General features: G+C 51.2%; 1 protein-coding gene across 3 annotated transcripts; it reads left to right on the top strand.

Moving 5' to 3' along the window:
• The first annotated feature begins 51032 nt into the window (after positions 1-51032).
• On the top strand, positions 51033-262247 carry GALNT17 (polypeptide N-acetylgalactosaminyltransferase 17). Of its 3 annotated transcripts, XM_069033390.1 has the most exons (11): positions 51034-51438; positions 108998-109181; positions 132615-132781; positions 141224-141398; positions 143046-143243; positions 191103-191220; positions 246968-247153; positions 250205-250342; positions 251954-252049; positions 258813-258980; positions 259591-262247. In XM_069033390.1, the coding sequence occupies exons 1-11, from the start codon at positions 51201-51203 to the stop codon at positions 259717-259719; spliced, it is 1797 nt and encodes a 598-aa protein (XP_068889491.1). In that variant the 5' UTR covers positions 51034-51200; the 3' UTR covers positions 259720-262247. The 3 variants fall into 3 exon arrangements, with proteins under 3 accessions (XP_068889492.1, XP_068889493.1, XP_068889491.1); XM_069033391.1 differs by lacking the exons at positions 258813-258980; positions 259591-262247 and adding an exon at positions 254106-254431 and having other exon boundaries at positions 51033-51438; XM_069033392.1 differs by lacking the exons at positions 258813-258980; positions 259591-262247 and adding an exon at positions 253130-254087 and having other exon boundaries at positions 51033-51438.
• The last annotated feature ends 20267 nt before the right edge of the window (positions 262248-282514 follow it).

The raw sequence follows: 282514 nt of genomic DNA, 5'->3' as shown, positions 1-282514 counted from the left end.
GCCTGCAGAAAGGACTGGGAGCAAATGGAGGTGTTGCTCCACCAGGACCAGGAGGTCCCCACTCACTGCTTTTATTTCTTTTATGTTTTCAAGGAATGGACAGGGAAAGTGAGTGAGAGAGAGGGACACACTCCACTCATAAATAAAACCCTGCTGTAGTTTGGAAACCCAGACAGTTACAGGTGGATTCATTTTCTTCTGGGCTACTGAAGAGTCAGAGAATTAGTTGCAAGTGCATTCAGATTTCCCTCTCTCCAGTGCTAAGCTCTTTCTTCTCTCTCCATGAAGACCTGGAGGCAGTAGCTTCCCAAAATACCTGCTGGTGAACTGAGCCATCTGCTAAAGACAACAAGTTTCTTTCACAATTCTATTTTCCATCTTCATGTACTGTTGTGTCAGACTGTTTTCTGCAAAGAACTTGTGGTTCTTTTGGCAAGAGAGGACCCAACAAATGTGCAGTCATCTTCAATAAAACAACTTTTTAGAAGCTGAAGACTTTCTATGCATAAAGGGACAGATTCCCAGCCCGCTGCATCCCCATTGCATTCTTAGGTTAAGGGATGAATCATGGACTTCGAGCAGTGTATATTAAAAGGGATTGCAAACATGTTTCTTTTCCTCTCTCTCTCCCCTTTTCCCTTTGACTCCCTGTCGAGGTGATGGTACTAAATTTCTATAGCCAGTAAAGATGTGGCAAAGGACTTTACCAGCATGTAATGACCAATGAACTCATATTGAATGCAGGAGCTTTGGGAAGCTCAGGTGGGAGTTTGTAGGTTATCCACAGACAAAGCTCCTTTTCATAGCAGCAGTGTGCTCAAATAAGATGCTGGGGGTTTGCCACGGCTCTGCTGCTTGACATTTAGCAGCTTGTATCCCATCGCTGCCCCCTGACTTACAGAAAGGGTTGTCTGCATGGTTGCTGCTGCAGCCTGGCTTCATTTCAATTGCAAACGGGGGCTATTAGTATTCCACAAATACCCAGTTAGGCACTTGTGTTTCTCAGCAGAAGGGGAACTTTAAACAAGAAGAAACAAGAATGGACGTGAGACTCGGGATAGATGTCTCCAGGAGAGCTCGAGGCTTTGCCCAGAGTGACCAGATTTTGTCACTGACCTGGGCTGACTTCAGAACTGCCCCCCGGCCCCCCCCCCCCCCCCCCCCCCAATATTCTTCCCACGCGTTCTTTCCCTTTGTACCAAAGGCAGGCTTTGAACTGGTGTTTTATTCTATGCCTCTTCTCTCTGCTGGGCACAGGGAGGATTCCTCTGCTGCACTCCCAAAAAGCAGAACAGAATGGAGAGCTGTGTCCCGAAGGAGCTGAGGCAGTGCCTGTGGGGACTCTGGGAGTAAGCTGGGTGTGAAGCGGGGGGTACTGGGAGGGATCCCGCTGCCCTCGGGGAGCCTCTGGCTTTGTCCTCCCGTTTTCCCTCCATCCTATCTTTGGCTCCAGTTCAGCCATGTCAGATCAGCAGGGATAAAGCTGCAGTGCCGAGTCCCTGGACCGCAGCAGGGCTGGGATGGAGCGGCGAACTCTGCCGAGGAGAGGAGCAGTTGGCTCTTGCCGCGGCTGAGTGCGACTGAAGAACATAAAGGATTTGGGATGCACAGCCTGTGATGGCTTTCATCTTGCCGGGGGATGACCCTGCAGTGTCCGTTCTGGGTGCTTTGAAAATTTTCAGCATTAAATGGGGCTCTCATCTCTCTTCACTTGCCCTGCCGTTCCAATGAGGGAGGGAATTTTGGATCTCTGGACCTTTAGCATGACAGTGCTTTTCATGCAGAAAAGTGGCTTGATTTGGTTTTTTCCCTTTCTGTTTTTTTCTGGTAGTTGATTTGAGCTGGTTCCAACCTAACTGTACCAAAGCTTTTCTCTCTGTCCTGAAGGGCTGAAGGCAGAACCACTACTTTTGCATTTAAATTCTAAAATTACCTTTCAAATCTTACCTTTTCATTTCTTTTGTGAAGTCTTCTCTGGCCTTTTAAGGGATGAGCAAACACAGTTTCAGTAGTGCAGGGTGGGTAAAAGGCTAGAAATCGCTCCCTGCCATCTCGACACAGAATTTACATAATCCCAAATTGTGGCATTGCGGGGAACTTTTGACCTCTAACTACATGGAGCTGTAGAGTTGGTTCCGTGTCCAGGGAGTGTCGGTGGCTCAGACTGGGGGATGTGGTTTGCTTGTTCACTCTTCGTGGTTTGTTTTATTTTTGGGAGCTGTGCTTGGGCAAAAGAGAGCAAGGTACCTCTCTGTGTCTGTTCATCCCTGGAGTGATCTGTGCCATGGGGCTGATTCCTGCCTGGAGAGCTCAGCTGGGAGAGACGGAGGTGCAGGGCAGCACCCCTGAGCAGCAACAGTGAGGGGAATGGGGAGCAGCTCGGCAGCCCAGCCCCAGAGTGGGGAGCACTGATCCCCAGAGAGGCTGAGGGGGATAAAGAGAGAGGTGGTTTATCCCTGCCTCCCTCCCTGCATGTTCACCTGGGAATGGCAGGACTTGTCTCAGACCCATTTCTTTGGATCGGGCACACCTGCTGCATTTATGTTTTTGCTGTTGCAGCATTTAATCTGCTTTGGTTTGTTTTCTCCTGAGCCAGCTCTGGAGGTTCAGTGTGCTCCTGGTATTTTTGCTGTGCTCACTTGAAAGGGAAGGTGCAGGCAGCTCCATCTCCCAGCTCTCACTGACGCAGGATCTGTCACATAAATCCAAGCATCAAAATGTGTTTGCTGTGGAGGCAGGGCTGCTTTTTGATTATCCACCTTATTACCAAATCTATTGCTCTCAGGCAAGTGTGGGGAACCTGTTCCTTGCTAAAGGCTTTACAGACCATTCAAATAGCTTTGACAAACTATACATTAAACCACACAGTTGTGGTTATTGCCCCTTCTGCTACTGTTGGATAATTTTGCTGTGGGCTTCATGAAATAAGTAGATAGCTGTAGTCAGCCAGAGGGCTGCAGATTCACCACATGGGCTTCACAGGCTAATAAGCTTTCTCTTAATGGTGTCATAAAGCTGATGCTGCTGGAGGTGTAATGTCACTTCTCAACTTGAAGTCAGATACTTTCAGACTTGTTTCCCAGCTGAGTTAGCCCCTGCCAAGCAGCTGTACCTTGTGGGAGATGCTGGTAGCTGAGGGTGTCCTTTGTAGGAGGATGACCAGAAAATAGCCCTGGGCACCAGTCCACCTTGTGTCCCAAGGTCAAGAGCCAGGTTCCAATTGCACAAGTGCATCAGGATTTGGAACTGGGAAAAGCAGGCATTCCTTTGTGAAGAGAAACTAAGTTTTGGCAGGTATCTTGTGTGCCTTGCAAAATCTCTTGAAAGAATTAGATTTTAGGGTTTTTTAAGAGAGTCTTGAGCAACATCAAAGGACTTAAAATACAACAAAGCTTATCTGTTAATGGCCAAGTTAATGAGGCCCTGAAATGATTTGTCTTTGGAGGTAGCAGCATCTTCATCACTGGTGGCTGCTACAGTCACATCGGGTAAACACCTTTTGGGAATGGTGGGGGTTCCAGCTGACCCTGTCTGAGGCAGGAGAACAGATGAGGAGGACTTACAGTCTTTCTGCCTCCTTGCTTAGTGCTTCAGGAGTTCAAACTCTGCAAATGAACTTTGCAAATGTTGGGGATGCAAATGAACTTTGCAAATGAAACCATGCCTACTTTGCAAATGAACCATGGCCTAATGCACCTTTATTGTGGTACCTGCTGGCCTTGACCCTCAGCTGTTTCCCCTTCCCAAACTGGATTTTGAGCAGTGGCAGTCCCTGCTTGTGGTGGCTGGTGCTTCATTGGGAGGGCATCCCAGGCCACATGAAGGTCAGCAGTGCTGGGGACACGGGTCACGATCTAAGACTCTGAAGGGACTCCTCTAATTCTTTGAGGTTTGTGGTTTATGGGTGAGGTCTGTGTGAACCTTATCTCCTGCAAAGTTTGAAGAAAACATCCCTGAGCAACCTGGTTTAGTGGAAGGTGTTCCTGCCCATGGCAGAGGGGTTGGAATGAGATGAGTTTTAAGGTCCCTTCCAACCCAAACCTTTCTGGGATTCTGTCATCTCCCTCCCTCAAATTAGTGGCAAGTTATATAAAGGAGGGGTGTGTAGGAAAAACCCTAATGAAAGCATATAATAGTTTTTGCAAGCAATTAAGTAGGAATAGCTTTTTGGCTCTGGAAAGAGTAAACAAGTAGAAAATTATGGTCATTTGACAGCAGGAAGTCTATTTTTTGTCATTACTGTATATTGGAGACATCAGTGAATGAGACTGTTTAAACCCTGATCAGCCACCAGCCCACACAGGATCACTTTCTTCTTTCCTCTTTCTTTTCATTTAATTTCATTGCTGAGATTGACAGGTTCAAGTATGAAAGGCTTTAAATAGGTGATCATTCTCATCTCAAGGCTTTGCCTGGCTTTTTAGTTTTCAAATCTCATTTTGGAACACATTGCATTAAATGACATGAAATTACCAAGCACTTTAATTACTTTTTTTAAAAAGCCCAAGCCATTCTTATCTACTGCTATTGCTTACAGGCTGCAGCACAGAAAAGTGATTTGCTGATGCAATACCACGTCCCCTAATTGTATTGTGCTCCAAGAGATGAGCAGGAGTTCCCCAGCTATGGCTGTGTGAACTTTGGGAAGCACAGCACCAGAATTACAGCTGCTGTAGGACTCTGACAGTGAAGGGCCTGAAGAGCCAGCTGTGTCTCTTGAGCTGCTTTTGCAGAAGAGAAGAAGCCCATCATTGATTTGGAGATGGAGATGAATGGGTTGTTTTATCTTTTTAGGTGTTGCTCCTAATGCTGTTGACATTGCTGTGCTGCTGTAAAGTTTTGTTACCTGGAAAGGAGACGTAAAGAAAAGCAGAGCAAAATGGAGCAAGGGATGAATTTACAAAGCTTCTAATTAAAAAAAATAGCAATGGTGAAAACATTGTTGTTTGTAATTGGAACGGACTGTGGGATCTTCCCATACCAATTACCATTTCTAATTGACTTGTAGGAGAGTGCTCTCTGTGGTTTTCCTGCAGTGGTGTTGCTAGGAAGTGTTGCTAGGCAACTCCTCAATGACTGAACCGACCTTTAAGATAAATATATGTATTTTCTCCCCATTTTGATGCTGGAGAGCAAACCTCTATTTTGTCTCTGTGCTGGCCTTTCTCTGGGCAGTAGGAGCTCTTTGGGCATGGGGGTTGCTAAATAATGGTCTGCTTAAGATTTGGCAAAGCTTTTTTGTAGGCACAACCTTTTTGTCTGTAACACTCTCGGGAGCTCAATTTCTTCCTTGCAATGTGAGCAGTGAAAGTTGACAAATAATATCTTGAATGATTTATCTGATTAATATAGTGATCTTTATTGAATAAATCGTTGAAGAAACATTTCTCACTGTTCCCTCAGGTGAGCAGGAGCAGGCAGGGCAGAAGCAGAGCATGAAATGGCTGTTGGTGCAGTGTGACAAAGAGGATTTAAACCCTCCCATGTTGCTCAGGCCTTCTCCTAAGAATCCTGGTGGCAGAGTGCAAAGCAGCCACTGGGACCTGCTGGGAGTGGTTTGCTTTCACCAGCTGTCTTTGAAGCAAATCTCTTGGTTTATTAACATGTTCAAATGAATCGTGCTCATAATTTTTTAGAATGCTTTGGCCTCATGGAAAATGTGTCACCTGTTTAATTTTTTTCTTTCCAGGGGAAGAACTGGAATAATCTGTAAGACTAATTTAGAAGTACCTCTAGTTAAAGACAGCTTGCAGAAAGGTATAGAGATGTTCTGTGCTTTTCCTTGGATAAGGCTGACATATCAAAATGCCAAGGCTTGCTGAGGGAGTGTTGAGTGCCAGCCATGTAGGAGTTCTGAACTTTGTCTCTGGTCCTACCAGAGAACTGATATGGAGCTTTTGCTCCCCAGAATGCCCAGGCAGAGGTTGGCATCCCTTTGGGATGGGTGTGTGGTCCCTCTCCAGCTCAAAGCAGGGAGGAGGAGCAGGGTCCTGGGCAGACCAAGCTATTACAGTGCTGTTCCTCGTCCAAAAACCCTTGGCTGAAAGAAGAGAATAGAAATCAAGGTGTTGGGAAGCATGAAGCACCTGCAGGTTCTGAGAAGGAGGGAGAACAGAGGAGCCATGGGCTGCAGAGAGGCAGGATTGGCTTGGCCAGTGCTCAGCAACCATAATCTGCCATGTCCTGGGTCCTTCTGTCTCTGGCTTTCCTCCTCCAGCCAGGCCTGTGAGTAAGAACATCTCTAAACTTCCCAGTGACTTCCCAACTGTCCCTGGGCCCAAGTGTAACCGGCCTTGGAGGCTGCTGTGCTTGCTTTTTGAACTATTTCTGACAACCTGCTGAACTTCAGATCTCCTCTTCCCCATCCTTTGCCCCCCACCTCTGCTCTGTGCAGAGGAGACCCTGGTTTCTTGCAGTGTTACAGGCACCCAGCTGATTCAATGCTTGTTCTGAAATAAACCCAGTCCAAATTAAAATAAGCCCTGGATTTTGCTTTTCTAGAGTTTAGGCATTCAACCACTTTGTCTCAATGTATGAAAGACAGACTGTTCCTGATGGTGAATTATCCATCCTTTGGACATCATCTCCCACAGGGGGGAGGGGGAATTCTCTCTTTCTGCTCTGGCTGCAGCCAGGTTGGAGTAGCTGCGTCTGAGACAGCAGTGGAGGTGAGAATGAGCCTGCCAGCGAGGAGCAGCAGAGCCTTGCAGTGAATAATTTCTGAAAGAAGGTGGCTTTTGCAGCTCTCTGTGCATGTAGGACCTGTTCTTACTACATGTAGCAAGGACATGGGATGATTAGCATGAAATTGAATTTTGTGTTAATCAATCTCAGGCAGGAGTGGAGCACAGAAGTGACTAGTCTGTAATTTCATTCCTTTCCATCCCTTAAATAATAGAGCTGCAATCCCAGCTCAAAGGGGAGCAGCCACTCCTGGGTGGTCATGGGAGAGTCAATGCTCTGAGTGCCCTTGGCAAGGGAACAAGATTCAGATTCACTGGAGCAGCCCGGGGCTCTCCTGGTGATGAGCTGGAGACTGGTTCATTAGCACTTGGTTTTGTCCTTGCTCTTAGCTCAATGTCCAGGAACAACAGTTGTTTTAAATTAGGCTGGAATGGAAGTATTAAGAGGACTGGGACAGGATATTGTATGTATTCTATTGCAGGATTTAGAAATCTAATAAGATAGTAACCTGCTTGCAAACAAAAAAAACCCCCAAAACACTAAAAAAAGTCTTGCATCAGATGTACAAATAGGTATGTCTTACTCCTTGTTCAGAGTAAGTATCAAGGGTTCGTGCAGCACCTTACAGAGGCATGAAGGTGGTTTAAGTTGTTTGTGGAAAGTCCAGATTCTGCAAATACTTCACTTTGGTACGTGTGTAGTCACAAAGAAATTAGGGGAAATCATAGAATAAAATCATCTAGGTTGGAAGAGACCTTTAAGATCCTCAAGTCCAACCATTCCCTTAAACCTGCCAAGGCCACCACTGCCCCATGTCCCCAAGTGCCACATCCACAAAGCTGTTAAACCCCTCCAGGGATGGTGACTCCACCACTGCCCTGGGCAGCCTCTGCCAATGTTTGACCGACCTTTTGGTGAAGATATTTTTCCCAATATCCAAATCTAACCCGCCCTGGCCCAGCCTGAGGCCGTTCCCTCTCCTCCTGTCCCTGTTCCCTGGCAGCAGAGCCTGACCCCCCCGGCTGCCCCCTCCTGTCAGGGACTTGTGCAGAGCCACAAGGTCCCCCCTGAGCCTCCTTTGCTCCAGCCTGAGCCCCTTTCCCAGCTCCCTCAGCCTCTCCTGGGGCTCCAGCCCCTTCCCAGCTCCGTTCCCTGCCCTGGACACACTCCAGCCCCTCAGGGTCTGTGTTGTCCTGAGGGGCTCAGGACTGGACACAGGACTGGAGGTGCCCTGGCAGTGCCAGCACAGGGGACAGGCACTGCCCTGCTCCTGCTGGATACACTGATGCTGGTCCGAGCCAACTTACTCTTCTAAAATTTAATTTCTGGAGGAGAGAGGCTTTCATTGTTTTTCAAGTGTTTAATGCCAGTGAGTTGCTAAACATTTCAGCAAGCATTTCCAATTGTTTTAAAAACTATGGAAACATAGTTGATTTGAAGTTTTGGTTTGGATACTCCTATAAACTTGCACATTACCAGTAAATAAAACATGGATTTATATTTGGCTTTACAGTGTTAAGTACAATACACCTCAATCCTTCCTGCAGGCCACTGTCCTCTAAAATAGGAGGTGTTATTGTGGTGGTGTTCAGAAATCACTGAACATTTACTGTGTGTTATTCAAAAATTACTTTTAATTGAAATAGAGCAAAACTGGCAAAATTACATAGCTGGAGAAAATATTCCAAATTCCACAGCTTGCCACAGGCTACCACAGCTTTCAGAATATATTGATTTTGCCACATTAAACACGATATGTGATGCCAGGGCCTAGACTGAGAACATGTAGCATGAATAATTTACCACCTAGGTGAGTGAGCCTGTCTACAGGAGTAAGGAGGGAAGCAGCCCTGTGAGCTGAGGCTCTGCTCTCAAAGCCGAGAGCTTTCTTGGAAGTTGGAGCATGTGATGCTGGAAGGCCTCTGGAGGGTGAGAAGTTGCACACAGCCAGCAAGAAATGTGTCTCACTCATCTCGTGGCTTCCCTTCCCTGCCTGAGAACGTGGGAGGTTCTACAGATGCATGTCTGACCTGGGCAGAGTTCCAGGTGCTCGTGCTTGGAGAGGGCAGCGTGCTCTGTCAGCTGCTCTGCAGGGCAGGGCTCAGCCAGGAGAGATCGAGGCTGGCACAGCCCAGGAAAACCTGGTGTACCTGGTGTCTTGTTTAGTTCTGTCAGGCTTTGGGTGCAGGCTGTTCTGCAAGCAGTGAGGAGGCTGTTAGAGAGCCTTCTGTCATGTCCTGGTGTCTGGGCTGAAGGATGGATCTGGAACTGAGGGTTTGCTCACACGACTCTGACCTAGGGATTGTTCTACAAAATGAATCATGAGAACTACAAGTGCTTCCAGTTCTGTGGAAACACTAAAACTTGGTACCTCACAGGACTTCACCAACAGAGAGGATTTTCCACAGAGCTGTTCACATCTTCTGTTTTCTGAGAGGTTTCTGACTTGCACATTTAATTGGCGTTGTTATTTACAACGTGACAATTCCTCTGTCCCTTCCTCACCCAAAATACCCAATACTCTGCCTCCCTCCATTATTCCTTCCTGTTTCTTAAGAGGAGGACAGAGAGAATGGAATCAAAGCAGGTGAAAATGCACAACAACTAACATAAATTTTGAATAAACAAGCAAGTTGTCACTTAGTATGACAAGTGGAGGAGGAAATTGGAAGTTGATAAACATGAATTGTTAACACTTTTCTACAAGGAAACTATGAGAAGATAAATGGTGGAGAAATGTCATTCCTTCTTTCCCATCTTCCCTGTCTCCTTAGCCTCCCTTTGCATGGGTTTATATGAAAACTCGTGGTTCAGAAGGTGTCACATGTTCCCAATCAGATCCCCACACCAAGGCATCTGCAGGCCTGGGCTCATCCCCTGCTCTGCTGTTGTTTCTGAGCACATTGTTTTACTGCCCTGGGCCTTTAGTTTCCCACTCTCTGTAAAAGGGTACCTCACACATCTGTTCAGATGCAGACCTGCAGGAAATTCATAGAAAGAAATTTCTGTTTGTAAATTGTATTTGAATCCCTGAGTGGGAACCTGACAAAATTTTTGAGGTTTTTCTAACCACAATTTTACAAAACTATTGCTGTCTTCTGAAACCCAGACACAGTGTGGGAAATTAAAGGGCCATGAAACTCTGGGATGTGTAGCAATGCTAATAAATAGTGATTGTACTGAATGGTTCAGCTGTTCCAGAATTAGCCCTGCCAGCCTTCACATTGACTTGGGGTTGGTTCTGAGGTACAAGTTCTTTGTCATAACATCAAAGCACAGATTATTGTAATTACTGTTATCAGTGTGAAACTTGAGTTCACTCTTTTCCTAACTTGAAGGAAGCCTCAAATAAGTTGAAGTTCTGGTCTAGACTCATGTTCATGCCTGGATACAAAGAGCCTCTGGTTGTATCTGTTCAGCAAGAAAGAAGTCCTGACTGTGGTGAGTGATTCAGCAAAAAGGTGGGATTTAGGACATTATTCTGACAGAACAGTTTAATCAAATATTATCTTGTCAGGGGTATCGGATTTTGTAATTTTCCCTTCCCATCAGAAATCCTTGTTTTTTGGAGTTCTTTACTTCCGTTTTGCTCTTCCAACCCATCTGAGAGGACAAGCACAAAAGCTGTGCTGGGGAGGCTCAGGGTGGACATCAGCAGGAATTTCCGCATGGAAAGGGTGCTCAGGCCTTGGCAGGGGCTGCCCAGGGAGGTTTGGAGTCCCCGTCCCTGGAGGTGCCCAAGGAAGGGCTGGAGGTGGCACTGAGTGCTCTGGGCTGGGGACAAGGTGGGCATCGGGCACAGGGTGGACTCAAAGACCTTGGAGATCTTTTCCAACCTCAGTGATTCTATTTTCCAGGAATGATTATATTTTCCATGTTTCCACCTTGGTGCTCAGTACAGGATCTCTCCCGGAGCCTTTTGAAGATGCCAGGGAGAGGAAGCTGTTCTGGGGCTGACCTGTGTGAAGCCACCCACAGAGTCACTGCTGTGTTACTGGTGGTGGCTTTGCTGCCTGGGAACAACACATGGGGCTGCCCCAAGGAGCTCTGTGGCTCATTTTTGCTCAGATTTTGAACACCCAAACCCATAACCCACACTGGGATTAGTGAGGGCTTGCACGACAGCAACTTTGCCTTTTCATTTAGCCTCAGACCCGATGCAATCTCCATTCCAGCAAGGAGGTGTGTTCTGAAATTAAAACAAGCTGGTGATAAGTTTAATAAGGTGATAAGTTTAATAGGATTCATGAGTTTAATCTCTCCTGCCAAACTGAATTCACCATGATAGGGAAAGAGAGGCGTTACCAGGCAATTAAATTGTTTTAGCTTCCAGACAGGGTCTTTAATGGATGCCTGATACTGTGTTTTAATACTAGATGATAAAATTATTTCCTGTCAAAAACTTTCTAAATCTGGGAAACAAGAAAATATCTTCAAGTCTAAAAATGTTATTTATATGTTCATTTAAAAATATTGGAAAAATTCTAGAGAGCATATTGCTAACTCCACTTTTCTTTTTAAATGAGAAGTCTTGTTAGTTGGAAGACCAAGTATTCATTTTTCTGTTAAAAATCAAAGAGGCTTTTCCACATTGGATTAAGAGAGGCTTCTGATTTTAGAAGCCCTTGCTGAAGCATATAACACATTCTGGTTAAAACTAAGGAGCTGGCTGTGTTGAAGAATGAACAGAACGAAGAAAGAATAATCGCTGTGAACAAAGAGGGAGATAGGATTCTTTAATTGCTGAATGGGACTTTTTGGTACCACAGTCACCACAGTAACATTTGAACAGTCCCCAGCAGTAAATTCAATAATGGGGCTAACATCTGTACTCCCTTATCTGCTGTCAGATTGCAGCAGCTCCTGTGGCTTGCACGCAGGGCGCTGGGTATGGCCTCGCTGCGCTACGGCCGAGGCTCCTCGCAGCGGCCTTGGGCTGCTGTTTGCTTTTGATAGACTTGTTCACAGCACTGCAGGGAGAAGGGCAGAACAAACACCTGCAGTCTGTGGAGTTCAGAAAGCACACGGGGCTGGGGCTGCTTGGATGTAGGTCTGCACCAGCCTCTGGCTCTTACCTGAGTGGCTCCTCCAAAAAGGATCCTCTCAGTAATGTCAGAGGTTCATGTGTGCTTCGTGTTCGAGCTGCTCATAGACACAGATCCTTGTGCTCGGGTACACAGAGAGAAGAGCGCAAATGTGGGCTAAAAAGCAGCATATTCTGTGATGAGAGAGCTGCAGTTATGTCAGGCTCTGAGGGGAGAGCAAGGGTGATGACCCCCAATGTCTTCAGTAACCTACTGAAATGTCAGTGGTGTGTGGAGCCACAGCAGAGCCAATTTACAACCTGCACTTCCTCCTGAGGGGCAGCTCTGATCTCTGATCTCTGCTCCCTGTGACAGGGACAGGACCCAGGCAACGGCTGGAGCTGTGCCAGGGGAAGTTTAGGTTGGGTATCAGGGAAAGGTTCTTCCCCCAGAGGGTGCTGGGCACTGCCCAGGCTCCCCAGGGAATGGGCACGGCCCCGAGGCTGCCAGAGCTCCAGGAGCTCCCAGGGATGCCCAGGCTGGGATTGTTGGGGTGTCTGTGCAGGGCCGTGAGCTGGACTGGATAATCCTTGGGGGTCCTTTCCTAGTCAGGATATTCCATGATTCTGCTGCTGTTTATCTGCTATTGAAGAGTAAGAACTCTACATTATTTTCTTTTGCTTCCTCTTTAATCCCCACGGAGACACATCAATGTCCTGTATCCCCAGTGTATATAATAATTTACTATAACACATCAGATTCACCTTCTGGAGTCTATATGGAGAAATATTCTAGGAAGCTCTGCTTCCTAGAATAAGGAAGTTGCACATGTTTTTTTCTTCTCCACAAGGGTTTCTTTGGCCTCTGGAGAGGATGCTTCCTGGGTTAAAAAAGAGACATTCTTTGGATGTATTTGGATAACGTTCATTGCATAGACTCTGAGACTTGCTTGTGAACGAGCATGAAAATTAATCTCCTTCTTAAGAGGATCTATAGACAAGGGGAAGCTTGAGAGATTATTACATCCTGTTTGAGGACATAGCAAGTGAATAGAGCATAATATTATTCATAATGATACATTTCTATCTGACATTAGCATATTATACCTGTGTAGAGACTTAAAAACCTATTGCTTCATTAGTGCACATTTGCTGTAATGCTTCAAACTGTCACTTTGGGCTGTGTTTAAAAGGACAAATTAGACAGTTCTGGTTTTGACTGAAGGCAGCTGAATGTATTGTTCATAAGATCTGGTGTATTAATTTGTCACTCTGAGAATCGTCCAGGGGTGCTGTTTTGAGGCCTCAGGCACACATCTGAGCTGTGGGTGGAAAAAGCAGGATGTGTCTCTGTTTGCTAAGAGGGGCTCCTTGGCTTCATGAATCAACAGAGGCTTTCTCTTAAGTAAACTGAGGATGTGAACCTTGGGATAAATGGCCAGATTTACTCCTCCATCTATGAGAAAATAACAGGGACAGCCATAACCTTTGTCTTGTGCTCCATTGTTTGTCATTGTGGTGGTACTGTCAAACAGCCCTGAAAAGAACACCAAATTAAGAATTGCTCAAAATGCATTTGGTAAATGTTGAGGCTGTCTTGGGTATTCTGCCCTCTTTCCCAATACTGAACTGAAATATTAATTAGCATCTCCATTCTGCCTTCCTCTCATAATTAAGGGTTTGCATAGCTGGGAATCCACAGTTGTTGGGAAAGCAGCCCTTAGAATCCCTCAGGATTTCCATTTTAGAATCATAAACAATGTTGGTGTTGACCTACATAGCCTCTGATTTTTCTTTTTTTAACCTAAATTGCTGCAAAGGCTACTAATTAGAGCATACTCAAAAGTAAATTAGCAAGCCATCAGTAAAAATTACATTAAAAGCAACATTATTTCCCATAACATTAATAAGCCCTTTTTGGGTGTGATTTATTTTTGCAACAATTACTGTACAGTCTCCTGGAAGATGTATTTCTGTGTAGTTAATATAATATACATGTATGCAATTTTCCATTTTAGTGCCTATTGATTGCTTCATTTTTCATCTGTATTAGGCTATTCTTATAATTTCCTCTGGGCTTTCAGGAATGGCAGACATCAAGGGAAAATTGGAGTGCTGTGTCCTGTGGGAAATGCAAAAAAGCAAATAGATCAGAGTCGAATGGAAAGGACCAAGTTCAAGTACACTTGCATCATGAGAATTTAAACTGCCTCCCAACCTTTTAGAGATCTGAAAGTATTTTACTGAAGGAACTTTGCTTTTATGTATTTTACTGGGAAATGAATTCTAATTGTGAGCCAAGTCCTTGTGCACGTAAGAGAAGTGTGTCCATTCTGCTCTGTTCGACAGTATCCAAGCTGACAAGGTGAAGATGAATGTGTTTTGTTCTCAGCTGTATCATTTGGAAATCATTTGAAAACTTAGGTTCAAGTTACAGTAGCTCAGGAAGTTTTATCATACAAGCCTAGTTCCTAAAATTCACATTAGCTACTTCAAATGTCCAGGGTTGCAAGGCACACTGGTATCAAAATATAAGAGAAGGTAAATTCACTTTTATCCAGTACATGTGAACTGAGAAGCATCGGGTTTAGTTCAGATCAAGAATGTGTGCAGTCAGAGTGAGTCCAGAGGAGGTCACAAAGGTGACCAGAGGGCTGGAGCCCCTCTGCTGTGGAGCCAGGCTGAGGAAATAGGGATTCTGGAGAGGAGAAGGCTCGGGGGTCACCTCATTGTGGCAGTTCAGTACCTGAAAGGGCTCTTAGAGAGCTGGAGAGAGGTTTTCAAAAAGGGCACGGAGGGAAGGGGCAAGGAGAGTGGCATCAAACTGAAGGAGAGTAGATTTAGATGGGATATTGGGAAGGAATTGTTCCCTGGGAGGGTGGGCAGGCCCTGGCACAGGGTGCCCAGAGCAGCTGTGGCTGCCCCTGCATCCCTGGCAGTGCCCAAGGCCAGGCTGGACATTGGGGCTGGGAGCAGCCTGGGACAGTGGGAGGTGTCCCTGCCCGTGGCAGGGGTGGAATGGGATGATCTCTAAGGTCCCTTCCCACCCAACCCATTCCATGATTCCATGGACTGCAGTCATGGTCCTCATGGTAAATTGCTCCCCTCTGCTGTCCCCTCAGGCCTCCCTGTGAGGTTGTGCTCACAGGGACAGGCTCTGTTAATTAACAGTCAGTGTTAATTACAGATGTGAATTTATCTTCACAGCTCTCAGTGAGATAATTAAATATCATCTTAGTAAATAGCCTGAGTGCTGCAGTACCTGCTTATAATACAGTCTGGGATAATGGAGTTAATTTATGTTCCACTGGCAGGGGTAGCTATAACTTTTTGCTGGTTTAATGGTTACTTGTGCTTTTACAACCACTTGACAGAGAGAATCAGGCACAGGATTTGGCTGCAATTGCAGAATGCAGGAACAAAATTGGAGCAGAGGAGCTGACACACAATCTTCTAAGACCATATTATTCTTCTGAAATTGAAGGTGTTGAGCAGAGACATGGATGAGAGAACTCCCAACCAAACTCATTCAGAGCTCAAGTTAAATCTCCATCCTAAGCTGAGTCACTAACTCCAGTCTGTACCTAGTGGGGAGAGAAGTGTTATACTGGATGGTTCACCCAAACTGTTTTAGAAAGTGCCCAGAGTGGGGTGAGTGAGAGCCAGAGAGAAATCCAGTCTGTTCGTGTCCAGCTGGGCACCTCTGTAAACTTCTGGAGTTTTGTTGCAGAAAATGGTAGATTTTGAATTGGTAAATTGGTCCACTTGTAAGGAATATTAGATTTTCAGAGGTGCCCATGAAAGAGTTACCAGATACCCACTTAGCCTTTTTGGAGGGATTTGCACATCTGCCTTCTTTAGCCTGCAATCCTGGGAGCTGTAACCATTCCACAATGAAGACCTGTGCAGGTTACCTGGAGAAAGTCTTGTGCCTTTGTCATTTCGTGCATTGCTTTCCTTACTGCGCAGAGCACAACACTGTAAAGAGGTGTTTCCTTGGGAACATTTATTTGGAGGTTGTATTTATGCCCTTCCAGAAAGGTCAGGTTAAAAACTCCTGTGCAGGATTAAACACGGGGTCAAAATTTGGTGTTGAATAAATACAAAATTTAGAAGTTCAGCTCTTTTCTTTGAATGAATTGAAAGCTCCTGATTGAATTCTGTTCTCTGCTCAAGATTTGGCACTCAGTGCTTTCTACCTTTGCTAAAACTCTTCCACTGGCACTTCAAATTCACATGGGTCTTCCAGGGCCACCAGCTCCTGCTGTCTTGAGGGGGGAAAAAGACTTCAAGCACTGACACCTTCCAGCTGAAAAGGAAAAAATACAATCTTTTTTTATTGTGGGCTCATCTTGTGTGAAAGATCCTTTTCTCCCTTTATCATGCTCGGGCCCTGCAGAGATTCTAGCAGGCTACTACCTCGGCCATTTGTCAAAAAGGATTTATTATTAGATGTTACAGCTTTTGCAGCTGCTCCTCAAAAGTGTTTTGACCTGGTTTGTAGTGCCTGTACAGTCAGCCTGCTGGACTAGTACAGGTGCTTTTTATTTGAGGTACAACTTCACCTCTTGAAGCCTCAGTGAGGTGTCTTTACATAACCTTTCTGCCATCTGCAAGGATCTTGCTCTTTGTACTTCTGAGGGTTTTTTCTGAGCTTACTTCGAGTTGTTCTTGATTGCAGCACAAGTCTCTCCCTTTTCTGTTAATCCAAGATGGACCTTAAACACCAAGAGATCTGCACGAAGAACTGGATCCTCAGTGCTGGCCAGGGCTCTGTCAGGGGTTGCTTTTCCTGTGGCTCCCTAATTAACTACTTAGTGGAATAGTCATTGGTGATATGGAAAAATCAGTCTTGGCATTACGCCATTAAATATGACATTTACTTGATGCATACAGGGGTATTGGATTCTCCCTTTACAGCTGCAGGTTTTGGTCCTGTGTTTCTGTGGTCCATCTGAGGCAGTTGGTAACAGAAATCTGGTTTTGTATTTCTCTTTCTAAGGCCTTTAAGATGCTACTGCTGCCATATGTGCAAGAGTGAGTTGGTGCTGAGAACTGCAGCTGGGACCAGGGGCTGCCCAGCTCTTGGGGCAGTATCTGTGTACAAAGGATTTCTAACTCACTACACCTGAAATTTGTTCTTCATCCGCTCTGTGCATGTTAAACACAAGTTCATACAAAATATCAGCTGTCCTCAAGGAGAGGGCTCTTTCCAGCTAAGACTGGGAGGGGTGAAGCACTGGAGAGCACATTTTGTATGTACCAGCTTTGAAATCCTGATCAAAACTCAGAATTCCTCACTCCTGGATCTCGCTGTGCCACGCATGTGATGGAGCTGGCACCTGACCCTTTTGGCTTCACCGACTCTCCAAATGTTCCCTACCCCTGCTGCAGGGATGTGCTGGTACTCACTGCTCAAACCTGGCTCCTGTTCCCAGGTGTGTCACCCTGTCCCTGCCTTGGGTGCACACGAGGAGCTTCCTGGTTTCATTCACTCTGGGGTTTTCAAGCAAGTCTCCCAGAGAATCGCACATATGTCCTGTTTGCTGGGGTTTTGGGGTGTGATACAAGTAACAAAGGGATTTCTGCTGGGGAGGAGATAAGCCCAGAAGACCTGAGGATGAGAAACTCTAATTACATTCTGCTGCTGCTCAGCATAACCTGTTTAACTTTCAGTCACTTCCTCAAAGGTGACTACAGGCAAGAACCATGAGTTTGGTTACTTTACTGAAGCAACCAGGGCTATCAAAGCCTGGCTGGCCTCTTCATAGGCTACTGTTCTGTTTTATAAAGGGAAAATATAAATTCTCTAAAAATTTAATATGTAGGACAAAATTGCTTAACTAAACTTGGGGATAAGGTTGGAGTGTTTTTGTGATGAGTTTGGAAGGAGAACTAAAGAGGAGGGTAAGACACAGAAATGTGAGCAGGCAAACTGAGTCTTGGCTGAGCTGATGCTGCTCCCAGGAGTGCCAAGACTTTCTTTTAGCATATGGGAAGTTTTATAAGGACACAGACTGAGGCAAAAAGCAGCGCAATTCAAAGATCATCCATCTCTTCTAGTGCTAATAATTTCTTAGCTTTTATCTCTCTGTGAATCTAAAAGCACTTACACAGGAATTGGTATAAATTTTCCCCATTAGCCTGTCGTCACCTAATAGCTGAACTAGAAATTGAACTTGAGTGCTGGCTTGTCGGTCTGGTGAAACACTGGGGTCGGGGTGTGTGCCAGGCTCTGACTGACAGAGCTGTGGGGGTGGTGTCGCTGTCACCTCTGCCTGTTGCTGGGCCATTCAATCTCAGGCCATTCCAGACTGGTGTTTACAGCACACTGCCAGGGAACACAAGGAGGACAGCAGGTCTGGGGCTTTGCAGCCAATCTGCTCATTGGTTTTGGTCTGGGCAGAAGAGTGAGGAAGGCAGGTTTTGTGCCTTGGGAAAGCAAGGCAGCCTGGGAGGGGATTGTCTCAGCACTGTTATTGCCTTCCGATGGTGTTGAGTGGAAAAATCTAGGGTTTGGGGGTGTATTACTATTACTATTACTATTACTATTACTATTACTATTACTATTACTATTACTACTATTACTATTATTACTATTATTATTGTTGTTATTTTTAGTCTCCTGAATCCATTGTTAGAGCATGGATTCCTTTTAGAGGTCCTAAATGTATTCAAGAAGTCTGTAAGGGAGCCCTTGTAGCTACTCTTGTGTGTCTGGGGCATAGGCTGGCTGGTTTTGAAGCAATGGAATATGACAGTCAGAAGCCAGTTAAAAACAAGTGATTTCAGTACAGGAGCCAATGTTCCAGTGACTCCAGGCTGATCAGCTGTCTGCTGTCCTGGGTCAAATTACCTACCGGCAAGTAAATAATTTCTGAGCCCCCCCAACAGGTTCTGATAATATCAGAGGATTTAGCCAATGTGAAATCCTCGCAGTGATCATGAAGGAGGTGTTCTGTCTGCACCCAAGCAGCAGATAAAACCTTCCCTTGGTGCATGCAATAACACAAATGTGTGTCATATCTGCTTTCCTTTTATATCTTCTCATTCCAGTTGACAAGAGTCAGATGTACCAGATATGCTTAATCTGGAAAAGAGTGTCAGCAATATCAGTTTTTTCTCTGCTTTCATATTTCCTGCCCCTTTAATACTCAGAGCTGCTGATGTGATTTCTCCTGGCCATACTTCTCTGTGTGCTCTTTTTCCTATTTCTGTTTCTCTGACTTTGGGCGACTCACTGTGAGTAACTGTGTGTAGACTTGGTTCTTCCAGGAGGTACAATAATAAATGAAGTCTGGTAGGTGGCATGAAGGTGGAAATAACGTTGCAGGGAACATCCTGTCTGTGACTGTAGGGCACTTTGTGAAGGTCTGTGTTTATTTTAGAAGTGTCTTGGTTACTGCTAGCTTGCTTTTGCTTCTTCCACATTTAAAAAAAACACACAAAGAATTTTCATGCAGTAAACAGAAAGGTGGCACTTTAATGCTTTACATAGAGATTGGAAGAGAAACCACGATGAAAAACCACATTTTTCCACAATGCAAATATTTCATAAGGACAATAATTTCATCAGAAGTAACAGTTGAGATCACAAGACTTCGATACTTTTGAGAGGAAAAATTTGTAATTTAAAATGTTGCATTTAAATTTTCCTTCTACATTTAATGCGAGAGCCTTGGTTTCCAGGTTGCTGGCTGGTGGAAGGCTGGTGTAACACCATCTCTGCTCCTGGAATTTATTCTCTTTGTGCTCTTTCAGTTAAATCTCACATGTAAGTGAGTCTGATCCTCAAACAGGTGTCAACCACACAGCTTCCTCAGATGTGACTTTGCAGCAGCTTTGTGAAAGGGTGCAGGGACCTCTGCCAGGGCTGGGAAATGGGAATTGCAACAGGGAGATGTTGGTTGCTGGCCTGACCAGAGTTTCAGCCTCACTAGTCTGTCTCCATGGTGATATCCTGAGATGTGGCTCAGCACTGGGCTGTTTTCTGGAAGGTCAAACTGAAGCTGATGGCCAAGCCATGAGCCTGGTGAGGCAGGGTGGGGAGGCTGGGGTTATACTTCCAGTGGAAATGGGTCTGCCAGTCTGGGTCTGTGCTTGGAAGTGTTGTCAGACAACTACAGGGAGGTCAAGGCCCAGGTCCTGCTGTGGGAGGGTGCTGGCCAGGAGTAGAAAGCAGTTCCAGAGTTCAGTGGAAGGAATTGATAGTTACCAATGTCTCTGCAAAAAGAGAAGTCTCTCATGCAGATAGGCTTTGCATAAAGACATGAGACACAGCCAGAGATGCCCTAAAAGAGCAGCCCCACAGGGGGTGTGTAGGACCCCCAGCTCAGCTGTTTGGCTTGGGCAGGTTGAGCCAAAGCTCCCAGAGCAGTGAGGGAGGACGAGGAGAGCTCCAGGCTTGCCCAAGACACCCTGGCCCAAACTGCAGTGTCACAGAACCCTCAGCAGCACAACCTCCCCTCATCCCTTCCACCAGTGCTTGCTTGTTCTCCTGGGCATGGGAATGAACCAGCATGAAAAAGGAGAGTTTTATTTTTACCTCTCTGAGCCAGTCCCCTTTTTTGCCATACTGAAACTGGTACTAAGGAATTCAAATCATGATGGATTGAGATACTCACTTCTGCTGAGGGCTGAGCTATTTGTTTCTGAGTGGAGGGGAGAGGATGGATTTTTGGGGACAACTTTCTGTTGTACTGGTTTATAATGAAGCAGAACTCCTTATTTACATGAGGAAAAGGAACTAGAGCTGTTTTAACAGTGGTATTTTGTTTGAAAACTAATTTTTCATGTTAATTATACATCTGCAGAGCAAATCTTATATATGGCACTTGGTGTTACAGATGGCACAGGCTGGCCCCTGAGAGCCCTGGTTTGAGTCATTGCCCCTCTGTAATAGACTGTGAGCCAACCATGTGTGAGATTCCTGACAAGGATAAACCCAGCTGGCTCATAGTAGCAGAAACCAACATTTATTTCACTCAGCTATTGAGTGATAGTCCTTTCAGTGTTGCTCTTGTTGCCAAGTTTGCTTCCCAAAACCCCTAAGGACACTGCTGAATATTGTTGGGAGCAGTAACTTTTTCACACTCCTGCTTTTTGCCACCATCTCACACTTACCTTTACTTTCCAAGTGTAAAACTCTTTTCTTCACCATTTAGCAAGAACATTTTGAATGAATTCATATGGTTAAATAAATCTGGCCAGCTCCTCCTGTCTGTTCTGGAAAAAGCTGCATTCCAGAGGTCGTGGGATGGATATGTGAAAGGGAGAGTATTTTGCTGCATATGATATGTTGGGGTTGGTTTTTTTTTAAACAGCTGAAGAAAGTACATGAACAAGAATGTAGAATTTCAGTTCACGAGAACTGGAAAACTGAAATGGCTCCAGGATCTGGGTCAAGAGGAAAACTTGGTGAACTTCTGCATAGAACAGATACTTTCCTAGTGCTTCACAGTGCTTTTCACAGAGTGCAAGAGAACCCAACATGTGCAGGGACTCTAAGGACAAAACAGGGTGAGGTGAAGGGTGGGGGAGTCAGCTCGTGTGGGCAGGGAAATGCCAGACCAGACTGTGAGGGGACAGCAGCACAGCCTGGGCTGGGCCATGAGGGCACTTCAGCCCCTGTTGGAGAGCTTAGCACCGCTGATCTTACTTGAGATTAAGAGGTGTCTACCAAAAATTCGACAGACTTGAGGAAAATGTTTTTTACAGTAACACTGAGGTATTTCTCTTTTTAAAAGGAATTTATTTCTTGAAGCAATATACTTAAATATGTAGGTAACAGTAAAATAAAGAAATGTATATGAAATAAATATATGAAGCTTGATTTGCCTATGAACTTGTTAAATATAGGCTTTGTTTTGTAAACGTAAAAACATTCATACATTAAAGTTAGCTTAGTTGAGTTTGTTATTTCCCCTTCCATTATTGCCTGGATTTTTGTTTTCCTTACTGACACTCAGTGTCTCATTCATTCCTTCTTGTTCAACCCCCATGATCTGTGAGCACATTCGGGTTTTATTGTGCATGCAGAATTCCTGGTTATTGCATTTGAAACACATCCTGGATGGGGCCAATGGAAATGTAAACCAGGTGCTGAAAGCTGAATTGTAGATGGAACGGGTGAGGAGTCTCTGAGCCCAGGGACATAAATCCACCCCCAAAGAGAAAGGAACAGGATTGCAGAGGTTATAATTGCAAATCCCAGGCTCCCTTCCATCCGCAGCAATGCTGCAGGCGACAGGACAGGCAGGATGATTTCCTCTTTATCCTTCTTTCCTGTTAAAGTCTTTGCTCTTTTCTTGATGTCTCCAGGAGCTCCTGTGTGTAAAGCTGACGTTGTCTGGCTGCCAGAGGAAACTTCTGCATGGTGTAAATGTTCCTTACCCAGAGGGGAGCACTGGGGCTGGGAGCAGAAACCAGAGGGGGCAGCTGGGTGTGAGCTGAGCTCATCAGGCACCCACCCCTGTCATTCTCTGTCCCCAGATGGCTGCTGTGGCTGCCTGGCACAGCCCGTGCCAGACCTCCAGGGCCTGGTGCGAGGTGCATGTCCAAGTGCCAGACCTGGATCCAGCTGGCTCCACTGGGCTGTGCTTCCCTAGGAAGTGCTGACGTAGTGCACCCAAAATAAATGACATTCTGCTCACTGTGAAGTTACTGGAATGGAGAAGATGGCCAGGGAAGAGTAGCTGGGAAAGGAACAGGAGCTTGGGGGGTTTGATTAATAAGGAAAATCACCACAAGGTGTGGAGGGTGACAGAGAGGAATGGATGTAATCCACTATAAATATTTGAAGACAATATTCAAGACAGAAGCGAGGTGAAAGTAGAGAGGTTTGAAATAAATGCAAGGAGGAGGCTGGTGTCTGACAGCGAGATGTTTCAGGCTGGGTAGTCAATACCTCAGGGGGACACCTGACCAATGGCTTGTCTAAAAACTAAACCAAAGAGACAAGGAATGACACCTCAAGCAGGCAAGCCTTTGTGGTGAGGCAGGAGGAGATGGAGTGGCTTAGATATTCCTGTCAGGATTCAGTAGTGATAACGTGGCTGGTGCTCTGATATTTCGAAGTTCAGGCATCATAAATGGGCACAAGAAAGTTGAGCAGTTTAGTGCACAGACCTCGTGGAAGGGAATAGCTGGAACTGTCAATCCTGAGATTTCTGGAAAACACAAATATTTCTTCTGATTTCATCTTGAATTAAAGAAATTTTCTCTTGTGATATAAAATGGATTTTAAATTGTGAATTAGGCAGCTCTGATTGTGTGTTAGAGCTGCCCCGGTTGCTGCAGCTATGGGAGGCATGCAAGAAGTCCCAAAAACATGTTGTAGGAGGAACCCAGTGCCCGGGTGTCTCCCAGGTCTGCAGCAGGACAGGACTAACAACCGTTTGTGTCTGCTCAGAACATGAGCAGATAAAAAAGATGATAAAAGCCATCTTTTTAAAGCGACTCAAACAACTTCAGCGTGCAAACCAGCAGGATTGCCAAGGATTGAAACAGAGTTATCTGGCACTGTGTAACTTCTCTCGAGGGTTCGCTGCTCCTGGCTGGGGAATAAAGGCTCCTGCTGCCCTGAAGGGCCACATCTCTACTCTTCCCTCCTTTCAGTTAATCCCCCATTATCAGGGAACCCACAATGAACTGGAGAAACTCAGGTCTCTGTGATAGGTCTCTATATTAGAATGTTTCCCAGTTGTCCGAAATCCTCTGCAGGAGCACATCCCAGTAGATCTATATAACTGTCTTCTATATTTAGTATAAATTCAATATTGTCAGCAAGAAAGATCACTTACAGCACTCCCATTGTATTTTAGTTTTAGTGAAGCCATTACTGGAGTCGTGTCTTTTATTTATATTAACATGTTGTTAACTGTAAGCTCATAAAGATGTAAAGTGCATGAAATCAATTAGGTACAGATTTAAGGAGTGGACATAAAGGAAATTTTCTGATTTACCTTCCCATTTGTTGAATATAGACCTTGCATTACTTTGAACATGAAAGGAATCAATTGACTCTGTTTAATTCCCTTAATTAATTTCTGTTATCGTTTTTCTTGCCTCTTTACTTCCATTTAAAGCTACCTGGATCCCAGTTAGAAAATTCCCCGAAGTCATAACAATTTGAAATTAGAAGGTTTATTTAAAAATACCATTTGGGCTCTAAGAGCTTATTAGTTAAAATCTATGTTCCAAGATAATCTTCAACTTCACAGAAGGGTTTAAATTTTTAAAAAATATTTTTACATCTGCTTTTCATTAAGTTTTCTTTGCTTTTTTTATTAATTTGTAACTGGAGAAGTGTGGAAAGCTTCTTTCTCAATAGAGAGAACTTTTCAAATATGCCCCAGCCCATGGTTTGTTTTTTAGCAAGGCAAAAGCCTATCAACTTATTTTTTGCAGTATTTTGTCCAAAATACTGAGAGCTCTCTATATAAATGCTAATCAAATTAGGTTTGGTAGGGATACAGTTTTTTCTGTGCTGTCTACTTGTGAACCAGATTTCCATAATGCATTTTTGATTTCAAAAGCTGCTGCTGAACTGCAGACCCTCAGGACTGCAAATAGCAGCAACCACAAAGCTTTTGGGAAACTCTTTTGTTGGGTGGTCATGGGTTGGTCGGTTTGGGTTTTGTGCTGGCCATGGACACTGGATAAATTTGGTAACTTTAGTGACAAAAGAAGCATAAATGAGTCAATAAATCATCTGGAGATCAGCCCTGTAAGTTGTGTGCAAGGTGCTGCTGCTGCTGCGCTGCTCCTGTTTGGGTTTCAATGTAACAGGAGCAGGCTGGGCTGTGGTGCTGAGTGGTTAATTAACCTCTTACCCATTACCCAGGGCTAATGAGCAGAGCTTGCCCAGTCTGGGCTCCTGGGGCTTTTGTCCCTGCTGCCCCCGGGTACCTGCAGCCCAAGGGCCCCCCTTGTGATGGAGCTTCCCCATGTGATGGAGCTCACTTTGCAGGAGCCTTGCTGTGCCACTCCTGGTGTGACCTTGGTCACCTTTGGAGCCCAGGCTCTGCTCTGGGCCCGGCAGTGGCACCAGAGCACCGGGCAGGGCCTGAGCCCAGCAATTGCCCTGCACAGGAGGCAGAACTGCTGCCCTGGGCAGGGCCCAGCCCTGAACAGGCTGCCCAGGGAGGGGCTGGAGTCTCCCTCAGCGGGGATATTGCAGAGCCCTCTGGGCACAATCCTGTGCCCTGTGCTCTGGGATGGCCCTGCCTGAGCAGGGAGGTGGCACCAGGGACCCTCTGGGGTCCCCTCCAGCCTGGCCCAGCCTGGTGCATTTCTTTCAGGTTCCTGCCCAGAATCATTTTGTGTCTCCCCAGATGAAGCCCCTTGGTCCCTGAGGAAGGAGTGTTGCTGTTGGTGAGCAGAGCTGGACACTCTCCCAGCTGTCCACTCCTCAGGGCTGTGTGTGTGCAAGGTGTGGAGTGAGGGTCAGGCCACTGGGACTTGGAGCTCTCAGGAGCCTTTTAATAAAATCCTGGAAAACTTGGATCTCTAAGGCATTGGATACCCTGCCTGAATCTCAGAGCACCTGTGCAATGTCTAAATTTAGGATGTGAGCACTTGGTTCCACAGGCTTCCCTGGAAGTGTTGAATTTAGTAAATACTTCAGTGATGGGTTAGGGGCTTGGAAACTGGGAATCCTGAACAGTCCAGCATTGAATCTCCAAGACAGCTGACAATCCTACACCACATAAGGGTCGAGTTTTACAATTAAAAACCTCAAGTGCTCATGAATAATTTATATGGGCAAATCAGTTAATCACAGAAAGGGAATGGGCTGTGTGCTACCCTTTAATGTTCACTGTTGGGAAACAGGAGGAGAAGAGGCCACTTCTGTTCATTCTTTGAGAGGAACAAGCAGCAACAGCAGCTGGAGTTGGCTGGGGCAGAGGCTTGTGCTCTGAGATCACTCTGGAAAACAGAATTAGCTATAGATCAAAGTTGTAAAGTTGTCATCTGACCTATGCTTGTGTCACTGAGCTTTGCAAGGGAAGTGTTTTCAGATGTGCCTCTAAATGCTCATCATCTAATGAGACAGAATAAAGAGTAATTCTTTAGATTGGCTGAATGGAAAACAGCAGCTATGCCCCAGCACTCAAATCACAGTACTTGGTCAGAAAAAGAGGGGTTTCTAAAAACCACTGGGGGGCTGTGTGTTGGTGGGCTTAGGTGGGATGTGCCATGCCTGGGATAATCAGGTTTTATGTCCCCTGGGGCTCTGAACTGGGTGAACTCTTCAGATGTTACAATGGGAACAGATTTAAGTGGGGGGTTTTGTGCATGGTTTGGGTTTTTTTGTATTTTTGGTTTTCGAAGCTAAGTGGATTATTGGGGCTTCCTTCTGGGAACAATTTTCTAGGTAGATCTTCTTTACACTGTGACTACTCTTGGGGCCGGCTGAAAGTGAGGAACCCCATGGCTGTGGATGTTGTCTCCCATCACAGCTGGAGGCAGGGAAGTCTTTAGGGATTAAGAGAAAAATCCCACCAGGCCCTGGCTACATCTTACAAAACCAGGCTTTAAGTGACTTTCTCAGTTTATGACTGGAAGTCCCTTGGCACAGCAGAGTTGTCATGGATACTCCAACTCCAGGACTCTAAAGCCCATCATTCATTACATTTATGAAATCTTCAATACTTTTCAATCTGCTCTCAGTATCATTGCAAACCTACATCAAAGCAGATGGTGCAGAGCTGCAGGAATAACCTCTTTACCTCCTCAGGCTTGGAGAGGGCTCTGCTGCTCAAAAAGCTCCAACAGTGCCAATAAAGTCATCACCTGAGCACCACTGGGGCAGCCTTTAATGTAAATAAAGGTACAATTTGTCATGGCTTCACTAGAGATCCCTCACAGCTGTGGATGTGGGGCTGCCTTTTGCAGCCCAAAGCCTTCTGTGCTCTCTTAATCGAGGTGAGCTATTTTGGATACATGACATCAGTCAACGAGCACAGACCTGCTGACCCAGAGCTGCTTGGTGGATTTTGGAAGCTGGGGCAAGTGCTGGGATAAAAGGTTGACTCAATTATTTCTTTCTTTGCAATGATGTGGGGAGAAACGTTCTTCATGTTCAAGTTGCAAACTGGAGAACACAAGGAAAAGTTGAAAATAAGAGCCATTGTTAACCTGCCTTGGCTTTGGAGTGGGTCTGGATTTCAGAGTCTGTCAGACTCCCCTTATTTCCCTGTTTAATTGCCAGTTAGTGCAATGATCTCTGTGTACCTCTTTAGAATTAATTTCAGCCAGGTGAATAGAGGAGGAGTCTTGAAAGGCAGCTTCTTCCATGTTTCCTTAATTACTCCTTCAAGGAGCTGCCAGCAACAATGCCTCTGTTATTGCTTTGTTGAGCAGATATAGGGAAACAAATACATTTTTTTCTAGAAAACTCAGCTTTTGGGCCTGGTTCTTATAAATTATTTAAATTGACGTAAATGAGCAAGCTGTCAAGTGCACCAGTATTCACATGATTCGCCCTTTCAGTGCTAAAAATAATTAATTGTAACTTTTGTGGAGCATGGCACTGATGCTTCGTTGGCTTGAGTGAGGCAACCAGTGAAGGGCTGCCTGAAAACTGAGAGCTGCTGATGCCAAGGGCTCCTGGCTGCAGCAGTGGGCTGATAAATCTGTGAGTAAAGGTGCTGTGCCCTTCCCCAGGTGCTGTGTGCCACTCCATGGAGAAATCCAGCCTTGCCTCTCCTGGACGGCTCCCGAGGCATCTCCAGCTGCCAGGAGCTCTTTGCTGAGCACATCTGGAGTCAGAGCTGGCCGTGGGCAGCTGCTAGGGCAGGTCCCACGCCGTGGGCTCAGCCCTGTGCCAGGCAGTCGGGACCCTCCGGAGCACTGGTGACACGGACAGAGAGGAAGGAGCGTGTGAGGGTTATCCTGCAGGAGAGCTGAAGCCCTGGGCTGGGCAGGGGCCCTGCTGTGGAGGGAAGGGGAGCAGAGGGGAGGGATTAGTGCATGTTCCTGATGAAAGCACAAACCACACCAGTGCCCCAGCCTGGCCCCGAGCCAGCGCTGCAGGCACAGGAGGCTGCGACCCCCTGTCCCTGTGTCCTCAGTGCTGGGCAGGGACTCCAGGGACAGCCGGGGAATCCAGGGACAGCCGGGGAATCCAGGGACAGCCAGGGAATCCAGGGACAGCATGTGCTGCAGAAACCACTGAGAGCAACCACAGCCCGCTCCAGGGCTGGGCAGGGAGGTCTCACCCAGAGCCTGTGAGAGATAACTATTTTTGGTGCCCTCACTGCGTTGGGCCCTTGCTCTGTCCGTGCAGTGCAGGTGTGCACAAGCACTCCCTTAGTTCTGGCTTTTCCCATTTTCCAGCTGTTCATGGTGTGCTGTTCTACACTTTGCTTCACCTCTTATGCAGAATATTTTTCTGATCTATTTCTTTCAAGATGCTACAATATAATATTAGAGAGAATTAAACAGGGGGGACCTTCCTTTTCAAAAAGAAAGAAAAAAACCCCAAAGGTCTTGGTGGTTTTAAACTGTAAGTGCAGGAAAAACCACAGGAAGTTAGCATTTCTTTGGATCAATGACTGAATTGAAATTGGATGAATCATTGATTTTTTTTCTTTTTTGGTGTGGCAGAGATGAACTGAATTGCATCAAGGAATGTCATAACTTGGATTTAACAGGTTTGTGTGTGTACTTATGGAAAATGGTCTGTGTTATTCAGGAGGAGAGTAATAAACACTGACAGCCATACATCCTACCAGGAGAGATGACAGCCTGTAAAAAGAACAGGGGTGATTTGTAGGCCCTGCTATAAACCTGCTTTGGTGTTTGGTGGGACCCCTGAAGGCAGGAGAGGTAGAGCAGTGCTGCTTTCAAAGGGGATCAGGTTCTCAAGGATTTGGTGCAGATGTTGGCAGTATCCATGGGAATAAGCCAGTGCAGCGTGCAGGACCCTTTTGTAAAGCAAGAGGAATCTTCCTAACAGCAGTAACTTTAGGAAATAGTTGTGTGGTTTGAGATGTCGAGGGGCTGCAGCTTTATTTATTTATTTTTGTGAACATCCAGGAGAAACTGTAAAACCATCCTTGTGATGGGGATGGGAAAGTGATTGTGGTAAACCTCCACTTCAGTGGATCTCCAGTCATTAACATCAGTCTCAGGTACACTAACCTTGCAAGGAGAATAAATCAAAAATGCTTAAAAGGTTTAGCTACAACCCCCACCCAGAAACACCCACCTTCAGCATAGTTAAAACATCAAAAAGGAAAGAGGCCTTGATAATAATGAAGTTTGGGAACTCAAGAAATTAGAGGTCACTTCAGATCCCATGGCCCCTGAGCAAAACCGTTTCAAGGCATTTTACTTTTCTGACCTTCTTTGTACATATTTGAAAGCCACAGCTTTTTACCTAAAGTGCTCTAAAGAAGATTAAACAGCTTTTTAACATCTGCTGTTTTCAGTGTGTGGGAAGAGCTCAGTTGCTAGCAAGATAGATGGGTTTTTGCGTGATTTGGAAAAGGTGTTTAAACATACTTTGATTTATGTTTTTGCATTCTGTTACACTCTGAGAAGGGGTAAAGAAATACCTTGCTTTAATTTGGTGATTTTCATTCAGAGGGAAAGAAATGCTTTAAAAACAAAGCACACCCACATCTAGAGGTCAGTTCTGCTGCAGGCGTAAAAAGCAGCATCTGTTTAACAGCAAGTGGTGGCTGTGGGTAATGATGTGGTACAGAAATGCAGGAGTACAAAGGGAACCTGGGAGAAGATGGAGGATAAAAATACAGACTGAGTTGAAAGAGAAACTCATATTTAACAATTGTGGGACAAATGAGAAATTTGGCAAACGTGGTGTAAGAAATCTGCCTTTTTTACTTTATATGATAAAATATCTCTGTGATTTACAGGGGCATATTTTGTCTGCTGTGGTTAATCAGGGAGGACAGAGCTACTCAGGGTGGAGAGGGCTCTGAGGATGTCAGGACTTGGAATGTCCATACCTGTCCCCATGTTGGGTCTGACTGGGATTACTGGACTGGGAAAGGTGTTTGAACTGGAAAGGAGAGCAAAGTGGGGCCTGGACCAGGCCTGAGAGAGGCCCCAGATCTCTGGAGGGCCAGGCTGCCTCGGGGGCTGAGGGAAAGGCTCCTGGAGGAGCCGGTGGTGTAGCTGAGGGGTCTGCACCCAACACACCTCAGGGACAGACACTCACCTCTGCACAAGGGCATCCTCAAGTCACACATACCTGTCCTGAGGTGCTGGCTCCTTCCCAAGAACTCTCAGTAGAGGCTCCTCCTGAAAAAGGTCTCAGTGAAACACAGCTGCACCTCTGACCTGAGGAAATTGTGAATACTCAGAGTCTGTGATTGTTAACAGGATGTTCCTGGAGAAAATGCCACACACAGGACAGGCAAAAAGGACTGGGAAGAGTCCAGAACTACAATTCTCAACCTCTTTTCATTTTTCCACGCCGGTCTCATTTTTTCTTAATTTTTGGTTCTTGGTGTGACCTCGATCAGTAGAAAGCCCCTGGCTGCTCATAACATTTGGAGGCCTCCTGGAAGCTCCCTGCAGCTGCCAGGTGATCCTAACCCTGGATGCCTCCCCTAAAACAGAGCTCGCAGCACACCATTCTGACCTGTGGGTGTCACTTTGGCTCAGATCCAGCAGAGGAACGGGGCCAGCAGCAGTTTCCAGCATTTGGTGGCTTTTTTCTCTCCAGGAACTCACACTCCGAGCACACATCTGAATTCAGGGCTGTACTCTACTCAGTCTGTGCACTCCCCAGGGATCAGCTCTTAGGACAGAGCAGCAGCAGATGTGGAATGGGAATGGTGTTTGCAGTCTGCTCTGGTGTTGCCCACTGCAGCCAGCGATGCAGTGCTCTGCACTCAGCCACTCCTTGATGTTCCCATAAATTCCCTCTTGGCGTTTACACCCCGGGAATTCAGGCTTTCTGCTTGGAATAGCCTCACAGACAGATCTGGAGAAGCTCCTTTGGAGAAGTAACTGTGGATTTTTGAACTTTGGATGAAAAGCCAGGTGCTGAATCTCTTATTTATCAGAATTTCCCTTGACATCAATAAGAGATGGAGCTGAGCAGAGGATGCAGAGGTTCAGCCTCAGATTTCTGGAATTCACATTTGCTGTTGCCTGATACACATTGCCTTGCATGAGTTAATTAGCCTGTATGGAGGATCATTTTTACTTCATTTTATATTTACATGCTTTGCTCAGAGCTTCTCTGCTGGGATGAAGGAATTTCACGTTGTCAGTTCATCCTGAAACTGAAGTTGAGCAGAGCTTGTTTGATGCCTGGGCTCTGATAAAAGCATCTGCAACTTCCAGCTGTGGTTCTCTGAGCTTCTGGTGAGGAGCAGAAGGCTCTGTCCAGATGCTTTTGTATCCCACAGTGTCTGGGATGGGTTTAATGGATGGGATTTTGAGTGCAGGCCTGGAGTTAGAACGTTCCAGGATGAACTTAAAGCAGCCTTTCAGTACCTTAAGGAGGCCTCCAAGAAAGGTGGAGAGGGGCTTCTACAAGGGCTATGTGGTGACAGGACACAGGGAATGGCTTCCCACTGCCAGAGGGCAGGGCTGGATGGGATATGGGGAAGGAATTGTTCCCTGGGAGGGTGGGCAGGCCCTGGCACAGGGTGCCCAGAGCAGCTGGGGCTGCCCCTGGATCCCTGGCAGTGCCCAAGGCCAGGCTGGACATTGGGGCTGGGAGCAGCCTGGGACAGTGGGAGGTGTCCCTGCCATGGCAGGGGTGGCACTGGGTGGGCTTTAAGGTTCCTTCCAACCCAAACCAGTCTGGGATTCTGGGATTCTTACTGTGGGAGCCAGCAGGACTTATCATGCTTCCCTCACTTCTGTCTAGTGAATCTGTGTATCAGGGTTTGATGTGCTTTGTCCCAGGCACAAAAGCTTTTATAGCTCAGCATATTTGCTGAGATCTCCACTGCTCTCTCAGTAAAGAGATTAGTTGAGGAAATAAGTTTTGCTCTCTTGGGAGCTGTGATGCATTGCCAGTTTGTAAATACACAGATGCCATCACAAGAAAAAAATCCAAATATTGTATCAAGCTGTGATGTCTGAAACATTGTTTTATATTCTAAAAGACTCTTGCTTTGATATTGAAGACTTAGATGTCACAAAAGGGAATGTGTATGATTTAATTTTTTAGAAGGCTACAGCTAAAGAGAGTGATAAAATTCCAATGGTGTTGCTCTTTTAGGGTATTTGCAGGGAAAACCAAACATCTTCCTAAAGTAAACTTCATGCTGTATTTTCTGGAGTAGGCAAGTCACAGTATAACAATCTTCACAAGAGGGGAAATAGGAAATAACCAACCCTCTCTAGCCTGAGACTGGCCTTTCTAAGTGCACATCATCTCCTTGTGCTTTAGCTCTCAGCTCGAGTGTCCCAGGTGATTTGAGTTCTTACAGTGAGCTGGAGGAGAGTGAAGTTGCCAGATATTTTATTGTAGCTTTGTATTTGTCGCAGGAGATGTTTGGCTCAGAAAAAAATCGATTCCACACTTTTGTTTTAACTTGAGAAAGTAAAACCTTGCAGCCCTGCGTGTGTCATGAATAGGCTCCAGTTCTTTCACGCCTGAATTTTTCACACTGCGCTCTGCAGCTCTCGCTGAAACTCAGTGGGAGGTTGGGCTGTGGGTGCAGGAAATGTCACCTCGCCCTGTGGTCTGTGGGACCTTATCCCCTGCACCTCAGCTTCCCTCTCACACAGAACTGAGTCGCTGCTAAGTTGTCTCTGGCACTGCTGTATCAGCTTCCCTGGTTCACCTCATTTTTCTGTGAACTTATTGGGAGAAAGATAACTTGCATTAATTAGCAAGAATTGATGCAAAACCCCGGTGTTGAGATGTGAAGAAATGCAGCTGTGAGCAGCAGTGGCGTGAGCCTGCAGTGGATTGCAGAGCAGTGATGGATTTCACAGCCACTGTCCCTGCCAGGGCAACCAGGTCCCTGCTGTCACCTGCTTTGAGCTCTATTGCCTCTCTCTTCTCCCTGTACAGAGCCAGCTCTGCAGGGATCCCTGTCCTGGTGGCTGCCAGGCTGATCCGGGCCAGTGAGTGCACCCAGTGTGCCACCACTGACCACAGACTCTGCCAGTGCCTCTGCGCCGTTTCCCCCAGTGCTGCTGTTTGTCCCCAGCCCCAGGGCCAGCCCTCCTGCTCAGCTGCCCCTCACTGGCACAAAAAGCCCAAACACGCCAGATCTGTGCAAAGGGCCCTGCTGCTCCCTCCTGCTCCTCCCCACCCAGGGGCACAAGCCCAGGCTGCCCTCGCAGCCACAATTTCATTTCTCTCAGGATGCTCATCAGGAAATGCAGCTCGGGGAGAAGAGAAAGCAGCTTTCTCTGTGTCACGTTTTCAGAAGCTGTAAATAGAACAGTAAACTTAAACTTCCCCAGCAAGCACTTTGTGCAATCTGAGCATTTTTTCACCCTAATTTGTCATCTCTGTAAAGCATCCTTTTTTTCTTACAGATTTATTGGTTTTGTTTGCCCAGTGGTTCCTGAAGCCTGTCAGCATCACTTTTTAAAATGCGTATATAATAAGGGGCTTGGCAATTAAACAAACAGAAAAAAATACACCCAGAAAATGCTTTGGAATTTGGTTATTTAAATAACTGCCTTGTCCCTGTGGAGTATCTTCAACTGAGACAAGTAAAATCTCTCAGGTTTGATTCCTTCCAGTACCTGAAGGAGCTAACAAGAAATGTGGAGAGAGACAATTTACAAGGGTGTGGAGTGAAAGAACAAGGGCAAGTGGCTTCAAACTGGGAGAAAATAGGCTTAGATTGGATATTGGGAAGGAATTGTTCCCTGGGAGGGTGGGCAGGCCCTGGCACAGGGTGCCCAGAGAGCTGTGGCTGCCCCTGGATCCCTGGCAGTGCCCAAGGCCAGGCTGGACATTGGGGCTTGGAGCAGCCTGGGACAGTGGGAGGTGTGGGGTGGCACTGGATGGTCCATAAGGTCCCTCCCAACCCAAACCATTCCATGGTTCTCCATCACCTCCACACTGTTGGCGACACCATTTTCTTTGGGCACAGGCCCATTTTCTCCTGTTGTTCTTGCTTCTAGTTCTAAGATGTGCCATGAGCACAGGGAGGTGCCAGGGTATCCAGAGGGGCAGGTGAGCCTGCTGCAGCCTTGAGGCACTGGGACACAAACTGCAGGCCCAAAACATGAGCCGAGCTGGCTGAGAAGCACAGCAGGGGCTGAGATAGTGATCCTTGAGCTGTGTGGGTCAGGGTTTGGGAGAGGGCTGAACCTGCTGGTTGTTAATCACTGCAATTACAGCTGATTCACCAGGGAATGCTGTGTTTAATATACACAGAGAGGACCAGGCTTTGCTATTCTGGTCAGATACACGTGAACAGGTACTTGGAGATCTGTTCCAGGATATAAATAGGCTTTAGCAGGTAAAGCACTACTATGGAGTTGTAAATAAAGATGTCAAATGATAGTCCATAACAAAACTGCAGGTACTGGGTGGAGGGTGATGGCTTTCACTGTGTTCATGGCTATCTTATATCTAATACCCCATAAAAGTGCTGTATTTTATAGCCAAGGTTGTACTGAAGTGAGGGATGTTGCATCCCAGCCTCCAGCATTCCCTCTGAACATTCCCTGTTCCCAGCAACTGCAGAGCCCAGTGAGGTTTTCATTTAAGGTCCATATGGGAAGCATATGGAAAAATATCTCTTTGACCTGTGATTTATTAATGGCACCTTATGAAATCTTTTGTTTGTTTGTCTTTGCTGAGGTGTTCTTGCCTTCCCTTGAAATACAACTCCCCTCCCCTGGGCAAGCTGCTGCTGTTGTTTAGTTCTGGGGAGGTGAAAAAGATCCCTCTGCTGTGCTGGGGTGACCGTGGCTGGGCACCTGGGCACCACCAAGCCCCTCTCTCACTGCCCTGCTCAGCTGGGCAGGGGACAGAGGACACAGGGAAAGGTTCTGTGTGGGATAAGGGCAGGGAGAGATCCCTCAGCAGGTGCTGCCATGGGCAAACAGGCTCAGCTGGGGGAAATCAGTTCCATTTATTGCCCATCAAACCAGAGCAGGAAACTGAGAAATAAACCCACATCTTCAAACCCTTCTCCACACCCCTCTCTTCTTCCCAGGCTCCACTTCACTCTGGATTTGTTCTCCCTCCTCCCCCTCAGAGGCTCAGGGGATGGGACTGGGGCTCTGCTCAGTCCATCACACGTTGTCTCTGCTGCTCCTTCCTCCACAGGCCTTGGACTCCTCACACTCTGCCCCTGCTCCAGCCTGGGGTCCCTCCCAGGGCAGATTCTCCAGGAACTGCTCCAGTGTGGGTCCCTTTATCCATGGGGTCAGTCCTTCAGGAACTGCCCCAGTGTGAGTCCCTTTATCCATGGGGTCAGTCCTTCAGGAACTGCCCCAGTGTGAGTCCCTTTATCCATGGGGTCAGTCCTTCAGGAACTGCTCCAGTGTGAGTCCCTTTATCCATGGGGTCAGTCCTTCAGGAACTGCTCCAGTGTGGGTCCCTTTCCATGGGGTCAGTCCTTCAGGAACTGCCCCAGTGTGGATCCCTTTCCATGGGGCCAGAAGTCCTTCCAGCAAACCCGCTCCAGGTGGGCCCCTCTCTCCACAGGATCACAGGACCCTGCTCCAGCACAGGCTTCCCATGGGATCACAGCTCTCCCAGGCATCTCCTGCTCTGCCCTGGGCTCCTCCAGGGGCTGCAAGGGAAAGTTTGCTCCCTGTGCCCTCAGCTGCCTCTCCAGGGGTTGCACCGTGGAATCTTTGGGGAATCTCAGCTCTGGCACCTGGAGCAGCTCCAGCTCCTCCCTCTGCCCTGACCTTGGTCTCTGCAGAGTTCATTCTCTCAAATGTTCTCACTCCTCCCTTCTCCAGCTGCACTGGGGCAGTTTTGGGAACTTTTCCCCTCCATTTTTACTTCAGTTACCCCAGAGGTGCTACCACAGTCCCTGATGGGCTCAGCCTTGGCCAGCAGTGGGTCTGTCCTGGAGCCAGCTGGAATTGGCTCCATCAGACACTTGCAGCAGCTTCTCATGGAATCCATGCCTGTACCCCTCCTCCATCCCCCAGTCAAACCCAAAACTCTACTGAGGGTTAAACTTCAGGCTGGGGAATAAGCAGCAGCAGCAGCAGAGATCCCTTAGAAGGCTCTCGCTTCCCTGAAAGTGCCCTTGATGATGCAGATTGAAGGTGGATCAGTATGGAAAGCATGACCTAGATGTTCTTTCAAAGCAGAATGCTTCTATGTACACATAAATATATATATATATATATAACATAATCATCTTGCAAGCACTGGCAGCTCTTTAAAGCAGCAGCAAAAGCTCTTTTTTTCAGAAATCAACATCAACAGCCTTGGCACAGTCCCCAGTGATTAAAGCTACACCTACAAGAAAAGCTGGAAGCTCTGCCAGTAAACCTTCCTCCTGCTAATGCTGCTGAAAGACCCTTCATTATCCCACCCAAGGCAGAGCTGAAAAACGGATCCTTTCCAGCATCCCTGCACCAAAAAGGAGAGATTCAGGCAGTGGCAGCAGAATCAAATACACAGAAATATTCTACCTTTTCTGCAGTGATTTGCAGACACCCCTAAGGCCCCATTCCCATGTACAGAGACTCTGTGCTTCCCAGGAGTGGCCATTTGATTGCTTATTCAGAATTTATCCAGGAAGCTGTTTCACAGTAGGAGTATGTTTTAATATGAAATCTAGTAGCTGGATAATTGATAAATTATGGCCATGAATAGCTTAAATATAATTAGTTATTATGAGGTAGAGAATTGTCATTTTTATAAGGAGGACGATCAAGTTATTACTATAGAATTTTAATAACCATTTATTGGACATTAGCATAGTTCATATTAACCCTTTTTGGGTCATTTCTTGTATCTGTCAAAATTTATTTTGTTCCCTGGTAGGCTTGTAGTCCAAATTAATGTTGAGACCTTGTAGCTGTTCATCACAAATGATCTCCTAAACCAAGCTGGAACTGAATAAACAACAAGGCAGCTCAAAGGTTTGTACTGGTCACTGATGTGATCAGGGAGCTACTGTGGTGAAATTTAAAATATGGGGTTTAAATAGGTTTGAGTGAGGGGCAGGTATTGCCCTGGCCATTTGCACAGGGATGGCTCTAATACACCTTCAGGTTCCCAGTGCACTACTGAGATTCTTCACCCTAAAGAAATAAAATGTAAGACATAGATGTGAGAATTAAATCCAGTAAATGATGTTTTATTCACTGAATTGTGCCATCTAAGTTACTTGCCCCAATCCTGGTCAAAAGCTTTATTCCAAAACCCGGTTCTTGGGATCCCAGTTCTCCCAGCATTTACTGGTGGAGCACATTTTGTCTAAATGAGCAGCATCATTGACTTCCCCAGGGCTGTCCATGGCACGGCCCCGAGGCTGCCAGAGCTCCAGGAGCGTTCAGACACCACTCCCAGGGTGGGGTTGTTGGGGTGTCTGTGCAGGGCCAGGAGCTGGACTGGATGATCCTTGTGTGTCCCTTCTCTTTTAGAATATTCTGATTTCAGCTGGAAGGTGTAACTGGGAAGCTTAAGGCCTGAAGTCCTTCATTTCAGTTATCTCAAGATGTGCTCCAGTCAGACTGCAAAATGATTGATATGTGGCCCTTGTGTGGCTGCTAATCCTGAGCAGTGAGTGCTCTGTGCTGGGTGCACTCTGAGCCCATTGACTTGAACCTATTGAGTGGCTCCTTGTGATCCCAGCCCTGATTCCTCCTCCATCCCCACTGAACCACCACAGGCCGCCTAGTGCTAAACTGAGCTGAGGGCTTTTCTCTGTTTTTTTAAATGTATATGTATATATATCATTTCAAAGTGACCTGCTCAGTTTTTACTTCATGCACTTTAGGTACAGGAAGAATCCATCTGTGGAATTTTTCTGTGCAAGATGACAAATGCTCGGTTGGAAAGGAGGCCTCTTTCCCCCAAACAGGGACAGTCAGGTGAGTGTGAGTGCTCAGAGATGTGCCACGTCCCCCTCGCTCTCCAGAGGCCTTTTCCTTAGTGCATCTGCCTTTTTCCATGTCCAGCTGCTGCAGCAGAGGATGCACAGCATCAGAGGTGGAGATGGCTGAAATTATGCCAAAGAATCCTTGGTGCTGCCCTGTTTCTGAACACCAGAGCACTGAATGCTGAACAGGTAAAACAGACACCCTCTATTAGCTGCGCTGCTGGAGCTGCTGGGATCTGCCCTGGAGGAGTCGTGAACAGCATTTCCAAACCCTGTGACTTTTCAGGGTGATTTCTGGAAATGGGGAAACGTTTCCCAGGGAGAGCAGAGCAGTTTGGAAAGCTGCTGGTGGGATGTGTCCAGCCTCTCAGATCTGGGGTTTTGTGCCTCCTTATTTCCTATCACCTCTGTGGGTCATAATAACCTTTCTTTCTTTTCTTTCCTTTCCTGAAGTGCCTCCCCTGTACCTCAAGAACTTCCTGTAGGAAACTTATAGACTGCTGGTGGCAGCCCCATGGAATGAGTCAGGTCTGTGCTGCTTTCAGGCTGGTGAATGAAAGGGTTCTGGAGGCATAATTTCCTTATTACTGGGTTTGACAAAATTGTAGGATTCACTGCTTTCTCATAGGTATGTGTGTCTAATTGACAGAAAGAAATCACCAAAGCCTCATGTGGATCAGAATCCCAGAATCATTAAGGTTGGAAAGAAACCTCCAGGATCATTGAGTCCAACCTGACTGGCCCAGCCCAGAGCACTGAGTACTGCCTCCAGGCCTTCCTTGGGCACCTCCAGGGATGGGCACTCCAAACCTCCCTGGGCAGCCCCTGCCAAGGCCTGAGCACCCTTTCCATGGGGAAATTCCTGCTGATGCCCACCCTGAGCCTCCCCTGGCCCAGCCTGAGGCCGTTCCCTCTCCTCCTGTCCCTGTTCCCTGGCAGCAGAGCCCAACCCCCCCGGCTGCCCCCTCCTGTCAGGGACTTGTGCAGAGCCACAAGGTCCCCCCTGAGCCTCCTTTGCTCCAGCCTGAGCCCCTTTCCCAGCTCCCTCAGCCTCTCCTGGGGCTCCAGCCCCTTCCCAGCTCCGTTCCCTTCTCTCAGGCCTGGATGTGTGCAGACCAGAAGCACTGCTGTGCTGAGAAGCTGTTGTGTGCCCCAGCTTTTGCCAAAGCAGGAACACAAGAGCAGAAACACTCTGGGTAATTATTCTGATACCTCCCTTCCTTAAGAGGATCTGAGTGTATCTTTTAAGGGGAAAAAAGATTAAATCTAACCAATAGGTTATTTTCCAGAGAAATACCAAAAATATCCTTCCACTGAACATTAGCCTTTCTGCAGTAATTTCTCTGTATAAAATGCAAATCCACTGTCCAGGCCCCAAATAAACCCACACTGGGATGGCATCACTGCTGGTGCACAGTCCTGGCTGTGCTGCTGGGATTCTTCAGCCATTTCTGGCTCCAGCACTCAGCCACAAGCTTGAAACTCCTCACCTTAGTCCTGCTCCTGTTTTCCCTTTCTGTGAGGCTTTGAAGAGCTTAAAGATCACCTCTCTCAAAGTACTTGACAAAAGTATCTCTGCTCTGTGAGAAGGTAACTCCTGTACTCCTCATGTGAAGCATTTTTCCATCTGCCTGATCTTTTTATGTCTTTTTTTTCCCCAGAAAACTCACCTTCATCCTCTTTTTTTATTTCATGACCTGCATCCTACTCATTTGTGGCTTACTCAGCCCCAGAGACACCTCTGGAGCTGTGTCCAGCTCTGGCTCCTCAGCACAGCAGGGACAGGGAGCTCCTGGAGCGGGACCAGTGGAGGCTGTGAGGATGAGGAGGGCCTGGAGCATCTCCGTGCCCAGGACAGGCTGAGGGAGCTGGGGCTGCTCAGGCTCGAGAGGAGCCCCAGCTGAGAGGGGCCCTCAGCCCTGGGTGTCCCTGGCTGCAGGGAGGGCTCAGGGCAGGGCCCAGGCTCTGCTCCGGGGCCCGGCAGTGGCACCAGAGCACCGGGCAGGGCCTGAGCCCAGCAATTGCCCTGCACAGGAGGCAGAACTGCTGCCCTGGGCAGGGCCCAGCCCTGAACAGGCTGCCCAGGGAGGGGCTGGAGTCTCCCTCAGCGGGGATATTGCAGAGCCCTCTGGGCACAATCCTGTGCCCTGTGCTCTGGGATGGCCCTGCCTGAGCAGGGAGGTGGCACCAGGGACCCTCTGGGGTCCCCTCCAGCCTGGCCCAGCCTGGGATTCTGGGATCCACTGCCAAGACAAAACACAAGAGCAGATATTATAAAGACCAGGGAAAGAAACAAGGTATGAAACCCATTTAGTCTTTGGCTTTCTATGTGGCAATCTCAAACTCTATTTCCCCATTGCTTTCCCCAAATATTTCTTCCCTGTCTCACCATTCCTGGCCATCCTGGCCATCCCTGTCCCAAAGCCCTTCAGAACTGACCAGGGCGTTCAGGATTAATGGCTGAGCTTTAGTGTTTCCATCCACAAAATGGATATTGCTCATCTGGAGGTTATGGTCAGAGCTGATGGCTCTAAAGCTCCTTAAAGGTATGATGCCGTAAAAATTGTGAAGGCCATTGATGGTTTATTATTTTTTATCTGTAATATTTATTGCCTTTCACTCCCTTCTTGCATAACATAGCAAATGTTGTTCTGCTTCCTGAAAATGTGTGGTAAATCAATTGATCCCGTTTTTTTCAAGTGTCCTTACTTAGTGTTAGTTTTCATGCACATGTTGTGGAGTCTATGTAAACTATGCCTTAAATAGCTGAATAAAATAAATGCCAGGGCTCTTAACAGCTTTTTCCACCTGCTTTCAATGCAGAGCTGCCAAACAATTTCAGTGGTTTATAGCCTGTTGCCCAAAATCAAATTCTCTGTTACTTTTGGTTTAAGGGCTAATAGCTTTTTGAAATATATTAGTGTTTTCTGGTGACAGATCCAAGATTAGCTGTTTATCCATTGTTCCAAGAGGTATTCCATAATCCTGTGGCACAGTCAACTTTATGAGGAATTTTACAACCTTTCATGAGCACATTGTGTTTTAAAATGCTAAAAAAGCAGTTCAGGAGAGAGGAAAACAAAGCACTGCAGTGTGTCCCTCTGATGTTCCATTGGCCTTTGAAGTGCAGTGCTGGGGCGTGGGGAGGGATGACTGCAGGAATGACTGCAGGAGGAATCACTTTGCCCAGACAGACTGAGGAGCCAGCCAGCCAAAGGCTTGAAGTGCTGCAGAACTGCGTTACTGGAGGAGTGTTTGCCTTTAGACAATGAACAGGCTAAGTGGGGGAGCCCAAGTCACTGCCAAACCTTGAGCTTGTCCTTGGGAGCAGCAGGACTGAGAGAATGGCATCTGCTGGATTGGTGTCAATCAATCCTGATCTTTTCAAGTGATGAGAGCAAAACAGCGTGAGCAGCAGATTGAGGAGGGGGATTGTGGCCCTGTGCTCAGGTGAGACCCCACCTGCAGAGCTGCCCCAGCCCTGGCCCAGCACAGGGAGGAGCTGGAGCTGCTGGAGGAGCCCAGAGGAGGCTCCAGGGTGATCCGAGGGATGGAGCAGCTCTGCTGGGAGGAAAGGCTGGGAGAGCTGGGATTGTTCACCTGGAGAGGAGAAGCTTTGGGGTGACCTCACTGTGGCCTTGCAGGGCCCGAAGGAACTACAGGAGAGCTGGAAAGAGACTCTTTACAAGGACCTGGAGGGACAGGACACAGGGAATGGCTTCCCAGTGCCAGAGGGCAGGGCTGGATGGGATATTGGGAAGGAATTGTTCCCTAGGAGGGTGGGCAGGCCCTGGCACAGGGTGCCCAGAGCAGCTGGGGCTGCCCCTGGATCCCTGGCAGTGCCCAAGGCCAGGCTGGACATTGGGGCTTGGAGCAGCCTGGGATAGTGGGAGGTGTCCCTGCCCATGGCAGGGGTGGCACTGGGTGGGCTTTAAGGTTCCTTTCCAACCCAAACCAGTCTGGGATTCTCTTCTATGATTCTGGGATTCGAGCCCAGTGCAAAAGCAGGACTTTGGGAGTGCATCCACTGCTCCCAGATGGTTCTTGCAGGGCAGGGCAAAGGCAGAGCGCTGCTGTGGGAGGGCAGGGCTCAGGACACCCCAGCTTCTTGCACCGCTGCAAACCGTGGGTACAACTTGGATGAATAGCTCCATAATACTTTATTCCTCTTTTACATGGAGACAAAGGGAAACTCCCAAGTGCTGCGATGAGATAGACTAGAGGAGGGAGAATTGGATGGGCTCAGCACAGGTTTTTTTCTTTAAAAGCTACTCTGTGAGACCTTCAGCCCTAGATGCAAATGTATATTCCTTCAGAATTATTTCAGAGGCAGGGTCTAGCACATCATTTTCTCTCCCTGCCTCCTTAAAGATGTCATATCCTTCCCCCACAACAAATGCTATTGTTGGAAAGAAAATGGAAAATCTTTCTGGCCATTCTTGTGAAATGAAAGCAGCAATCTTCAAAGCTAAGAACAATCCCTTCAGGGTAGCTGAGTAACTACTCAGGCTATACAAAAACAGCCAATTTGTACTTGTGAAGTATCGAGACTCAGCTGTTCGATCAGGCTGGAGATGTTTGTGCCTGGCAGTGGCTGGAGTCGTCTGTCACTGGGGCATGGTGGGCTGGGCTTGGTCGCTGAATGGTGCTTGGAGCCTGGTTTTGTGGTGGGGGAGAAATCACAGCCTATTTTGGGCACCTGTTTTCATTGGATGGAGGAAGTCACAGGTTTGACTGAGCCTTGGGATCTGCTTTCCTTTGCAGCTCCGCCATCCAGTGCCTGGTGGGAGTGGAGCAGGCTCAGCCCCCCCGGTTTGTCCTCCCAGCCAAAACTCTGCTTTGTTTTGTCCCAAATCTCCTACTGCAGTTTCACCTAAACATTAAGCAGGGTTCTCTGTGAGTGACTCCCCAGCTGAGAATATTTGCAGTAAAAAGGAGACTCCTACCTGCAAAGAGCTCCTTTTGGGGGCCTCCACACTGGGACTGGCAGTTTTGTGACCCCACCTCCCAAACCAACCAGCCCCTGTGGCTGGCGCTGTGTCAGCACCAGCGCTGAGCTGAGGAGCTCGGGCTGTTCAGCCGTTCTGGCGCTGCAGCCTTCAGCTGAGTATCTGAGTATTTGACCATGAGAAGAGGGACAAGATGATCAGAGGGGTGGAGGGTTGCAGCTCCTCTCTGAGGAAAGGCTGAGAGAGCTGACAGGAAAGGTGGGGACAGAGGATTTACAAAGCTCTGGCACACGGTGCCCAGAGCAGCTGTGGCTGCCCCTGGATCCCTGGCAGTGTCCAAGGCCACGCTGGACATTGGGGCTTGGAGCCACCTGGGATGGTGGAAGGTGTCCCTGCCCATGGCAGGGGTGGAACAAGAAGGGCTTTACGGTCTTCTCCAATCCAAGCCATGCTACAGTTCTGTAACTACCCTGAAAACTCAGCTCTGGGCATTTTGCCTGGACACAGCCAATGAATCAACAGCAAATCTGAAATAAAATCCAGTTTGGTTTTGTTTTTCCCACTCTACCTTTCACTGAACTCTGCAAGGGTACACAGCACCTGTGAGGTTTTGCTGAGACAGGCACTCGGTGTGTTTTGGGAACTGGGAACACATTTGTATATAGATTCCCAAAATAAAACAAAAGGCTGCCTGAGAGGGAAGTTCAGTTGTTTAACTCAGAGTGTAAACACATATATGTCTGTTTCTTGACCTACTTGATTTTCTAAACATTAAGAACTGCTTTGAATTACTGTTTTTGCTGGGATGCAGACCTCTTGAAATATTTATGAGAAGCATCTTCTAAATTCTGCATCAAGAATTTATTGATGTCAATCAGTGATACTTAATCAGTGTGGTGCAGTTCACACTGGCATTTGTCAAGCAGTTGTTGCCATCTGTGGTTCCTCTTTATAGGGAGGTTTAAATTTTTTGGGTTAAACCAGTGTGTTATTTGCAGATGGTCAGCCCATCATTCATAACCACAGCAGGATAAACACTGCCCTGGCATGGCTGGGATACAGTTTAAGCACAGTGCAAGAGACATCTGAGTGCTGCAAAAGAAAATTTACATGAAAAGACATAAGCAGGCAAGTGTTTGTGAAAAGTGGCTTGTGAAACCCATAGGATTTTTTTTAAATTTGCTTTCTTTAATACAACACTTTGAGATCAACACATGGAGGGTTCTCATGGATAAGGGATAAAGCAAGGTGTCAGTTTCCAACTGGCATCTGTGGCTGCACTATGGCCAAGTCTTGGATTTGTACCTTCAGTGCCATCTCCGTGACTCTGGACTCACATCCTGCCCGGCACTGTCCTGCTGGGGGGAGCAGGAGCATGGGCAGAGACTCCCATCCCCAGGAGTCCATGGGCTCAGAAAAGGCTTTGAGCCTTGACCTTAAGCTGAGGGCTTGGTCTGAAGAAGGGGCAGTCAATAAGTAACTCATGTAAGCACAAGTTAACTATTGGGAGACAGCAATGTTAGTTCAGACAGAAGATGTTAATTACAAAGCCTGAGAAGCCGAATTCACCCTAATCTTGTCACGATAGAGGGGACAAGGATCATCTCAGAGATTGCTGAAACATCCCTCAAAGGACTACGCATGCCCAGGGAGAAAGGTGAAAAGTTCACTGCGAGGATGACTACTGGCCTTCATCAGAAAGACCCCCGAGGAAGAGGAGAGGCCTTCCTCAGCACGACCACCAGGACACACAGCGCATGTGTGGCCCATATGCTAATGATATTAATGACTTCCGAGAAATAATTTGTTTAACCACACCTGTCCCAAGGAATGTGTTGAATATTCATAATTTAACCCTTAATACTGTGTTGTAGAGAGCACCAGGTGTGTGTTTGGAGGAGCGATCCCCACACACCCGGCGCCGAATAAAGCAAATACCCGCTTCTCTGACTCTGTCTCTGAAGTGTCTCCTGGCCCGGTTGAGGCACGATTCAGGTCTAAGTCACAGGATAAGAAGTCCCTCTTGAGCATGAGCTGTAGCATCCAGAAGGTCCTCAGAGCCAGGCTCAAGTAGCAGCTGAGAGGGGATGCTCCATCTCTGGGCTCTCCTCTGCTGTGGGACAGGCCAGATTGCTACAGGAGGCAAGACCAGGTTTTGGGGGAGACAGCTGAGCCCTGAGGGGCTTCCTCCATCCAAGCACGCTGACTTCTGATCTTTGTCTTGATACTGCCTTCTGGGCTTTGTCTTGGCTGCAGTGGCAGATCTGCCCTTCTGACAGCCATGGGAAAGGCAGTCCCGATGTTCACAGGAACAGGGATGCTGCAGTTTGACTTTGGGATCCTTCAGCATTTCCCTGCTCCCCACTGGCATGGCCGTACTGCGGTGCTGGTGAGTGTGTCAGCTGAGTGTGTCAGCCTGGGACTCAAGGGTCTGGTGACAAAATGACCTCTTGTCCTGAAGGCTCCTAAAGGCTTTAGTCCTGGCCAGGTCCTTTCTTTCATCTCTTGGTTTCCTTGGGAATTTAAACCCCAGGGGAATGGCTCCCCAGTGCCAGAGGGCAGGGGTAGATGGGATATTGGGAAGGAATTGTTCCCTGTGAGGTTGCTGAGGCCCTGGCACAGGGTGCCCAGAGCAGCTGTGGCTGCCCCTGGATCCCTGGCAGTGCCCAAGGCCAGGCTGGACATTGGGGCTTGGAGCAGCCTGGGATAGTGGGAGGTGTCCCTGCCATGGCAGGGGTGGAATGGGATGGGCTTTAAGGTCCCTTTCCAACCCAAACCAGTCTGGGATTCTGTGTTTTTTTTCAAAGGTCTTCAGGCATATTTTTGTTTGCTGGTGTAATGTGAAGAAACAATGGTATTCCCTGGCTCAGGGACTAGCAGGTGATGATTAGGTGCTGAAATAACTTAGGCCACGTAAGTATCTTCTGTAATAAAAAAGAAATGAGAGAATTTATTTTCTAGTCACACAAAAAGTCAATATTTAAAATGGATTTTCTGATTTTTTGATGATTTATCAAAATTTCAATGAACTTGTTCCTCTTGCTCTTCTCCCTTCCCCCCTGTTTTTCAAGAAAGAAGCTGAAGCTTCTCAAACCAGCTCTAATAATAAAATGATTTAAGAATTAGACTCTGGTCATCAAGATGAATATTGAAGTTCAAAGCAACCAAATTGAAGAATAGTTGACTTTAAGCTACAATTTTGCATTTTTGGGAGTGAGCTCCTTAATTTCTGAAGTCAGCCAAGAGCTGAAGCCATTCTAGAAGCTTTATAAATGCTGATCCTGAAAGATACTTATTGATAACCATAGCAAAGATCTTTTTAATATCCTTGAGGGAGCCATAAAGCAATCTCATAAGCTAAAAGTACAATAAGTTGTTTGTTTTTTCACAGCATTTCCCCGATGTATCAGTGATGAGCTGTCCATGCTCACAGGCTGAACTTAAACATTCATGAAGTATGAATGGAGTTATTGTAATGTGGAACTAAATATGTTCCCAGCTTTGAAGATAACACTGAGGAAAGTTACTTTGGTGCATTAGCTGTTCCCACAGTGGAGAAGAACGTTAAGGCTGGAGATAAAGGGTTCACTCCTTGATGTTAAATATGTGCCTGAAGTACTGTCAGAAATGGCTCAGAGAGAGCAGAGTGAGCCATCAGCTTTGGAATATTGGCTTCTGAAAATGATAAAACATCTTTCTCTACAAGTTTCACTCATTTCACCAGCCCAGGCCTCGCAGCAATGTTGGTGACCCTTGCAGGGAGCAGATTCCTGCATGGAGAAAACTCCAGTGGGAAAAACAGAGTTCATAGGCAACATGGAGGCTTGAAATCACCTACCTGATGGACGTGGGGCTTTCTCAGAGGTGGTTTTGAGTGGCAAAGCAACAAAATTAAGGCTGAATAATCAGAAATTCTTGAGAGCCTGAGAGAAAAAAGGGAAGATGCAACTCCTGAGCACCACCTGAAGCCCGAAAACAAAGAAATAACCCAATTGCACTCACAGCAAGATTCTGAGGAAGCAAAACTGGCTTTAAATTGAACCTTTTCTGCAGATTTTTGTTCGGTTTTGTTTGTTTTTTTCTTTAGCCGATTATTGTTCTCATACAGGGAGTTGGTCACAGAAAGGCTCATTTATGCAACTCAAGGAAATTTAGCTAAAAGAGCCAAGCATTTTTTTTTTCCTTTGTGCTGGTGCTACGAGGCTGGAAATGTAACTGGGTGCAGGGTCTGGGATCAGCTGGGAGAGAGCTGAGCTGGTGCTGAGGGAAGGCACCCGTGCCCTGCAGGACCCCCAGCACTGGCAGAAGCTCCAGTGAGTAACAGAAACTATTTTTTCCAGCCTGTTTTACATCTCACAGATTGTGAAGACAGTCTGCCCCAGATCTGTCATGGTATCATGCTACCGTCACACACTCCTGAAGCGATCGGGGGATGATAACTTCTGCAAATCAAGTTATTTTTGTATTTTTAATTCTTCTTGTAACTGGCAGCTCGTGTTGGCTGTATTTTAAGGAGCAAAGATTTCAGCTAAAGCATTACTATGTCATTAACCAACCCATTGAATATTCATGATTTAGTGGATTTTTTTTTCCCCCACAGAAGGAGAGAAGTAATTATTTTGGCTAGCACTTGAAAAGTGTGTGTGTGCTTTTCACAGAACTCCACTGGAATGGGCAAAAATAGAATTTTTCTATTAGACATGCAAACTGATCTCTGCCCGATACTGAGCCATGTCCTTTAGTTCTTCCTCTCTATTTAGTAACAATGTTTCAAGCCTTTTTTGGGTTTTTTTCCTGGTAGGAATGTAATGAAGATGAAAAGAAACCCGATAAAAAATAGAAAACAAACCTCCACACTCTCCAGTGGAGGCTGAGCTATGCCTTGGTTGAACCCTGATTTAGACAGTGGGGTCTTGTCAAACATTTTCAAGCTACCATTTTGGATTTGCTGTTGACATTTAGTTCACTGTTCTGGGGGTGCAAAGCTCTAAGGAAATATGGGTGGGGAAGCCACTCTCAGGACTGGAATGCCACAAAGCCTAACTTTTCCTGGTCTCCTACGACCGTGCCCTGTTGGTGTCCATCTTCAGGGCAGGGTGACAGGAAACAGCATCAAGCTGAAGTTAAATTAGATAATAGGAAAATTTCATTGCTGAAAGGGTGGTCACAGGCTGCCCACAGCAGGGGTGGAGTCACCATCCCTGGAAGTGTTCCAAAAACGTGTGGATGTGGCCCTTGGGGACAGGGGTTAGTGCTGAACAGGGTGGTGGGGCTGGCTTGGTGTTTGGACCCGGTGAACTTGGAGGTCATTCCCAGCCTCGGTGATTCTGTGATTCTCTGACTCAGTGGACTCTTGGATCATGATTGTTGTTTGTTATCTAAAGCATTCGGCTCTCTTGCCGCTGTAGGGGAGGTACAGAGGGATCTGTTTGTGGATAATTCTGCAGCTCTGGTGGCACAGGTGGCATTTGGCTCCTTGGCAGTCCCAGAGAGCTGAGCCTTGTTCAGAACATGCTGGGGGGAGCTTCTCAGGACACACTGAAGGGAATGTGATGCTTGGTGTGAATACTTTGGGGTTTGCTTGGTCCTCAGGCCACAAGTGATTTGAGTACAACTAAACAAAACCAAAATAACGTCTCCCACATGAAAAAAAGGAAGGGAAAATCGTTGCTTCTGAGAGTGGCATGGCAGAAGGGGCCTGTGGAACATGGAATGCTGCAAACCAGTTCAGGAAGGGGGATCAGGTTTTCCTCAGGCTGGTTCCCGTAGGAGTTCTGCAGAGGGAAGCACTGCCCAGCTGCCCCCGAGGCCAGCAGCAGGGCCAGCTCTCCTGCAGGCAGATGTAGCTGGGCTGGGAACAGTCCCAGGTGATGGGATCGTTGTCAGCCAGCACAGCTTCAAGGTCTGCTGCTTGCCTCTCCCCCGAATAAAAGAACAGCAGCAGCAACAACAGACACCTGGGGAGCTTTTGGAAGTTAATCCTCCCGGATAGGGCAGGGGGGCTGTTGGCACATGTGTATTCTGAATTTTTCGCTCTCATGTTATTTCCCACAGAGATATTTTTTCCTTGCATTTTTTGGGGACATCTTTATTTTCTCCTGCCATGCTGTCCTCCCTGGGACCGCACACACTCACGGTGCCAGGTGCCCTGTGGCCATCTGTCACCCTAAGGGCAGTTGTGGCTTTCTCCCACCCTCCTGCTTTTTTGGGGACTTAATTCTGCTCCTTTCTTAAAGAAACTGGTGGCAAAAATGCTCACCTTGTGCTTCAGCAAGGAGCTGCTTCAAATTTTTGCATTCTCTTTTTTAAGATCCTAAGATTATTTTTTTTCCATTGGGATCATCTGTAACAGCCACGTGCCAAACGTTTTTAAATCCAGCTTTTCCCAAACTGGTTTATAATTAAAATAGATCTTGCTGCTTCTGTGTAATGCACCAGCCTGACTTCAGTGGGAGCAGTGGTAGTGAAGGACAACGGGAATGAGTCTTTATCCCAGGCTGCTTCAGAATAAGCAGCAGGTACTTTTCTCTTTGCACAAATATTCCTGCTCCTGGCAGTTGAGGCCATGTGGTTTCCCTTTTTGGTAAACTACTCTGCCAAGTTGGGGTGGTGTTTGTTTATTTGTTTAATAAAAAGTGCTTTTATTTATAGAGAAGAAAAATCTCAGTTGTCAGCTTTGGAAACAAACCTTCTGTTTATCATGTGCCAAAACACCCCTGTAGAACCCCCAAACCAGCTTCCCCTCGGTGCCTGCCAAAAGCTGGATTTCAGCAATTTCTGAGGTACTTCTAGCTCTATGTCACGCACATCATTCACATTTTCACCGTCTTAGCAGAATAATGAACCTGCTGTGAATGATGGACTGACCACAGTATTTTAGGGTCTGACTATGAGTTATGTGCCTGTCTCTTCTCCAGGTTTGTAGCAGGACCCTGGGTCTGAACACAGAAGCCATAAAAGACTTCATGTACAGCTAGGACAAAATTAAAACTCCAAATCCTCCAAGGCAATTTTAGGTTTGTTTCCATGGCATTGATTTTTTTGTTTCTCTCTCTTTTTTTTTTTTTTTTTTTTTTTAATTATGGCTTGAAGGTGAGAGGGGTTATTCTTACCTTTTGAAAAGTTGCCTTGTAGGATACAATGACTCAAGGTTGTTTGAATTTCTAATCCGTGTTGGTGCCATCTTTCTGAAAGGCAGGGTTAACCGTGGCACATGGATAAAGCTCTGAAGAGGGGGGTTACTGGGTTGTTCAGTAGTGGCTGTGCTCTCATGAGAGGATTCAGCTTTCTGCCATTAAAACGTTGGATGTGAATTGTAGTTTATGATGTTTATCACTTTACCTCGTGTCAGGGTTTGAGGTACTGACAATCCTTACTAAGGAGAGTGGTGACAGCTCTGAAGTCATTCCCTCGCTCCGGCTCGGAAGGCTTGGGGAGCCTGGGGAAGCTTCCTTTGTCATTCCGTGCCGGGGTCGGGAAAGCCAGGGTTCCGAGGGAGAGCACAAAGCTTCCATCCGGGAACGGGGGGAGCACTATCCACGAGAGGGCCACGCACCGGCCCGGGGGGCTCAAACTTTCTGTGACACCGAGCAGCCCGACCGCGTTACCGCGACCGGCCCCATCTCCACCCGTTACAGCCCCGCGCCCGCATCCCCGCACGGCCCCGGCCCCCGGCACCCCGCAGCCCGCGCTCCTCAACCCCGCACGGCCCTGGCAGCCCAGGCTCCGCACCCCGCGCTGCGCATCCCGGCACGGCCCCGGCACTCCGCATCCCCCGCACGGCCCCGGCGCTCCGCACCCCGCAGGGCCGGCGGGGGCGATGCCCGGCCGCGCCGCCCGCTCGGCCCCGCCGCGGCCCCCGGGCCCCCGCGCCGCGCTCGGGCCTCCGTGCCGGGCTGTGGCGGCGGCCGGGCCGCTCTCCGCAGGCGCGGGCGCTGCGCGGGGGCTCTGCCGCAGCCGCCGGCCCTGCGCGGGGCGGGGGCTCCGCCGCGGCCGCTCCGCCGCCCCCTCCCCGGCGCCGTGAGGGGCGGGCGCCCCGCGCCCCCGCCCGCCCCCGGCCCCGGCCCCGCTCCGCCCGCGCAGGGGGCGCCGGCCCGGCCCGCGCCGCGCAGCAGCGGCCCCGCGCTCCCCCGCGGGCCGGCGGAGGCGGGAGGCGGGCGGGGGTCGGCGCTGGAGCCGGCGCTGCCGCCGCTGTTGCCGCAGGGCTCCTCGGCCCCGCAGGGCTCCTCGGCCCCGCGGCCGCCCCGCAGCCCCGGCGCGGCCGCCGTGCGCGGGGCATGAAGTTGCGGCGGCGGCAGCGCGGCGGGCGGAGCGGGGCGGGCGGCCCCGGCCGCGCCTCCTCTGCGGGGCCATAGTCCGGGGCGGGCTCGCCGCGCCTGGGCGAGCCGTGCCGCTGCTCGCCAGCCCTCCCGCTCCGCTCGCCGCCGCGGTCGTGCGGCCAGCCCGGCCGGCCGGGACGCGCTCCCCGCGATGTGCGCGCAGCGGCGGGCGGCCGCCGGCCCGCTCCCATAGCCCTGCCGGCAGCGCGGCGGCTGGCGGGGCCCCTCGGGAAGTTTGATGGCTTCTTTGAGGAGAGTCAAAGTCCTGCTGGTGTTAAACCTGATCGCCGTGGCTGGCTTCGTCCTCTTCCTGGCCAAGTGCAGACCCATCACGACCAAGAGCAGCGACTCCTTCCATGACATCCATCCCAGGGCAGAAGTGGCCAACTTGACAGCCCACGGCATCAGCTCCATCCAGGATGCAGTGCTGAAGAGGCTCTCGCTCCTAGAAGACATTGTCTACAGGCAGCTGAATGGTAGGAATAGTTCTCCTGCTCTTTGATGTCTTTGGGGTAGGGTCGGTGGTGAACCGAGGCTCGGAGCAGGTGCCCGCCTTGCCTGAAGTTTGCATGACGGACCCCTGCTCTCCTTTCTGTTGTTGTGCAAACGGGGTCTTGACGCACTGAATCGATTTAGCATCTGATTTCCAAGTTCCGTGTGTGTTTAAAGCCCGGGGTACCTTGCACAGGATGGAGGGAAATGGTAATAACAGAATGCTGCCTTTCAGATTTACAGCGGCGGTCAGAAAATGACAGTGGCACGATTTCTGCATCAAACGAGCCGGGTGTGCAGTGGGAGAACACGGGTTGGAGCAGCACAGTGTGTATCGATCGAGGGAATGGCTTTTACTCCTACAGAGCTGGGTTTGGAAAGGAGTTTTTAAATGGCTCAAGCGTGTTGCATCATTTGAGTGCAGAAGGTCAGAAAGCAAAAGGCACTTTCTCTAAGAAGTTAAGCAAACTATTCAGTATTTCCTATGGCTCAGCACTGACAACTGCTAATTAAAATCTCAAGTAATGCTTCTCTTTATAGCACAGAAAAGGGATTTCTATTAAAATCTCACCAGGTTCAGTAGTTCTGAGATGTGGAAAGGGAGTTTTAGAGATGCTGTGCAGGATAGAGAAACACGTTGTAGAGATGTAAGAAAATCTAGGTGAGGTATCTAATTAAAACACTCACTGTGGAAGCTGATTTTTTTAAAGTTGTTCCCCACAGATTCACAACTGGGGGTGCAATTTCAATCCAGGGTCTTGCTTATTGCTTCCAATCTCCGTAGCTTTAATGCCTGCGAGTTTCTGTGTGTTGGAATGAGCAGAGTTGGTGCTTCTGGCAGTGTCAGTGTGATTCCCTCTCTGAGTTTGGAATATGGAGCTCATGCCCCATTCTGTGCTGTGCTGAACCAAGAGCTGGTGTGTGCTGTGTCTCTGTGCTGAACCTGGGCTGTAGCTGGTGTCCCTTTGCACCAGGAGGAGAGGCAGGTGCAGGGATGCAGCGTGGCTTTCCCGGAGCACTTGGCTCGGGCAGTGGCTTTGGGGACAGCACTGGAGCACTCAGCTGAGGAGGAAAGTGTTATTGATATTCCTACTTTATACACTTGTGTGAGAAACCTGTCCTGCCTGTGCCCGGCACCACAAGATGTTGAAGCAGCACTGGTGGGTGATAAACAGAGGTGAAGCGTAAGAATAACAAGGAATAAGGTAGAAAGTTGAATGTTATTTGCAGTCACACTGTGAAATTGCCTGCTCCTGGATCCTGCTAGGGCATAAGTTTCCAGGGGGATTTAGGCAGTTATTTGGGCAGTAACTGCAGCTCAAGACAGGAGCCCTTACACCAGGGCGTTGGACTAGGATAGGACAAGGGATCATGCAGCAGTCTGCTATCCCTGCACACACAGAGGGTGAGCTGAGGTTATCGGTTATTGCCCTTCTGTGGAGGTTAACGTGGGCTCCCTGCCCTGCCCTGCCCTGCCCTGCTCTTGGCGCTGGCTGGGGCTGCTGAGAGGTGCTGCAGGGGCACGGACAGCTCAGTGCTGTCCCCAGGCTGCTGTGGGCACAGGGAGCACTGTGCTGGAGCCTGCTCAGTGCTGAGCAGCAGTCATGCACCTACACACCAGGGGAGGCAGAGAGGGAATAGATATGTTGGCATATCACAAACGTTTTCTCAGGGCAGGCAGAAAGCTGAGCACATAAATGTGACATCTTGTCTGGCCTCTGCATCCTGGGGTGATTTATAGCAGCGCTGATCAGTCTGGCTGAAAAATAGCTCTGGCACAGCGCTTATGTAACTTTGGGTCAAGTGTATATTTGGTACATGTGCTTTTGAGAGAAGCTCAGTGTGCTCAGTGCTCTGAGGGGTGGCTGTGAGCCGTGCTTCAGCAGGGCTCAGGTTACAGCAAGATGTGGGGGGCCAGGTGAACCCCACCACCACCTACCAGCACTGAAAGGAAGCTGTCAGGGGCACTGGGACAGTCCCAGGGACTGAGGATGAGGAGCAGCTGGGTTGGCTTCCACTCCAGGAATTTTCTGTGCCTTGATCAGTGTTCATCCTGGGCAGTTGAGGAACACCTCTAAAATCTCCCGCCTGCTGGAAGTGTGCAAATAGGAGCTCACCACTTCTCCTTGATTTTCACATGGGTAGTTTTGTGCTGGTGCCTCATAAAGCCCTCCTCAGCTCTGGGCCAAGCTCCCTGCACAACGACCCACTGAGAGATTTCTCTTTTGGCTCTAAAAGGTCATGTTTCGTTTGGTTCTAAAAGGTCATGTTTCTGACCTGTGGTTTAGCAGCTACAAAATCATGGAATAAAGTGTCTTGTAGGGTGGCATGTGGAAAGCCTGCACCTCACAGAGCATTGGGAAGTGTTTGGCCAAAGAGAGAAGCTACAACCCAGTCTGGGTGCAGCCAGCTATGGATTTCTTCTGTGTTATAGGACTTGGCTGGATTTCAGTGGGAGTTGAAGCCATCTTTAAAAACCTGAATCTCTTCAAAAGCTCCATTCTGTACAGATGAAATGAGCAATCTGATCATACCGTTGCTGTGGGTTTGGTTTGTGAGTCATGTAGTGTAAAGCAGATTGGAAATAACAGCTCTCGGTGGTACAGCAGCCCTCATGTTTTATGTGTGTGTATTTATTTATCTCTGTAAAGGTCAGCCATGAAAACACCTAAACAGCACTGCCTTGGTGCTAGAAAAGGAGGGATTTGACACAATCGTAGTGTCTGAATGACGTTTCTCTGCCATGCCACTCTGGAAATAACACCAGGCTCCCTCTTACTCCTCTCTGGGCAAGGAGAGCTGTCCCAAACCTGGCTCAATCTGTACATTTCATTTCTGAAAGCCCTTTAACTCGTTGCACAGGTTGTGTGGGGTTTGCTCTTTGCTGGTCTCTAACTGATGGCTCCCACACAGAGAGGTACGAGGGTGCCCTTTGGAATGGAGGGCTTTGTATGTGCAGGCACTGATCTGGGAGTTCAGAGAATTTGTAATTTCTGCAGTCACTGCTATGGATGGAATTCTTTTGTCCAGCAGATGTCCAGAGAAAGCTAATGAAGGTCAGAAAGGAATGTGTGTATTTTACTCTGGGTGTTAACTACAACTTGTCTTTCTGATCCAAGCCTGGTTTTTTGTGTGCTGACATTTACATAAGCACAAATTGTGATCCAGATTATTTCGAACGTCACGGAGATTTGCACAAATGAACTTTTCAGTTTGTCTCTGTGCTTACAAAGAGGGGGTTTCTGTGCTATGTGACCAGGTGAGGAGCTGCAGGGAGCAGAGACTCAGAAGGGAGCATCCAGCATTTTCAGGAGCCGTGTGCTGCTTCCTGGGCAGTGCTGGGCAGTCTTCCCATTAGCTCATGCCATTCTTCTGGGGCTATGTATGTATGACTCACTGATGACCATGAGGAATTTGAGGAATTGGGCATTTATAGGACTTTGAGACAGCAAAGGTGGGCCAAGCTTTAACATCACAGTGGCTGTAGGGTGAGTGACATGGCTTGAGGACAGCTGGTGTTTGTGTCCAGTGTCCAAAGGTACTGTGAGACCCTCTCAGTGGGGTGGGTCAGTAAATGGTGCTGCCACTGGAAAATAGGGGTTGCAGGAGGGAGAGAGCACTAAATAAACCCTGGTTTTGAGTGTGGGGAGCCATCTCCTGTATCTGCCATTGCTGAGCACTGGAAAAGATGTGAGCAGGTCACTTGTGCTGCTCACTGGGGACCTGAGGAACCTCCCAGGCAGCCACCTTCCAGCTCTGTGTCCAGCAGAGGTCTGGCTCTTGGATTAAAGCCTCTGAACAGTGTGAAGGCCGCAAACTCCCTCTCTAGGGCTTTGGATACTGGTGGATAGTGGTGGGTTCACAGCAGCAGCAGACTCCAGTAAGTGCTCAGCTGCCTGGAAGCCAGTGACACAGGGATGATGTGGCATCTAGCTGAGTAGTGAGGGAAAATAGTACAAAAACTCTGAACTTCAAGCTAAATACTGGTAAGACAGAGAACAGAAGGGCACTGCTGACTCATCCAGAGCTCTTCTGTTACATTTTATTTTAGAGTCTCTCAACAGATCATAGAACCAGAAAATGGTTTGGGTTGGAAGGGACCCTAAAGACCACCCAGTTCCAGCCCTCTGCCAGGGGCAGGGACACCTTCCACTATCCCAGGGTGCTCCAAGCCTCGTCCAACTTGATGTATAAGATCAGGAAGAATTACAGCTCTTTGTAAATTGCTGTAAAAGAGAGAGCAGTGGTGAAGAAGTGCTGAAGTGAAGCTGGCCAGAAAAGGGGTGAGCAGAGAGGGCTTCTTCCCCCATGCTAAAGAAATGCACAGGTTAAACTGCTGCTTTTAGCAAATGTTAAATGTTGAAGAGGAACTTCACATTCCTTGGGGGTGAAATAAGCCTGTGTTCATTTTTTAAAGCAGCCTGCATCTGTGCTTTTGCACATGGAATAATGTGAACGTGCTGAGGTATGGCCAAGCGCATGCCAGCAGCCTCCTGTGTTCTGGCTGTGCTCTCATCTGCTTATCCAATTAGGAAATTAACTTTGGGAGGGTTGCATATGGACATGGAACTGACACTGAACCACAGCCCTCAGCATGGTGTTGCTATCCTTGTAAAGTGGCACTTAATTAACTTAAAACACTTTGGAGATACGTGGATTTGCTTCCCATAAGGATAAGATAATGCTTATCTTCTCTAACACTTATCATCCTCCAAACACATTACAAACTTAGCTAACCACTGAGTATAGAAATTATATATGTAAATAAGTCAGATTAAAAGTGGTTTTATCAGCATTTAGGAGAATGTACTAGCACTACACCCACAGTCTGGTAATATTAAGGTTTTAACAGGTAGGTAATATATTAACTTAAATGCTAAGAAATCCCCTGATTAAGATAAATAACTAAGTGTAAATAACTGAGAGCAGGGAAAAGCTGTTTGTAGGCAGAAGGGCCCAAACTTTAATGATGTTACTGAACTAAAACAGTTCTTCATAGGAGCAGAGCCTTGGTGGGTGAAATCCTTTGAAATAAGAAATGGTGATGTGGAGATAAGTGATAAAGGATGGGGATGTGGCTGCTGTGTTAACTGATGGTTGTCACAGAGCAGCTGGGATGCTGCTTCCCTGTCTATCCCACTCCCAGGATGTTTCTGCAGTAGAAAATAACTGTATTATGTTGTATGGCCTTTACATATTATATAGAAACTTGATGAAAATTGCCACTTTAACGTTTAGGATGTACCCAACAGGTTTGGTTGCTGTATTCCCTAGTAGGAATAATGCAAATTATGCATTCAGTACCTGCTTTTAGAAGTTCTCAGCCTAAACTTCCTCACAGCAGGAGAGAGGTCTGCACAGGCTCAAGGCACCTGAGAGCTGCTGCCTGTAAATTATTCTTAGCAGGTTCCTGAGAACTGGGTTTGATACTGATCAAGGACTGAATAAAGGAAATACTTCTTAGAGAAATAACAGAGTTAAAAGATGAGGCTAAGATAGACATTTAGAAGCATCTGGAAGCTCAGACGTGAATGTGACATTTAGTTTGCAACCCATCTGACAAGGAACTGATAGATAATTTGGGGGTTTGATGGTTGTTTGGCATCATGATCCAAATATTCCCTGTCATTGACAACGAATGAGTAATAAGCCAGTAATGCATTTGTCGTGCAGAGACAACACAGGGTTCATGGGCTGCAACAGCAGTGACCAGAACACAGTGACAACAGTGGTGTTTTAGTTTTGCATATTAATTCAGGTCTCCCTGAATGAAGAACAGAAGCTTACCTGGCTGGCAGAATTCACACAGGTACATTAGATTTGCACTGCCTGTTCAGTTGTGCAGCTGTGAGAAATATCTCCCCAAGGATACGAAACACCCACAGAGGTGCTGTAATTATGTGAATAACAGTGGTGTTTGCAAGCCTCAGTCTGGATCAGCCGTGTCCTATTGTGTCTCCAGGGAGAGAATTGGATTTATTTGGAGAAGCGGGCACATCTAGAGATGTTTCAGTGCCTACAGGCTTCCAGCTGCCACTCCAGAGGGCAGGACTCTGCCTGGGTGGAGGTCTCCCCTGCTGGGCTCCCAAAGCATCCTGGATACCCTGAGGCCTTTGTAGGGCAGCAGGAATTGCTGAGGAGCAGTCCTGTGCTTGTTGTCTTGGAGATCTCCCCTCTTGACCAGGCAGGATTGATGGATGAAGTTGGCTTTAGGCATGTGCTGTCCATGTGCTTGGATTCTGGGGAATCTTCTGGTCCATTCCAGGCCACCATCCTCCCTCCTTGCCCTCTCCTGGCAGAGAGCACGAGTGTTGCTGATCAGAAAAGGCAGCCTGTGAGAAACCCACCTGTTAACAGGGCACAACAGCAGAGGGAAATGAGCCTTCTCAGGTACCCAAGGAGGCTTTACTGATTTTGTGATTCACACCACTAATCTTTGCCTAAAATGGAACATCTGTTCCAGATGTTGCTGGCAGGCTGCCAGCTCCCAGCTCCTCCAGACACGCCTGAGCCGCGGGGTGTAGCTGAGGGCATTCTGCATGTTGATAGATTAAATTTAAAAGAGAGGCTTATTTTTGGTAAGATGTCCTTATCAAAGTCTGCAAAGGGCTGTTCAAGCTGAATACTCGGAGTATTGACCCTCCTGTGAGTCAACAGCAGTGATTCAACTCCAGAAATGGATCCGAGCAGCATGGAGATTATTTTTCCTAAACAGTTCTGGGAGTACAAGCAACTGTATTTTCCAGCCCCCAGTCCCCATGGTCAGATTTGTTCTAGAAATTGTTGAGTGCTTTACACCTTATAGTTACAAGCCTTGCTATTTCTGCCTATAAATCTAATAGCTATCGACCCACATTCTGACATCCCCTGACGGTTATCTAAAAATAATGCAGGAATGATGCAACGAGACGTAAAACTGTGTGAGGAGAGGGCTGTGCTGAGCCATCACAGCCTGCTCGGGGTGCAGCTCAGGGCTCTGCTGCTCGGGTCCCTGGGGGGATGCAAAGTTGCCTGAAAAAGGAATAAAATTCCTGGCGAGTTGGATAAAAATCACAGTTGGCGTTTTCCTTTTTAAAATCTGATACTCGGCACTCGCTGCGTAATGAATCCCCATTGCTGTGATCCTGCCCTCCCAGGGGCTCCTCCCTGGGATTCACTCTGATCCCTGATACCCCAGAGAGCGATGCCAAGGGCTGTCTGCCATGTCCCAGCACTTGTTCTGCCCTGGAACAGGAAACACCGACAGCATCACTGGCTCTGCTGGGGGAGTAATCCGAGAACTCTGCTTTAATGGATGTGTTAAAAATAGGGATCTCCCTGGGCTCTGTGACCCAGGCTGGTGTGCAGGAGCACCATTCTTCCTGCTGGCAGGGAAAATGAGAGAGCTCTGGAGCTCTGGGGCTGTGTCACACGCAGTCAGTCAGCACATCTTCCCTCACAGCTGGTGTGCCGTGGTGCACATGGGGACTTAATTCCAGTGCAGTGAAACCAGCGGTGTGATGTGTCAGCATGGGATGCTCAGGAAGGAAGGAGGGAAGGGGAGGCCTTGGTTCCTCTCCCCTTTAGTACCCTCAGCTATGTGCAAGTGGAAATGACTTAGAATCACAGAATGGGTTGGGTTGGAAGGTACCTTAAAGCCCACCCAGTGCCACCCCTGCCCCGGCAGGGACACCTCCCACTGTCCCAGGCTGCTCCAAGCCCCAATGTCCAGCCTGGCCTTGGGCACTGCCAGGGATCCAGGGGCAGCCACAGCTGCTCTGGGCACCCTGTGCCAGGGTGAGAGGGAAGAATTCCTTCCCAATATCCCATCCATCCCTGCCTTTGGCAGTTTAAAGCCATTTGGTCTTGGGTCTCTTCCCGTGGTTTGAGGTGTGAGTGCCCCCAGCAGTTCCCTGGCTCTGGAAGGGGAAGGCTCTGGCTGGGAAGAGCTGAGCTGTGCCATGTGCTGCCTCTGAGCATCCTTAATCCCTCTGACTGTTCCCCAGCACCCAAATGGGATACAGGGCTTCCTTTGCTCCCATCTCCTCTATGGAACAGCAGGGCCTTTCTGTGTTGTGGGCACTGGAATCCAAATTGCTGTTCCTTGGTGTGTCCAAGTGTTGCTGAGACACAGAAAGCAGAAAAGCACTACAAGAGAGAAATCAGCAGTGGATTAACAGACACCAGCAGTGCCCCAGCTGAGTTACTCTGGCTATTTCCTCGAGCTGCAGAGCCTCAGAGAGCTGAGCAAAGCTTCTTACCTGCTGGTTCAGAATTGACTTTACCTTAGTTTTAATCTTCATGAGCTCATGCACTATTTTGGGTAGGGTAGTGGCCCACCATGGTTGTGCCTGTTCTCAGAGCATAAAGGTAAAGTGAGAGGTTAATTTTAAGATAAGAATTCCTTTCTGGGTCTTTGCCTATATTACACTTTAAATGAAATCATGAGGGCACTCACGTTTGCACCAAATTACTGCTAATTCTTCCAAAGCAGTTGCTTGATCACACTTTACAAACACAAAGCAGAGGAGGAGAATAAAAAAGTGAAAAGCCATTTAATGAATTCTAAAGCTCGCTTATATTCCATTATTGGATTTTAAATAATTTTTGTTGACCTTTGTGTGTTTTTAGTATTTGCTGCCTTCAGTGAGGTGGGCTGGAACACTGAATGCTTTAAATGTCTGGGAACATAAACCTCCTGTTCTGCTGGATTTTATTTCAGTTTTTTTATTTATTTTTATTTTTTATTTTATTTTCATTTTTTTTATTTGCTCTGACAAGACAATAACAGTAATAACCATTACCCTGGTGTAAACCACGTCATGCCTTTCCCTTTGCTAAGTGTAGCCCAAACACCCTAATGTGGGATTTCAGTCTGCTGGAAGTTGCTGTTCTTGTCATCAGGGGGGACTGGTGTCACCACTGAGGGCAGCAGGATCCAGCAGGAAAGGCTCAGGGCTCAGTTTTAACTCTGATGTTTTGTGTGATGCTCCACCAGTCACACAGAGTAGCATTAGAAAAAACATGTAAGTTCGGGATTTATGTTCCCTTATGTATTACTGAAGGGATGTCTCAAGGATGGGAAGAGACAAGGTTTTTATGTGGGGAATGATATGAGAACAAAGAAAACCTTGCAGACAAATTTGGTTATTTGAGGATTCTTGGAACTGGCATCAGAGAGGTGGGAACAGAAAAAGCAAGGCAGGAGAGATGCTGGGCTTGCTTCTTCCTCCTTGAGAAACCCACAGAGTGGATCAGGCTGGAGGGGACCCCAGAGGGTCCCTGGTGCCACCTCCCTGCTCAGGCAGGGCCATCCCAGAGCACAGGGCACAGGATTGTGCCCAGAGGGCTCTGCAATATCCCCGCTGAGGGAGACTCCAGCCCCTCCCTGGGCAGCCTGTTCAGGGCTGGGCCCTGCCCAGGGCAGCAGTTCTGCCTCCTGTGCAGGGCAATTGCTGGGCATCCATACCCAAGGGTTGGAATGGCCCTGGATGAAGTGATCCCCCCTCCCTTAGGCTGTGACCCTCCCCAGTGGCCCTGACTGGTTCCTGTCCCTGATATTTGGTTCTCTAAACCAGTGAGAAATGGGCTGTTCCCAAACCACTTAACAATATAAATCATGCAATAGAATGAGGCAGAAGATTGGGGGGAGGGAGAATTAGACCTAAAGTTGTGTTAATTCCCTGTCACTTTTGGATTTCAAACTCCATTTGGTTTAAATCTGTATTAATTGCATGTTGATTAGGTTGAAGGGGAGATATGTTAGAAAATGAACTAATAGAATCAGAGAATATCCTGAGCTGGAAGGGGCCCACAGGGACCACCCAGTCCAACTCCTGGCCCTGCACAGGACACCCCAGCAATTAATAAACTAATTAATAAAGGGACACACAGAGGGACCCTGGCTGTGGGAAGCTGGGGGAAGCAGAGGTGTCAGTTTGGAGGAGCAGGTGCTGCTGGTGGGGCAGGGGCTCTGTGGATGAAGTGGCAGGGTGGACCCTGGCTGTCTGGTTTTCAGGCCCCTCAGGTGGAGGTCAGGAACAAACCTTCAGTCTCTGGAGAAATAAATGATTGATTTACCCCGTGGGATGGGGGAGCTGCACTCTCAGGCACGAAGGGGGATGGTTCAGACATGGGGCTGTTTGCTCAGTGCTGTGTTGGGAGGGGACAGTGAGTGAGGTGCATCATGCAGGTGATTTAGGGACGTGCAGACACCTCCCAAACCTGCCCTCAGGAGTGTCTGGAGGTAGCTCGGGCCTCTTGCAGTGTCTGACATGGGAGGTGTTGCAGGGTTGGGTCATATTGACTTGAGTTGCCTTTGGATCAAGCTCTGAATCAATAATGACTTTCTGGGGGAGTTCAACTGCTGTTCTGACAGACATGAAAGGGGCTAGGCAGTAAAATGGGACTTCGCACTTTTATCAGTCTTTTCCTAGTAAGTTGCTCAACTTCCAAGTACTAATTAATGCTATGTTCCTTCCACGAATTTCCCTTCCTACTGATGCTCTGTGTTTGATCAAGAGCAGCACCAGGCCTTGCAGATTAGAGCTCCCTGCCAGGCTGCGGTGAGGACAGAGAACAGGGAGGAATAAAACTTGGACATCACATCCCCATTGGAGGCCGTCAGCATAATTTATGCTCTTTGTGCAGCTGTTTGGAAAATCCTGGAATTCCCTTCAATGTCCAGCTCTGCATATCCAGAAACACCCAGCTCCAATTCCAGAAATTCCAAAGAAATTTGATTTGGATATCGAAATTCACTCTCAAGCTGCAGACCTGGGTGGAGACACCTCTGGTAGTGTTTTATTCTGAGGCAGCCCAGACTTTTCCAGCATGAGAAACTGCTTTAATTTGTTTATAATTTTTCCCATTAGACTGAGATGGTCAGGTAGTGTCAACTTCATGTTTATCTTCAATTCCGTCAAACTGGTCCAGATGTTTCTGGAAGTGATGTGTGAGAAGAATCCCAGAATGTCCTGAGCTGGAAGGGATCCTCAAGGATCATCCAGTCCAACTCCTGGCCCTGCACAAACATCCCAACAATCCCAACAATCCCACCCTGGGCATCCCTGGCAGCGCTGTCCAAACACTCCTGGAGCTCTGGCAGCCTTGGGGCCGTGCCCATTCCCTGTTCCATGTACCAAGAACAGGTACCATTGTCCCCATGGAGGGACAAAAGTGGCTAAAAAGGGAAAAGGAGTGGAGTGGTTGAACTGGCAGCTCAAAAAAAATAGGGCTGAGAAACCATGGGAGCAGAGAAGGGGGGAGATGAGGAGGCTGAGATGGGTGGGGACCTTCGGAATTGACAGGGAGAGAGGTGGCAGCGGATGGGACAGGGTGTCCAGGCAAGGAGCAGCAGTCCTGGGGGCATCTCTGGATTGCTTCAGGAGTATTTGAATGCTTTGCAGCTGCTTGTTTTGTTACAAATAGTGGGAAAAGGGCTCTCTGCAAAAAAATAAGTGTATTTTCAACTCGCTACTCTATATAAATGAAGTATAACTGAAAGGAGAGGTACTTCCAGAAGCCTTAATGGCAAATGTAGTCCTTGGAAGTTTGTTCTGGTTTGGTGATTCCAGCGTGAGCCTCGCTCAGGAGATGAGTGGGTGCAAAGCAGGGCAGGTATTATTAGCTGTGCAAAGCAAAACAATACAGTTGCTGTGGAAAAATTACAGGGTTTGTGCTGAAGCAGATATTTAACCTTTGTTTTTACAACTCCAGAAATGAAGCAGTTTGTTTCTTAATGTGGTTTTAATGCTGCAAGTGTGTGCTGACTGGATTTTCACACGGAAGGGAAGAGATGCTGGGCGATTAAAGTCTGCTTTAACGATCTCTATTCCCATAACTCCTAATATTTGCCATTTACTAATTATGATGTTCCGAAGCAGTTTGCATTTGTAGTAGGTGTTTTAAATGCTGCTGCTGTTTTAGTTTCAAGCTAACTGCTGGTGACTTTTTGCTTTAAGGAAATAGTGTGTATTTTTGGTGATTTTTGGAGGCTAGCATGAAGAGTTTACCTCAGACTGTTCTTTATTAGGAGGTTTTTGATGTCCAGGCCCCCGGTGGAAGCAAAAATAGATGTGGCAGAGGAGCAGCAGTGCTGGAGAACACAGGGAAGTGTCTGTGAGCTTTGTTTTGTGGTATAAACTCCTGTGAGTCAGCGAGGGTGTGCCCAGGGGCGGCTGCTGTGGGGCCCTTTATGATTTGGGACTTACTGCTCTGTTTGTTTGTTTGTTTTTAAATCCTTGGGATTTTCTGGCAATTTTATAATAGTGGAAATGTGGCTGACTGAGAGGTCACAGCCTGGGCAGCAGCTCCACAAGGAGCCTGTGGGAATGGAAAGAGTAGAGTGGTTTGTTCATGGCCCATTTTGCTGCCCCAGGGTCCTGTGATCCTGTGGAGAGAGGGGCCCACCTGGAGCGGGTTTGCTGGAAGGACTTCTGGCCCCATGGAAAGGGATCCACACTGGGGCAGTTCCTGAAGGACTGACCCCATGGATAAAGGGACCCACAGTGGAGCAGTTCCTGAAGGACTGACCCCATGGATAAAGGGACTCACACTGGGGCAGTTCCTGAAGGACTGACCCCATGGATAAAGGGACTCACACTGGGGCAGTTCCTGGAGAATCTGCCCTGGGAGGGACCCCAGGCTGGAGCAGGGGCAGAGTGTGAGGAGTCCAAGGCCTCTGGAGGAAGGAGCAGCAGAGACAACGTGTGATGGACTGAGCAGAGCCCCAGTCCCATCCCCTGAGCCTCTGAGGGGGAGGAGGGAGAGCAAATCCAGAGTGAAGTGGAGCCTGGGAAGAAGAGAGGGGTGTGGAGAAGGGTTGGAAGATGTGGGTTTATTTCTCAGTTTCCTGCTCTGGTTTGATGGGCAATAAATGGAACTGATTTCCCCCAGCTGAGCCTGTTTGCCCATGGCAGCACCTGCTGAGGGATCTCTCCCTGCCCTTATCCCACAGAGAACCTTTCCCTGTGTCCTCTGTCCCCTGCCCAGCTGAGCAGGGCAGTGACAGAGGGGCTTGGTGGTGCCCAGGTGCCCAGCCAGGGTCACCCCAGCACAGCTTTTTTGTGTGAGTGACCTCCCTGCAGAGCAGAGCTGAGAATGCCAGAGAAGTGGTTAAAAAACAGCTTGTAAAGTGTGAGTTAGGCTGGGGCTGTGCTCGAAGGGAAAAGGGAAATGTGCGACTCAGAACTGTTGGGTTGCTGTGCGAGCAAGGCAGGCCTGTTAGCTCAGCTGTCTGTTCCCTCTGCCTGGTATTTTACCTTGAATTTTACTTGTTGTGTTGTTTTTTTCCTTAATCCCATTTCTCAATCACCTTCACCAGAGGCAACTGCAGCTGTGACTTGACAGCTGCTACTGTCTTCTCCAGCATGTGCTGCCAAAATCCCAGTTGATTCTAGGGCTTAAGGCACAGTGCTGTCTATTTTCTGTACTTCTGCCTACTATGAAATCACTCTTATTAATATTAATCATGCTCTTTCCACATTCAGAAGCCTCCAGGCATACTGCAATTATGTTTTTTTTTTTTTTTATTTAGTGTTTGGCAGGTGTGCCCAGGCAGTAACACAGCTCATGAGCATGGCCCAGGGCAGAGCTTTGGGGCTGGGTGGACTCGAGTCTTCAACTAAAACCTTAATCTCTTAAGGAAGCTCGAGTGTGTGTGAAAACTTGGAATACACTCTCTCCACTTGACATCCTGTGAAAGAATTCCTTGACTTGGCAGAAAGGGCTGTGGTGCCAGGGGTAGGATGTGCTGCAGGTCCTCGTGCTGGGCACTGGGTGTGGTCCTGCTCACACCTGCTGTGGGTACCTTAAACTGAGCTCCTTTCCTGCTGTTTTCAGCTCCAGGCTCCCTCTCTGCAGTCTAGAAGGCAAAATGCTGCTGCTCTTGGAGGCAGAATCCAACCTGCAGCCCCTCACTCTGTCTTCCAAAAGTATTAAAAAAGAAGAGAGACTTTCCCTTTCTCACCTGCTCCTTCCTTGGCATTTCCCACACCTCCATGCTGAGCCTTGGCTTAAAGCCTTTGGAGCTGAAACTCAAGAAGTTGGGGAGGGGGGAAAAAAAGCTGATCCAGGAGTCTTCTGCCTGGATCAATGGAGCAAAAGAACAGGCTGAAACTGCACAATTGGGAGTCAGGAGAAGTTTGCTCGTGCTGTGTCAGGAGCTTGTACAGGCGATTATCTTCAGAGGTGCATAAGGCAAAAGCTTTTCCAGTCTAAGGAACTTCCTTTTTACTTCAGTTTTAAAATGCTGATTTTTAGTTTACTTTTTAAAACAAAATTGCTGATAGGGGCATTGAAGTAATAATGAAATTTTTGTGGTTCATTTTCTTTGACTCGTTTTTTAGATGTTGCTACACAAAACCTTTCCAGTACTTGCCTCCTGTGAGCCCTGGGATTCCTTTTCCTGCCTTCTGTGCATTCCCTGCACTCTGCACACTCGATCCTGCCACGCTCCCAGAGCTTCCCAAAAGGAGCTGGGTGGGAGCAGCCCGGGGTGCCTGGCCTTGGGGCAGAGCTCGGCTCCCCAGGTGTCCCTTGTCACCTGTCCAGTGCCCAGGGCTGGAACTGGGAGCAGCAGGAACGTGTTCTGTGAGTGCATGGGCACAGCTCAGGAATTCCCTTATTCCTTCAGTATTGCCTGTTCTGTGGAGCCAGGCTGGGAGAGCTGGGGGTGCTCACCTGGAGAGGAAAAGGCTCCAGGGAGAGCTCAGAGCCCCTTGCAGGGCCTAAAGGGGCTCCAGAAGAGCTGGAGAGGGACTGGGGACAAGGGATGAAGGGACAGGACACAGGGAATGGCTTCCCAGTGCCAGAGGGCAGGGCTGGATGGGAGATTGGGAAGGAATTGTTCCCTGGGAGGGTGGGCAGGCCCTGGCACAGGGTGCCCAGAGCAGCTCTGGCTGCCCCTGGATCCCTGGCAGTGTCCAAGGCCAGGCTGGACATTGGGGCTGGGAGCAGCCTGGGACAGTGGGAGGTGTCCCTGCCCATGGCAGGGGTGGCACTGGGTGGGCTTTAAAGTCCCTTTCCAACCCAAACCATTCCAGGATTCCGTGGAACCACTGGTAGGGTTTAAAACCCTGCAGCCCAACCTGTAAATTTTTCTGAGGAGAGGGCCCTGCCTGCATCCCTTTGTGTGGGAGGTTTGGAAAACCCAAGGAACTCTGGTTTCATCATTGCAGGTGTAAGCTCTGCCCTTTCCAGGGATTTCAGCAGCGTTAGGATCAGGCTTTGCTCCTGAGCTTTATTAATTGCCAGTACGAATTGGAATGCTCTGTGCTAGGCTAATGAAATAAAAAGGTAGGGCCTAATTTCCAGGCTGAAACTGATGTAAGCTGGGCTTCTCTCATGTGAGTCCCCTGAGCTTTTTCAGTCTAATTCAAGAGATTTTTCTTTCTTCTTTCTTCCCCTTGCTAGGTCACGAGGAGCCTTTGTATTCCATTTGCATTGTGTTACCTGTCAGGGACACATAGCTGCAGGCCACAAGCAGAACCACCTGTAGGGCAGCCACCTTCCAGCTGTCCTTCATGTCTGTGTCTCAGGTTGGTTTTTCTGACAAGTGTGGACACTTTCATATTTATACCCGTGACAGAAGTGAATCAAATTAGTCTGAAATCACCCTTTGCTCTGACAATGCTCTGCACTTTCCTTACATTGAGGAGATAAGGAGACGAACAAACCTGCTTTGAAGATGAGCTGATTTCCATAGCAGGCAGAGTGACCTACTTAAAGGGAGAGGGAGAGCGAGCGGGGCTGGGAGTGGGCTCTTTATTTATTTATATAATCTCCAAGAGTCTGCATCAGCTCCCCTGGCTGAGCCCTCTCCTGACACTCAGCTGCCAGCGGCGGAGAACGTGGAGCTGAGCAAATGCCGTGTCCTACAAGGATCTCCTGTGTGTGCCCAGCCTGGCACTGGGCACTGGGGAGTGGCACCATTCCCACAGGGCTTTGGGGAACGCTCATCTTGGCTTCACGTTGTGAGAAACCTGCATGGTTGCCTCACTTAAATGAGGAGTGGGTGCCTTGCTTTGGGGTCTTGGGGGTCACATTCAGAGCATGGGAACGTCCCTGTGGGGAATTGCCAAGGGGCTCTGGGGACCTGGGGGTGCCACAGGGGATGGGTTGGAGCAGCAGGTGGCTGGTGAGATGTGTTTGCTCCCGATTTTGCACACTCCTGGTTTGGCAGCCAGGTGATGCACAGAGTCATGTGTGTGCCATCAGTGAACACTGCCTGGGTGGGTGTGGGGTTTGTGGCCTGTTCTCTTTAAAATGGGCTCTCTTAGTAATAAACCTGTGTCTGGCTGGGGTCAGGTGCCACCCCAGTGGGGGACCTGCCTCTGCAGAACAGAGTGCTGTCTCTGGTCCTTGTCCTTGGGGTGAAGTCAGTTTGTCACAGAGTCATGACAGGGGGCTTTGGGGCCAAAGGGACTTAAAGTCCCTCAGCCCTGGGGTCACAGAATCTCAGAACTGGCCAGGTTGGAAAAGACCTTGGAGATCATCGGGTCCAACCTATGACCTGACACCACCTTGTGACCCAGACCATGGCACTGAGTGCCACATCCACGCTTCATTAAACACTTCCAGGGATGGTGACTCCACCACCTCTCTGGGCAGCCCCTTCCAATGCCCAGTGTCCCGTGGGCAGGGACACCTTCCTGACGTGCATCTGGACCAGAGTAACCATGGTCACACCAGCCATGGAAATGCGTCATTTGTACCCTAAGAGCTGATGTTCCTGCCCCAGTGGGTTTGTGACCACCCTTCTCTCAGTGGCTGAGGGCTGGCTGTGCCCTGCCAGCGCTGCTTCCTGGGGTTGTGACTCAGCTCTGCTTGCATCACCTGCAAAATAATTTCTATGTCCAGAGTTGGTGCAGCTCAGGCATTGCAAGAAGCTGGGATGATGTGAGCTTTCACAGGCCCAGAACTGCTGGACACTCCTGCATGTCCAGTGTGATGTCCTGAGTGTCCAGGCTGTTGGTTGGAGCTGCTGGCTGGGATAGTCTGGTCTGAGCTGATTTATGAAGAGATGAAGGTTTGTTCATTGAGGCAGACAAGGCACTAAGACGTTTTCTTTGCCTACCCTGCAGAGGGACAAATATTTAGTAAGAGCAGCGTGTCTGGTTGTGTCTGCCTGGAAGCGCCTGCCCTGTGGGTAGCTGGGTTTCACTGGAGCCATCTGCTGAGTTAACAAAGCCCGTCAGGAATTTGGCAGGATCTGGGAACTAAGTTAAAAATTAAGCACCGATGAGTAGGTGAAAAAAGCATGTTCACAGCCACCTCGGGGCATCAGTGCTCCTGTAACAACTTTGTTCTGTGCAATTACTGTCCCCTGTTGCTTTTTAATAACATTTCTGTTTCTCTGAGTCAAAACTCAGCTCTTTTAGGCTTCCATCCTTCACTGAGAACAGCAAATCTGCGAAGTCTAGAGGAAATCTGTGGCCTGCTTGAAGTAACATTTATAAAAAATAAGTTTATTGACTCAATGCAGAGAGGAAACCTCAACAGGATGAAGAACTTTCCATGGAGGATGGCAGAGCCCTGGAACAGCTGCCCAGGGAGGTCATGGAGTCTCCCTCCCTGGGGACATCCCGAGCCCACCTGGATGTGTCCCTGTGTCACCTGCTCTGGGTGACCCTGCCTTGGCAGGGGTTTGGACTGGGTGATTTCCAGAGGTCCCTTCCAATTCTGGGATTCTGTGAAAATGCGTGAACACCTCCCCAGGTGCAATGAGGAGTTGTATCTTGCTTTTTTTGCTTTTATTCCATTCAGCATTGCAGAGTTCTCCTGTCCTCTGAGCTCATCTGCCTTTCTCCCAGGGTGGAGAGTCCCAGTTTATTTCATTCCTCATCTAAAAAAGCATTTTTAAAATCTTTGCTATCCTCTTGCTTTGTGTTGCTACATTTTTTTTTTCTCTCTCTCTCTGTTTGGTTTTACCTGGAGCTGCCCAGGGCTGCACCCAGCAGTCTGAGTGGGAAAGGGGGGGATACTTGGGCCAGACATTGGCAAAATGGTACCAGTAGTTGCTGGAAATTCAAAGACATTCCTGTATCCATAACTCCTGCTAGTGACGTAGGAATTTCTGTTCATTCCTGCTCTTAAAGGGCTCCAGGGCTCAGATGGACAGGACAGGGGCTCACAGAAATGAACCTGAATGGCTCCAGTGCTTCTCGGTCTTCCTTGTCCCACCATCTCTCCTGTCCAGAAGGAAGGGCTGGAAGATGTTCCAAATCCTTGAGCTGTGTGGCAGGGTCTGTCGAGCCTCAGTGTCTCAGAAAATCAAAGTAAACTCTAAACCCAGGCCCAGAATGACACGGCCTTGGGCCACTTGTGGACCTCGAGGCCATTAAGTTGTCACCATCAGGATTTATGGAGATCTTAGGAGCTGGGGTGACCCTGCACCCCCAAGGATGTGTTTTACCTGTGGTCAGTGGGGCTGCAGAGGGATCTCCCCCCTTTTCTCTGAACGTGCACCTTGTGGAAGTTTGGGAGCTCTCTCTGGGTAGAATTTGGCAGATCTGCCCCTGTCCCCGTCTCCATCCTCAGCTCTTCCTCCTGCTCAGTGATCCTTGCAGCTTTCCCAATCCCATGCTGGCCTCTGTTGCTGATGGCAGACTCCAGCAAAGCTGTGATTTATCTTTGGGAGCAGTTGTGTTTAATGTGTGTGTCGATAGGATGCACTTCAGATCTGCGTGTCCTGACGCTGGGGAGTGTAAACAACCCAAACAGAAATGGAAAACCTCTTACAGCCTCGTTCTGAGGCATTAAAACAAGTGCTGTCTATGGGGGGAATTTAATGATTCCTTTCAGAAAGATTTATTTTGATATAATATTTTTAAAACCTCACTTTAATCTGCTCAACTGTTGGAGAGCAAACAAGACAATGCCTTCCTTAGACGTTTTGTCATTTGATTGAGCAGTAAAACAAGTAATTTCTATTAAAAACCTAATTTTTGCAGAGCACTTAAAGAATTAAGAAATACCAATGAAGCCGTTCAGGCGTAGCCCTGGGTGGTCTGTTAGAGGGGTGTAAAGTGCAGGGGAGTGTTTGATGTCCATGACTGGAGTCTCAGGGTGGGATTCAGCACTGAGGTCTCTCTGCCCTCAGTGCTGGCCCCAGTCCCTGCTGTGAGGTGATGCTCAGGGCCAGGGTGTCACCCTGAGCCCCTCTCAGGGCAGCCGAGCCTCTGCACAAGCCAGCCCCAGCAGCAGGATGGATGTGCCAGGATGCAGAGATAACCCCTGCTGCTCCCAGGGTGCGGCTTCTGTCTGCTCGTCAGCCTGGTGTCAACCTGCCAGGGCTGTCAGAGCCAGCAGGGAGATGGAGTGGGAAGCAGTAATTCCTGCAGGGAAGCTCTGTGGCTCTGTGTATTCAGGAGTATCCTGGTGGGATGCAATGAGCTTGCACCAGGCGAAAACATCTGCAGGCAAAATATTGTTACACTGGCAGTGTCTGCCCTGCCCAGAGAAGGGTCCAAAAGCTGCTCAGGTTCACTGGCAGTGAGGGAAAGGAGAGGTTGGGAAAGGCAGGATATTGTCCAAATACCCAGTTTGCCAGTTCCCAAAACAGGATGTTTTCCACTCACCAGAAAGCCCCTTGGGAAGAGAGAGGGAAGAAGTGACTCTGGCCCATGTCAGGATCACCTCTGGGAAAGGCTGTCCTGAAAACAGGACTTGGGGATTGGTACGAACTGGGGAATACCCAAAAAGAGAATCAGAAGTGAAAACTGGTTTATCCTTTGTTGTTGTAGAGCTGTCTTCAAACAGGTGGTAATCCTTAGATTAAATCCTTAGATTTAGGATTGTAGCCTCTTGCCTGGAGCTGAAGGCAGTTTGCTGTGCATAATGGCTTTGGGTGGCTGGGAGCCCTTTTTCAAGTGTTTGTGGCCCTCAGCCAGCAGTGCCAGCACAGTAATCTGGGATCAGAGGTACCCAGGGTACTGTGGGACACTGGGAGCTGCTTCCATGGCACAGCTGGACTCTGAGGCACTGGCGAGGTCTCTCCTAGGGCTTGGCACACATCTGGATGGAGAACCCCCCCAGCTCAACCCTTGCTGTGGGTCAGCAGGTCCTCTGCTTCTCACCATCACTCAGCTCAGTTGTTCTGCTCTGTGGTGAGATTATAAAATCCAAGGATTCAGCCTGGGGCTTTGAAAGCTAAATTGCCCTTATCAGTTGGTCCGTGTGGATGGCACTGGACAAATGAAGCTGCTGCTGAATGCCCAGTTCCTGTCCTCAGAGTCGGGAAGCTGGCAGGGCTCAGCTCCAGCGAGGGAAAGTGCACAAACAGTTGAGCAGGATGATGACAGTGTCCTTTGTGAGACATGCTTGTCTGTGCCATAGGATAAAGCCATTCCCGTGGGGGTGGCAGTGCAGATCCAGCCAGTGGAGCTCTTGGATGCAGTTGTGGGAGATGGAACAGATGGGCCCTTGTGTGCAAACCGAGCGTGTTCCACACCCGTCTGTTGTGGGAGTGGAGCTCCGAGAGTGCCAGGCCCTGGAAACCCCTGGAAATCATCTTTTCTTGAGGAAATTAATTAACTAGATGTTTTTCCTAATACGTGTGGACTGACAATTTGTGCTGTTGCATATGGAGCTTCTGCATCACTGAGCCTTTTGATTCCCTCTCTCTTGCTCTGGTGATGCTCCTGTAAAGCTCCTGCAATTCCCTGGGGCTGGACCCCTGCTGCCTGCAGCCCCTGCTGCCTGCCAGAGCACTCAGCCTTGCCTTGGGTACATAATGATGAGAGTTCACAACCTTCCAAAGGAAGGAATGGATAAAGAGACACAAAAAGACGCCTTATCCTGGTAAGGAAAAAGGCTGGATGCAGCCACTTCAAAAGGGTCAGAGCCACTGGGATGTCCCTGAGCTGTGCAGGCTGCAACTGTACCCACCTGGGCCTCTGGAAGAAGGGAGGGCAGTTTTAAAGGCTTCACTCTGGAAGAAACTGGGATTGGAGAGAACATCTCTCTTAGGGGCAAGAGGAGAAGCAGGTTTGGATTTTGAGAAGAAATGCTGGTGGGGTGTTTCTGCCCTTCAAACAGTCTGAACTGCACTTTGTGCAGCTGGATGGGTGCTTGCTCATGTGACCTTCCAAGGAGACACTGGGACTGGTGTTCCCAAGAGATCCCAGAGCCAGCAGCAGGGACTGACACCGAGTGCCTCCTGTGCAGGTAAAGGGGCAGAGGCAGCTGAGCCTTCCTGAAGTGTAAAAACTGAGAGCTGGAACATGCAGACCTCCAAGAGGAAGTGAAGTGAAAGATCTGGGATGCAGCAGTGTCCAAAATCCTCTCTGGGTTTGGAGGTGAGGTGATAAGGAGCATGTTGGTTCTTTAGGTTGGAGTCTGATTTTTTGTCCAGTTTGGGGTTTTTGGCTGGTTTTGTTGCCATTTGTTGCCATTTTGTTCAGTGTGGGGTTTTGCAAGCCCTGTAGCCTGGTGTGCAGCAGTGATAGAGGGAGTCAGCAGGGGTAGGTTTCACTTGAACATCTTGGAACCTCCTTGTTTGAAAAAATGCAATCTCCTTGTTAAAAAGCCCAGTAATCTATAATGGTAAATGATGTACCCAGTTCTGTACAGAAGCAAATGGGGAAAGCTGTCAGAAAGCAAATCTTCACTTAGGGGCTGTAAAATCAGGCTTTTTACATTTTCAGATGTCATTAGTACCTGTTGTCCAAGCATGCCTTGGTAATTGCTGAGGTGATTGTTGTTTACATGTGGCATTTCTGGGAGCTTTCTGTACCAAGCCTGTGATAAGCAGCTTTGCTTTGGCAAGAGGTCCCTGCATCCCTCCCACTGCTTCCCCTTTATGGCTTAATTCCCTGGGCTTTGCCACACTTTGATTTTATTTCATGCCCTGCAGCACGAGGTCTCCAAATCGTTTACGTCTGTTAAGCAAACATCTCTTTCTGGGATTGAGGTTTTAATTTAATAAACCACTTCCTAATGGGGGTCAGCTGCAGCTGTGAATTTGTAATGAGAGTTTGTTGGGAGCCCTTTGGAGTGGCAGAGACTGGAGGTGCCAGTGCCAAGCCTGTGCAGGGGGATGTGGCAGAGGGGTTCATGCAGTGCGAGCTCCTTGTGTTGGATCAGCTGGTGCTGCCTGAGCCCTCGTGGCTGCCCTTCCATGGAATCCCAGGAATGATACAGGACTGACATAAAGGTGGATCCCAGGCTCAGTTTGGATCCAGCTGGAAACAGCGACTATGCGTGCAAAGGGGCTGTGTGTTGGAAGCTACAGGGAGCTGTTTCTAGGAGCTTAACTAAGGGATGCTCTTTTGTAGTGCATGTGGGAGATTTTGCCCTCAAATTCTTCGGAATCATGGAGCTGTTCAGGTTGGAAAAAAGCCTTAAGTTCGTCAAGTCCAGCCCTCAACCCAGAGCACCACCATGGTCCTCAAGTGCCACACCCATGTGTTGTTTTGAACACTTCCAGGGAAGGAGACTCTGGCATTTCCTAGGGCAGCCCCTTCCAATGCTTTACAATTCCTTCAGTGAAAAAATTTTTTCCAGTATCCACCCTGAGCCTCCCCTGGCCCAGCCTGAGGCCGTTCCCTCTCCTCCTGTCCCTGTTCCCTGGCAGCAGAGCCCGACCCCCCCCGGCTGCCCCCTCCTGTCAGGGACTTGTGCAGAGCCACAAGGTCCCCCCTGAGCCTCCTTTGCTCCAGGCTGAGCCCCTTTCCCAGCTCCCTCAGCCGCTCCTGGGGCTCCAGCCCCTTCCCAGCTCCGTTCCCTGCCCTGGACACGCTCCAGCCCCTCAGGGTCTGTGTTGTCCTGAGGGCCCAGGACTGGACACAGGACTGGAGGTGCCCTGGCAGTGCCAGCACAGGGGACAGGCACTGCCCTGCTCCTGCTGCCACACTATTCCTGGCACAGCCCAGGTGCCATTGGCCTTTTTGGCCACCTGGGCACCCCTGGGCTGATGTTCAGCTGCTGTTGACCAGCACCTCCCATCAGACCCATTTCCAGCCACTCTGCCCAGCCTGGAGCATTGGATGGGGAATGTCCAGGTTCAGGTCACACAGATGGAACCCCCAGGCAGGGCAGGTGCTGCCCTACACAGCCCCCAGGAAGATTCCCAAACCGATTGCTTGGCTCATGGAAGCAGGTCCAGGGCAGGAAGTCAGATATTCCTGAGGGCCCCTCACAGCCTTGGGATAATTCACCTGTTGCTGGGCATCATACATTTTCTCCTCATTTCAGAGGTCAGAAGAGCCCCCAGAGGCTGATTGCTGCTCCGTGTCTGTGTTTATCCAGGGGGTGGGCAGGAGCTGTGTTGTGCTCTGTGTCTGGTGGAGTTAATTGGGGTCTTGTTTGTTTGCCAATGCAGCACAGAAGGATCCCAGGCCCTCAGGACACCAGGCAGAGAGATTTTGTATAAATTATAGAAGATTCATATATTAGTCAATGAATTCTTTTGTATGTCCTTTCCCATCTTTGCTGATCTCTAATAAATCAGTGTTTTGGCGACCAAACAGAGGCATGAAAAATCTCACAGTAATAGGTTTATAATAAGTTTTCCCTTGAGCTTTTAATTTAATTTTTCACTTTAACATGCCCTGTCCTACTGCCAGTCCCTTCCCTTTGGTAACACTTTAAAGTGTACTTCCTTTGCCAGACTTTTCCAAATGGATTTGGGATGGATCATTAGGCATCTGATTAAAGTTTGTTTTCTTTCCCCCCACATCCTCCAAAGAAAATTCTGACTTTTTTTCAGAAGATGGGCACGAATTTCTGTTACAAGTCAGTGAACTTCATTTACCACTGCCTTGAAGTATTTTGCTTTGCTACCTTCCTGCCAGCTCTCACCAGGACATCTCTGGTGAGACTGGCAGCAGAGGAAGCAGCTCATTTGTTTGGCAGTGCTGCCTTCTGGGGTGTAAAATTCCCTGTAACCTCTGGTTTTATTCCATGATGGCTGTCCTGGACCCATTTTTGTGTTGAGTTTCCCCTGGGGGCTTTACCTGGTGAGGTTTTACACCTTGCTAAGGCCCTGGGGGTCGCTGCAGTCATTGTTGGGGTGGGCGAGGCATGGAGCTCAGCTTGCTCCTTGTCTCTGCTGTTCCCCAGGAGCTCCAGCACCGGTGGATTCCCAGCTCAGGGCTCGCCCAGCCTGGCAGCTCTCCTGGTCACACCCTGCAGCCTTGAGCTGCAGTGCTCTCCTTTACATCTCCATTCTTCACTCTTCATGTCATCTTCCTTTTCCTTCCTAGTTCTGTTGCTCTCACTTTCTGTTCTTTTATTTTTATTTATATTTTTTGATATTTCTCCCCTTTAGTACAGTGCCTGTTGGAGCTGTGCTGTAGCACAACGTGGCTGAAACTTCAGCAATGGGCCAGGGGTGCCCATCCTGCAGAGCTTCACTCTGTCTGCAGGGCTGGCAGGGAGCAGGACGGGAGCAATGGGATGGCAGAGCTCAAGTTAAAACCAGCTCAATCCTGACTGGAGGACACTTAAACCAAAACTGAGCTTGCTAAGTGTGTCATAACTCTTTTGATTGGTTTAACTGCTGCTGGTACCCCGAGTTATGGAAAGGGGTCTGGATGCTTCATGTTACCATCTACTGACCCCCCCAGGCAGCTTTTCTTCTCTGGAACACTGACAGATTCCAGTGAGAATTAGGCTCCACTTGGGGCTGGAGCTGTGCACTGAATAACTTGTTCAGAGCTGAGGGAAAGCTCCTGCTGTGACCGTGATCCTCTGGCTGCCAGGAGTTGGTGTTTTCCTGGGTTTGCCTTGTATTTCTCTATTAAGGACCTGTGATTATCTTGTAGTGAGAGGCATTGCTGTGCTGAGAAATCTCTGCTCAGGATCTCCAGCTGGAACCATTATCATGAGAAGAATGGATTTCTCCTCTTCCGAGTATTAGGGATGTGTTGTGACTTTGTGGAATCACTGCAGGAGTAAATGATGTATGAAATGAGAAATCTCTGCTCCATGTGTGGAGGCACAGCCAGGGCTCTAAAACCTTCAGCTCAGAGGCAGCCAAAAAAAAACCCCTGATATGTCCAACACGACTCCTGTGGTAAAGCACCTTCCACCAAGTTTGGTTTAATGTTTTTCCTGGTGCACTCACAAGTCTTGAATGATCATTACAGGGAGAGATGTCCATGCTCAGTGTGGAGAGCACACTGTGTGCACGTGAGGAGGCTGTTTCCCTGGAAGTTTGTAGCCAAGAAGGGATGTTCCTCAGCTTGGGAGGAACTTCTTGTTCCTTCAGAGCCCCCTATCAAGCCCTTTTATCAAGCTTCCTCCTGCAGACATCCCACCTTGCTCCTGCCCCAGCCAGCTGAGCTGCACACACTGAAGCTGGCAGGTCTCACATGGAATCTGCTCAGATGAGACCTGGGAAGTTGTGCAGCTTCCTGCTTTTTATTGCCACATGTGGATAAACCCAAGGCTGAGGTTAAATCTGCTCATTGACACTCTGTCCTTCCTCGGGCCCCCCGCCCTCCTCCCTTATCCCCACAGGGGAGCCTTGGGTGGATGGAGCAGCCAAAAGGCAGGAACTCCTTACACTGAAAAACATCAGCAACAATCTTCAGCTTCTTACAGGGTAGGTTCATGGAGCTAAAAATACAGAACTCCGTGTATTTTCTGAAATAACCTCACCTCCCCGCAGGTAATTCAGCTGGAGAACAATTTGGAATTGATAATAAAGGACATTTTTCTTCCTACCTTTAGCAAGGAGGCAGAATGACTGAGAGATAAGTCCCTTGGACTCACACCAAGAAGCTGCATCAGTGTTCCTGGGAGAGTGCCTGGAACTCACAAAATGCATCATCTGTTTAGCCAGGCTGGATGAGTTATCAGTTCAGCACTAACTGTGCCTCTCCTTGCTGCTCTCCATGGGTTCTTCTTCCTCTGTGGCATTTGAGATGAGCCCTTTCCCCTCTTCAGTCTTCCTGTGTGACGGACAGGTGACATTAACCCTTAGAGTGCCTCAGGTCTGTATCAGAAACCCTTTAAACAGCACTTTTCTCCATCAGAACTTTAGATATGGATAAGATGAGCATGGCTGACCTGCAGTCCTGCAGACACCCTGACCACTGGTTCTGACCCTGGTTTCTTGGTGCATTTGTCAGGTGTAGGGAAAATTGATGTCCTTCTGTGCCATCAGCTCCTCAAGTGTCACCCTCACTCCGTCTCTGGCAGGAACAAATAAATCTAAGGTAGGGAGTGGGGAGAGATGGAGGAAAGGCGATTTTTTTGCAGCACTGATGTGGCCCTTTCGCTTTGCTGTGATTTCAGCACGTTTGGTCAGCTGGAAGAGCTCTGTCAGTGACTGCAGAACGTGGCTGCTCACGTGAGACAGGGGCAGCAGGGGTACCTGGAGTCCTTGTGGGGAGTTCTGTCCCATTTTGGATCACAGGTCAGTAGGACCTTTCTGATGAGAAAACTGCTGTATCAAGCGTTTGTTTGGGGGCTTCCTTCTCTGAAAACTGATTAACCTGGATCCTCCTGGCATCTGACCTTGAACCAGGGACTGCTTCAGAGCTGCAAGAGTGGCTCTTACATCTTAGAAACACTGGGAGTGTGTCTGTCTGTGCAAGTTCATCTGGAGGGTGGTTTGCTCTCTGTGGGGCACGTGCTGCTCTTCAGATTTTTGTGCTGCCATTGCAGCCTTGACATTTCAGTGGAAGGTGTCCCTATCCATGGCAGGTGTGGAACAAGATGATCTTTAAGGTCCCTTCCAACCCATTCTGTGATTCTGTGGCTCTGTGATGATTTCTCTGCCTTTGCACGTTAACCACTTGCTTCTCCTCCAGCTGCTTTTTCTGTGCTTGAATGCCTGTTTTGCTCCTCTTGAGTGAAACCCACTTTAAACCTTCATCAGTTGTCTCTGCAGAGCTTTCACCAGCACAGCAGCAACTGGCTCTAGGAAGAGCATCTTCAGGAGTGCTGTGGTTGTCTCCAGGGCACTCTGCAACAGGGTTGTTCATGGAATCATGGAATCATTGAGGTTGGAAAAGCCCTCCCAGCCCATCCAGTCCAAGCTGTGCCCAATGCCCACCTTGTCCCCAGCTCAGAGCACTCAGTGCCATGTCCAAGCCTTCCTAGGGCCACTTCCAGGGATGGGGACTCCAGACCTCCCTGGGCAGCCCCTGCCAAGGCCTGAGCACCCTTTCCATGGGGAAATTCCTGCTGCTGTCCACCCTGAGCCTCCCCCAGCCCAGCCTGAGGCCGTTCCCTCTCCTCCTGTCCCTGTTCCCTGGCAGCAGAGCCCGACCCCCCCGGCTGCCCCCTCCTGTCAGGGACTTGTGCAGAGCCACAAGGTCCCCCCTGAGCCTCCTTTGCTCCAGCCTGAGCCCCTTTCCAGCTCCCTCAGCTGCTCCTGGGGCTCCAGGCCCTTCCCAGCTCCGTTCCCTGCCCTGGACACGCTCCAGCCCCTCAGGGGTTTTTGTCATGAGGAGCCCAAAACTGAACACAGCACTCAAGGTGCTTCAGCAGTGCCAGCACAGGGGACAATCCCTGCCCTGGTCCTGGCACAGCACAGGTGCCACTGGCCTTTTTGGCCACCTGGGCACCCCTGGGCTCATGTCCAGCCGCTGTCACCAGCATCCCCAGGGCCTTTCCCATTGGGCACTTTCCAGCCCCTCTGCCCCAGCCTGGAGTGTTCCATGGGGTTGTTGTGACCCAAGTGCAGGACCCAGCACTTACAGGTTTATGTTTATGAGAAATGGTTAAGCTGGGTCTTTGGTTGAGACTTTTATCACAGTCTAAAGGTTTTAGATGTGTGTTTTATAGAAAAATTAATAGTCTTCTTTAAAAACCCAACCACAGAACTTGACTGTGGTAATCCAGCAGTGTTCATGGAGAAAGGCAATAATGTTGTGGTTGAAACCACCGTGCCTGGGAACTTGCAGAGGTGGCTGGGACTGGGAGCCTTTCTGAGTGGGTTTGAACCGAGGAGGGGCCGTGGCTCTGCTGAGTTCTGCAGAGTGGTTCAATAAACCTCACTTTGTGACACTGGATAGGAACACCTCCATCAGAGCAACTGGAGGCTTGCAGGCTCTTTATTAATGCACAGGAGTGTTGTGTGGTCTGAAACTGCCCAGGCCTCCCAAGGAAATTGATGTTTTTCATAAGTGTAGCTCACAGAGGGTCGTTTTTTGTGCATGTGCAGGCTTGATTCACCTAATAAACCCAGCTGTGTTTTGGGCTGTAGTTGTAAATCCTGGAGATCAATGCATTTCCTTTCCACTTAACAGCTCGTGAATGAATGCAGCGCTGCACAAAGGGGATGGTTAATGAGGGTGGTTCTGCAGGGTGTTCCAGGCAGGTGTGGTGGTGACATGAGCAGCAATCCCACGGGAGAGGCTCAATCCTGATTAATATCACCCTCTGCCACCCGCTGAACCTTGGCTGAATCTATATTATATGCCCAGGGCATTTGGGGCAGTAAGGAATTGGTTTTGTCTCTGTTTTCAGGAGGGAAACGTGCTGATCCCCCACGTTCCTGGAGCAGAGCATCCAAACTGCCTTCCTCCCTGGTGGGAGGGAGAGGAGGGGCAGGCAGGGCCTGGCAGCTTCACACTCCAGTCTGGGTGCTGGGGTGCAGACAGGCCCAGTGGGGCCCCCAGGCTCCCTCTGTTCACACCAACCTGCATGCTGCCCTCCCCCGGAGCTCCCCCAGCTCCCTGTGTCCTTCCTGCAGGATGGCCTCACACTTCATCCTGGGGAGGAGGGCAGGGTTTCTCCAGCTCAGGAGCTGACGAGGGGAACGATCGTTTCCATGTTGGAGCCGAACACTTTGGTTCCTGCTGGCCACACCAGTGCTCTTTTCAGTGCTCCAGCCACGGGCGTCTTTGCTCTGGCTCCTCTGCCCCCTGGGAACCCTCTCAGCTTTCCTCTGGTGGCCATCTCTGCCTGCAGAGGAGCCTGCCTTCAGCCAGGGTGGGTGCTGGAGGGGTGACCCTGCGTAAGGACAGTGCTGTGGTGGGGTGTGAGCTCCCACATTTCACAGAGTCATCCGACCTCAGACTGGCTGGTGTCAGAAGGGGCCTAAAAGCTCAGCTTGTTCCAAGCCCCTGCCATGGGTAGGGACATCTTCCACTATCCCAAGTTGCTCCAAGCCCTGTCCAGCCTGGCCTTGGGCACTTCCAGGGTACTGCATTTACACCTTTAAAGCTTGGGGAGCAGAAGGTGTGCACAGAGCTTGGCTTGTGCTCTTCCAGATGGGGCTGGAGCTGGATTGAATTGTTTGGCTCATAATTTAAATTCTGCCTGGGCTGCCTGATGTTCAGGACTGCTGCACAAGGGATTGTTTATGGCCACACATGGACAGTGCTGCACACCCAGGGGTCATTAGGGACCCCCTGTGCCTGAGGAGTCGATTTGTGCTTGAGAACTTGGGCCACGTAAAGCTCCTGCTGCCCCACAGGGGCTGTGTCACCCCTCCTGATTTGTTGTGCTCTTGTTGGTGCTGATGTTCCGCTGTTTACATTAACATAATTACATTAACATAAACAAAATATTTATATTAAAGTCATTGCAAGGGAAAAATCACTTTCCTTATCCTGTCTCGCATCTCCATGTCGGTTGTTTTTCATAACACACCTTTTAATCTTCACTAATATTCCAATTTAAAAAACCACAGAGATCTTGCAAGTGCAGCTGGTAAGGAATATCACAGCTCATGCTGGAGGAAGAACAGGGTCAGTCTTTCAGACACACAGAAAGCAGGATTTGGAAGTGGTGGTTTGGACAACATAAGGAAGAGATTTTCAAGGGCACAGCATTAGATGACATCAAGAGGAATCAAAGGCTACCTTTTCCAAAGAATCTGTGTGGACTGAAGGCCAGATTTTATCAGAAATCAGTGAGAGTTTTTTATTCTCACTGAAGTTAGGCTCAGTTGCATTTGCTTAAATGAACTTCATCAGTAGAGCTGCTGAATTGCACAACAACCGGGCCAGGAGACACTTCAGAGACAGAGTCAGAGAAGCGGGTATTTGCTTTATTCGGCGCTGGGTGTGTGGGGATCGCTCCTCCAAACACACACACCTGGTGCTCTCTACAACACAGTATTAAGGGTTAAATGATGAATATTCATCACATTCCTTGGGACAGGTGTGGTTATACAAATTATTTCTCGGAAGTCATTAATATCATTAGCATATGGGCCAGGCATGCGCTGTGTGTCCTGGTGGTCGCACTGAGGCCTCTCCTCTTCCTCGGGGGTCTTTCTGATGAAGGCCAGTAGTCATCCTCGCAGTGAACTTGTCACCTTTCTCCCTGGGCATGCGTAGTCCTTTGAGGGATGTTTCAGCAATCTCTGAGATGATCCTTGTCCCCTCTATCTTGACAAGATTAGGGTGAATTCGGCTTCTCAGGCTTTGTAATTAACATCTTCTGTCTGAACTAACATTGCTGTCTCCCAATAGTTAACTTGTGCTTACATGAGTTACTTATTGACTGCCCTTTCCTCAATCCCCCCTTTTCTTTGGTTATTTGTAATTCTTTACAAATCTCACATGTCTTTAAAGTAAGTGCCTTTCTCTATCTTATTTCTAAGTTTGTGCTTGTACCATTGTGCATAGGCATTGCAATTCCAGGTACATAGTATCATACAACAGTAACTACTAATACAAACACTAAGTAACAATGCAATAACACAAATTGTTAATAAACAATTGTTTAAGTCGGGATAAGTTGGGTAACCATGCTGTAAGTTTGTCCCATACCTCTTTAAACCTTCAAGAAGTGTCATCTAAGGTGATCTGATGCAATGTTCGCTTTGGATAAATAATTTTAATAGTTTTCTGGGTATGATTATGAGACCCTTTATCCTAGCCCACCCATCTGTGCTCATTTGTTTCTTGACTTCTTGTATCCAATTTAAATCATCAGTGTCGTATGGTGGGGGTTTTTTTCATCTATGAGGATGCTAGAAGGAATTAGAGCTAGGGCTTGGATCTGAACCCCACTGGCCGCTGCCTTTGCTGTTTTGTCTGCCATAGCATTTCCCAGTTCAGGGATAGTGTTACCCTGGGAGTGTCCCTTACAATGCATTACAGTCACTTTTGAAGGTTTTACCACTGCTTCCAGTAACTGCATGATTTCAGTAGTGTGCTTGATTTCTTTCTTCTGTGAGGTTAATTAACCCCTTTCTTTCCAGATAGCCCCGTGAGCATGTACCACCCCAAAAGCATACCTCGAATCAGTCCAAATGTTGAGAGGTTTTCCTTTGGCCAACACCAAGGCTCGAGTTAGGGCTGTTATTTCAGCCTTTTGAGCGGATGTCCCCACAGGTAACGGTTTTGCCTCAATGACAGCGTCTGTGGCTGTAACTGCATACCCAGCGAGCTGCTCACCATTCCTGACATAACTGCTCCCATCAGTGAACCAGCTGTCTGCATTTTCTAGTGGAGAGTCCTTTAGGTCTGCATGTCTGGAGTAAACTGCCTCCATGGTTTCAGTGCAGTCATGCTGTACAGGCTCCTCAGCAGCCTTGCCCCAGGTAAGCTGCTGGGTTTAAAATGTTAGTTACTTGGATACTCACATCCTCTGATTCTGCCAGGACAGCCTGGTATTTGAGAAAGCGAGATGGGGTTAACCAGTGATTTCCTTTCTGTGTGAGCACTGCTGACACTGTGTGAGAGACAAAAACAGTTATCTGCTGGCCCAGTGTGAACTTGAGGGCTTCCTCTATGTTCAGGGTCCCAGCTGCCACTGCACACAGGCAGGGGGGCCATCCTTGGCTGACCACATCCAGCTGCTTGGAGAAATAAGCCACTGGCCTTTTGTAGGGTCCCAGCTTCTGTGCCAAAAGTCCCAGCCCCAGTCCTTGTCTCTCATGTGAGAACAACAGAAAAGGTTTAGTGACATCTGGTATGCCCAGTGCTGGAGCTTGCATTAACTCACGTTTCAGAGTTACAAATGCATTATTAGTCTCTGGTGTCCAGCATAGGTGAGTTCCCCCAGTCTCTTTTAGGAGTTGGTATAAAGGTTTCACAATGAGTCCATAGTTGTAGATCCATAATCTACACCATCCTGTCATTCCCAGAAAAGTTCTCAGTTCTTTGGTTGTGGTTGGCCTGGGCATTTGACAAATTGCCTCTTTCCTGTTGTCTCCCAAGGCTCTCTCCCCTCCTGCCAGTTCATACCCCAGATATGTAACATTGTGGAGGACTAGCTGAGCCTTTTCAGGGGAGACTCTATATCCACTTAGTCCCAGAAAATTTAAAAGACTTACAGTCCAGTTCTTGCAGTCTTCACGGGTCCTTGTTGCTATCAGTACTATCAATGTACTGCAGAAGTGTACCTTCTCCAAGTGGCAGTGTCCAGGCTTCCAGTTCTTGGGATAATTGACCTCTAAATATCATGGGGCTATTTTTGAATCCTTGTGGCAATACAGTCCATGTGAGCTGACTTTTTCTCCCTGTTCTGGGGTTTTCCCATTCAAAGGCAAAAATTCCTGACTGATTTCAGCTAATGGCAGACAAAAGAAAGCATCTTTTAAATCTAAAACTGAAAACCACACCCAATCACTTTGTAATTTTGTGAGTAAAGTGCAAGGATTGGTTACTATGGGATGTAGTGTTTTTGATATTGTATTTATCGCTCTCAGATCTTGAACTAATTGATCCATTTGGCTTGTGCAGTGGTAGAATTGGGGTATTGTAGGAAGATCTACACTCTCTCAACAACTTCTGATTAATAAATTTAGTAATTATTAGTTCCATTCCTACTCTCTCAACAACTTCTGATTAATAAATTTAGTAATTATTAGTTCCATTCCTACTCGTGCTTCATGCCTTAGTGGATATTGTTTAACTGACACTGGTTGTACCCCTCCAGTAGTTCAATAATCACTGGGGGAGCCCGTTTTGGTCTCCCTGGAATTTGAATATCTCCTACTAATGGGATCACTTGATTTGTTATTTTACTATCTATGGGTATTTTTCTTTTTTCAGTCTTGTTTGTTTGGTCAGTTGGTTTGTTTTGGTTTGGTTTTGTTTTCCTAGGCCTGAGTTGATCAAAGAATGGGTTTTCCCTTTATCTTATCTTAGTGGTTTAACTTACAGTTTAAAGTCCTAGTCAGGTATCTTCAGGAGGCTTCTTTGGTTGTAGCTTCTTTATACAGTTTTTGTTATAATAATATTCTTACTCTGCTGTATAATTCTATACATTATGAAGGATTAGTTTTTATGATACAAAACATTTCCATACAAAATGTTCTCATGCAAACATATCTTTATGTCAGGGCTATGCTCTGTTTTCCAGGAGACAGATTATAGCACTCTTGTCATTTAATCTTGACACAAACTACAAACTGTGGCTTTATTTTTGGTGGGATTAAAAATGAAACGAATTCTTTTTCAAACTTAATTTTTTGTTTGTTTGTTTGTTTTAATTTTTAGTGAATAAATTGCCTTCATCCCATTCTGCACCTACAACTGAGATTGCAGAATGTGCTATAAATAGAAGGGGTGAGGAAAAGTTAAAATACCCTCTTAAAACATATGGCATGAGATTCAACAGCACATTCGTTTGAGAGCTGGTAGAAGGCTTTTCTGTATCCCCCTTGGTTTAGGAAGGGGGATTCAATCATTTCTCATGTAGCATTTGCTTGTGTTTTGCCAAGATTCTTTAATTCACTAATTAGAAAATTCAAAAAATTTAGCCAGATTATGATAATTTGGAAGCCTTCTGAGGCAGAACTGGGAAGGTTAGAACATATTTGTAGGATTTCAAATATGTACAAATTCTTATACCAACTCTCAGGATAATACTGGTTGAGACAAATTATACATCTATAAGACCTTAGCCACACCATTTTTCAGTAAAAAGACAAAACAAGTTAGACAAAAATTAAACTTAAGAATAAGTAGAATGCTTTAACTTCTATTTGATCTCTCACTAAGTGACTTGTAATGAAAACACAAACAAATTACAAACATTAACCAACTGACAATGCAAGCAATTATGGTGACACTTTACATTTCATTGGTTTTCACACAGCTCCATCTCATGTGTTGGTAGATTCCTATAAAAGAAAAGTGAAAATTTGGCCCACTAGACCGATTATTAAAAAAGAAGTAAAACTTTTTGGGGCTAACACAAAGTGACAGTGAAGCAATGGTTATCACATTTAGGTGTGATTTTGCTGCTTGCAGTTTCCTCGCTCTCAAACTGCTTTCTTTATCTTTGATGTCGGGACATTTGACATTCCTAGAAAAGAGAAAAGAAACAAATTTCCTCCAAAAAAATTAAAAATATGTCTGAGTGAAACAAGAGTTTAATTGCATTAACTTATTCAAGTGGAGTTTTAGTTTTTATTTTATGAAGTGCTTGTTGCACCACTTTTGTTGTCTCCCACAGGTTTTCAGTGGGGTTTCTTCCATTTGATTCTTCAGTGGAGGGAGTGAGACTGCTTTTAAAAGCTTTGCAAGAGTTGCAGTCTGTGACTCAAGCATTTGAGTTGCCTTTTTTTTTTTTTTTTAATAACCAATCACATTTTTAGTAATCAATCATATTTTAGTAACCAATTGTTCCTTATCTCAATTTTTTTTTAACCAAGTCCACCCCAGGAGTAGAGAGGTGATTAACAAATTAACCACGGAAGAATAGCAAAACATTTTCCCCATAGGTTTCTCTACAGCCCCCGCAGATGAGGCTGCATGACAAATACCTGGGCCTGCACAGGGACACCACCATTCCCACAAGGCAGCAGCTGCAGAATTGGCTGCAGGATTAGAATTTGCCAATTCTAGTTCTCCAGACTGGTGGGGGAGGGTTCCCCACAAGATAGGAGCTCTGGATTCACCTCAGAACTGAAACCTGCCAATTTTGGCTTTTCACAACAAAACACAAAAGGCACAGGGGCACGGGTCCCCTCCAAACAGGAGCCTTTCAGCTCTGCACAAGCACCACATAACAGGAGCCTTACAGCTCTGCACAAAACACCAAGCAGAAAAGGGAACTAAACACCCAAACCTATTAACCACAATGTCCACAGTTCTTACAACTTCTGCCATCACCTTTGCCAGTGCTTTTGCCTTTTCCTCATCTCTTCTTACATACACTTGCTGTACTTTTCTAACCAGCTCCTCTCAAATTTCTCACTATTCTCTGCCACTCTCCCCTTACTCTAACATTATCTGCACCTTCATTTTCTGCCAAGTTCTTTATTCCTGCTCTTTCTAGGCAGCAGTTCTGCCTCCTGTGCAGGGCAATTGCCGGGCTCAGGCCCTGCCCGGTGCTCTGGTGCCGCTGCCGGGCCCTGGAGCAGAGCCTGGGCCCTGCCCTGAGCCCTCCCTGCAGCCAGGGACACCCAGGGCTGAGGGCCCCTCTCAGCTGGGGCTCCTCTCGAGCCTGAGCAGCCCCAGCTCCCTCAGCCTGTCCTGGGCACGGAGATGCTCCAGGCCCTCCTCATCCTCACAGCCGGCGCCGGCCCCGCTCCAGGAGCTCCCTGTCCCTGCTGTGCTGAGGAGCCAGAGCTGGACACAGCTCCAGAGGTGCCCCTGGGGCTGGGCAGAGGGGCAGGATCCCTCCCTGACCTGCTGGGAATGCTCTTCCTGATGCCCCCAGGGTATCATTGGCCTCTTGATCCCCGGGACACTCTGCTGGCTCAGGGACAGGTCATTGTCCACCATGAGCTCCCAGGTCCTTCTCCTCAGAGCTGCTCCAGCAGGTCCCCCCCAGCCTGTGCCAGTGCCTGGGGCTGTTCCTCCCCAGGTGCAGAACCTGCATTTGCCTTTGTTGAACTTCAGGCAGTTCTTCTCTGCCCTTCTCTCCATCCTGTCTAAAGGTTATAGTAATTACAATTAGCAATAAAAATAGTATCAGAGATTTCTTTCCTATTACTCTTTGCTACCTCAGAAGGATCTCTAATAGAGTTGCTCCGAGGCAGAAGCTGGTGTGTCAGGCTTCCCCCAGGGCAGGTTTGTATATTCAGCTGGCAGATGGGGACTGTGGCAGGCTCGGCTCCGGCAGGAGCACGGATAACACACGGCAGGCTGCATCTGCTGGGACGTTAATCTGTGCGAGGGGAGACACGGATTTGATAAGGCCAACTACACCACTCACGAGTTGTTTGGTCTCTTTCGTGTCTTGAAGATGAATGTCAGGAAGTACCCAAGGCAGCCCATATTCTTTAGATTTTCGCCCTGAATTATTTAAGCATATTCATGTCTGCTTTTGTACCAAATTACATCTGCGGCCCTGGGACAGATACTGTGGTTTGTAGGGAGCACTGAAGCAAAAAGGCAATTTTCCAGCAGCAGTCAGTGATGCTGGTGCCTTTATTTTGTCCTTCTGTCTTACCCTTGGTACCTTGTTAAAGGCCACATTTTTTCATTTGCTGCCCTTCCCTTAAAGCAGCTCTTGGTGTTTTGTTTGACCTTGTTACCGTTTGAGGTTTTTGCTCGGTTCTTTGTTTGGTGTTAATCCTGCTCTAAGGGAGGGGTTTGAGTGTTTCATGCCTTTTGTACAAGGTATCCGTGTCCCCTTGAACAGACACGTGGCCTTTTAGGGACTTTGATTCCTTGTTTGCAGTTGAAGTCCAGGGGAAGATGCGGTGTTGAATGCCATGGGAATACACATAGTTTTGAAATCAAACACAAATAAGTAGCCAAAAGCAGCTGCTGGACCAGTGCTTCTGGTTCTGGTCCTGCACAGCATCTCTGGACACTGACTTTGGTGTCAACACAGAAGTCTGGGGGACTTGTGGGATTCACCCACCAGGGCTGGCAGGGCTGGAGTCCAGGGTGTGGGCAAAGGCAGTTTGATTTAAGTTAGAGAGGAAAAGCAGGGACAGAGGACCAATAGTGACACCTTGGGTCATGAAGGAGCCCAGTGTGGCCTTGGCCCTGAAGCCCACATGAAATCTTGGCCTCCTTTTAGACTGCAAACCTTAAAGGACTTACCACTGCTCCTGGGTTTTATGTCCTCTCCTTTCCCTTTTTCACCCTGTCTCCCTTTCCCCCTCCTTTTCCATTTTTCCCACCTTTTCCATTTCCCCTCCTTTTCTCTTTGACCAGAGCAGGAGAAAGTGCAGCTGCAGTGAAGCCCTTCCACACAAGTGAACATTTTGTCATTCGGGGTGAGCACATCCCAGCCCTTCAGTCCATGGCTTTGCTCCCCCATTCCTTACTTATCCAGCTGTCTTCTTCAAAGTGCAGATTTCAGCCCTGACAAGGGCTCCTGGGACTGTGATTCAGATTTCCAAGAGTGTCAGTGCTGTGCCTTCCCTCAGACTTACAGTCACTTCAAAAACCCATTACAGGCTGCAATATCAAGGGCGCAGTTAAACCCCTCCAGCATCCATCTCTTCAGAACATGAATGGAATGGATGAGCTATTTCCAGTCTGACACCATGGATCACAGAGCTGCAGGTATTTCCCTGCCAGCACTCAGATCCTGCCCTTGATTTGTGAGGATGCTGAGCACAGGAAGTTTCCCCCAGCGCCAGGCAATGTTCTGCGTGCAGGTACATGTGGTGTGAGCATGAAGCAGCGCTGGATTGTGTTCTCCCATGAAAAACTGTCACCCCTCACTGAAAGGAAAGGAGGGGGTGCCTGTTCCAGGTACAGCAGGCAGCAGGTACCAATCCATGGGCCTGTCTTTCAGCCAGGCACTAGGTTTCCTTTCTTGCCTGTACAGATGTGTCCCACTGTTCGTTTCATCGGTCCACAGAAGTGGTTTAAGACCCAGACCCATTTAAGCACATCTGCAGTGTTAAGTTCATTAATTAGGGCATCTCCATGCCCAGGACAGGCTGAGGGAGCTGGGGCTGCTCAGGCTCGAGAGGAGCCCCAGCTGAGAGGGGCCCTCAGCCCTGGGTGTCCCTGGCTGCAGGGAGGGCTCAGGGCAGGGCCCAGGCTCTGCTCCGGGGCCCGGCAGTGGCACCAGAGCACCGGGCAGGGCCTGAGCCCAGCAATTGCCCTGCACAGGAGGCAGAACTGCTGCCCTGGGCAGGGCCCAGCCCTGAACAGGCTGCCCAGGGAGGGGCTGGAGTCTCCCTCAGCGGGGATATTGCAGAGCCCTCTGGGCACAATCCTGTGCCCTGTGCTCTGGGATGGCCCTGCCTGAGCAGGGAGGTGGCACCAGGGACCCTCTGGGGTCCCTTCCAGCCTGGCCCAGCCTGGGATTCTGGGACTTGATACAGGAAAATGGCCCAGCCAGGCAAGGACCAAAACAGGCTGGGCAGGATGGGCACAGCTCATATTAAATATGTTTTAGTGTTCAATGCCAGGCTGGACGGGGCTTAGAGCAGCCTGGGACACTGGAAGGTGTCCATGCCCATGGCAGGGGGTGGCACTGGATGGGCTCTAAGGTCCCTTCCAACCCAAACCAGGGTGGGAAAGGCATCCAGAGCTGTGGGGTCAGGTGCAGCCAAGATCCTCTGGAAGAGGGACACAGATGGTGTCTGAAACATCTTCTTTTGTGCCCCCAAGGTCTCTGATGTGCCAGGAGGAAAGATTGTCACCAGTTAAGTTTGCTGTGGGACAAACTGAGGTTCTGCCTCTTTCCACTTGTCTCATGTGACCTCAGGCAAGTCATTTGGCTCAGACACTCACAGATTACTTGTCTTTCCAAATACAGAATCAGAGAATCTCCTGAGCTGGAAGGGACCCACAAGGATCATCCAAGTCCAACTCCTGGCACTGCACAGACAGCCCAAGAATCCCACCCTGTGCCTGGGAGCATTGTCCAAACACCTACTGAACTCTGGAGTACTTGTGATTTAAGTTAAATATGATTTAACTTGTAGTGAAATCAGTGGAAATCGGAGTTTGAATACTCTTAAACACCTGGCTGTGGGTGCTTGTCTGGAAATTCTCTCTCCAAATGTAAATAGTGTGCAATAGGCCTAAACCAGAGCTCTCATTTGGCCTGAGGCTGGGAAACCTTTTAAATGTGTTTCTTTATCAGAGCTGGGAACATGCAGAGGTGGTCAGTAAGAGGAGAGAGCCCCTCAGCCCCAGCTGGCTCTGGCTCTGTGTTTTATACACAGCCAGGCTCTTTGCTGTTCACACTGAGCTCCAGTCAAGGTAACAAACCCATTTGTGCTGCCTCAGTGGGAAGGAAAATCTGTTGCTTCGAGGAGTTGCTGTGGCACGTGTGAGCATCATGCACAGGCCTAAGGTGGAGCAGAGATGAGTGAAGAGCTCCCAGGATGACAGATGTGCTGGGAGAGACGTGGAGGCTGTGCTGGGAGTGTGTGACAGGCTGTGATGTGCTGCAGCAATCTGATGGCTCGATGACATGGGAGATAGCTGGGCTGTGATGCTGCTGGATCCACTCCAGCAAACACCCCCAGGGCTGCTCCTTCCCCAATCTCCGGGGTTTCTTCACCTTTCTTATCTTAATCACGGCTTGCTGCCTGTGAAAGGCACTGCTCTAATGTTATTGGGGTTTTATTTAGTGTTTGTGATAGCATTGCCCCGGCTGGATCTGTTGGATGGCTGGATTTTTAAAAGGGTTGCACAGATGTATTGAGATGTCAGAAAACAAGCAGGTTTCCAGGGGAAAACTCATCCTGTGAAATCACTGATTCTCCTTCAGATTCCCTCAAAGTAGCATTTAGCTGTGTGTGTTTTATAGCAGGACTGTTCCTCCTTTGCCATCACCTACATTATATTTATACTTGCACTGCAAGGCCTCAAGTGTTCGTGCCTCAAAACACAAAACCCAGAGATCTGCCACTAAATTTATTGCTGGATAACCTTACAATGGTAGAATTGCCAGTGAGCTGTGGAAGGCACATGTTTTCCCTTTGCATGGAGAGTCTTCTCAGCCTCCAGCCTGGCTGCTCTGTGTGCCTGCCTGCTGCTTTTCCAGCAAAAGCTGCAGAATCCAAACTTACTGCAGAGAGGGAATAACAGCATTGTTCTTGCCTTTGCTGTGCAGCATCCTAACTCCTATAAATGTTTTATAGCCAAGCCCAAGTCAGGTGCTCAGAAAGATGCAAGAAATCTGTGGTTCCTCTTCCTGGCTTTGTTGCTGCTCCAGCTGGCTGCCTTCAGTGCTCACAGAATCATGGAATATCCTGAACTGGAAGGGACCCACAAGGACCATCCAGTCCAACCTGACCATTTCACTGAGCCTGTCCTGTACCTGGGTGCATTCCTGGTTCCTGGAAGTGCTCCTTCCCAGCAGTGAGGGGACTGGAGATGTGTTCCTTAGGGTGGACTTTTGGGGTGTGACTGATGTCATGTTTGGTGGGACTGCTCTGCTGGGGACACTGGGGAGTGACACTTGTGTGACCGGAGTGTTCCCATGAGAGGCTGTGCTCCCACAGTCACAGCTGCCCAAAGCTTTGGCTTTTGAGGGGGAAATTCTCCAAACTCTCTGTTTTTCCAGGCCTGAGCAGTCTTAGTGGGTGTCCAATCTAAGAGTGATTTAGGCTATTTCTCCGTATTTCTGTAGCATATGTGACACAAAGGACTTGTAAAAGGTCATGGACCACTTGCCTCTAATTCTGGTGGTGGTGCAGGGGGGAATTCCTTCTCTGCCTTTACCTTAAACAACTGGGGATTAAAAACAACCTCTGCCCAGTGAAACTAAGGGTCCCAGGTGGGACTCAGAGTTGTCCATCCAGAGGTACCATCCAGCCCTGATGGAAAGGAAGGGACCACCAGACTCCTTCTCAGCCAGCCCTGTGTGCTGGGTAATGCTGAGCTCCGAACTTGGAGAGTTTTAATCCATGTGATTTCAAAGAGCTTTGGGCTCTTCCAGCTCAGCTGGCTGCACCCAAATGTCAGCTTTTCCACCTGACCGTGGGCACAGCATCCTTGGGGAGTGATTTCCCTCCCTCCTCTGCTGACAAGGTATTGCAGCCACGTGTTGTTGCTCCAATGTGGCTTTGCAGAGCAGATGGCCTGGAAGGGTGGCGTGCTGGAAGGAGGGAAAAACTGGCTTTGTGGAGCTGCTGGTGGTGGTTTGGGCCATGAGGTATTTGGTAGCTGCTGCCAACATATGGATTTTGTTTAAATTTCACAGAACAGGGAATTATGTGAATGAAAACACGATGTGCTTATTTTAGGCACGGCAGCAGTGGCCACATTACTCTGATAGAGAATCAAACCTGAGAAGAAAAGTGACTGATTTTTTTTCCTGGCCATTAATTGTGATTCCCTGAAAACTTTTACCAGAATCACACTTTTTTTCCGTTACTAATAGTAGGAAATAGGACTTAGTACTTGATTACTAAGTCTAGGATATAGACTTATCCTTAAGATAGGATTAGGCCTCGTGTAATGATTTTCAGCTGTTTATTATTTCATTTGACTAATGCATGGCCTAACCCAGAATTCACAGAGCCAAGCTGAATAAAAGCCAGAAATATGCACAGCAGAGTTTTGGTGGTTTGTTTTTTTTTTTTTTTCACATAAAGAGCAAGTTACTTTCTGCAGACAATTACAGGCATGTAACATATGGGGAATTATGGGATGAGGTATTTATTTCAGGGCCCATATGGGAAGCATTTCTCCTGCTGCTCTGTGGACAGACATTCCTGTGCAGCACGAACACCACGGCGCTGAGGGGCTGGCACAGCCCACACACAGCCCCACTGTTTGGGGTTTCATTGCCTCTGCGAGGGAAGAGCTTGATGGAAATGTTGGAGGTTGTAGGCATTAAGGTGGAGAATAAGAGGAAGTTGTATTTACAGCACAAAGTGCAGTCAACTCACACGAGGACGCTCCATGAGCTCTCAGAGAGTGATACCAAGAAATGGGCATGGGCTGCCCCTCAGGTGCTCCTAAAAGCATCCTGCTGGTGATTGACAGAATTATCCAAGTTGGAAAAGACTCCAAGATCAAGTCCAGCCTTTGGCTGATCCCCACCAGCCCAGAGCTCTGAGTGCCTCGTGCAGTTGGATCCACCAGGCTCTTGCCCTGCCTTCCTCCCACGTGGTGGATCCCAGGAGCTGCAGCAGATGGGTTTGCTCCTGGAGGAGGAGCAGCTCCTCTCCCCAGCCTGGGGAGGGGAGGGATGTTCATTTTATAACACACTGGCAAGTGTTTAAAAATAAGTCAGCGTTGGCTGCAGATCAGAGTTTTGACATTGCAAAAGATAAAAGCAGATTTGGTAAAATTCCGTTCAGTGCCTACAGTCTCAGCCATGCAATAATCCCAGTCTCAAAGCCAGGGGAGTTTGTGGGGCTCCTTGGCTTTGCTGTGGCATGAGCACACAGAGCCCCCAGGCCAGGCTCACCTCCCTCCTGGGGGTGATAAAGTTGTGCTGATTAACAGAGGCTTGCCCCAGAGTCTTGCAGTCACCTTAAATATATTCATTTATTGCTGTTGTCATTGGTTATTTGTGCCTAGGTGGTGTTCAGGGAACCCAGTCATGTATCAAGATCTCATTGAGTACAAAAGAACAATAAAATAACACGGTGCATCACAGACCTTACAGTTAATGACTTAACTAATGACTCTAATTAATCTGTGCAAAATTGGGCAATTTGCCCTGGGACCTTTTGAAAAATTAGTAAACATATATTGTCCTTTTTTCTGTCAGATATTCTCATCCTGAGGTTTTTCCCTCTGCTCTGGGTTACAGAAGAACAGCCGTGCTGGGACATCAAAGCACAGCCAGAAATGTCCATTTAAGCCTTCATTTGTGCAGAGTATTTTCCAGTTTCCACTCCCCTCCCAGGCCTCTCCTTGGGCTGGCAGGGTCTCTGCCTGTGCTGGCAAACGGGGTGGGGATTTTGGGGGGTTTGGGGTGTAGCACATGTGCTGTTTCAAAAGCCTTGGTCTGAAAACAATTGATTTTTGAGGCTGCTCTAGTTGAAATGAGCAGCACATCCCTTCCAAGCATGTATTGAAAATATGACAAATTGCTTGGCCTAGAGGATGTGATACTGTCCTTCTAAATGTATCCTCCTGAGAATCTGACCTTTAAAAAGGATGTTCTGTTGTTGTTTTTTTAGCAAGATAATTCCTAGTACCACAAACTCCTGCCAGCCCCAGTTTGCAGCAGAAACCTTGAGCAGCACAAATACATTTATTACTTTTGTGCTGTATTTTTGTGTGTTCTATTTGCCCTGCCCTACCCCCTGCATGAACAGAGGAAAAAACCTGGTTGCAGCTGCTCCTTCTCTGCCTGGTACCAAAATTAGGGAAGTGATGATGGACACAAGTAGGTAATGGGGGTGATGTGCCACAGAGAAAACTTTTCCTGGGTCTGATGTGAGATTCAGTAAACGCTCCCCTCCAAAAGCCCTGACCTGCAGCAAACTGGCCCGTTTGAGATAAAAGGGATGTGTCCTGAGGCTCACTGAGGCAAGAGGAAGGACTCCCAGGAGGTCAGACTGCTCCAAAGCCATTTCAGCACCTCGGGTTCAGGAGTTCACTGCTTGTTTTAATCCCCAGCAGCAGGTGTGCAGAGTAATTGCCAATGCTGCAGTGCCTTCAGGTGCTGTCCCCGTGCACCCAGGGCTCCCAGCTGTGGGTTCTGAGGCTCAAAACTTACTTTAACTCATGCAAATGAATCTAATGGCTCACTTTGAAGTTCCTGCAGAGCACAGTAGTGCATCAGGTTCACGGTTCTTCCTGCCTTTCCTCCAGGGAAGGCTCTCACAGACTTAGAAAGTTCAACACCAAATTTCAGATTTCAAAGTCCTGCAGTCTTTGTTTCAAGCCTGAATTGTAGTTGATGCCAAATCAGCACCAGCCCCTGAAGATGTTCACCTTGGTGGTTTGGATTCTGGGTTTCTGAAGGCAATGTTTCCATCAATAATTTGAAAACTGAAGACAAATGTATCCAGAGGAATAAAACCTGGATGTGCAGAATAAAAGGGTTTTGGTACCCAGAGTTGTCTGCTGGTAGGGTGAAGTGAGAAGGGTCAGTTTTGAGGAAGAGGGGGATGAATTCTGCCATTAGATGCTTTAATAGCCAGAAACACCAATATTCCCTCTCTGAGAGGAAAAAGGCATTGGAGCAGGTCGGTGGCACTGGAGGATGTTCCTGAGGACCTCGAGCACGTGTAGGGATGAGACGGCTGAGGCAGGAGGGTGGATCGTGGCACAGAAAGTGTAGGAGGAGAGGGGGAGGGAAGGGAAAGGAAGGAAAAGGAAGGAAAAGGAAGGAAAAGGAAGGGCTGGCTGGTGCACAGGGCAGGATTTGTGCCTGGGGATGGGCTGGAAGCCACTTGGCTGTGGAGGTGCCGGAGGGCTGTGAGCACAGGGTGATCATAGCAGTGACTGTGGGAAAGGGGAAGCAGGATGGGAATTTCTGGTGTGAAGGGAAGCTTTAGACTGGAAAAGCAGCACTGAAGAGCAAGTGCAGTCCTGCAGTCACCTTCCACTGTGAAAGTGTGTACAGGAAATGCAAGATTTGAGCCCAAAACTTGCCTTTCTTCACTTCCTGCTCACCATTTGTTATTCTCTTTGAATTACAGATCCAAGTTGTTCTCAGGTGTTGTCCAAAAATGGGATTTCCTTAATAAGTAAACATGGAGAAGTGGAAGAAATGCTTGTGGTTTCTCTCTTGATGCCCATCTGAAGCAGGAGCTGCTTTGCTCAGAAGGGAACGATTTCCCCAAGGACAACACAGTCTGCACACTGGGGGTGTGGAAGGCTTGGCCAAGGCAAGAGGGAAGAAAAAAGTGGCAGATCCTAGAAAGATGTCTTTAGGAAAAAGTGGGGGAAAAGGAATGATCCCCTTCAGCCCTCAAGTGAGTCAGGGGAGAGAGTGACCTGTCCCCACTTCAGGTCCTCAGCTCCTCTCGTCTGTCCCATGTTCCCAGTGAGGTCAGATTTTCATTCTCTGCTTGGATTTGTTCTCATTCTGGGGATTTTAAGCACGACTCTCCTCTTTTTAGGGCATCTTTTCCACAGCAGCTCCTGAGCAGGGAGGGGATGGGGCTCAGGGTTTGGCAGCTCCATGTCCACCGAGGCTGCATTTTCCAGAGAGCAGCAGATTCCCTGCTAAACCTGACCTGCAAAGGCAGGGAGCTGCTAAAGGAGGTTGCTGACCCTGGGTTTTGTACAACAACACTTTTTGTTGCCCTCTTAACTCCTTCAGTTTGCTGAAGGGCAAGGAGGACCAAGCTTTGGCAGGTGGGTGCTGATTGTGTTCCTCAGGGAGGTGGAAGAGGGGAGGGGAGGATATAATTCACTTTGAGCTGTTGCAAAATACTTCCCAAATTGTTTAAGATTATCAGTTTGGGAATTAATTAAAATATGGCCTTAACAATTTGGATTTCTCCCTGCCTGTCTAGGACAAGCAATGGGAAGCCATTTAGAGGTTTTTTTTAAACTGTAAGTATCGACACAAAAAGAGCAGTCACTGGCTGTGAGCTGGGCAGCTGCAGGGTTACTCATTAGCATGGGTTTTAGGGGGAATTAATTAGTACTCATGGCAGTCTGGGTGGGAGTCTCAGGCCTGATCTTGGCTGCTCCAGGGCAGGTCAGAGGATGTGCTGGGGACAGGAGGGGACTGTGGGGAGCAAGGACTGAAGTGTTCAGGGGATGTGGTGTGGAAGGAGACTGGAACTCAGAGGGGAGGAAAACAGATGGAGGCAGGATGGAATGACAGAAGAAGGAGGTGTGTTTGTGTTGGAGGGCTGGGAGGGTGGGAAGGAGAATGGAGATGAGGACTGTGCTGGACTGGGAAGTCATGCAGCTCCTCCAGAGGGGAGGCTTGGCAAAGGCCACGTTTTGTGAGTCCTCTTTGCCTTCTGCTCCCCAAGTGAAAAATGCAGTGGCAGGAGTGCACTGTTCTGGCACTGGTGGCACTCCCCAGGACGTCTGGGAATCCCTTCCACAGGGCATGAGGCTGAGGGAGGCCCATGGGGACACCACACACCTGGGTGCATGATCCAACCCAGGGGCTTCTTCTCATTGAACACCTGGCTCTCACAAAACGGCTCCAGACACTCCTCTTCAGCTAAAAATGGGATCCTGTGAAGTGCTGGAGTGGCAAAGGCCCTCTGGATTGATCTGGTCCTTCCAGATCGGCCACAGAGCCAGGGGTTGGCAGTCAAAGCACAGTGGTCAGTGCTCAGGTGCCACCTGTCACTTGGTGTGGTCACTCCAGAGGGCAGGGCCTCTGGAGGAAACCCCCTGCCATGGCAGGTTCTCAAATTTCCTTTCTCTAATTTCCTAAGAGATCAGGTTCTGTCTGTAAACACTAATCCTTAGCTAAGTCACCTTGGATAAGCTATTTTCTGTGTTTGACACCTAGATAAGGAGTGAGGTGTGTTTTCCCCTGAGTTCTCTGGGAGCCTCAAACACAATGGGACCGAGACCCTATTGTACTGTGAATTGTACCAAGAGTTCTACAAAGGATCAAGGACAGTCCTACTCCAGGTAGCTGAAACTCCCACTCCTATATTTAGCTGCCTCTCAGGAGTGCTTTGAGCATTAATTATGGTTTTAAAGCACTTAGTGTCTATCATCAGAAGCTCTCTACAGAAACACAGAGTTAAACAGTCACAGATCTGGGGCCTCTGAGGAGCTGTTCCCAATGCTGAGCCGTGTAACCGTTCTCAGATGTGCGTGGATGGTGGAGGGTGAGCTCCGGCTCACTCCTCGAGGCAAAGCAGTTCAGCTCATGCTTTCCTTGAGCACTTGAGTGGTTTCAGCGAGCTGGGTTTGGTAGCAGAGTCCTTGAATGCACACAAAGCTCTGCCTTCCCCACACAGAGACTGGGTCGCACTGGGACAATGCCAGGTTTGTGTCCAGGAGGCGCCTGCTGTGCTCATTCCAACAAAGCATCCCTTACATAAAGCAGCCCGGCTCCGTGGCTGCCGTGTTTGGCAGGAGACTGCAGATGTGTGCAGGGATAAAGGCACTGCAGTGGAGAAGATTTCTCTCTAATGGCCAAATTAGCTCCTTTATTTCTGCCTTTGGCTGTGTCACCCCTACGGCCCATTGGCAGAGCACAAACAGACGGAAGGAGCTTGAAGAGCACAAGCACTCTCTGGGGTGCCCTGTGTGTCTGAGAGCACTGAGTGCACACCCCAAAATCAGCAGTAAATGGGCTTGGGCACTGAGTGAGGACAGTGCCTGAGCACAGAAGTTAAATGCACCAAGCAAACCCTTGCCAAATGGACTTTCTTGACCTTAAAAAGTAATTAGTGCGTTCACAGCTCAGTAAAATGCCATGAGTGGGATGAAGCTTGTACACACTTGCTGATGATGCACTTGTAAACCCTCTCTCTGCAGCCATGCTCACATCAAAATTACATTCTTTTTTGGGGAAAGCCAATTTTGGGCAATGTCATCCCTTCTCTGATCTGTTGGTCTTTAAAGAATGAGCACATTCGAGGTAGCCCAGGGAGGGATTATTTGGACCAAAGGTCCCCTTTGGAGAAACCTGGCAGCATTCTGAGGGTCCCTGTGCAAGTGGGGCTCTCAGGGTACAGCCCCACGTCCCCTCTTTGTCTCCTGGTGCCCAGCCTGTCTCAGTGGCCTCGAACTCTGCTTGGGCCTTGGGTTACAAACACCACCCGCATTTTCCTCCCTTCCCCACACTTCAGGAGTGGGAAACAGGGAGGCCTCTGTAAGGTGCTGTAGCCTGGTAGGTGTTTTGGTGACCATCTGCAGTTTCTGCCTCTCCCAGGGCTCTGTGGAGGGGGTGCCCTGTGCACGGGGCTCACAGCGTTGTGTAACCTCCCACCTACCCACAAAAGTCAGCCCAAAACCTGAGCAGCCACTTTTGCACTGATGACGTCTGCACTTCCACTGTGGGGTTTCTTCATTTCTTATCTTGCCAAATGGCAACGATTTTCCCCTTTCCAAGAGGCCAATCTATACAGAGAGGAAATGTTTTCAGAAGGAAAACAGGCACATGCATTGGAGGAAAGCACAAACACTAACAGCTTGCTATAGAGACACGATCTGGAAATCACAGATTCCTTGTGAAAATAAAAATGCTAAATATTATTTATAACCTTTGAATGGGGTTCAGAAACTGTTGGCTTGTGTTTTTGTGGGTTCTGTTTTTTCCCCGCTTCCATGCTTGTTCCCGTGGTTCTGCTCCAGTTCCTGGGGTAATCCCATCACACTGCAGGTGCAACTCCACTCACAGCTACTCTGGGAAAAGGTGGATTTAGGAAATCCTTGTTTCTCCACCTTTGGCTGTGTGGTTTTGGGCTGGCACTGAAGTTTGATATCTCTGTGCCCAAGCAGCAGCTCTGCCTGGAAGCAGAAGGGTCGTGATGGTTGGGTGGGAATGGACTGCGTTACCCAAAGAACTGAAATTTTGCACTGGAGGATAAAAGCAGCAATGAAAGCTCAACAAAAGGTCTGTCTGAGCCCGGAGTGGTGGTGGGAGTGACTACCTGGGGATGAACAGTTTGCAGTTTGGCCTCTGAAATCACTGCCTGAGCACAAATGTGAGAGCTGATGTTTTGCTGCTGAGGATGGAAGAGTTTGGGAACTTCTGAAACTGCCTGTAGTAAAGAAGTTTCCAGACTCTTCCAACCTCAGCATGAAAAGGACCTGTGAAGATCATCTTGTTCCAGTGGTCACGCAAAGCCCCATCTAGCCTGACCTTGAAGACTCCCAGTAATGGGATGTCTGTGATTTCCCTGGGCACAGAGCTGCTCCTGCCATGGCCTCTGAGCAGCTTGGCACGTAGGAGAGTGTCCTGCCAGAGCGATGTCTTGGCAGCTCAGAGAGGAGAGCAAGATAAGTTCTCTCTTGCTTGAATTGCAGCCTGCCTCCTAAAAATAAAGCTGCAGGTAATTGCTTAATTCATCACCCAAATGGGCCCTTGGCTGCCCAGTGTAAATGTGCAACGTTGCTTTTGCCCTTGGCCTTGCTCCCTTGAGCTCCTGTGTCCCAAGCCACCTGCAGGCACCGAGCCAGGCATGTGGCTGGGAATGGTTTGGGGGCTTCAGCAAAGCCCATCCTTCAGCAAAGCTCCCACTCAGGTGTGTGGAGAATCAATACCCCGTTAGGTGCCTGGACCAGGGACCTTGTCTGTCTTTGGAATGGTGACAGGCCCTGAATTGATCTCTGAAGTTACTGGAACAGTGTCAGATCTGTAGCGTCAGGCCCTGCCGTGGGTTGTGCTCTGTGGCCTTGGTAGCTGCTAATACAGACTCCCCTCACAATACCTCATCGGGTTTTAGCTCCCTGTGGGTTCCCTCCCAGCAGATGGATGGCTGGGCAAAGCTTTAATGTGGCTCTTTCCCCTGGCTGCTGGCAGGGTGAGGAGAGCCTGGCATAATTCCCTCTATCCTCCTCTCACGGAGCATCCACAGCAGCAGCCGTGGGCCCAAAGCCCCTGTGGTCCTGGAGCCTCAGCAGGTGACCCCAGGCTCAGGGCTGGGTTGGAGCAGCCAGCCCTGCTCCCCCAGCATGGGCCTGGCGTCTGAGGAGGGGGAAATGGCCCAAAGGCTAGAGGGAGGAGCCTGTGGAGTGTTTTGTCTGCCGAGTGACAGTGGTGGAGATGAAGGTCCTGGAATTGCACTGAGCCCAGGCTGCTGATGGCAGAGGTCTCACCGAGGGTGCTCCAGCCATGCAGGTGTGCTTCTGGTGCCTTGGATGAAGCTGCTGTCCTGGTGGGCTGTGCTGGGGGATGTGCTCTGCTCTGTGGGGCATCTCTTCTCTCCCTGCTTGGGTCTCCTCACTTGTCCCTGGCTGTGCTGGGGGGCCCTGGCACAGAGCAGCTGTGGCTGCCCCTGGATCCCTGGCAGTGTCCAAGGCCAGGCTGGACATTGGGGCTTGGAGCAGCCTGGGACAGTGGGAGGTGTCCCTGCCCATGGCAGGGGTGGGGATGAGATGGGATTTGAAGCCCTTTCTGACCTAAACCAGTCTGGGATTTTGTGTTGGGTGCTCTTCACAGAGCTCCCTCCCCTCTCTGAGGGTCCGCTGTGCTTTCTCACTGCTGCCTGGGCATGGTGGTGCTTTGTGGAGATTTGTGCCACTGGAACAGACCAGGGAGAAGCCAATGGGAAGGTTGCTCTGGACTGTTCTGACCAGCTCATGGAAATACCTTGCTGTGTGTTGGTGGGGAAATGCTTGTGCCTGAATCCCAGGAATATTGAATCCCTGAAAGCAGCCCTTAGGCATGGCTCACTAAAGCCAGATCTCTGGAGTTCTCTGACATCTCAAACACAGGTGTGGTGTAACTGGAGTCAGCTGTCTCACTAAATGATCTTAGCGATGGTTTTGACCCTGATTTTCCTTTTTGTTACACGCTGTGATCTGCTCTTTTTTGTCTCTTTTTCCTCCCTTTCCTCCAGAATTTCCAGAATGTGATGATCCCATATGTCAGTCCGAGGTGTAAATTTGTATTTGTGTCGTGACATGCAGGTGAGATTGCTGCAACAAACTCTTTTCTTTACCTTTTCTGCCAGCACCCTTCATCCCTCCCTGCTCCTGGATCCCAGGCTGTTATCCAGAATTCCCAGGCAGCTGCGGGTGCTGTGAATGTGAACAAACACGAAGGGCAGTGGGGTGTAACTGGTCATTTTGGGACGAACCTGTAACAGCTGTAAGGGATTGGCTTCCTGAGTGGAATTTCCCCTTTGGGAGGGGTGGTCCAGCAGCAGGACAGCTCTTGGGGTGCTGGTGGCTGTACCCACAGGGAAGGCATTGCTCTCACGGGTACATGGCCAGGAATGCCTCACACGTGTGCAGGTTTTCCCTGGGATGTGAATCACCTTCAGTCTCGTGTTTTGTGTCTGAACAAGGTCTCTCTGCCTGAGACTCCCGTGGCAGCAGTGCTGAGCTGCACAGAGCTTTCTTTAGCTGATGGATTTCTGCTCTGCACCAGCTCTGCTGCCAAGTTCTGCCTTTTTCAACAAGTTATTTCATCAATGTGAGCAGAGTGGTAAATGCCACTATTTTTGGACTTTCAGGGGAGGACAGAGCGATGTCCAAGCTCTTTTACCAGTCCCAGGTGTTGGAACCAAATAAATCATTCCTCAGAACTAAATAGCCTCGGCCTGTGGAAGGATTTCTGTTATTTTGTGCCAGGGGCAAATCTTGATTGGGAAATGATAATTTGGAAGCAGAACTTGGTGGTGTAATAGGCTAAATAGGCTTTGACATTGTCCTGATGACTGTATTGTCCTTGCTCTGGGTGCTGATCCTCCCTCTGGCTCCAAAGGTAATTTCCCTCTGTTTCCATTCCCATTTGATAAGAAAACTTCTTTTCTGAATCCCTGTGGGTGTGGATATATAAATGTATATTTGTGCTTAAACATTCCACACGAGCCTTCAAGCCTGTGCAGTGACCATGCTCCCTTCTCCAGCCTTTCCAAGGAGTGCAAGGTGGGGAGAAACCTCGATGTTTCTGGCTGTTCCCATAATGATTTAAGCACTGCTGGCTTTAAAACATTCTTCTACAGCTCGTCATCTAATCTAGCTTAAATCAGAGAATCCCAGAGTGGTTGTGTTGGAAGGGACCTTAAAACTCATCTCATTCCCCCCCTGCCATGGGCAGGGACGCCTTCCACCAGACCAGGGTGCTCCAAGCCTCATCCAGCCTGGCATTAAAAAGGTTGTATTATTAAATATATTTAGCAATGAGCTGTTCCCATCCTGGTTTTTGTCCTTGCCTGGCTGGGCTGCAAGAAAATGGGTTCAATTCCCTCACCCCCACCTGTCACAATTATTTAAGTGAAATCTTAATGCTCTGTTGGACAAATTCATTTCAGCCAGCATTATTCACATTATTTTTCATAGGCAGGAGCTTTTTCAGAGATGCAATATGTTGGAGTACAGGTAAAATATGTTCTATTTCCAGTCTGTGTCTGCTAAAATCCCTGCTTGCCAAGCCTGGGCCCATTCATCTGCTGCTTTTTCTGAGTTCCCATTTGTCATTCAGCGTGAAGGCAGAGGGTGGGAGTTTTCTTGACCCCCCCACTTTTGAAAGTCACCATGCTCATGGTAATCTCTGCAGCAAACCAACACATCGTTTGCAGGGTGAAGGACAGCTGGCAGCTCTGTGCCCTGGGGGAGATGTTCTGATATGCTAAAATCCAGCTCCTGGAAAAGGACTGTCCAGTGGAAGGGGAAGCACTGACCCTTTAGCTGCAGCATCTGATTTGGGGGATAACCTTTTGATAAGTGCTCAGCCCTGGGAAAAGTCAATTTAGCAGGTACAGTCAATAGAATTGTACAGGGTTCAGGGGAATGCTGGCTTTTCACTGGGCTCTACTGTTTAAGCTCATTTTAAAACTTTATATATATTTATATATATATATATAATTTTTTTTTTTTCCCAGGAGAAAGCAAACTCTCAACTTGTGATCCCTTTACTGCTACTTTTAGTTTCCCCTGCAGGAGTATAAGGATGCTTTGGGGAGGCAGTAACAGCAAGGGAAGCTGCCAGGCTCAGCTGTGTTTGGTATTCCCTGCCCAGTTCCCACAGCCCTGTGGCAGCACAGCATTCCCTGGCACACAGGTACAGCCAGAGGAGTGGGAGTTATTTACCCCAAAAACAACAGCTCTGAGCAAAGACCCACTAAAATGGTGGAAAAACTGCTGCAAGGAGAGAAAATCCCATGCCCCAGGTTCCACCAAAGCTGCAGAGGAAAGCTGGTGCCTGTTCTTCTGCCAATCCCCCTTTTCAGCAATGAGCCCTCCCTTTAGCAGTCTGTGTTGCAGCGATCAGCAGCACAGCACTAAAAACTTCAGCACTTCCCATCATTTCCAGCATTCCCTGGGACATTGTGCCCTTTGTAGCTGGTTCTCATCAATGCCCTGAGAGCCTCTCTGCTGTGTCCTCTCTCTCTGTGTCCCCTGCAGGTCACACTCCCACATTGGGCCATTTACCTCCCAGTTTGGCTTTTTCCCCATGGCAGAGATTGCCTGGTGGCCTTCAGCTCTGTGGCTGACTTAGGCCAGGAACAAACACCCCTGTGAGAGCTCTTGGGGCAGGAAAATGCACTGTGCTTAAGTGAGTAAGGGCTGCACTTTGCAGACACATCTGCTTTGGTTTTGTTTTTATGGTTCCTGTGTTTTCCAGGACCATTTCAGTATTATCTATTTATTCATTTATTTCTTCTGGAGAAGGGGGACTTTGTGTTCCTCTTCCCTATTGGAATGTGGCTTTCACCCTGAGCTGTGTGTGCTCTGTAGCTCGTGCTGCAGGAGATATAAATACAGAAGGATGCAGCTAAAATTTTTCCTTTTCCAAATATCTTTTCCTTTATTAGAATCCCAGAATGGTTTGGGTGGGAAGGGACTTTGAAGGTCATCCAATCCCACCCCTGTCATGGGCAGGGACACCTTCCACTGTCCCAGGCTGCTCCCAGCCCCAGTGTCCAGCCTGGCCTGGGGCATTGCCAGGGATCCAGGGGCAGCCCCAGCTGCTCTGGGCACCCTGTGCCAGGGTGAGAGTGAAGAATTCCTTCCCAATATCTCATCTAACTCTGCCCTCTGTCATTTTTAAGCCATTCCCTGTGTCCTGTCCCTCCATCCCTTGTCCCAAGTCCCTCTCCAGCCCCCTGTGACCCCCTTAGGCACTGCAAGGTTGATTTTCTTTTCCTTCCTTGCCCCCACTGTTAAGCTCAGCACCTGTTTCTCAGAAATGCCTTTTATTTCAGGGCTCTTTCTTCTTCCCCAGCCCCCTCAGTCACAAATTTCCTCAGCTGAGGGTTGTATGGGAGGGTTAATGTTTTCCTTCATCCAGGCTGATGTGGAGCAAAAAGCTTTTCTCCCCCTCTAGCACCCGGGGAGCCTTTGGAAATGAAGGCTGGGAATCACATTAGATTGTATTTCACTAAAGGTTTTCTCTGTCCTAGAAAACTCCTGGCTCCTCCTGAAATACACTCAGCTTGAGAAGAGCCTGATATATTTACTCTAACTGTGCTCAGTCTAGGAATATTTTTGCTGTAGAGATTAAATTTTCATATCATCTTGAAGAAAACCAACTCCTGCCAGTCCCCAGGGATCCCCTGTCTCAGGGCCGTTTCAGCAGGAGGGGCTCAGATCTCGGCAGCTCCAAGTGGTGTCGTGGTTTTTCTTTTCCCTTCTATTCCTGCAGTACAATAGCAATATATTCTATTTGTTCCAAAGTTCAGAATTTTTAGGAGATTCTGAAAAAAACAAGTCCTGGTTTTGGTTTGGGTGAGTGTGGCTTTGGGATGAGTGGAGCTCGTGGCTGCTCAGAGCTCGGATCTGCACCAAGTCCTCATCTCCATGCAGCCCGTTCCCATCTCCTGAGCTTGCAGAATTCCCTGGAGGCTGAATTCACTCCAAAGATCAAGAGTTTTTGTGGGGATTAGTGCTGTTTATCACTAGAGATAGGCTGGAGCAGGCATCAGGAGAGACTTCCTGGCAGAGGTTCAGCACTCCTGCTTTGTGCCTGCCCGGAATGACAAAGGATTCGCCCTGTGCCTTGGGAACAGCCCTGGCTCTGTGCTTTCAGCCCTGTTCCCCCAGGAAACGAGCTGGTGGCACCATGCTCTTGCTCTGTTTCGCTCATGGTCTCTCTGTGTGTCACGTCTGGCCCTTCCAGGCCAATTTCAAGCAGGTTTCATGGAATCCCAGAATATCCTGAGCAGCCACACGGGCTGGGCTCAGGGCAATTCCTGACGTCAGAGCAGAGGCACCTCAAGTTCACAGAAAGGTGCCCAAAAATGTGGTGAATAAAAGCCAGTGAATGGATTGACTGGATGAGGATGGGCTGTCACCATTTGTTTTCAGCTCTGCCTCTCCTGAGGCACCTTTTCAGCCAGCTGGAAACAAATCTCCTCCTGTTCTGTTTGGACATGGATTATCTTCCTGGCCAAACGTTCCTTGATTCCTGCTTTGAGTGCCACACACCAAAGTGACATTGCTGAGCCCTCCTGACAGCCTGGACTGGAGAGGAAATGTTTAACCAGCACAGAGACAGCCAGAGGATCCTGCCTGGCACATCCCACCTGGGAATATTCATCTCCATGACTCTCCCTGCGGGCCTGTCCTGGTGCTCTCCTGGAAGGGAGGATGGTGGGCTCGAGGTGAGCCCTGCTCAGCACAAATGGATCCATTTGACTGATTCCTTTGGTTAAATGATGTTGGTTTATCAGCATTTACTGACTTGGAGTAGTAGAAGGACAGAATATGCAGAAATCATGAACAAACTGAGTGAGCAGAGAGAAATGTCTACTGGGATCTGAGTGTTGCCCTGATTGTGGTTTGGAATAAAGCAGTTAATGGCATTACAGGTTTGCCACTCAAAGCTGGTGGGTATAAAGTCGTGTTTGGCCTTTCTCTGGTGCCTCTGTAGGGAGCAGACAGGCTTCACTTCAGCAGGACCCTCACACAGAGCCTCCCACCGAGCCTGGGAGCACAGGTTGGCTCTGCCTGTGCCTTGGCTGTGCTTTGGGAGGCACAGAGTGGGCACTGGGGTACCTGTACTGTGTGATAAAAGTTCAGGTGGGCAGGGCAGGTCCTGGGCTGTCCAGCAGCTCCCATCCCTCTCCTGGTGGAGCAGGATTGGAGTTTGGCTGCTTGGAGAGGGCACCCAGCCTGTCAGTTTGAATTGCCTGGCAAAGACATCCCTGCTCCAGGCATCTCCTACAGCTGCAAAGGGCAGCTCAGGCCCCCAGGCCGGCGTGGCCTCGGTGGCTGGTGGTGTTGTGAACAGAGGGAGATGCCTCACCTCGAATTCCCAGTCCTTCACCGAGGTGCTGTGGTTGGGAGCACAATTCCCTTAGCTGAGCCAGAGATAAGAACCTCTGGAGGCTGACTGGGATCTTGTGGGGGATGGATTAGCCTTGGAGGGATCATCTTTCCCTGCTGGCTTCAAGTGTGGAGCTCTGGGAGAAGCACTGCCTTGGTGTCTGAGTTAATTATCTGTTATTAGTGTTGATAATAACCCGAGCTTGTGTTTTTAAAACCTGCTCTAAGCAGAGCCAGGTGCTGGGATGTTCCTGGTTCCCACATCCCACTGAGTGTCCTCCATGCATGGAGCCTCTGCCCCCCTCAGAAAGTCCCCACTTCCCTGCAGCCCCTCTTACAGGTGTGTGCCTTCAAAGCACCAAAAGCAGAAGCATTGGGGCAATGAGAAATGGGTTCAAATGAATCAAGAAAAGCTAAATTAAGCTTTAAAAGCAAACTGGGAGGTGCTGAGGGTTCCTGGAGTGGAAGCATTTGAGGTTGGGAAGTTCACAGAGGGATCTGCTGACCTTCTGCAGGCCACAGAGTGCCTCCTTTCCCAGCCTTCCTGAGTGATCACTGGCTCCTGCTGAGCCTGGAGCTGGGAAAGGCAGCTTGGATGTGTGATCCATCCCCACGTCACAGCCAGAAAACCCTGGCAGTTGATTTGTTGTTACTGTCCTCAGACAAAACCTAATCAAGCCCAGTGCAGTCAGAGGGGCTCTGTCAGCTCTGGTGGAGTTCAGAGCTTCCTTGTCAGAAGGAATAATAATAATAAAAATAATTAATAATAATTCTTCAAACTGTGCTTCCGACTGTGATTTACATTCCCAGCTGATTTTTTCCTGCCTCTCAGTGCTACTTTTTGAGGAAAAAAGTGTTTAAATCTGTGGGGAGGCAGGAATGTCTTGTCCAGGACAATGGAAGTCAGTGGCAGGTTTGGGAGCTGGACCAGCCTCAAGGTTATTGTCCCTTCAGAAGCTTCGGAGGTGACAAAACCTGTCCTGTTCTGTCAGGCCTCTGTCATTGAAACAATGGGAATATACCCTGGTGTCTGTTATTAAAAAAAACCCCAACCAAACAGACAAAAAAGCAAAACAAAATCCATCATTATTATTTTTATGTTTCTGACAAAAAGAGACTGAATCTCTGCTAATGAAAAATATTAAAATTCCAGGTGTCCTGTCTAATGAATAATAACATGAGCATGGACTCGGCTTCCCACAGGCACCACAGATCATCCATGGAGTTCTTTATGTGCAGCTCATTTTGAACTTTGCCTATGTCCTTCAGCTATGCAGATATAAATAAATAATTCCCCTTGATAAGGGTCTGGGAACGCTGTACTTTAAAAGATAAGAAAGCTTTGAGGGGAAATTGTTTTTAAATCCTTACCATTTGTATGCTGTTCACTGTTCACACTGAGCAAAAATTCATTCAGCAGGCACTTAACCAACCCTATTTTATTCCTGCTCTGTGTTCAACCTATCCTTCTCCTGGGGACATCTAACCTTCCATGTAATTACCTCTCCAAGAGTGGGAAGGAGGCCTGAATCACCTCCCCACCAACTGAATAAATACACAGATCCTGGGACAGGTTATCAGCTGCCTGCCAGGGGCAGGGCTGGCAGGAGCAGCGTGCCTGAGCCACGAGGAGCTGCAAGACTTGAGTCACTTCTGTTCCAGCACTGGGCCAAAGAAGGGGAATTTGGAATGTTTGCAGAAAACCAACCCAAAACACCCAGGAACCCAAACACCCAGGAACCCAAACACTCAGGAACCCAAAACACCCAGGAACCCAAACACCCAGGAACCCAAACACTCAGGAACCCAAACACCCAGGAACCCAAACACTCAGGAACCCAAACACTCAGGAACTCAAAACACCCAGGAGTGTTGGAGTAGTCTTGTTTCTTTGGGAAATAAAAGCAATGGGTTTTACCAAGGATGGGTTTTAGCAGGGGTGGGTTTTAGCAGGGATGGGTTTTAGCAGGGATGGGTTTTACCAAGGATGGGTTTTTCCAATGATGAGTTTTACCAGTGATGATTTTTTGTTTTCCCTCAGGTCTGTCCAAGTCCCTTGGCCTCATTGAGGGCTATGGTGGCCGTGGCAAGGGTGGCCTCCCAGCCACCCTGTCCCCCGAGGAGGAGGAGAAGGCAAAGGGACCCCACGAGAAGTATGGCTACAACTCCTACCTCAGTGAGAAGATTTCCCTGGACCGTTCCATCCCGGATTATCGCCCAACCAAGTGAGTGCCAGGTGCTCCAGGAGGGAATGGTTGTGTTCAGCTGTCACCTGAGCACCAGCAGTGCCAGTGGCTTCCACAGTCAGGTTTGGTGCTGTCGGCTCTTCCCTCATCGTTCACAGTGATGAGAAACTGGGGTGGCTGGGCTGGAACTGAGCTCGTGGAATCACAGAACCCCTGAGCTTGGAAAGGTCTTCAAAGATCATCGAGTCCAACCATTCCCCAGCACTGCCAGGGCCACCACCACTGCCCCATGTCCCCAGGTGCCACATCCACGGGGCTGTTAAACCCCTCCAGGGATGGGGACTCCACCCCTGCCCTGGGCAGCTGTGCCAGGGCCTGACCACCCCTTCTGGAAAAAATAATTCCCAATATCCAACCTGAAGCTCCCCTGGCGCAGCTTGAGGCTGTTTCCTCTTGTTCTGTCAGTTGTACCTGGGAGAAGAAAGTGATCCCCACCTGGCCCCACCCTTGTTTCAGGTAGTTGCTGAGAGAGTTCATCAAGATGATTTATCAGGGGAAAGGAGTGAATTTCTTCCCAGTCTGTCTCTGTTTTCCTAAAGCAGTACAGGATTTTGGGTGGAATTGGTGCCATCAGAAGCTCAGCTCTGCTTTCACTGAGCTTTTGGTGTTTATTACCCTGTAAAAGTGTGCAGAGATTCTCCCTCCCTCCTTGTCAGCTCCTTCACGTCCCTGCAGGACCTCTGGAGGCCCTGGGCTCCTCCCAGCACAGGGATCCTCCTGGGACACTCTGGGATCTCCAGCTGGAGATCTGGGCCTTTAAAGGGAGTTTTTACAGTGACAATATCCCTCCTCTCCTTTTTTTGATTGAGCTTTTAAGGTGCTGGTGGTGTTTACCTGCCAAGCAGCACAGAACAGGCTTTAAAAGAGGTGACACATCGTTTTGTTAAGGGGATGAGGAAAGACATGCTGCAAGTTTATCTTTGTGAAGGTTCATTTTAGATACGGCTGCCAGAGTGTTCCTCAAAATAGGAAAGTGTCAGTTTGTCCAGGCCTGGAGTGAAATCCCTGATAAAAAAATGAGCTGAGAGAGGTTTCGATTGTGAAAGATCCGTGTCCAATCACTGTGCCATTGGGGCAGTGACAAAGCTGTTGCCTGGCATCTGCAGAGCACTGAAGATCATGCAGCCAGGGATGCAGCTCTGTGTCCCCAGGTGCTGGCACCTTGTCCAGGCTCTGGGAGCAGGGGCAGCTCTTGTTCCTTCTGTCCCCAGGTGCTGGCACCTTGTCCAGGCTCTGGGAGCAGGGGCAGCTCTTGTTCCTTCTGTCCCCAGGTGCTGGCAGCCTGTCCAGGCTCTGGGAGCAGGGGCAGCTCTTGTTCCTTCCCCTCTCCGGGTGCTGCCTGAATCCCAAGCAGCCCCTTGGAGCATTCTAGGCTGTCAACTGACAGCTGAAATCCTTGGATGAGTTTCCAAAGGAATGGAGGCCCAGCCTGCATTTTGCTGCTGCAGCTCCTCCAGGCATGCTGAATTGCAGGTGCAAATTGCACCTCTGCCTCTCTGATATGCAAATCCCAGCACCATGCCGAATCCTTGGAGCGAGACCTTCTCCAGCACTTACCTGAGGCTGAGCTGCTGATTTCCATTTCTCATCCACAACTCTGACTTCCAGCAGAGCCAGCATTACTTGGCGGGAATTAATTTGAGAAGTAACGTTTTTTTTCAGATTTTGGGGGAAGAAAAGGATTAATTCTGACATTTTTAGGCTTGTGTTGTATTTTTCCTCAGTTCCACTATCCATCATTCCATGGGAGAGTGGGGGAGAGGACAGGGCACAGCAATTCATTAAAAATGCTTCAGTTTGGAGCTGGGCTGAAACCTGGGAGAGAATTTGTGGGTATTGACTGCAGCTGCACGACTTAGTGCCTTTTGTCTGTGTAAGAATTTCAGGAGTGTGTTTTGTTTATTGGTTTTCTTTTTGTTTTGGGGATCAATTGTCTTGATACTGCAAGAGAACAGTTAGTTAGGCTGGAGTTTGCTGGAGAGTTTGGAAAGTTTCAGCTTTTCCTACTTCTGGCTTCAGGGCTCCCTTGCTATTTAGTGCATTCAGGTTTATGGCTGATTTTATGAAGGGTTGAACACAAACCATTTAAGTCAAGTATCCTGGTCTCTGATTAAAATAGATTCAAGTAAAGGGAAATTAGCCTAAATGGCTTTGAAATTGCAGCATTAGTGGAGAAAAAGTGTTGAAAACCCTCCAGCTGATAAGCATTACAAAGCATGTAGTAGTTTTAAATATAATAGTGAAGCCTGTGTGGTTCAGCTAAAGGCTGCTGAGTGTCTGGAATGCCAATGGACCGGGCCTGGTCCTGGCACAGGCTGGCACTCCCCATCCTTTCCTCTGTTTTCCCTGTTTTTAAGGAAGGATTCACGTGGCCAGGTGTCCGTGCCCTGAGTGCTGGGTCAGAGCTCTGAGGCCTGCTCCTGCTCCCTCTTTGTGCCTGTGACCGAAGGGAAGCAGAGCAAGGAGAGTTTAGGGGAAGTTTGGCACATTTTGTGTGTATTTCTGTGTCTCCAGGCTCCCTGCACCTCGTGGTCAGCATCACTGAGGGTCCAGGGACTCAGATATGCCTGCTCCGAGGGATGTCAGGTGCTGTTGGTGAGGAGGAGCCAGCCCAGCTCACAGCTCAGGGCCTCTCAGTCCTGCCCAGAGGCAGAGAAAGGAGGGAGTTTCCCTGGGGAAAATGGTCCCAGAGGTGTGAGGGTGATGTTCAGGAGAAGGTCAGGTCTTTCCCAGCACCAGGAGCTGGGGCAAAATACCTTGCTTGTCCTGATTTGGGGAATTGTGGTGTCACTTTCTGGTTGTTTGGGTTATCATCTTTGCTTCAGCTGAGAGATTTCCTTCCCCTTTCCCCTTCCTCTTTGTCCTTCCTTACCTCTTCCCCTCTCCCCTTCCCTTATCCGTTTCCCTTTATCCTCTGCCTTTCCCCTTCCCTTTTCGCCTCTCCCCTTCCCCTTTCTCTTTCCCCTTCCCTTATCCCTTCCCCTTTCTCCTCTTCCCCTTCCCTTTCTCCTTCCCCCTTTCCCTTTCTCCTTCCCTTTTCATTTTTTCTGTTTCCCTTTTCCCTCCCCCCTTCCTTCTTTCCCCTTTCCTTTTATCTTCCCCTTCCCCTTTCCTGTTCCCTTTTCTCCTTCCCCTTTCCCCCTCCCCTTTCCCCTCTCCTCTTTTCCCTTTCCCCTTTTCTGCTTTCCCCATTCCCCTTCCCCTTTCCCCTCTCCTCTTTTCCCTTTCCCCTTTTCTGCCTTCCCCATTCCCCTTTCCCTTACCCCCTTGCTGCTGGGGCTGCTCACCTGTGCTGGGAGGTGGAAACTCTTCCCTGCTGTTCCCCACTGAGAGGACTGGGTGTTGCCCTGGGCTGGTTCCCAGAGCAGTGGTGCTGATGCTCTGGATCCATGGAATGACGTGTGTGGAGCTGATTCCAAACAGGAGCTGTGCCTTTTCACACCCAGACCTCACTGATGGTCCTGATCCCGACCCTCTGCTGAGCAGGAAGGGCTGTGCTGGGTGTGCACGAGATTTTCCAGTTAATCAAAGAATAGATTCCAGTTTGGATGGCTGGGGAAGCTTGTCCTTGGGCCCAACAAGGCAGGACTGGTGTTTTGGGGTGAGTTAACCCAGAACTTGCTGCCAAACAGTGCCATAATGAGAAGGGCACTGGGAAGACATTTCTATGGTGCTTGATTGGGTTTTGTCGCTTTAAGATGAGATTCTGGCGTGTACTAAACTGCTTGTACTAAAACTGTTAATTCTTCATTGCAATTAGCACAAACAATGGAAGGAAAAAACACAAGCCCCAAAATGCAATTTCTTTCTTTGCCTATAATCAGGAAATCTTGTTCTGGTAAACAATCTCTGCTTCCAGACTGGAAGTACCCAAGGTGCTGCCTGCAGCCTGCAGGACTTCTACACAAATCTCCACAAAAATGAGCTGGAGAGAATTCCTTCAATTTTCTGCAAAACCCTCTGAAGGACAGGGCTGCTGAGTGAGTTTTATTGTTCATCCATTCTCAGCACATGCTGCCTGCCTGGGGAGGATGGGGGAGTTAGGGAGATGTGTTGTTTTCTATATTGAAAGTGAAGCATATTTACATGGGATCCCAGGGCCTGCAGATGTTCCCTGCTTGGAGACAGCATTTTATGCACCTCTGGTTTATCCTATGATACAGGATTTAATGGGAACCTCTCCTGTGTGCAGCCAGAAAATAAAATTGCTTTGTTAGATCAGCCTGCCTGTCCATCTTATCCGGTATCTAATCTCTGATAGTGGAATTACCAGATGCTTCAGGTTGAAGAAATCATATTAAGGAAAACTGTGAGATAATCTGCCCATCTGGTACGTTCTGCCTCCCCCGTTCTCTCCTTTCCATCCTATCCAATATAAATGTGGAGTTCTCATTATCTCTTTAAAAGTCTGTTCCTTTCTGGAATCCTGCTAAGCTCTGATTCAGTGGTATTTTATGGCATTATAGGATTAAGGGGTAGATTTAAGAGAAATAATACCCACAATTGTTCGGACTATTGGATCATTGGGTGGAGATGACACATTCCTGCTGCTGCAAATCTCCTGACAGCTGTTCTCAGCAGGAGATCCTCGAGGTATTACAGTGACGAGCAAGGATGGTGTAAGAGATAAGCAACTCCCACAGTTTGATTTTTCAGATGTTTTGAGGGCTTCCCAGCCTGGAGACACAACCCCTTCCCCTGCCTGCATGTGGGGCAGGAAATGCATGGAGAGGGACTTTGGACAAGGGGGTGTAGTGATAGGATGAGGGGGAATGGCTTAAAAATGCCAGAGGGCAGGGCTGGATGGGATATTGGGATGGAATTGTTCCCCGGGAGGGTGGGCAGGCCCTGGCACAGGGTGCCCAGAGCAGCTGGGGCTGCCCCTGGATCCCTGGCAGTGCCCAAGGCCAGGTTGGACATTGGGGCTGGGAGCAGCCTGGGACAGTGGGAGGTGTCCCTGCCCATGGCAGGGGTGGCACTGGATGGGCTCTGAAGTCCTTTCCAACCCAAACCATTCCATGATTCTGTGATGGAAAGGCTTTGGAGGTGTTGGCAGCCTGATCTGCTGCTGTGTTCTCACAGCACCCGGTCTGTGGTTGCCGTGGGCCCCCTCGGCCTGGAGAGGTGTCCTGGGCAGAGCCTTCCCATCACCATCAGCTCGGGAGGGAACAGCTCCACGTGCTGGCTTGGTTTAACTGTGGTGTGTGTGGGGCTGACTCAGAGCTGTCACACGCCTGTCTCAAGTGCCTGAATCACGCGTTTATTTCCGGAGCTGCTGCCATGGGAGCCCGGCAGCAACTGGGCCTTTCAGCACCATCTGCCTTTGGCTGCTTTATTACCAGGGACCTGTGGAGCAGCAAGCTGAGAGCCTTTCTTTGGGATATGGTGCAGAACGTGGAGAGTTTCGGCTTCTGGGTAGACTTTGGGTGGTTGGTTGACAACTTAACTTGAAGAAACAAAATCAAGCCTTGATTTAATTTTTATTTAAAGTGGTCTGTGTGTGGCCTCTGTGGGCTCTCAGTGTGCACCTGCTGAGTGCTAGAGCACACTGTGGGGTGGAGGGAGGCCCTGTTCCCCTTGGGGTTTCTCCCCATCCCTGCAGAGCCTCCTGCCCTCTGCCGTGGGGCTGCCTTGGGGCCTCAGCCTCCCCTCAGCTTGCAGGGCCCAAGAATTCCATTTTGGCTTTATAACCACAACAGAATGCATCTTTGGAGAGTGGTGAGTGTGGATGTGACTGACACACATCAGGACTGCCCAGGAGGAGACCTGGCATTGAGTCTCCTGCCAATGAGACTACTCCTGCTTTCCCCTCTCCTGTGCTGGATCCAGAATGTTCCTGCAGAGCCCACCCCGGCCACGGTTTGTACCAGGGGGTTTGTGCCCTCTGGTTGGCTCTGATGGGGAAGTTTCATGGGCCATCATATTTATTTTCCTGTGGGGAAGAGCAGATCTCCTCTGCTGTGGGAGTAACTCAACTCCCTGGCTTTGCAGGTGCCTTTGGCTCAGGTTTCTCTGGTACCAAGGCTCTGAAATGAGGTATTTTCTCAGCACCTGCCACAGCTTGGGCAGGAGGTGCCCCTGTCACTGCTCCATACATCTCATCTCATTTCCTCCCCAAAGCTGAGGTTACACAGCCTCCTTTAATGAAACAAAATGCTTTTTGCCTCTCCCCCCGCCCACAGGACCATGTTGGCTTTGGCAGAAGTGTCTGAGATGTGCAGATATTACTGCAGCCAGTGGGAGAGCTCAGAGATGGTCTCCTCAAGGACCTGGAACATCCCTGAGCACACATCTGTGGGGATGTGCTGGTCACTCGTGTCCTGCCCTGGGCTGGGCAGCCAGGCTTGATGCAGTGAGTCTGAGGAGAAGGACAACGTTTGAGCAGACAAAAACAAACTACTTGAATTATGAGAGTGGTATTTGCTGGGAAATAGAGTTTCTTGCCTGTTTATTTGTTGTGATTGCTGCTTATTGCAAACAAAGGAGGTCAGAAGAGCTCCTTCTCTCTTGCAGGCACAATGTGTTACTGCAGTTCATTATTTTACCTTCTGCAAAGAGTGCTTTGATGGGCTTGAGCCCCACATCCAAACAACAGCCAGGAAAAGAGAGGCAAGATGTAGGGCTTTTTCTTCATCAAACAGCTGAAGGCAAAACTAGAGAGGAACCAAGACAGTGGAAGAATGAAAAAAAAATTACTTTCTCAGATGTGAAATTCCCTTTGAATCACATGTGGGAGTGTATTAAAAGATCCTTACAGCTCTAGGAAAAAGCCAGGACTGGTTGTGCACATTCTCTCCTAATAGATGGCTGTGGGTTTGATCCAGCATTGTGTGAAAAACACTCCTGCCCTTGGCTTTTTATAGCTTCAGCCATAAAAAAAGGAAAAGTCATAATTTCCAGTACTTGGAAAGGTGCCACCTGAAAATTTTCTGGGAGAGCAAGTAGAGAAATCAAGCAGTGAGTATCAGTGTCACAGCTCTGGCATGAAGGAGCTGTGCCTCAGAGCAGGGCTCAACCACAGCCAGAGCAGATTTGCAGTTCAGGGATGGATCGTTGGATATTTTCTGTCCATGTGTTCTGTCCTGCCTGGTCTGTCCCATCTCTGTGTGGTCCAGGCAGGTTTATTCTGCTGGGCTGCACAAAGCCATGGAAATCTCCTGAGCTGGAAGGCACCCAGCTTAGGAGAATCCGAGAATCCCTGAGGCTGGAAAATCCCTCCAAGGCCATCGAGTCCAAACTGTGCCCGATGCCCACCTTGTCCCCAGCCCAGGGTGCTCAGTGCCACCTCCAGGGATGGGCACTCCAAACCTCCCTGGGCAGCCCCTGCCAAGGCCTGAGCACCCTTTCCATGGGGAAATTCCTGCTGATGCCCACCCTGAGCCTCCCCTGGCCCAGCCTGAGGCCGTTCCCTCTCCTCCTGTCCCTGTTCCCTGGCAGCAGAGCCCGACCCCCCCGGCTGCCCCCTCCTGTCAGGGACTTGTGCAGAGCCACAAGGTCCCCCCTGAGCCTCCTTTGCTCCAGGCTGAGCCCCTTTCCAGCTCCCTCAGCCTCTCCTGGGGCTCCAGCCCCTTCCCAGCTCTGTTCCCTTCCCTGGACGCACTCCAGCCTCTCAATGCCTTTCTTAAAGTGAGGGGCAAAATCACCCAGCCCAGCCCTGGCCCTGCACAGACACCCCAACAACCCCACCCTGGGCATCCCTGGCAGCGCTGTCCCAACGCTCCTGCAGCTCTGGCAGCCTCGGGGCCGTGCCCATTCCCTGGGGAGCCTGGGCAGTGCCCAGCACCCTCTGGGGGCAGAACCTTTCCCTGCTGCCCAGCCTGACCCTCCCTGACCCAGCTCCAGCCACTCCCTGGGCCCTGTCCCTGTCCCCAGAGCAGAGATCAGAGCTGCCCTCAGGAGTAGCTGCAGCCCAGTGAGGTCCTGGTGGTCTCACTCGAGGCTGTGCCCAGGCTGTCCCCTCCCTGCTCTGAAGGTCACAGGGGTAGAAGGTACTTCCAAACCCAGCTCCAGACAAAGTCAGGTTTTTATTTCTCCTGCATCATCAGGGCCCTGAGCTCTGAGGAGCCACTGCTGCTGCGCTGTGTGTGCAGGGGCTGCTGGTGCTCTTTGCCCCTCCTGCCCCTCCAGCCCCTCCAGGGATGGGGCTGCAGCTTCTGCTGCCTTTGGGGTGATCTGCAGACAGGAAGAAGCCTCTTTGCTACTCCACTGCTTCTCCAGCACTAATACAAACCAGCAAGCTGTTGAATAAATACCAGTATTGATCTCTATTCCTCAGTGTGCTTGGACATGCTGCTCCTGACTTCCAGCAATGCTTTTTCTTGAAAACTGGGCAAGTAAAGACTCTAAAGACATGCCTTTGCAGCTGTACTTTACATTTGTTGGTTATTATTTGAGCCTGCTCCTGTGACCTGCAGGAGCAGCCTGGCTCCTTGGACATGCAGGCAGCTGGAGCTGGCTCCAGGGAGCTGAGAAGTCCCCTAGAACGGGACCTGTCAGACTCTCTGTGGAAAAGTTCAGGGGTTTGTGCTGTGTTTCTGTTGTGGGTTTAGATGGGGACACAGGGCAGCTTTTCCCTTCTTTTCCTTTGGAAGCAGAGGTCACTGGAGCACACTTGGGCAGCTTGTGCGGGGTCAGGAGTGTGTCAGAAGCCTTTGGTGCTTGAAGCCCCAATATCTTCTGGAACCCCAGTGGGGAAGAAAGTGCTCTGGGGAGAGCAGCTGGAGTTTGTTTAGAGGCTGTCAGAGAGTCTTATTTCCACTGTGCTGCTCAGTGTCACCTGCAAACACTGTGACCATGGATTTATAGCACAGCACCTCGGGGTTCTTTATGCCACACATCCCACTAATTGTCAATTTTCCCTTCCTGACTACAAAGTTATTACCTGTTCTTGTGAGTTGGGAACATGGTGCTTCAGGGAAGACTTCTGTGGCAGGAGCGTGCTATAAAACATTTCCTAACGCAAACACAAGTCTTAAATGATCACTTTGGCAGAGGATGGGATTAGTGTAATTTAACAACTCGCTTTTGTGCTCCTCTGAACTCCACTGCTGAAAAATACCCGTGTTATCATCAATACTTCTGACTAAACTGTGCTTATGAGAATAAATGAACCAATTTAAGCTTTGGATATGCTTCCCTCCAGCTGGCTTCCAAGGAAATCAGGGCTTGTGTGTTTGTTTGTGCCACCAGCCTGCTGCCCTGGACTGCCCAGAGCTCTTCTGTTCCAAACCAGCACGTTCCCAGCCAGACCAGGCAGAGGGGGAGTCAGGCTCTGCTGCTTTGACAGCCTTGGTCCTGCAGCCGTTTGTGCAGTTCCAGCAGGAAAATCCAAGAGCAAGGAGGTGTCAATGACTTATTCTGTGTGTGTGGGAAAGAGCTGGGCACAGGCAGAGCTGGGTAAGTGGATGTGACACTCGGAATTGCTCTGGCTTTTATCTCCCTTAGATCTGCCTGAACCTAATAACTTTATTACAAGAGCCTCTTGCCAGAGTAAATCCCATTCTCTACATTCTGTTTTTACAACTTTGCAGATAATTTCTTCTTAGGGCTTGCCAAGTAATGTGCCTTTAGAAATGTCTGTATGTCCCTAAATTGTGATGCCTATTCTTGAGACCCTAATTCTAAAATAGAGCTGAACATTTCTGAAGAATTACTGGGAATAAAGTCGATGCTTTAAAATTGAGCTTTCCAGGGAAATGTGAGGAAGTTTCCAGGCTTTGCAGCCAGAAATAGTTTGAGAACCTGGATCTGTAAACAATGAACTGTATCAGACAGCATTAGGTGTTTTAAGATGGTTGGGTCACAAAAAATGTAGATGATAGGATAGACACAATAGATTTAATGTTGTCAGTCCCTTTTGCAAGCAGACATGTGCACCGAATCAGCAAAATACAAACTAGAATAAGCAATTAATGAATGGAGCATGATGAGGAAGTGGCAGGATGAATAGCAGGCTGAGCACTTGCTTTCTTTTAAGCCTGTTCATAATCTTTACAAAAGGCAAATGGAGATCAATTCATTTCCTGGTGAAGCTTTATTTCGGAGCACAAATGGAGCTTGTTTGGTACCAGTGGGTTTCCTTTGTGGAGTTCTTTGTCACCAGAAGGACAAACCCAGAGGGTTTTTCCTCTGCTGCTGAGGTTTTCAGGCAAAAGCAGCACAGATGTGTAGGGAAGAACTGGGAAGCAGCGCCTATGGATTAAAGCATCCAGGGAGCCTGACCCTGCCTGTGCTGGCACAGCAGAACATTGCAGTGGGATTTACAGCATTTTGTGCTTCAGCCACGGTGCTTTGCAGCCCAGCCATGGGGAAATCATCCAGTCCTACCAGTGCCTCATGCATGGATCAGGATTTACCTCCCAGGCCTTCAGCTGCAAAGTTCCAGTGGGTTCTCTGTGGGCCAGGAGGGTTCCTGAGGAGCTGCAGGCAGCAAAGCCAAGCCTTGGGTGTGCGTGGATGTGTTTGGCTGTGCAGGTGGTGGGAGCTTGGGAGCTAGGGCTGGTGAAAAGCAGGAAAAAGTCCAATGGCCTTGGTAAGGTGAGGGTGAGAGGGAAGAGGAGTCCAGAATTCCCCACTTTTCAGGTGTGCATCCAAACCTCTGGGGTGTGCAGGTGACAAGGATGTCTTGGGCAGAAATCACTTTTAAGCCTTTAAAGTTCATCCTGTCCTTCTGCACATATTTTGATATGAGTTTGCTGTTCTTTGTCAAATGTGTTATGGAAATATTTAGGTTGGAAAAGCCCTCCAAGGTCCAACCCAGCACAGCCAAGGCCACCACCATGTCCCCAAGTGCCACATCCACGGCCAATGCTCCTCCAGACACAGCCAGGCAGGCAGAGGGTGCTCACAGCCACATCTGGCTCCTGTGGGGCCAGGCTGGTGGCATGGTGACAGAGGAGCTGTGTCACTGTGTCAGGCTTTCGGTGCTCCTGTCAGCATCTCTGATGTGGCAGAGAACAAATCCCCAGCCCCAGTGCTGTTCTCAGGGATGGAGTAAGAGTGCAAAGCGTCTGTGGGAGGGAGCTGTGGCTGCTGTCCTTGGATCTCTGCAGGTAAAGGCAGGCACAACGAAAGGGTTGTGAAACCAAAAAGGATGGGGCATCCAGCCTGTCACTAAAAATCAAAAGTGCCCTGGTTTGGGGTATTATGAGGGGACAGGGAGGTTGAGGTATTTTTTATTTCTGGGGTTTTTTTTCTGACCCTTGTGGTAATTCAGCTTTGTTTGACTGGCTGGGTTGGGTTGGATCCCTCCCTCCCCTGCTCTGAGGGATTTAACGGTGTTGCAGTTTTGCACTGGGTTAAACTGGGTGCCTGTGTGTGCTCAGGTCTGAGCTGGTCACCTTTGTCTCCCAGTGCTGCCTGTCATGTATTTTGTTTGGCAGAGGTGGAGAATGCAGCCACAAATCTCTCCACAGAAGAGCAGGGCTGGTGTGGGGCTTCCTCTGTGGAGTGAAGGGAAACTTCTGGCACTTTGGAGTGAATGCCTGTGTGGGGTCTTGTGTTTGTTAACCCTCTGTCCTGACGGCCCCTGCATGAAGGGGCACCAGTGTTCGTGGGCAGTTCATTGCCTTCAGTGAACAGGTACCTGACATTGCAATGTGAGCAGAAAAGCAAATCTAAATCAGCCCCACCTGCTGGTTTGACCCTTTTGGTAGTGCTTGGGGTTGTTTTTATTCGTTTCCACCCAAAGCAGTACAAATGTCTCACCAGTGCGTCAGCGTGCCCTGGTGAGCAGCCTGTGCTGGGGCAGGTTGTGCTGGTGCCAGCTCTGGGATGCTGGGATGGCAGAGCTCTCCCTAGAGCCAGTTCCTGGATTCTGGGATGGCAGAGCTCTCCCTGGTGCCAGCTCTGGGATGTTGGGATGGCAGAGCTCTCCCTGGAGCCAGTTCCTGGATTCTGGGATGGCAGAGCTCTCCCTGGTGCCAGCTCTGGGATTCTGGGATGGCAGAGCTCTCCCTGGTGCCAGCTCTGGGATGTTGGGACGGCAGAGCTCTCCCTGGAGCCAGCTCTGGGATGTTGGGATGGCAGAGCCCTCCCTGGTGCCAGCTCTGGGATGTTGAGATGGCAGAGCCCTCCCTGGTGCCAGCTCTGGGATTCTGGGATGGCAGAGCTCTCCCTGGTGCCAGCTCTGGGATGTTGGGACGGCAGAGCTCTCCCTGGAGCCAGCTCTGGGATGTTGGGACGGCAGAGCTCTCCCTGGAGCCAGCTCTGGGATGTTGGGATGGCAGAGCTCTCCCTGGAGCCAGCTCTGGGATGTTGGGATGGCAGAGCCCTCCCTGGTGCCAGCTCTGGGATGTTGAGATAGCAGAGCCCTCCCTGGTGCCAGCTCTGGGATGTTGGGATGGCAGAACCCTCCCTGTGTGACACTTGCTGGGATGGCAGAGCCCTCCTTCTGTGGCACTCCCCACGCAGGAATTTGGCAGCCAGGGCTGAGGGGAGCCGCTCTGCCGAGGCCGATCCAATTCTGGCAGAGGCTAAACAAACTCACCCGGTGATTCTGTACGTAACGGGAAAGGTTTAAAAACCTCTCCATCTTCCAGTTCATAAAGCCGTCAGCAGCGTGGCTCTGTGATCACAGAGAAGAAGAGCTGTCTCTAAAATTCCATTGAGCCTTTCAAGTTCATCATTTTTATGCCAGCTCTTCCAGGAGTGGCATCATTCCACCTTGTTCCAGGCAGCACAAGTGGTAGCCACTTTTCTTCTTCATTGCCCCAAGTCTGTCCTGGGGATGTCAAAATCCTGGGTTCCCGTGAGATGTATTCAAGTGAAACACTCCCACCTCAGGCTCTGTACCAAGGATTTCATTTTCAGTTTGAGAGGGAAGGTTCACAGCAGTGCCAGTTTTATCCCCACCTGCCTGAGCAGAGCTGTGATGTTTGCTGTGGGACTGTCACCCTGGAATCCCCAGCTGGGACACAAAGGGCTCCCTTCCCTCACTGATGTGTTTGTCTGAACACTTAGCCTGGGGCTGCCTCTGATTAGGGGAGGAAAAAGGCATTTTCACCCAGCCAAAAACCAGCTTCAGGGACATTCCTGACAGAAATATACCTGGGATGGAGAGGTGGAGTCAATTGTCCTTTGGCAGTGACAGTGTCACTTCACTGACCTTGAAGGGAGCTCTGGCTCCTGCCTTAGCTGAGATGGCTCTGAATTGCCTCATCCAGGACTGTGCCTATGTGAGCAGGTACAGAGCAGCAGCTGCCTCTAGCAGAGGCTGTCAGAACATGCACTGGTAATTTACAACTTATTGGTAATTTACATTTTACTGGTAATTTACAGTTTTACATTGCTGCCTGTCTTGGTTTGAAAGACAGATGTCTGCTAAGGAAGGCAGGAGCCTCCCTTGTAAGGGAAAATGTAACCCCCTTCCCTCCAAATTATTACAATTTTTGAAATGAAGGGGCTTTCAGGCAAAGATATGAGAAATAGGAGTAACAGTTCTTTACTAGTAAATATAACAAGGCAATAATACAGAAACACTGGCTTAACCTGACAGAGTCAGGGTACAACCCAACACCCTGTTGGGTGGTGGCAGCAGCCTGATTAAGGGCTGGCTGCAGTCCTCTTTGAAGCGATAGATACGGTTCTGTTGAAGCAGTGATCCTGTAGAAGGGTCTGGTCTCCTCTGAAGGTCCAGGGGTGGTTATGTAGCTCTTGTCCTCTGGGAATCCAGGAGGTCAGGGCTGACTGAGGTGTTCCAAACCTCAGATTACATCCAGGTAGGAATGCTTGGTTCCTCCCCCTGGGTGGAGCATCTCACAGTGGGCTGATGTAATTTTGTGAGTCATGCAGTGAGGCTGGATGGCTCAGTAAGAGAAGATTTCCCTCCGGAGGGAGTTATCAGGGATGTGTCACTGGAGAGACAAAGAACCCTGCCCCAGCTGGTTTTAACAGCTGCTGATAGAATACACACTTTTGGTTACACCTTACATTGTAACCTGGGACACTGCCTTTCATCCCTGGGCACCCACTCACCCTCCTGCCAGTGGCCAGGATCTGGTGCTGTCCCTGTGGAGCAGCCAGGGCTCCCTGCCTGTGCCTTCCCTGAGGGACTGCTCAGCACTGGCTGATGGAGTCAGAGCTGCCCTTGCCCCACAGCTTGGGATCCTCACGGCAGAGGAGGCCAGGGTGCTGCTCTCTGAGGTCATGATGGTGTAAAATGCTGCAGACACGCATTTCAAAGCTTGCTCCTTCAGTCCCTACCCTTTTGGACATCATTCAGCATTCAGCTCTGTTTGCAGGGCACTGTTTTAAAACAAACAGAATTAAAAATGGTCCTGAATTTCCTCCCTGCCCGATCTGACTTGCCTGGGAGGAGGGAAAAGCCAACAGCCAGGCAGCAGGACCTGCAGACTTTGCTCCTGAGCCCTGCTGACCTCCTGTCCCCCCAGGGCTGACCACTTCATCCCTGAGCATCATAACTTTGGCATCTTGTGTTTGAATCCCTGATGCCTTGGTTAAGGGGACAGCAGCCTCCTTCTCCTGAGGACTTGTCAAGCTGGGAGCCCCCAGATGTGGCCAGGTGTGGCCATGAGGAGACCTTGGGGCTGTGTCCTGCTCTGCCTTGTCCTGCTGGGACTGATGAGGAGCCAAGGGCTCTGTGCAAGAACTGATAACAGTGGATGTCATCACTTGTGCTGTCCTGAAACGTGACAGGTGACAGGGACACACTGGCTGGCTCTGGGCTCCTGCACCACGCCATGGGATCCTGCTCCTCTGGAAGAGTGCTGATCTCTGCCTCTGTAATGGGGTAAAACTGCTGGGACTTCATACCTGAGGAGTGCTCTCAGTTTTGGGAACCTCAGCACTGAGAGATGCAGTGGTGACAGTTCCAAGTTGATGTTTCCCTGAAGCAGCAATCTCTGGGATGGGAATTTTGGGGAGAATTCCACTTCTTGTGCACTAATCTGACTGAGCTGTCCCTCACACACCCTTGGCTTTACTGTGGCAGTTCCACAGCTCATTGTAGAAAAGGCATTTAAATATGTGTGAGCTGAACTCTCTCTCTCTGCTCCTGAGCCACGTTTTACAGGAACAGCTCCACAACTCCGTGGAAGCTGTGCCAGCAGAGCTGAGCACTTCCATGATACTCACGGTGTCTTTAAGGAAGGAAGTAACAAGAATCATTTGTTCTGCTGATGAAAAGAGTATTTGCCTGTTTAAATATGCAAACCCTTGAGTCTGATACAAGACTGAAATGTCAGGAAGGGATAAGCTCCTGATAAGCACGTTAGTGGGATTTATTCAGTGTGATGGCCAAAAGAGAAATTATTAACAAGTCAGGATCCAGACTGGGGAACTCAGAATTAAAAATAAAGAGGGGGGGGAGATCTGGCACTCTGATATGGAGGAGAGGAGGAAATCTTGGAACAGCCATCATCAGGATCTGCTTTCATAAGGTGCTGTGATGTCCATAATCAGAACCAGCACATTCTTTGTCTGCCCTGTGCTCTTCCACAGGTGCACAGGATCTGGATGGGCTGAGATGATCTTTAATGTCCTTCCCAACCAAGCCACTCCATGATTCTGTGATCTGGGTCTGTTTTGTGCCAGCTGGCACAGACTTCCATGTCTGACTCTTTGTGTCTGCTGAGTGTCTGTCATGGCTGATCCCACAGAGATGGAGATGGTGCAGTAGGACCCCGTTAGGAGCTGTAGGAATGACTCCAGAGGATGTGGGAGCAGCACAGAGCCCCAGAGCCCTGGGTGTTGTGCAGACCAGGGATGTCCAGCCCTCTCCATGGTGGTTGCTGCTGGTGGCATTTCAGAAGGACAGCTAGGGGGGACATTTGTGTCCTGACCAGCCTTGAGGGGCATCCCTGGGAAGATGAGAGGTGGTGCAGCATCAGAGCTGATGGTGCTGTAGTTATTAAATAGACCCTGAGGTCATGGATCATTCTGAGCAGACTCAGCTCCTCAGACCCTCGCAGTGAGGCAGCACAGAGCAGGTCCCACTCCTGCACCAGCCATGGATGTGTTCCCTAAGAGCTTAACACAGTGCTGTGTGCTCCAAACGATCTCACAGGGTGCTGCCCATCCCTGCCTGTGCCGGGCATCAGTCAGGCCAGGGCAGTTGTTCCAGGGGCTGCACAGAGCAGGCTGCTGTTTCCCTGCTGCTTTTTGTTGACCTTTTCTCCTGGGTGTGTTTTCCTGACCTGACATCCATCCGAAGCAGAGCAGGGCCTGCCCATCCTGTGTGGCACCTGCTCCATCCTGTGTGGAACACGGACACTGCACAGGGTGTCCTTTGTGTCCTGGGTTTGAGGGATGGACAATTGTAGAGGCTTGAACCTGACAGGAGGGGGCAGCTGGGGGGGATCAGGCTCTGCTGCCAGGGAACAGGGACAGGAGGAGAGGGAACGGCCTCAGGCTGGGCCAGGGGAGGCTCAGGGTGGATATTGGGGGGAATTCCTCACTGAAAGGGTGGTCAGGCATTGGAAGGGGCTGCCCAGGGAAGTGGTGGAGTGCCCATCCCTGTGGATGTGGCACTTGGGGATGTGGGGCAGTGGTGAACAGGGTGGTAGTGCTGGGGCAGTGCTTGGACTCAGTGACCTTAAGAAGGCTTTTCCAAGCTCAGTGATTCCATGATTTACACCCAAGGAAGGACAGGAAGCCCGGGAGCCCTGTGTTTGACTCTTCCCTGGGGTTGTAGGGCACGTTTGAGCCCTTCCCTGAATGAGAGGGTTCCTATTTCCATCGGCATTTCTTCACTTCCCATTTGGCTTCCCTGGCCTTTGCCTTGGCATCCCAAGGCCTTGGCAGCAGGGGCCAAGCTCGGAGCAGGGCTGGCAGTGACCTCTGCAGGGGAGACTGTGCTGCTGGGGCTGAGCTGGGCCCAGCTCTGGGCTGGCTCTTTGCATGGCCAAACCTCCCAGGAGAACCTCTGCTTGAGCTCCAGCTGTGGCACCAGCCTGGATAAAACAGCTCAGGGCAAAACATTCTATCTGTGGGTCCCTAAAATGCACAAGTACATCTCCAGCCAGAGGGTGGGACTGTTGTTCCTGGTGTTTAAGGCACAGTGAGGGTGAGGTTGGGTTTTTTCCTACCTTGCTTATTAGAACTGTGATTTTAAATCACCATCAGCGCTCTGAGACTGAGCTGCAGCCACTTTTCCTTCAGGGGTGTTCTTCTAACACCTCTTTACTTCTTCACCCCTTTGCTCCTCCCAGTCTGTGTCTCTCTGGATCTTGCCAAGCTCTGCCTGTGCCCCCCATCCCTCAGATGGAGAGGTGGCTCCAGAGGGCTCCAGGCTGGATTGATTAGAAAGGCGTCATTAGGAAAATCAAATTACTGCTGGATAATTTCAGATGGCCTGTGGCAGCCTGGTTTTTGTCTGAATCCAAGTATTCCCTTTCAAACATTGGACATATTTGAAAACCAGGGAACTCTGACCAGAGCAGGCTTCCAGAGGAATGGAGTGCTGCACCCTCCCTGGGAATGGGGACAGCTACACCTAATGGGATTCCATCTCCACTTAAAGCTTTGGTAGATTTTATGTTGGCACTGGGGGAAGGGGCCATGCCAAAGGCACAGATTAAGGGAATGTGGCAGTCTGGAAATGTTGAGTTCCTGTGCAGAGTAGATGTGGGAGCTGTCAGGAGTGGACAACACATCATGGCACAGCATGGAAGGGGGAAGATAATTCCTGTGGCCAAGGGTGGATGTAATCTTTGGTGCAGCCTCTGGGGTTAGAGATTCCCAATCTCTCAGCATTAGCAGGATTTCTGCTCAGTGCTCTGAGGGGCAAAGGAAGCTGCAGCCTGACTGCCCAGCTCCCCCCTGAGCTCTGTGCTGTTCAGGGCATCACAGATCCATAAAATATCCTGAGTGGGAAGGGACCCCCAGGGATCACCCAGCCCTGCCCTGGCCCTGCACAGACACCCCAACAACCCCACCCTGGGCATCCCTGGCAGCGCTGTCCCAACGCTCCTGGAGCTCTGGCAGCCTCGGGGCTGTGCCCATTCCCTGGGGAGCCTGGGCAGTGCCCAGCACCCTCTGGGGGAAGAACCTTTCCCTGATCTCCAGCCTAAAGCTCTCCTGAAAAACTTGAATATATTATTGTGTCTTTCTTAAATTGTTTTCTTTCTGAAAGGGGCTACCTGGGGGAGGTCCCACCCACGGCACACACATGCCCTGGCAGCTCTGTGCAAACCTGGCCTGATGTGAAGGCCAAGGAGTGAAGACTCCTTGAAGCCAAGGAGTGCCTCTGTTGTCCTAGAACAGTCCACACTCCAGGCTGTCCATAAGCTGCCTTGATTGGTGTTGATCAATGGGTTATATGGGCTAGGGAAGGTTGGAAACCATCGGGTTTGGCTGGTGCCAGGCAGTGCAGTTCCAGGTGGTTGATGGAAATGGCTCTGTGCCCCAGAGAACAGGTGAAAGGTGTTAATTGGGTAATAGAGTGGATCTCGTTAAGTCCCTGGGCAGGAAGAGGTGCTTTGTAACTCTTAGCTGCCACTTTGTGCCTCTCTGTGATTCCAGGTGATTTTTCTGCTGAGGGATCATGAGGCAGTAAATGCTGGGTTATCCCTTTCCTGTTACTGAGACAGACAATAAACATCCTAATCTGACTCGCTGCTCTGAAGAGTGGATTTACAGCTGTGTGCTGAGCAGAAAACAAACGATCTGAGGATTCAAAGCAGGCTCTGCAGCAGGCAAACACGCGCTGGAGCAGAGCTGGGGTTTTGTGCTGTTTTGTCTTTTGAATTTGGCTGTCTTGATTAATCCAGCCTGATGTGTGCCAAGCTGTTCAGCAGAAACTCAGCCCTGCTTCCCCCTTCCCCCAGCTGCCCTGCTCAGTCTTCCTTTGTTTCAGGATGGTTTCTTACATAAAACAGGAACTGCAAAGATTCAGGTGAAAAAATGTTCTCCGTAAATACATTTGGTTTGTGGGTTTCCTTGCAGGTTCTCGTATTTGCAGGCTTGGGCTTTAGGTAGAGTAAAGATCTTGGACCCAAAAACGTGGTGGTGCTCACAGTCCAGGAGCTGTCACCTCTGCACCCATCCAGCCCCTGTGTCCCTGGAGGAGGGGCTGGGGAGAATGTTGGGACATGGTTTGTGCAGAGGCTGGTGTCAGTCATCAGGTCCTCAGAGTTCTGAAGTGAGGAAAGTGTCCTGGAAGGTCCTGAGCTGGAAGGGACCCCCAGGGATCACCCAGCCCAGCCCCTGGCCCTGCACAGACACCCCAACAACCCCACCCTGGGCATCCCTGGCAGCGCTGTCCCAACGCTCCTGGAGCTCTGGCAGCCTCAGGGCCGTGCCCATTCCCTGGGGAGCCTGGGCAGTGCCCAGCACCCTCTGGGGGAAGACCTTTCCTGCTCTCCAGCCTAAAGCTCTCCCTTCATGCCTGAGCCTTGGACCAAGGACAGAGGAAACCCCTTTTTTTTCCCTGTTTAAGGCCAAGATCATTTCTCAATGAGACCTCGGCAAGATCCTTAAATTAAACCCAGTGCTGAACATGGGGAAGTTTTCCCCAGCCTCCTCAGACTTGGAGAGTTTTGTGAGCATGATTTAATGGAACATATTCAAGCATGATTTAATGGGACATAAAATGCTTCTTTGATGTCCCGTTGATCTAAAGGAGAGACAAAACTCTAAGGGGGCTCTTTCTTTCCGCTATTGATTCATGATATTTGGATATAAATCCTACGAGCAGGTGCCAGCCTAGGTTTAATTGGGGAGAGCAGGACTTAGTGGGGGAAAATGTAATTGTGTAACCTGCACTGATTCATTTCCAGATGCTGGCAGGGGCTCTGTGCTGGGCCAGGGGGGTGCTTCTCACCTGGCAAAGCAGGGATGGGGAGGGATCACCTGCAGCCTCCCTCCGTTTTCTCCAGTTAGGCCCTGTTGCCAACTGGCCCAATGCCTGTGTTCTGCAGATGTGGCAGCACCTCTGCCAGTTGTGCACATGGCTGGAGAGCACTGGCTCCATGGGCAGGGAGAACTCTCTGAGGCAGCCTTTGGTACTGATGGAATGATGGTTGTGGGCTAAATGAAACATCAAATGATGGGCTGGGCCTTAGCTGGGTAACTGATCACTGGCCCTGGAGCATATCGTGGTGGTCTGTCCCTTGTATTTAATTTAAATTTAAAAGTTTTGAAGTGTTTGGAGCGTTCCCTTGAACATTCAGCTTCCTGGAAGGAGCCTTGCTTTGGGCTGGCCAGGTACAGCGTGAGCTGCGTGTTTGAAACAGAACCTGAGATTCACAGGATCCCAGAGTGCTTTGGCTTGAAGGGAACTCAAAGCCCATCTTGTTCCAGGCAGGGACACCTTCCATATCCCAGGGTTCTCCAAGCCCCGTCCAACCTGGCCTTGGGCACTGCCAGGGATCCAGGGGCAGCCACAGCTGCTCTGTGCCAGGGCCTAACCACCCTCCCAGGGAAGGATTTCTTTCCAATATGACCCTCTTTGAGCTTAAAACCATTCCCCCTTATCCTGTCACTGTTTGTCCTTGCAAAAATTCCCTCTCCAGCCTTCCCATAGGCCCCTGTTAGGCAATGGAAGGGGCTCGAAGGTCTTTTGAAGTATTTTGGCCTGGGATCTGAATGCCAAAGGCCTTGGCTGGCACGCAGCCAAAGGCTGAGGGGGATAACTGTGGGCAGACGGTGTCAGGTGTCTCAGGTGAGGTTTGGTGCATTGCTTGGGACTGTCCCTGAGCCTCTGGAGCTCCTGCTGGCACCTGGGCTTGGTGCTGGGTTCTCCGTGCTGTTCCTCAGGGTTGTGCTTGAAACTCTGAAGGCAGCAGGAATTGCCCATCTTGTGCCTTCCCCCCTTTGCAGGAAGGGCCTCTCAGGGTGGGCAGGGTGTTGTTCCTGAGGGTGCAGGTGAGGAGGGAGGTGTTGGGGTTGCAGCCTCACCTGTGCCAAGACTCAGCAGTGAGTCCTCCCTGAAGGGTCTGAGTGTTCCCAGAGTAAAGCAGCCACACCTGTGCCTCTGCCTGCACATGGGCAGAAGGACGAAGCATCCAGATCAGCCCTTTTTCTATGAAAAAGGTTTAAAAGAAGAATCCCAAACCACCCAACACCCCCAACCCACCCCTTCCCCCCACCTGTGCCCTCACCATTCCTGCTGTTTCCCACAGCTTCTCCCCTGGCCTTTCCAGTGATGTTTGAGCTCAAGGGTTGCTCTTCCCTTTTCCCCTCCCTGCCCCAGGAGAGCCCAGCAGCTCCAGGTGTTTTCCTGCACACTTGCAGGGATATTTGCTGGCTTGTCCACAGGGAAGAGCCTGGTGGAGCCAGAGGCTGTGGTAGAGCATCGCTCACCCCACAGCTTTTGGCACTAGCACTGAAGGGACCCCGTGGGAGGAACACAACAAACTTGACGTGAATTTGGCTTAAAATTGCTGCTTTCTCACCCCTGTGGGTGCAGCCAGAGCCACCAGAGCAGGGTGCCTATGCAAAGCCTCTCCTGCCCTTGGAGAACTGGGGCTCTGTGCCCCCAACAATGCGGGGTTTGCCTTTCCCACTCCTCCCTTCCAGGCTTATCTCCTCTCCCTGGATCTCTGTCCGCCTGTCCTCAGAGACTGGGGAAGGAGCGCCCTGATAGGAGTGGTGCAGGGAGAATGCCAATGAGCAGGAGATGAACCTCAAAGAGCTGGGTTTGGATTTGCCTCCAAAGCTCTTTGATCACAGGCTGAGCTCTTTATCCCCCGCAGCATTCCTTGGGGGAAGGCTGCCCAGAGGTGAGCAATGATTAAAGGAAATGCTCCTGCTCCTGTGACAGCCTTGTCTTCATCGGAGCAGGTATCATCATCTACCAAAAGCTGGTTTTAATGTCTGAGTCAGTTTACTTTGACTTTCTTGGCAGGACTTCAGGGTCCCTTGTCACTTTGCCCCATCATGACCGTTCTTTCATTCATTTTAAAGAAAGTTTCCCTTTGGAAGATCCTTTTCAGTGTTTGGCTGCTGTCTGTCGAGCTCTTGGCTTGCTGTAGGGAAGGCAATAGTTAAATCGAGAAACACAACCATGTTTTCATCCAGCAAACTTGTTTAACTAAAGGAGATTCATAAAGAAAACTGTGTTTCTGTGGAAATCTTTGTCTCCCAAGTCTTGTTTTGGAGTCTGAAGAACGCCTGCTGTTGCCTGAGAAACCCCCAGGACAATGCAATGCAGAGGCATTGCTGGGGAGTTGAGGAGCTGCTGGGATGTGACTCTGCCTTTGGTTTTTCTCTGCTGATCTGGGCAGGGTTTGTTCTGTGCACGCTCATTGTAATTCTGGGAACTCTGCTCCCATGTCTGATCTGTCATGGATGTGGGGAGGCTCCTTCTCTCCTTCCCCCTGTGGATTTATTGAAGGGGAAGCTGGAGAGTTGAATTAAATTGTTGGAAGTGGTTCAAGATCTCCTGTTTGCCTTCCACAGTTGCTCTGTTAAGAGGAGGTGTCTGGTTGAGATGAACTGTGGCAGAGGAACAACACCCGTGTCCCTGTGCTCCCTGGAGAGCTGGGGGTCACCAGAACACCCCTTCCCTTGGAGCTGCCCCAGCCCTGCTCCAGGGGTGTCCCTCTCTCCAGGTCTCTGTGTCCATATAACAGGGACCTGCTGCTTGCCAGGGATGGTGCTGGTGGAAACCTGGGAGCTTGGGCTTTTGTCCTGCTGGGCAGTGTGTGTGAGCAGAGAGCCAGCCCCAAACCCTGCCCGAGTTCAGGAGTGACTCCTGAAACCCAGGGGGGTGATCACCAGTGTTTGGGTTTAACCATCCTGGCTGTGGAATACAAAGACACCAGGTCACATGAAAAATGCTTTAAAGATAAAACCCAAATCACCCAACACCCCAAACCCCATCACTTCCCACCCCACACCCTCACCATTCCCACTGTTCCCAACAGCTTCTCCCCTGGCCTTTCCAGTGATGTTTGAGCTCAAGGTTGCTCTCCCCTTTTCCCCTCTGCTTCAGAGACAGGAGTGTGCTCAGAAGTATCTGCTGAGGGAGCAAAAACATTTATTGAGACTATTTAACCAAGGCTCATTTTATGTTCATTTCTTTCCAAAGCAAATGGGAAGAAAATTCCCAAGTGCTGCTTAAGCACAAGGCTCATTTCTGAGCACCTGGAAACCTTGGGACAGAGTGGGGCTGGGGAGTTTCCCTTGAACTGCTAAAGGCATCTGCTGTCTTCTGGAGGCCACTCCTGGTCCTGCCCACCAGCACAGGAACACAGCCTGGGTTAGGTGAGCTCTGCCTGTGCTCTCTGAGCCCGGGGAGGCTCTGCTTTGCTGCTGTAGGGATTCAAGCACCCCCCTGGCCCAGCAGCAGGGATTCAAGGATGGGTTTGCAGGCACTGGGGGTCCCTGGCTGTGCACAGCTGGGAGCTGGCAGCCATGGGCTTCCCCTGGGTATTTCCCGTGTGCCTGGCTGGAAGGGCTGCCCTGTGAGCTCTGCTGACCCCGTGTCTCTCTCTGCCCTTTGTGTTGCAGGTGCAAAGAGCTGAAATACGGGAAGGACCTTCCACAGATCTCCATCATCTTCATCTTCGTGAACGAGGCGCTGTCGGTGATCCTGCGCTCGGTGCACAGCGCCGTCAACCACACCCCGGCACCCCTGCTCAAGGAGATCATCCTGGTGGATGACAACAGCGATGAGGGTGAGCAGTGCTGGCAGCTCTCAGCTCCACCAGGAGGGGTTTCATCTCTGGGAATCTCCTGGAGGGTTCTTTGGGCAGGGGCACGTGGTGTAAGGGGTGGGTGTGCTGCTGGCACAAAGTTCTCTCCAGCTTCTCTGGCGAGGAACAGGATCAAACCACAGGTAAATCTGAGAGAGCTGGGGTTTGAAAGCGTAGCTGAGAGCTGGGAGGTGAAGGAAACCAGAGAGCCATCTGACCTCTCCCTTCAGTAGCATCCAGGAGCTCTGGTTTCAGGGTATCCTTGTTTCTGATAAGAACACTTCAGTTGTTGCAGAGATGCACCTCTAAGTATTTGGCAGGACAAGAGCCTGGAGCCCTGAGGGATTTCTGCTCTGGCAGCTCCCAGTGTTAACTGAGGTATTTCCTCTGTGTGTGCCTTGGTTTCCCTGTTGTAAAATACCATCCCGGGCTTCATGGATGGCTGGTGCCCTGCAGAGACCCTCCTTCCCTAGTTCTGCTTTTGGTGGGAGAAGGAAAGAGGAAGAGGAGGAAACAATCCCAGCCCACCTGTCCAGGTCAGGCCCTGCCACAGCCTGGAGGGGATGTTTGGTTTCCCACATTGCACACGAGGGTCCTTTGGTTCACCCTGCTCTCCATCACTGTTCTCATCCCTTCCCTTCTGGCTTTTGATAACACAGAACTGCAGGGAGCATTTTCACACTCAGATTCTTCCAAGGTCTTTTTTTCTCCCAATATCCCCTTGGACAACATAACCAGGGCAGTTAAAATCCTCGTGAAGGACAACAAAGAGTTAAGTGACTTTGTTTACTGCCTTCTTCAGCTGTGCTGCCTTTTCCTCCTTTCAGTGTTATTTGAAAAAAATTAATCAAGGAGTGCTGTGGACGCAGTGATTGGAGGGGAGAGCAGGGCAGGGTGCAGGATGTGGAGAGCTCATTCCAGGGAGAGCTGAGAGGTTGCTCTCTGTCTGTGAGCAGAGGAGCTGGTGCACTGCGAGCTGTTCAGGCTGTAAAAACAGGCACTCAAGCACCACAGTAATGAGCACCATGGAAAGATGATGAGTTCTAATTATCAGGAGAAGAATCAGGAGGGCAGCTCCTCAGCTGGTGGGAATCACAGCAGCTCCAGGGCAGAGCTTGGATGGTGTCCACAGTGCAGCCGTGGGATTTCAGAGCTGGAACCACTTGGCTGGTGAAGGAGAAGTGCAGGTGAGGTGCTGCTCACAGTGCTCAGGACTTGGAGGGCTTGAAATACCAAAATGAGAGGCTCCTTCTGCTAATTTTATCCTATTAATGGGGCAAAGGGAAGAACCCTTTCACAGAGAAGCCCGAGCTTCTCCCCTCATTGCTGTGCACAAAGAAATGTCTCTGAACAGCCTCTTCTCTGAACGTTCCTCATTCCTGATGGTGAGCCAGGTGCTCTGGAGACCCTGGAAAGGCACAGGACAACGAAACAAATCCTTCCAAAAGCATCTGCCTCTTCCACGGGCCGGGGCTGCAGCTGGCAGTGAGGACCAGGATGGAATCCCCGGATCTACTGTGGGATTGCAGGGCAGCACTGTCCCCGGGGTCTGCCAGTGCTGGGGCTGGATGGGGCTGGGGGCTGGCAGGGAAGGTAGAGGGGTGGCCAAGGACTGGGCTGTGTTCAAGGGTTTCACAGAATCCCAGAGAGGTCTGGGTTGGAAGGGATCTTAAAGCCCTCCCAGTGCCACCCCTGCCATGGGCAGGGACACCTCCCTGTCCCTGGCTGCTCCCAGCCCAAATGTCCAGCCTGGCCTGGGACACCTCCAGGGCTGTGTTGGAGCATTGTACAGCACCAGGGAGGGAGAGGCAGGGAGATGACCCCAGCTGATGGACGAGTTCAGACATCCTGGGCACGAGGTGGGAAAATCACAGTCTCCTGGCACACCTAGGCTACATCCCACCCTGAGGATGCTTTGATTGGCATCAGGAGCATCCAGGGTCCCTCATGCTGGCCCAGGGCTGTGCTGAGGGTTGGACATCCCTGAGGGGTTCTGTCCTCAGAAACACTGGGATGGAGGTGCACAAGGAGAGCGGCGTGGGGAGCGAGGTGGTGCCATCAGCTGGGAGGGTGAGTTAATCATGCCAGTGTTTGCTGCTGAGGCTTTGCAGGCCTCATGACAAATGAGATTTTTAAGGAGGGATTTGAAGGAAGATAATGAGGTAACTTGGCAGATGTTTATGAAGAGCTCCTCCCAAGCGTGTAATAATCTACTTTTCTCATGTAAAAGAAATGATACAAACCAGAACGCAGCTCTGGGATCGTGTGCTCCCTCTCAGCATCCTCGAGGAGCTGCAGTGACAGCCAGGAATTATTAATGGCAATAACATTGTCACAGAGTTCCCACTAATGGTAGGCAATAATTTTGAGCAGCAACAGCAACATCGCAGAGTTGATGCTTTGGATATTACAAACAAAGTCATCATAATAAATAGATTTGGGTTCTACAGGAAAATAATTACAGGAAAATAGTTCCTCATGAGCTCTCAGATTTAGAGATGAATCCTGGAGGATCAAGCAGAGGATGGGGCTGTGTGGGTGTGACTTTGGAGGCTGTGATTGAGCAAGAGAAGGAATTTCTTCATCCTCTGGGAGCAGCCGTGTGGGTGTGAGTGAGGGACAGTTTCTGTGGGGATGTGGTTGTAGCCCAGGAAAAGCCTTTGGGGGCTCCGCTGTGTAACCTGAGAGAAGATTGACTCCAGGGAGCAGTGCCCAAGCCCAGGAGCTGTGCTGTCCCCTGGGTCACCAGAAGCAGCTTCGGGGCAGTTGCTGAAGGCTCAGGACAGTCCCTGGCTGGGGTTTGTGTGGGTTTGTCAGGGGGAAGAGGAACCACAGCAGATCAGAGAATTGGAGAACAAAGTTAGCAGAGATTTCCAAATCAAGTGCTAAGGTTAGCCCCAGGGGTAGAGGCAAGAGCCACCTGCCTTGCCCACCTGGCTCTGTGCCCTCCAGGCAGAGCTGTGCCGCAGCCACTGCAAAGCCTGGTGCTGGTGTGAGGTTTTCAGGCTGGAACAAAGAGCTCCTGAAGCCTCATTAGACACTCCTTGCTCTCAGCTTTGTTGTACAACAGCACAGCACAACACAAAAGTGTGCAGTGAGAGATTAAATTAATGAACACAGGCATTCTGATGCTTTATGTCTGAGCTGTAAATAGATAAAAGATGTCAATGTATTGTAAGAGGGAAAAAAAAATCCCTCCTTGAAGGAGAAAGCTCGGGGAGTTGTAGTTTGAACCCCGTTCTCCCTTGAGCTGCACATTACACTTCATAAAGACTCCTTTGGAGGCTGCTTTTGTTTGTGCTTGTTGCAGGGCTGCAGTTCCACAGGCAGTGTGCAGGTTGTGTTTGGCGGCGATAACGAGGTTCCCGGGCTGGTGGAGGATGCAGCCACGTGCCCCTGAGATGCTGTGTTATCTCACAGCTGCACACTTTGTCTGAGTCTCTTGTTTAATCATCACCTGCTTTTTTTTTTTTTTTTAAGTTGTTGTTGTGTCTTTTAGTGTTTTTAATCTGGGATAACATCTCTTTGAAAAGCAAACCTCTCGGAATAAAGGAAACCCTTTGGATAAAAGGCTGCTTAAAGGAGCTGGCTGCACCAGGGGAGACACGCTCAGGGTTGTAATTTACCTCGGCGTTGCACATTAGTGAGACTTGAGGGATCCCTTTCGTGTTCTGCAGCTCATTCCAGCAGCAACAGCAGCGCTAGTGCCTCGCTCTCCTGGGACCTGTCTGGGTGTTTGTGCTCAGAGGAGGAATTGCAAGGAGCTGAGTCCCATTCCAGCCTTTCCCAGTGCTGAATTACTCCAGCCTGAGGATGGGGTGTTTAACTGGAGCTGACCTGGACTGTGCCACTGGTGTCCAGCTCCAAGGCTTTCGGGGCTCCGTGGGGAAGAGCAGCAGAGAGCACCGGGTGGGGTTGTTGGGGTGTCTGTGCAGGGCCAGGAGTTGGGTTCCATGATCCCTGTGGGTCCCTCCCAGCTCAGGGCATTCTGTGATTCTCTTTGGGTTTTGCTGAACCCAATGACCAGAGGCTTGAGCTGCATGCCCTGACCGGGAGCAGCTTTCTCTGTGACAACTGATTCCTCCCCCTGCTCCCCCTGTCACAGTTTCCTCTGGTCCAGCTGCAGGTAAAAAGCTTCGGAGACTCCCCTGGCTCTGAGTCTCCCTGAAAAATGTTCCCATTTATTTATTTATTGCCTGTTGAAGGAGCTGTTTTAGTGATTTCCTGCAGAAATCCCAGCCCTGATGGCTTCGGAGGTTCAGGCAGGTGAGAGTTTGGGACAGGGGTGCCTGGGGTCTCCCATGGCACTGGAGCACCCCCAGCCCTGAGCCCTCCGGTGTTTCTGATAACACCTGGGGCTCTGTAGGCTTTTCCCACCCAGCTGAGCCTGGCAAACACAGGGGTGTTTTCCTTAGGGGTGTAGTGGAGGTGTGGTCCTCGCCCAAGGACCGCCTGCCCAGTGCTGCACAAGGAATTCCCTGCCCTTGGTAATTCCTTGAGCTCCCTGGTGCTGCTGGCCTTTGCTCCTTTCTCTGTGTGGCTACAGGCAGCTCCCACCTTTAGTTCTGGGGGCTACCACGGGATTTGGAGAGGTTTGGGCAGGATTTGGGGTGGGCATGGAGCAGTGGGTGTTTCTGTGCTTGCAGTTGGGCTGATGTCCGTGGTGGGGTTACTTTCCTTGGCATCAGGTGGTTCCATTTCCCTGGCAGCCCCATTCCCTGGCAGCCCCATTCCCTGGCAGCTCCATCTCCCAGCCCGTGTAGGTGACAGAATAGTTTGCAATAGGTAACATAAGTGATAGCAGCTGGGGTTTTAATGGAGCAACAGGTCCATTGGATTCGAGTTCCTTGCTCTTGCCCTTCAGGGAAGATCGACAGGGACAGATGGAGAACAAAAGGCAGGATTGCAATTGAACCTGCTGGCATTTCCAGGAGGCTTTCTCTCTGCAGATCTTCCCAGGCAGCAGCTCTGTCAATGGCAGAGATCAAACCCTCCCAGACTGCACCCTGAATAAACGGGGTGCTGGGGAGTGCATCTGAGGGATGGTCCAGCTGGCTTCCTCAGAGGGGGCCTGAGGGTGTGTTGGGAGGAGGGCCATGGGGTGCAGGAGAGAAAGGAGGCTCCAGGGGCCAGGGCAGTGTTGGATTGGAGGGAATTGCTGGTGGTGCAGCCCCTGTGGATCCAGCCTTGGGAATCCTCAGGAGTGCAGGCCTGAAGGAAGTGCTCCTCTGCTTGGGGAGGATGAGGGGAGCTGGGGCCACTGCTCTGCTCCCATCCTGGCCCCTGACCTCCTTCACATCCAGAGTCCCAGTTTTTGAACTCCAGGCTGGTTATCCTGGCTCGGGTCCTGTGGATGTTCTCTCTGTCAGCCCTGTGAGTGCAGCACCAAGGCCCCATGCCAGGCAGGGCTGAGGATGGAGCAATGCCCTGAGCTGGAGATGCTCTGGCCCTGCTGTGGTTTGTGTGGAGTCCTGGGAGGAGCAGATCCAGGGGCCAGGCTGCCCCTTTGTGTGACAGCCGCTGTCTGCTGCTGTCCCTTGGTGAGAGTCACAAATCCCTGGCATTCTATTCCAGGCCTCCCAACCTCCCTGGGGAGGAAACATCTGAGCTGACAGGTCAGATGAAGAGCTTCAAGGTCAGCAGCAGCTCTGCAGGTCCCGAGGCTGGAGCTGGGTGTTCCTCAGTGACTGCTGACTGAGGGAAACATGGGGTAAAATTAGGGATAACTTCACCTGACTTGGAGTGGGATGAGATTTGTGAGTCAGTGATGGTTTCCAGAGGTTTGAGCACATGTGGTCCCACAGGATCAGCATCCCCAGGAAGAGAGGAGCTGTGCCAGTGCAGCTGTGCAGGCACTGGGGTTCCCACTGATGCTTTTCCACACAGCCACATCAGTGACAAGGGGCCCTGGGCCAGGGCTTGCTGGAGTTTCTCAGAGAATTTAATTGTTCAAGGACAGGCTGGACAGGGCTTGGAACAACCTGAGCTATGGAAGGTGTTCCTGCTCATGGCAGGGGTGGGATGAGATGGACTTTAAGGTCTTTTCCAACCCAAACCATTCCAGGATTCTGGGATTCCTGGAGACTGGCATTTCACTTTTGTTACCCAACACTGGATTTTCCACTCCTGCACTTCTGGATGCTCTGGGAAATGAGATAAGAGAGCCCACCCCATCTGAGTGCCAGGGATGTATCCCAGAATATCAGAACAGTGCTGTGCTCTGTGCCCTCTCCTCACAGAGCTGCAGGACAGCTCAGAAGGGTGAGGCTGGCCCAGTGCAGGGGTGCAGCCATCCTCTCCATAAGGGCTGCTCAGGCATGGAAGAAAAGGGAGTTCTCCCCAAAAGCTGTGTGCTGTGGGCTGAGGGAGGGAGCAAGCCTGAAATCTGCGTGAGGCTGTACAGGAAACCCTTGGTGGAGAGAGGGCCTGGAGCTGCATTTCCCACAGCTGTCAGTGCTTGTGTCCCTGGAGTGTAGCAGCAGCCCCGTGGGGACACCTGTGTCACACTCTGTGGGCAGGAGAGGGGCCCTGCCCCCTGCCCGTGACCAGGGGCAGAGTGGTGCCAACCATGGGCACCTTCCAAATCCCCTGGTGCCATTCCCCAGGTGCTGCTCTGGCTCCCTGGGGACATTCTGAGGAGCTGCTGTCACACAGCAGGGTGGGCACAGGGGTCTCTCAGGTCTGACCCTTTGCTGCCTGGGAGATGTGACATCACAGCTCTTCTGTTTCACTGCAGCTTTGCTCTGCTTTGAGCTGCTCAGACAATTCCCCAGAGGAGTTTCTTGTTTTCCTTCCACTGAGATTCCAGCTCCAATGTGAAAGTTGTTTTAATCACTGCATGGTGCAGTGGTCTGCTGCATTAATGACTTACCTGCTGCCAAAGCCCCACGTGCTGTGCTTGTGGGGCTTCATCTGTCAGAAAAATCGGTGTCTCTGTCTCCTTAAAACCATTTGGGAGAGTTGTTGTCTCCATAAAATCCTGGTTTTGCTCCGAGTGGCTCAGCACGAAATGGAAGTTGCTGAGTTATGGATGTGTGTGATGCAGATGCTTTGAATTGAGGAAGGGGCTCATTTGCTTTATTCTTTTTATTCCCACTTCAGCATAAAAGAGAAAGGAGACTTTGGGGAAATGGAGATATGAGGGGAAGCATCCCAGAAAGGCAGTGTGGAGAAAGCACATTTGCTGTGCCTGGGAGGAGGCGTGGTGGGGAAGGGAACAGATAATCCTTCTCTGACAATTTCAAAGCAGATGAGCCTTGCTGTTGACTCCTTTGCTCTCCATTGTGTGTTTCCTTCATGTGGGAGCCCACGTGTGCTCGTGTGTCTCGAGGATTTCACCCTGTGGGTGGTTAATGGTGACTTTTTTTTCCCTCTTTTTGTCCTGGAGACAGGGAGTGCAGTGAAGGGCAGTAGACTATAATCTGAGGTCACGGATCATGCCTTAATTTTCTGCTGTCCTGAAGCCTCGTAGGGATAAAAGATACTCTCAGGAGCTGCTTTCATGGCGCTGAGAGTTTGTTTTGGTGCCCAGTGGCTTTGCTGAGCTTTTAGTTCCTCTCTCCAGCAGAGCTTTGTGCACTGAGCTGGTGCAGCAGGCACTGAAAGGACCAAGGTTTCTCTGGCAGAGAACTGGCACTTCTCCAAAGGGCTGAAAAACACACTCGTGTTTATCCTTTATTGCAACCTTCCATCTGCTCCCACCTTCAGAGTCCTCTGTGTCTTTTATGCTCAAATCTCATACTCTCAAGAATTTCTGTGCTGGGGGTGGCTGAGGGCTGCAGGTCCCTGAGGGTGCCAGGCACTGCACACACAGGCCTGGGCAACAGAGGGACATGAACTGCAGTGAACACGAGATACAGGGTGGGAGGATCTCCTGAACAAAGCCCGAATCCCTTTCATCCCCTCATAAAAGCAAGGGGAATTTCAATTTTTCTGGTGGCAAAACAAACAGCAAGTGCCGAGGCTGCAGTGGTGAGGCTGGGAGAAGAGGGCAGTGAAGCTCCCACATGGTTTTGATGTAGTTTGAGTCACTTCAGGTGGGTTTTGCAGCATTTCTAGCAACGCATTCAGCTCAAAGCCCCATCAGGAGTTCAGTGTTTGCTGTCCATGGGTGCCTTCTTTCTGTCCTCGTGTTTCAGCTCCATTTCCCTTAGTGCAAAGGAATGTAAGCATCCCCTCGCTGCCCTGCTCTGAGGTGGCCTGTGGGCTCCTCACTGGCCCAGCAGCAGCGTTTTGGGCCGCCTCGACCTCCTTCAGTGTGGGCTGTGCTCAGTGCATCTTGTGCAAGCCAGAGCTGCCTGACCGCGTGGGCAGGAGGAGTTCGGCCCCAGTGGCGCTGCTCAAAGCCCTCCCTGCAGTGGGTTGGTTTCTCTCAGGTGAGAGCTCAGCTGTTGCCCTTTCCCACGGCTCTGTCCTTGTCCCCAGAGGAGCTGAAGGCGCCGCTGGAGGAATACGTCAACAAGCGCTACCCGGGGCTGGTGAAGGTCGTGAGGAACCAGAAGAGGGAAGGGCTGATCCGGGCCCGCATCGAGGGCTGGAAAGCGGCCACGGGCCAGGTCACCGGCTTCTTCGATGCCCACGTGGAGTTCACAGCTGGCTGGTAGGTGCTAGGGGGGTGCAGTAACCAGGGAGTGTCCATCCTTTTGTAGGGATGTGTCCCTACAGAATGGCACACAAGTCCTCTGCCTTGTTAATTCTTCTCCAGGATTCCTTCTGGATTCCTTCGGGATGGAATGGCATGATGGGAACCTAGGAGGAAAACCTCTCCTTGCCCTTGGTCCTTGTAATCCTTCTCTGTTCCTTGCCTTTATGCTTGCACTTTCCCTGCTCCCTGCTTACATTTTTCAGGATGATTTCCCATTCCCTTAGCCTTAAGTAATTCCTGCAAGTTTAAAAAAGCCCAGGCAGCAAGGGAATGAAGGAGAAAGTGTTTCCCACTTCTGTGCCCTTTGCTGGATCCCAGTGGGGAAGGCTCAGATGCTTTGGATTGATTTGTTTCCTCTGCTGCTGGGAATAAGTGCAGAGGTGCAGAAGCAGCAAGAGGTGTTTCATAAGGATTTTTTTCAGAGAGATTCAAAATATTTGAGCTCAAGTGGCTCAAGTTTGAATCTATATCATGACAGGAGCCTGAAAGGGATTTCTTTTTTCTTTAACCAAGTGTAAAAAGTAAATGGTCCATGTTTAGAAAAGTGGAGGTGGAAGAAGCTAAGCTTGTGTTGAATTTGAACACAGTAACAGCCACAAAAAACCTGTTTGCAGCTGTTAAAGCCAGAGTTCTGCACAGCTACTGAATCCTTTTTAGTGCCAGTGCAGCTGGAGGGGGTCTTTCAGGAGCTGTTTGTTATGTTGGGATCTGTATTCCCAGAGGAACATTCCTCTCTCTGGTCACTCAATCCTCACACCTGATTCACTGGGGAGCTCCCACTGACTGAGCTCTTGGAGCTCTTTTTTAGGGATAGAGAGGAGGCGTTTCTGCACTGTGGGCTTGGCTCTCTCTGTGTTTCCCACCTGCTGCTGTTACTGGGGGCACTGGGAGTACCAGTTCCCCCAGATTCCCCCTGGTGTGGGCACACTGAGCCCAGGTGGCTCTTGGCTGCAGAGGTGAGGCTGAGCACATCCCCTGCTCTGAACACGTGCAAATGGCCCAGAGATGACATTTTTAGCTATAAAGTCATCAAACTGCATCCCAGAGATGAATTTTTTAGCTGTATATCATCAAACTGCATCCCAAGGGAAAAAAGATCCTTCCAACAGTCCTGCTTTCAAGAATTTACCCTGTTCTGCCTGGGGTTTTGGGATCTGGGGGAAGTCTGGGGGAAGTCTGGACTAGTTCAAGCGTGGTTTAAACCAAGCAGACCCTTCCTGGCCTTGCTTTACAGAAGGGAAGGTTTCCAGCCAGGCTTCCCAGCCCGTGGATCATGTTTGCATCCAACACAGGAAGGACATGGACCTGTTGGAGTGGGTGCAGAGGAGGAACGTGAAGGGCTGGACCACTTCTCCTGTGAGGACAGGCTGAGAGAGCTGGAGTTGTTCAGCTGGAGAAAAGAAGGCTCTGAGGAAATTCCAGAACCAAAGGGAGCCCTCAAGAAAGCGGGAGAGGGACTTGGGACAAGGGCCTGGAGTGCCAGGACACAGGGAATGGCTTCCCACTGCCAGGGGGCAGGGCTGGATGGGATATTGGGGAGGAATTGAATGGAAGCTGCAGAGAACTGACCCTCTCTTGCTGTGCTTTGCCCCATCCCCCCAGGGCCGAGCCGGTGCTGTCCCGGATCCAGGAGAACAGGAAGAGGGTGATCCTGCCCTCCATAGACAACATCAAGCAGGACAACTTCGAGGTGCAGCGCTACGAGAACTCTGCTCACGGCTACAGCTGGGAGCTGTGGTGCATGTACATCAGCCCCCCCAAGGACTGGTGGGACGCCGGGGACCCCTCACTGCCCATCAGGTACAGCCAGGGCTGGGGGCACTCACTGACCAGCACCAGGGGCAGGGAGGCACCAGGGCTGGGGGCACTCACTGACCAGCACCGGGGGCAGGGAGGCACCAGGGCTGGGGGCACTCACTGACCAGCACCGGGGGCAGGGAGGCATCCAGCTCCTGTGGGAGAGCTGGAGAGGGACACACAGAACCCTGGAGAGACAGGGAAAAGGGGAATGGCTTCAGACAGAGCAGAGTTAGATGGGATATTGGGATAGAATTGTTCCCTGGGAGGGTGGGCAGGCCCTGGCACAGGGTGCCCAGAGCAGCTGGGGCTGCCCCTGGATCCCTGGCAGTGCCCAAGGCCAGGCTGGACATTGGGGCTTGGAGCAGCCTGGGACAGTGGGAGGTGTCCCTGCCATGGCAGGGGTGGCACTGGGTGGGCTTTAAGGTCCCTTCCAACCCAAACCATTGCATAATTCTATGAAAATGCAGGAAGATGAAGTGAGGCAGCCACCTTGGCGAGGCAGGGACAACATCATAACCCCCACCAGCTGTGTGACATGAGCCAGGGAGGGTTTGGAAGGGTTTGGGGTTTGGAAAAGGGTGTTGGTAGCAAACACACTGGGGAGGTGCAGGAACTGTGCAGGTTTGGCCAGTCTGGTGTTGCAGTGCAGGTGACAAAGCAGTTTTGCCTCAGTTCCAGTGTTAGTTTGTGCAAACTATGAGGAATGGGGAGGTTATTCCCACGGGATGGATTGAGTGTGGATCCATGAAACACAGCACTGTGTTTTCCTGAATGGAAAGTCCCTCTTCTCCCAGGGCAAGCTTTGGAGAAATGTGTCTCAGGCTGTTGTAACACTCCAGCTGAAGCGCTGGCAGCTCTGAAATGCTCTCCAGCCCTGCCAGGCTTCAGGGGTGGGATGAGCCCAAACCCAGAGCAGGAGAGGAGGGGAGAGCTGGGTGTGGCTGGGAGCTGGGGCTGCTCTGTGTGCACAGCTCACAGGTGTTCCCTCCACGGCCCCCAGAGATCACAGGTGAAGCTCTATCAGGAGTGGTGTCTGGCCAGCAGGGTCGGATCCCCCTGGCTCCTGGCGTGGTTTATCTGGAGAAGCCTCGTCCTGAGGCCCAGAGCAGCTGCACGGTGCAGTCCCTGCCTGCTGGGAATCCTGAACCCAAGCAGCTCTGCTCTGCTCACTGACATAATCCCTGGGAGCTGGAATTAGGTCTATTCCCATTCACACGGAGACTTCTTGTTATTCCTTTGGCTCCCTTGTTCCAGGCAGCTCATTCAGCCCTCAGAGGAGGAACTGTCAGTTTATTCTGGACAGGAATCAGGGCTTTGACAAATAAACAGTTATTTTAACCAAATTCAGGCTGCTGGACTTGTTTAAGGAGGGCTGGGCCGTGCAGAAGCCAAAGCTGAGGAATCCAAAAGCCTTTGCAGGTGAGGTGTGAGCAGTGTGGTGCTGGCAGCTCTTGCTGGAGCCTCTGGAGGGTGATAAAAGGGGATCAACGCTGCTGGGATAAACCTTTCTCAGCCAGTAAATACAGCAGTCAAGGAAGAACAGCCTCTTTTATTAAACCAAAGTGGTGCAGTTGGGAGATCCAGGAGTGTCCCCTGCGACTGTGGCACCACCCTGGGAGCTGGCTGGGCTTCAAAACCTGTCCCTTGAGGTGACTGAGGCAACTGGACCCCCCAATGTGACATTTAGAGATCTGCAACACCTTCTGCTCTGTTGTGCTCACAGAATGGGGTTGGAGTTTGTGTCAATGCACTCAGGGGTGCTTAAGGAGAAGCTGGGGCAGAGCCACGTGGGGAGGGACAGCTTTGGTTTGGGGAAGGTGTTTGGGGGCAGGGGAGGTGAGGTTTGGTTGGTTTCTGGAAGATGTTTGATGTTGGTTTTTGGAAGGTGTTTGATGTGAGGGGAGATGAGAAGGCAGAGAGTGGTGAGCTGAGGAGTTTCTGAGCTGAAACCTGAGGGGAGCTGGAGGGTTGGGTGATCATGAAGAGTTGGAATGGGGAGGCCAGGACCTACACAAGCAGGATTTGGGTTCTTTAGGATGTGGCTTTGCCCCAGACTCCCCAGATACGAACCAGTTTGGGGTTACCAATGAGCCAGGAGTAAATGGGGTCACAGGGATGTTGGACACTTCCACAACACATTTCTTGTCCTTGGTTTGGTGCTGAGAACCAGAGGTGCTGCCTGGGGATGGATCTGCTGCTGACCCACAGAAGGGAAGGGTTTTCTGTGGGAGTTGGCTCCTGCTGGCCAGAAGGTCCTGTTGGGTTTTTCTGGTGCTTGTTTTATCTTTAAAAAATGTAGGCATGGTGCTAAAATCTGGGCAGGACACTGAGCATCACATCCATGCATTTCATCTGATTGCAAACAGTCACTGACAGGAGGAGCTGGGAGAGGTTTTTATCTGGGGTTCCTACAACCCTTTTGGACACAACCCTGGAGCAGGGGGTGCCCCATTATCCCCAGGGCATCCACAGCCTGGTAATCCCAGGGATCTGCCCGCTCAGCTCCATGGAAAAGAGACCAGAGGAGGGTTCTGGAGACACCTGGATTTGTTAAAGGCATCTGAAATGTGGATTCTGCTGCTGAGGCCTCAGGGGTTTGAGGGAGCCCGGGCGAAGGACACAGCCCTGAGACACCCAGGAACCTCCCAGCCGTGTTTGATAATCAAACACCTGAAATACCATTGCTGGCAGGCACTGGGGCAGGATTAGAGAAGATAAATGGGCAGTGTCCCCAGCAGGAGGTTAATGGCACCTCTGTCCTATTGTGGAAGCACACACAGCCCAGAAATAACAACAGCAGTTCTTTCTGTGCCACACGATGCTGTGAAAATCTGCACCTTGCAGCAATCTTTGCATGGAAGGGATGCCAGTGCAGTGCTCCTCGTGCCTAGGCATGGGATTAGAGGAAGTTTGGAAGTTACAGCATACAGAGGTACATTCGTTCTTTAGAGATATTTTAGGATGAAAGGATGGGAGTGAAGTAAAGAGTTTCTCCCTTATTTTTGGGTTTACTCTCGGTGCGTGGGGACTGTGGCAGCCCCAGAAGTTCCCTGCCCACCAGAGCTGCTCCAGCCCTGTGAGCCCACAAGTGACCAAATCCATTCAGTGGGGACTGGAGACAGAACTTGTGGCTATGTTTGGGGCAGTTTTCTCTCGTGGCTAATTCCCAGATATGATTATCCAGGCAGAGAGCTGATTGCCTCTTTGAAATGAAATTCATCTAAAATATGGCCCAGTCTCAAACTGGCTCCTGCTTCACCCAGTAGTACCCTGCAAGAAATAGCCTCACTGAATCCCTGGGAGGAATTCTGCTCCAACACCTGGGGTCTGCAGTACATCTTCTGCTGTATTTTTGTCACATTAACATTTAAAATGCTGATACACCAAAGATCCCCCCCAGTCTCAGCACTAGCTGAGCCTGATTTCACAGCCAGGCTTGCCTTGCCAGGCTCTGCCTACCTCTGTGCAGGAGATAAAGCTGTGATTCCAGGGTAATGGATTGTGGCTGAATTAGCTCTCCCAGAAGAGGCAGACAGAAAATGACATTGGAAATGGTCATCACAGAGATCCTGATCTTCACCACAGCGAGGTGCAGGGCTGGTGGGATTTCCTGCTGAGTGCTAGGAGGGAATCTGTGCCTGCATTCCGTGGCTGCATGTGCTTTGCTGCAGAGGTGTAGCCAGGATTTATCCAGTTATTGATGACAGGTGTTGATCAGAGTTTGCTGAGGGCCCAGAAACCTGTGAGGCCACAAAAAATGGAAGAAAGCTGATGCTTTCAGTGACTTGTGGGAAATCCAAGTGAGATCTTTGGAGATGCTGTGAAACAGCAGATTGATGACCTGGTTTTGGCATGTCCCATGGTGGGATCCAGCTTTTTAGCATCCCCAGGAATGATTTATTTCCCCTTGACAGAACATGAGCTTTTTTGAGGTTCATTGAGGTCTGGAGCCTGTTGTTTCAGTGGTGTGAACCCCAGAGCCTGACCTGGTTTGGTCGTGTCGCATCAGCTTTGGTCCAAAAGCTGCTGAAATCTGGGAGGTTTCTGGCTCCATGTGCTGATGGTGCTTCAGAGGCAGCCCCAGGATTTGTAATTACAGGTGTGAGATACTGATGGCTCCAGGGGTCTGGTCCAGGAAAACAATGAAACGCTCTCCTGCCCCTGGATCTCATCCAGGAGCCACGTGAGTGAGCACTGAGCAGCCCTGGGGCTGAGGGACACTCACCTGAGTGTGGAAATGGGGCTGGCCACACCTTTCTGCTGGCAGGAGTTGTGCAACCTGGATCTTTGCTGCCTGGGTCCCTCAGTGATGGGGGGACAGGGCAGTGAGCCGCTGTCACTGGCATCACAGAGCCCCTGAGGGTGGAAAACTCTCCAAGACCCTCAAGGCCAGCCCCTGAGCAGGTGCCCCCATGCCCAATAAAGCACATTGTGAGATGCCAGGTCTGCTCATTCTTGGAACACTTCAGGGCTGCTGACTGCACCCCCTCCCTGGACAGATTGGATTATTTACAATGTGATGGATTTCCTGACTTTCTCTTTGCCTTTTCCACACGTGGCAGAGCTGTGGAGGCAGAGCCTCAGTGGCTCCCTTGGTGAGCAACCCCCATTAGGTGTTGGGGCTGGAGAAGCTCTCAGGGGGCTCCAGAGGTGACAAGAAGCCTCTTTCCAAGCCTGCCATGCACGGATGGCAGCTGGGAGCCAGCTTTTAGGTTAAACTGGGCTTCAGACAGGGCTTTGCTGCAGATGTTTTATGTGGCACTTCATCTTTACTGGTGCTGGAAGACAAAAGCTCATTTAATTAGAATGAAGGTAATTGTGAGGAGGAAATGGGGTTTGAGAGTTATGGATCAGGAAAGAATAGAAGGGCTGATAGGTTTGGGGTTCTTTTATAAAGATGAAAATAATGTTAATTAACCCACCCAATTACCTGCTGTCTCAGCCTCACAAATGTTAATGAGTTTGCTCTTGCAGTGTACTTAGGAAAGAGCAAACTTCATCCCAGGTGTGGGAATGATGCAGGGGTGGAGATGGGAAAAACAGAGGGGTTTTAGGTTATTGAGTATGGCCCAGGAGCAGGGAGAAGGTTCTGCTGCTTAACAAAGAGTTTGTGTTTAATTAAAGTGTTCCTCAGTCACAGAGCTCAGGGGGTGCTGAGCTGCCCCTCTCTGGTGGCTGGGCTTTCACTGGTGGTAGGACCTTAGGGATTTGTGTGGGATCATTATCATATTTATTTATTCATTCCAGAAACCACTAACTATTGATTTTTCCGTGGGGCTTCCTGCAGCCACCATCCCATGATGGCATTCAAAAGCCCAAAGGTGTTTTCTTTGTTTTAATTAAACAAATGCTGTTTCTTTCCTCGTTTAGTCTAATTCCTAGGAATTAGGAATTCACTGTAACAGCCTGAAACTTCTGTGCACACAGGATTTACACAACCTCTGAAGTAGCTATGGGCTCTTGGGAATAACCTCTACTGCCATAAAATGATGGAAGAGGATCTCCGTGCCTGGGACAAGTCGTTCCTGTGGCACATCCCACATCCACACCCTTGCAGGGTGAGCAAGGTGCACATCAGACCCTCAGTAACAGATTTAGAAAGGTTTGCTTAAACTCTTATAAATAATTTCATCACCACTGAGCTGCTCAAGGTGGCAGAAGGCATCTCAGGGATGGTGCCTGGACACAGGTGTGAGGAAAAGGCAGGATTTTCAGGATTTGTCCTGGGTTTCTGTTGGTTTGTTTTGAAGAAAACTTGAGGCGTTTGTACAAAATGCTGAATATTTTTTGAATTGGTTCTTTCTGGCTTTAACATCTCCAAACTGCAGGAAGGTCCCTGATTCTGTGTGAAGATGGGTTAAAATGTTCTCACTCTTCTGGCATTTGGAAGTTGAGGGAAAGTTTTCTATAGGAGCCAGATGTGGGGCAGTGAAATGAGAATTTGTTTTTGGAAACCTCATCTGGAATGTGTGAGATGGTGGTATTTGCTTAGAGGGATGGGATGGGACGGGACGGGACGGGACGGGACGGGACGGGATGGGATGGGATGGGATGGGATGGGATGGGTGGGAATGTCCCAACAGCTGCAGAAGGCTCATGGAGCTCTTCAATGACTTCATACGAAACTTAACCAGATAAAATTTAAATCAAACAGGAAGATAAGATGTTGGCACTGGTGATCTGCCCCAGGCTCTAAAGGCCCTCTCCTTGAGCAGCTCAAGGAGACCACAGCTCTGTGTTGGCCACCCAAAGGCTTTATCTCCCTTGAGGTCTGGTTCTCCTCCATCCCTGCACTGGCTGCAGTTCCGTGCCAGGGCTCAGCATCATTTCCAGCAAAATCCCTGGAGCCCCAAAGGACTTTGGGCCAGACCTTGGTCCAGCATGGGAACAACCTGGAAGTGCCCAAGGCCAGGCTGGACACTGGGGCTTGGAGCAGCCTGGGACAGTGGGAGGTGTCCCTGCCCATGGCAGGGGTGGCACAGGATGGGCTTTAAGGCCCTTCCAGCCCAACCCATTCCATGATTCTGGGATTCTTCCCCAGGCAAGGCTTTGTTGGTGCTTCTGGAAAGAGCTGCTGCAAACATCTTGTTGTGTAAACACCTGAACAAAATCAAACCCATCCATCCTGAGCTCCTGGAGAGCTGTGCTTCCAGGGGTGTGAAGCTGAAACCCAAGGTCTGATCACTCCTGGCTGCCACAGAGAATGAAGCTCTGAAAACGTGAAAACAAAAAACAGAAGAATCCCAGAATATTTTGGGTTGGAAAGGGACCTTAAAGCCCACCCAGTGCCACCCCTGCCATGGGCAGGGACACCTCCTACTGTCCCAGGCTGTTCCCAGCCCTGTCCAGCCTGGCCTAGTAGAGAAGAAATGGAGGGATTTTTTTTTGTTTAATTAGTGTCAATCTTGTTTGGGCTCAGAATGTAGGAGAGGGAAGATTTAGGTCAGAATCATGACCTCAATAACTTTGTCATCCATCTCCAGATTAAATTAAAACCATCAAGTGCTTTATCAGCTTCTAAAGTACTCCAGCAAGAACCTCTTCAGTGTTCTCAGTTTGGGTTTTCCTTTTATTGCTGAGGGTTTTTTGGGGATGATTTGAGGCCACATAGTAAAAAATCTTTTAATTGACTTTCTCAGTTTTTATGTTAACGGTACTGGGAGAAGTGATCCTCAACTGTCTGCACAAAGTGGTCTTCACTCCCTGGTGTGCTAATTTGAAGCTCTTAAACTTCCCAGAGATTCCCTGTGGTGTGAGAAAGCTGCCACGGACGTGTTGGAGCTCAGATTGCTGCTGTTGGGCCCCTTTACGAGGAATTCTTCATCTGCTGGTTTTTAATGTCACCTAATTTAGTTCCAAGTGTAAAGAACGCTCTGTAATAATTTGTAGTGGTGTCAGGTTTTACAAGATGAGCAGATTGATGTCACTGCCTGGAGAGCCTCTGCTGAGGGGGCACCTGAGCTCTGTGCACCTGGAGCTGGCTGGCAGCAGCCCATGGGATGAGCAGGCTCTCCATGGATGTCAGTGCTGGATCCTGGTGTTCTTGGAAGGGAATCTCCTTGGGATTGGCTGCACCCAGAGCAGAAGATCCAAACCTTGCTGAAACCTGGCAAGGTCCCCACCAAGCACCAGGGTTGGGAGATGGCCCACAGCCATGTGATTCTTCTGTGGGTTAGGGAGAAGCTTCTGGAGTGGAGGACCTGTGTTTGTGCAGCTTCCCAGTGCTGGGGGCAGGGTTGTCACAGGGCCGTGGCAGAGGGACCCAGCTGGGCTCGTGCCTGGCTGGTTTGGCCAAGTGACCTTGCAAAAGCAATGTTTGAGCACCCTTGAGGTGGGACATTTGGGGGCATGGAGTGGGATTTGGGTTCAGTATGAAATACCTGCCCCAGGGAAGGAACGGGGCAGATCCATCCGTGGGTGCTGAGCCTCCAGGCCAGCTTGGTGCAGATGGAACCCCCTGGAGCCCTGCCCAGCCTTAGGTGGGGCTGCTTGTTGCCAGGACATTTCCCTGCTTTGCCTGAGAAGTGGCTGGCTGGAGTCAGTAATTTGGGGGCTCCTTGGTTGTTTCAGTGATTCCTGGATGAAAATAAATGCAGGAATTCTTGATGATGGTGCAAATTCCATCATGGTTCTGGGAATCCTGGGACACTTATAAAGGCTTTAAGGCTGTGATTGTCCTCTCTGCTCTGTGCTGGGGGCAGTTTGGGGCAGTGTAAGAAAGATCCAGAGTTACTGGAGATGATCCAAGGGAGGGACAGGGAGGTGGTGAAGGGCCAGGAGGGCTGGGATTGTTGGGTGTCTGTGCAGAGCCAGGAGTTGGATCGCTGATCCTGGGGGTCCCTTCCAGCTCAGGTTATTCTGTGATTCTACAAAACCACCACTCTAGGCCAAATTAAAGGTGTTACTGCAAGTAAAACTTAAAAATCCCTCAAGCACCAGTCAGCCCAGCTTTCTCCTGAGAGGCCTTGGAAACTGGGCAGGGACACTGAGCCCCTGGCTTGTCCCTTCAGGGGGGGAACGGAGCTGCAGGCAAGGGAGCAAATCCTCCTTCCTGAAGGGAGCTGTAGTTTATTGGCAGGAAATGTTCATGTAATCCATTTTCATGAAGAAAACCACGCTGGCCATACTGGAAGCATTTGCTTTTGTATTTTTAGAGCTTTGCATAAGCGAATTATTTTGATTTAAAAGAAAGAAAAAAATTATGCTCCTGGTTGAAAAAATAAAACTACTTGCACTGACAGAACTTTAATCTGAGCCCAAGTCACAAAACCAGCCTTTCTTGATGTCAGAGTTGCTTTAGAAATGGAAAGAGTAAACAGGATTTGGCCTTTAATTTGTGACGGGTTTTGATTTTTTCAGAAGCATTAAAGAGACAGAAAAGATGGGTATTAAATTATTTAACAATTGCTAGGAAAATTAAGCTTCAGAGAGCCTGTTTTCACTGCAATAATCTTATTAATGAAAACAAAACAACCTGGGGCAGCACCAATATTCGGAGCTCATACCCCGCTGCCTGAATTGTTTCCAAGTGGTCCATGAAGTGATTTTGGAAGCCAAAGCCAAGCTGAGCCTTTTCTGTGGTCTGTTCACACTTCCCAGGAGAAAGCTGCCGTTGATGGATTATCCAAACATATTTTCCCTCTAAAATCGAAAGCAGAGGGGAAAAATATGTGAGGAGGAGTTGGGGGAATTTGGCTTTTTGAAGTTTTTTTTTTCATTGGCAGATGGCTTTCAAGTGATTTATTGGCCAAAACCAATCCATTTTCATTAGAAAGCAAGGATTTAATGACTTTGGAGGTGGGGACTCCAAACAAAGCAGTGATAATGGAGCCTAGGGGCGCTCGGTGACAAAGCAGAGCAGCCCTTCATCAAACAGACTTTAGAGAGCGTTTGAGAGCCAGGGCTGAGGGCTATGATTTCCTTTCATGTGCACTTTAATTCACTGTCCTTTGCAGTCAGCAGTGCATAAATAGGCCTAGATTAAATTAAAGGAAAAATGGATCCTTGCTCTCATCCTCACGGGCTGCAGCAGTAAGTGTTGGATGCCCTGGGAGCTCCCGGCCCCTCAGCCTTGGAGCATGGGAGGTTTTACAAACTCTCCCATCCCTTCCTGCCCAGAGCCCCTCCTGCTGCTTTGTGCTGGACTGAATCTCCCCAGGATTCCACCCTGGAATGTTTTCCTGGTGCTTGTGGAGTGTCTGCCCAGGGATGTGAGCAGGGCCCTGGTAAATCCAAAAGCCAGGGGGGCACCTCCCTTCATCCCGGGTTCCCAGCACAGCTTTGGAAATCTGCAAATGGGAAATCTGAGGGAGAGCAGTTGGGAGGGTCCTGATGGTCCATGACACCCCACCTGCAGAGCTGCCCCAGCCCTGGCCCAGCACAGGGAGGAGCTGGAGCTGCTGGAGGAGCCCAGAGGAGGCTCCAGGGTGATCCGAGGGATGGAGCAGCTCTGCTGGGAGGAAAGGCTGGGAGAGCTGGGATTGTTCACCTGGAGAGGAGAAGCTTTGGGGTGACCTCATTGTGGCCTTGCAGGACCTGAAGGGGCTCCAGGAGAGCTGGAAAGAGACTCTACAAGGGCCTGGAGGGACAGGACAAGGCAGGTGGCATTAAACTGAGAGTGGGTTTAGATGGGATATTGGGATGGAATTCCTGGGTATGAGGGTGGGCAGGCCCTGGCACAGGGTGCCCAGAGCAGCTGTGGCTGCCCCTGGATCCCTGGCAGTGCCCAAGGCCAGGCTGGACATTGGGGCTTGGAGCAGCCTGGGACAGTGGGAGGTGTCCCTGCCCATGACAGGGGTGGCACTGGGTGGGCTTTAAGGTTCCTTCCAACCCAGCCCATTCTGGGATTCCATGACACCTGTGGGTGCCCCCACCCTTTCCCCACCTCCCCTCTAGGGATGAACAACTCCAGAGTTGGGATTTGCTGCTTTCTGCATCCACACCAGCTCTTGGTGGAGTTACTGCTGGGCTCCTTCAAAGCACAGCTTGAGCACTGCAGCCTGCACTGCTGCCAGGGAATTTTGGCATTCCTGTGTGAGTGAAGTCACCCAGGAACATGTTTTAGCTGCTGGTTTTGATCCTTTCAGTGCCTGGAAATGACATACATGGGGCTGGCTCTGGGCTCCCTACCCACAGAAGCCCATTTGTAGGAGCTTCACAGGTGAGCATCAGCCCTGCTCATCCTGAAGGGCTTGGGGAGGTGCTGGATCATCCCTGCTCCCCCTTCCCCACCACGAGCTCCTCAGCTTTGGCTCAGGGGTCCCTACCTGGACACACCTGAGGTGTGGAGGAGTCCTCAGAGCTCATTAGGATTTCTGGGGTCTCCAAATCAGAAACCCTCTGTGCTTGCAGTGCTGAGAGGGCCTGGGCAGAGCCAAAGTCTGTTGCAGGGGGATGGAGGCTGGGAGCAGCTGGTGGGAGCAGCTCTGGCCGAGGTTGTGCTGTGACAGCTGAGGGAGCCGTGGGCCCCGTGGTGCTTAATGAACACCTTGCCCAATCCCTGGTGCCTTGTAGCTGCTGTGCTGTCAGAAAACGAGCAGGTCCTTGCTAATGAGCGCAGCTTGGGGTTGTTCTGAGCCTGATCTGACTCGTGCTCGCTTTGCTCTGATCAATGCCTGGGCACACTCGCCTCTGCTGGGGACACGGAGCTGCTGCGAGCCTGCCACAGGACACACAGAAATCGGCTGTCTGTGAGGGGCTGGGGCTGCTCTGGGCTCATCTGCCCTGGGGAGCAGCCTTTTACTGCCCTGCAGCCCATCCCCTCCCTTCTTTAGGCCTGGTTTAAATTTGCAGGTGTTGAGGCATCGGTACTGGGCTGGCACGCTGCCAGCCACAGCTGTGGGCTGTGCTGGGTTAATGCCGTGCCAGCCCTGCTGAACACCAGCCCGGTGTGTCCTTCCCCCTCCTCTCTGCACTCTCTGTGCTTTCCCTTCAGGAAAAAGTACTTTGTGGGGGGGGGGAAGAAAAGGACACGAAAAATTTAGGTGAACATCTGCCAGCGTTTTTGAGTGCTGCCATAAGACCTCAATGGCTGCAGCAAACTGATCTGAATGGGAGACCCGGGCTTAGGAGGAGGGTTTGGTGCTGGGAAAAGGTGGCACAGGGTGGGCTCCACACCCAGAGCAGCCTCCACACAGGCTCCTCACTCCCTGCAGAGAGGCAGGCTCAGGTTTGCTCTGTCAGTCCTTCCCAAAGTCACTGCTGGGACAGTTTGGAAGGAGCTCTTCCCTCTGCTGAGCAGGGGATTGGTGCCTGCAGAGGCCCTGGCCCCCCGTGACCAGCACTGGCAGCACCAGCACAGCTCTGCTCTGCTGGCAGTGAGGAAAGGCATCAGTCACAGCCCAGATGTGCACCCTGATTGCCTTCCCAGGCTCCCTGTTTATCACTGCTGCTCTGTCAAGCCCAGCCCTGGGAGGAAAGAGCAGCTGACAGGTTTCCAAGATTCTCCACAAATGGGATTTAATGGCCATGTGATCCTGTGGTTCTGGCTTCTTTTCTAGGGAAAAGTTCTTTTTTTTTTTCCTGTTGCAATGACAGAACTTTTTCTTGAGGTGTGGGAAGTCAGCTAAGGCAGGGTGCCAAGGAATTGTGCATTTTTCTTGGTACAAACTCCATGCAGGCAGAACTAAACACTTGGAGAGCTGCAGGCTCCAAGAAAGGTGCCACATGAGATTTTGAAACTGTGGCAGTCCTGAGTGGGACTGCAGTTGAACCATTAAATGTGTCAAGAACATTTGCAGCCAAAACAGAGGCAGGAGCAAAGGCTGGCACTGAGAAAGGGTGTGAGGATGAAGTTTGATGCATTTTGCTCCAAGTTTGGAGGAATTGGGAAGCTCCCTGGTGGGCTGTGTGCACTGGAAGGGACAATAAGGCAGATCATGATACAAAGCTGTTGGGATGGAGTAGTTGATGCAGGAAAATGGGAGTGTTAAAAGCTGCTCTTCCCTGCATGTGGTGGAATTTCACAGAGGGATCAAGCCTTGGTCCTTCCACCATCCCAGGGTGCTCCAAGCCCCGTTCAGCCTGGCCTTGGACACTTCCAGGGATCCAGGGGCAGCCACAGCTGCTCTGGGCACCCTGTGCCAGGGCCTGCCCACCCTCCCAGGGAACAATTCCTTCCCAATATCCCATCCATCCCTGCCCTCTGGCAGTTTGACCCCATTCCCCTTGTCCTGTCCCTCCAGTTCCTGAGGCAGGGTCTCTCTCTGCCTTCCCTGGTCCCTCCAGACCCTGGGAGGGGCTGTGAGGTCTCCACACAACCTCCTCTTTCCCAGGCTGAACAATCCCAGCTTTCCCAGCCCCTCTCCATAGGGGAGGTGCTCCAGTGCCCCCACTGACCTCATACAGCACCTCCCCTGAGCCTCCTTCTCTTCCCCAGGGCATTGGGATGTCTCAGTGCATTGCCGGCTTCTTCTTGGGGAAGGAAAGGGATGGGAGCACTTCCTGAGAGCTCTATCAGCCCCGTGTTTAGGCTTATCTCTGCTCCACTTGACAGCTGTGTGGGTATCATCTCCAGAGCAGAAACCAAACAAACTCCAGGAGCTGTGAGTTCTGTATTTTCCCTCTGTCCGTAGGCAGCTGCACTTGTGTGTGGGCAGTCATGAGTTTGTCACTTTTCTGAGAGGGAACAAAATGAAAAATCTGGTTTTCTTGGAGATGACAAAGTCTGCTGAAGCTCTTTGCCCGTCCTCAGTGTGAATTTCAGGATCTAGGTCTGTCTAATCCACAAGATGGTTGGTTTTCTTTGTGTTGCAAAGCTCTCTGTCCACTGGTCACCAAACATTTCATGTCCACTAGAATATTCCTGCTGGAAGAACACTTGGTTGGAAGGAGAGAGAAGCACACAGGGTGCAGTTTTAAGGGTGGGGAGCTGAGCTCTGGCTGAAGATGCTCTAAAAATAAAGTGGAAAGGAAGGAAAGGAGAGATCCCAGTTCCTTTTGGAACAGGAATGAGGAGATGGAGGAAGCAGATGGCTGCCTTGCTGGATTGTTCCATCTGATTTGGGGATGGGAACCTGCAGTTACTGCCAGGAGAAATCACTTGGGAATTCATGGGAACAAGGATACCACAGGATTAGCAGTTTTTGTGGGCTGTGGCACCAGGCTGGTGGTGCCCCCACATCTTCCATCCAGAGCAGCTCTCAGCCCTGTCCAAGATTTCCAGGCAGGCCTTGACACAAAGCAAGGGGCTGTGCAGCCCCAGCAGTGCTCAGGGCTTGCAGCAGAGCCTTGTTTTCCATTTTAGCAGGGCAGACAATGTCGTTTGAGTGCTTATTTTCCAGGCAGCAGTGCTTCCCTTGGCCTAGCTGGCCATAAATCAGCCCACATTCCCTGTGTGCCTGCAGAAGTGGCTTCATTTCAGCTCTGAGGGAGAATTTGCTGCCCCTGCAGTCGTTTCTTTCTCAGCTTTTGTGAAACAGGCTTTAATATGGAAATAAATCATCAGAGCATTACTAAATTAAAAATAAGCATAGAAGCAGACAGAGCTGCCAAGTTAAGGTTAAACTTGGAGCAGGAGATCAGATTTTGGTTTCATCAGTCTTTCCTCCCACTCTTTGCTTAATTTGGTGCTTAAACGAGCCTAATAACTGCTGCAGAGCTCTGCACACCCAGCTGCTTTGGAGAGCAGTCTCCTGGTCCTCATGTTCTTATTTTGGGTCACACACATCACTGCACTGATGTGCTGGAGCTGTACTTGTAGATGCCATGGTTTATTGGGATGCAGAACGATTACACTTGCTTGGAGCAGAGATTAGCATCAAGTTTACCTCCTTCCCTGGGAGCAAAGAGGAGCATTTCCAGGCCACTGGCAGGTTTTGGGTTGGCTTTGTTTGCTCTCATACCTGACCCCAGCTCACTTTTGAAGAGTCTTGAAGCAACAGCATCATCAGGGGGAAAAGTCATCGTCACTGACAGGGAACTGGGAACTTCCCAGGGACAGACTGGCAAAGGGATGGAGGGGCCTGATGGTCACTGGTGCTGCCAGGGATTTACAGAAATGTGCCCAGAGTAGGGGAGGGTGGGGAGGGGCTGGCAGAGAGCAGCTGTGGCTGCCCCTGGGTCCCTGGCAGTGTCCCAGGCCAGGCTGGACGGGGCTTGGAGTAGCCTGGGACAGGGGAAGGAGTTCCTGCCATGGCAGGGGGTGGAATGAGGTGGTTTTTAATGCCCCTCCCAACCCAAACCATTCCAGGACTCTGTGTTTCATTCCCAGGCTGAGAGCCCTGAGCTGGTGTTTGGAGCAGCCTTGAATTTCACAAACGCTTTGTCCCTTTCAAAGCCTCGTCCTTAATTCCTCTCCCCCTCCATTCCCAGCCCTTCAAGGAATGGGATGATATTTTCATCCCATTTTTCCTCTTTATTTTACTGAAAGTTCACTGTGGCAAAATCCTTGAGCATGTTCCTACCTCAGAGAGCTAAAAGGAATCTCCAAATGGTGCTGGATGTGATCCATGGGATCCATCCAGGACTTTGCTGAGTGCTGGCCACTGTTTGCAGTGCTCTGTACAGGTCCTTTGCTCTTGGTTTTCCATAATCTCCATCGGTTATGGGATGCCATTGCCAAACAAATGAGATGATAATTAGCATGGCAACATCAGAGGAAGTTGATTTTCCATCTGTAATAGGGATGATGATAATTAAACATGCATGACCCCATTGGGTTGAATAGGAATCAATTCAAATTAAAGCTGGCCAGGAATTCTTTTCCTCCTGTGAAGTTTTTTGGAGAAAGCAAGAACAACATAACAAGTCCTAATGAAAGGAAATTGGGCTGATTTGTACCCTCAGTATTAAAAAATGAAAAAGCTGGGAGATTTTTCAGGGATGGAACATTTGATGGTACCTGCCCTTCCCTGCCCCAGCTGTGTGTAAATGCCCATTTTGATGAAGTTTTTCATTTGGAAAAACAAAGTTCAGAACTTTCCAGCTGTTTCTAACACTGTTTAGAAAAACTCAGCTCAAACACATGGAAATGCTTCCCCAGTCTGTGTCCAGAGAGGCTCTGTGGCCAGCAGGGCACATAAATTAGTTCTGTAACATGTCCTAATTCCCTGTGCATGAGTGAACTCATCTCCAGTCTCACTGGAGCAGCTCCTTTTAAAGGGAAAAGATTTGTTATTGTGGAGATGGAACAACAGAGGGGTTAAAGTTGGAAGCCCAAGTCTGGGGCCCCAGAAAGGAGCTGGTGTTGGCCTCACCCTCAGCTGGAGCGGTGGCACCTGAGAGGCTCCTCTGGAATGCACGTGGGAAAGCATTGGGTTAAATTCCTTCTTTTTGCCATTTTTTTTTCCCAAATGAAGTTTCAGTGGTGCCTCAGCAGCTGCAGCCAAGCTTGCCCAGAGCTCCTGGGTTCGAGTTTTGGGAGAGATGTGAAACCTCTCAGCCTGCAGGCTGGTTCGGGTCAGGGCAGGGAGCTGAAGGACAGGAAAGCAAAGCCAGGTCTGTGTTCTGCATTTTGGGTTTGCTTCCAGGCCTTTGGTAGGAGCCCTTCAAACCTGTGGGATTCATCAAACATGGGAAGGGGCTGGAAGCAAGATCCTCTCCCAGCCACCAGGGTGAGGCTGCACAGAGATCTGCTGGAAGCAGCTGATGCTTCCCATTTTTGATCAACATCCTGAACAAGGTACTGCACGTGTTTGCTCTGGGACAGTGCTGTCCTTTGGAAAGGGCCATTGAGGGAACGGCCTCAGGCTGGGCCAGGGGAGGCTCAGGGTGGACAGCAGCAGGAATTTCCCCATGGAAAGGGCGCTCAGGCCTTGGCAGGGGCTCCCCAGGGAGGTTTGGAGTGCCCATCCCTGCAGGTGCCCAAGGAAGAACTGGAGGTGACACTCAGTGCTCTGGGCTGGGGACAAGGTGGGCATCGGGCACAACTTGGTCTGGGACAGCTTTTCCAACCTCAGTGATTCTGGGATTTTCTCATCCTTCCCCCTTCCCTAGGGAAAAGCCAATAAATCTTACATCCAGTCAGAGTGAAACAAATGCTGAAATCCTTCTTTCTTCTCCTCTTTGGAAAAGTTTTGTTTCTTCCCTGTCCCCAGCCACTGGTGTCACTGGGTGTGGTGACATTCGTGTGTAGTGGGAGGTGGTGGCTTAAATTCCAAGTGTGGCCCCTGGTTCCTGTTGGGATTTGACCCTTTTTACCACCTGTGATGGGGCCATTTCTGACTCAGATTCGCAGATTGCCCCATGTGTGATAAATGACATAACACGAGGTCGTGTCTGTGCAGGTGACACTCAAACCACAGCGTGAGAGGTGAGCACACCAAATGTGTGGCCAAATACTGCCGTGGCTCTGGTTTGGATGCATCCACTTAAACGTCCATGTTTTCCACGTGGATTTTTTCATCTGCCACGAGCATCCTTGTGAACATGGAGAAGTCTTCCTGAGGAGAGATGCAAGATGCATCTCTGATAGCTTAAACTAGTAAATCCCAGCTTTATTTAGTTTTCATCTCATCCTGGCTTTGCCTCATTTAGGCTCCATTTCTGCAAGACGGGGCAGTCAGAGCTGGGTGTGATGGGTTTATTTTCTGTATCCTCATAGGCTTGGCTGGAAATGCAGGAAGTTCTATCCACAGGCATCGGCTAAAAGGAGTTTCTGGGGCTGCAGGGATCCCCCCACTGAGTTCAGATGAAGGCAGCACAACAGGCTCAGTCCCTGATTGGAACATTCCTGCTGCCTTTCCCTGTGCCAGCTTTCCTCCTGCATTTGGCCACGGAGCTGCACAGAAGGCAGTTCCTGCCAGTGGCTTTCCAAGAGGGAAGAATGCAGCCAAGGCTCCTTCAGGCACTTTCTACCCAGTGGTTTTTATCACACCCCATGGAGTTGTTCACTGAATGCCCTGGGTTGGGACCTAGCCCTGTGGATGCAGTGGGGCTGTGTGTGCTCAGCACATGGGGAGATGGGTCCTCTCATAAAACAAAGTCACTGGACAGAATATCCTGAGCTGGAAGGGACTCACAAGGATCAGCAGAGTCCAGCTGCACTGGACAGCCCCAAGAATCCCACCCCGTGCCTGAGAGCATTGTCCAAATGGTGCCATTTTCTGGGCTCATGCATGGTTTTGTGGGGAAAAGGGGCTAATGATGACTCTGGAGGGTGTTTCACTGCCTCCCTGCTCCTCATCAGGTGGAGCTCTCAGTGCTCCCTGTGGAAGAAGGATTTCTCCTGGAGCAGCTCCTCCCTCAGTCCCTGGGAGCTCAGTACCTGCTGCCATCCCACAGGTGTGGGCAGGGTCCCTCTGCCTGCATGGGGCTCAAGGGGGGATTCCTGAGGGGGTCAGCACAGCTCCCACAGGTTCCTTGGACTGACAGCAGGGAAGAACCCTCCTGTGGTTATGTCCATGCATTTGCTGTTGTCTCGTGTGAGGGCAGTGGGTGAATCCCCAGCTCGGGCTGGGCTGCTGCCATCACGTGTGACCTCTGCTTGGGGTGGAAAAGACCAGAGTTGCGTCAACAGGAGAAGATTTGCTGTGCCAGTGGTTAGGAGAGGTGGGGAAGCACAGGCTGGGCCAGGCTGGAAGGGACCCCAGAGGGTCCCTGGTGCCACCTCCCTGCTCAGGCAGGGCCATCCCAGAGCACAGGGCACAGGATTGTGCCCAGAGGGCTCTGCAATATCCCCGCTGAGGGAGACTCCAGCCCCTCCCTGGGCAGCCTGTTCAGGGCTGGGCCCTGCCCAGGGCAGCAGTTCTGCCTCCTGTGCAGGGCAATTGCTGGGCTCAGGCCCTGCCCGGTGCTCTGGTGCCACTGCCGGGCACTTTTTAACTCCTGAGCTGCCCTGGCCTCGCTGCGGGAGCTGCAGGAGTTGTGTCCACGAGGTGTGCTCGCCATCCCACGGCGTTTTTCTGGGCAGGGGAAGTTAAACTTGTCCATTTGAAGTGGGATTTATAAAACACAACGAATTCCATGAGAGCTGAGAGCTGTGCTGGGCTGGAGGATCAGAGGACGTGGTGTAACAGGACCTGGAGTTGTTCATTAGGACAGATCTTGGAGAGGAGTTCTCTCTTCTGCCTCTTAATTGTCCAATCAAGGCCGGGGCCAGAAAGGCAGGATGCAAGTGAGTGCTGCTGCCCAAGATGCTGCTCTAATTAGAGCAGTCCCTGAACCTCATCCAGACTTACAGTGTAGTATCAATTCAGGTTAAATTGGGAAACTGAGCAGAAAATTGCTGTCTGGTGTTTGGAGTGGTTTCTGCATCTTAACATTATCTGATATTGTATCATTATGTACTGATGCAAAATGCCAACGAGTAATGGCAGAGCCCTGCAAGTAATGACACTGGGATGGGAGAGCAGGAAATAGTGAGAGAAATTTAATTTCTTATGCATTTTCATGAAATAAAGTCAACTCAGGTACACACTTGTTCAGATTAAATATAATGATGTGTGTCTGCAGCCCGGGTCTGCCGGGAATGCACATCCAGAGGCTGGGGATGCAGGGGGGAGAGTTGCCATGGAAATACAGCCAATGTCACACTTGCAGCGCGTTGCAAATGGCTCATGTGTCATGGCTCATTTTCCAGAAGAAGCAGGGAAAACTGAGAATTAAGGGAAAACATCTTTAAATGTTCACAGCAAGGCACGGCCGGGACCGTGCGGGGACAAATGTTGGGAGCCCTGAGTGTTTGTGGGGAGAATTTTTGTTTATCCCAGAGAGGTTTGGGTTGGAAGGGACCTTAAATCCCATCCCACTGCACTCCTGCCATGAGCAGGGACACCTTCCAGTGTCCCAGGGTGCTCCAGGCCCCATCCAGCCTGGCCTTGGACACTGCCAGGGGTGTGGATACCTCTCCCTGTCCATCTGGAGCGGAACACAGCTCCATGGAACAGGGCTCTCACCCAGCACCCAGGCAGCCCAAGGATGTCTGGGATCAGCAGGACAAGAGGAAGGACGGGGTGGCTCTGACCCCACAGCTCCTGTTCCCGGGCTGGGGGCAGGGAGTGATGGAGCCCAAAGCACAAAGGGAGCCCAAAGCACATCTGTGGTAGGGCTTCGCAGCATTCCTGGGATCCTGCCTGATGCCTTCTCCTTCCTCCTGCTGGGACAGCACAACTGGACACACCCCTGGGCTGGCTGGGCTTCCCCTCCCTGCCCTCACGGGACTGCACAGGACGTCAGCTTTCCCCCAGTTTGCTCCTTCCAAGTGCTTGGCAGCCCAGTTCCTGCAGTTGCCTGTTCCTTCCTGGGTTGCCTGAGCTGTGCCAGATGATCCAGGGTTATTTCTGGATCTGTTCTGTAATCGGGAATTCAGTTGCTGGCTCTTGTGTGGACTAACCCAGCTCTCACTTTAAAATTGGATGAAGTGCTCAAGGGTATTTTTCTTATCTTGTTCTGATTTTTGGGGGGGAATAATGGTTTTGCCATGCAAAAATAAATGAGGCTGCTAGACAAACAGCTTGGGTTGTTAGAGCCTCCCTCCAAGTAATTATGGTGTAATTCAGGCCTCTGAAATAAGAAGCAAACAATAAATAAATTATTAACTTCTCTTTAGAGTGTTGAAATCGCTATGTATTTTAAGGCTGAAGTGGGTAAATAGGAGCAAATGTGTGTTTGAACAGGCAATAGAGGATGGACAGAAAGATCAGGGAACCAGAATCCATGAGAATTCCCAGCTCAGGACCTGCCCAGCTGCTGCCTGGGGTCAGTTATCTGTTCCTGCTCTCAGCTTCCCTGTGGGATGGGTGTAACAGCCCGGGGCTCAGGTGTGTTTGAGGGGATTTTTGGGGTGTGACCTGGGAGTTCTTTGAAGGACAGAGCCATTTCTGTATGCAGAGAAATGAAGGAGCTGGCCAGTTCCTCCCTGGTGGAGAAGGCACCGGGGCTGCTGTGCACAGAGGGGAGCTGAGGGAGAATTTGGGCTGTTTGCTTGGAATGGGACTCAGTCCTCACCCACACGAGGCCCACTCTGTGCCTTTTACAGACAAACTGCCCCGGGGCTGAGGTCTGCAGAGCCAGAGGGTCCCTGGCAGCCCTGGCACAGCCCATGGGTGCTCCTGCTGCAGGAGGGGAGGGAGGCACATCCTCCCTTTCTCTCCATCCTTCCCTTTCCCTCCCCTCTCTCCCACTCCAAGCAACTTGTCACCTTCAGCCCCCTGAGGTGAAAAGTGACTCAAATTGGAATGTAAAGCTGGGTGCTCTCACTGTGGCAGCAGAGCTCTGTCAGCTGCCAGGTCCCGCCTGGGTGTGAGCTGGGCAAGTGTCCCAGAGCTGCAGCTCCAGGGAGAGTTTCTTCTCTAAAGCAAGGTGATGCTCCTTAAAATGAAGTGTCATTTCTCTCTTCTTGCTGATGTATTTCCTTGAACAGCAAAGAAAGGCTGCAGAAGAAAATTGAGTGGAGTTCCTGCCGAATTCAAACACACTGTAGTGATAAATATGGTTCTGAATAAACCTCCTTGTAGTCACAAATCAATTAATCTTTTTTTTTTCCCGTGTGCTCCATCCTAAGGATTTACTTTCTCATTGAGCTTTCTGAGCTCGTGCAGTGCCTAATTCCTCACCTGGATAAATAACTGGTGGCATTTTTATTCCACAGCAAACCAGCATTATCTTTCTTGCTGTGTACAAGCAAAGGGAATTTTATTTATTTGTTTCTTTATTTTCCCCAGAGCAAACTCTGGGAGTTGGGGCTTGGAATAAAGCAGAGTTCAGGGCTTGCTGAGGAGCAGCTCTGCCACGGTTCAAGGAGCATTTGGACAACGCTCTCAGGGACAGGGGGGGATTGTTGGGGTGTCTGTGCAGGGCCAGGAGCTCGATTGGCTGATCCCTGTGGGGCTTTTCCAGCCCAGGATACTCTGATTCCATGAGCAGCCTCAGAGACAAGGGGTCTCCATCAGTTTACTGGAGCCCTTTGGTTTGCCAGACCCCCTTGGCTGAGGATGCACCGTGGATTTTTAGGGAAGGGCTGTCCCACAGTTTGGGCAGAGCTCTTTCCTGCTCTTGTCCTGCTCAGAGCCAGCCTAAAGCCCTGCAGGGAGTTCAGCTCAGGGCTGGGGTGAGCAAGGACAGAGCAGAAACTTCCCACCTTGTGTGGCAGGAGCTCTTGCTTCAACCTTCTGCTTCTGTGGGGGTGAGTTAAGAGATTAAAGAAGATCAAGCACAGGATTGAGTGTGAAGCTCCCGTGTGCTCGGTGGCACCTGGAGCTGCAGCACATCCTCAGCCTGGGCTGCTCTGCAGGGACAGAGACTCGGGAGGGAGCCCAGAGCGGGTGGCTGAGTGTCAGATCCAGAGTTCTGGGCAGGGGCTGGGAGCAGGGCAGAGCTGACCTGGGAATTCATCAGGAATTGGACTGGAACTGGAGAACTGCTGGGTGTAAAATGAGCAAAGGAGCTGGGGAAGGGCTGGAGCCCCAGGAGCGGCTGAGGGAGCTGGGAAAGGGGCTCAGCCTGGAGCAAAGGAGGCTCAGGGGGGACCTTGTGGCTCTGCACAAGTCCCTGACAGGAGGGGGCAGCCGGGGGGGTCGGGCTCTGCTGCCAGGGAACAGGGACAGGAGGAGAGGGAACGGCCTCAGGCTGGGCCAGGGGAGGCTCAGGGTGGATTTTGGGGAATATTTCTTCATGAAAGGGTTGTCCAGCAGTGGTGGAGTCGCTGTCCCTGGAGGGGTTTAACAGCCCTGTGGATGTGGCACTTGGGGACATGGGGCAGTGGTGGCCTTGGCAGTGCTTGGGGGAACAGTTGGACTCAATGATCTTTTACAACCCAAAAAACTCCATGATTTTATCCTGATCTCTCCTGCCAGCACTACCTAGTGCCAGAACACCTCCTGAGTCCCAGCAGTGCAGGATATCCCTCTTGGACTCTTTCAGCTCCCCTTGCCCACGCCTGCATGTTGAGATGTGTGACAGCTGTGCCTCTGCTCCCTGCAAACACAGGGGAGACATTACAGGAAATAATCCATGGTCTTGTACTTCTGAGTGAACTTAAAAAGCTCTTTCCAAAGGTCTGCTGGATGAGCAGCTCACTGAGCGATGCAAACATCCCTGACTGGCTCCTTCAGTGCTTCTGTGGGATGAATTTTTCAGCTCTTTTCTGTTGTCTTTAACATGTGAGAGGTGGGATGAGGGTGATCAACATCCTCATCCCATAGCCTAAAAATGGAGTGGCCATTGGGTTCTTCCTTGCCCAGGTGGTGAAGATGAAGGATGCTGCACATAAGGGGACAATCTTTGGGAGTGCTGTGAGACTCTGGGCAATGCTAATGGGTGGTAGAGAATTTATATCCTGAATTATGAACCCCCTGCATGTTGCCACTGGGGTTTGCCTCACAGAAATGTTTCTAAGAGGAGAGGGACCAGAGCAGGAAGCTGGAAGTCAGCTTGCACAGGCCCCACGAGCTTTCCTTTCATCCCTTGTAGATGTGAAATATTGACTCAAGTTCTGAAATCCTGAGACATGGATATTTAAAATCTCTGAGGAGCTCTCCTGCTCTGAAAGATCATCTCTCATTAGCATCACATCAAGGATGCTCCCTGAAAAGAGGAATCTTCCCCGGGTATCAGCACAGAGGGCCATTAAATGCCCTGCTTGGTTTTTGTCCTGGGGTTTCTGAAGGAGAGGTTTGGTGGGTTTTTTTTGTCTGGTTCTGTGTGATAGAGAAAAAAGGCAAGGGAGTATTAATTGTGTGCAAATGCTCTTTCAAAATCATGGAAAGGGTGAGCTCCTGGAAGGGGTCTTTGTGGAAGGTTTGGGGTTTCCCACCATAGGATCTGGGCTTTAACCAGCAGGTGAGAAAAGCCTTCTTCTGCCTGTAGATGGGGCAGGGAACAAGGTGGGGCTGGGATGAGGCAGAAGGATGCCAGGGGGTGGCTGGATGCCTCCTCTGTCTTGGAGAAGTGTCCTGCTGCCAGGATATCCTCTGCCAGCACTGAGAGTCACCAGGCCCAGATAAATTCACGGCAGTGAGGAACTGTCTGGAGATGACAAAGTTTGCCAGCTGCAAACATCAGTTACAGCCAGCAGCAAAGGGAAGCAGGAGCAGATGGTTCATAAAGCATCGTGGCTGCTCTAGGAGTTACCAGTTTAATTTACTGGTGGCAACGGCAAGCCCTTGTTATCAGCTTGGCCAAGGGAGTCTCCTTTTGGTCCACAAGATCCATCTCCTCATCCTCCTTTTTTTGCTTCCTTTCCCTGGGAGGAAGGAGGGTGTTCAGCATCAACCCCAAGCCCTGGTTGTGTTACACATTCCCTCCTTGACCTGGTGATACCCTGGTGGAAGTTTTGTCTCTCTCTGTATCACAGGACTTCCCAACAAAGGTCCCAAAAGTTTGAGCAGCCGTGTGTGGAATCCACAGCAGGAGCAGCCCGTGGTGCAAAGGCCTGGGAGCGGGAAGGGCTGGAGAAAGGTGTTCCCAGGTGCAGTGAGGTGTCAGAGGTCCCCCAAGGCACACATCTGATGCCTTGAGGGGCTGCCTAAAAGCAGAGGACAGACAGAATTATGAGAACACAAGCGGTTACCTTTACTGAAGGGCCTTCAGGTACATTCAGAGCACTCAAAGCCCCCAGGGGCTACACCCAAAATGGACCACGGGGTCATGGGTTTTTCATACTTCTGTAAATTTGGTCCATTTGCATATCGGGGGTTAATCCTCCAATTACAGCTTCAGGTAATGAAGTCATTTACCCTGAGTTTGCTCCTCCCCAACTCACTGTTGTTTACATTTCTCGGGGCCTGAGGCAATGAGGTGCCCTCGAGTTCCAAGCCTGGAGAGGAATTGTTTTGTCTGACCAGGATGGGAGAACAGCAGCTACCAGGCTGTGTGGAGTTTAGAATTACACACTAAAGAATCACAGGATATGAAAAATATAAAAGCGAAAATCCTAAGGCATCACGTCACATCAGGCTGGGTGGCAGGACTGCAGCCAGGCTGTGCCTGAGAGCCAGACTCCAATTCCCAGCCTCTCTCAGCAGGTTTCTGTGCTGTAGCTGCCTCCTCTGGGCTCAGCTCGCTGCAGGGCTGGGCTGAACTCTCAGTCTGGCACAGCACGGAACAGAAAACAACTGATCCCGCTGGGAAAAGCCTGTTGTGGTACATGACATCCCCTGGAAACCCTGCCAGGGGTGGAGGTGTCACCCACAAACCTTCCGGGCGCACCCAGAGCAGCACCTTTGGTGTCCTAAAACCTGAACAACCCCAGGGAGTGATGCAGGAGGGCCCAGGAGCCCTCAGCACTGCAGTGAGGGTGCCCTGGTGACCCCCAGGCACGCCAGGGGACTCGGTGGCCCAGCAGGACCCTGCTGGCTCTGGCAGGGCGCTGACAGCAGCAGGGGAGGGACTCTGATGTATAATCCATGAGGCTGGCTTTGTGACAGCCCTGCCACTGCAGAACCAGGCCCCTGGGGCTGTGTGTCACGAGGAGCTCCAGGGAGCTCTCCTGGGCTTTGGCAGAGCTCAGCTCTGCTCATGCTGTGTTGGGTGTTGGTGTTTCCCACCTTTTGCCCCTGAGGCACCAAGGGAATCCAGTTGTGGAGAGATTTCAAGTTGTGGAAAAGTATAAAGAGTTTGTAGTGATTTCATCCAAATCAGAGGCTTTGGAAAGAGGGACTGCAGTGACACTGGCTTCCCCAAAAAAGTTCTTCTTTAGGAAGGCTCTGGAATATCTGTACTTCCCAACAGCAGGGCTGTGCCGCTGTATGCCCATAATGGCTCCGAAATCCTGGCACAACCACAACTGGCTGCTGGGTGAACAAACTTTGGGATTTAAGAGCAGCTTTGGAAAGGCTTGGGAGGATGGAGTGAATGTGGCAGGGGACATGTTTGGGATTTCTCCATGGCCTGGGGGGCCTCGCTGCCACCACTGGGAGCTCCGGCACACGAGGAGTGCCTGAGCTGCAGAGCTGGGCAGGGGCTGGTGAGTGTGGGGTGTCAGGGCCCAGCCCCAAAGGCACAAAGAGCAGGGAAGACACCTGAAAATGCAGGTTGCTGCCCAGTTCTCTCCAGGTGTTTTTGTGGGAAAGCTTCCTGGTGCAGTGCTGACAACAACCAGGTGACCAGCTGAGGGAATTTGTGGGGTAACACGTCACTAATATTAAGCTTCCCCCGCAGTATTTGGGAAGCCAGGGGGATGGATTTCAGAGCCATTTTTGTCAGAGCAGTCAGAGAAAAGAGGGATCTGCCCCAAATCGATGAGGTTCAGCATTGTGGGTGGCCAGGTCACCTCTGGAGATTGGATTTTGGTTCTGAGCATCTCTGAGCACTGCTGAGTGATTTGCTGCAGTGAAGAGCTGAGGTTTTGGGATGCAATTGCTCTTCCTCATGAGCCAAAACTTCACGAACTCCTGTAACTGTCGCTCACTGTCAATGGAAACATTTACAGGAAATGAACTTCTCGATGGACAACTGCTCCTGCCCCCAGAATTCCCTTGGTTTTCTTACTGAGATCAATATGTACTCATCCAGCATCACCCTGCTCAGTGTTCAGCCTCTGAAAGGAGAGAGGGGGGCAGAAGTGAGGCAGTGGAGTTGCAAATGCAGGTTGTCAAGGATAAGGAGAGCTAAACTCTCCCAGAGCTGAGCTGGAATCCTGCTGGACACGAGGTGCTGAGCATCCTCATCACCCAGGAGATCCAGCTCTGGGATCTGTCTCAAAAAAGTTTCTGGTGCTCAGCACCTCACAGGATTTGCCCCTTTGTGCAGGAAAAAGGATCAGACAAATACAGGCATATTTATCTGCTGAGTTTTCAGCAGGAAAATGGATGAGTTTGGAATTACTTGCCATATGTTCCCCTTTGGGCATCAGGCTCTGCACTCTGTGCCTTGCTGCTGGGGACTGGAGTGATGGAGCAGGGGAGAATGTCAGACCTGGCTGCCACAGCCTTCCTCCTTTGCTCAGCAGCTTTGAAACACCAATATTTAATGCAGTGTCTTCCCTTCCTTCTGCTGCAGCTCCCCCCGGACCTTTCCACCCACTCGCGCACTCAGCATGTTCTGCTCCCCCTCACATATGGCACGCAGAACTTTCCCTGGATTAAAACCCTAACCCAGGGAAGATTTGATGCTCCAAAAAATGTAGCAGTGAAATTGGAAACACGAAAATACGAGGGCCACTGGAAGGGAAAGGGATTTCACCCGGGGAATAACAAAGAGATCTGTCTGCAGCATGTCCTGCTGCCTCCGTGAGCAGGGGCTGGACGGAGCTCTTGGAGGAGCTGAGTGTTTAATCAGGGTGACTTTGAGCACCTGGCTTTGGGAGAGGGGGGCAGAGCCCGGGCCTGTGCCCAGGCGGGCCTGGGGGTTGTTGGCAGGTCTGTGTCCCCGAGGCCGTGCCCTCCCCAGGCCCACCCTGCTCCCACAGCCCCTCCTGCATCCCGGGCACCTCTGCTGAACCCACTGCCCTGGGCTGGGCCTTCTCTCCCATCCCAGTCCCTCTGGAGGGCGATTGCTGCTCCTGGAGAAACCACCTCGGTGTTAACCAGGCTGGGATGGGCAGCCAGAGGTGTGTTGGAGAGTCTGGGGGTGTTCAGGGTCTCGGGGAGCAGTGCAGAGGCGCTGAGGAAATCCGCTCTGCCTCCCTGCAGGGGTTGTGTGCAGCTGCTGGCTGAGGGTGAGCCCGGCTGTGCCCTGAGGGTGAGCCCAGCACTGCCCGAGGATGAGCCCGGCTCCGTCCCGAGGGGGAGCCCGGCTCTGCCTTGAGGATGAGCCCGGCTCTGCCTTGAGGGTGAGCCCGGTTCTGCCCCGAGGGTGAGCCCGGCTCCGTCCCGAGGGTGAGCCCGGCTCCGTCCCGAGGGTGAGCCCGGCTCTGTCCCGAGGATGAGCCCGGCTCTGCCTTGAGGATGAGCCTGGTTCTGCCCCGAGGATGAGCCCGGCTCTGCCTTGAGGATGAGCCCGGTTCTGCCCCGAGGATGAGCCCGGCTCTGCCCCGAGGGTGAGCCCGGCTCTGCCTTGAGGATAAGCCTGGCTCTGTCCCGAGGATGATCCCGGCTCTGTCCTCCACAGGGCCTTGTGCCCCTGCCCTGCTCTGTCAGCCCATCCTCCCGCAGAGCTTTGGCAGCGAGGGCAAAGGGAAGCTCCTCAGAGTTCATGCCCGTGTCCAGTGCACACTGCCCCGAAGGACATCAGCTCGGAGATCTGCTCACTCCTGTCACCGTCATCCCCACTTCTGAGGCTCCTCACTGCAGCCAGTCCCTCGGACGGGCTGCCAGCATCTGCCCCCGGTGCCCGAGTGCCCTGTGGGTGCCCCAGGAGCTGTGCCCAGCAGCCGTGGCTCCCGGAGTGGCAGCAGGAGATGTGGGCACACAGAGGGCTCCGTGCATTCCTGGGAAGGCTGATGGGATTTTCAGGTCAAATGTCTGGAGTGAGCAGCTGCGCTTGGTCCTGCTGGCACTTGCCCATGTGTTGAATAATGGTTTGTGTTAGTGCTGGGGCAGGAATCTGCTGTGCCTCAAAGTGATCCTGTGGTGACAAGGGCAACAGGGAGCTGTTTTCTGAAGATGTGGTAAATTTATTGGCTGTGCGTGGCCCTGGATCCAGCCTGCCTGCAATGGGGCTTGCAGTGCAGACAAATTGTTTTTAAAATTTTGCCTCTTTATTCTCGAGGTCCTGAGTGTGAATCACCTTTAACCAGCAGAGGGGAGCTGTTGCTGCCGTGCTGCTGCACAGGGAATGGTGTCAGAGGAAAGCAGAGCCGAGATGTGATGGGGATGGCATCAGCCCTGGCATTAATGTCACCTCTGGAGCTGAGCCTCACAGAATCATGGCATGGTTTGGGTGGAAGGGACCTTAAAGCCCATCTTGTTCCATAGGCAGGGACACCTCCCACTATCCCAGGTTGCTCCAACCTGGCCTTGGGCACTGCCAGGGATCCAGGGACAGCCACAGCTGCTCTGGGCACTCTGTGCCAGGGCCTCCCCACCCTCCCAGGGAACAGTTCCTTCCCAATATCCAAATTTCCTTTGTGCTCATACTTGTGCTGAGTTCTGTCCAGTTCAGCCCCACGTGGAGCAGCACAGGGCTCTCGAGCTGGCTGGGAATGTCAGGAGGCACCATCTGGATGCTGGGTTTGACTGAAATGTTGTATTCAGGCAGAATGAAAGCAAAGTCCTTTCCAAGAAAACAGTGCTGGAAAACACCCTGGATCTGTCTCTCAGCCGTGATGTTGAATGTTTTGATTGTCAGTGCATCAGGGCACTGCATGAAACATTTAATATGAAAATAGATCAGGAAATTAGTTACCTGAATGATGAAGTTGTAGATTAACCTGTGCTCTGTGGCAGTGCTTCCCCAGCACCCCTTCGATTTCCTGCTGGTTTTCCATCTTTTCTTTGTTGCTCAGGAATACAGAACTGAGACAGTGGAATTTGCTGGCAGCTCTCACGTTCCATAAAGAATTCCAAGGATTTTAAATCCCTTTCCTGAGCCTGGGAGATGCAGTGCAGATGTGGAACAGCGAACTAAGGAAGTGCACTTGGCTTCTGCAGGGGGTTATTTTCACAAGGGCCATTCTCCCTGTCTCAAACCTGCATAAATTTTATTAATAGAGGTATTAGAAATCGCATTGCCTTTCTTATCCTCTTTGGTTGATGGAAACAACCCTTACACCACCAGTTTAATTTTTCTGAAGTACTGTACTAAAGTGATTTCCATGTTTGTACAAATGAAAATACCTTCTTTTAAAAACTAAATTGGAGCCGTCTGCTTGTTTTGCAACCAGAATCCCTGATCCCTCTGTGTTGATCATCCCCATAATGAATTATTCTCTGTATTGGGGTTAAAAATAACCCAGCCCCAAAGGCAGTGCCCTCCAACCCCACTTTGTTCTTGATTTGTGCCGAGCCGTTAACGTGAGAGAGCCCCAAGCAGGTACCTGTGCTGTGGGTGACCTTGGGGACAAGATTCCCTGCTTTGGGCAAGTGCACTTTAGTTTTCCCTGGATTGCTGTGGGCAAGAGAACTGCTATGGGCAGGAGAACTGCTGCTGGCATCTCCTGAAATGGCAATTTTGAAGCCTGCATCGTGTTCCAAGGCAGCTGTTCAGTTCTCAGTGATTTTGGTCAGGGATTTTGGTTTCCATCATTATTTGGTGGGAAGGACGTCCCCTGTCTTTGTGCAGCTGAAGGGAAATCAGGCATTGATGTCACCTGAAACAAAAATGTCACTTTGGGGGTTTTTGGGGGGGTTTATCTAATCAAAGTTTTCAAAACAGGAAGTTAAGAGAAAATTGTTAAGAGAAAATGGTTAAGAAGGCTGCAGGGGCAACAGGCAAGGGGTTGTGGTGGCTTTGCAGGGGGTAAAATAAAACCAAACTAGTTGATAAAGAGCTGATAAGGGCTTTGGGGTGTGTCTGCATCCTGATTCTCTCACAGGGCCACCAGAGATCACGGCACAACCACAGCCCTGTGCGTCCCTGTCCCGGTGCTTGGACTCTCAGTGGGTTTGTCCCTCATGACAGAGAGGTTGTAGTGGCTTTTTCTGCCACAGCACCACCCTCTTTCAGCTCTAAACCATTTGCCATCTCTCTGAGCAGGGGCTTACTGACTGTTTACGAGTGGCTGATAACCCTGTGGAAAATCCCAAAGCAGCTGGTGTTGAATATTGGGGCTTTGCAGCCCAGAGAAGAGGAGGGTGTGCAGAGACCTCACAGCACCTTGCAGGGCCTGGAGGGACTCCAGGGGAGCCAGAGAGGGACCCTGCATCAGGAACTGGAGGGACAGGACAAGGGAATGGGGTCAAACTGATAGATGGGAATTTAGGTTAAATATAGGGAAGGAATTGTTCCCTGTGAGGGTGGGGAGGCCCTGGCACAGAGAAGCTGTGGCTGCCCCTGGGCCCCTGGAAGGCCAGGTTGGACCAAAACCCCTTTCCCAGCTGAAGCTGATTGCAAAACCCTTTCTCCTCTTGAGCCCAGATTTTGCAGTGACTGGAGAGGGACGGGTCAGGCTCAGGCCTGGTGTGACCGATTGCTGCGAGAGCTCTGCCTGTTTGCCTGTGCACATCTCCCAGCTCCAGCTCCTGCACACCCTTCCAGCCAGCACACAAGGGCACTTTGTCCCTTGCCCCTGGAAGCAGAGCTTCCAATCCAGCACTGGGATGAGTCCCCGAGCCTCCTCCGGGCCTGGATGTGTTTCACATTGGGATGGCTGTGAAGAAATCCAGGAGTGCTGCAGCCTGGACAAGCTTGGGCTCAGAGAGGTCAGGACGTTCCCCTTTGGATCCATCCCGTGGCTGCTCCACAGGCTGGGAAGCAGCTGGAGCCAGCAACCATCCCTTAAAGGTGTCCTGCTGCATCCAGGAGGAGGGCCAGGGTGGAAGGGCCAAGTGCTGCCCACGCTGGAAAACAGGGAAATCATAAAACCAAACAAGGTTTTGAGGCCAACTCTGCAAGGATAATTGTGATGTTAAATTCATGCAGTTCTCACTACAGACCTACACAAACATCTTCCCATTAAGGAATTACTCACTCTTGCAGGTTTTTCCAGAGCAGTAGGATGAGAATTTGCTGCTCCGGAGTCCAAATCTGGTGGATTTGGGGGCAGCCAGGCAGTGGTGGGGCACTGCCTCTCCTCCTGCATCCTGGGATCCATCCTGGGAGAGGATGTGATGTTTTTCCAGTCAAAATGGTCCAAATCAAACAGTAAGGATAGGCTGGAACAAGTGGAGAGCAGGAAAAGAGTCTCATTATAACACACAGGGCACGGAGCCTGGCATGGGGAGGAGGAAGCACACACGGCTGTTAGCCAGGGCACCAGCCTCTTTCTCTTCAGTTTAGCTTCAGCTTCCCTTAAAATTCTTGCTGTTTATCCACTTTGCCCACACGGGAGCCAGAAGCTTTCCTGCTCGTTTCTGTCAAATTAAATTAATGGGGAGAAAAAAACAACCACACAGATGCTCCAAATCCCAGGCTGGAACTGCAGAGTTTTGGCTCTTGCAGCTGTCTCTCAGTGTGGTTTAAAAGCAACTCTGAAGGCACTTAGGGCACTCAGAAAAGGCAAAAGAGCAGCAATTTTTGTGCTTGAAGGGAGAGCTGAGTTTTTCAGCCAGCTCTGAAAGGTGAGCTGTGGAATCTGGGATCTGGGGGTGTGCACGTGTGCGATGGGCTGATCTCCTGTGGCAATGCACGGGGCTTTTCCAATGCCTGCATTGGCCAGATAAGCTTTTCTGCTAAAATAATTGTATCAAAAAATAGCTGGGAAGCTTCTGGGAGTGTGAGGGAGGTGCCTCCCCACCTGCAGCTCCCAGCAAAGCACCTGGGAGGGGCAGGGATGGAAACCCAGCCGGGGGCACAGAGCCCTGCATGTGTGCTTTGGAGATTTGACTCTCTTGGGGCAGTTTGACGTTTCTAACATCACTCAAAGTCATCTCCTTCCTTGCAGCCAGCACAGGACCTGGAAAGCAGCTGCAGATCCAGTGGCCCCAGTCACAACTGCACTGGGATGAGCTTGTGCAACCACCCAGGGGCAGAACATGTGGGTGCAGATCCCAGTTTTGTGCAGGGAATGAGGAAGGCAGAGGGGGCAGCAGGCAGGGCAGGGCAGGGCAGGGCAGGGCAGGGCAGCAGCCAACTGCTTTTACCTTCTGCTCCTTGCACTGCCAAGGACCACGAGCCAAGGGGAGAGGAAATGAATTGATGGCTTTAACCATGTCTGAGAACCCAGACTGTCCTTCTGGAAATAGCTTTGGTTTGGCTTTTTATGGGCAACTCAGAGCTTCTCCTGCCACCTCTCCAGAGGCCCTTTCCTTTCCTTTCCTTTCCTTTCCTTTCCTTTCCTTTCCTTTCCTTTCCTTTCCTTTCCTTTCCTTTCCTTTCCTTTCCTTTCCTTTCCTTTCCTTTCCTTTCCTTTCCTTTCCTTTCCTTTCCTTTCCTTTCCTTTCCTTTCCTTTCCTTTCCTTTCCTTTCCTTTCCTTTCCTTTCCTTTCCTTTCCTTTCCTTTCCTTTCCTTTCCTTTCCTTTCCTTTCCTTTCCTTTCCTTTCCTTTCCTTTCCTTTCCTTTCCTTTCCTTTCCTTTCCTTTCCTTTCCTTTCCTTTCCTTTCCGCTTTCCTTTCCTTTCCGCTTTCCTTTCCTTTCCGCTTTCCTTTCCGCTTTCCTTTCCATGTTCCAGATGAAGGGCTGGAATCCCATGTTACCCCAGGAATGCTCCATCAATAGTCCCCCTGAGCATGGATTTCCTTTGCCCCCTAAAAACTGCTGGAGGGTGGGAGGAGTTCCCAGACCCCCAGGGGAAGGCAGCAGTTTTGTTTGTCAGTGTTAATTAGAATGAGCTGGTTTGGTCTCAGTGGAAGCAGCTCTGGAGCAGGATTAGGCTGGAATGGATAAAATCAGGGATGTGAAGCTGTTGGAGTTCAATGCCAAGGACGTGTTTAGGGTTTTGCTGAGTTGGAGTTAAAGAGAAGATCAGGAGTAAGCACTGATCCTGGGGAAAATACGTATTTTGGTGTTCTTTCACATCTTCTAATTGCAAACATCAGGTGCTGTTTGCAAGATTAGAACCAAAATTGGGCAAACTGTTTCCAAATGCTGAGGGATAGAGAGCTCTGGGGTCCCAGCACAGGGAGGAGCTGGAGCTGCTGGAGGAGCCCAGAGGAGGCTCCAGGGTGATCCGAGGGATGGAGCAGCTCTGCTGGGAGGAAAGGCTGGGAGAGCTGGGATTGTTCACCTGGAGAGGAGAAGCTTTGGGGTGACCTCAGTGTGGCCTTGCAGGACCTGAAGGAGCTGCAGGAAAGATGGAGAGAGACTTTTACAAGGTTCTGGAGGGCCAGGACACAGGGAATGGCTTCCCACTGCCAGAGGGCAGGGATGGATGGGATATTGGGCAGGAATTGTTCCCTGGGAGGGTGAGCAGGCCCTGGCACAGGGTGCCCAGAGCAGCTGGGGCTGCCCCTGGATCCCTGGCAGTGCCCAAGGCCAGGCTGGACATTGGGGCTTGGAGCAGCCTGGGACAGTGGGAGGTGTCCCTGCCCATGGCAGGGGTGGCACTGGGTGGGCTTTAAGGTCCTTTCCAACCCAAACCAGTCTGGGACTCTGTGATGGTTCAGGGTTATTGATGAGAGCAAAGTTTTGGTTTGGTTTCTCCCCTGCCTGGGAGATTTTGCCCCAGGACAGGTTAATTCAGTGCCTTTGCTGCCCCTGCTTCCCTTTGGTGCTGCCCAGCTGCAGGCAGGGAGCAGCAGTTCCTGGGAATGTGAATCTGGGCAATGTTTTGTGGGACAGAACTGGATTTTTTAAAACTTCCAGGCAAGAATCTCTAAAACGCATCACAAGCCCTCAATTTGGGGTTTAACGGTTCCCTTAATTCCCAGTGAATTCCTCAGTGAGAGCCTGCCAGCCACAATTTAGTGTCACCTGTGAAAATGTCAGTGTCACCTCTCAGAGCAGGGGGAGCTGGAGGAGGATGTTGTGCAGCTCGGCAGCAGCACTGAAGTGCTCAGATGTGTTTCAGGTGGGGATTAGGAACCTTTCCATAGCAGCCCTCGTCCCACGGAGGTTGTGTACACATTTATCCCACAGCTCCAGGAGAGCCTGGGGTCATCTCAATCCCCTCCTTAACATCTCCACCTCCTGCCCCTGCATCTGGCACCCAGATGTTGCAGCTTCTCCTCGCCTCTGCCTTAGGCTGTTAAATCAGCACCTTTTTTCTGATTAAAATTCCTGATTAAAAGCTGAAGTGGAGTGAAAGTGCTCCTGGCTCTTTTGGCACGTGGTGCTCTGTAGGAAAAGGGCACAGAGGGCAGGGCTGTTCCCCCCTGCAGTAAAACCAGCAGTGGTTCCTGGCACAGGACTGGAGCTTTTGTGTTCCCTTCCCACTGCTGGTTTCCCACAAGCAGGAAGCCTCTGCAAAGACACAGCATAAATGCAGGTTAGGTTTGTCCAAGAGCCAGAGGGCAACTGGACTGGAATTCTTGGAGTATGTCCTTAGGGAATGAGCTCACGGCAGCTCCCGGGTTGGTTCCCCAGCCTTTGATGTGCAGGGCTCTGCAGGTAATCCCCTGGCAAAGGTTCCTTGCCAATCCCACTTCTTTTCAGGACTTTAGGCACTGACCTCCCCCCCTCCAGTCCTTCCCAGCCCGTGGATTCCGTCAGTCTGGATTGGTTAAAGGCTGCAGCCTGTTGGAGCTGTGCCAGGGCAAACTGCAGATCCTTTCCCTCCTGGAATCTGACACTGCTCAGCTTCGAGGCAAAACACGAGGAGGACTCAGCCCTTTGGCCACAGCACTCCTGGAGCGTGAGGCAGATCCTTCCTGAGCCACATGGCAACGGTGCAGCCCTTGGGATTCCCTGGCCCAGGGTGTCACCTTGCCCTAGGAGGTGGGAGAAGCTCCCTCTGCTCCCAGCTGCATTTTTACCCTCAGGCTCCAAACGTGCCCTGCAGAGCTGGGAGACCCCCCCGTGGCACCCCCTCACAGCAGGACTGGCTGAGTGACAGGCAGGTCCCTCCCGTGCTGTGCCAGCCCTGGGACTGGGGAGCCAGGACTGCCTTGTCCCCCTCCCTCTCAGCCCTGGAGCTTTGCTGCCACATTGGCCGTGAGTTGCAAGGAAGCCCTGCAAGCACAGGAAGGAGCATTGCTGCTGAGTGCTGTGTGTGCAGCCAGGGAATGGGGTTCTGCTCCTCAGGACCACAGTTGGAGGGGAAAGGGCCCCATTTCCTGCATTCTTTTGCTCCCTGAATGCTGGCAGCAAACCAGCTCCCCTCACGTGCAGTGTGGAATTAAATCCTGGCTCTTCAGCTCCAGTTCTGCCTGGGCTGATGCCACCTGGACACATGGCTGAGCCTCTTCATCCCAACTTGGCACCTCATTGCCAGGTGACAGAGGGCAGGAGCTGCCTGGGGACGGCCCCTGGCTGCTCAGCCTGTGAGCCAAACATTCTTTTTACATTTTTCTTACTTATTTCCTACAGGAAGGTGAACTCTTGTCACCCAGGAACTGGCTGAGGGTTTTGCCAACAACTTTGAGAGGGCCTTGAATGCAAGTCTCCAGTGGGAGAGGAGGCTCAGCCTCCAGGGGGCTGGAGTTCCTCTGCTCTGGAACCAGGCTGGGAGAGCTGGGGGTGCTCAGGATGGAGATGAGAAGGTTTTGGAGAGAGCTCAGAGCCTCCGGCAGGGCCTAAAGGGGCTCCAGGAGAGCTGGAGAGGAACTGGGGACAAGGAATGGAGGGACAGAACACAGGGAATGGCTGTGCCAGAGGGCAGGGCTGGATGGGATATTGGGAAGGAATTGTTCCCTGGGAGGGTGGGCAGGCCCTGGCACAGGGTGCCCAGAGCAGCTGGGGCTGCCCCTGGATCCCTGGCAGTGTCCAAGGCCAGGCTGGACATTGGGGCTTGGAGCAGCCTGGGACAGTGGGAGGTGTCCCTGCCATGGCAGGGGTGGCACTGGATGGGCTTTAAAGTTCCTTTGAACCCAGCCCATTCTTGGATTCTACGCTTTTAAAAAAATCAATGCATTTGGTGATTAATAAACCCCACAAACAACGAGCCAAAGCAAACTAAAAAAGCAACACCAGCACCCTCCCCACTCGAGAAAAGAATGTAAAAGCCCCAAGCAGCTGTCCCAGAGGGGGCTCATGGTGAGTGTGCCCCAGGCCAGCAGAAGTCAGCCAGGGCTGTGCTGGTGCTCAGGGTTTGCAGTCAGGAGCTGATCTGCAGCACTCTCCTGGTTGCCCTGTGCTCAGCACTGCTCCACTCTGCCTGTGCAAAGAGCTCTTGCATCACTTTGTGCCTCCAGCCTGTGCAGCTGAGGCAGGAAACACAGATTTCCATGGGTCTGCTGGTATCCTCAGGGTACCTGGGATGGGGTTCCTGCTTGGGAGCTGCTGGCTCTGAGTTGCCTGACCCTAAACAAGCAGTTGGGATAAATCTCTGTGCAAACATCGGGCTCTGTGCTTTGTGGTTGGGTGGATCTGCATGAATCCAGGTGGAGGGGAATCCCAACCATCCTCTCCACCCCTGAGTTCCCTTCCCTGGCAATCATCTTTACCAGGCTTGCATTTCCATTTTGCTGCAGTTTTGCCCATTTTCATTTTTCTTTCCCATCAGCTCCGCTCGGTGCTTTAAACAAAACAAACCCAGCGCTGAGCAATGAGAGTGACATTTGCTGGTAAAGGCTGGAGGCACAGGATGGATCTGCTGTGTTTCCCTGGAATTGTGCTGCTGTGCCAGGGATGCGTGAAGGGTGAGATGAAGCTGGGAGCTGCCTCCCCAGAAATAGCTGCTATCAAGGAGGTGTCACAATAAATGCATCGCTCAGCTCCTCGAGGTGCTCACGGGGCTCTTCTGCTGCTCCCTCATTTCCCAGCGAGTGGAGCTGCTCCAGCTGTCAATAACCATTCCTCACACCCCGTGATGTGCATGGAAATCGCTCACCTAAACTCTGTCTGCAGGAATATCCCTGAAATTCCCAAGGACTGAAGGCTCCTGAGTCTTTCCCAGCCGTTGCAGGGATCCATCAGAGAGCACCAGGGGCTGTGCAAGCCCCACTGCTGATGGCATCACCCACACAAGCTTCCAGCAGCACCTGGAATGTAGAGCTGAGGAGGATTTGGTGTTCAGGAGCTGCTGCTGAGGGTTTGAAGGGGACTGGGACCAGTGGGTGAGGTGTGGCTGCACTGGAGGTTTGAATGTGACCATGTAAAATCACCCCAAAATCACCCTGTGGTGGCAGAGGGGCTCTGGGGCTGCTCCCTCAGCACAACCTGACTGAACCATGGCCTCAGCCTTTCCCTGCTCTGCTGTTCCTGTTGGTCCTAGGAGCTGACAGGGACTTGTGCTCTGTTCTACCTGTCAAGGGAATTACTTCTCAACTCAGCTTTGTGGCAGGCCACAGTTCCTTTGTGTGCTTGTCCCCAGACACACAGCTTGGGCTCGCAGCACCTTTGTTCCAGGCAGTGATTTGCTCAGGGAGATTCCTCTCCTGATTTCTGCAGTTTGGTTTGAGTGTTCAGAGATTAAAAATGGTGTTTCAGCCATAAACAGAGCGGGTCTGTTCTGGAGAGATGCTCACCCGAGCCCATCTTCACCTTTACAAGTCAGTTTATTGTAGTTTCTTTCAGCTGATGTCACTTGGAGCAAGTGGAGGAGCTGCAGGAGTATTTCAGTGGAAGATAGGTCAGAAATCACTGCCCAAGTCCCACTTTGGGACCAAGCTCAGGCTCAGGGTGTTAACTGTGATCCTTCAGCCCCAGCTCGGTGCTTTAACCAGGGCACAGTTGTTGTTGTTGTGCCTGAGACAAAGGGAACTTTGTTTATCTGTGAAATTTGCTCATTGTGATTTTTATGCTCAGTGGAGAGGAAGAACACGCCTGAAAATCAGCTGCTCGGCTGCCCTTGAGAGAAAATACATTCATGTTAAAAACAGCAAAGTAAATAACACGTCCCTGTTAAGTGCCTGATAGTTATACATATTACATCCCAGAGTAATTACCATTTAATTAGCACTCTGGCAGCAGTGCAAGGAGATGGAGTTACAGCACAGTTACTGCTGAAGGGTCGTGCTCCTGATGAGGAATTCCTGCATTCCTGGAAGGGCCCTTCAGGGAGTGTGAGCAGCACCAGGAGCCAACCCCGCAGGGCAGCAGAGACCCCAAACCTGCAGGGTTCCCATTGCCTTGGCCATGAGGAACGAGGTGCTCCCACCTGAAAGGCAGTGGGAGTGGATTTAGGATTAGATTTGGGATTAGATGAGCACGTGCAGTCTTGGCCACCCAAACTCTGGTCACCATCTGAGGGGTTTCTGAGGAGAAATGTTTGGTCCCCTTTTTTCTTTCCCTTTTGCTGCACCTCATTTTGTTGTCGGTCAGGTTGTAAGTGCCAAGTGTTAAAGAAATCAGTGCCATTCCTCTTTGAGTATTTTTATATTCAATACAAATATCTGTTTCCTTTCTATTGCACCTGATCTCTAGGGTTTGGCGAGGAGAGGTTGAAATGAGATGCTCTGCAAGGTTCCACCCTGAACCATTTTGGGACTCTTGGAAATAAAAGGCCACGAAATCTTTGCCCTTGCCAGAGGTGAAATCTCAGCACCCACGTGCTGTCACTGGGGGGTTCAAAACGGTGCAAATCCAAATCCTTAATCTGGGATTTATGATGAGACTTCACTGTCTCCTGAGGAGCTGGGGACTGGTTGGAAGGTGCTGCAAGTGTGAAATCCTGGATCTGGTGGGGCCCAGAGCTGGGCCAGAGTGGCTGCCAATTAGCACAAATGAGCTTCTAAACTACTTCTGGGGGCCTGGCAGGTAAGGAGAGCACATCCCTGTATTAACCACCCTCAGCAACCATCAATCATCAGCACCCAGCCCCGAGCACCTCCTCCGAGCTCCTTGGGGGCTGCAATCCCAGGGGAATTCTCCATTAAACTGGCAGTGTTTGCCTATGCAAAGAGGGTAAAGTCAGCCAGTGGCTTCAAAGTTCCCCCAGAAGTAGTTTAGAAGCTCATTTGTGCTAATTGGCAGCCACTCTGGCCCAGCTCAGGGCCCCACCAGATCCAGGATTTCACACTTGCAGCACCTTCCAACCAGTCCCCAGCTCCTCAAGAGACAGTGAAGTCTCATCATAAATCCCAGATTAAGGATTTGGATTTGCACCGTTTTGAACCCCCCAGTGACAGCACGTGGGTGCTGAGATTTCACCTCTGGCAAGGGCAAAGATTTCGTGGCCTTTTATTTCCAAGAGCCCCAAAATGGTTCAGGGTGGAACCTTGCAGAGCATCTCATTTCAACCTCTCCTCGCCAAACCCTAGAGATCAGGTGCAATAGAAAGGAAACAGATATTTGTATTGAATATAAAAATACTCAAAGAGGAATGGCACTGATTTCTGGAGCAGCAGCTTTGCTGAGCAGGGATCCCCAGGTGGGGACACCTGCATTTCCTCACCTCCAGGCTCAGATCAGAATTTCAAACTGCCTGCTTTTGTCAGAGCTTTATCTCCTGTTGGTGACCACGTTTTAACTGATGAGACAGCAGCAAACATCTCTCTCCTGGTGGAGCCCAGGCTGGGGCTCAGCTCCTGGGGCTGCTCACAGGATGAGCTGGATCATTTCTGTGCAGGGCAAAGGGAACAGCGATGTCCAGATCTGCTCTGAGGGGCACAGCTTTAGGGGACCAGTCACAGAGGGAAAACAAAACCAGGTTAACCAGGTACTGAGCCTTCCTGACTCCTCATCTGGGCTCCCTTTGTGTCTTGCCTTGATCTGCAGTGCCTTTCCAGGAAGGGAAAGTGTTTTTCTTGCATCTTTCAGTGGCTTCCAGTATGAGCCAGTGCACAAATGAAAATCCTGCTCTGCTTTATCTCAACCCCAAGCCTGAGACTCTGTGTGGCCTCTCCTGTGGGAGTGTCCCTAATAAATCCCAGTGAGTGATCACAGTTATTCCCCCAGTTCTGCCTTGGTGGATAAATGGGGCCCATTAAGGGTCAAACCCTCGGCATGCAGATGTTTGCAGATGTTTGCAGATGTGCTGCAGGGGCTGTGGGAAGGACCCTCAGCCCCCTGAGCTCTGGGGAGGCACCTGGACCCGTCCCTGTGTGCCAGAGGGTCCCCCCAGAGTGAAGGACAGAGTATCCCCGAGTGCCTCCTGCAACTGCCAGGAAATGGGCTCAAAGGAGCAGCCCTGTTCCAAGTTCATCCCGAGGGACAATCCTGGCACTGCAGCTCTTTCCTCTGTTTCTCAACAGCACCAAGTCCCATTTGAAGGAAATTATCAAATTGACTTTGGCCAAGTTCAGGCAAAGCATTTAACTCCCTTGTGCCTCTGTTTCCTGCTCTGTCAGGTGAGTTTAACACCTGGCTGCTCGTGAGAAAAACCATTTCTAAATCAGTTCAGTGCTTTCCCTGTTGGAATGCTGAATTCACTGCTGATACTGCTGATACTTGGCCAACGTGGCTTCTCTGGGGGTTGTACTCTGGGACTCAGAGTGCAGCCCCCAAATGCTGCCCCTGCTGGGACAGAGGGGACAGGAGCACCAGGAGCACTGGAGATGCCACCTGGGGCTGTTTGCAGAGATGGAGAACAGCCCCAAACACATCCTGCACGTTCTCCTGGCCCTGGGCAAGGCTCAGCCCAGCTCATGGCTCTCAGCCTGGAACGCTTTTCCAGGTTGGTGCCTTTTGGGAGGTCCCAGCTGGGTGGATGTGAGAGCTGGATGGGATTTGGCATGAGGGCTCCTGCTGTGGGAATGGGATCAGCCCTGATCCTGGGGCTGGAGTTTCACTTCAGGTGACAAAACACAGAAAGCTGGGGACAACTGCTCCCTGCACGTGAGCATTTTGGCAGCCTAGAGCAGCACATCCATTGGGGAGCTCCTGCAAAAGCGCCTGTGGTGTGAAGGAGGTGTCCAAGCATCCAGGGATCCTCAGTGCTGGGCCATCCTTGGGGTTTTAGAACACACCAGGAAGGAAAAGGCTTTAGGCAGTGACTGAGGCAGCAGTTTTCATCTTGGAGGGGAAATTTTGCTGTTGAACTTGGAGGAGGAAATCGAAATCAGCAGTGGTTCCCAGGCTGTGCCTGAGCTCGGGGTGGGCACCAGTTTTGGATGCTGCTGGGGTTGGCAGCAAGGCTGGGAAACAGCCAGTCCTTGCTCAGAAGGTTGTTACCACCAGTGCTTTTCTCCCCAGAGCCTGAGGGGTCTGGCAGCCACAGCAATATCAGCAGTGAATTCAGCATTCCAACAGGGAAAGCACTGAACTGATTTAGAAATGGTTTTTCTCACGAGCAGCCAGGTGTTAAACTCACCTGACAGAGGAGGAAACAGAGGCACAAAGGAGTTAAATGCTTCACCTGAAGTCCCAGAGCAGGCAGAGAACAGTGACAAAGTCAAATGTGTGTTCAGCAAGGTCACAGGCATGGGTAGATGTAAGAGGTTTTTAAAAAATCCAGTTTTCACAGCCTCCTTGCCATTCAAAGTTTAAGTGGTATTAATCTCCAGTAAATTCAGTGAAGCCATTCAATCCAGCATCTCTTTTATGTGGTATCTCTTATTTTTAATTTGTTTCACAGGTTCTGTGGTACTTAGCAGGGAAATAAACCCACTGGAAACAGACAATTAACCCGGGGCACTGGGGCAGGGACACCAGAATCGTTCGGGGAGCAGCTCTTGGAGATGGGATGGGATGAAGGAGGCGGCGCTGCTGGGGGCTGAGATGCCATTCCCTCATGAACATTCCTGGCAAACAGGTCCAGCTTTCTCCATTCCCCTGGCAGTGAAGGGGCGCTGGGAGCGTGGCTCTTCCCAGCTCCTGCTCTGCGTGGACATGTCCCACAGTGGAGGCAGAGGGAAGGTGTGATTCCCCTTTGGACACGTGCTCTGTGTGTGATGCTGCATTCTGGGCTTTTGCCATCGGGCTCCTGCCTGGGCAGTGCCAGCAGCCGCCTCCTGCCCCCACCCTGGGCTCGGACACTCGGCCCTTCCTGCCGAAATCCACGGGCTGAGGTCACTTCCAAAGCAAACCCCGCTCCAGGGAATGCATCCTGCCTGCCCGGGGTGTTTGAGATTCAGAGGAGCTGGGATGGGGTAAGGAAGGGTTGGGATGGGGGCACCACTGTTTGGGGTTGGGAGGAGCTGGGATGGAAATGAGGAATCACAAAATCACAGAATTGAATAGGTTGGAAAAAACCTTTGAGATCATCAAGTCCAAGCTATGACCCGACACCTCCTCATCAACCAAACCACGGCACCGAGCGCCACATCCAGGCTTTGTTAAACCCCTCCAGGGATGGTGACTCCACCTCCTCCTGGGCAGCCCATTCCAGGGCCTAAGGAAGGGTTGGAATGGAGGCACCGTGGGTTTGGGGTTGGGAGGAGCTGGGATGAGGCTGAGATGGAGGCACCACGTGTCTGGGATTGGGAGAAGCTGGGATGGAAAAGAGGAAGGGTTGGAATGGAGGCACCATGGCTTTGGGGTTGGGAGGAGCTGGGATGGGGTAAGGAGGGATTGGGATGGAGGCACCATGGCTTTGGGGTTGGGAGGAGCTGGGATGGGGTAAGGAGGGATTGGGATGGAGGCACCATGTGTTTGGGGTTATGGCTGAGGAGCCCATGGGGAGAAGGCTGAGAGGGCCAGGGCCAGGCAGGGGTGTTCTGCCTCATCCTCACCCTCTTTGTTGCCTCCTGGATGTGGCCCAGCCCTCTCTGAGGACAGGGAGTGGGATGAAGCTGAGGGGGACAATGGGCAGGGCCAGCTTTGTCTCTGGATCTCTGGTTTGCTCTGCTGGACCCCATTTCCCTGTGCAGGAACTTCTCTCAGTCCAATCCCATTTCAGGGAACGGGCTCACTCCAGCTCCAGGCTCTGCCCGACCTCTCCCATCCCAGCCCAGGGGCCAGGTCAGGCTCTGCAGGGCAGTTCCCAAGGGAGTGGATGGTCCAGAAGCCAAGTGCCACTGGAAGCCAGGCCTGCTGCTTCCCAGTGACTTTTAAATTCCTCCAGTTCCTCTCCTCCTCCTTTCTCTGCCCCAGGCCCTGAGGGAGCAGAGCTTTCCTCCGTGGCTTTGCAGAGGGCTTGGCTGCAGGTGCCCTGAGCACAGGATGTCACCTGGGCATGGTGGCAGCTCCAGGGTGGCCTGGGGACACTCAGCAGGGATGCTGCCCCTCAGCCCCCCCAGAGCTGTCCTGCTGAGCTCAGACTGGGCCCAGTGTGGTGCTGCAGTGGCTGGACTGGTCAGGGAGCAGTCAGAGCTGGAGGCTCCACCCTGGCATCCCTGATTCCCAGGATGCAGCTGGCTGCCAGCAGAGCAGAGGGTTTGGATGGATTCTGCCTGGGGCAGGCTCTGGCTGTCCCTGTTTGATCAGCAGAGGGGTCAATCCCTAATGCCACATCCTTGTGTTCCATTTCCACACAGATATTCCCTTGTACAAACCTGTGTTTCTCATCCCAGGCTTTAATATTTATTTATTCCCTGAGCACAGAGGGGACAGCACTGGCAGTTGTTTCTTTTGCAAGCAGCTCTTTAATCTTGCCTCTGGCCAAGAGAAAATCCAATGTTTTATCCCAGAGTGTCACTTGAAAATGAAGGTGGTGTTCTTCCCTTCCCTGCTGTCAACAGGGAAATCATGGATAGGCCACTAATTAAAGCCAGGGGCTTTAATCTGATAATTTACCTGATATTTTCTACATATTGTGAGTTGGTTGAATTTCAGCCCTGGAGCTCAGAGGCTCCCAGAGTTTCCTGCTGAGATGCTGGGTCCCACCAGTGAGCCCCAGCTGCATCAGGGAGGTGCAGAGAGGCAGCAGGAGTGGGAAATCTCAACATGGAAAATGGGATTGTTCCCATGAGCCCCCAGCTGGAGCCCTGCACAGTTCTGGTGTCCCCAGTGTGGGGAGGACATGGAGCTGTTGGGGCAAGGCCAGAGGAGGCCATGAAGTTGATAAAGGGACCTGGAGCACCTCCCCTATGGAGACGGGCTGGGAAAGCTGGGATTGCTCAGCCTGGAGAAGAGGAGGTTGTGTGGAGACCTCACAGCCCCTCCCAGGGTCTGGAGGGACCAGGGAAGGCAGAGAAGGACCCTGTATCAGGAACTGGAGGGACAGGACAAGGGGAGTGGGGTCAAACTGATGGAAAGTGGGTTTAGATGGGATATTGAGAAGGAATTGTTCCCTGGGAGGGTGGGGAAGCCCTGGCAGAGGTTATTCCATGGATTCCCCATCCCTGGCAGTGCCCAAGGCCAGGTTGGATGGGGCTTGGAGCAGCCCGGGACAGGGGAAGGTGTCCCTGCCATGGCAGGGAGTGGAATGGGATGAGCTTTAAGGTCCCTTCCAACCCCACCCATTCCAGGATTCCCTGATTGGAATTGTGTGAGTTGAGTGTGTTAAATTAGGAATGGCAGGGTTGGGAGAGGGACCAAGAACTTTCCTCTGGGCAGGTAAAGGACTGTCCCAATGTCCCAACTGTGGGGCAGTGCCTTGTGGTGTGGAAGGTGAGCAACTCCATGATCCAAGTTTATTAAAAGCAGCAGCAGTTTAACAGGAATTGGACACCCTGGAAGTTCTTTGGAAGTTCTTCCAGTGTGTTCTCAGCCTCTTGCAGTCAATGGTAAAACCACTAATTACTTTTTTAATATCTCTTTTCTACATATTTTATAACCTGCTCTTTAGTGTAAAATTGGAAGCCAAATCCAATTGTGGGGGAAAATTAATTTCCTCAAATTGAAGGAGCAATCTCCTTGAGACTTTTTAATCATTAGATGATAACTGTGAGCTAAAGAAAGGAAGAGCATTAAAGTAACTTAATAGAGCAGGATAAACGTTTTTCCCTGTATCTCCATCATCTTTATTTAGAGATCCATGAGGAGGATATTTCATAAAAGCTGCTCTTCTTGACCTTCCTTCACTTGTTCTACAGAAGAACCAACCAAAAGAATGGCAAGGAAGGAACACTGTGGAGTTCTGGATACAAACCCAAGAATTCTGCCCGACATCTCTGCTCTTCCTTCCTGCCAACTTCTGCTTTTCCTTTCTCATTGCAGGGAGAATAGCTGTGGGGACAAATAAAAATGCATTCAGCTGAGCTGGGTGATTTTTAAAAACAAGCTCTGTTAATGCTTTTAATTAAGGGGCAGAGGAACAAGAGGCTTTATCAGCTCTTTGTCTGCAGGCCATTATTTCGTTGGGGATGAGCGATCCATTATTGTCAGCGGCCACCTTTTTGAAGGATTTACCACCAAATCAAATGGTGTTTTTATTGAAATTGTTGAGCGCTGCTGGATTCCTCATTTATTTAATGTGGAGGCATTGTTAGAGAGGAGAATGGAGCACTTAATTTGGATTGCTTGAGGGACCAGGAGCGGTGCCTCGGGAGCTTCCCGGTGTCCTGGGCTGGAACAGGATGTGCAGCACAATGGGAAAGAGGAAAATGTGAAGGTGAAGTTGCTAAATCCCAGTTAAGCTGCTTCCAGCAGAATTTTGGGAAGGATTGGTGGCTCTGTGCTTTATAAAGTGAAGTCATGTTGTGAAGTCTCAGGAAGGAATTGTTCCCTGGGAGGGTGGGGAGGGGCTGGGATGGAGTTCCCAGAGCAGCTGTGGCTGCCCCTGCATCCCTGGCAGTGCCCAAGGCCAGGCTGGACATTGGGGCTGGGAGCACCCTGGGACAGTGGGAGGTGTCCCTGCCCATGGCAGGGGTGGCACTGGATGGGCTTTGAGGTCCTTCCAATCCAACCCATTCCATGATTTCTAAATACCAATGAGAGAAGCTCTCTCAGGGTACAGCTCCTGTTCATGGCTCCTGAGCTGTTTCCAGCCCAGAAAAGCTCATTTACCTGGTTGAGAGTTCCCTGTGATCCACATTATTGAGTCCAAAATGCAATTTCCTTTGTCTGAAACTTTCACCTGGACTCTTTTTCTGGCTTTTGCCTCTTCTCTGAGTGCCTCTAACAGGTTTTGACTGGAGAAGTCAGAGGTTTCCACACCTATTCCCAGTGGAGGAGATGAACTGGGTTGTTCATACTCTGGAAAAAAACAGAGCAATTTTCCCTTCTCTTAAATTCCAGGAGGTAATCTAGGATAATGGAACTATTAGATTTGGCATCTGTAAGGTGGTTATCATTTCAGAAGGAATTGTTTCTGTTAATGGCAGTTAACTTGCTACAAATAAAGCAAGAGAATTGAAATCTTAAGTACCAGCGTGGCAGCAAACCATGAAACATTATCCTGCTCTGTGGAAAGAAGGCTGAGCCAGCTGTCAGGGAAGAAATCTATTGGAAAAACCCTCTGATGGATTCCAATTGGAGCTAATTTAACATGGCAGCAGCACCCAGCTCTTCTACTTTCTATTAGAAGAATTAAAATGTCTATAAATAATAATATTAAAGTGGGCAGAAGCTTTCATCCAAGGAGCTCATGGTTTTCACCAAGGTGAGTTTGGTGGCTCTTGGTGGAGCTGAGCTGGGAAATCCTTGGAATTACTGAGCCCTGGGCTGCCCCAGGGACCCCAGGAACTCCTGTGGCAGATTTGGGCACTGTGTGAGGTGCAGATGGAGAGCTGGAGCCTGGGCCTTGCTGTCTGTGAGCCAGGGCTGGGTGAATTTGGGGCTGTTCTCCACCTCTGCAGGCCAAACCTGCTTAGTCCAGCCTTGGACAGGACTGGAATGGGCTTTGAGGCAGGATTTGGGGGCTGCTGTGGAAACACAGGATCCTATTGCCCCGTTCCTACCTCTGCAGCTTCCCTCTGGAGAGCAGGCATTCCTGGGTGGTGTGGGATTGCCAAGGGCCATCCCATCCCCCTGCTCAGAGCTCGGAGCTCAGGGTGGGCAGGGGAGTCCTGGAACTCCCCAAAAAATCAAACTCTGGCAGGACCTCGCTGCTGGACTCAGTGGATCCCTGGGTTTTTCCATTACAGCATGGATTCAGAGAGCAGCTGGCAAACAGGAGAGTGCTTTTCATGTTTCTGTTTTAGCCCAGGGAACGTGCCAGGGGCAAGCTCTGCACAGCAAACAAACACAGACCACGGCAGCAGCAGCTGAGGGCCCCCGAGCAGCCCGAGCAGAACCGCTCGGGATTGTTCAGCGCTGGGCTCTGGGCAAAGTGCAGTTTTAGGGAGAGGGTTGGCAGCTCTAAGCGCTCCAGAAACGCCCTGAAATGTGATCTCAGAGTGTGTGAATCACAACTGCATCCTCATCTCAGGGCAGCTGTGGCAGCTGGAGAGCTGGTCCAGGGGTTTGCAAGTAATGAGGGTCATTAGGAACCACAGCCCTCTATAATGTCCTTAAAATTGCACAGTTATGAGAGATTAACCCCGACACTGTGTGTGTCCTCCCTCTGTGGGCTATTCCATGGGTGCTCCCAGCTTCCTCACTCCTGCAGTGTGAGCTGAGAGCTCTGAGCTGGAGCACACGAGGTGCAGGATGGATGTGACACCTTGATCCCAAACCCAGAGCCCTGCTGGTACTGGGGCAGCTGGGAAGGGACCCCACAGAGGGTTCTGCAAACAGTTCTTAAAGGATTTGCTGCTGCAAATCTGCAGCGAGCTTGTTGCTGGCAGTGATGGCTCCTTTGTGATTCCAACTGGAAACCCTCTTTCCTGGAATACCCTAAAAAGTAGATTCCATCCTAAAATCTACGCCATGCTGGACGTCAGAGAAAGGAAAGGGCATTATTGTATTTCCCTTGTTTATGGGCAGAGCTTGTGCCCTTGCCCACAGACACCCCAAGGGATTTCCAGCAAAGCCACAACCTGAGAGCTCCTCTAGAATTTAACCCCAGGAAAACCCTTTCTCCATTTTGAAATGAGCTTGGATTTTGGGCAATTCATTGCAACGGTAAAAATTTTGGACAATTTGATTGCAGGGGTAAAATAACGTCTTCAAAGGCACAGAGCTCGCTCACTTCCACAAAGTCTTTGGGATAACCAGTGGTGGGAAGCACCTGAACCCAGCAGCTTTGCAGAAATGAGCCCGTGGCCCAGCAAGGGCTGGGAAATGTCCCTGACTGTGCATTCCTGTGGTTTCTCCCGGTGCAGGACCCCGGCCATGATCGGCTGCTCGTTCGTGGTGAACAGGAAATTCTTCGGGGAGATCGGGCTGCTGGACCCCGGCATGGACGTGTACGGAGGGGAGAACATCGAGCTGGGCATCAAGGTTTGTGCCACCTGGGCAGCAAAAATGTCACCTCACAGTGTTGTAAGGAACCCAAAGCTCTTACTGAGTTGGCCTGAACAGTTACTGGAATCCTTCAGGGGAGCTGGGAGGTGATGGGATTCACAGCATTTTAATTTCAATTCAGGGGAGATAAAATGACTTGGTTTTAGGGGTGAGTTTAATTTTTTGCCTTGGATTTTAATCTGTCTGACCCGATGCAAAAAGCTGCTGAAATGAAAGGGCATTTCCAGCTTGAACCTGGCTGTGCTGCCACAGTGTTGCTGGAAGTTACAGGGATCTTAAATACCAGAGAAACACGGTTGGGTGAGCAGCGTTTGGGGGTGCTGGGACTACTGTGAGTGTCTCAGGAAGACACAAAGCCTGCAAATCTTTTCCAGGCATTTAGCATCTGCAAATAAAATGTGTTCACAAGCACAGAACCTGCTTTGAACAGCTTTGAGCAGTGAAACTCTACGAGCCAGGATTTCAGAGCTGCCTCGGTGCCGCCACCCCGACACCATCCCTTGATTACTGTGTACAGTATTAGATCTGGCTTAGTGATTCGAGTGTTTACACACACTGAAGTGATTCATCAGCGATGAATTCTGTGTTCAGAGCAACCCAGGATGGCAGAGTCTGCGGAGATTCTCCCAGGCATGGTTTGGAGTGCAACTCTCGTGCATTAACGAGCTCACAGGGGAGGCTGGAGACTTCTAACTGGGAAAATTGCATTGATTGTGCTGTTGTAAAAATGAAAAATCATTGTTCAGCTCCGAGATTTACCAGAGGATATTTGCTTTGCTGGCAAGGCAGAGGAACCTTCAGAAATCTGTTGTTGTTGGCTATGAGGAGCAATAACCTCACTTAAACAAGGGAGTGGAAGTTGAAGGCTCTAAATGTGCCACAGAGCTCCTCTCCTTGTGATTCCTGCTCATCCTGCAGTGGGGCTGGAGAGATCCCTCTCCAAACCCAGCTCCTCCTGTGGCTCTCCTGGTTTGTGTGGATTTGGGATTTTTGGTCTCATCGTGGAGCTGCTCTTCTCACAGTAATTCAGCTCATTTGCCTGGTTTGGGGGGATTTCACTCAAGATTGGCTTCTTAACTGGAAAAATCAGATGGATGTCTTAGAGAAAGTGGTGAGCATTTGTCCTCTTCTTTTTCACGTGCTGGATTTTTTAATAAGGCAAATAAATATCCTTTTGGAAAAAAAGAATCCTTCTCTTCCCCAATTTGACTTTCCCAAGCTTGAGTTTCTAAGAGATACCTTTTCTCAGGCTGTGGGTTCTGGTCAAGGTTTTTAAATTATGGGTGGTTTTGAGAGCCAAAATACTTAAAAACCTGCCTTGTAAGACCACACAGAGTAGAGTTTTAAAGATTCTTGAGCTCCAGAAATCAATCTCTGTTCAAGTGTCTCCTTTAGTGACCAAGATCTCGTGGCACAGTGGTAAAGAAGGACTCTTTATTAATAAAATCCTTTTAAGGATCAGTGAATAGAAAATTATGAATGCTTTTTGGGGGTGTTTTGCTGTTTTGCCTGAGAAGAGGCTGTCTAGAGTCCCAGAAGTAATTTGGGGGTTCCTTGCTTGTTTCAGTGATTCCTGGATGAATATAAATGCAGGAAGTGTTTCTTTGCTTGTAGATGATGGAGCAAATTCCATCATTGTTCTGGGAATCCTGGGCTGCTTTTTAAATGTTTTGTGGATGTGATTGTCCCTCTCTGCTCTGCACTGGTGCAGCCTCACCTCAAGTCCTGGGAGCGGTTTTGGCACCAAAATATCTAAAAAATCTAAAGCCAGAACTGCCCAAAGAACAGAAATGAAACAATGAATTCATTGAGGCCACAAGAAGGAGGTGGAAAATGTGGAGTGTTTCAGGCAAAAGCAGAAGCTAACCCTGTCACAGGAAATTCAATCAAGGAATCTGAAAACCATGAGATAAAGAATTGAGAGGGTTGGGCTGGACTAATCTGGAAGGGCCAAAGCCCTGTAAAGGGTCCTGTTCTATTAATGTGCTTCAGGGTGGGGGAGCCCCCATCCCTGAGGGCTTTAACAGTGGGGATGTGGCACCTGGGGACATGGGGCACTGGTGGCCTTGGCAGTGCTGGGGGCACGGTTGAACTCAAAGACCTCAGAGGAATTTTCCAGCCTAAAGAATTCCATTATTCTGTACATGGTGTAAAATGAGCTGCACTGTGCCTGTTGTGGGGAAACACCTGGGCCTTGTGTTTCTGTCAGTGCCGAGTTCAGTGAGCAGAATGAGGAAAGTCCTGCAGGAGCCTCTTAAAACCCCCCTAAAAACCCTTAAAGGAAGAGCCCTGTCAGTCCCATTCGCAGCGGGGCTCTGGGATTCCACAGTTCCATCGCTCGAGGCTCCCCTGCCCTCCTGGGGAGGCTGTGGGGTCAGTGGGGTCTGTGGGTGCTGCATCCCCTTCTCCTGGCCCAGCTCCACTCCTGCTCTCTCTGAACGAGCTTTGGGCCAGCTCTTTAGCCCTTTTCTGTTTGAAGGGGTTTCTGCTCTGATTTCATAAACCTGGTGCCCAATTCTCATGGCTTGACAGTGCTGCTGCTGCTGTGGGTCCCCAGCAGCTCCAGGTGGGAATTCTGGCACAGAGTCTTCGCTCCCCATCCCTGCTCCTTCTGCTGAAAAGTTGTTTCTTCTGGAGCTGTTTGTGGTTTTCAGTGTGTGACTAAGGGGGAGGCAGCCTGTGCCCTGTGCTCTGCAGGGAGCAGCCGTGGCTCTCCATGGTTACTCACAGCCATTCCCTGAAGATGCTCCATGAAATTGTGTGTATCTGCTGGACTAAAGATGCCAAAGTCTGTGCCGTGGCTGCTGCCACGATTTCAAGCTCTGGGATGGGCTGCAAGGTTCTTTTCAGAGCATTTCGTGCTGGTGTCATGCATTGCTAATTAAAGTTATTTGAGTTGTCTTTTCGAGATTAATTTAATCAATAGGGATATTATTACTACTTTGATGGTATCATTTGTACAAATTGTCACTTGAAGAAAGCAATTAACTGAGAATGCTTATTAGCTGATCCATCCCACACCTTATTTGTGCAGCAGGAATCGATTATTGGATTCATTAAGTCAAGCACAATTCAGGGATCCCTTTGAGGTTTACGACTGACTTGAGCTGCTTTTACTGCTGCTGTTAAATGGGCTGAGGGTCGGGGTGGATCTTTAGAAGTATTTCCAGAAGAAAAGTGTGGCATCTCCTCTTTATATCCCAGACTTTTCCCCCAAAATTTGTCCTCTAGATCCAACAGGGCAGATTTCTGGTGCTGCCAAGCCAGGGGATTTATGTGCATGGGGCAGATTCAGTGGCATTCCCAGGCACGGGAATCATGGAATAATGGAATGGTTGGGTTGGAAGGGATGTTAAAAACCATCTCATCCCACCCCTGCCATGGGCAGGGACACCTCCCACTGTCCCAGGCTGCTCCAAGCCCCAATGTCCAGCCTGGCCTTGGGCACTGCCAGGGATCCAGGGGCAGCCCCAGCTGCTCTGGGCACCCTGTGCCAGGGCCTGCCCACCCTCCCAGGGAACAATTCCTGCCCAATATCCCATCCAGCCCTGCCCTCTGGCACTGGGAAGCCATTCCCTGTGTCCTGTCCCTCCAGCCCTTTCCAAAGTCTCTCTCCAGCTTTCCTGCAGCTCCTTCAGGCCCTGCAAGGCCACAGTGAGGTCACCTCGAAGCTTCTCCTCTCCAGGTGAACAATCCCAGCTCTCCCAGCCTTTCCTGAGCGCTCCATGTGCAGCTTTGGAAAGAAAGGGGTACAACAAGTTGTTGTTAGAGGTGATTTCAGCAATCAGAGCCTCCTCCTGCAGCTCTTCAGGCAAAAGTGACCCCCTGCCCTGGCAGGGACATCGATCCTCCCAGGGGTACCCCAGCTCTGTCCTCTCAATTTCAGAAACCCTCAAAAGACATGTAGTGGCATTTCAATGGGACAAACCTCCTGCCTGTTTAGTTGGTATCAGTATGATTGTTCATTGTTGAAATATTGAGAGCAAAAGAACAAAAGCAAAGCTGTCAAAAAGTGTGTTTGAGTTCCACACAGGAGCCTGACTCTCTCCGCATCCAGAGAATCAAATCCTTCTCTTCCTGCTTGCATTCTCCATAAAACTCTGCTGTCTCTTCCTGGGAAGAAACAAAGTGAGGGTGGTCAGGCCAAGCAGCTCTTCCAGCATCTGTGGGGCCTGAGGTGAGGGCTGGGCAGCCCATGGGAGAGGAGGGCTCCCATGGGTGGGAGCAGAGGGAGGATGGCAGAGCTGCCAGCTGGGAGAAAGAGGCTTTGGTTTTATTTGGGGTTTTTTCTCCTCTGTTTTTATAAAAGTAAATGCACTGCAAGCACAGACTGGCCTTGCCAGCCTGACTGGGAACTCAGGCTCCATGAGGCTTTGCATGGAATTGCCATGGAGAGTGGTGGGTGGGAGTGTAATGGGGGCACTGTTCCATTGTTGGATGGAGGTTGGGCTGGGTTTGGGCTTGCAAGGAACTTATATCTAAAAAATAGTGAGTGCCTGTCACCAAAATGGAAGAAACATCCCTGCTTAGGGTGGAATTTATTTTTATAATGGAGGCACTTTCTGCTTCTGCCACATGTTCGTGGAAATGGGGTTTGTGGGATTTTGATCATCCACCAACGTCTCCCTCTCAGTGTTTCTGATTAATGAATTAAAGTCTGGGTGCAGGCAGAGGGAGCTGACACAGCCTGCACCCAGAATCCCTGTCCATCACTGCCTGGTGTGAATTCCAGCATTCCCAGGGACTGTCACCTCTCCTGGCACGCTGGGGGATGCGGGATGTGGAGCGTGGTAGGATCCAGGATGATGCATTGTTTGGAAAAGCCTGTAATTTATTCATGAGGCTTTATTAGGCTTTCAGGGTTCACAGGAGGCAGGGATGAATCCAGTTCCTCGTGGGCTTTTTGCCCACCTCACTTTGAGGAGACTGAATTAGCCATGGAATTGCGGGTGCTGCAGGGAAGGGCTTTTCTGGGACGTGTGGGAACAAATCCGCTCCGGTTTCCGAGGGATGGGCTTGGGGCAGCACAAGGGGACTTTGCTGCAGGTGCCTCCCCAGCTCTGCTCTCTGGTTGGCTGCAGGAGGTGTGGGCACCCCTGGCTGCAGGGAGGGAGGGAGGGAGGGAACGTGCCCTGGGCCAGCTGAAGGCTTTGGGGTAGAATTCCCGGGGATTTTGTTCTCTGGGGCCCGTGTACTGTTCAAACATCCACTCTTTGGACATCCCTGAGGAGCTGTGATCTTCCCAAAACTGGCCAGGTGGAGATGAGGCAGAGCCAGTGGAGGGGATGTTCAAGTGGGGCTGTGGGCAGGAGGGGAATCCCAGAATCATGGACTGGGTTGGGTTGGAAAGGACCTCAAAGCCCACCCAGTGCCACCCCTGCCATGGCAGGGACACCTCCCACTGTCCCAGGCTGCTCCAAGCCCCAATGTCCAGCCTGGCCTTGGGCACTGCCAGGGATCCAGGGGCAGCCACAGCTGCTCTGGGCACCCTGTGCCAGGGCCTGCCCACCCTCCCAGGGAACAATTCCTTCCCAATCTCCCATCCATCCCTGCCCTCTGGCACTGGGAAGCCATTCCCTGTGTCCTGTCCCTCCATTCCTTGCCCCAGTCCCTCTGCAGCTCTCCTGGAGCCCCTTTAGGCCCTGCAAGGGGCTCTGAGCTCTCCCTGGAGCCTTCTCCTCTCCAGGTGAGCCCCCCCAGCTCTCCCAGCCTGACTCCAGAGCAGAGGTGCCCCTTTGGCTTCCCCTGGACTTCCTTCCTGTGCTGGAACCCCCGAGCTGGACTCCCTCCAGCAGGGAATGAAACCCTGTGCTCACCTATCAGGGAAAGAAATGCTGGAGTTGGAGCAAGATGTGGGAAAAGCAACAGGGGAACCACTAAACCTGGAGAAGTTTTATTTATCAGCCATGGGAGTCGCAGCTGGCCCGGCCTGATCTGTGGGATGAAGCTGTGTGGGAATGGATCAGCTCTCCCTCCTCCATCTCCAGGCACAAGGGGCATGGAGCAGCTACCCCAGACCTGCTGATGCCTTGCTGGGACCTTGGAGATTCCTGCAGTTCAGCAAACATCAAAAAAAACCCCATCAAAAGAGGTTGAAACAATCAAACAAAAAACCCCACAACCCAAACTTGCCCACGATATAAACTCAAGACCAGTATTTTATCTGTCAGACACCAAAATCCACTTAGAAATTGGGAGTTAAGGATGTTTCCAAATAAAAATCAAGTTAATTTGGAGGAAAATCAGAGTCAGGGTAGGACTGACCTTGGAAAAGCTCCTAGAAACACTGATACACCAGGAATACACAACCTCCATCTGTTTATTTGTACCTGGACCCCTGTTAGAGGAGATTTTGCTCTTCAGAGTGATTGTGGCGTGGTTGGAAGAAATATTTCCACCCCTGAACAATATCCAATCACTGCCTGCATTTATTTTAAGAGCAGGAATCAGCACAAGTGTGAGTTCAGCCCCGAGGTTTGGCATCTGAGCTGTCAGCTCAGGATTTACAGTGGGTGCTTGAGGGTGCTTGAGCTGAAGCTCTGCTCTCATTTTCTAAACTGGTAAAATGCTTTTCATTGCAGCCTTCTCCATGGAGATGGAGCCGTGTTTGGATTGTTTCTGAGCAGGAGGAGCTGGGGGTTGTGGCTGTCCCTCCTTGGGAAGGGGATGGCAGGAGGCTCCTGGCTCGCTCCCTCCTGATAGCAAAGGATTTGTCACCCCTGTTATCTGCTGGCAGATGGGACAGGTGGGGGAGGGAGAAGGGACTGATATTTTCACCCCAGCTGATTCTCCTGTTGTCCCTGACAAGTTGATTTTTATGCTGGGAAGACACTGATCATCTTTGCTGGGAAATGGGATGGCTCTGCCCGTGCAATAACCATGTGAGAGTCACTGGTGGGTGAAGAAATCCATTTCAGGACTCAGCCATGCCTCGTTGTCACTTGAAACTCTGGCAGGTGTCAGCTTTTTATGGATTTTCATGGGATTGGTGCCTCTGGCAGGCAGTGGTTGGGATTTGTCAGGGGCTGGTTTAACACTGGGCCATGGTCAGAGCCTACCCAGGGGCCTGGGTGGTGAAATCCAGATGTGCAGAGCAGGCACAGCATCGCTGTGGCTGTTGGGCTGTGGGGAGCAGGACGAGGGGCTGGCAGGTTCCTGGGTTGGCAGAGTTTGGTTTGTTTGTGCCCTCTGCCAGCGAGTGTCAGAAAATGGCACCCAAACCCTGAGGGAGCTCCCGCTGTGCTCAGCTTTGCTCAGACTCTGCTCCTCCTGCTCAGAAGAACCCATCCAGGTTGCTCTTTCCACTGAACTTTGGGGAGGTTTGAATTTCCCCTGCTGTAGGGTTTGGCTCTCACTGACTGTCCACTGAGGTTGCTCCTCCAGCAGGTGCTGCCACCCCTGCCCACACCCAGGCTGGGAACAGCAAAGACACCTCCAGTGCCCCCAGGACGGTTGGTTTTTGGTTCTCCATCCCACGCTGTGTTTCTTGGGCATGACTTCCATCCCTTTAACTTCTCCTGGGCTTCCAGCTCTCCATCCTCTGTGGGGAAGGAGGTGGCAAAGGAGGCGCTGAGTCTGCCACGTCCTTGGACACCTTGGACACCTGCAGGGATGGGGACTCCAAACCTCCCTGGGCAGTTCCAGTGCCTGGCAGCCTTTTCCAGGAAGAAATTCCTGCTGATGTCCAAGCTGACCCTCCCCTGGTGCAGCTTGAGGCCATGTCCTTTGTTCCCTGGGAGCCGAGGCTGGGATGCTCAGGAATCCCTCCATCCCCAGGGATCCTTCAGTGCTGCCCCTTCCAGGACCTGTCCCCAGCCACTCCGTGCTGGTGTGGGGAGGACTCAGGGACTTCCCTGCAGCAGGAGCTGGCACGGGGGGTGCCAGAAGGGAAATAAATCATTTCAATTCCATCCTGCCCAGCATCCTGCAAGGCACACTGCTTCCCTTCCTTATCGGCCCCCTGGGCCAGCCCTTCCTGTCCCATTGCCTGGGCCACGGCCCCATTTCCAGCCCTGAGATCTCATTACTGCAGGGATGATGCATGAGCTGGAGCAGCCCTGGCTCCCCGAGTGCCTGGAGGCTGCGACTGGGTCAGGAATTGCTGAGCTGCAGCAAAGTTAGGCCCTCTGGAAGATGTTTTATAGCTGCTGTCCCTGGAGGACAACTGTCCTCCAAAGCATTCCTGGGTGCCTGGAACAAGCACTGAAATCTGCCCTCACTCCTCCCCGTGCAAGGTGAGCATCAGCACATTTGCTCTGTGCGTGTGCTGCGGTGTCTGGGATATAAATTACCCCAGAAACCAGAAAAACCAGGCTTGTCTCTCCCTAAAATCCAACTCCCAGCAAAACTGACCTTTGTCTTCTGACAAAAAACCACTCTTGGGAAATGCCGAGGAAAATGTGACGTGGAGCTACCCACCAAGAAATGAGGCTCGTAATGAACTGAGGGGAGGCGTGAGGTGTTTTTTCATCCCATTACATTCCTAAAGCCTTTGGAAAGCTCCCTGCCTGGCATGACTGCAGAGCAAAGGGAATTTTTTGTCTTTTTGTCTGTCCTTTCTTACAAGCAGACTCACTTGTGATGCACCTGCTGGGGCTGTGGGACACACAGCTCCCTTCCCACCTCTGCCAGAGCCACAAAGTTGGTTTTATCCCTCTTCTGGTGTCTGGTGACTCAGGCAGGGCAGGAGCAGCCCTGGCTCACTAAGTGCTGGCTTTTTCCAGGGATAAGAGTCTCTCTTCATTGACTCCAGATTTCTCCTAAGCTTGAGGATTATCCATGGTAAGATGTAATCAATGCTGTTCCACTCCTGTGATTTTCAACCCAGAAGCTTGGAGTTTAAAATTCCCAGGCAGCTTTTGGTGTGTTTGGGGTCTCTGTGAGGCTTTGCCGTCGTCCTCTCTCAAGGACTTTGAGGTCAAACCTGTTCATTTTTACAAACAACCCCCTGTTTTCCACGGGCCCTCGCTGCAGTTGAGGCTCTCAGAGCTGGCTACGCTGCGTTTCCTTCTCCTCGGAACTGCCCCTGGCCAGGGAATGCAGCTGGAAGGCTGCTGGGATGGCAGGGAACAGACTGACAGCCTTTCCCTGCCTGGATCCATCCCAGCCCTGCAGAGTCAGCGGGGAATGACGGTGACACAACAGTCAGACAGTGACCAGACACTGTCCCAGCCCTGGAGCGAGGTAGCTGCACTCCAGATTCAGGGAGGCCTTTCTGCCTCCTCCACCATCCCCTGCGGCTGCAGCACCCAGCATCTCCTCCTGCATCCCCCTTGGACACCCAAATCCTTGGGTTTGGGGTGCTTTAGAGCCCTGTGTTTGCTGTCAGCCCAGGGCCAGGCTGGATGGTGAATCGTGCCTCAACCGGGCCAGGAGACACTTCAGAGACAGAGTGAGAGAAGCGGGTATTTGCTTTATTCGGCGCTGGGTGTGTGGGGATCGCTCCTCCAAACACACACCTGGTGCTCTCTACAACACAGTATTAAGGGTTAAATGATGAATATTCATCACATTCCTTGGGACAGGTGTGGTTAAACAAATTATTTCTCGGAAGTCATTAATATCATTAGCATATGGGCCAGGCATGCGCTGTGTGTCCTGGTGGTCGCGCTGAGGCCTCTCCTCTTCCTCGGGGGTCTTTCTGATGAAGGCCAGTAGTCATCCTCGCAGTGAACTTTTTCACCTTTCTCCCTGGGCATGCGTAGTCCTTTGAGGAATGTTTCAGCAATCTCTGAGATGATCCTTGTCCCCTCTATCTTGACAAGATTAGGGTGAATTCGGCTTCTCAGGCTTTGTAATTAACATCTTCTGTCTGAACTAACATTGCTGTCTCCCAATAGTTAACTTGTGCTTACATGAGTTACTTATTGACTGCCCCTTCTTCAATGGACCGTGCCATTCCCAGCCCCCAGCGCTCCCCAAACCCAGCCCAGGGTTTGTGTTCCAGTCCCTGCTCCTGCCCTGTGCCCGAGGTGTGGCTGGGCATGCTCCCGCTGCTGGCACCAGCTCCACGTGCCTGGAGTGCAGAGCAGGAGTTTAACTCTGGCTGCACGATCCTGCCTGGATCCAAGGCTTCGGGAAAGGCTCTGGAAGATCCCTGTTGGATCATGCCACGTCCAGCCTGTGGCTCCCTCTGATCCAGACAAATCCTTGAGCTCGCTGGGCCTGGTTTGCCATGTCCAGGTGGATTTTGTGTGCCTGAAGCTTGGTTGGGGTAGGAATTGCAGCACCTCCTGTGTGTAGGGAAGGCGTTGGCATCCATGGGCTCTGCCAGGATCCGTGGCAGTGCTCAAGAGCAGCAGCTGCTTGGTCCTCTCACATTCACCAGCTCTCTTCTCCCACAGCTTTCCCAGACCTGAGGGACTGCTTCAGTGCAACAAGGAGGAGAAAATTCCCAGCCAAATTTAGCAGGAACTCATCCCTTATCTCCTCCAGCCATCCTGGAAAATCCCTCCTTCCTTTCCATGAGCAGCAGGAGCCCGGCCCTGAGCGCATGTCCCTCGATGTGACACCACTGAGCCTTGCCCTGAGCACCCCTGAGATAACAGTGGGAACAACTGGACAGGATTGGCGTTTCCCTGTGCATTTATCCTTGTCTGGAGTGTCCTCGTGATCCCCACGGAGCTCTGTGGGGCTCCTTCCGAGCAGCATTCCCAGGCGGAGCTCCCTGGGAAAGGAACTCCCTCACAGCGGTGAACTTCCTGTGCTCTGAGGTGATTCCTTACTCCCAGCCAGACTGCTGGCTCAGGGCTGATCTGATGGCTCTGATGCACCTCTGCCTAAGGCCTGAGAGGTGTTTAACCTCTTTTATCCCTCTCCTGACTCCAGGGTTTCCCTCAGCTGGGAAGATGCTGCCGCTTGACCTCCTCGCCGCCTCCTCCTGCTGGAGCTCACCCCCCAGCCCTATCCAGCCTCAAATTCCATAAGGACTCAGTGGTTCACTCAAACTTCCTTGGTTTTGCCTAAAAACTCGGCCACTGAGGCACTGGATGCCATGGAACTGAAGGATCTATTGGGGCTTTTCTGCACTGGGGTTGGAGCAGCGTTTCCTATCTCTGCCTGAGCTGGGTGGAGGCTGCTGGTGCAGGAAGCAGATCAGAAAATGAAATTGAATTCCACCTCTGACTGCCCAGGCTGGGATCCAGCAGAGCACTTAACTCCCAGGCACCTGGGCAGCCCTTTCCATTTTGGGGGCATTATTTCACCTGCTTAAGTGAAGTTCTGGATCGAGGCCCCTGGACTGAACCTGAGTCATAAGGGTTAATATTCCCAGAATAAAATTCTCCCTGGAAGAAGGTGGTGTTGCTCATCCCCATCCCTCCAAAGAGTGCTTCCATTTTATGAACTAATTAACTCATCTGGCTTTAAAATACAAGTACATCCTTCTTGGCTTTTGTCATGTGTCACCACCTTCCAGGGAGTTATGATGTCTTATTTACACAGGAAATACAGAAGGAGGGAAGTGAACCTGTTCAGTGCTGAAATTTATACCCAAAGCCATTATTTCATATTCATCTACAGACACAAAATACGTGTTAATTAACCAAAGTGCTGCTAGTGGGCATATGCAAATGAAGTGGCATCAATAAAGCCAGATCACCTTTTTTTTTTTTTTGAGTTTTTCCTTTATCAAGAAATACAGCTTTGTGCTGACTGCAGCTCCTTAATACCAGATCTGTGCCTTGAAGCTCAGCCTGCAAAGAGCCTCCGAATCTCCCAGCACTGCAGACCCCACTGCAAATGATGCAGCTGATAATGAAGAATTCCTGTGTAATCCCAGGGAGGAGAGAACTGTCTGGGCCTGCCTCAGGCACAAAGAACCCCCGTTTGTTTTTGTAGGAGGTGTTTCATTCTGTCAAAGCAGCAGAGTTAAATTGAGAGAGATAGTTAAGCATAAATTCACATTTGGACTAAATATATCTAACATCAGATGGAAGATGGGAGTTCTGAGTCTGCAGCTCTGCTTTTCCAAGGCACACGGTGACAGCAGGACCCAGAGGATCTGCCCTGGAGGTGTGACAAGCGCTCAGAGGGGGATCCTGGGTGGTCTGTCCCTTCCCTGCTCCCTGGCTGCCACTGCCAGAGGCACTGGGGATGCTCCTGGCGCCTCAGCTTTGAAATTCCTCAGCTCTTTGCCCAGCACTCTGCACACCCCTGTCCTGCACAGCTGCCAGGCCAGGGCAGGGGGGTCCTGCCTGCAGGAGGAGCTTTGGCAGCGGGCAGGCCTGGGGGTGACCTGCCTGCAGCAGCTGCTGCATCTGGTTGTACCTCTGGCATCATTCCAGCACTGATCGTGCTGAGGGCAGAGCAGGGTTCTCAGAATCGCTGGGATGCATTTTGTTTCCTTCCCAAAGGAAATATTGGATATTACTGATGAGCCAGGATGGGGGGAAGGGGCTGGATAGAGCCTTTTAGAAGAGCTGGCAAATTGTGAATGGCAAAGAAACTTCTTGCTCTCTGGTCTTTTCCATCCAGAGATGTTATCCCCCCACCAAAGGGACACAACTGTTGATTTTCACCTTTCAGGTGGCCCAGGAAGGTTCCCAGTGTGAACCCCAGCTGCTCTGGATTCCTCCTGTGCCTGCCCATTTTGTCCTCAGAGCTCTGGATGGGGGGAATTGGTCCAAATCCTGGGGCTGAACTGTCCCCCTGTGATTTTTTGTGCTGTCTGGACACATTTCCCTCTTTCCAGTCCTCTCTAATCAGTGTGAGCTCCAGGAGAGTGAACCCAAACCCAAACCCAGCTGTCACCCCCCATTCAGTTGGGTTTGGTCGACTCCACAGCTGTAGAGCTGCAAACAAACACCAAGTTTGCATCTGGAAGTTCAATGCTTCTCCTCTCCTTCCCGGGATTTTGGGTTTAAATCCATCTAAATGTTCAGAATTACACCTGGTTTCTATTCAGCATTTTGGCTTTGGCCCTTCTGAAACCCTGTGGGTCTGTAACAAGCTCGTGTTCCTCATTGGATTATTCCAGGATCAGGAACCTGGCCTTTGGCTGTGAACATTAAACCCCAGCATTCCCCAGCATTTGGATTCTGCTCCAGATCCCGTAACCTCTCACCGTCCTGGTGAACTCAGATTTTGGCAGGAATTGTTTTCTCCTTATCTGTGCTTGTTCCAGAGGGTGCTCGGAGCTGGGGAGGCACAGGAGATGGCCCAGGCTGTGGCCCAGGGGTTCCTGCTTCCATGGCCAGCACAGGTGTCTTCATTCCACCCTGGAAAAAAGCAGAGCTGGAAGAAAGCTGCACTTTCCTGATGTTCCCAGCAGCTCCTGCTCCTCCAGCCACAGCCCAATCCCCAAGCAAGGGGCAGAGTGTGGCTGTGGCACCTGGGCACCCAAAATGCTGCTCAGCCACGTTCCCCACACCAACCTCCCTCCACAGCTCGAGCTACCCACGGGATCCAGGGGCTGCAACCACGTTTCCAGTCCAATTTCATCACAGCCACCGAGTCCCCGGGAGTTTTCTTGGGTTCCTGCTGCCTGCACAGGGAGGAGCTGCTGCCCAGCACTGGGGACATTGACACTCCACTGTCCGTGGTGCTGCTCAGCTGCCCCCTCATCCCACACCATCCCATCAGAGCACGGCATCACTTTTCCATGGCTTTGCTTTGCTAAAGGCTCTCCCAGCCCCGTCACTGACCCCATCTGCTGCAGCTGGGCTGCACCTCCTAGCCAAGGGTTTGTCTCCTGTGCTGCCCGGAGCTGCATCTCCACTGCTTCTAAGGCCATGGAGCAAAAGCTTCCAAATCAGGCTTCCAAATGGCTCAGGAAGCAGACCCAGGGCCCCGTGGCTCGGGCTGTGTGGATGGCAGGAGCAGCAGGAGCAGCAGGAGCAGCAGGAGCAGCAGGCAGACCCTCTCCAGCAGGGCACCTCACTGGTAATTTTTGCTGACAGCCCAAAAGCAGCCAAGTGAACCATTGTAAAAGCCCTTCAGAACTGTTCATTTCCATCATTTGCTGCTTCTGTCAGGCACACAGAAGTGTGTCTTGTCATGTCTTTTGTCTCATTTTTACAAGAGTTCTGTTGTCTATTTAGATTAAACTACAGGAGCAAGCAGTTGCTCAGGGATTAGCACTGGTGTGATCCGAGCGGTGCTCGGGAGCAGGAGCAGGGTGGTTACCTCAGGTGGAACTGGCAGGAAATAGATTTTTTCCTGCTCTATAAGCTCAGATGTGGCAGCTGAAGCTGCATCCAGCGTGGATGGATCCCCAGTGGAAGGACCAGCCCACGGAGGGGGTGTCTGGTGTCCCCAGGTGAGGTGAGGGACTGGGGACAGGTTTGGATTCAGCTGCTTCGGGGTGTCTGGGAGCAGGTGCTGCTGCTCTGATGGGTGCTGGGTTTGAGGAGCTGGTGCCAGGGGAGCCTCGTGCCCTGGGGAGGTGAGGATCCTGCTGGGAACCACCTGGGCAAGAGCCAACTCCCTCTTGGAGGGAAAAGCACCTGACAAAAGGGGTAGGAGGTGTGGGATTTGTGTCATCCCTGCCTCCAAAACCCTCTGGTGGAGATTTGCACCCCAGGCCAGGGAGCTTGGCCCTATGTCCTGCTTCAAAGTGCCTCTTCCTTCTGAAATCTCTGTTATATTTAAATTTATAAGCATTTACAGCAGCTGTATTTTCGTTTTTTGGGAGGAACATGTAGACACTGAATCTTCCTCCCCTGTTCCCACACCTTTATGTCCAATAAAACTGAGAAGTATCTTCCCAAAAATGAGCAGCCAGGGGAGTGTGAGCCTGGGACGCCTGATTTCATTTGCTCCAGGGGTAGCACTCGCTGTGTTTAATGGATTTGCTTGGCTTTCTGGGACACATTTAAAGGGGAAAATGTGTTTATTGGCATCAAATTTAGAAGACCTGTAACATTTAAGAGGGAGATATGTTTGAAAATGTGATATGAAATGGGGAATTGTCAGTTTTGCTGTCTTTGCAGAAGTTCTGGCAGCTTTACTGACCACGTTTCTGTGGTGCAGATAGAATCTGAGCCCTAAAAAACGGAATGCATAATAAAATACCTATGGCATGCCATCATTTCTGGTTATGTTACTGTAACTGGGGTGTATTTCTAAAGGCAATCATCGCTGGAGAGGAGGGAGGAAAACACAGAGAGAGCTTTAAATTTCATTAGACATTGAAACATCTGAAGGAGGAACTCTAATGGTTATATATAATAAACCTCTTTTTTTATCTTCCCATAAAATTGTATCTCTTTTCCTTTTTCCCCTCAAGTTGATCTGCCTTGCAGTGTGCAGGGTTCTGAAATAAACTGATGATTAACTAAACAACAGGAATTCATAAACCTCCTTATTTTATAGCAGCATTTAAGGCAGTGCACAGTGCGTGCTCCCCAAGCTGATCTACGCCCTCAGGTCCATTACTGGAGCTGCAGATAAACGAGGTGTGTTTTACCTGGTGGAGGTTCTGCTCAGGCAGTTCTCACCCTGCTGGTGTAAATCCAGGGCTTTATGGAAGGAGAGGAGCAATATTCTTTATAGGTACAAGGAAACGTGACCCAAGGCTGGAGATCTCAGGGGATGATGTTGCTTCTGCTGAGCTTTTCTCAGCACATCCTAAGGAAGTGCAAAGAAGATTCCTTTTCCTGGGTTTCCATATTTCCATTCCAGTTAGGAGCAAGTCCTGGGGCTGCTTTCCTTACTGGGAAGCATCACTGGGAGGGAGAAAGGAGAGCTGTGCTCTAGAGAAGCAGCTCGATTGTTGTCAGGGAGAGCATTTAGCTCCTGGCAGATAATGGAAATAGAGCAGAGTGAAGAGTGTCTGATGGAGGCAGCTGAAAGGCATGGAAAGCATTGTACAGATGCCACTGATGATCACCTGGAAGGGCTGTGCCTCTCGGAGCTGAGCAGGTTTCTCTGTTAGAATTGCTCCCGGGGTGTTTGCTCCCTCGGAGGTGGAAGTTTTGTGATGGTTGAGCCACGTTTGATGCAGGGTCTTGCAAGCCCCACGGATTTCCCTGCCCGTGTCCCTCCTGGGCCTTGTGAAACTCTGTCCCCTCCTCTGCATGGAGGTGTCACCATGGCAGCTCCTGCAAACAGCACCTCTGAGTCAGTGGCAGCAAAGCCACGGGGGTTTATCAGGAAAGGAGCTGGGAATAAACTGCTCTGGCTGCCCACACCCTGCCTGCTCTGGGACTGCAGGCTCAAAGGTGATTCCGAGTTGGAAATGGTTCAGAGGAGGTGATGGAGGGCACAGAAGGGCTCCTTCATCAAGGGGGGAGTGCTCAGCAGAGAGAGTCCAGGGCCTGGAGGGAGGAGGAGGGTGTGGGAAAGCTCTAAATCAGAAGTGATGAGGAAGCAGAAAGAGGCTTTTCCCTGGGCCCTGCCCTGGGAGCACAGAGGGGTTTGGAAACACCGAAGGTGCTGCTTTACTCTGTGCATGGGTACTTGGCTGCTGCTAAAGGTTCATTTGTTCAACAAGTTCCTGCATTAATTCCTGGAAAAGCCCACTGGGGGCTATTAAATGCAGAGAAGGTTGCTTCTGGCTCTAAATGTCACCCCCATCTCTGCCCAAGGCTGCGAGTGAGCTCTGGGGTGGCAGAACTGCACGTTCCTCCTCTTCACCAGGCACCAGCTGTTGGCTACATCCAGCACCACTTCCCAGTAAAAAGCCTGGGCTTGGATTTGGCTGAAGGCAAAGAGAGAACTCCAGGATTTTGCCTCTGCTCAGCCTCTTCCACCCTGCCCTTTCCCCCTCATTTTGCTGAGCACGCAGCAGCATGTTGGCTGTGGCCTTGCAGTGCTCTGGGCTTCTTATTGAAGGGTCTCCTCTTCCAAACCTCATGGAAAAATCCTGGACTATTCCTGTGCTTTAAAAGGAGAAGGAGTTGGGCCTGGAGTGGTTCCTCCTGCTGAAGTCTCTCTGGGAGTTTGGATAAGGGCCTGAGGGTGGCTCAGCTCTGGGGATGAGGAGAGATGGATCTCAGTCCTTGTTTGCCCTCTGCTTGTGTGGCCTCACTCCACAGCTCCTGTGTGTTTGCAGGACAGCTCTGGCAGAGCCCGAGAGCACAGGAGATGCACACAAGTTTACAGCAAGTGATTTCCGAGTTGTTTGTGCTCCCTGCCGCCAGCTAAACCCTCAGATGGAGGGAAGTGCTTGGCAGTGGGAAGGATTTCTTCTGACAGAGCAAATCAGCTCAAAATCTCCTTGCAGGAGAGGTTAAGCACAGCAGCCCCAGATCTGTCACAACTACACTCACTTCATCATCAAGGCAGACAGCGTTCTCTCTTCCGCAGTGAGCAGTGTGCTATTTGTTAACCCTTTACCCCCTTCCCTTCTCAGTCGCTGCCCTTTAATCACCTGTTAATCAGATTAGAGGGCCTGACTGCCTCCTCCTCGCTGTGTCCCTGCTAGCCCAGCCGAGCCAGTTAAAAGGCAGATGCTACAGAATTTTCTATTTGATTTTTTTTCCCTGCTGTTGCTCCTCGTTTGACCCTTCCTTTGTGGTTCTTTCGTGGAGATGCTGGGAGATGGAATCTGTTTCCTTTTGTGGGTGCTGTGTTTGGCACCGGGGCCCTGCAGCAAGGCTGATGCATCAGCGCTTCCATTAAGTCACTTCAGGGAGGTTTAGCTGGGCCATAAAAGCCCGGGGTGGGCTGAAAGCCGAGGCACAGAGGCTGCAGGTACCCCGAGGCAGCAAGGATGGGCTCTCTAGCTCGATGAGCTGGGGAGATGCAGCTGACAGAGCAGAGCTCAAATCTCTGTCCTGAGCAGGGCCAGGAGCAGGACTGGATGATCCTTGTGGGGCTCTTCCAGCTCGGGGTACTCTGTGATTCTATAAAATGTTTTTCTGGCACTGCTGTTATTGCCAGGATTTGTTCTTCCACACGAACAGCAGGTTAGAAAGGAGATGAACAGAATCGATGCAGCAGCAGAGCTCAGATAAAAAAAGTGACTGCAGGACACATTTATACTGCAAAGAAAAGCAGCTTTGAGTCTCCACCTCAGAAAAGATGTTTCTCTTCTAGGAGTGATTGAAACGCTGCTTTTAAAAGGGAGAAAGAAAAAGCATTGAGGGTGCTTGAGGCTCAGTGGAACAGCTGGTGTGTCCCTGTCCCGGGGTCGGGTCAGCACAGACACAACTCCCTGGCCCAGCAGGGACACGTGGAACGTCTGGAGACGTTCAGCAGAGGTGACACCAGAGCCGGAGCCATCAGTGGGAGACAGCTCCTGCCCTGCAGTGAGCCCTGACCATCGGTGCTCTGCTCTGGAGCATCCCAAACACTGCGAGAGCCACACCCCTCACACCCAGCAAACCCTGCCCGTGTCTATCATTTCAAAGTCCGGCTTTCCCAAGCCCGACCAGCCTGTGCTGTAACTGATTCCCAGGCTGGCCTGTGCACAACCAGGAGATGGCCTCGATGATCCCTGGGGTTCCTTCCACCTCGGGCTGGATACTCCGTGCTGCATCAGCTGTTCAGGGAACGGGCTCCGGCTCTGGCCAGGCACTGAGCTCTGGGGGATTGTCCTGTTCAGGGCCTGCAAAAGCCTCATTCCCAGACTGTCCCTCACTGTGCCTTTCCCTGCTCCATCTCAGTTCCTTTGGAAGGCACTGCTGTTTAAAGGCAGCAGATGCTCTCCCGGGCACGTACAGATATCAAACACTTCTCGCCACGTCTCTCCTTGCGCTTCCTGCGCGGTGCACGGGAGCTGCTGCTCCAGTCCCGGAGCTGTCCTGGCACTTACAGGGTCAGATCTCAAAGCAGATGTTGCTACTTCCCCATGAACACATGCAGGGCAGCAGGTAACAACTAAAGTCACTGGAAAATGCCCATTTTTCTGCTCTCCTGCTTTTTGAACCGATCCGTAACAAATTCCCTTGGAGGCAGAAAGTGGCAACTCTGTGGTGTTTGCTAAGGGGAAGTCTTGAAATAGGGTAAACTCACCTGAATTTCTGAGTCTTGCAAGCATAAAAAGGCAAAAAGGCAGTCTTTAGTCTGGCATTTTCCTGTTTCTCTTGGTTACTATCAGAGGAGCTAGAAATCTTCCCTTGGAATGGGATGTGGCAGTGCCTGTGGTAAATGGAGCCCTGGGGTCTTTATGGGTTTTTTTTAATATATTTTATTATTCTTTATGATTGTTATTATTGGCTGATCCTCAGGGCAGAGTATTCCTGAATTTAAGGAACCACAGAACCCAAGTTTATTGCTGTTTGATGATGAAGTAAGGGCTGCTGAAGTGATGATGAGCACTGTGTGTCCCTAAGCATGGGAATGCAAAGCCTTGGGCTGTGCCAGAAATCCTGGGAGCACCCAAAAATGTTAACAGGCATCGCTTCCAGGGCATCCAACGGCAGCCTCTTGGCTTTGCTCTGCTGTTCCCCTTTCTGGATGATCCAACAGGCAGCAGAATGAGGGGCAGGCATGTGGCTGTCCTTTGTGATCCAGCGGGCTCATCCCTGTGGGGGTTCTCCTGGCATGCTGCTCGTTACGGTATCGATGCTCCAGTAAATGCAGTTGTGGGACTCAGGCCTGCTCTGCTCCCAAGGACTTTGGGAGCTGTGGGACTCTGCCCCCTCACAGCACAGCACAGCACAGCAAACGCTGCCCTTGGCTGAGGGGGGTCAGTGCAGGACTTGCAGACGTGTTTTCCCTGAGCGTGTGTTTGGGTAGCCACTGCTGCTGTGGAGTGCTGCTTGTGGCTGGCGTGGGAGGGAATGCAGCAGTCCCAGCAGAGCTGAGCCTTCCTGCTGGCTGTGGGATGGACGCTGGTGACAGCAATCACACTGTGCAATGCTGGCATCATGGTTCCACAGCACAGTCCCTTCCAAACCTGGGATCTGCATACAAGCAGGGATTGAGCTCAGGCCTGGCTGAGCTCTCCTGGTGGTTTATGAGGTTTCCCTGGGCTCTGTCCTCCCAGATTTGTATTTCCCAGGATCTGGGCCTGCTTTCTGTTCTCACTGTGTCTCTGGAGCACCCGCTCCTGGTGCTCTGGGAGGTGGCCAGAAGCCAGTGAGGATCTTCAGGCTGCTGGGAAGGGTTTGTGAAGGGATTTAATGCGTGGCCTGATGTCCCCACGGGGCTGCAGCTGGGTGGAGGTGGCTGTGCCCACAGCTCCCTGCAGCACAGGCACCCCATGCCCCTGCTGGGGCTCCCCTGGGCTCCTGCTCCCCCTGCTCAGAAACACAGCTTGGGCACATGTTTTGAAAGCAGGAGAAGATATAACTTGGGTTATTTCAGCAGGAAAAAAATGCCAGAGAGCTCCAGGTGAGAGGGGTGTGTCAGGGGAGAGCCACAGTGTCAGGGACGGGAGGTTTCACTCCCAGGAGCTGTGTGTGAGTCTGAGCCAGCCCGGCTGCGTCTCCAGGCAGGGTTTGCCCACTCTGCAGCAGGCGTGCAGGGTGGGTTAACATCAACACCACGGTGCCAGATCCTCCCTGGCTGAACGTGGCTTGCACCAGCACCATCTCTTCATTTCCATCACCAGGTGAAATATGCTGCAATGATGAATATTGCCTCTTCGTTTTAAAATGACGTGAAAAAAACATCTCCCTCTCTGGGCCTGTTCCAACCTGGAAAAGTCTGAAGGAGAACAGAGCCTTGGTACCTTTGTACATCCCTCTGTTAACTCGAGTGCCATGAGAGCATCACCAGCCTCACTCAAACGAGGGCTTTTTGCTGAGGAGGAACCTCAGGTGACTTCTGTGACCTGGCAGTGGCTGGGACTGGCAAACCCTGCACGTTCTAAAATAATTCCGAGAGGGAAGTACAGCAATGCCAGCAGTGGGAAATGAGCAGGGCAGGGCTTTCCTGAAACCCTGGCTGTGCTGGACAAGGTGGCTCCTGGTGCCTTCCTGCAAAGTCTGCCTTATCTCCAGGGAAGGAAGATTCCTAATTGAGGAGCTGCATGCTGCGCCTTCACCCCCAGCTCTGATTTATGTCTGCTGCTGCTGGAATACATATTCATGACAGGTTTTGCATAGAGCAAAGCAAATTATTCTTGTGGAAATATATAGGGCAAGGATCCTTTCCATTTGTTACCTCCTCGAGTGTCTCTGGTGATTGGAATGAAAAGCAAAGTGGTGGCTTTGGGTCTGCAGCAGTCTGGGAGGGAAGCAGGGCATTCCTTCGGGAGCAGTGCTTTGGAAAGGGTTGTGGAGGATTCACAAATGCTGATGGACCCTGTCATTCACACTTGGCTTTATCCCCAGATCACTCCTGTACATCACTACCAGAGAATTCTGGGATGGTTTGGGACCCTAAAGCTCATCTCAGGGACACCTTCCACTGGTCCAGGCTGCTCCAAGTTCCATCCAACCTGGACACTGCCAGGGATCCAGGGGCAGCCACAGCTTCTCTGGACACCCTGTGCCAGGGCCTGCCCACCCTCCCAGGGAAGGATTTTTTCCTGATACCCAATTCAAATCTGTGCTCTTTCAGCTCTTTCACAGCATCACAGAATGAACCAGGTTGGAAAAAACCTTTGAGATCATCAAGTCCAAGCTATGACCCGACACCTCCTCACCAACCAAACCACGGCACCGAGCACCACATCCAGGCTTTGTTAAACCCCTCCAGGGACAGTGACTCCACCCCCTCCCTGGGCAGCCCATTCCAGTGCCCAATCACTCTTTCAGTGAAGAATTTTTTCCTGATATCTAACCTAGACTTCCCCTGGCACAGCTTGAGGCTCTTGCTTTATCAGATCTATTGTTGGAGCTGGATAAACCGCTCCCCATGCACTGCTGGCCCAGCCTGGAAGTGGCCATGTCACTGAGGGCGAGTTACTGGGGTGTGGGCACCTTGCCCCATCTGTCTGCCCACAAATACCAACCCCTCAATCTTCCCCAGCACTGCCAGGAGCAGGCAAATGCCAGAGCCCAGGGAGAGCTGCTGCTGCTTCCTGATGGCACGTGAGCTTTTAGTGGGCTGTGGAGATGAGATCTCCCGCTCAATTAATACACTGTGAACTCCAAATAATTACTGAAGGAAAGAAAGGGCTCCAAGTGATGGATTACATCCACAGCCGAGTGTGTCCTCAATGAAGGCAGGTCGGGACTGCTCCTCTCCTGGAGAGAAAATGTCTTTAGAAAGCCCATGCCTGGGTCTGTCTGTGCAAATCCAAGCTCCTTCCCTTTTCCACTTGAATTATAAAATGTTTCTGTTTGTTTTATACAAGCATTCAATTGGCTTTGATAAGGAACACGATGTTATTTACTGTGCTTTAGCCTTGTACTTTAATCTGTGTTTTAGCAGCAGAACAAATTAACTGCTTTCTCCATCTCCAGGCAGAGCTTTCTGGTCCAGAGCCAGCTGAGCCTCCCAACAAAGGATGCTTTTAGTGCCTGCATCTTCCCGAGCTCCCATCTTTAGTGGATTATTTTATTATTCTGCCTCTGATTGGAGATCAGAAGTGGCTGTGTTTAAAGCTCTGTATTTACACTAAACCAGCGTAAGCCCCCGAGCTGCAGCAGCCTGGCTCTGCTCCATGAAGGGCACCCCGTGTTATTCCCTATCCTGGGCTCTGCCACAGTCACAGGGATCTGACACACGTGGAGTGAAGTGGCAAATGCTGCTTGGGCAGCCAGCAATTATTAATCCTGGGAATTAACAGATGGGGAAATTTGGAAGCTAAAGAAACTGCCCTGAAAAGGAGTCATCTTCTGTAGGGTGGCAGCAGGGCCAGGGCAGGGATTGTCCCCTGTGCTGGGCACTGCTGTGGTCGCCTGGGGTCAGTCCTGGGCCCCTCGGGACAACACAGACCCTGAGGGGCTGGAGTGTGTGCAGGGCAGGGAACAGAGCTGGGAAGGGGCTGGAGCCCCAGGAGAGGCTGAGGGAGCTGGGAAAGGGGCTCAGGCTGGAGCAAAGGAGGCTCAGGGGGGACCTTGTGGCTCTGCACAAGTCCCTGACAGGAGGGGGCAGCCGGGGGGGTCGGGCTCTGCTGCCAGGGAACAGGGACAGGAGGAGAGGGAACGGCCTCAGGCTGGGCCAGGGGAGGCTCAGGGTGGGCATCAGCAGCAGGAATTTCTTCACTGAAAGGGCTGCCCAGCCCTGGCACAGCTGCCCAGGGCAGGGGTGGAGTCCCCATCCCTGGAGGGGTTTAACAGCCCTGTGGATGTGGCACCTGGGGACGTGGGGCAGTGGTGGTGGCCCTGGCAGTGCTGGGGGTGGTTGGACTCGATGACCTCCCAGGGCTTTTCCAACCTTAAAGAAGCTGGAATTCAGCATCCTCTTCCCCAGCCAAAGCTCCATCACTCTGGTGCTGCAGAGAGTCTGGAAAATCAGGGAAAGCCTCATCACTGGTCCCCAAACCCTCTGTGTCCCTGAAGGTGTTACCCCAGCAGTTTGGGGTGGAAGTGGTGGAGAACTTCAGGCTGTTGCGGCTTTGGATGAAGTTTTCTGACCAGATCCTGCTGGAAGGGATTCCAGGTCCTAGTGAAACAGCCACTTTCTTCTGGCCAACATTATCACAAAATCATTATTTCTGTGCTGGAAAGCTGCTTATCCAAACCTTGCCCAGCCCTGATTCTATCTCGGTTCTCTGGGGAGGATTTCAAGGAAAATCGTGTTATAAATTCACTTGCATTTTCTCCCCCCACCGCCTTCACAGTAAAAAACTAAAACCTCCCATAAAATATCTGGTTTTTCTCGGTCCTCGGTTACAAATCACTGGATTTCATGTGCTTCCCCACTCGTCCTGTTCAAATATAGATTGTGCCATGCATAGAAATGCAGAATTATTTAAGGCTCCATTAAAAAAGGGACTCTAAAGCTCTTGGTTTTTCCAGGTATTTGTGTCTTTGGGCTGAATTCAGGGGGAAACCACTGGCAGCAGAACTCACGTTTCCTGTCCAAAAGGATCATTTGGACCTTGCTGAAGCTTTCCAGAAGTCACAATAATCATACTGCAAATTCCTATGCCCCTTTTAGTTCCCATCCCGTGTCCCAGTTGTGACACTTGCCAGACAGAAAATTCCTGAAATGAACCCAGGTGCTGCAGGAATTGTGTGGAACAGTTTCCCTGAGGAGAGAGGACACCTTGGAATATTATTTACCTGACCACAAAATGGAAACTGTGTTTAGGAGATGAAGGGTTTTTCCTGTGTAAGAAGAAGGAAGGCACAGGGAGGCAGAGTTCTTGTGGTGCCCTGAATTGGCTGCAAAATTCCTTGGAAGAAAACCCTGAAACATTTTCCTTGTGGGAATGTTTTCACTGGTTTCACACAGCTGATGGAAAGCTGTGCTGCTGAGAAATCACCTGCCTCAAAAGAGAGTGTAGGACAGGATTTTTATGGCACCTTGAACTCTTGCTGGAGTGCCATGGGATGATTCCAATGATTCCACAGCTCAGGATACAGGGAATTCTCGATGCTCCTTCCCTGCTTCCCACAACCAGTAGAGAAGGGGCTGGATCCACCTGCCCTTCCTTCCCAAAGAGTTTCCAGCAGCTCCAAGTCTAATGAAATCTCCTCTTTCCATGTAACAGCCCCACAACCCCACACGGATATGGAATATCTGGATCCAGCTGGGTGAGGAGTTACCATTGTGGGCTGAAGGTGTCTCCCAGCTTCTGTGCTCTCGTTTCCTCTGGAAAAGCCACAAATGCAAAGCTGGGAGAGCTTTGCCCACATTTTTCCTTCAGCTTTGGTGCCTTTGGCTTCTCAGTCGGCCAACCTGGACAACTCCCACTGTCCCCAAATTCCACAGAAACCCAGGGACCCGGGAAAACGCTTCCCTGCGAAAATACTCCTGCAGAAATGGCTTTCCTGGAATTTCCTGTATACATCCAAGTCCCAGCCTGGCACTGTGCTAATAGCTACGAGCAGAATTAATTAAAATATAATGCACAGCCTGGGAAATGAAACTCAATTTCACATCGGGTCTGGAGCCGAGTTATTCTGACATGAACGTGGTAATAAGTGCTGGGAATGCAGGTGAATATCCTGCAAATTAAAGGGGGAATGAAGTGTTCTCTAATTTTATCTGGAAAAACACATGAAGGATGGCAGGGGGGCAGCTGGTGCAGGATTAATCACTTCCCAACCCCTGTGGCTGGGCCTTGGGGACACTTGAATGGCTGCCTGCTTGATCAGGGAAAAGAAAAGGAATTCTGGGCATCCTGCCCAGCACAAACAAAAGGTGCCTTTAACTGCCTGCTAGTGCCCACTTTTTTCCAAGTTCGTTTTCCTTAAAGACTTTTATTGAAGCAATTATTATCTATTTTTCCTCATTTAGAAGAATCCACGGGAAGAGCTGAAATGTTTGTGCAGTTGCTGCTCATGATCTTTATGGAGTTTAAACCAGTACAGAAAATTATTGACTTGTGACTCTGAGCTGGCTAGGAGAATTTGTTCCTTCCCAAGCAGCAGCCACGGAGAAATCATCCTGGCTCTTTCTATTCCAATTTTTTCCATCATTTTCTTGTTATGGATCTGAACTCCCGCTGACTCCTGGGCTTGTTTTTGCCAGGAAAACAGGCTCATGCTACTGGAACTTGTGGAGAGGGGTGAGGGACAAAGGAAAGATGTGGCCTGAACTGGGGGCTCTTGGATGGGTGGAAGCTGCTACCGAGGAGAAAATGCAGCAGCTCCCTGCTTTTATAGCTGCTGTAAATCCTTGGGTCTGGCATGGAGTAAAAATGCTCCAGCCCACCACAGCCCTGCTGAGGCACGAGCCGTCTGCAAGGCTGGGGTGGCTGTGGTCACTGGGGCTCGTGGGGACCCTGCAGGAGGGGCTGGAGGTGTGGGACCCCCCCAACCTGACCTTCCCTACCCCACTGAGCTCCCGTCATTCGGGCCTGACTCTGGGGAGCAGCTGAGGGAGCTGGGAAGGGGCTGGAGCCCCAGGAGAGGCTGAGGGAGCTGGGAAAGGGGCTCAGCCTGGACCAAAGGAGGCTCAGGGGGGACCTTGTGGCTCTGCACAAGTCCCTGACAGGAGGGGGCAGCCGGGGGGGTCGGGCTCTGCTGCCAGGGAACAGGGACAGGAGGAGAGGGAACGGCCTCAGGCTGGGCCAGGGGAGGCTCAGGGTGGGCATCAGCAGGAATTTCCCCATGGAAAGGGTGCTCAGGCCTTGGCAGGGGCTGCCCAGGGAGGTTTGGAGTGCCCAGCCCTGGAGGTGCCCAAGGAAGGGCTGGAGGTGGCACTCAGTGCTCTGGGCTGGGGACAAGGTGGGCATCGGGCCTGCACAGCTTGGACTCGATGATCCTGGAGGGCTTTTCCAGCCTCAGTGATCCTGGGATTCTGGGGTCATCTCTGAAGAGGCAGGAGGGTGCTGGAGTGCTGGAGGTGTGACCAAGAAAGGGGTTTAGATTACCCAGTTAAGGTTTTGGACATTCAAGTCCCAGTTGTCCAACATCCCTAAAACCACATCTGCCTGTGAGCTCTCACTGCAGGTGCGGCTGCAGGGCTGGTGTTGGATTTGCTGCTTTCCTATATTGTCATCAGACTCCCAAAATTGTTTGGGTTGGAAGGAACCTTAAAGCCCATCTCATTCCACCCCCTGCCACGGGCAGGGACACCTCCCACCATCCCAGGCTGCTCCAAGCCCCAGTGTCCAGCCTGGCCTTGGACACTGCCAGGGATTCCAGCCACATTCCTGGGGGGATTGGTGCTTGTGCTCTTCCCATGGCCCATTAATGCTGCTCCAGCTCGGGCTGTGCTGCTGCTCCTCTGCTTTCCTGGCCTGGCTGTTGTTCAGAGGAACAAAAAGTGCTTCGTTCACCCTCTTCTTCTCCTTCCCTCCCTCCTGTGCAGCAGATGAGAGCAGGGCTGAGCCCACAGGGCTCACATTCTGTTCCTTAGAAAGAGTAAATGAAAACTGGGTCAGGGCTTTGGCTCACGCTGCCCTCGTCTCCCTCCAGCCAGCATGTCCTAGGGGTTTGTGGTGTTGGATGAAATCACATCTGAATCCAATATCCTTCATCAGCTCTGTTTTCAGGATGACAGGGAAGGGATGTGTTGGAATATATTTGATTTTATCATTTTTGCCTACTGTGGCTCTTCCACAAGCTCTGAGGACTTGCCCAAGCATTTTTCACCTGCAGCATTCGGTGTTGCCTTCTAAGGGTGCCCTCAACATCTCATGGTCTCTTCATTGCCCAAGGGAAACCCTGGGCTGGCTGTTCAAGAAGGAAAGCTGTTGGCTGGGGGGTACCACTGCTGTTTCACCACACCCCCGTGCCTGAATTTCTACCCCTGGCACAGCTCTTTCAGGGCAAACTTTCCCTGCAAAGTGGCCAGGAGACAAGGCTGAACGAGTCCTTGGTGTATTGAGGGCATGGAAGGAGCCTGGAGGAATCCCTGTGGAGCATGGCAGGAACAAATCCATGCATCCCATAATAAATCCCATCATAAATCTGGGATATCTGAGTGTGGGGCCTGCCAAGGACATGGCAGTGACCTTGCCCCAGTGTGGTGAGGGGGAGCTGCTGTCCGAGCTGGGATTTTCTGGGAACAGCCATGTCCGTGCAGTTCTGTAAATTTGGATGAAATTCCACGTGGCAGTGGATTTATGTGTTCAAAGTACGAGCTTGGAAAATTGTGGATGCTTCAGAGTTTAATTGCAAACTGAATTGTGTTTGCTGTCTGCAGCAGATTGAGGAGGGGGATTGTGCCCCTGTGCTCAGGTGAGACCCCACCTGCAGAGCTGCCCCAGCCCTGGCCCAGCACAGGGAGGAGCTGGAGCTGCTGGAGGAGCCCAGAGGAGGCTCCAGGGTGATCCGAGGGATGGAGCAGCTCTGCTGGGAGGAAAGGCTGGGAGAGCTCGGGGTGTTCAGCCTGGAGAAGGATGTGGGTGTGTCCCAGGCCAGGCATTGGGGCTTGGAGCAGCCTGGGACACTGGGAGGTGTCCCTGCCCACGGCAGGGTGGCACTGGATGGGCTTTAAGGTCCCTTCCAGCCCAAACCGCTCTGAGATTCCATGAATTCGAACAATTTAAAGTGGGAATTTGTCAGGGGTAGCAGAAGCTGTGGATTCTTGGAGCACAACCCAGGGGAGGAGTTCACTTCCAGGCTCTCCAGGACACTCAGTTATCAGCAAGACTGAGAAAAGGAAGGAGGGGCCCACCGGACTTTGACACTGCTTGGAAGCACCAAATAAAATCAGTTTTGTGATCTGGGTGGAATGTTTAACTCAACATCTCACATTATAAATGTGATTATAATCAACATTTCACATTATAAATGTGATTATAACCAACATTTCACATTATAAAAGTCACTGCAATAAAAGGACATTTTGATGAGCAGCCTTGGCTCTGGTGATGTCTCATAAGTGAAGCAGCAAGATCAATGAATAAGCCCTGTCTCTGCTTTACCTTTTCTCTTAATATCACAGTTGATGAGTTTTAAGTGCAGGCAGCTAAAAGAGGAGAGGAGAGGAGAGGAGAGGAGAGGAGAGGAGAGGAGAGGAGAGGAGAGGAGAGGAGAGGAGAGGAGAGGAGAGGAGAGGAGAGGAGAGGAGAGGAGAGGAGAGGAGAGGAGAGGAGAGGAGAGGAGAGGAGAGGAGAGGAGAGGAGAGGAGAGGAGAGGAGAGGAGAGGAGAGGAGAGGAGAGGAGAGGAGAGGAGAGGAGAGGAGAGGAGAGGAGAGGAGAGGAGAGGAGAGGAGAGGAGAGGAGAGGAGAGGAGAGGAGAGGAGAGGAGAGGAGAGGAGAGGAGAGGAGAGGAGAGGAGAGGAGAGGAGAGGAGAGGAGAGGAGAGGAGAGGAGAGGAGAGGAGAGGAGAGGAGAGGAGAGGAGAGGAGAGGAGAGGAGAGGAGAGGAGAGGAGAGGAGAGGAGAGGAGAGGGTTTGTCCCAGCAGTGGCAGCAGGGGACCACAGTCCTCTCCCTGTCACCAGGAATGTGTTTCCCAAGTCTGGACTGAAGTCAGAATGACTGGGGAAGAGGACAGCATGACAAGCAGGACAGTAAAGAGAATTTCAATGGCTGAAGAGCAGGGGTTTGGAAAAGCAAGGGAACGAGTTCCAGGCGTTGCTTGTCACAAGGAAGGGGTTTGTCCTCAAAGCTGTTGAGACAATCCCGTTTTTCCTCAGGGCCTCTGTAACCTCCCACCACTCTGCTTCCCACAGCCTTTCTGTTCCTCTCTCTTGTCCCTTTGAAGCTTCCCCTGGTTTGAAAAGCAGCTCCAGCATTTCCTACCCTCGGTCCCCTCCCAGTGGCTCCAACACGGGGGAGATTGACAGTGGCCTTTATCTGAAAGCAGAGTATGAATTTTAGTCAATAGAGAATGAGGGCTGCTCTCAGCTTTCATTTTGTTTTCTCAGCCCGGTTAATTGTGGGCAGGAGTTGCTGTGCCTGTCTGGGCACAGCGCTACGAGGAGCTGCCTTTCAGTGCCTTAATTGAATTCCTGCGTGCAGGGAACCTTTGGGATGCTGGGGATGCTCCCACCCAGGAGGGACTGAGCAGCCCTGCACCAGCAGGATTATACATCAGTGCTTATATATTGGGTAGAAATGTTATTATAGATATTATTATGTGGATTAACTTCCTTGTGAAAGTCAGGGCTGCTTTGTTTTTGGGGAAACTGTGGCAGCATTAATGATTAATTTAAATGCCATGAATTTCTTTGAGGATGAAGATTCCATGGACCAAGCCTTACACCAGCTGAAACTGCTGAATTTGGGAGCCTGAAGGCAGAAGTGCTGAAGCAGCATAACTTATTGTTTCCCCGTTTCCCTCCTGCTCGCAGCTGGGATAAGTTCAGAGCATGAATTGAACCCCAGCCTTTTCTCCTGCCTGATGAGATTCAGGTTTAACATCCTGGCCTGGTCCAGGCTTGCATTCATTCCAGGGATTTCATGAATTTCACAATCTTCGCTGCAAAGCAGGGCTCAAAGCTGCAAAATGACTTTTCTGCAAAGTGAATGTTGTCAGTTTGAGCTTCCTGATCAGCAAAAAAGATCCATTTCCACGTCCCCTCTGAGCCTTTTGTAGGGAATTTGCCCATCTGGCCGTGGTTCTGTGCAGTCTCCTGGGTGTGAGCAGGCACAGAGTCTTCAGCAGCACAGATTGGGGTTATAATAAGCAAAGAGCAAGATTTTTTCCCTTTTTTCCCCCCTGAATTCTTCCCATCCTCACTTATTCTCGGCAGCAAATGTAACATTTCACCCGTTTCCAGGGCACTGGAAAGGTCAGTCCTTTGCACAAACCAGCACTGGAGTCGTGGCCTGGCTGTTCCACGTTCCTTCTGGAATTCTGAACAACTATTTTATACTTTGGTTCCCCGTCTTTAAAATGGGAATCAGGAGTCTTTTTCTGTGCCTTTTTATGCAGCAGGGAATATATTTGGCCACAATGCTCTGCAAATCCAGCTCCCAGTGAATTGCCACTAATTCCAAGAATAAAAGTCACGTGGTACCCTGAGCTGATGGTCATGGAATCTCAGAATATCCAGATTTGGTGAGTTTAAGAGATAAAGGAACAGTTTTGTGAGGACTTTGAGTGTATTTTCATGAGTCTGAGCTTTGAGTTTTGTTGAAAATGAGGATTTTTTGAAGGACTCAGTAGGCAATGCTGCACCAACACCCATCACAGCCCTGGCTGGGCAGTGGTGGGAGCAGCTTGTGGGGGTATTTTGGCCTGTTTGCCATCTACTTTTGAATATTCATGCTGTTATCAAACTGATATCAAAGGAAATCACTGAATCATTAAGGTTGGAAAAGACTTCCAGTGTTTAAGTCCAACCTGAACCGCTGAACCACATCACAAAGTGCCCCTCTTTTGAACAAGAAAAGTCTTAAATAGGACAAAATAGGCTCGAGCTGCTCTTCAGGCAGCTGGGAAGCCTTGGCAGGGCAAGCAACAAGGTAAAAACTCAACGCCCTGAAGGTCAAGCCCTGGAGATTTCGTGGCTGACGTGCCGTTTGCAGGGTGCTGGCGTGGCTGGGAGCCTGCGCTGGGCCCGTGCACAGCCCGGTGCTGCTCCAGGCGCTGCCCATTAATTATGCAATCACTCATCCTGGGCTAATTAAGCAGCTCCGTTTGTGAAAGAGGCATCGGGGGATTGGCTCCAGGGCGTTTGTTTGGAGAGCACAATGCGGTGTTTGGGTTTGGGCAGCCAACCGTTGTGATCCCATAGCGATCCCATAGTGATCCCATAGTGATCCCATAGTGATCCCACTGTGATCCCATAGTGATCCCATAGCGATCCCATAGTGATCCCATAGTGATCCCACTGTGATCCCATACTGATCCCATACTGATCCCACTGTGATCCCACTGTGATCCCATAGCGATCCCATAGTGATCCCATAGCGATCCCACAGTGATCCCATAGTGATCCCATAGCAATCCCACAGTGATCCCATAGCGATCCCTTTGTGATCCCGCTGTGCCCCCATAGTGATCCCATAGCGATCCCATAGTGATCCCACTGTGATCCCATAGCGATCCCATAGTGATCCCATAGCGATCCTGTTGTGATCCCACAGTGATCCTGTTGTGATCTCATAGTGATCCCATAGTGATCCCATAGTGATCCCATAGCAATCCGTGATCCCGTTGTGATCCCGAAGTGATCCTGCTGTGATATGGTGATCCCACAGTGATCCTGTTGTGATCCCATAGCAATCCCATAGTGATCCCATAGCGATCCTGTTGTGATCCAGTTGTGATCCTGCTGTGATCCCATAGTGATCCCATAGTGATCCTGTTGCAATCCTGCTGTGATCCTGCTGTGATCCCATAGCGATCCTGTAGCAATCCCGCTGTGATCCCAGTGATCTTGTTGTGATCCCATTGTGATCCCGCTGTGATCCTACAGTGATCCCATTGTGATCCCATAGTGATCCCCCTGTGATCCTGTTGTGATCCCCCTGTGATTCCACAGTGATCCTGTTGTGATCCCATAGTGATCCCGTTGTGATCCCGTAGTGATTCTGTTGTGATCCCATAGTGATCTCATAGCAATTCCATAGTGATCCCATAGTGATCCCGCTGTGATTCCATAGTGATCCCATAGTGATCCCACAGTGACCCCACAGTAATCCTGTTGTGATCCCATAGTGACCCCATAGTGATCCTGCTGTGATCCCATTGTGATCCCATTGTGATCCCATTGTGATCCCAGAGTGATCCCGCTGTGATCCCATAGTGATCCCATTGTGATCCCATTGTGATCCCATTGTGATCCTTTAGTGATCCCATAGTGATCCCATAGAGATCCCATAGTGATCCCACTATGATCCCATAGTAATCCCATAGTGATCCCGCTGTGATCCCGCTGTGATCCCATAGTGATCCTGTTGTGTTCCCGCTGTGATCCCACTGTGATCCCATAGTGATCCTGTTGTGATCCCGCTGTGATCCCATAGTGATCCCATAGTAATCCCATAGTGATCCCACTGTGATCCCGCTGTGATCCCGCTGTGATCCCGCTGTGCCCTCGGGGCCGGAGTGGATCCAGGAGTGTGCCTGGAGCCAGCAGGTGCCCCCGGGGTACCTGGCCCCACCTTCCCTTTGAGCTGAACACTTGGGGAGGGGGAGGAAGTTCTTCCGTGCAAGGTGACGCGCTGCCTGCTGGCCTGGCCCTGCCCCGGCTTGCCCCTTCCCCTCTCTGCTGGAAGGTGTCGGACAGTCCCTGCCCGTGGCAGGGTTGGCACCGGATGAGCTTTAGGGTCCCTGCCCGTGGCAGGGTTGGCACCGGATGAGCTTTAGGGTCCCTGCCCGTGGCAGGGTTGGCACCGGATGAGCTTTAGGGTCCCTGCCCGTGGCAGGGTTGGCACCGGATGAGCTTTAGGGTCCCTGCCCGTGGCAGGGTTGGCACCGGATAAGCTTTAGGGTCCCTGCCCGTGGCAGGGTTGGCACTGGATGAGCTTTAGGGTCCCTTCTGTCCCAAACCACTCAGAGGTTCTGTGATTCCTGCCCCTGCTGCCAGCCTGGTGAACGCGGCTGTTCCTGCTGGGAACAGCTCCTCTCTTGAAGGGCTTTCATAACCCTGACACTTTGTCACTGAGCTGGGCTCAGGTTGCCTGGCTCCGGGTGCATCTTGAGGAGGCCAAGATGCCACAATTCAACCCTTTTTTCATATAAGAACTGTCAAAGGGATGGAACTGGTCACAAGGGGTCTCAGTCTGACCCAGAGTCCTCATCTGAAAGGCAAAAGAAGCTCTTGGAGGATGCAGAATTGCCAGCAGTTCCCAAGAGCTGGGCTGGTGTATCAAACACCCTTCTGATTGCTTGGGTCTGCTCATCTGGGGGTGTTCGGGGTGGGGGGCAGGGGAAAGAGAGCCCCATGTGGGAGCAGCCAGCAGGAGGGGAAAGATGGAAGCAGGAAGGTGGGATCAGAGCGAGACTCTGGGACAGGGAAATGCGGCAGCCGAACAGGAGAGGCTGCAGGTGCCCACTAAATGGGATGAAATCAGCCCTTTTGAGGCTCAGAGGGGTCCAGCAGAGGCTTTACTGCTGTCCTGACAGCTGCTGAGCAGCCCCAGCCCTGCTGCCGCCTTTCTCCCTCTCCTGGTGTGTCTGTGCGAGCAGCAGTGACGCGTCGGCCGTGTTGTCTCTCACACGCGTCCCGTGGGCGTCCTGTGCAAATCACAGCTTGTTTACCAACCTCGCACGGAAACTTGGGATGAAGTGTGCCCACAGAATGAATGAAAAGCTTAGTGAGCAGGAAGGTAAAGTGGTCCTTTCCAGGGAAGACATCTGGGATGACTGGCAGTCCTCAGTGTGTACCTGCGCTGCGTCGGGAAAATATTTTGACAGTTCCAGCTGAAAGCAGACTTTGGAGTTTGGATTTTTTTTTTTTTTTTTTTGAAAGAACCATGGTGTGGAACACAGCTTTGATGCCTTAATGGAATCCAGAGAGCTCAATAATATGTTTCAGGTTTGGATAAAAGAGAGGAAAAATTGCTTCCAGCACTTTTATGCTCAAGAAAAACAAAGCCCAAATCATCTCTCTGTGGTGTCTGATCTGTAGTAGTTTAGCAGTGTGATATCTAAGTGCAGCTTTGGTAGAGCTTGCTGGGACTTCTCAGCTCAGGGAGGAGATCCAAGAGGGCTGGGACATGCTCTGAGTTACTTTTGATTGGCCTTTCTTTAAAATAAAGAACACAAACTGCAGCCAGGCCCAGGTGGATGGGCTGATTTTCCAGGATCATGTGCCCGTGGCTCATTGGGACATGCAGGAAATCAAGCAGGAGTTTGTGTGGGTGAAGAAGGAGCTCCTGACACAAAAAAAAAAACATTTCAAGGGTAAAAGCAGATCCAGATCACTCAGAGGGAATCCAGACACTCTCCAGGCGTGTGAGGGTGGGATTGGGAAAGCCAAAGCCCACCTGGAGTTGAATCTGGTGGAAGACGTGGAGGGCAACACCAAAACCTGCTGTGGGTCAGTCTGAGGTGGAGGAGGACCAGGAAAAGTGTGGGGCTGCTGCTGGATGGGGCTGGGCAGCTGGAGAAGGGTCAGGTCCCCAGTGCCACCTTCATCTTGGTCAGGCTGGTCCTGGAGAACCCCCAGGTCCCCAGGACCACAAGGAAAGTCTGGAGCAAGGATGACTTGGAGGAGTCGTGTTGGCTCTGGAGCAAACAAGATGTGCAGGAGGGTTGTGTTAGGGAACATAAATGAACACACACAGACCCCTGGGCCCCCTGGGATGCTGAGGGAGCTGTCTCATGGCATCCAGAGGCCACTCAAGTGTCTTGGAAAGCTCCTGACAACTGGGAAAGGTTCCTGAGGACTGGAAGAGAGAAAATGTCACCCCTGTGCCCCAGAAGGGTGGGAAAGAGAATCGGAATTACAGCCAATCAGCCTCAATTCCATCCCTAGGACGGGATGGAGCAACTGATCCTGGGAGCCATTTCCAGGTATCTGAAGGTCAAAAAGGCCACGAGGAAGAGCCCACATGGATTTATGAGGGGAAGTCATAGGTGACCAAGGCTTCTGTGCTGAGCTGTCAGGCTCAGGGGTGAGGGCCAGCAGGGCACAGGTATGGACACTGTCACTGTCTCCTGTGACACCCCGCTGGGGGAGGGGATGCTCAGGAGCTGGGCTCAGTTGGGATCGGGGCCACTGCTCCCGGCAGGCCAGTGGGTTCTGTATTCCCACAGGACAGGTGGGTGTTTCCAGTGCTGGGCTTTCTGAGGGCAGACACGTGGAATTGCACAGGGAATCAGCACAGTCCTCGCCTGGGCTCTGTCTCATCCGTGGCACATCCCTGTCCCTGCTCATCACAACCTGCGGGTTGGCTGAAAGCTGGAGCGAGTTCAGAGGAGGCCACAAAGTTAATAAGGGAATTAGAGCATCTTCCCTATGGATACAGGCTGAGGCAATTGGGGCTGTGAAGCCTGGAGAAGAGGAGGTTGTGTGGAGCACAACCTCACAGCCCCTCCCAGGGCCTGGAGGGGCTCCAGGGAAGGCAGAGAGGGACCCTGCATCAGGAACTGGAGGGACAGGACAAGGGGAATGGGGTCAAACTGAAAGGGAGTAGGTGTAGATTGAATATTGGGAAGGAATCATTCCTTGTGAGGGTGGGCAGGGGCTGGGATGGAATTCCCAGAGCAGCTGTGGCTGCCCCTGGATCCCTGGCAGTGTCCAAGGCCAGGCTTGGGTCATGCTGGGACAGTGGAAGGTGTCCCTGCCCGTGGCAGGGGTGGGATGAGATGATCCTTGAGGTCCCTTCCCACCCAAACCATCCTAGGACTTTTAAGGTACCCAAGCTGTGACAAAGAACCCTTCAGCCCAGCAGGGCTGTGCACGGCCAAGTGAGCCAAACGTGGAGCTGAGATTTAATCTTCAACTCCCCCTTGCTGTAGCTGCTGCTAATTCCATGTTCCCACAGACTCCCAGGAAGAGGCCCCAGGAACTCGGGCTGTGCATGGCACCTTCGTAATCCCAGCTCCAGGAGTTCATCTGTTCCCTCTCATCCCCCCTCCTGTGCTGCTTCTCACCAACAGCTCTGGAGATTTTTGCCTCTTTTTTTAGCATTTCCCCCATCTCTTTATCTGCTTTTTACCCGTACATCCTTATCCTTTTTGTGGAGACAGCCTCATCTGCAGAGACTGTGCTGCAGACAGGGAGCAGCAGCTCTGGGAGGGTTAAGGAAATAGTTATCTGCAGATTAGGTGGGGATGGAAACAGCCAGCTCCAGTTTATCTGCTCTTGCTCCTTGTTAATTGTCACTGGAGAGGAAAGGGGTTTTATGGTTCCAGTGATGGAGAGCTGATAACTGTTTTAATTTTACAATCTCACTTGTTCCAGGCTCATGACTCACATTGGAAAGGAAAAAAAATTGTCTAAAAGATCATGAGATAGCAGCTGAACAGCTGCTTTCTTTGGGCCAGGCTTCGTCCCCTCATTCCCAGGACAGGATGAAGCCAAAGACACGAATTGTCCTGCCAGCCTGAGCACTGGCTGCGGGTCAGACACCCCTCGAGCTGGTTCCTTGCTGCCTCTTTCTGTCTGGTGTGGATGGAGCTGTGTCAGCAGCCAGAGAATCCCACAATCCCAGAATGGTTTGGGTTGGAAGGGCCCTTAAAAACCACCTGGTTTGGGCAGGGACACCTCCCACTGTCCCAGGCTGCTCCAAGCCCCAATGTCCAGCCTGGCCTTGGGCACTGCCAGGGATCCAGGGGCAGCCACAGCTGCTCTGGGCACCCTGTGCCAGGGCCTGCCCACCCTCCCAGGGAAGGATTTCTCCCCAGTATCTGATGCACTGCTCTCTTCTGTCAGTTCAGTCGCTGCTCTGGAGTGGTTTGGGGTGTGTTGTACTCATGCAGATTTTTTCTGCTCCTTTTTTGCTCCCCTTTCCCCCTCAGCTTTGGAAGTGAACACGCTGCACCCAGGTCTTTTCTCCTCCTTTTGGCTGCTGGTAAAAATTCCTGTTGGAAGGAGCTAAGGAATTTCTTCCTCCTCTTGTAGCCATTTGCACTTAGTTATTTTTATGAAGGAGGAATAATGATTTGCAGATGGCAGAGCAGAGCTCTGTAAGAATGTGCCTTTCCTTTGAATGTGTCTTTTTACCATGGGCTGAAGCCAACAGATTTAAGAGTCAGAGTGAAATCACATGGGGCTGATCAGAGACTGCCAGATTTGATCTGCCCAGCTCTGGATTTTTGATTTCTCCTTATTTTGGTGGCTCTTGCCATGGAGACTCTCAAGAAGTGCCCAGTGGTCCCTGGACCTGCCCTTCTCAGGGGTGTCAGTGGGTGCTGCCTGAGGGCACCCCCCAGTCGTGTGAGTCATGGATTAACAGCTCAGCCTCTGAGACTTGGGGCTCATTATTCTGTTTTTTAATCCTCTCATCATCCCAGTTCTCACCAGTCCTTGCACTCCTCGAGTGAGTCACCGCTTGAGTTTTCAACGATGTTTTCTTCCCGTGTTTCTCTGCAGGTTTCCTGCTGGTTTATAGATTTGATTTGATTTGATTTGATGGTGTAGCTGAGCTCAGAAAGCTGTGTTTGGCCAGCAGTGGCTGTGACAGTGTGACAGTGTGGCTGTGACGGTGTGGCTGTGACAGTGTGACTGTCACTATGACTGTGTCTGTGCAGTTTGGGGTTGTTCCTGCAGGTTCTACCAGGGGTGGGACAGCCCTGGGCCTGCACTCACAGCTCAGTTCCCTGGGTTTATGGCAGGCAGAGTCTCTGCCGTGGCATCTGTTGAAACAGAATTGTGTAGAAATTAGCTGTTTAGTCTTAATTAACCTAATTAGTGAAGGGGGGAGCTGAGTGCTCCCCTGGGTGCAGCTCCAGCTGTGCCCATCCCTCTCCCTCCACAGCAGGGAGACCCTCAGGGACCAGGGGCCTTTCCTGTGCACAGCCAAGGCAACCCAGATGAGCCTGGCTTAAAACTTGTTCCAACAAATCTCTGTTTTTGGAGGAATTTGACTCTCCTGCTCCCACCTGCCCCCGGGATGGTCCTGCACAGGACAGGCCTCACATCCTCACTCACACTCTGGCTGTCTCTCCAGCCTGCAAAGACAAAAGCTTTTAATTTTATTTTTTTTTTAGATCAATCCATTTATTCTGCTTAATAAGGACTTAATGACAGCTTGAGCTTCTCGCTGGTGACTGAATATTTTAGTCCTTATTCAGTGTCTGGTGAGGTTTGTAGGAATTTGGTATTGATTTTGATAGGCATTGCCTTAGGCCTAAAAAATGCTGCTTCCACCAGGTGCTCACATGGGTGAAGGCAGAGACCCAGGAGGGTGGGGGTGCCAAACCTCAGCTCTTCCTAAGCAATCCCACGGGGGGATGAGCTCTGTAATACCCATCTCACCTCTCTGGAAATCTCTGTGTCTGGCCCCACTGCTGGGCTGTCTGGGGGGGTGGGAGGGATCCAAGTGGAAGGAGAGGTTTGGGTTGAAGGCACCTCAAAGCCCATCCAGTGCCACCCCTGCCATGGCAGGGACACCTCCCACTGTCCCAGGCTGCTCCAAGCCCCAATGTCCAGCCTGGCCTTGGGCACTGCCAGGGATCCAGGGGCAGCCCCAGCTGCTCTGGGCACCCTGTGCCAGGGCCTGCCCACCCTCCCAGGGAACAATTCCTTCCCAATATCCCATCTATCCCTGCCCTCTGGCTGTTTTAAATGCTTTATTTCCAGAACAGGAAGGGAAAATGAGAAAAAGAATTGTTTTCAGCTTTCTTTTCCTTTTTCGGGGTGTGAAAACTCTGAGGTTTGGTTTTCATTTAGAAAATGCAGAAAAGGGGAAACACGACCGGTGTGAAAATGAGCTACAACAATGGGGTTTGGGCAAAGCAAAGCCCTTCTGAGAAAAACAGCAACTACAGTTTCATTGTCCTGAGTAATTGCTGCTGCCTTTTGGAGGGAGTTGAACACCCCTTAATTATGGATTGCAGATGATGTGGGCTGTGACCCCTGACAATGAAGAAATTAAATGCTGCCTTTGAATCCCCCATTTGTTTGACATCTGCTATTAGTTCATTTGAAGGGATTTTACAGGTCTGGGACTAGGCCCAAGTCCCTCTGCCACTGTCACACGATGCCATTGGCAGTACCAAGGATTGCTGTGCTTTGAGCAGCACGTGTGGGACCCAGCAAAGGCTGCTTTTAAGGCAGGTGGATGGAATCCTGCCTCTGTCCTGCATGTGTGGAGCTGAGGGGAAGTTCAATCAGCTGCTGTGAGGCTGATTGCCACCATGGAGGGTTCACTGCTGCTGTGAGTGTGTGGGTCTGGTGGGCAGCCTCCACAGTTCAGCCTGTGTGTGTCCTCCCAGTGCTCCCAGTAAATTCCAGCAGTGGGCAGACTGGACAAGCTCCAGCAGCGCAGTGCCTGTGCTTCTGTTCTGCTCTGGTGTCTTTGTCTGGGACTGGTGAGGATGAAAAGGAATTTCCAGATTGTGTTTTCAAGGAGAGGGAGTTGCTGGTGCCTGGTGGGTCGGCCCTGACTGGGCAGAGCCTTGTCCATGGGATTGCTGCTGGAACCTCACTCAAGCCAGGCTGGGCTTGGACTCCTGGGCACAACAAAGCCCAGGACAAAGGCTGGGGTTTAGGCAGCACAGCACCCCAAACACCCTCATGGAATCCTGGAGTGCTTTGGGTTTGAAGGGCCTTAAAGCTCATCCAGTGCCACCCCTGCCATGGGCAGGGACACCTCCCACTGTCCCAGGCTGCTCCAAGCCCCAATGTCCAGCCTGGCCTTGGGCACTGCCAGGGATCCAGGGGCAGCCCCAGCTGCTCTGGGCACCCTGTGCCAGGGCCTGCCCACCCTCTCAGGGGACAATTCCTTCCCAAAATCCCACCTATCCCTGCCCTCTGGCAGTTCAAAGTACAAAGAGAAGTTTTTTCCTCCTGTTTTTTTCTGGAGCATGAGAGTGTGGGTCCCTGGGAAGCTGAGTCACGGCTCTGTGCTGGAGACATCTGTCTCAGCAGTAATTAGAGGAGATGAAACCCATCAGTGACAAGCTCTGTCCCAGCAGTTGGAGCTCAGATTCTCATTTCATGCTGCAGAAGGATGAGTAATTCTAAATAGCTCTGCAGACGTTTAAAAGCACCCAAACCATGACAGACAGCAGAGAGCAAATGAGAACAAGGTGAGTTATTAAATGCCTGCTGAGCACACACAAAGCCCCATTATCCCTGAACACTGGTACAGGGGCTGTGTGTGTTGTGCCTGGGCTGTGCTCCCCGGGTTGGGGCAGCTTTGGGGACACCACACCTCAGCCTTTGTTTCCCAGCAGCTCCCTGGGCTCTGAGCTGGGCTGGAAACAGAAACTCAGCTACTCTGTCCTGGTGCTTTCAGCAAGAAACTCCCCATTAAAAACCCAGGGGAACCATGAGGTGGTGGAAGGAGTCTGTACCCTCAGACAGAAGGCTTAGAACATCCCAAAATTCCAGGGAGGAGCAGGAGAACCCCAGCCTGTCTGAGCTGTCATGGCAGTGAGGAAGATGTAAGCTCGAGGCAGGATGTATCCCTGCTCCAGCAGGATGTGGGTAACTGTGCTTGGCAGGGCTCCTTTCCAGGGGACATCAGTGAGCAGCCTCCAGTTAAACCAGTGAAGAGCTGAGAGGCGTTTCCAGCTCCAGGGCCTTGGAGGAGCAGCTCCTTTTGCACCTGAATGCAGCTTTTTAATGAAACAAAACTTTTGCCAGCGTTTTGTGCCAGGAGTGCCAGTCCTGGTGGGGGGGTGCTGATGGCATTGGCACTGCCAAGTTCAGGGGCTGGGATGGTGCCCAGGGCTTTTGGAGGGGATGGAAGTGTTTCCATTTGCCTTCAGGGACGTGGCTCACACTTTGGAAGTGTAGTTTGAAGCGGAGCCAGAACGTGGCCCAGGTCTCATTTTAAAGGGAATTTGGTTGAAGGCTTTTCATTGCTCTAAGTCCTGCAGTGACTTTAAGGCTGCCTGGTGACTCACAGGGAAAATAAAATCAAACAAATAAAATAAAATAACCTTAACGTGCTGGTGTGGCTTGCAAAATGTGAGCAGTGCTGGAGAAGTTTGTCTCCTGTGTGACTTTGAGGGAGCAGAGGGATGCAGCAAAGCCACCCCTGAAGCTGCAGCAAAGAGCACTTTCTCCAGCAGAAAAATTTAGGGATAAGTCTGGGAGCAATCAAAGTGGGATCTTCTGATTTTCTGCTTTGTTCCCATCTCTTCTGGTTTTGTGTGTTTACAGGAAATGTCTATATTTGTCATTTTACACTCGTGCCAAGCTCAGGGATGCTGATGAATTAGGAACTAATAACAATTAGTGTTGAAATCTAAACAAATGAGCAAGGAATGAGTCACAACTTTGGTGTGACCTGAGGACACAGCACTGCTCATTGTCCCTTTTCCTCTGCCTTGTTCGCTTTCTACATTCTGCTTTCCAAAACACATCATTTCTATTTGGGTTTGCAAATGCATTTCAACAAAAAGCCTGAGAAGTTTCCAAAACTGCAGTTCAGAAATGTAGAGTTGATGAGGATGTTTGGTTGCACTAAATCTGAAATTTTGCTCCACTTTTATTCTTATTATCAATTATGTCGAGTTTTGAACTTCACACAAACCCAGGCATGCAGACACCCTCCATTCCAGCGAGCTCTAAATGCAGCTCCATCCATTCTGTTGAAATGCTCCCTTTCCTTCCTGGCAGAATTTCACTGGAACCACCACATTCCAGATTTTTGAAGATAAAACTTTTAGATGCTTTTGACTCATCTCTGTTTTTCAGACATGGGCAGTCTGAATTCACAGCAAATCCCTGCCAGGGAGAAGTGTGAGACCAGAGCAGAGATGTTCATGTCCTTTGTTTTCAGGGTGCAGTGGAGTCTCACAAACTAAATTATAGGATAATGGAATGTCCTGAGTGGGAAGGAACCCATCGGGATCATGGATCCAGCCCCTGGCCCTGCACAGACACCCCAACAACCCCACCCAGGGCACCCCTGGGAGCTCCTGGAGCTCTGGCAGCCTCGGGGCCGTGCCCATTCCCTGGGGAGCCTGGGCAGTGCCCAGCACCCTCGGGGGGAAGAACCTTTCCCAAAATCCAACCTAACCCTGCCCTGACCCAGCCCCAGCCCTTCCCTGGGGTCTGAGCACGTGTGGCTGTAAATCTGTGCCTGAGGACGAGTCCTGTGCCACCGCTCTGGGGTTTGGAGCCTCTGTCGTGGGTTTGAAAGGAATCAAACAGAAGGAGCTGCTTCAGCAGGGAAGTTATTAGTGCTGGGCGCCCTTGAACGGCAAGGCTCAGATTTGGAGGGAAAAGCTGAAATGAGACATTTTCCATTTTATGATTTTGTCTGTGGAGAAAGTCCTTTTAATCTCAATTTAATGAAAGTCGGCTCAAGACATGTGAGTGACTGGGAGTGCTGGGGAGAGACGGGAGCGAAGCTTGACAGGGGCTCAGAGCAAGATGGAATTCTGCTTGAGATGTGGCAGAATTTGGAAGGGGCTGGGTGACCCCCATCCTCCTGTGTGGAAGGACCTGGTGCTTCATTTTTCATTTCTTTATTAATTGGGGAACTCCAGCCGTTTATACTGGAATGATTTCCATAGATGAGATGGCAAACGTGGCAGAATGAATTAATCTGGTGACAGGGACATCAGGAGCTCCCACCTTTCCCAGCCTCTCAGACCAAAGTACGGGCACAGTCTGGCCCTGTTTGCTGTATGGGGGATGTCCAAGCCTCCTGCTCTTGTCCTTTTCCCAGTGCCTGTTCCCACAGCCTTTCTCCCGCTGCAGAGGTGGGAAAGGCTGGGGGGTGTGCAGAGCACCCATCCCACCAGGGCAGGAGGCTCCTCTGGGGCTTGGTCTTGGCCTTTGCTGCTCCCTCACAAAAGTCCTTCAGAGAGCCCCCGGCCAGCCTTGTCCTGCCCCATGGTGACTTCCAAAAGATTGGTCCAGCTGAGAGTGGGGACAGGAATGTCCCCTCCATGGGCCTCACAGGGAGAAATCTCTAGAAAGGTTTGCACCAGGAACTTGGCCAGGTGAGAGGGCGACATCACAAAGAGCTTTAGGCTCGCTGCTTTCTGGGGACATCACATCTGCTGGCAAAGCCACTCAGTCCCACAGTCAGCCCAGGCTGTTGTCCCACTGTTCCCAGTGCCCTGCTGTGTTGTGCTCTGCTCCAGAACCCAGCGCTTGTTGCCTCGGGGGGTTGGTGTCAGAAGGGGGGGGTCCTTCTGTGAAAGGCTTCACTGGGGAGGCAGAGCCTGGCCAGACACCCAGGAGCTGCCAGGGGTGCTGTGCCAGGGGTGCTCTCCCAGGGGTGCTGTGCAGCTCCACCCACACCACCTGGGCTCCCGCTTGTCCATTTTTCCCTGTTTGTTCCTCCTCTGGAAGCTCTCACTCCCCATCCTCTTCCCATGGCTCTCACTGCCCACACCTCAGCTGCTCCCCAGGAGCTGCTGGGGCACAGAGAGCTGCTGATGTGGGAGAATCCAGAATCCCAGACCAGTTTGGGTTGGGAAGGACCTTAAAAATCCCCTCTTCCCACCCCCTGCCGTGGGAGGGACACCTTCCACTGTCCCAGGCTGCTCCAAGCCCTGTCCAACCTGCCTTGGATTCCCTGGGTGAGGAATCCATGGTAAGAAATCCAGGCCTTTCCCTGCACTCTCTGCTCTCTGGCTCTACCTGAAAGAAGAGAGAGCAATTCTCCTCCTCAGCAGCCTGATTCCCTTCCCTGCCTGCTCCTCAGCCCTCCCCAGTCCTGGAGCTGCAGGAAGGGGAAGGGCTGAGGAAATGCTTTTCCCTCGGGACACTGAGCCCAGGGCTGGATGTGTACTAGGCTGTGAGAATGATCTTCCTGGAAATGTCTCATTAAACAATAACCATTTTCCTGTTCTTGGCGGGGTTTGAGGCTCTTTTCCAGGGAATGGCAATGGATCCCTTCTGTTCGAATCAAATCTCTGAGTGTGTGAGCTCCTGTGAATGGACACGGAGAAATAAATGGAAACAGTCGCTGTTTTTATCAACAGGCTCCCTTGGGAAGAAGAATTCCACATAAAGAATTCCTTTATGGCCCTGTAGTAGCACTTTGGGTGACAGTCTGACTGCACTGGGGGGCTGGATCCCTTCTGCTGCTCTTATCCCTAATTGGGAGATCAAGGACGGGAGGAGGCAGGGAAAAGATGAGGCCAGGGGGAGATTTGGTGCTGCTAACCAGGCTGGCAGGGCTGAGTCAGGGAGTCAGGGCATTGTTTATTTATCATTTATATTTATTTGTTTGTTTATTTTTTTATTATTGAGGGATACATTAATTAGTGATTTTTTAAAAGGGTTGTGTTACGGAAATAGAAAGAAATGGATGTTGGGTGACCTTAAATAATGACTATGCAGTTGTGGACTTAGAACTGAAATTTTTAAAATGTATTTGATATTTAGGGAGACTTCCACACAGAACAGAAGGAGAGAAAGCCCAGCAGTATCCAAGGAGTAAACAGAGTCCTGTCAGATAAATGCAGGAAGGTTTTCCTGTCTGGTTTTCCCGCAGTCTCTGTTCTGCACGTTTCACACAAAATAAGTAATATCAGGTCCTAAACCTTGTGAATAAATCAATGAGCTGAGTCCATGACCCCTGCAGATGTGGCTTGGTTTGCTTTGATCCAAGCCTCGGGATGCAGCTCGTGCAGAAATGACTGTTTGCACCAATATCCAGCACAGTTTAATTCCCCCCAGGGATCTGACTGCTCAGGAAAGCAGGGCTTTTATTGCCTGTCAGAATTCCTTAAGGTCTATCCCTCCCCGCTTGGCAGTGTGCCTGTGCTGCTCAGCTCTCCTGATTCAGCTCCTCTGGTAGAGCTTTATTGGAAGTCTTTGATCAGTAAAAGTAGAGATTGAGCTTCAAAAGCCTCCAGTTTGTCCAGCCTTTGTTCTGAGAGACCCCGAGCACAGTTCAGGTCCTGGTGTGCTGCTTGCTGCATGACCAGAAGGAATTTGTCTCCTGATCCATCTCAGCATCACACAAAGGATGATCCCACCTCCTCCATGCTCTAAGGAACCTGGAAAACTCCTCAGGCCAGGTTTTCACTCTGGTACCTGTGGCACCAACTGCCTGGGAGTTATTTCACAGTGTCTGGGAAGAGGGGAATTAAAGAGTTCTTAAATGGGGCACAGTAATCTAACCTGGAGGAGTTTCCAAAGGATCTTCTCCACTGGAAAAATGCACAGGACATGGAGATGGAGATGAGAACATCTGGAAAACGCTGCAGCAGATGCTGAAGTTTAAAATGTGCCTAAAAGAAAAATCCCTGCTGTTGCAGTACCTTGAGCAGGCCCCAGCTGGGGTGGGACTGGCAGTGCAGCAGGAGCCATCCCGTGCTCTGACAGCTCCATCCTGGCTGTGCCTCGGGACACCAGGGGCTGGAAAAGGAGGGGACAGGGTTAAAGAGCACAAAAAGAACTTGTAAAGGTGCTCAGGGGAAGAACCAAGGCAGGATTTCACACCTTCCCTCCCCTTCCTCCCTTCCAGCTCAAAGCTGGCCAAGCTGCAGTGGTGGATGAGCTTTCCCAGGAGCAGCTCAGCCAACCCTTCCCTGTCATATGTGGGGACACATGAGCAGGACTGGGCCCAGCTGGAGGGGGCAGAGGTGGCTGTGGCTGTGCAGGGCAAGGGTGGCTCCTCATGGAGCTGGGACTGAAGGTGCTCCTGTCCCCAGGGCTTGGGTCATCCCAAACAGGGCAGTTTCAAGGATGTTCTGCCTGCCGTGGCTGGGGTGGGCTTTTGCTTAGGGGAGGGCCCATGAGGCTGCTCTGCCACAAAACCTGAGTGTTTTCTGAAGGTCTGTGATTCTTTAACTGTGATAACTAATGCAAACACATCAATTCACTGCTGATCAAGAAGGGGATGAATTGACAGAGATCCACTTGCATTTTCATGCCACCAACACAGGGTCCATTACAGTGGGGGATGTCACACCTGGACGTGCCGGGGTATCCACCACAGCCCTCCCCAAATCCCTTCTGGAGCCAGCACAAAGCTGTTGCTGCTCTGCTTAGACAGGGAGGCTGAGCCCTGGGAAGGGCACTGGGAGCTGTGCTGGCCCTGGGAAGGGCACTGGGAGCTGTGCTGGCTCTGGGAGGACACTGGGAGCTGTGCTGGCCCTGGGAAGGGCACTGGGAGCTGTGCTGGCCCTGGGAAGGGCACTGGGAGCTGCGCTGGCCCTGGGAGGGCACTGGGAGCTGTGCTGGCCCTGGGAAGGGCACTGGGAGCTGTGCTGGCCCTGGGAAGGGCACTGGGAGCTGGGCTGGCTCTGGGAGGGCACTGGGAGCTGTGCTGGCCCTGGGAGGGCACTGGGAGCTGTTCTGGCTCTGGGAAGGGCACTGGGAGCTGTGCTGGCGCTGGGAAGGGCACTGGGAGCTGTGCTGGCACTGGGGAGGGCACTGGGAGCTGTGCTGGCTCTGGGAAGGGCACTGGGAGCTGTGCTGGCTCTGGGGAGGGCACTGGGAGCTGGGCTGGCTCTGGGAGGGCACTGGGAGCTGTGCTGGCCCTGGGAAGGGCACTGGGAGCTGTGCTGGCTCTGGGAAGGGCACTGGGAGCTGTGCTGGCTCTGGGAGGGCACTGGGAGCTGTGCTGCTGGGCCCAGGGAGGGCAGGAATCAACATCCAAACAAAGCTTTGATCCAGATTAGATGGAGAGTTGGTACCAGTAATAATAAATTAGGACTCAGCTCTGGTTTTAATCAGTTCTGTGCAGAACAGGAGATAAAAAAGTCATTTTGCATCAGATGCATTTCTGCTTCCAGCCCTTCCAAATCTGTCTCGGTGCTCTGGGCTGTTCCCTGGCTGTGCTGGTGGAAAGGGTGCATTTCTGGCTGCTGGGAGAAGTTCGGGGGCTCAGGAATCAGTGGCCACTCAGCCAAAGTTTGCCTGCATCAAGGAAATGCTGTGGGCTTTGTTAAACCAACATCTCACAGTGGGCACAAGCCCTGGCCACTGGCTCTGGGAACATCTGGAGATGAAAGGGAGAGTCCAGATGGCCACCAAGGTCTTGGAGTGTCCCATGGACAGATTGGCTGTCGTCACCCTGAGCACTGCCCCCAAACACCCTGAGCACTGCCCCCAAACAGAGCTTCCAAATTTCCCAGCAGAACTCCAGCTCAGAGACTGCTCTGTCCTGATGGGAGATGTTTCAGGGGTTGGCCACACTTGAAGGAGCTGCTGGTGCCACCAGGATGGGAGGAGCAGCAGTTGGGAGGTCATTAACCTGAGGGAGCTTCTGCACAGGGCTTTTCCTGGGATTTATGGGAATTTTACATCCTCTGTCAGAGCTCTGTGACAGTCACTTATCAGGGAGTTTGCTGATGGGACTTTCAGAGCCACAGAGATTGCTCAGGCTTTCACCTTCCGTACTCTAAACTTTGCTGCTTGCAGTTGCACAGTGTTCATTATTTCCAAGGACGTGATGCCTCTGCCGGAGAGGGGATTTCAACTCTGCCAGGGAAGGCGAGCAGATGGTGCAGAGAGTGGCAAAACTGTGGCAGAGCTCCTGGTCCCCAACCATCTGGTCTGGAGCTTGGCTGGACGTTTCCAGCCTGCAGCTGGGCAGTGGCAGGAACAGCCCCTGGATACAGATCTGTCCTGGGCAATGGGCACATCCTGGTGCCCCTCTCTACTGAGGGGTCCCAGATCCCCCTGGCCCTGCCTGGGCATCACTGCAGGGACAGCTGGTGGCAGTGCAGTGTCCCTGGGGCTTGGCAGGACACCAGAGCAGCTTTGGTGCTGGCTCCCTCTGACTCTCCTGGGCATCAGCTTTGGGCATTCCCTCCTGTCTGACCCACGCTCAGCTGGAATGCAGCAATGGGATTCACAGTGTCCAACTCCAGAGGCCCCGTCACAGCAAGGACCTGGAGCTGCTGGAGGAGCCCAGAGGAGGCTCCAGGGTGATCCGAGGGATGGAGCAGCTCTGCTGGGAGGAAAGGCTGGGAGAGCTGGGATTGTTCACCTGGAGAGGAGAAGCTTTGGGGTGACCTCATTGTGGCCTTCCAGGACCTAAAGGGGCTCCAGGAGAGCTGGAGAGGGACTGGGGACAAGGCATGGAGGGACAGGACACAGGGAATGGCTTCCCAGTGCCAGAGGGCAGCAATGGATGGGAGATTGGGAAGGAATTGCTCCCTGGGAGGGTGGGCAGGCCCTGGCACAGGGTGCCCAGAGCAGCTGTGGCTGCCCCTGGATCCCTGGCAGTGCCCAAGGCCAGGTTGGACATTGGGGCTGGGAGCAGCCTGGGACAGTGGGAGGTGTCCCTGCCCATGGCAGGGGTGGGATGAGCTTAGGAAGCACCATCAGTGTGGCTTTGAGCACTGACAAGGAGTAAAATACCTTGGGTGTGTCCCTGGGTGTTCCTGGGTGTCCCTGGGTGTGTCCCTGGGGGTCCCTGGGTGTCCCTGGGTGTGTCCCTGGGTGTCCTTGGGTGTCCCTGGGTGTCCCTGCTCACCTTCCCATCACCCAATCCCCACACTCAGACCCTGCCTCTGTTCCTCCCTCTGCATTTTCCTGCTCCAAACTCTGGAGCTGCTCTTTTGACAAGTTCCTTGAGCAGTGTTCCAGCGGGATGGGCAGTCACAGTCAATGTGATCCATGCAGGAACATCCATGGAGGAGCCTGGCTCCCTCAGCAGCTTCCCCGTGAGGAGCAGTGGGAATATCTGCAGTTACAGATCACAGAGCAGTGGGCATGGAGCTCCAAGGGCTGGCAGCAGCTCCGTGGAGCTGGGCACTGTTGTCTCAGGAGCTGCTCCATCACTCAGCTGCCTCTCTGTGCATCAATAATTCTGTTTCAGAGCCACCTCCCATGGTTCCAACGCTCCCTGGCACCTTCCCCGTCCTCCTGCCACTCCCCACATGGAATCCTGTTAGGCTGAAGAACCGGCTGTGGATCATTTCCTCCAAAGGCTTTTTGTGCATGAAAAATAGATCAAAATCCTGGGGAGCTATTTATGCTGGTTTATTTTTACAGCTCTGACAGAAATGGTAATAGGAAAATGAGATCAAGATGCTTTTGCTACATTACTGGCAATAAAATAATAAAAAAAGAGCAACCTCCAAGCAGATCAGGGTCAGATCCTGCAGGTAATTTCTGTGCTGGGAGTGCACAGAGCCCAGCGTGTTCGGCTCCTTCTGCAGGGCCTCCAGGTATTGTTGATGCTGGTTTTGAGGCACTTGTCTTTTATGAGTCTGTAATAATCTTTGCATTATGCTATTACAACATAATCAGGTCCTTGTCACGCTGCCAAGCTGAGCAGATAACATCAGAGCACTGAGGAGTTTCAGCTCTAAACTCATTAGGAGAGACCCAGATTTGTTCCGCGATCGTTCCAAAGCTCTCCGGAGCTCCGTGCTCTGCAGGGATGTGCTCTCAGCCAGCTGGGGGCTCAGGAGGCAGATCTGGGCTCCAGCTCCAGCAAAGCCTGCGAGTTCAGCTGGGAGAGCATCTCTCCAAGATGGGATTTAGAACTACTCTGCTCCTCTTTTTAAAAAAAATTAACTTCTGGGAGCACGGAAATGACAAAGCTGCAGCGGCTGTGGGTGCTGTGCTTTCATGTTGCAGAAATTCAGGTAGCACTCCTGGTGCACTGGCAGGTGGAATGCTGCTTCCCAGCAGTTTTCCCAAGCCAAGGGGATGTGGACATTGGTCATTGCAGAGGATCCTCCCCGTGCTGTGCTTTGGGACCGGAGTGTCTGAAATGCAGCTTCCCACCGAGCCCCTTCTTACGGCTCTTTGCAGGTGCTAAGGTCAGATCAGTCCCTTCTGCAGCCAGGAGCGAGGCACTGCTCAGAGCAGGCTGGGTTGCATTTGTCAGAGTATCACAGCAGAAATTTGCCATTGGAAAAGCCTCCAGTCGGGGCAACCTCCATGGCAGTGTGCAGGAATGTCCTCCTGGAGAATCCCTGCTCTGCACACGTGGGGATCTGGCTGTATTCTGCCCTCTCAATGTGTCAGATTTAAACTCTTTATGTTGCTTGAGGATGAAAAGTGGTTATTACCCAGTTTTGCTGCAGGCTAGGGGCAGTGGAGTGCATCTGATTCCACTCTCTTTTGGCATTTTTAGATGCCATTACAAAAGGAATTAATTTATGAAAGGTTGGACATTTGGACACTGGACAATTGGGACATTTCTGTTATTGGTCTGGCACAAAACAGATGGGAACCTGTCCAAAGTGGTATCATCCATGAGGATAAAACAGGAGAAAAGGAGAAGAATTAAGTTTTTAAAATGTGTTCTAACCCTCTCCTCCCAGTTCCATTCTCTGCTGGAATGGATGTGGGCTGGGATGGGCAGGTCCATTCAGAAATCCCACTTTAGGGAGATGGCACATCTGGATGGATACTGGGCCTGATCTGGCTGCTTCTGAGCCTCCCTAAAGGTTTTCTGTGGCCTCAGGAGAGAGGAAAGAAATCTACAGGTACAGCAGTGAAATTCCTTTTCCTGTGCCAGCTGCAGGACATGGAGTCTCCTTCACTTCTCCCTGCAGCTCTCCAGGACAATTCCTCAGCTGTTCAGGATGGAGCTGTGCAGGGATTTCCAGCAGGATGCTCTGGTGGGCCCACCCAGGGCTGCTGCCTCTGCCAGGGATGTGCCAGAGGGTTTTTGTTCCTTCTCCATCCCCCGGCTCTGGATGTGGGGCTGGATGTGACCTTTGCTGAGCCTCAGAGGTGGCACAGTCACTGCTTTGGATCAGTCCCGCACCCCCAGGCCTGACGTGATCTGTGAAAATCTCGATTTTCCTCTTCCCGGAGTGCTCGTGTCCACCTGCAGAGATGACAAATTCCACAGAGTTCCCGAAGGCAGCTGATTTCCCTCCCTTTGTTCCCCTCTGTGTGAGGTTTCTCGGCTCCCCTCCATGAGATTCCACTGCTGAAGTTCCTGCTGGGGCGGTGAGAGGGGACAGCGGCACTCCCAGAGCCTGGAGGAGCACCCAGTGATGACTCCGGGTCCAGCTCCCATCTCTATGGAAATGCACCCATGAGAAATAGCAAATACCAGCCAGCCTGCAGGCTGAGGGCTGGGGGATGGGATTGGCACCCATAAAGGGCCACCAGCTGCTGATGGGGATGTGTTTATCTCCCCAAACTGGGATTGAGCCGGCTGGGATGGGGGTGTCCCACTGCTCCATTCCACAAGCCTCGTGCCAGGGAAACCATGGAAATAAAGGCTCTGCAGGGAGCACAGAGGTCTGGGGAGCAACTTCTTCATCCCATTGCCGGCAGCACGAGCCTGGCCCTAGGGACCTCCTGCCCTGGTGTGCTCTGGGGACGTGGGATGGGGCACAGGCAGGGGGAGCAGGAAGGATGGGAATGCTGGGAACGTGGCTGTGCGTGTTGTTTGTTCCCACAAAAGCAGTAACTTGGAGAGGTAAAGTGGCTCAGAACTTGACAGGAGAAATTATTCTTTTGTTGCCTTCTCTGTTGTTTCTCAGTTGGATTATTTAGCCCTTTGTCCTGGCACACTGGGAATTATTTCAGCTGCCCCAGTAATTGTGTTTCCCCCTCAGCTTTGGAAGGCACTTGTCAAAGGAGGAAGGGGAGCAAAGATAAGGCAAAGCTGGTAAATGGGAAATCTATGTCTAATTAAGGCAGGGGCTTGCTAATCACCTGAGAAATGAAGTTATCAGCTGAAAAGCCAGGAGTGGGTGGAATCAAAGTTAGGGAAGGCTTTCCCCTATTTCCTTCTTTCACAATGCACTGGGAGATGCAAAGTTTCCCTTGCTTTGCATCAACTGCAGAGCTCCAGCTGGTCCACGATAGATTTCAGTCTGAATAGTTAAAATTCGGCCAAGCCACGGGCGAGTAAAGGCAGGGTTTCATCGTGGGTGCTCATCGTGGGTGTCACACCACAGCCAGCACCCAGGGTGGTCACTGTCCACTCTGTTCTCTGGGCACCCTGTGCCAGGGCCTGCCCACCCTCCCAGGGAACAATTCCTGCCCAATATCCCATCCAGCCCTGCCCTCTGGCACTGGGAAGCCATTCCCTGTGTCCTGTCCCTCCAGCCCTTGTCCCCAGTCCCTCTCCAGCTCTCCTGGAGCCCCTTTAGGCCCTGCAAGGGGCTCTGAGCTCTCCCTGGAGCCTTCTCCTCTCCAGGTGAGCCCCCCCAGCTCTCTCAGAGCACTGGGAAAGCAGCTTTCCCTTTGCAGCTGAGGCCTGGAGTGTGCTGGCAGAGGAGATGCTGGTGCTGGTGGGAGCTCCCCGTGCCCAGGGAGGTACCTGGGCTTCCCCTGGGGCTCTGCTGCCCCTCGGCATCACCACTGAGCCCTGGCCCAGCCCGGGCTGGCCCAGGGCAGGCCCTGAGGTTCCTCCCCTTGCACAAATGCTCTCACACACCCACAGCAGCTCCGTGCTTCCAAAGGGTGGTTGGGAAGCAAAGGTGGCTCACGCCATCCCTGGAGCACATCCTGTCACAAGGAGAGCTTGTCATAACCAAAGTGTGCCTCCCACAGGGAATCAGGAAGTTGGAGAAGGCCCCTGAGTCCAACCATTCCCCAGCACTGCCAAGGCCACCGCTAAGCCTGTCCCCAAGTGCCACATCCACGTGGTTCTTGAACACTTCCAAGGACACTGACTTCAGGGCTGGGGCTCCACCACTGCCCTGGGCAGCCTCTTTCAATGACTGACAACCCTCTCAGGGAAGAAATTTTCCCAATATCCACCCAAAGCCTCCCCTGGCACAAGCTGAAGCCCTTCCTTCTCCTGTCCTTTGTCACCTGGGAGAAGAGACCAACCCCCACCTGTCTTGAAACTCCTTTCAGGTAAAAAACAAGAAGGTCCCCCTGAGCCTCCTTCCCTCACGTGCCAAAGCTCCTGGAAAGCAGATTTAGCAGTTCAGTGTCAGCTGTGCTGGGGCATCTCACTCCTCGAGACAAGGCACTGCTTTTCCATGCTGAAGACAGTCACATTTTCCTTGCAAAAGAATTACAAGTTATCCCCCAGCAGCTTTCTGCAAAACATATCAAAGGTCTCTGGGTGATGGATTCAGTTTCTGTTTGTTCCTCTGGGGTTCCTTCACTAGAGTTTGCTGTTATCTGGTTGTTTATAAATCCCAGTGTTTTCCACGGCTTTGATTCCTCCTGTGTGTGGATCGATGGAGATGTTGAGTCACCCTCCTGTTCTGAGGGCAATGGGTCTGGTTTTAGTTCTGTATCACTTCATAGGTGAAGGAGTGGCAATTTAATCGTTGTGTGGGAATGGGAATGTCAGAAAACAGGGAAACCTGGAGATTTGCTCATCAAATGTAACCTGCTGAGCTACTGTACCCCGAGCCCCCGAACATGGCTTTGTGTGAGAGGGACAATTTCCAAGGGCTGGAGGCACAGGACACAGGGAATGGCTTCCCACTGCCCAAGGGCAGGGCTGGATGGGATATTGGGAAGGAATTGTTCCCTGGGAGGGTGGGCAGGCCCTGGCACAGGGTGCCCAGAGCAGCTGGGGCTGCCCCTGGATCCCTGGCAGTGCCCAAGGCCAGGCTGGACATTGGGGCTTGGAGCAGCCTGGGACAGTGGAAGGTGTCCCTGCCCTGGCAGGGGTGGCACTGGGTGGGCTTTGAGGTCCTTCCAACCCAACCCATCCTGGCATTCCATGAACAATGTAATAGGATTCTTCAGTAGGAAGGTACTCCATGTGTCAAAGGACTTTGCTGGGATCAATGGCTACTCCAAGGTTCCCAAAGAACCTCCTGCCCTCAGGGCTGGGTGCCAGGGGGGTGAAGTCAGGGCTGGGACATTGGGGCAGGTGCCTCCCCTAGTGCTGGGAGGATTGGCATCCACTGGGCTCTTCTGGCTGTGGAATTCTGCAGGAATTCTGTGCCCTTGAGCCATGGTCAGTGCAGGGCTGGGGCCTCACACTGAGCTTGTGGGGCAGGCACAGCTCCAGAGCCTTGGGGGGCTCACTTGGGTTGCAGCTCCCTGTGCACCTCCTCACCTGCAGTTTGGGTGCAGGAGGGGCAGAAATTCCTTGTGGGGCCACATGGGAAGAAGCAACTCCTTCCTGGGACAGTGATCCTGTGGGACTTGTGTGGCCACCCCTGGGCCATGGCTCTCTCTGCTCTGTTGTTCCCAGCAGAAATATTTCTAAATACCTTCTCAAAACAGGGATTTTTTAGTTCCTAATGCCAGCTCAGGCTCTGTTTAGGAGGTGATGTATGCTCTTCCCTTGGATAATTCCTGAGTTAAGTTTGTATGGCTCACTCTGGGCCAGGCTGTGGATGTGTACCCAGGCAATGCCCTTTGCTCAGTGCCCAGCTCTCTGCCCCCACAGGTTATTCCAGTGTGCGAATTTCCAGGTGGTTTGTACAGATATTCCTGAAATTTAAGGAAGCTGCCATGAATTGTTTAACTGAAGCACAGCAGGACAATGGGGTGACTTGGGGCAGGCTGCTGGAAAAGCATGTTAATTATGGTTTTAATAGTTTTTAAATAATTATTCTAATTTTAAATCAGGACGAAACCTTACAAATCCCCAAAAGTACAAAACCGTGAGATGCTGGGGGTCACTCTGGACTGGAGGGTTTATTCAGTGTAGTGTTTGAACCCAGCAGCTCTGGGAGCACCCAAGGGCAGAGCTCATTCCCCTCTTTCACCAAGGTGTTGAGAAATTAAAGAACTGAGCAGAAATTAAAGAAACACGGGAAGTTTCTGCCTACGGAATGTTCCTTTAAAAATATTTTTTTGTCCTTTGGGGTTGCCTAGTTCAGCTCTGGTTCACTTTGCCTGTTGCAAAACTTGAGTGGCTCTTGTTGACTTGGGGTGGGAGGAGGATGGGAGGGACAGGGAGGGGCAGGCAGGTCCCTCTCCCAGAGACCAGCTCTGAATCCCCTCTGGGGCATGAAATTGTCGTTAACGTGTCCTGAAAGGTCAAACCACAGAGCAGGAGCAAAATGGGATTTTTTCTGCATGTTTATGCACCAGCTCACACAACAGGCTGAGGTTTTGGGGGGGGCTCCTCTTCTGCAGCAATCCAAGTGGGAACAGCACGAGGAGCAGGGGAAGGTGTCCCCTCGCTGTCCTAGCCCTCTCTGTGGTCACCTGGGCACGTGTGGCTAAAGCCACCCCCGGGAGGTGACGCCGGGCGCTGCTCCAGGCAGGAGGCTCCTGGTGCTGCTGGAAGAGGGAACTGAGCAGGTCCATGAAGATCAGGGACCGCAGATGGGAGGAAAGGTGGTGAGCCTGGAAGGGATCCCAGTCACGCTGGGTGTTACAATAACTGTGCCAAATGCTAATGCAGAGCAGCCTGCAAAATAGGCAAAACTGGGATTATTAGGCCTGCTTGGAGTAGGGGTTTGGAATGATTGCCCGGGGGCTGCAGTCCTGGCTGGAAGGTAAATAACTTCTTGCTGCTGACAAACAGGCAGGGAAGAATCCAGGTATGGCAAGTGTTCCTGCAAATCCCCTTGGTGTGAGATGAAAAGAGGATCTTACAAGATTTTATTAACTTGTAAACCAGGATTTAAGGGAGTTTGAAGCAGCACGTGAAAGAACGATAGTGAACAAATGGTTTCAAGTGGGAGAAATCTGTCCCTGCCATATGTTTCACTGGCTTATCCCTTCTGCAGGAGGGGATCTTGGAACTGTTTGAACTATTCCAGTCACTAGTGCTTTGTATTTGGGAGGAAACGCAGGTCCTACACCAGCTGAGGGATAGACCTGATCCCTCTAAAGCTTTGAGCACAGGTTTTGCTCTGGGCACAGGTTAATCCAAGAGTTGCTTGAAAGGGGCACAAAGATCATCTCAAAGTCCCCCAGACTCTCTCGGTGCTGGGCAGAGGCCCCACGTGGCCATGGGGTCGCGCTGGAGTTTGAGATGTGACGCTGTGCTGGCCGGGATGGTGTGGAATCCTCAGAACTCCCCTCTTTCTCTTACTGCCCACGTGGGTCGTGCCCGTGCTGAGGGAGCTGTGGCTGTGTTGCAGGTGTGGCTGTGTGGGGGCAGCATGGAGGTGCTGCCCTGCTCCAGGGTGGCCCACATCGAGCGCAAGAAGAAGCCCTACAACAACAACATCGGCTTCTACACCAAGCGCAACGCGCTGCGCGTGGCCGAGGTCTGGATGGACGACTACAAGTGGCACGTCTACATCGCCTGGAACCTGCCCCTGGAGGTACAGCCCGGCCTCGTGGTCACTGCGTGCTTAAACCCTCAATTATGGAGTGTTTAGTGTCCCTAAGCACAGCCTGAAGCCCCCGGGGCTCAGCCCCAGCAGAGCTCCCTCGGCTCTGGGGGAGAGGCTCCAAACCCTGCAGGCTTTGGGGGGATTCCTGCTGTTCCCCCAGCATTTTTTGTGTGGTTCTAGGAATTAAACCTGCCTTGTGGTGTTTGTCTCCCCACTGAGTGTTTGCCCAGAGTGAGGGGATGTCCTGACACTGCTCTGCAGATGGAGTCTGCCTGGGAGATTATTGCTGTCAGCAGCGTTAGAGCCTCAGGTTTATTCCGTGTCACAGCCAGCCCAGCTCGGGTTCCCAGCTCATGGACACCGATCCTGCCCAGAGCTCCCCAGGGATGTGTGGCCCAAGGCTGGGGCTGTTTGTTTTCCCACTGCTGGGAAGTTGAAAGGTAAAGGTGGTTTGGAGGTTGGAGGTGGTTGGAGGTCGGTGGCTCACAGAAGGGGATCCCCTTCCTTTTAAATCTTCTCATTAAAGAGCTTTGCTGGATCCTTTTGTTTCTGCCCAGAAATGGTCAGGTTTTCTTGGATCTGACACAATGATTTTGGTGTAAATCCTGCCACGTCACAGCTTGGTGAGTCTGGAAACCCATGAGGTGCCACCAGCAGCTCCAGGTGAGCATGTCCAGGGACAGGCATCCCTCCCTACACTTCTGGGAAAGCTCCATAGGCTCCAGGAGGAATTTCTGCAGGTCCAAAGCTGCTCCTTGGACTCTGCCCTCCCTGCAGGTCTCTAATCCTGGAAGCCAAGAGCATCTCCTGGCTCCAAAGGCTGCCTGGAGCAGCCCTGGCAGGATCAATGCCCCATTCCTGCCCCTGGCACTGCCAGGGGAGGAGCAGGGAGCTGGGGATGGGGAGGCTCTGGGGTTACGGGTGGGATGAGCAGGTGAACGAGCACTGGGGGCTGCCCAGTTTCACTGAGAGGTCAAACTGGTGCCACAAGTGTCCAGCCCCACTGTGAGCTGAATTATTTCCAGCCACCCCTTGGTGCTAAAAACGAACACAAAATCTTCCTGCTCGGCAAAGGCCCAACGAGCTCCTGGTGCAGCTGCAGGAGCATTCCTGGCTGGTGTCTGCTCCAGGCCTCTGGAAAACCAGGGAAACACCAAAACCTGAGCTGCTGCTGCAGCTTTCTGAGCAAAGGCTCCGTCTGGGGACAGCTGCTGGCGTTTGGAGCCGTGGAGTCACAGCTTTGTGCTGCACTGGGAGCAGCCTGGGAAGGGCCAGGAGCTGCAGGTTTGTGGTCCTGGGGTGGGGGGATCCAGGGCCAGGAGGTACAAAAATGCCAGGAAAGAGAGGAATAGGGATGGAAGGAAAAGCTGCTCTCCCAGGGAGCTGCAGGAGGGCTCTGCCTGAGACAGGCACTGCTCCAGGGGCCGGGAGAGGAGGAGCTGCCTCCAGGACTGAGGGAATTTGGGTGTCTCTTAAAAAGAGGCTTCAAGATCCAAATGCTCATGGGCAGGCATCAGAAATCCTGATCCTTGGGCTGGTTCCTTTTTAGAGGCGAGGCACCATGCTCCTGCTCAGGAACAGCTTTGGAGCCTTGCAGAAAGGATTAAAATCCATCCTGTACAGCTGGGGAAAGGCAGGGTCACACGGATCAGCTCTGGGGCTGGGAACAGGCCTGGGTGACCCAAAATCAACTCGGGATTTTATGCAGATCTTCCCAATAGGTCTGGGTTCCCCAAAACCCATTTGAGATTTTTATACAGGTCCTTTCCCCATCAAATCAAGATTTAATTTGAGGGAAGCCTGGTTGGATGGGGGGTATTTTATGGATGTGCACTGGATAATTTTGGGATGGCAAGGCAAAGCCCTGCCCTGACTGTTCCAGGTGCTGCCTGCCTGGGCTGGGCCCCACCTCGCCCACTCAGATCCCAGCTTGTCTCCACCGAATCATCTTTATTTTTACCTCCCAGTGACCAGTGGCACATTGAAACGGTGCCTCTCCTGAAGCAGAGTGAATAATTCATTAGGAGATCATTACAAGCGTTGTAATGGAAAATTGCTTCCCCAGCTGTGTTTAATGATCGCTGGGAAAGACAAGAGCAGGAGCCACAGCAGAGTGCAAGAGGAGAAGGGGCTGCTGTGGCTGCCGTGGCTGCCCCGCTGTGTCAGCTCCGCAGGCTCCACGCTGGGATAAAGGGGGGCAGCTCTCCAGCCCTGCCCGCAGCTCCTGCAGGGTTATTCCCCAGTTGTCTGCTTCACCTCTGCAGGAGCAGTGGGGCTCTGCCGTGTCTCCAGGGAGACCATTCCACCCTGGAATTGCCCAAATTGCCGAGAGGTTTCTCGGAGGTTCAGCCTCAACTTCTCTTCTCATGCAATTTTTATCCTTTATTCTCAGCTGTCTGCCTCTGCTGTATTTGAATCTTAAACCTTTCTCTCTTTTCTTCATTCTTTTCCCATTTATTTTATACCTTTTACCCCTCCTTTCCTCTGGGTTGTGTCTCAGTAGGATCACAGTGGGCTCAGGGAAGGGTTTTGGTGCTCAGTGCCCAGCCAGGGTTTGCATTTCCATCTTTGAAATCCTCATCTCCACTTGCTGCTAAGCTCTCCTGGAAGTCCTGTGCCTCAGAACCCAAACAGGAGGAGAAATCTTTTAAAAACACCTTATTTAAAAATCTCAGATGGATCCAAACCCAGGGGAATCGGGGAGAAGACTCCCCAGAGTTTCACTGCACTTCCCACATTTCTTCCAAACCTTTTCTTCTCCATTTGGCTCCTCTTTTGTAAATCATCCCCCAGGACCGAAGCCTGTCCAGCACCAGCCTGTGGCCATTGCAGAGACGTTGGTGTCCCCTTCTTGCCGTGGCTCTGGAACCCACAGCTTCCTCCTGATGATTTCAGCCCTGGACACTCATCCCAGAGTCCCTGGAATTACTCAGCCACTGGCTGAGTTTGGAAAGCATCTCAAAGCTCAGGGAAATACTCTCATTTTCACCTTTTTTTGGAAGTGTGACCGTTCAGTGACATCCTGTTGCTGTTTTCCAGAACCCAGGGATTGACATTGGGGATGTTTCCGAGAGAAAAGCCTTGAGGAAGAGCCTGAAGTGTAAAAACTTCCAGTGGTACCTGGACCATGTTTATCCAGAAATGAGGAGATACAACAACACCATTGCTTATGGAGAGGTAATTCAGTCCCTGAGCTCAGCCTGGCAATGTTTGCAGTCCCTGGAGAGAAACAGCCCCAAAGGAGAGGAGTGTGAATCAAAACTGACTTTCTGTGTGTAATTATCCCAATTTGTAATTATCCCATCTGTTCCCAGTTTCTTCTAAAAACCAGTTTGGGGATTTATTGTTGATCCTGGAGACTGTATAAATAAAATATTTTAATCCATCATTTAGTAAAATGACAGAAATTATCCCCATTTCCCCTTGACCCCATGGATTAAGGAGCTGTATTTGTATTTTTAATACTCAGGCATCTTCTAAAACCCTCTGACTTCAACTCAGCCTAATGCCTGACAAGGTCTCTGGAGGATTCATTGCCTTGTCACAACAGCTTAAGGACAAGATAAAATAAGGGGACTCAATTCAATCTCTGCTGGCTTTGAAACCATTCTGGGAATATAGAAAGAGTCGTTTATGGGAGCTAATAACAAATACTCTGCTGCAATGGAATTGATGGAGGAGTGGCACCTGGAGGAGGCTCCTTGAAGCCTGAGCACCCCAGATGGGTTATTCATTTTAGGAAAGATTTGTTATCAAAGTTACTGAATGTCTTCAAGCTAAAACCTCCCCAAAAATTCTATTTTCATCAAAAAAAGAAATTTCAGAAAGGTTTGGGTTGGATAAAAGCCCAGCTGGAACAAGGATGTGATGATTCCAAGGGGATCCTTGTTCCAGCTGGGCTTTTTTCCCCTTCCTCGTTGAGCACTTTGAGATTTCACTGAGATCTGAGGGGTTCTGCATTGATTTCAGGCTCCTTGCAGCCCAAACCTGGGTTTGTCACCACCACCCATGACCAAACACAAAGCCAGCTGTGTCCAGGGGCGCTGCCCCTCGGAATGGGGGTTATTATCCAAAACCAGTCATCATTAACCTGGATTTAAAGAAAACTGACAGAGCTCTAAACCTTTCTCTGCCTGGTTATTCCTGGCGATACAGCAGCGAGGGGTGGAGAGGGTAGAGAGGGCTGTGCAGCACTTTCCTGCTTATCTCTGATAAGAGAGGGCCTTAACTCTGCCCTTCTTGTGCCATAACTGCCTCTTTTTGGGGCCTTAACTCTGCCCCTTTTGTGCCATAACTCTGCCCCTTTTATGCCTTAACTCTACCCATTTTTGTGCCATAACTCTGCCCTTTTTTGTGCCTTAATTCTGCTATTTTTGGGCCATAACTCTGCCCCTTTTGGGCCATAACTCTGCCCTTTTTCAGCCATAACTCTGCCCCTTTCTGTGCCTTAACTCTGCCCTTTTTGGCCATAACTCTGCCCCTTTTTGTGCCATAACTCTGCCCATTTTTGTGCCTTAATTCTGCCCCTTTTGTGCCATAACTCTGCCCCTTTTTATGCCATAACTCTGCCCATTTTTGTGCCTTAATTCTGCCCCTTTTGTGCCATAACTCTGCCCTTCTTGTGCCATAACTCTGCCCTTTTTTGGGCCATAACTCTGCCCTTTTTTATGCCTTAACTCTGCCCCTTTTGGGCCATAACTCTGCCCCTTTGTGTGCCATAACTCTGCCCCTTTTATGCCTTAACTCTGCCCTTTTTTGGGCCTTAACTCTGCCCTTTTTCCCTCCCAGCTCCGGAACAACAAGGCCAAGGACGTGTGCCTGGACCAGGGCCCGCAGGAGAACCACACAGCAATACTGTACCCCTGCCATGGCTGGGGCCCACAGGTGAGGGTGGCACTGCCACGGCCACGTGGCACCGCAGGGGACAGGGTGGGGCCCTGCAGCTTGGCTGTGCCCTTCCCTCTCCAGCGTTAAACACACCTCGGATACCACAGGGAGTTCTCCCAGCTGCTCCTCCAGTGTTTTCTGGATTGCCACAATCCTGCCAGAGCTGCAAGGAAAAACCTTGGGGAAAAAAAACCAATTTGGAAATCTTTGTAATTTGGAAGTGTTGAAAAGTTGAAATTTTTGCAATTTGAAACAAACAAAAAATTGAAATTTGTAATTTAAAATAAAACCTTCCAGACAAAGGCAGATAACAATAATCATGGACACAATCTGAGCATTTCTTTCCCAAGGCCAGCTTGGATGGGGCTCTGAGCACCTGGGACAGTGGAAGGTTGCAATAAGATGATCTTCAAGGTCCCTTCCAACCCAACCCAACCCAACCCATTGTGGGATTCTTTCTCTTCCACCCAGAAGAATAAACTCAGACCAATGGGGTAAAGAAAACAATTAGTGCAGAGGTAATGAGCCATTTCACTTGGCTGGGAATTGTTTTCCAGCACTCCTTTTGCCTCTCCAAATGTTTTGGAGCATCTGGGCCCCAGCAGGCTCAAGGAGGTTCATTTTCAGCTGAAAAAAATGTACAGTTCAAGGGATGGAAAAGCATAAAAATCCTGTTCTCACTGCACAGTCACCCTGGACTAAGTGATCCCAGAGTCCATCTGAGCCTGGACTGGGAACTCGCAGAGCTGGGAACCAGCTGTGGGGTGGAGAAAATCCCACTTTGGGTTATCCTTGCCTTAAGCAAAGCTCAGCCCCTGGGGCTGATGAAGTCCCTGCAAAACAGAACCCGCTCTTGCTCAAACAACCCCCATTTTTCTCTTAAATGGCACAAACTGCCTTTTGCACTCTGTGGCTGGGAACTCGAACCTCTGAGTGCGTTATTGTGGGAGAAACTGGGCTGGGCTGACATTGGTGCTGACCCTGGGCTTTGGGATGAGAGGCTGAGAATGGATTATTTCTTTTTCCCTCCGTGTTATTGGGATTACACTTAATAATGTTTTCTTTCCCTGCCTGAAGTTCTGAAGTCAAATTTTGCTGGCTGCCTGGAGCTTGCCCATTTCATCCTTCCTGGTCTTCCCTCTGCATATTGTCCCTTCCCTCTTCAGCTGAGAGCCAGTTCTTGGCAGTTCCTTTGTTTCATGATACATCCAATTAGTGAAACTCCTGGAAAATGCTGGTTTTAAGCTGCTATCAGCGAGTGCAGAAGCTTGGAAATGGCCTTTGTGACACCATGAAGGAAATTGGACTTTCCCTACAACTGTTTAATTAATGGGCTGCAGGTTGTAATTGATGGCTGGGAATGGAATTAGAAGTAATGCAAGCTCTGGTTTGTATATATATATTTAATTTTTATTTATTTGTGTGTATATGAAACCCCACAAGGAGTTGTTGGGCTCCTGTGGAGTTACATCCCGTGTACTCAACGTGTACTCCCGTGTACTCAACGTGTGCTCAACATGTCCTCCCTTCCCTCCTTGATCCTGGGGCCCATCCCAGACATTGTGGCATCCCAGACATTCCTTATTTCACACTGAAGAGATGGTTTCCCTGCCAGCCTTGGCAGGAAGGAGGGAGGGGCAGGCGTGGGCTCCCTGCTGGCACATGAGGACAGCGGGGTTGTGGCTCCCGTTTCCTGCCATGCCAGGGCTGGTGGGATTTTCCTGGAAGCCCTCCCTGTTCCTAAATGCAATCCCACACCATCCCCCAGCCTGTGGAGGAGCAGCCCAGCTGGGAGAGAGGGGGATGTTGTATCTGCAGGAGGGTGATTTGTGCCATTCAGGGCAGGCCAGTTTGTGTCCCATCCCCAATTCCTGCTCTCTCCTGTGGCTGCCCGTGGGTTTAAGCCCAGCCTGGATGCAGCTCAGGGTGGTGCCTCTGAATGCAGATGAGATCTTGGCTTTACTCACTCATCCCTCAGTGAGGAAAAATTTGGGGGGGTTTTTCTCTCATTTTCCCTTCAGCTTTCCGTTCTCTTTCTTTCATTCACTTCCAGGTCAAGTCATGATGACATTCCATCATCATCCCTTTATCCTGTAATTATATTGAGGCTGCTGATGGATTTTTTTCCTGCTTGATGGCTTCATCGTGGAGGCAATCCCTCCTGGAAGCACCTTGCTGTAATGATGTATGGCACTAATAACGCAGCAATAGCTCACTGCAGTGACACAGCCGTGCTGATATATTAAGGTGATAGAAGGCACTATAATACTATAAAACTTAAGATAATGTTCACCCAGCAGAGCATTTCATTTAATTATAGGATAAAATATGTTTTGCCCATTTAAGCAGCAGAAGTTGAGGACAAAGCCATCAATACTGAGCTCATGGGGGACACGGCAGGAGCAGGGGTGACCAAACAGCACCCTTTAATCAGATTAAATTGTGGTAAAAGGCAAATCCTGAACGTTGTACTGATGGCTGTTAATTGATGGTCTGCTCGGAGCAGAAGGGAAGCTAAACAACCCTAAATTATTTTCCAATCGAGTCAATGAAGGTCATCAAGGCTTTTATTTCCCAGGTGCTAAGATGTCTAATTAACTTTCTCCCATCCCTGAGATGCAGCCAGGCAGAAATTGCAATCACAGGAGATGGATTGGAGGTGCTGCTTTGCTGGGGGGATGAGCCCCAGCCCCGGGAAAGGGGCTCAGCCTGGAGCAAAGGAGGCTCAGGGGGGACCTTGTGGCTCTGCACAAGTCCCTGACAGGAGGGGGCAGCCGGGGGGGTCAGGCTCTGTTCCCAGGGAACAGGGACAGGAGGAGAGGGAACGGCCTCAGGCTGAGCCAGGGGAGGCTCAGGGTGGGCAGCAGCAGGAATTTCCCCATGGAAAGGGTGCTCAGGCCTTGGCAGGGGCTGCCCAGGGAGGTTTGGAGTCCCCATCCCTGGAGGTGCCCAAGGAAGGGCTGGAGGTGGCACTCAGTGCTCTGGGCTGGGGACAAGGTGGGCACCAGGCACAGCTTGGACTCGATGGCCTTGGAGGGATTTTCCGACCCCAGTGATGCTGGGATTCCCCCCAGGGACACCTGAAGGTGGGAACATGGCCAGGTGCAGTTTCCTGGAGGGTTTTTACTGGAAGGATGTTCCCACGGGCTGAGGGTGTCAGTCACTGCCTCTGCCTGGGGATGTGGCTTTAACCCCATGGAGGGGTTAAAGACCTCATCAGTTTCAGCCACTTTGAAATGCTTGGCTTGGGAATAGTTTTAAACTGTTTTCATCTGGTCCTTCCTACTTGGTCTTTCCCTTGTTTCTTGTCCTGTCCCAGGCTGGGCTGGGACCCCTGGCTCGCTCTGGAGAGGAGCAAAACAACAAAAGAGGAATTAAGGCTTGGAGCACCTCTCCTGTGGGGAGAGGCTGGGAGAGCTGGGGGTGCTCACCTGGAGAAGAGAAGGCTCCAGGGAGAGCTCAGAGCCCCTTGCAGGGCCTAAAGGGGCTCCAGGAGAGCTGGAGAGGGACTGGGGACAAGGGATGGAGGGACAGGACAGAGGGAATGGCTTCCCAGTGCCAGAGGGCAGGGATGGATGGGATATTGGGAAGGGATTGTCCCCTGTGCCCAGAGAAGCACAGAAAAGCTGTGGCTGCCCCTGGATCCCTGGAAGTGTCCAAGGCCAGGCTGGACAGGGCTTGGAACACCCTGGGATAGGGGAAGAGGGTGGGAAGAGATGATCCTTAAAGCCCCTTTTCCTCCCAAAGCACTCAGTGATTCTGTGATTCTCTGAAGACATCCCAAAAGCAGAAACTTGGGTGGGACTTGCACTCACAGGTCAGATGGGAATTTTGGGAATAACCCCGCTCAGGGCTGGCTTGGAGGCTGCAGTGGGGGTTGCTGAGGCCCTGCTGGGTTTGAGGGGTGGCTCAGGCCCTGTGCTGGCCCAGCCCGTGCTGGGGCTCCCTTTCCCTGCTGTTCCCAGAGCAGATATCCCACCTGCCAGCTGCACTCCCTGCCTCGTGCATCCCATCCCTGTTTGTTCCCCTGCTCATCCCCCGCCCCGCTCCCTTCCCGGGCAAGGATTGGATTCGTGCTCTATTTATTTTCCCCAGCACGTTGGGCAACAACGTGTCAGAGCAGAGACGCCGGTGCCCCGTGGGCATGGAGCCAGCTGGCTGGGGACAGGCTGCCAAAAGCCATCCAGAAGGGAAGAGCCTGGCACGCTCCTTCCCAACAGGCCGGGAACATCTCGGAGACAGGAGATGGTGGGGGACTGGCACTGCCCACTGGGGACATCTGGGTCACTTCTGCCTCTGTCCTGGACAGGGTTTGTCTTTGTTTTGTCTGGGCCTTTTTGCACCTTTTCCTTCCTGCAAGGCTGGAAGCGTCATCAGAGAATCCTGGACTGGTCTGGATTGGAGGGACCTTAAAGCCCACCCAGTGCCACCCCTGCCATGGGCAGGGACACCTCCCACTGTCCCAGGCTGCTCCAAGCCCCAATGTCCAGCCTGGCCTTGGGCACTGCCAGGGATCCAGGGGCAGCCCCAGCTGCTCTGGGCACCCTGTGCCAGGGCCTGCCCACCCTCCCAGGGAAGGATTATTCCCAATATCCCATCTAAACCCACTTTCCATCAGTTTGACCCCATTCCCCTTGCCTGTTTCTCCAGTTCCTGATGCAGGGTCCCTCTCTGCCTTCCCTGGAGCCCCTCCAGACCCTGGGAGGAGCTGTGAGATCTCCACACAACCTCCTCTTTCCCAGGCTGAGCAATCCCAGCTTTCCCAGCCTGTCTCCATAGGGGAGGTGCTCCAGTCCCTGAACTTCAAGGCTTCCTCTGGCCTTGCTCCAACACTTCCATGTCCTTCCTGTTGCTGGGGGCACCAGAATGCTCTGAATTTGGTGCTTAGATGCCAGTTCAGATGAGCTGCATGGTTCAAATCCCTCTGCCAGGCTGAGAGCACCGTGTGGCTCCAGGCTTGGCTTATTGAAGCATCCAGAGGAGGCCACAAGGATGGGGAAGGACCTTGAGGAGAAGCCACGTGAGGAGCGGCTGAGGGCACTTGGAATGTTCAGCAGGAGCAGAGGAGACTGAGGGGAGACTCATCCCAGTTCCAACTTCCTGGTGAGGGGAACAGGAGGGACCAGGGACAGGGAAGGGCTGGGGCTGGGCCAGGGAGGCTCAGGCTGGAGATCAGGGAAAGGCTCTTCCCCCAGAGGGTGCTGGGCACTGCCCAGGCTCCCCAGGGAATGGGCACGGCCCCGAGGCTGCCAGAGCTCCAGGAGCGTTTGGACAGCGCTGCCAGGGATGCCCAGGGTGGGGTTGTTGGGGTGTCTGTGCAGGGCCAGGGGCTGGGCTGGGTGATCCCTGGGGGTCCCTTCCCACTCAGGATATTCCAGGATTCTGTCCCCCCTTCTGGGGACAGAAGGGCACATCCTGCCCAGGGGGATGAGATGGGGCAGCTTTGCCCCCAGAGCAGCTGTGGCTGCCCCTGGATCCCTGGCAGTGCCCAAGGCCAGGCTGGACATTGGGGCTGGGAGCAGCCTGGGACAGTGGGAGGTGTCCCTGCCATGGCAGGGGTGGCACTGGATGGGCTTTGAGGTCCCTTCCAACCCAACCCATTCCATGATTCTGTGGTCAAGGTCTGGGCTGCTCCTGACCCCTGCTGTGGTGAACACCTGGCAAATGAACATCAGGGAGATGTGAGGAGCTCAGGGCCTGCTCTGATCCACAACATTTTCGCTCCGAGTGTAACTCCAGCAGCACCTGGGAGCAAAGCCAGGCCCAGCCCAAGGGAGCCGGGCACCGTGGCTGGATCTGGGGTTGTGAGCTGGAGTCTGACCCTGCTACATTGTTTTAACTCGCTTTCCAGTGTTTAATTATTCCAGCCCAGATAACCCAAACTCCCAGTGGGATTTACAGCCTCTTCCCTGGCATCTGGGTCACAGATATGCTCAGTTAATTAACGTGCTGAATCCTCCTTATTTGTCTGCTGGATAATGGCCTGATTCATAATTTAAATAAGCAGCTGTGGAGATCTTTGCCTTGAACTATAAAAGGCAGGACACTGGCATCCCTTCCTCCTCACTCCAGAATTTAAATGTGTTTAGGGAAATATTGTGGTGGCATTCCTTGAAATGGAGGAGTCCTTTGTGTGCCCGGTGTCCCCAAAACCATCATCCCTGCCCAGTGCTCCCATCCTGCACCCCCTGGGCAGCCCAGGCAGCCCCTGGGAGCTCTGGGCAGTTGGATCCTGTGGGAATGGCCGGGGGTAGCTGCAATCCTGAGCCATGGGACAGATCCAGGCTCCTATCCCAGTTCTGGTCCCTCTGGCCAGTGCTGGTGCCCCATTGGAGCCCTGGGGGCTGTGCCAGGCACCCAGAGGCACCGGCCCAGCCAAGGCTGGCTCACCCAGCACGCCAGGAGCCGGGCCAGCAGCACCAGCCAGGCCAGCTGGCTCCAGCTGGAATCCAGGGAAAACCATCCACTGCCCCATCCCGCAGCGTTCCAGGAGGCTGGAGGAGTCTGCTCCGGGAGGGCTTAAGGCTTGGAATTATTCCTACCCCTTCCTGCATCTCAGTTCCTCACCTGCATCTGAAGAAAACCACCCCAAACAGGGAGAAGAGGCTGGGGAAAGCTGGGATTTATTCCCTCCAGCTCTGCTTTCCCCGTGCATCCCCACAGAATTTTCCAGGGGCTCTGCTCCACTGCCCTTTGCTCTGTCCCTCTGTACCGCTGCTCTGAGGGTGCTGACGGTGTCCCTGCTGTCCCCTGTCCCCAGCTGGCTCGATACACCAAGGAGGGGTTCCTGCACCTGGGGGCCCTGGGCACCACCACGCTGCTGCCCGACACGCGCTGCCTGGTGGACAACGGCAAGAGCCGCTTCCCGCAGCTGCTGGACTGCGACAAGGTCAAGAGCAGCCTCCACAAGCGCTGGAATTTCATCCAGGTGGGTCCTGGGGCTGCTGCTCTGCTTCCCAAACCTGGCTGGGACACAGCCAGTGGGATGGGATGGGGTGGGGTGGGATGGGATGGGACAGGATGGGACACAGCCAATGGGACGGGGTGGGACAAAAGGGAAATGGTGCCATGGAACAGCAAGTTCCAGCTCCTGGGGTAGAGGGAAAAGGTTAAGAGGGATCAGGGCAGCATTTCAGGACAATTTCTAGTCTCAGTTTTCCTGTCTGGTAGCAGCAAGGTGGATCTGGTTGTGTCTGGTCTGCCAATGACTTCCAGGTTCCTTTGTTGTGGATAAAGAGTGAAATTCATGAGAACACTTCTGGCCCAAAGCAGAGTGTAAATAATGCAGCTTTCACAGAAGTGCCCCACCCTCCCACCAGCTGTGGGCTTTAAAGGTTACAGGTGTCCCTTGGGTGCTGCCAGGGCCAACGGATGCTCACTCCATTTATTTGGGGAATTATTTTATTGTTTGAATTGCATTCCCACCCAGCTGAGTGCCCCTTCCAGCAGTGCCCAGGGCTGCCCTCCTGCTCCTGGTTTGCTTCCCAGGCCATTCATGTCTTTGTTTTTCCATCTTTTCCCCTTCCCTTTCCCTGCAGAACGGGGCCATCCTGAACAAGGGCACGGGCCGCTGCCTGGAGGTGGAGAACAGGGGCATGGCTGGCATTGACCTGATCCTTCGCAGCTGCACGGGGCAGAGGTGGACAATTAAAAACTTCATCAAGTAGAGGCTGAAAGAGTCAGGGGAGTCTGACCTGAGCCACGGCTGCCTGGGACTGATCCGACTGCATTCCTTTGGAAAGGATGGAATATCAACCAGAGCTTTACTCGTGTTCCTGGGAGAGGACCTGGGGGAGATGGGCGTTCGTGGCTTTATTTTTATCGTATCTGAGTCTCCCCCAGCTGCTCCCAGCTGTGTGGAGTGGCTTGGAACTGCTGTTGCCTCTGGCCAGCACTCCCAGAGGTGCCACATTCCCTGCTGGAACAGCTCTAAAGCTGTGAGCGTTTACTGACAGGGAATTCCTGCTTTCCCACCCAACTCACAGCTCTCCTGAAGGGCTGGGGAGGTTTGCACCACGACCTTGGACAGACCTGCCTGGCAAGCGTGGAAACTGAGGAGCCTGGGAGAGGAAAAGGTTCCCAAGCCCCAAAGGCACCGAGTTTGGAAGATTTGGTGTTTTGCTGGGTCCTCGCTCTCTTTTCCCTTCCCTGCCCCTGCATCCAGCAGCCCTTTCCCTGAGTTTTGGAGCAGCAAAACACACCCCAGTAGCTCCCAGGGATCTTTCCAACCCTTGATCACAGCAGTTATCCAACAAAACGCAGTGGACTAAACCCCTGATCTCCCCTTGCCCCCCTCCCCATCCCCCAGACGCTGCTGTTGGCCAGGCCAGCACCGCCCTCCATGGAGACCCCAAAGGGCTTCCCCTGGGAATGGCCTGGGATGTGTGCCTGCCCTGCTGGTGACAGCAGCAATCTTCTCCTGAGCCCTGAGCACCCCTGTCCTGCCTGCTCAGTCCTGGCCAAGTCCCCCCAAAGCTCGTCACCCTTCCTGAGCCGTGGGAGGGGCAGGGAGGGAGGCCAAGGCACCAATAAATGGCAGCTTGGCCAAAACTCTTGGCCCTGAAGTCCCTTCAGGCTTGTTACTCTGGTGGAGGGATCTCTCCTGATCTATTTTTGGCTCTCAGTAATCCTGGCTACCAAATCTTGGCTACCAAATCCACCTGGGAGACCTCTGCTGGGGGTCCTGAGGTGTGGCTGCCTGGAGAGGGGAAACACGGTCCTGCAAAGCTGCTGTACGTGGATGGACACAGGCTCTGCTCAGCAGGGAGGAGAAACCAGCCCATCTCCTGTCCTTCTCCCAGAATAATCCTCTTTGTGGCTGCCCTCTGGCTAGGGTGCACTAAAATAGATTAATATATGAGATGTATGTGTAAATATGTTTCCCAAGCTGGGATGTGCACAGAGTCCTTTGCTGCAGAGCGCTCATGCCTGTCTTCCATTTGCATTCCTAAACATCCCTGGATGTTTAACGAGCTGAATTTCCAATGCCATGCAGCAGGTTTATAACTGATGTTTTAGTAATTTATTGAACAGAAGCAGATCTCTCTCATTGTTCCTTCTACAGCAATGAGCATCACCTAGGACTGATTGTTCATTTAGGCTTTACAAGACTCCCTCAACCACTGGGGCTGTCTCTGGTTTTTCCCTGCCTTCCTTAATGAAGTAAAACCTCTTAGTTGTCCTGACTTGCAGAGTAGAGAGTCAATGTAGAATTTTGCTCTCTTTTTCGCTGTTGCATCATCTCTTGTGTAATAAATTTGAGCACTTCCAAACCCAAAACGACCACAAGTCTGTGGGTGCATGAGCCAGCTCCCCCTGCCTTTGTTGCTGCCTTCCAAGAGAAGCAATTTCCTGGCGACTCCAGGAAACCCTGAGGGATCTGAGACCCCCCCCCCAGCTCTGGCCCAACTGCTCAAACACCCTTAAACTGAGCAGATATCGGAGGGGAGAGCCTGTGTGGGTCAGGATAAGCAACCCAACAGCCCTCGGATGTCGGCTGTGCTGTGACTGAGCCCAGCTGGAGCCCTGCCAGTGCCCAGGGTGGCAGCAGATGGCCTTGGCCACCCGTCCCGGTGCAGGGGCGAGGTGCCCCAGCCCCAGCGCTCCGGCCGCTCCCGCAGCGGGGCTGGACGGGACGTGTGGCCACTGCCTGTCCCACGGTCCCTCTGGGATGGCCGCGTGTCCTGGCACAGGCGCTGGGCCGGCGATGTCCCCGTGCCAGGTGGCACAGGACAGGCGGGGGTGAGGATCCTGCTGCTGCTGAGCTCTGGCATCCTTCGGAACGTTCAGGGTCAGAGCTGCCTTTCCTTCGTGCTCCCGAAGGAAAAGCAACCCCTGGCTCGGCACAAGGAAGGGACGGTGGAGATGAACCCCGGGCTTGAGGAGCCTCGGGTGGGGCAGAGCCCTCGGGGAGGTGTTGGCCCCTTCTCCCTGCTCCAGCTGCAGCTTTCAAACCGCTGGAAAGAGCAAAAAGGAGCAGAGTCAGGAGTAAAATCAGGCTGAAAAGTGGGAATTTCCTCTGCTGTTCTGTCCTGACACCGTTTGTGACTGCAAGGTGACGCCGGGGCCGCAGCCCGACCCCGGAGAAATCTGTCTGAGATCTGGGTCTCATTGTTGCATCTCGCTTATCTCTGATCATCTGTTAATTGCTTTAAGAAGTGATCTCCAAGTGGTTCTTATTAAATATCTGATTTGAGCCGTGCCTCTTGAGTGATTTTCAAAAGATTCTCGCCGCTGAGATGCAGAGGCAGTCACTCCCGTCCCTTACTCATTTAATAGGAGAGCGCTGCGGTTTTAATGAAACTTCCGTCTTTGAAAGAAATGGAAATGAAGGAGAGATCAAGAGAGATGGTGGGCACAGATTAACTCGCGTTCCATCCATCCCTGCTGCTGCCACGCACCAGGATAACAGACACACCCCACGGGCTGGGAAGAGATGGAATGTGGTCGGTAAAGCATCATTTGCATCCCTGAGCCCAGGCCGGGTGTCCCCAAATGTCCCCAAATGTCACCTGGAGCTCGGGGCACTCCTTGGACCGCCCTCTTTCCATCGCTGTTCTCCTGAACACGGCTTGGTGCTGTCCTGGGTGGGGGAAGGGTCTCTGTGGGGGCCCCGTGTAACCAAAGGGAGCAGCAGCAGCAGCTCTGCCCCACCCCGAGCCGGGGCACAGCAGCTGAGGGGAGTCTCACCGGGGCAGGGGCACATCCAGCAGCCACAGGGCTCTTGCAGGATGGCACAGGATGGAAACCTGAGCCTTGTGGGGAGCATTTCACACCCTCACGGCTTTTCCGGGGCAACATCCAATGAAAATGGCTCAATCCAAGGGGCCTCAGAGCAGATGGAATCACAGAATCATGGAATGGGGTGGGTTGGAAGGACCTTAAAGCCCACCGAGTGCCACCCCTGCCATGGGCAGGGACACCTCCCACTGTCCCAGGCTGCTCCCAGCCCCAATGTCCAGCCTGGCCTTGGACACTGCCAGGGATCCAGGGGCAGCCCCAGCTGCTCTGGGCACCCTGTGCCAGGGCCTGCCCACCCTCACAGGGAACAATTCCTTCCCAATATCCCATCCAGCCCTGCCTTCTGGCACTGGGAAGCCATTCCCCCTGTCCTGTCCCTCCAGCCCTTTCCAAAGTCTCTCTCCATCTCCATTTTGGCTCCTTCAGGTCCTGGAAGGCCACAATGAGGTCACCCCAAAGCTTCTCCTCTCCAGGTGAACAATCCCAGCTCTCCCAGCCTTTCCTCCCAGCAGAGCTGCTCCATCCCTCGGATCACCCTGGAGCCTCCTCTGGGCTCCTCCAGCAGCTCCAGCTCCTCCCTGTGCTGGGCCAGGGCTGGGGCAGCTCTGCAGGTGGGGTCTCACCTGAGCACAGGGGCTCAGGGACACAATCCCAGTCCCTTTCCTGCTGCCCCACTGGGATCAGCCCAGGGCTGGGGGGTTCAGGGCCGGGACATGTCCCGAGTCACCCACAGCTCCCCCAGGGCCTTCTCCTGGGGCTGCTCCAGCTTCATCCCAGCCTGGACTGATGCTGGGGGTCACCCCAACTTGAACTTGGCCTTGTTAAACCTCCTGAGATTCCCAAGGGCCACTTCTGGAGCTGTCCAAGTCCCTCTGGATGGCCCCGTCCTCCAGGGGTTTCACTGCACCCTCAGCTTGGTGTCACCTGCTGAGGGTGCCCTTGATCCTTTCGTGTGTCGTTGATGAAGATATTTAAACACCACTGGCCCCAAAAGTGACCCTGAGGACGCCACTGGCCACTGATGTCCAGCAGGACTCTGAGCCATTGACCACGACCCTCTGGAGGCACCAGGGACTCTTCTTCTGAGGAGCTTTGTGCTGCCAGGGCAGAGAGCAGAACTTGCAGAAGATTCTCTCTAAGCCCTCAAACGAAGCCCAACTCTCACTTCAAAGCCAAAAGTTGAACTCCTGCACTCCCAGTGGCAAAGCCTCTGCTCGGGCACGGAGCAGTTTGGGCACTGATCCACTGCTAATGGCCACAGAGCTGGGCACTCCGGGGTGGGACGAGGCACTGGGAGCTCTGCAGCTCCTCCTCACAGATGGGAAGCCATCCTTGCTTGGGTTGGGGCTGGGAAAAGTGTCTGTGGCCATTGGGAATCTCAGCTGGATTGCCAAGGACACTGGGATGAAGGACTGAGGCCTCTCCCCTGTCACTGCCAAACTTGAACGGTCCTTTAAACATCAGAAAGACTTTGGGCCACTTCAGGGACAGCAATAAACCCTTCCAGCTGAGAAAGGTGAGGGGCTGGGCTCCTTTTACTGCAAGGCCATGATCTTGTGGGGCAGTGTCTCGGTTTGAAAGACAGGTGTCTGCTAAGGAAGGCAGAAGCCTCCCTTGAAGTGGCAGATGTAACCCCTTTCCCTCTGAGTTATTATGATTTTGAAATCAAGGGTCTTTAGGCAAAGATGTGGGAAATAGGAATAACAGTTCTTTACGATAGATAGATAGATAGATAGATAGATAGATAGATAGATAGATAGATAGATAACCAGTCGAACAAAACAACAACAACTATGGCAGTAACAGCAAACACAAACCCAGTCCCAGCCTTCTCGGCTGTCGGGCCCTTTCCCCTCGGGTGCAGTTCCGCTCGCAGCCGGCAGGGGCGCTGGCGGCTCCCGGTGAGCAGGGCAGGTGCGATGGTTCCCCCGCGGCTGCAGGGGGCGCTCCGGAGCGAGCTCGGGGAGCAGCGGCACCGGAGCCCTGGGATCCGGGAAGGGATGGGACAAAGGCTTCACAAACCCCTGGGCAGCCGGTCCTGGACTCCCGGAACAGCAGGCTGGAATGGCAGGCCGGAACGGCAGGCACAAACACAAATCCCGGGTGGCAGACGAGATGTATCCAAAAGGGGAACCCCCCGGGGCTCCAGACAGGCAGGGCGAGCACGGCTACAGCGTAGCGAAGGCTCGAAGCAGCAGCGGGGCAAGGCAGCCACAGCCCAGCCTCCAGCAGGGCAGGGAAAGCAGCTTTGGGATCCCGGTGTTGTTTCCAGCAGAAAGGAAAGACGCCGAAAATGGGAACCAGCAGCTCCTCTCTCTGCAGCTTCTCCCTCCAGATGCTGAGAGCGAACTGCCCCACACCAAGGTGAAAACAAAGGAGTCGCCAGGCCCATCTCACCCCCAATGGCAGCTGTTTTGTCTTTCTTAAGTACAGTCATTTGTGCCCTAGCAACAAGCATATGGGAGAAAATTCCTCTAACAGAAAAAAAAAAACAAAACTTAGGACTAAACTAAAACCCCAACAGGCAGCTAATCCTGAGTGTTGGGGGCAGGAGGTTCCTGGAATCACTGTCCTTATCAATCAGAAACTTCCCCAAATTAATGATGGCTCGAAGTCTCCCTGCAGGCAGGAGCCACACAGCCCCTGGAGCCAGAGAAGCTCCTCAGCTCTCTCGGGAGTTCAGGGGACTTGGCACTGCTGCGCTGGGAAGCTCAGCTGTGCCTTTGGACAGCAACACAACCAAATAAAAAACCAGCAGAAATGAGGAGCTTCAGAGCCCAGCAACCTCCAGCTATCCAGGAAATCCTGTCAGGAGCAGGAGGGTCCCGTGTCACATCCCAGAGGACCAGTGTGACAAACCCTGTCTGTCTCAGCTGGGGCCATCCCAGCTCCTCCCCCCAGGAAGGGCTCAGGTGGGGATTTATGGCAGGAAAAAGGGTCAGTTCCCATTTCCTGCTGGTTCAGGTGACTCCTGCAAACCCCAGCTGGGAATTCGGCCCAGGTGCTTTGGATCCCATTGAGCTGAGCTTGTCTGTGCTCAGGGCAGGGAGAAGGAACAGCCTGAGGAGTGGCTCCAGGGGCTCCCACAGTGCCAAATATTCCTTTTGAAGCCATTCAGGACTCCCAGCCTGGAGCAGCCACCCTGATCCTCTGTGTCAGGAGTTCCTCTGACAGCAGGCAAAGAACAGGGAGAAAGATGGGGTAACCCTGGGAGCTTTCCAGAGGAGGAATTCTTATTTCAGTCCCATCTGGTGGCTGGGAGTTGTGAGGGGTCACAGCTCTCCAAATGTCTTTGCTGGCTGTTGTAATCCCAGGTTTTAGTGTTATGGGCAAGAACCCAGGCAGGAATTAATTTCTGATTGTGCTCTTGGAAATGTGGGAGGGAAATAATCCAGAGGAGCACAAGGGGCTGAGCTGAGCTGCACAACCACAGCCAGCACAGGGATCCTTCTAGCCTCCCTGGGCTGTTTCCTGCAGGGTTCCCCACCATGGAAAAAGTGCCTGAAGCCTCATCCTTGGAAAACGGGCCCAGGAATGCAGCTCTGGGTGGCAGATGGAGCCCAGGGATCCTCGGCAGTGCAGGAGCTTCCCAAGGCTGTGGAGATGCTGAGCTGGGAGAGCTGTGCTGGGCATGGCCTTGGCTGGCTCTGGAGAGCACCCAGCTGTTCCCAGCCACCCTCCACAGCACGGCAGGGGGAGGAAATTACATGGAAATGTCCTGGGGTGGGAGAAGGGCAGGGAGGTCACTCCCCAGGCACTGATTTGGGGAACAGTGATTTGATTTAGTGCAATTAAAAATGGGGTGGGTGGTGAGAGACAAACTGAAACCCCAATAACCCTGTTTTCCAGGCTCAACCTCGCTCTGGCATTCCCAGCTCTGGCATTCCAGGCGGTGCAGGTGGATGGGATGGGGGTTGGTCCATCACACTTTGCCTGGGGATCCTTCCTCACACTTTCCCCCTGTGCCATCCTGGGGTGCCTTCCCGTGGGATAAATTCCTTCAGGAGCTGCTCCAGCGTGGATCCCCCACGGGCCACAGCTCCTGAAAGAAAACCTGCTCTGGGGGGGGGCTCTCCAGGGGGGTCTCTGCTCCCCTCTGGATCGCCAGGGGCTGCAGGGGTCCAGCTGCTCCATGGAATCTCGGGGGAATCTCTGCCCCTGGAGCAGCTCCTCATCTCTGCTGGGCTGGTTCTCAGCCGTGCCCCTCCCTCCTCTCTCCCACAGCAGCTGCACAGCGATTTTTACCCTTTCCTGGATGTGTTATCCCAGAGGTGGCAGCAGCTCCAGTGCTGGCCTTGGCCCTGGCACGGCTGGTCTGGAGCCAGCTGGACCCCGAACTCACACTGGGACCCCACACGGAGGAGGGCAAGGACAGGACAGCTCGGGCTGGGGAGAGAGGGAGGGATCACTGTGGAAAGGGATGGCTGTGGAAAGGAGGGATGGCTGTAGAAAGGAGGGATGGCTGTGGAAAGGAGGGATTACTATGGAAAGGAGGGATCATTATGGAAAGGAGGGATGGCTGTGGAAAGGAGGGATCACTATGGAAAGGAGGGATCATTATGGAAAGGAGGGATGGCTGTGGAAAGGAGGGATCGCTGTGGAAAGGAGGGATCGCTGGAAATGAGGGCTCCATTTCTTGCAGCAGCTCGGGAGCCTCTGAGGATGCTCCCCCTCGGAGGGGTCTCTTGGGCAGAGCTGTCTCCTCTCCGGCAGCCTGGGAGGGGATGGGACAGCTCCAGCCGGGCTCTGCCCTCCCCGGCTCCCTCTGCCCTCCCCGGCTCCCTCTGCCCCCTCCCGTGCCCCCTCCCCACCCCCAGGCTGTGTTGGGAGTGCAGGGGCAGCGCAGGAGCCGTGGCTGCGCCGCTGTCACCCCGTGCTCAGCTTTGCCCCTTGACCAGAGTCAGCTCCCCCGGACCTTCAATCCCTTCATGTTTCCACTTCGGTGCTATTTTTGTCCCGCTTTCCCTTTGTCTTCAGTGCTGTCTTGTCTCAGTTTTGTGTCTAGGGCTGCCTCGAGTCCCCTCTTTGTTCCCTGTAGGAGTTTGCTCCGTCCCTGTCCCCTCTCGCTCTGTGTGTTTTCCTTTGTTTGCTCCTTTTCCTTTGTTATTCCTTTTGATTGCTTATTTCCACTTCGGATTTTTTTCACTCTTTCTCGTTCTTTCTTGTTTCATCTCTTTTCTTTTTTTCCCTCTTGCTTTGTTTCCCGCTCATCCTTGTTCTCTCTCCCGATGGTTTTGTTCTTTGTGTGTGTTTGGATTCCTCACCTCCCGCTTTCCTCCCCGAGTTCTCATTTTGGGTGGGAAATCAGCCTGCATTTCTTTCCTTAAATTTTAATAAATCCAAATCCAAATTTTTTTTTTTCTTTTTATTGCTAAGAAGGAGACATCAGCACAGCTGGTGCCCGTCCTGCTGCAGTGCCTTGGCACAGGCTGGAAGGTGGGGATGCCATGGATTTCCCAGATTCCAAGACCCCCCTGCCATGGGAAGGTGCAGACCATGGGTGGATCCTGGTTTCAAGCAGCAGAAATCCCTGATGCTTGGGGACACATCTCTCTGAGGTGGTGGGATGAGCCTGTGAGGGTCTGGATCACCCGTGGACATCCAGAGGGGAAAGGGATGAGATGGGACAAAGTCGGTCTCAGGAACCTGGATTTGCTACAGGCTGGGATTGTCTTTTTTTTTTTCTAATAAGGATAAAACCCCCAAAAATCCTCTACTGGTCTTTACGCTGAATGAGAGGGGCAGAAGAAATGCCTGCCCAGGTGCCCTGTGGTGGTGGGAATTCCAGGGGAAACACCAGGAGATGTGGGGCAGGAAAAGGGGAATTGAGAAAGGGAAATGAAGGGATGAGGGCCAGATTTGGTGAGATGAGCACTGGGCTCATCCCTGGGCTGCTCCCTCTGGGATGGGTCTGGCTTTGTTCAGAGAGGACAGGGCCTGACCCAGCACAGGGAGCTGCGAAGGGCCAGCCCTGCCATGGCCACCAGCAGCACCTGGGGCTGGGCTGAGAGGTGCTGGGCAGCTGCTCTGTCCCCCAGTGTGGCCAAACAGAGCCCATTCCTGGGGGATTTTCATCCCATCTGGTCCTGAGCTGCTTCCTCAGGCACCCCTGTCCTCCCTGGCAGAAATGGGCTTTGTGTGTCCAGGCTGAATTTTCCTGCTGGAATGGCAAACCCGAGCCTTTCTCCCTTCCCAGCCCTGACAGGGAGGCTGCGTGGGTTCTTTCCTTCTGTTCTTATTTCCCGTGTCAGGCTTCCTCTGATCCAGAAAAGATCAAGCCACAGTTCTTCCGTGTTTCCCCGTCCCAAACCAGCAGAACCCTCTGGTCATCATGGATCCCAGAATGGTTTGGGCTGGAAGGGGCCTCAAAGCTCATCCCACTCCACCCCTGCCGTGGGCAGGGACACTTTCCCCTATCCCAGGCTGCTCCAGCCTGGCCTTGGACACTTCCAGGGATCCAGGGGCATCCACAACTTCTCTGGGAAATCCCTTCCAGCCCCTCACCACCCTCCCAGGGAGGGATTCCTTCCCAGCATCTATGAAATAAATCCACGGCCCCTGGAGCCAGGAATCCTCCACGCTGGGTCCAGAGGGGCTTCGCCCATCCCGAATCCCGGCTGGGAAGCGCTGGAAGGGCCCATCCAGCGGCCTGACGAGAGCCTGGCCCCGCTATAACAAATAATATAAATCATCAACGCCGTTAATTACCGCAGCCAGGCCGCGCTCTCCCATTCACTTCCCCGCCCGGGTAATTTCCTCGCCTCCCGCGTTTAAGCGGAGCAGCTCCTGCTGAGCGCCTTTGCCGCAGTTGATAGCGCGGTAATTAGGACGCCATCAGTGGTTAAACTGTTCCAGTAGCGCCGGGCCCGCTCCTCAGGCCTTTGATGGATATCTCCGCGCTCCGGAGATCGCAGATTAGCCGGCGGCTGTCCCCGGCTGCCGGCAGCAGCGATCCGATCCCCGGCGGAGCTGGGCTTTCCTGAGGTGCGCTCCGCAAACGCCGAGCAGCGCTGGGGCTGGCTCTGGAGCTGGCTCTGGAGCTGGCTGCTCGCCAGCCCGGCCGGCATCGCGGCCCGAAACCTCCTCCCGGCCCGAAACCTCCTCCCAGCCCTCGCCGATCCCCGTTAGCACCGATTTCCTTCTCCAGGCGTGGCGGGCAGAGGAAAGGGGGATTCGCCCCTCAGTCCAGCAGGAATCATGGAGCGGTGGGATTTGCAGGGTGAGGAGGGGGAAACGCTGCTTAAAATGTGCCTTAATGTTTGATGGCCGACGGAATGAAGGGCCCATCGTGCTCCAAACCTCCCTGCGAAGAGGCGGGAGGTAAAACCTGTTTATTACCCAAGCCTTTAAACCTTAAAACATTGGGATCAACCAGCTGCTTTTCCTGTTTTGAGGAAGGATTTCCCCCACCCCACCAGTCCGTGTGGGAATTTATGGGAAGTAATCAACTCCCTCGTTTCTCTGTGCTTTTGCTGCTGAACTGCACTGGGACACATCCAGTCAAAAATGCTGCTCCTGGTCCTTGAGGGGACCCAGCCATGCCCAGGGCCCTGGAGCCCAAAACTCCTCCTGCTCCCATCCTGTGCAAGAGGGATGAAGTTTTCATGGAATCACAGAACATCCTGGAAGGGACCCCCAGGGATCACCCAATGCAGCTCCTGGCCCTGTCCAGACACCCCAACAACCCCACCCTGGGCATCCCTGGGAGCTCTGGCAGCCTCGGGGCTGTGCCCATTCCCTGGGGAGCCTGGTCCTCAGATAAGTGGGGCCTTAACCTGTGTAACTGCATCCTCGAATGTCTCACTCAAAGCCTGGACTCGTGTGAGACTCTGAACAGCACGGGTAAGGTGGGATTGCTTTCCAGAGGGCTTTATTTCTGTGGCTGTGATGTGGTGGGAGCACCCACGGTTCTGTTGGGTTTGGTTTAATTATTGCTACTTGTGTGTAAACACACCGAGAGCTTGTTGGAACCACTGGGCTGGAAAACTGCCTGGGAGGCTCCTGCTCCTCTCCACAGCATTTAAACCTTTCATGACTCTTATTTCCCAGCTTCCTGCCTGCCTCAGCTCCGGGTGTTCATCAGGACAGACCCCGCGTGCCCCGAGCTGGACGGGTGTTCCCGGGCTGGGAGTGATGGAGCTGCAGCTCCTGAGGGAGGGATGGGCACTGGGAGGAGTGCTTGGGAATGGTCCTGGGCTGGGAATGATGGAGCTGCAGCTCCTGAGGGAGGGATGGGCACTGGGAAGCGTGTTTGGGAATGGTCTTGGAGCTGGGCAGAGCTGCTCCTGCTCCAAGGAGATGCCTGTGTGCAATGTGCTCACCTCTGGAGCCCCTGGAGAGCCTGGGGGGAGGGTGGCTGCTTTCTCCCCTGCTGGATTTGGGGCTTTCCCCTTGCTCTGGAGCCCCTTGAGCCGCAGGGATCTCCAAATCTCTGCTGTGCTTTACATTCCCACTACAGCCCCTCACTTCTGGCACACTCTCACCTGGGAGGTGGCACAGGGTGCTGCTGTCACCACAAAGCCACTCCCTGTCTCCTCTGCAGCGAGGCTCCCGAGGGTCCCCATCCATGCCCACTGTCCTGCGTGCCCCAGAGCTGGCCCCCTGCCCAGGTGGCCCCGGGCAGGTGCTGGTGCCCCTTGGCCAGGGACTCTGGTGCCATCCAAGGGGGGCCCTTCCCCTGTGTCCCAGGACAGAGCACTTCCACTTCGGTTGGAGGGAAACACTGAGGTGCTGGCAGGTAGAAAATAAATCAGTTTCAAATAATAAAACCTCCCCCAAAGTAGTCAGAAACCCCAAGTGCAGGAATGGCCTGGAAGAGGATGGGTGACCTTGCTGGGGATATCACCAGAGCAGAGGAAGCAGGGGGGCAGTGGGGGTGCCCCACGGTGGGATGGTCACCCATGGAGGGGGGGTGACCCATGCCCAGTGCCCTCGGAGAGCTCAGGAGAGCAGGGGAATTGGGAGAGGTGTGAGTGTGGCGGGTTTGGTGCCCCAGGTGGCACTGGCAGGACGTGTCCCCCGGTCCCCACATCCCTGTCCCTGGGGTGATGCTCTCCAGAGTGGGATCCAAACCCCACGGGGCTCAGGAAATGGGTGAACCACTTCCTGCCCTGAATCCCAAATCCTGTGGGTTGGGATTTGGGATTCAGGGCTCTTTGCCTCCCTTAAAGCCCCTCATTGACGGATGGGGGGCACCGGGGGCCTGCCCAGGCTGGGCTGTGCTGGCCAGGGATGAGGCACAGGGAAGGGGAAGGGGAAGGGGAAGGGGAAGGGGAAGGGGAAGGGGAAGGGGAAGGGGAAGGGGAAGGGGAAGGGGAAGGGGAAGGGAAAGGGAAGGTAAAGCTGCTCCTCCAGTGCCACCTTGTGCCTGAAAACCAAACAGCCCTGTTTGGTTTTGGCTCTGCAGGGCTGTCACAGGGGGATGGCAAAGTCCAGGACATCCCTGTGGGGCTGGCAAATCCCAAATGGGGCCAAAAAAAGCTTTTGGATAAAGCTGTGAAAGGCTCCCTCCAGAGCAGCCCTGCTGGGAACTTCAGGTGAAGTTTTAACCAGGCAGGCTGAGCCCAGCCTTACTTGAAGGTTTAAAAATGCTTCATGTTCACCCAGCTGGAGAGGGCACAAAGGTGGAGGCTGTGCCCCAGCACCCTCAGGGTGCAGCTCCTGCACCCTGTGCCAGGGCCTCACCACCCTCACAGGGAGCAATTCCTTTCCAATATCTAATTTAAATCTCTCCTCTTCGAGTTTGAATCTGCTCCCCTCTGTCCTGTCAGTACCTGCCCGTGTAAAAAGTCCTTTCCCCTCCTTTTCATGTACCCCCTTTAGGGGCTCTGAGCTCTCCCTGGAGAGAGAGCTGAGCTCTCCCTCGCTCCAGAGCAGACTGGGAGCATCCTCACAGCTCCCTCAGGACTTGCTCCAAGAGCTCCATGTCCTGTCTGTCAAAGTGGGGAATTCCAGGGAAGGAGGAAAGCCTGATCTCTTGAAGGGCCAGTGGTGAGACACGGGGGAGAGGGGAGGGCCAAGAGCTGGGGCTGGAAGTGTCTGGAGAAAACAGGGAGCTGGGACAGCCAGAGCTGACCCAGTGCTGTGCACACAGCAAAAGCACCAGCACTGGGAATTCCTGGGTCTTGAGAATCTTGGACTTTTCCAACACAGAAATCCTGTGAGCTTCCTAAAACTCCACCTGAACTACTTGGAAACCCTTCATTAGAGGCATCTCTGCACCCCACGAGTGACAGGGAGGGATTCAAAAGGGGCAAAGGGAACCCAGGAGGAGGAAGGAACAAGAAGGGAAGAATCATAAATCTGCCCTTTGGAAAGAGCACCTGGGGCAAAAGGCCTGGGTTTCCCAAACCAGCCACCTCTGGAGCACCCAGAGGGATGATCCTGTCCTGCAGCTCAGGGACAAACCCCGGGAAAGGCTGGATTTCCTCTGCAGCTCCTGCCAGGTGGGGGACAGGCTGAAGGACGGGGTGTCCTGGGTGGGTCCCCGGGAGCAGCATGGCCCCAAAGCCTCTGAAGAGGCACTGCAGGCAATCCATGGTGTGCTAATTATCCAACCCTTGGGAATGAGGGAGAGGGGAGTGGGGCTGGGGTGTGCAGGGCTGGAGCTTCACTGTAAAAGCTTTGACAGGGCGGGGAGGGGGCTGGGAGCTGCTCAGAGGAGACAGAGGGACTTGCAGGGGGGCTTTGCCTTCAGCAGCACCTCCCAGTGCTGGGACCTCCTTGGAGCCAGGGTGGGCAATTCCAGGGGCATGGGAAGTGAAACCCCCAACCAGAGCTGTCCTGGGCTCCTGCAGGTGCTGAGCAGGAGCATCCACTGGGAAAAAAACCTTTAAATCGCACTGGAATTTCTTCATAGTGAGAAAGTCCTTGTAGATCCGAGAATCCTGGAATATCCTGAGCTGGAAGGGACCCCCAGGGATCACCCAGCCCTGCCCTGGCCCTGCACAGACACCCCAACAACCCCACCCTGGGCATCCCTGGCAGCGCTGTCCAAACGCTCCTGCAGCTCTGGCAGCCTCGGGGCCGTGCCCATTCCCTGAGGAGCCTGGGCAGTGCCCAGCACCCTCTGGGGGAAGAACCTTTCCCTGAGCAGCCCCTTCCAATGCCTGACCATCCTTTCCTGGATGAAATTCCTCCTGGTGTCCAGCCTGCCCTCCTGGGTGCCTGTGGTGAGCTCCTGCCTTATCTGAGGCCTCAGTCCTGATCTCACCCACCACGCTCCAGCCTCAGGAGCTGGGAGCTGCAGGAGGAGTGGTGGAACAGTCCCCACTCTCTGACAGCTCAGGTCGTCCTCACTGGAATTTTTTCCTACTGGAAAAAGCCACCAATTAAATGTCCAGCAGAGCCAGATCCACGGGACTGGAGGGCTGAGACACCAACAAGCAGCACGAGGAACTCCAGCTGTGCACAGCCACAGGCCCTGCTCCTCCAGGGAGGCTCCTGCACGGAAACACCGTCAGATTCCAGTTCCCAGGGGCTTCATGGTGACCCCCAAGGATGGCACAGCTGGCCTGGCACCCCTGCAGCTGTCAGGGTTGTGTATTTGTGCTGGAAAACCAGGAGTCATCCACTGGATCCCTTGGAACCTGCAGGGTGGGTGTTTGCAGCTTTCCAAGGGCAGGGGCAGCTGTTCCCGGCTGGGAATTTCTTCTCTCCTGGTTTCCGAGCCTAAAGCTCTTTTAGAGGAGCCGTTCAGCCAGCCAGGACTTCTCCTGCCCTTCCCAAATAAACCTGGTTTCACTTTCCACCACGAGAGGTCCCCAGGATCCTGAGGAAAAAAAAATCCAGTTGGAAAATGCATGCAGGAGCAAGGCTGGAAGCAGCGGTGGGGAGAGGTCTCGTCCTCTCCCAGAGGAGACTTCCAGCACATCCCTGCCTGCTCGGGTCTGGATCCTCGGGGTGAGATCCCCGACTTTCCCAGCAGGTGTGGGAAAGCTGAGGTGATCCCAGCACGGTCTGGGAACTCTTCAAGGGAGGAGCCAAACCAGGGGAAAACCAGGGGTTTTCAGGAATGGGATGTACGGAGGCAGCTGTGGGGAGGTTGTTCCTCCTCAGGGGTCGGGGTGTCTCCAGGGGCTGGGATCAAATGTCCAAATTTCAGCCTTTTCCCCTTTCCCAGCCAAGGAGGGGCTCAGTCTGTGCCCACAACCCCCTCAGGAGGATGGACACATTCCTGAGAACACCTTCCTGAGAACACATCCCATTCTGTTAACACAGAATCCCAGAATGGTTTGGGCTGGCAGGGACCTCAAAGCCCATCCAGTGCCACCCCTGCCATGGGCAGGGACACCTCCCACTGTCCCAGGCTGCTCCAAGCCCCAGTGTCCAGCCTGGCCTTGGGCACTGCCAGGGATCCAGGGGCAGCCCCAGCTGCTCTGGGCACCCTGTGCCAGGGCCTGCCCACCCTCCCAGGGAACAATTCCTTCCCAATCTCCCATCCAGCCCTGCCCTCTGGCACTGGGAGTCCATTCCCTGTGTCCTGTCCCTCCATTCCTTGTCCCCAGTCCCTCTCCAGCTCTCCTGGAGCCCCTTTAGGCCCTGCAAGGGGCTCTGAGCTCTCTCCAAAACCTTCTCATCTCCATCCTGAGTACCCCCAGCTCTCCCAGCCTGGCTCCAGAGCAGAGGAGTTCCAGCTCCTGGAGCACCTCTGTGGTCTCCTCTGGATTCATTCCAACAGACCCACGTCTTTCTGTGCTGGGGGCAGTTGTTGCTTTCTTTCCTCCAGGAACTGAAGAAATTTTTCCTCACATCCAACCCCAACCTGCCCTGGTGCAAATGGCATTTGAGGAAGTCCCTCTGTGCCAAGGATGGGTCACCTTCTCCTTCCCCCAGCATCTCCACATTCCCCTGGCTCCCAAAGATATTGGCTTGTGAGTCTGAGGCAGAAACTCAGGATTTTTGCTGATCTTTGAGTTTGGGAACTCTTCAGAGAGGGTTTGCAGCAGTGGAAGTCGTTCCAGACCTTTCCAATCAATACTCCAGCAGTTGGAAGAATTGCTTTAAAAGGCCTTGAGGACAGAGCTTAGTCCGTGCAAACACTGATATTGTGCTGACCTGATCCTCATTAATCCACCCGGCCACCTCAGAGCTCGGGGGTGCTTTGTGCCGAGGCACTGGGGGCAGCAGTGCCATTTGAACCTCCCCGCGAGGCTGGGAGGTGGCCGGGAGTGCACTGCTGTACTTCCTTCCCCCTTCTCCTCCCCTCTTCCCGTTCTCCAGGCTTTTCCTTGGCTCCACGGCTCCCTGATTCCCATGCCCCGGGCACCATCACCCGCCCTCTTCTCTCTCAATGTCTGTCACAGACAGGGCCCGTGCTCCAGCTGGGAATTCAGGTCTCGTGGGCTGGAGGAGGTGCTGGCCACCCCTGGGCACGGTGATTCCATGGACATGGATGGCATCACTCGCAGGAAATGCTGCCCTCAGCCCCCGAGGTGTGGGAGGCCCTTTGAGTGAGGGGTTTTCATCTTCAGACCCATCTTCAAATCTCTGCCAACCCCTGCTGGATTCTGGGGTCCAAGCAGAGCTGAGCCTGTGGGAAGCCAGCAAAGGTCCTGGGTGCAGGGAAGGGTGAGAGCCTGAGGACAGAGAGGGGACGACACAGAGCTGGATTTAGGGGGTGGTTGTTAAAGAAGAGCCCAGATGTGGGCTGGATTCCCAGAGGAAGGAACATTGACTCCAGGGAGCCCCTCCTGTGCTGAAAGGGGCCAAAAAGGAGATGGAGAGGAACTTGGGACAAGGGCTGGGTGCCAGGACAAGAGGGAATGGCTTCAAATTTACCGAGTGTGGGTTAGGTGGGATATTGGGAAGGAATTGTTCCCTGGGAGGGTGGGCAGGCCCTGGCACAGGGTGCCCAGAGCAGCTGTGGCTGCCCCTGGATCCCTGGCAGTGCCCAAGGCCAGGCTGGACACTGGGGCTGGGAGCAGCCTGGGACAGTGGGAGGTGTCCCTGCCCATGGCAGGGGGTGGCACTGGATGGGCTTTAAGGTCCCTTCCACCCCAAAGCATTCCATGATTCCGTGACAGCCCCTTCTGAGGGAAGCTGGCAGGGGATGAGGCCCAGCTGGGGCAGAGCCTTTTCCCATGGACAATGTCCTCCATGGGATTTCTGCCAGCCCTGGGCTCCTGCAGGCCTGAGGTAGCTCCTCCATGGAGGGCAGCACTGAATGGCCCAGGAAAGCTGAGATTATCCTGCATCCTGCATCAACAGCCTGTTATGATCCCAGGGGCCCAGAAGGAATCCCAGGAACTGGCTGTTTGGAGGACAAGGTGGAAATAAAGGGCACAAAAGGGGTGGTTTTGCCCAAAGGTGCCATCTCTTGGTGCTGCAGTCAGAGAAGAGCACAGCTGGAACTGTTTGCTCTGGGATGTCCCAGAGCCTCTGGGGGTGCCCCCATCCCTTTTTCAGTGCTCCTGCTCACTTCAGACATCCTGGGGCTTGCTTCTCCCTGTGCCTTGGCCATTTTCCAGAGCAGCACAGGATGCAGGCAGTGATGGTTTGTGAGAGCCGCTCCGATGATGTGATAAAAGCCGGGAGCGCTGCTGCTGGTGTGGTATCACCCACACGAAGGGCTGCTCTCCCTGCCCAGCCTGGAACTGAAATCACTCAGCCGTGCCATGTAAAGGCCTGGCTTTGATAGGCCTGCCCAGAAAGGTTCCCACTTTGCACACAGATTATTGTCAGAGGTGTGCAGTGAACCTGCACAGCCAGAGCTCCATGGGGGGGGGGAACATCTCTTGCCACTAGATGTCATAAACTGCTTTTTTTCCTCATTTTCAGACCTGCTTTCTGTGCTTTCAGCTGCTCCATCACTTGATGAAGGCAGTCACGTTGATAATCCCTGAATAAACTCCTCTTTTTTGGATTTTGGGCATTTTTTCCCCTCTAAGTCATGCTTAGCTTCACGCTTTTTTTGCCACCTCACACACACGTGCCAGCACATTCTTGCTGCCACGCTGCAAATGCCACGCTGTGGCACGTCTGCTGCGAGCTCAGAGCTCTTTTGGGCTTTGATTTGCATTTTTAACTTTCAGCTGCTCCAGCATCTTCCCTGAAAGCGGTGGTGACATTTGTTCTGTTGCTGAGCAGAACAAATGGTGAGGTTTAGCTTAGCTCAGCTCACTTAAGTCCAGCTCAGAGCTTGTTGTGTGTCCGCTCTGTGCTGGGGCTGGGAAGGTGAAACCAAACCCAGCCCAACCCTCCCAGAGCAGGCTGTATTTTGTCCAGAGATGGTGAATCCTACAGAGGCACGGGGCAGTGACCCAACAAATCCCTCTGCTCTGGGAATGTCCACCTGGAGAAAAGAAGGCTCTGAGGAGAGCTCAGAGCCCCTTGCAGGGCCTAAAGGGGCTCCAGGAGAGCTGGAGAGGAACTGGGGACAAGGGATGGAGGGACAGGACACAGGGAATGGCTTCCCAGTGCCAGAGGGCAGGGCTGGATGGGATATTGGGAAGGAATTGTTCCCTGAGAGGGTGGGCAGGTCCTGGCACAGGGTGCCCAGAGCAGCTGTGGCTGCCCCTGGATCCCTGGCAGTGCCCAAGGCCAGGCTGGACATTGGGGCTTGGAGCAGCCTGGGACAGTGGGAGGTGTCCCTGCCCATGGCAGGGGTGGGATGGGATGAGCTTTAAGGTCCCTCCAATCCAAAGCATTCCAGGATTCTCTAAGCATCCCAGCTTTTCCAGAGCTGGAGGAGCTGTGCTGACCAAGTAGCCGAAACGATGGATTCCCACACTTCACCCTGGTTTGATTTGAGGACAAACCCCTGCTCGGAGCCGTGCAGCCCTGTCAGGCCCAAGGGACAGACAAGACTCCACCTGGGTGGTGCCAGAGCCCCGGATTGTCTCCGGGAGATCTCCAGATCCCTGATGGAAAAGCACATATTTGTGTGTGAGCTGCGTTTGCTCTGGGAAGTGCTGGCCCTGCACACCTGGGAGAGATCAGACATTCCTGAAGACCCAGTTACAGATCCAACACAAATGCTGAGCTAAAAAAATAAGGGCTAGAAAACCTCCTGCTCTTTCATCTGTGGTGCTTCCTCAGAGCTGTTCTGTTTCCCTAAGGAAAAAGCTGGGAATATAACAGGAGGGAAAGAAAAGGCAGATGAAGTCGTGCTGCTTGTTCAGAGCAAACAGGCTGCAGGGATCGGAAGCGCAGCCTTTGTTCTTCCACAATATCCATCTTGCAGCCCAGAGCACTGGGAAGCTTTGGGGATGTCTGACAGCCCCAACAGGTTTCTCTTCACCCCACACAGTTTCAGGGAGAGCCCTGGGATGAGGGTTCTCCAGCCTTCCTGGTGTTCCAGATGTTGTTTCAGGTGGGGAGAGCACGGGAAGTGCTGGATCACACTGCCACAGCCTCATAAATCACGGAATCATTAGGGCTGGAAAAGACCTCTGACTCCCCGAAGTCCAGCACTGCCAAGGCCACCTGTGATCCGTGTCCCCAGCGTGTTCCTGGCCACGGTGTGGCACAGCACAGAGGGGAATCAGCTGCAGCCCGAGGGATCTGCGTCCTGCAGCAGCTCCAGCACTTTGCCTGTGCTCTCCCCACTCCCGGGGCTGGTGTGGGGCAGGGCTCTGGGGACAGCCTGGCCCCACACGTGGGGTTTCAGTTTTGGAGGGGTAACAAAGAGGAAGTGTCATTTTGGGGAGTCAGTTCTGAAACGGATGGAGATGAATGAATCGAGGAGCTGAAGGCTGCTCTGGATGTTGCTCCAATGCTTCTGTGGATGGATGTGGAAAGGAGGGAAGGAAATGTCTCCACAAAACCCCAGAGGGACCTTCAGGAGATGTGGGGCAGGGCTGTTGGTTTGACCTGGCTGCTCAGTTCTTTAACAACCTCATTCCGGGAGCCAGCCCAAGGAGGCAGGACGTGTTCTCATGGGCGGGATGGATTTCTGGGAGTTAATTTCCAAAGATAAACACAATTATCAGAACTGCTCATTACCCATGAATTACCTCCATGGAGTGTGGTTCCCCGGGATGGAAGGTCTGCTCTGTGAGAAGTTTAAGAAATATCAAAATAAACCAAGCAAGCCCACAAACTCCGAGAACAACAAGGGAAGCAAACCTGCCATAATTAGGTCCCAAGGGATGCTGATTCCCAGCTCGATGGAGAAATTAAGTCAATACAATGGAATGGTTAAATATTGACTGATTTGTAATATTTAATCAAGGAGGATTCATACTGCTCCTCTTTCAAAAGAGCTTGAGCTGCTTGTTTTATTGGCTTTTTAATCAATGCTTTAATTATATCAGCGCTCTAATTTCATAATAAGCTTACATTAATTAAGGCAGCTCCTCTATATGCAGAGAGTAATGGGAAAAGCAAACCAAGTAAGAGGAATGTGCTGTTCTCCTGCTCCAGAAGAGACGGAGACTGTGCTGTTTACACTCATTTACTCCTGAAAAGGGAAATGGCACCAGGAATTTGTGGGACTCAGAGTGACCAGGAGTTCTTTATTCATGCTTAGGTCAGCTCTGTCTCTCATTCAGTGAAAGATTTGTGGAAATAAGAACTTGGCTCAGCATGGTTTGTACCGGGTTGTGCATCAGATTTCTGGGGGAAAAACGTGTTTGGGTATAATGGAAGATGAATGGGGATCCCTCCCAAAATGGGCCTCAGAATCTTGTGGTGGATGTCAGCTCTAGCAGAGGGACAAGGGTGAGTGGAGAGGACTGAGCTGTTTGTTAAACAGGGATGTTTCTCCTGGTGCTAGGGACACTCAGATCCACACAGGTTGGCAGAACCATTAAGTTTTCCCAGCATTTTTTCCTTCAGATGGGGAGAAGTGGATGGGTGCAGTTTGGATGCTTCACCTGGGCCTGTTATCCTGGATCAGCGAGTGTGGGGCACTGCCTGGATGAGCAGCTCATTAAACTGCCGATTAGCACTGCTGATTAGCACTGCTGATTAACACTGCCCATTAGCACTGCTGATTAACGCTGCTGATTAACACTGCCCGTGTCTCACTGCCGCTGTCAGAAACCAGCGGCTCCTCCAGGGTAACCATGGTTAGGATCAAAACCTGGAAGGGAAGACGTTTAGTGCTGTGGTTGGAATAAGTCCGGGAATGTTTCCTTTCTTTGCCCACCCCACCCCAGTGACACTGGGGACACCTCAGGGCCTGTGGTAGCCTGCGAGGTGCTCCTGGCTGGAGGCTTCTCCTGCAGCCTCATTCCTGCTGGAAATGCCACTGGAAAAGCAATTCTTCCTCCTGTTTTTCCAGAGGCAGCAGGCAGGCAGTCTCCTCCTGCTGAGCAGTGGCTCGGGAAGGCAGCGGAGTGCTCCTGGTTTGGATCAGGACAGAGCGGGAGCAGCCAGCCCTGCTCCTGAGCCTGCCTCAGCGTGCCAGGGAAGGAGCGATTCCCTGGGATCCAGAGAGCAGCACTGCCTCAGCCAGAGGCACTAAAACCCTGGGTGAGATCATGTCTTGGAGCGGGGCGTGTTTGGAATGCCAGGAGGGTGCTGTTATCCCAGGATTTCTTTGCCGTGCAACCAGACCTCCGCAAGGCTGGACCGTTTCGATACAAGGGATTTTTGTTAATGAGGTCACGGTGGCTGGAAGGGCTCCTCTGTCCCCGGGGTCACAGGGACGTCAACAATGCATTATTTCACACTTAGACGTGATGCAGGCAGAAGGGGATTTGTGCAGCCAATGAGATAAGGTGTCCCAAAAGTATTAAAAAATGTCTGTGGCTGTATAAATAAGTTAGTGGGAACTGGGATGTGTTGAACAGGCAGCTTTTTGGAGCTGCCCTCAGCTGATGTTGCCACATCTGGTGATTGTCATCTTCTATCAGCGTGAGGAGGCTGTGAGCTGTAAAGGGAAACTGTTTGCCTTGTGAGGATGCTTCATTGATTTTATTAACACTGGGTCTTGGCTGGTTCCTGCCGCTGGAAGCTCAGCTCAGCCGGGGGCATTCTCCAACAATTCCATCATGAACCTTCCCAGTCAAACCCGGTGAAAGGGGTGAGAGTACAAACAGCACTGAGCTCCCTCTGCAAGCGTGTGAAGGATGTCTCCATCAGTTATTGTGAGGGCATCAGGATGTCAGGGTCCCCTAAGCTAAGTTTAACAAGAATTAAATGTTAATTTAATTCTTCCTTTGGAAGGGCGGCACTGGTGGAACTGCAGCAATAACAAACCCAGTGAAGGGATTTCTGCTACCCCTGGTGTGGGGTTCCTGCCCCAGCACTCACCACTGGCACAGGCTACAGGGACAGCAGGACCTGCTGGGGCCCTTCAGAGCTGCCCCCACTGGGACACGTCCCCAGGATGTCAGAGGGGCCAGAGCACAGCCAGCCCCACCAAGCAAAACACATCATCCCCACCCTTCTGCCTGGACAGGGCCTTCAGGGGCTCCCTTGAACCCTGGTCAGAAATAAATTGGGGAGCATGACCCGTTGTACTAGTTTGAAAGCAAACCCGTGAGAGATTCCAAGTCAGAGCTACAATTGAATAGGAAAATTAAAATAAATGCAACAGAAACACTGACAGAGTCAGGGTACAACCCAACACCCTGTTGGGTGGTGGCAGCAGCCTGATTAAGGGCTGGCTGCAGTCCTCTTTGAAGTGATAGATACGGTTCTGTTGAAGCAGTGATCCTGTAGAAGGGTCTGGTCTCCTCTGAAGGTCCAGGGGTGGTTATGTAGCTCTTGTCCTCTCAGAATCCAGTAGGTCAGGGCTGACTGTGGTGTTCCAAACCTCAGATTACATCCAGG

Source organism: Aphelocoma coerulescens, chromosome 19 (genome assembly GCF_041296385.1).
Source record: "Aphelocoma coerulescens isolate FSJ_1873_10779 chromosome 19, UR_Acoe_1.0, whole genome shotgun sequence".
NCBI classification, from domain to species: domain Eukaryota; kingdom Metazoa; phylum Chordata; class Aves; order Passeriformes; family Corvidae; genus Aphelocoma; species Aphelocoma coerulescens.
The sequence above is the reverse complement of the archived record's forward strand: the minus strand, read 5'-3'. Positions and strand labels throughout refer to the sequence as shown.

What these genes read in the sequence shown, in the direction of transcription:
- GALNT17 (XM_069033390.1), top strand. Translation starts at nt 51,201, where the DNA reads ATGGCTTCTTTGAGGAGAGTCAAAGTCCTGCTGGTGTTAAACCTGATC. An exon ending in GACCCCTCACTGCCCATCAG is followed by an intron (nt 143,244 to 191,102) that starts GTACAGCCAGGG and finishes CTCCCGGTGCAG; the next exon opens with GACCCCGGCCATGATCGGCT. An exon ending in ACACCATTGCTTATGGAGAG is followed by an intron (nt 250,343 to 251,953) that starts GTAATTCAGTCC and finishes TTTCCCTCCCAG; the next exon opens with CTCCGGAACAACAAGGCCAA.